Raw genomic sequence first — 288,358 nt, forward strand, 5'->3', positions numbered from 1 at the left:
AATCTTGTTTAAAGAAAAATGATTTAAAATTAATAAAAATTAAGTACAAAAGCAAATAGAAAAATTAATCATGCAAATTACTAGTTGTCAAAAAATGACTAATATTACAGACATTACAAAGTTTCTAAAAGCATTATATTTATCATTAACTGCCTGGCATACATACCTCTGTAATACTTTTCTTATATATTTGGCAGTATACTCTTCAATAGCCTTTCATACGACAACAATTTTCTAATATCATTGTCTATACATATAATGGAAAGATAATTCAATCTTTCCTCTAGTTTGGTTGAGTGTATTTGTTATTGATAGAAGGGCTGTGTAAACATGCCAACACTACATAGTCACACATAAACTCACTTTCTGTAGTACTGCTACAGGTTTGTGTCCCACAAACAAGAATTCTGATAAATTCTACTTTATGTGATTTTCACTTTAAAAAAGTCTGGTGCATTTACAGGTATAAAAATGGTATACACTTCATTATTGAATAAATGACCATTATGAGAGAAATTATATCAATTACAAGTCATTCTTCCTCTTGTATTTTATTTCTTATGCCTGGAATAATTTTCCTCAAGTCCTCTGCCTTGCCAGTGGGTTTCAGCCCTGGGCAAATTCACTCTTAATTCAATGAGACTGAAAAATGACAATAGAACATTCTTGGTGTGAAAGGGTTTATGCCCAACTTCATTCGTACGGTGGCAGGTCAAGTGCTAGAATCCTGTCTACCTCCAGTGCAAGTGTGCATGCAGTAAGCCAGTCTCTGCCTCTGGGCCTATCTTTCCACTGCAGCCATCTCAGCGTCTGTCCTCAGCGCTGCCACCATGCCAGCCTCTGCTCTCCTGCAGCAGAGCAGCCCGAGCACTGGGCGGAGCTCTTTATATATAGAGTCAATAATAATGTATTGCCCCCAAGTGTGTAGTGAGCAAGCAAACCAGGGTCACGTGAGAATCCTGGCCATAAGAACTTCATTTTTCTCTATGTCCCCTTTTGCTATCATACATTTCTAATCTTGTTTCACCTCTACTACCCACATACTTTCAGTGCCATAGGTGTTAGGATATGTTTGTCTTACTTCTGGTCCTGCATTTTGGTTGAAATGCTTGGTGAGTTCCACAATGGAGAAATTGAAATTTAAGCAATAACTAAACTCTAGAGGGTCTGAAAACCACATAAATAAACACCACTAAATACAAACTATATGTAGTCCCAACTCAAATTCCCCAGCAGATCCCCAAATGCCCCCATAACTTCAACACAGCTGGCTCTAGGAGAAGTGTGATGGAAAGGGGATCCAAGTGGAAAGAGACTGTGGTCTTAATCAATTGCAGGTAAAATATTACTTCTGCAAATTTCATAAACAGCACATGACCATGTGTTCACATTCCTTAGTTCACACTGGAAGAGCCTGTGCCCGTGAGGGCCTTGAAACTTCAGCTTCATCAGCTTCACGGTAAATACGCTTCTATTGCAGACATTCACTAAATGTCTCTGGAATAGCAGAATGAAGGAATGAAGACAACCGTGCTAAATCTGTATCTCTGAGATCCTCACAACTCCAAAATCAACATTTTGATAGACCACCTAATGTAATCTTAGAATTTAATATACAGAAATTTGTTATGAATTCAAAATGTAAGGATGTAAGACATCCAGGAACTGATATTAGAGAAATAATAAAAGAAAATTCAAGGGTCCTTGTTTTATGGCCTTAAGCTAATTTTTCATTGACAAAGTTTGCATTACTGATGCAGGGTGCCATTTGTATTTATAATTCATTCAAATGCTTTGTTCTACCATAGAGTATATTAGAATAATTAGATATTATCTCCTTCATGAAGTAATTGCCTTTGAGGAAAAAATATATCATGGTCCAACTGTTCACTTTAGGGGGTCTCTTAATAACATTAAGATTATCTTCCACCTTTGCAGGCTGTCCATTGACAGAAGGAATTCTATCTGGATGAACATTAATATTATTTCTACTACTTATACTATCACAAACACTATAGAAATTTTCTATATGAAGGACTTTATACATCATGACCCTATGCCTTCTCACTTACTATAGTGTCTGTTTAAGAAATATGACTATCCTAGCATTTTCCTTAAGAGCTATTTCTTAGAGAAATATTATTAGTTAAAACCATAATTCAGTATAAACCTTCCTGGCTCCTACCACTTTTATCACCAGGAAGACTTCCTGAAGAGCTCATCCTCTGGGTAGACATTAGGGTGTAGGGACTGCTTTGGTCACAGTACAAGCTGGGGACACATCCAGTAGTCATTTAACACTCCTTTGAGGAGTTAAATTATTTTCTGGGCCTTCTAGCTGGAGGGAACATTTTATATCATATTCTATTTGCTTTCATACTCTCTGGGCTTTTTAGTAAGTGAGCCTTTAATGGAGATTCTCACCTAAAATGATAAGGGTAGAACTGGGAATTTTACTTGTCCTGTGTATTATTCTAGGTTTTTCCTATTTTCTCAAATCCAACAGAGGAGGAAAGATTTCTAAAAGAGAAAGTGCTGGTCAGTCTTGGGGAATAATCTGGGATGAACCCAGCTGAAGGAAACTGGCTGAATTAACTCTGGTGGGTTAAATAAAGCCAGAAAAGTTGGTGTGACTGCCTTGAGCTCTGCTGCAGTCAGTAGGGGCTGGAATGCTTCTAGGAGGCATCTGGTGGGGGTGACAGGGAGGCCTAACAGCCACCAGCTGGTGCTGACATGGCCTGCGGCCCATAGACTCTCCAGTGTGCTTACAAACATTCTCCTTCAGCTCACAAAGCCAGGGGAGGATGACTCCAGGGTGCCTTCCTTTCCCTCCCCCAAGTCAAAACTGCTTTGAACATTTCCTTAACTTGTATAAAGTATTTAGTAAATAATCATGGCTTATCACTTCTCCAACCTCTATACCTTTTCAGGGGCAGTTTGGCTTCAAAGCAAAAACAAACACCTGAGGTGAATTGGCCTCAATGTTTTTCTGTGTTAGTCATTGGGGTATAAAAAATTTAAGAAACTCCATATTGTTGAATTAGTGAAATAAGTCAAGCACAGAAGAACAAATACTACATAATAGCTGCAGTAGCCACATTCACGGAAGCATACAGTGTAGTGGTGGCTGCCAGGGGTTGGGGGAGGAGGAAGGGGAGGCAATAAGCAAAGGGTTAAAGTTTCTGATCTGAAGGATTAGTAAATCCTAGAGTTCTACTGTACAGCACAGCCTCTATAGTTACCAGTACTGTGTTGTACACGTAAATGCTTGCTAAAATGGCAATCTTAGGTTAAGTATTCCCATCCCAAAGTTATAACAGCGGAAGGAAACTTCTGGAGGTGATGAATAGCTTTATGACATAGATTGTGACTATGTTTTCCTGGGTGTATATTTACCTACAAATTCTCAGGTTGTATACACTAATTATGTAGGGGTTTGTATGTAAAAAAAAAAAATTTCTTTTGAAGAAAATCTGTACTATTGTATTTAGACATTACTATTGTATTTTAAAACAATCTTAAGGAGTTTTTGGGTTCCAGATTGTAGTGACATCTGTGTAACTACCACATACTCTATTTTGGCACTTCAAAGTTTGAATCATACTTGTTTTTGATCAGTGTCGTTTTCTTGCAAGAGGGTTCGCAGAGTAGCATGTTATATAGAGTGTGACAAATTTAAAGCGTATCTGGATTAAGAAAAGTTACTCCACTCGTAAACCAGCCAAACAAAAAACGAACTGGCAGACCAGGCACGCACAAACCCCCGCGTCACTCCTGAGACTCGGCCCTGGGGTAATCTCAGGCAGCCCTGGTGGAAATTGTTTTTGGAGTAGCTGTTAGCTGAAGGGCAGGCAGCCCAGGGTACTCTGGTTCCGCAGTTTACCAGGTGCTTTCACAAACTTCAAGTTCATAAACCTCTTTCAAAATTCTGAAAATTATTTCCGCTCATTAGTTGAAGGACATAACACAAATCTGCAATAGAAAGTAAAAACTGAGAGCAAAGCGAATGGGCTACAGTCCGAGCTCTTTCGGGCGGGAAGCCAGGAGCCGGGTCCGCCCGAACTCTGCAGCCCGCCAGCCCCGGAGGGCGCTGCCGCCTCGGCGTGGGGCGGAGCCGCGGCCTCTGGCTCCTCCCAGGGGCGGGCCGGCCGGGGGCGGGGAAGGAGCCTTTGCACAGCGCGAGGAGCCGCCGCGCGGGGAACCAGTTGAGCCCTCGCCGCTCCCGCCCGGGATGGACTGAGCCGCGCCAGCTGCCTGCCGGCGTCGAGTCGGTACCGCCGGGCCGGGCTCGGGGCGAAGGACACCGCCTTGCCCGTCCCGCGCAGACGGCCCGAGACCGGCCACAGCGCCGAGGGGATGTCCGGCGGCCGGAGGAGGGGCGGAGCCCCCTGGCACACCTTCTCCCGGTTCTTCGCGGCTCGGAGCCCTTCCCGGGACAAGGAAGAGGAAGAGGAGGAGAGGCCGGGCACGAGCCCGTCGCCCGCCTCGGGCCGGGGAGCTTCCAGGTGGGAGCCGCGGGGGGCGTCGGGGGCCGCGAGCGACTCGCCTGACGGGGCTCCTGGCCCGACCCCCGCTGCCCGCCGCGCTCGGCCGGGCTGCAGTTCGCACGGCACTTTCCGTTCCCCTTCCTCCATTACTCAAGTGTCCTCCTTCTCCTCGCTGGCCCGCGGGCCGCGTCACTGCCCCGTCCTTGGCCGGTTAAGGCTGGGAGAAGTTCGTGACGGCGGCCGGTGCCTTCCCAGCCGGCCCGGCCGCCCTCGCCGCGCGCGGCCAGGCCTGCCCCACGCCCGCGTCTGCGCCTCCAGTTCCGCGCGGGGCGTCCCCCGGCGTCCTGCCGCCGGTAATAGGAAACAGTTGGGGCCGAGCCGTGGGCCCGGCAGAGAGGGCGCGATCCCAACACCACTTGTGGAAAGGTAAAGCTTTGGAGCGCTTACCCTCTCGGCTGATATTTGCCATCTTACTTAAAGTTTCTTAAAATGATTTTTCTTTAAATTGTGATACTGAGTTCCCAAGACTTCACCAAAGTATAAAAACCTCGCTGGTGTTACTGACCACTGCGTGGACGTTTCTGTGATGCGCCCTTTTTTTCTGGCCCACTTGGGAAAATCTGCCTCAAGTTCTCAAACAGATTCCAGAAACCAGGACTCGAGCTGCCTTGATTTCAGTAATGAAAGCTTGCCTCTTCTCTACAGCCTTTTCTCTTTCCTCCACCTGCTGTAAAATCGAGTATGTTTTTTAGACACGTCTCATTAAAACGCCCGTTCCTGAGTCTTTTCATCCACCCCGAGGGAGGAAAAGGGGTTAAGTGAAATACTGCTATTTCAAACTTTTGATGTGAGCCTTACACAACTCTCTCCCCCAGATTGCATTAGAAGAGTATAATCCGTGTGGTTGTAGGACGCTCTCCAGGAAGCTGTGTTTACTTCAGATTTTAAGACTTATTGGAGGGTTTCAAACAAAAATGGGTAGGAAACAGAACTGTGACTGACTGAACTGGTTCCATTAGTTTTCAGGTCTTGTGATTTGATTCTAGTCGTTCATGGGCTCCTCAGCTTCCCCCCTTGTGAAACATTTCCATTATGACCAGGTGTTAATAAAATACTACATCTTTCCAAGAAAGCTCCTCTAATAGGTTAACTTCTCCTGAGAAGCTTCAGCTATTACTGCCCTGCTAATGGAGAATTTAAAATGCAAAGTTACATGGTGGTTAAAAACAGTTTTTGAAGTCTGACAGGGCTCACCCAGAACTCAGATCTGCTGGTGTGGGCAGACAGCCTGTGGGGCCTGCCGTCATTGTAACAACACTAACAGAATTACAGAATCACTGCTGTAATGTATAGCCCAGTTTAGGAGCACACAAGGATCACAGACTCATTAGAAGTGATGGGGTGGGCAGGAAGGGCGTCAAGGCACTGGTACTGTTTCAGTAGGTGGAGAACTTAACCAGGAAGATAGAGGAAACAGGTCTAGGCTGAGCAGACGCTTATAGGGAGTTATGATGTACTGGGGACTATATACATTAGTGGAACAGAGTGCAAAAGGCAGTAAGAAAGAGTGGAGCTGGTCATAGAGTTAAGAACTGGAGACAGAGTGGCTCTTGATTTAAAGTTTAGACTATTGAGAAAGCCTATTAAATGGGTATTACTGAAAAATGAACTTTGGAGGATATCTGCCTTCTAATTTTCTCTACTTTGAGAAAATGATAACTCAATTTTGGTTCTTTGCTTTATCATATATAATAGAAAAATTTTAAATGAGCTCCATATGTTTGTAACTCAGGATGGGGATAGGAAGAAGAGAACAGGATTTATCAAGGCCTGACCTTGCACTTACTCCAGGACTGGTACTTTTACTTGGAGCATCTTATTTTCAGCTGGGAAGGTTGATAGGCATGGTGATAGCATGTCACTGTTCTGACAATTTAGGAAGCTGAGGGCGGAGTCATTCATAGTGGTTGATGCTGTTGGCATCTTGGGTGGAACAGTTCTTTGTTGAACTGGACTCTCCTGTCCTTGAAAGGACATTTGGCATCCAGGACGCCACCCACTAATTGCCAGTAGCACTTCCAGTCATTGGGACAACCCAAAACACCCATCCGTGTGGGTGGGAGGGAGAGTGGTACCCCTCCCAGTGGAGAAGGAATGGATTAGTTTCGGGGATGAGATTTGACCTTCAGTTTCTCTGACTTCAAGCTCTCCCTTTTTTCCACAGTGTCTTGCCCACCACCCTTTTCAAACTGTGCTTCAAAACATATCTGAATATGTTAAGTCAATTGGACCTTTACTTTGTTCCAGAATGACTGCAGTATGGCCCATTTCAGATAGATACCTTTTGGCTGTTCTTTGAGTGTCCAGTATAGTGCTACTGATGGAAAGAAGGTAAGACAGAATCACTAGGCCCCAGGCCAGGGACTGTATCTTTTCGATGTCCCCTTTTACTAGCTCAGGAAAGGAGTAAATCTTTGTTGTTGGAGCAGGAAAGTACTTAAAGTGGTTTTCAACCAGGGGGGTAGTATACCTGCCACCCTCAAAGTGGTCATTTAGAAACATGGAAACTTAAAGCTTTGTTTCCAGGCTCGCAGTTTAAAGTCCGAAGAACTTTTGTTTGTCATTGTGGCTGAGGCTGTTACATGGGCAGAGCCAACATGCTAATGGCTTGTTGTAGAAAACAGTCTCATAAAAAATGTCAGTAGTGCCCTTGATACATGAGTATTACTGGCCTTCAAGTTAAACGTACTAGAGTTGACCATTGTTCAGTTATGTGGGGAAAGGGAGTTTTGTTCTCTGAATTTTCATGGTAACTATATTTTCATTGATTTGACAGCACTATAGAAAATAATTGATAACTAGTTTAGTTGAATAGGAGATGCTTTTGTTGTGTTGAGGCACCACACCAGTGGTTCATAACTACAGTAATAAAGATGACTGGGAAATTCCAGAAATCATCAGCAGCAGTGTTTATTTTCTGAGAATCTTGAGCTTCAGGTTAACAGAAAGCACAGAATGTACTCTTGGAAGTGGAGTCAAACTATAGACTGTTTTGTGCTGTTGAAACTGTACTTCTTTTAAAGTGAGATTTCAGTCTTTTGTTTTTAAGGGTATCTAACCAGATGGCTAATTTGGGGGTTCTGTTTCTTGCTGAGGGCATTCCTTTAAACTAACTCAGTTGTATGCTCCAAGTGTGCTAAGAGATGCAAGTCTACTTCACATTGGCCTGCAATAAAACATATAATCAGAACTTATAACTGGACCAAAATGTAACATTTTGGGGTTCTTTTTTTACTTCAGTGGAAAATATGTAGAGGGTAATAGCAAATTTTTTAAAGAGAAAAATAATATTCCCTCAAATAACTTATTTCATTTCCTAATCAGAGTTCTGAGGAAATAGTCTGAAGCCCAGATATACCATACAACTATGGCAGGAAAAAAACATAGGTTTTTGTAAGTTTAAACTAAGGAAAGAAACTGGGCTATCTCCTGAAATGAGAGAATCAGAATGAAATAACAATTAAGCCATACTTATTTTGAGTTCTGTTCATTCTGTAAATTTGAGTGGCTACTGTGTGGTACTAAGTCTGACTAAGCAGTGGGGATACAAAGATGAATGAATGACCAAAGCTGCCCTCAAAGAGTTGGTAAATTAATTAATGAAGGAAGTAAATATATGCATCTCAGTTCTCATGATGAGCTCATTATAGGCCAGATATGGTTATGGTGTATGTGTGTGACTTGTTTATTTCAGAACACACTTAACTGTTTTCATGACTATCAAATACTGTATGAGAACTTTAATTGGGCTTTCAAAATCTCTTCTCACTTAAACTTTCCCCTAAGCATGATTTGATTAGCATCCTTTGCCAAGCCATGTGATAGTAACTTTACAAGTAGGCTGAGTGGAAGTGTTTTGCCTCCATTCCTCTTGCTCTTTGACTTCACAGGCTCAGCAAGACCTAGATGGAGGCAAGAAAGCTCATCCTTAGGGGAATTAACATTTCCTGTAAGAGGAGATGCTTACATAAATACCTTACTGTTGATAGAGAAACACGTTGAAGTTTTGCGACCAGAAGTAACTCATTCTTAATGTTTGTTGGCACTTGTGAATGGCCAGGTAATAAGTACAACTCGAGCAGGGCTGTCCCTCCTCCTGCAACCCATGTGGGGAAGATCCCAGAGCAGTGAGTGAAAGGACTGTTTGCTTAGGCAAGTGGGATTTTTGCCTGACAAATTAGTGATGATAAAACTAACGCATCCTTTATTGAGGCCCTAGTGAGAGCCAAGCCCTGTGCTTGGGGCTTTAAATATAGACATTCACTTAATCCTCAGAGCAGCCTATTTATCTTTACTCCATTTTACAGATACATAATTTAAGGCTTGGAGAGGTCCAGTAGCTAATCAAAAGTCTCAGAGCATCTGTGGTAGAGTCAAATTCTTCTTCCTGAATTCAAAGCCTACAGCATTTTATGATAGCTTCCTCTGCTTTACTTGGGGGAGACCCATAAGGCTGGCCTTAACAAAATGGTTTTGAGTGGAAATAAAAGACAATGGCATGCAGCTGGAAGTTTGCCCAGATGGCCTGGGTCACTGCTTTGTACAATAAAGAATTCATAGTCCTGACAGTTGAGAAAAGGAAAATAAATGTATGTATTTATACAAATTATAAATTTACGTTTAAACACAAAAAGGGTCAGTTTCCTTCAAAAGAGATACAAATTAAAACTATAGCAGGATAATATATTACACCTACTTGATAAGCAAAACTTGAGTTTGATGTGAGAAAACCAGAACTCTCATTCACTACTCATGGAAGTATAAATTGATATACCATATTGGAGGGAAATTTGACAAGTCCTATCAGTATTATAGATTCCCATACTCTAACTTAGCAATTCCCTTTAGGAATTCCACCAGATGTGTTCAGTTTGCAAACAGTCCCAAAGTTGCCTGTACTAGTTCAGTCATTAGGTGTGTTTTAATAGTGAAAGATGAAAGAGCAGAGTCGAGTCCCTTCAGTAGTGGACTAAGTGATAAATTGTGGTGTGACCATATAAGAGAATATTACACAACTGTCAAAAATAATGAGAATGCTTTTATGTATCTTCAAGATACATTAAGAAAAAAAAGCAAGATGCAAACTATATGTCTAGTATGTTCCTGTTAGTATATAAATAATGGGGAGGTTTGAAATAAGTCTGTTAGCTCATGTTAACTCTTTGGGAGGATGGAAAACTGGGTGAGGGATTCAAGAATAGGAGGGAGACTTTTCCTTTTATACCTTTTCATACATAAAATAATTATGTGAATTACCTATTTCAGGAAAAAAGACTGGTTTAAGACCTGGTGAATATTTATGTATAAAAAAAGGAAAAAAAAATTGATGATGATCCTGACTAGGCAAAAACTCCCCCAAAAATGAGCAAGCCATATTAACTTGTATAGTGAGGAAAGTGATGATTAGGACTACAAATAAATAGAAGTAATATTAATAATGCAGAGCAATTTGTAATTTTGACATTTCTACAAGTATGAATGACGCTTATATATTATGCTGTGTAATGTGAAATTCGTAGAGTTAACAGAGCATCAAAAATAGCAGTTCATTTTTGTGAGATCATCTATCATCCTCCTTGAGTAAGTGTGACTGGGTAAGTCATTAACCTCTCTGAGTCCTTTTTTAAAAAGCAAGGGAGGTGGCCACCATCTCTAAGGTCTCTCCTAGATTTAGCATTCCAGCCAAAACTCCATAGGGTTATGGGTATATGTACAAAATAAAACACACCCATAGAAGAGGGAGACTTGTTTCACTGGAAAGGTCACATGTGAAAATTCACTGATTAATTCCACTACGTGATCCTAACATTGTGATCATATGATTTGAAAACTCCACCATTGCCGACCAAGAATTCCCTTACCAAGAGTTCATACCTGTGCCAAGTCCGTTGCTCAGCTCTGGGAATCCAGCAGTGAGCACAGTACAACATGGTCTTTGGCTCAAAGCACTCTTGCCATTTTGTGGGGTAGGCAGACATAGCACAAGTCTTTCTTCTCTCTCAAAATAAGTACCAAGTGACACATGGGGGCTGTAGGAGGATTTAATTGGTGTAGGCCCTTTCTTGAGATTCTCTTCTTAAAGAAAAATTTTAATATCATTTAAGCTGTTTCTTCTGGCATTTCTGTACATGTGTCTAAATAATGTTTGACTATTCTTTCTTGATTTGTAAACTTTATAGACAGTTTATATTGATTTCTGATTATGGTAAATGGCATATTAGCTATTTATACCGCTTCCCAGTCCTTTATTCATCCAGCCAAAATAATTACTATAATTTTAGGAGTAAGTCAAAAATCAATCTTCAGATTTTTATAAAGTGCAGTTTTTGTTTCATTAGTACAACATGCTTTTTTAAAGAAAATATTTTTTACATCTTCTTTATAACAAATAGCACAAATGGCAGTGTCAGAAAGGACATGAAAATGGTATTTGAGTGCTCTCAACAAATAGTAGCTTCATGTAATTTCTACAAGATATGTGTTAGAAAGTTTTGCTTTACTGTTTGTATTAAAATTTTTACAAAGTGGAGATACTGCCTTAATCGCAGATCATAATTTTTTTTTACAACTGCCATGCTTTCTGTGAGAAGAAATGAGATATTTCAAATTTTAAATTCTGAGAATAGGTTAGGTGAGATGTAAACCTCTTGGCCTTCTATTGTTTGACTGTCAAAGCGCCAAGGAGGGCTCCCTGGTGGGAGGGGTGCATTTGTGTTGTTAGTCCAAATGTAGTTTTAATACAATTACTCTATTAATTTTGATTATTTCATTGTTCTAGGAAGGAAAATAAGGATCATATTTGGCAATATTGCTTATTTATGATACAAAGAAATTACCATTATGTAATATTTGTAGTTTCAGTATTTTATCATCATCTGTTCTAAATCCATTGCTTGTATTTTTCCACTAACATGTTTTTGTTTGTTTTTCAAAATCAACTACAGTACTTTGTAATTTTTTGTCTCTTTAATAACATAGAAGAAAAATAAAAAATAAAAAACATAACTTATTACCCTACACACTCAAGGACAAGTATACTCTTCAGATAATTTCCTATGGATGTGTTTAAATGTATACATATTTTTATAAAAAATTCTCTGGATTTTGAAACTTGAATTTTTTTTTTTATCCAAAAAATTTAACAATGATGTTTCAACATGATCTAAAATAGTACATATATTTATATAAATTATAAAAATAATTTTAAATTTAATCCTTTAAAAAATCTTAGTCGTGTCATCACTTTTCAGAATTTAGTTGGAATATATATTTCTGTGCTTACACAGGATTTGTATTCTAATGGAAGAGGGCAAAAAATAAGTTATGTAGGTTGACTTATAATGAAGTAAAGTAGGGTGAGAAATGGGACATGAGGAAAGTAGTGAGACTCTAGAGTAAGGTATAGATGAGATGGTCATGAAAGGCCTCTCTGTTAGGTGACGTGTGCAAAGACCTAATGATACTTGGGAGTGGGATGTGAACAAATCCAAGGAAAGAACTTTCCAGGCAGCGGAAACAGCCAGTGCCAAAGTCCTGGGGCAGGATCATACCCAGATGCCAGGGTTGGCAGAGATGAGAGTGGAAGGGACAAGAGCATGGATGACATGTGGAAGGGCGTAGGGGGCCAGATGAAGTGGGCCCTGGTGAGGAGCGGAGACACACTTTTTGAAAGTATTGCATGGGTGTGGTTGTATGTGTGTGTACATTTCTGTGTTCTCATACAGATTGTTGTTTATCAGTGCCTGAAAACTTTATAAAAGAGAAAGAATTTGAGTTGGAGGTTGGAGGTGAGATGAGGCTCTGGCAGCTCTGGAAAAGCACAGTCTCACCTGTCTGTGGGTCTCCCTTTTCACTCCCACAGGACACTTTGTTGAAAATAACATGAATGAGAACCTCATTTTAGAAGGCAGCTAAAATACTGTTGCATTCACGTGACAGCAAAAGATTCAGCATACTGATTTTTGTGAACTGAGTCACAAGTGTTCAGAATCTGCAGGGTCCAGGGTGGAGGACTTCAGGAGAATAGAGCAGTTACTGATGTCACGTACAGACAGACAGGTCAGGTACATATCCCACACACCACAATTCTCACTCCGTAGCCTGTGATTGAACTGTAATTTGAGGGCATGAGATGGGGGACAGGAAGTAAATAAGCTTAAAGGGAGAGACATAAAATGTAGGAGAGGCTACCCTTGCAGGGCAAGGATGGCCAGGAGAGTCCAAGATTGCAGAGCAGCAGGGCTCCATAATCATGGCTATTCCCTTTCCTCCCCGTCCCGATTTTTCTCCAGCGTTCTGAAATTTAAATGCCAGATGTTTGAGCTAAAATACATGCTTTTTGACTGTCTTAAATTGCAGCTTTTAGTTACCTTTTAATTTGAGGCCCAGAAATAGTGCTGTAACCACCTGTTTTATATTCTGTTAATGGTCATGTAAAAAAATACAAGTACCACTGTACTGCTGGTAGTCACCAATAATGAGTGGACAGCTTTCCAGGTGTTGGTTGTAAATCATCGGTGGGGAGTTATCTTTATCCCTGGGCTCCTGGCCAGTGCACAAGTCCGCCTTATCCATAGTGTACCTGCAGTAGAGCACTGAACAGACAGCACTCTGGGCTTGTGTGATGCTGTGTTTCTAAGAAAACTCCCTGAGGCAGTGTAGATGCCCCAAGGCATGAACAGACCGTTAGGGCATCTGTAGGGATAAAAACCTGCACTGTATTTGAGAACCACAGTGAGGACTTGGCAGAGTTGGGGCTCAGGGATTAGAGGACAGGCCCAGAGGTGACTCACTAAGTTCAGAAAGGGGCACAGCGGAATTTTTGCCTCTTTGTCATAACACCCTGGCGTTGATTTTGATCTGAGTTGGCTTCTTGGTCACAGTCTCCCTTCACCACCAAACCCTGGAGGTTAGTCTACCTGTTATTTTTCCCACTTCCCCTGCTCTTGGAGGGTCAGATGGGATTTCAGGTCTAACAGAGAGCGGGTCTGATCCTTGCAATTTGAAGAGTCAGATCCAGAAAGGTGCCTTTTGACTAGAGGGCCTTTGTCCCTAACGTGCTGTCCCTGAAACAGATGTATGTCTGTTGTGAGTTTTTGCAAAGCATTTTGCTACTGCTGACAGTGAGAAGGGGAGTAGGTGGGTAAAAGACCCTTGTTCCATATTATTTTTTCATCTAGTATGCCAAGGTACAGTCACACCTGGCGGTCTGAAGTATGACTTAGTCACCTTTCAGGAGAAGGCCAGATTCTGGCTGCTTCTAGAGTTTCATCATAGAAGTTAAGTCAGGTGTGCTCTGAGGTGAAGGAGGCCTAACAGAGCTGCAGTAAAAAGGGAGATGCTGCTTAGTGCACCAGGTTTCTGGAACTTGCAGAGTTTGGGAGGTGAAGAGAAAACTATGGTAGTTGGCCTTGATTCTCTTTCTCTGTCCTCACGATACTGCTATTTCTTTACCTCTACTGCAGAGCACACCTCATCCAGTAGACGTGAAAATCTAATGTGGGAAGATAACTCCAGCTCGCATCAGGCTGAGTGGAATAGAATGGAAGGAGAGAAGGGTAATCCTCATCAGAGGATCCTAAGAAGGGAAAAGAATCCTTGGGGGGACTGCTGAGGTGTCATGTATTCCCAAATTGGGGACTACCTTCTATTATTGACCTTGTGGCAGGGATGCTCAGACTTAGTGCCCATGATGCCATCAGCACCAGAGAGCCCTCCTTTCTGGAAGTGGTAAGAGATCCACAGAGAACTGGGCATCTGGAAGAGTCTTGGAAGCTGTATTCAGTTCTGTAGCATTTCCAGATTTTGGTGGTGCTGCCACAGTCGTGTGTGAGAGGCCACAGCTGTGCCCAGGTCGAGAGGAATGAGGGCTTTACCCTGTCACCATGCCGCCGCCCGTCTCCTCATGCCCTCTGTCCAGTCTAGGAAGCTGCATCCTTGCCATACGAGGAACTGATGCTGGAAGAGGCCAGCAGCAGCCATGTGCTTGAGTTTCTGGGGTCCACTGAATGAAGGGGGTTTGTTCTTGTTGGTCCCACACTATAGCTGGGATGTTTAGCTGCTGGGTAGGGTGAAGCTGGCTGCTGGGGCTGGAGGTCTGCAGGCATCGGTGTAGGAAGATGCGTGATGTTCCACAGGAGTGAGGTTTCTGAGCACTTGATGCCTCCCCCTTAAGTATAGGCACTTAACACATTAAAATAATATGAAGTGGAGATCCCTCAGACCAGATCATTCTCTTTTCTCTGTACAGCTGGTTTCAACTGAATATGGAGAGACTCTCAGACTATTACTCATCAAGAACAAACCCAGAAAGGGGGTTGACTGGGGCAGTGGTTGAAAGTGTGGATTCCTAGGCCTCACTCTGGCTGGAATCCTTGACAGTGAAGCCCAGGAATCTGCTTGAGAAATGCAGTTGCCCAGGCGACCGGGTGCCCCTTGGTAGGGGTCCTGAAGAGCGAGGGTGGGGAGTTGGTCTGGTGTGGTCACCTGCAACCCTCGGCACCAGGAGCAGTGCCCGGCCCCACGAGCGTGCAGTGCCTCCCAGTGAGTGAGGAGTGAGTTCTTGTGCACAGGTTTCTGCTTCTTACCTGCTTTGGGTTAAGTATTCTTGTTAGAATTTAATAAAAAATAAGAGTGGAAGGTATGGTAAGGGACAGGATAGGGCCTCTTCTCTGTATAAACTATTTGAACTCTAGAAGTTTAATGTGCCCCATTTTTTTCATGGCCCAGAGTTTTGTGTCTGTCATGAAGTAGATGCTTAACTGTTGGATTCTTGTAGCTGCCTGTCGGATTCTTGGTTCTCAGCTGTGGTCTAAATACAGTTGCTTAAAAAATGAGGAGCTTCTGTGTTGCTTTGACCTAGATGTCTATCTGGGCTGTTTTGAAAGAGTTAAGTTCCAGAGTGCTGTTAGCTAAGTAAGACGAGCCTAGTTAGAAGACAGTGTGGTCCTGTTTGTGCCTATGTGTGGTATAATTCCTGCCCCTCACCTCCTTCCATAAGCAAAATGTGTGCTTTCTAAAAATACTGCTATTGAAATATTCCTGGGGCCCAAGGGGGGTTAAACTGTGAAAGAACAATAGGAACAGACTTTGTCTTCCGTAAGGTTTGAATTCATCTGAATTTGAATGTGTTTCTCTTTCCCTCTTATGGTTCAGAGTCTGAGAACCATGCCAGGCCTTCTGAGTCTTACTCTGTTGTTTAATTTTTTTTTTTTGCTATGCAGTCATCTAAGTATCCAGTGTTTCGAGTATTTTTATTTACTATCTCATTTATTGTCTTTTGCTTTTAAATCAACTGAAAATGACCTTGTTCCTGTGGAGTAATTTTCTTCTCCCAGCCCTACTTCCCTCTTTATACCTTCAGAGAAGGATGGTTTGGAATGAGAGTAGATGGTATATTCTTTCAAGAGGCTTACATACCACTACATTAAGAAAAAAAGACTGCGTATTTACATTATTGCCAATGAGACAAGTGTTTCTGCTTAAGGTAAGCAGGCACAGAGAATCTTTTTGATATATATATATATATATTTTAAATTCATTTAACAAATAATATTTGAATGCCTTCATAGTGCCAGGCACAGTGCTAGGCTCTGGGATATAGGCATGAATGATACAGTTTCTGAATTTAATGAGTTCAAATTCTAATTATGGTAAGAAGCAGGAATCTGGTGAGTGTAGTGCTGGATATCTTCCTGGGTATAGTAGGAACACACACAAAAAAGTACAGATTAAGCTAGAGCTAAGCCAAGGATTTTGTAGGCAGGAGAAGAAGGTCGTTGTTCGCGTGTGAACTTGGCGTATCATACAATATTATTTTCTACTTCCATCCCTGTTTTTTCCTATAAAATTTCCATGTGTTAAACACACAGCTCATACTTATCTTCAATGCTTGCCTTGCTTTTCCCATTGACACACTTAAAAGGCTTAAGAACAAGGCTGTATCTTGTTGGTCCATGCCTAATCTGCATAAAGTCTGAGACAATGAAGTTTTAATTTGTTTTTTTCCAGATGTTCGTGATCTTTCTTTCTGTCTTTCTTTCATTACCATTTGTTCCCTGGGGTAGTCTGCATGATTGCCCTGGAGTTAATGGACAGGAAAATCTAAGTGGCATAAACTGTATCCTCTCTTGCATCCTATTTGAGCTATTGACACTATTTTTCCATTCCCTCTACCATCCATCCCCATGATACCATATGTTTTTCCTGTTCTTGGTCATGCTCCTGCTTTATGCTTGTCCCCTGCCTGAAGGCTTCCCAGTGCTAGTAGAACAGAGATCAAATTCTGTAACAGGTCAGGCCGGTTCTTCATAGCCTGGCATCCACTAACCACTGGTCTCATTCTCATCTCTAGCAGGATTATCTCTGCCTGTCCCAAGTTTCTGTTCTCCCGTCTCATATTAAAAACAAACAAAACATGGTTTCCCAAAATGCCCTGTTCTTCATTTCTCCCTGCCTGTGTACCTCCTCTGTGGGCACTCACTGAGCAGGCAGAATTGCTGCTTCTCATTTCCTCTGTGCTCCCTGGCATTTTGTTCATTCAACAGTTGTGACTCTTACCAAACTGTAGTATTTGTTTGTGTATCAGCCTCCCCTACCCGGTAGCATGAGTTTCAGAAAGACCCTTGCCTATTCGTTCTTACATCCTCCAGACCAAGCATAATTCTCAGCATGTGGTGGAAGTCATGATAATCTTTAGAGTGGAGCTATCAATTTGTGTGTGATAATGGAAGTATGAAAACAAGATAATGTGTAAACATAGAAATATAAATTTTTAGACCTAAAATGTCTATGTGCCTCCTGGACAAAGTAGTTTATTATGTATCTCATACAGCATCTGTGGAGGTATTCCAGACAAGACAGTAGTGACTATCTGGGAAATAAAATTCGTAAGGTGCCATCTGGGACACATTAGGGGCTAGAAAAGCCTGCATCTATTTTCTAACTATTCCCAAAATTTGCCAGATGACCCTATAGGTTTATAAAAACTTGCTGAGTAGAAATGTGTTCTATTCCATATAGCACTCAGCATATGCATTAAAAAAAGATCAGGCCATGGAGTACCTTAATATAAATAAAATCGGAGAATGTAAATAGTTTCCAAGATGATGATAGTTGAACACTGGTGCTGCTCTGTTCAGGCACAGCATTACTGTGATGTTGATTATCAACAAGAAAATATAATGCATTTTGGACTCACAAATTTCTGAAACCTGGATGTACATGTTTCAATGTTATTCAAGTATAGCGATTGAAAGCAACATATTGTTAGTATAACATTTTGTATGTGAATCTTTGGAGCATTGCAGATAAAGGACCTTTCAGTTTTTGCGTGAAACAGAAACAATGATTTTAGTAATTCTCTTAATTTCAAAAGAAACTTTTTTTTTTCAGTATTGAAAAAGAGCCCATGTGTACAAGTCAGAAGAAGGAAAATGTACTTTCATCAGAAGCTGTAAAGGTATTGTTTTAAATATTTTATATCAAGCAAATATTTTTCTTAATTTTTGCTCCTTCTTTTAGATTCTGTCACCTCATTTTACATTCCAAAAGAGCACTATGTTGTTTCCATGGAAATCCAGCCCAGTTCTAGTGGACATTTGCGTCTTGGGTTGGATAGGGATGGGGGAAGAACAACACTGGAGAGAAAGTTTTGAGAGTGGTGTTCTTATCTGCACTTTGCCACTAAATCAGCCCCTCTTGCTTCCCTCATCTTTCTTCATTCCTCTGTGAGTTTAGCTGCTGAAACCTCCTTCCAAGCTGTAGAACTTTTCCCACCTACTCTTTTGCAGCCAGTTGTTGGACAGCCTGATGGTTGGCCACCGCACAAGCTCTGTAGGTTTCTTCCTCTCCTACCATTTTTGCATGTCTTGAGTTGCCATTCTCTCAAGATATTCACTTCTAGTGCTCTATGTACAACCTTGAGTTGTGTCGTAGGTAGTATGTTATTTCTCACATCTCAAACTTCGAAGTTTCTTTGGCTGCCACTTGTCATTACATCTTAATCCCTCATTGCCTCTATACCCACTCTTGACTTTCTGCAAACCTCCCTGCCCCTTGCTCCCTTATCTCTTGGTCTCCGTTTGTTTCCCTTCTTAGCCTATAATTGATAATGTACTACTTCAGCTCTAATCCCACTGATAAAAGCCCTCAGTCCTCAAACTTGGCTTTTAGTTTAATTTACAATAATCCTTCATTCCTGAAAGTCACAGCTCTGTGGATTTAGCATATATATATATATATATATATATATATATGCTGAGCAAATGCAGTGGCCAGGCCTCCATGATTACAATCTTTTCTACCCATTTTTAGTATCTTGTTTTGAGTGCCCAAGATAATTTCAATTTGGGATCTGGCCCCCCAAGTTAATATGGCTCACAGTCAAGAGACGGTTTCTCTTAGGATTTGAGGCCTATAGAGTTCTTATATATGGACAGTCCAATTGGCCCAAAATAGAAGGGGCACCATGTCACTCTCACTGGGGAAGCCTGAGCATGTGGGCCCTGTAACTTTCTCTTTGATTTCTGTAAACTACTGGTAGGGTTTCTTCAACTTAGCCACACAGACTCGGTTGTTCAGGGACCTGGGGCTGCCAGACATCAAAAGTATATAATTTGATAATACCAATAGCCCCATACCTTGGCGGAAAAAAGATTACCAACAGTATTTATGATCTTGTTACTTTAAAGAGTGTAAATTTAAGTTTTTTCATTTAGCAGTTGGCATAAAATATGTTTGTTTTCTTTCTAATGAAGAGTTTCCTGAAACAGCACTCCACTGTCATGTGCTGTTTCTTGCCATGCTTCCATCTAATGTAAATTTTATGACATTGTCTTAAAATTTGCAGCATTTTCCCTTGAGCCTGAAGTGTAATAGATTTACATATAATAAATGGTCTTACACATGTCTTTTTTGTTTTTCACCTTGAAATACCAAATCAAGACATTGAAGATTGTTTTAGCTATAAAAGTTATTGTGTTTTTCAAACATCTAGAAACTATTGAAGCTTTATATAATCTTTAGACATCAATAGATTCTTAGGTCTTAAAATGTTAATGTGCTATATGAATTTTGCTGGTTTGGTAACATTGGTAGCTGTTTCTAACACTTGTATCTACCATTCCACTGGAATATATGTATTTTTAATCAAGTTTATATCTAGCTGGCAAAACTTCCAGTTAGTCCACATTCTACCTTAATTTTTCTGTGGGGTCTATAATCTTGCAGTCTTAGACTCTTGCGGCATCCATGTCTACTGTTATTAATGAGAGAGCAAGGGCTTTTCCTGTAGGAGCTGCCTGGTTAAGTGGAGCGTGGCTTAGCATGTGCTTATCCACTAATATCACTGTACTCCAAAAAGGGGCAGTCATCTGGTAAAAATACCACTTTGTCTACTGAGTTCAGGGCACCCATTCAAGCAAACATTTTGAACTTTGTTCACACCAACTTGTGCAAAAACAGCAGACAGGCCCTGTGCTGTCAGTGAATTAGTAGGTCACCAACCCAAGTGCTGAGTCTTGGGTACTGGCAGAGTTGTGGCTCTAATTCCCGGAGTTTGAAGCAGGGTTTTGGCCAGGGTGCTTTGGAAATATATGTCTTAGGGACCACATGTTTCCCCAACTGAAACCCAGGGCCATTAACATCCAGAGTGAACACAGCACAGAAGTTATATGCTACCCGCTCTGCCCTGAGGCTCGGCCTGACCAGCACTGGTCATGTCTAAAGGTCATCCATGTTGAGGAAGTTCCTGAACTTTCTTTGGTGGTTGAAGATAAAATTGAAGGCCAAAAGAAGACAAAAAAGTTGTTTTGCTTCTTAAAGAACTTAAGGCCTGGAATGATATCAAAAAGGTCTATGCCTTTCAGAGAAAGCTGGTGAGGACGAAATGAGAAACTGGTGTCATATCAGCACAGGGGAGCCTGCATCATCTTTAATGAGGACAAAGGTATCTTCAAGGCCTTAGAAACATCCCTGAATTACTATGCTTAGTGGAAGTAAACTGAATACTTGAGACTTGTCCCTGGTGGGCATGTGGGACATTTCTGCCTTAGGACTAGAAGTCCTTTCCACCAGTTAGAGGAGCTGTTGGGCACCTGGCTTTGTAAAGCTGCCTCCCTCAGGAATAACCACAAGCTTCCCATGCATAAGATACTCAGTATAGACCTTAACAGGGTGTTGAAAAGCCCAGAGATCCAAAGAGCCCTCCAAACACCGCACAGAAGATTCATCACAGAGTCCTGAAGAAGGATTCACTAGGAAACCTGAGAATCACATTTATCATATGTGAGCTTGGCCATGTGGAGACCATGTGCTGGGACACCGTTCTTTACCAGGCCAGGAATCCCAGACTGGGTGGGTAAAGCAGCAGTGCTACAATGCCAGTCAGATGAAGAGGTTCCAGGCAAGAAGCCATGTAGGGGAGAAGGAAAAGAAGGCCATTGACATTGAGCAGAAGAAGCCTTTGGGGAGAAAGACGGCAGCAGCCAAGAAACCAGCAGCCGGGAAGAGGCCCCCAGGAAAGAGTCCCACCATAGGAGAAAGGCCTGCTGTGTCAGTTTGTTCATGCCAAAAAGGTCAGACCAGTTTGGACAGCTGATTTTGGATAAAGACCTGATTGGAGAGGCAGTGAGGAAAAATAAATAATAAAAAATAGAAGAGAAGGCATCTTATACTGCCCTTCTCCCTTCTGCTTCCTCCCAAGGAATTTTCATGCCTGGCTGCCTTCTCTCAGAGCTTGCCTTGACTGCATGCTTCCCTCCATCTTTACTGGCTTCTCTTTCCTTTTAAATATACATGGTGAAAATGGCTTCCTTTTGCAGGCCTGGTTTCCTTTCAGTCTATCATTGCACTTGACTCTACCGTTTTAACCAAAAACTTTTTATGAAGGTTCATCCTAATCACTGTTGAATTCTTAATGCTTTCTGACTCCTGTGTCACATCTCGTCAGACGTGGCAAACCCAGTACTCTGCCTGGGACGGGTCGTAGATAGTCAACGAGGAGTTGTTAAATGAGTGCAAATCATACCATGAAACCAGTGACTTCTTGCTAACCACATTCAGTGGCTTTTTCTTAGTTCTTATTTAACCAACTGTGATACTTGATTTTCCAAGTCTTGTTTCCTTTCCAGAAATTTTCTTTTTATCTTTGCTTCCATTATATAGTACTTTGTTTAAATTCCTGTCTCTGACTATTTCATCTGTTTTCCTTCACTGATTCTCTTCTGACTAAATGACTTTTCATGTAGGTGTTTCATAGAGTCCTCAGCCCCCCTCAATGTCAGTCTCTAAAATACACTCTTCCAATCTTACTGCTTTCTCTTGGCAATCATATCTCTATCTGACATCCCTCTTGAGCTCTAGACTTATCAGGTTTCCAGACATTTCCTTATGGATGGCCTTTGATACATCAGCGTCCGTCTGCCCATGTGTTTAGGGATGTTCTCTGTATATTTTGTTGGGAGGGAGGGAGAATCTTTTGACTGGGTGGTGTGGGGGAGGGGCCCTGGGTCTCAAGTACTCCATTCAGAGATTTTCACCCAAACCCTTCATTTTTAATCCTGTATCTTACACTGCCCAAATAGTGGTACCTAAGTGGTGCTTTCAAATCTTAAGCTTTTTCAGGTTGTCTTTGGGGTGGATTGTTTCCCTTAGGATCAGAGTTCTCCATTTCAATAGAAGCTTCCTCTGCTCTGTGCCTACCATCGACCTTTGCCTCCTAAGCCTTTTCTGAAATCTTCTATCTGCTAATATCTACTCCTTTATCTCTTTGTATTTATAACTTAAAAATCCCTTTGCTCTAATTTTAGAGTGTACAAGAGAAGAAATCAATATGTGTGGCTTATCTACAGTGTTAATTAGAACATTTATCTCTTTTTTGTAGTTTCTGCCTGAAGAATATCAGGGAGATTATCACTTGACAAACACAGTTAGAAAAGGCTGGAGAATTCATTTGTGTTTTTATACCATAATGTTTCCCATTTGTGAACTTAATTTATATGGTATATTCATAAACTAAATTTACCAAAAAGAACTCCTATTAAAGAAGAGTTGGGTCTTGTAAGCTTTACTTTTAAAACAGTAAGTCTCTTATCAGAAATGAATCATGAGCTAAGTAAAATTAATGAGATCTTGACCACACATAGGCTATAGATTCTCCAACCCAGACCTAAATAAATTGATGATTATTAGGGTTTTTCTCAATAGCTTGGCATCTAGTTTATACAAAATTTAACTTTCAGGCCATTTTAGAACTGTTGCCCATAAGTAATCATACAACTTTGGTGAAGATTCTGGCATCTTTTAAGTAGTGGTTGATTAATATATGCTTATGATGTTCCTAGGGATAATCAAAGAGTATCAATCTAGTGCATATTACTATTATTAATGATTCATAATAGTTATTTTTAATCTTATAAGTAATTTACTACAAAGAACCACACATTTTTTATTGTTGCCACTGTTTATTGATATGTAAAAACAGAAAAATTGTAGCTCAAGATTATCTCACTGAAGATAGCTGCTAATTGTTCTTTAATGCCTGTATTAAGAGTACAGTACTCTTTAGCAAGATAAATATTGAAAATTTATGCATCTGTTCATATGTTGATTTGTGTAACTCTCCTTCCTTCTTGGTCTTTTTCAACTCCTCAGACAGAGTTGAAATGGTAGTCAAATTTAAATGCATTAAATATTTTCTTAGGGGAAAATTACTAATTTTTAAAATATATGATGGTCTTCATAAATGCTTGTTTTTCCTTTTTCTCAGCAATACAGATAATAGCAGCAATGACATCAATTTAATATAGAGATTTCCAAATTTTTTTTTCCCCCAAAACACAGGAGCTCTTTTTTTAAAAAAAAAGTTCAACTATAATCATACTTGAAACCCATATATAAACAGGTTAAGGCAAAGCTCCCTTGTTGATGATAGGAATGAGTTGCCTGGAGCCCCACAGTCAGCTACTAATCTCTGTCTCCAGTAGCCACAGCACCTCCTTGGAGCAGTTTTACAATTACATTTGCAGGAAGGGAAAGAACACAGGCTTGGAATCTGACAAATCTGGGCTTAAAGTTTAAAACCCAGACGTCCATGTAGTAGCTTTGTGACCTCGGGGAATTTACTCAACCTCTCTGAACTTTGGTTTGCTGATCTCTGGTGGGGAGTGTTCACTCCGTATTTCATAGAAGTGTTTTAGAATTTATTGAGATAACATGTACAGCACTGCACAATATCAAGTAGAATGCACATGAAAACAATTGCCTCTTGCCATATAAACTTTGACTAAAACTTAGAAATATAACTATACTTGAGAATGGTGCTTTTTCTGGATTAATAGTATAGACGTCAGCTGTTAGAAACATTGATTCTCTTTAACATTTGAAAAGAAGGCATACATGGAGATATACATAGGAACTTCAGCAAGAAGTAGAAAATTCCATAAGGCAGTCAGTGCCATCAGAGTGTCTGACGTGGAGAGCGCACTGTGTGTCACTGGGCAGTCCTGGTGACCGACCAAAGGGACCGCCAGGGCTTATGCCTGTCACTATGGCTAGTGCCAGTCTGAGGCCTTGCTATCTTATAGTTCTTGGGTGTTGAATGTATTATAAGGTATGTGGTTTGATCTGCAGCAGCTACAGCTGTCATGGACCTGGAATGGTCCTACTTTGTGAATCAGAGTACCTTATTAAAATGCAAACTGCATGTGAAGGGTCATGTACTGAATCTAGATTTTGTGAGTAAGTTTATGGTGCCAGATATTGACTTCAGAACCTTTAGACAGGGCTCTAAAAAGTTCTCATAGAATTAAAAACACTTATTCTGGCCTGTTGTTTTCTCTGAAAAAGTCTCTATACCATAACAGGAAGGAATGGCTCTTCCCCTATGTTAGTGTCATCCTGTTCCCTTCTCTCCTTACACATCTGCTCTGGTTGATTTGATTTCTACCAACATCTCAGTTTAAGTTAAAACTCTCACCCATTGCCCCAGCCCAGTGTATTTTTCCTGAGCTTCAGGGTGATAGAACCTATTCTTTGATGAATCCTTCCTGTGAATATCACTGGGTCTGAGGGTTGACATACGCAAAATTGAACTCAGTGTATTTCTATCCTAACTTCCTTCTCTTTCTGTATTCCCTGTCCTGCTAAAAGGTGCCACCAATTACCCAATCTTGACATTGGGGAATGGTCCTCTATTTTTCTCCTGCAGTGTGCTAAGGCCTTTCAACAGCCCTTCCTTTCTGTCCACACCTACAACTGTTGTATAGCTCAGACTTTTCTTACTTAGATCAGCAATTTTTACCCCTTTTTTTTTTTCCTCTGACACACATGATGACTGTTTTGGGTCACCTGTTGGTTAAGGGAACTTACTTGGTATATACTATATATAAAAACTACATCCCTTTATCAGAAATAGCATGGAAATGAAAAACTGAAAGTAACTTCACAGATAATAACCTTGAATTCATTCTTAACAAGTGAGTCTTTAACAAGTGAAATTTCAACTTTTTAACTAATTTTAGTAGCAAATTATTTGTGACATCTTAGAACTGATCAAATACTGGTGTGACATAAAAGTTGCAAATAACTTATTATGTTAAACAATGACCAGCTTAGGGCATAATATGCTTGCCTGTTCTACTTTCTTAGTGGAAAAATAATTCTGTGGTAAAAATGTAATACTACCTTTCAAGCAAAATTACTTCAATAATAAGGGTATAAATAGCTCATCTTTGTACCTGAACAGTTGTAAAATCTATTTATTGAAAAATATTGTTGATGCAGGTATGTATCAATAGTTGCTACAGAGTTATTCAGAAAATCCAGCACAAACTAAATCCATTATAATGAAGGTAAGTAGTGTTTTCGACTTAAAATTTTATTACCACTTAAACTATAGCTAACTCAAGATAGCAGTAATAATAAACTGATAAATACTTTACTCAAAACTGAGGAAATTTCAACTGTTGGTGGTAGAGTCTCAAATATTGACAAATTTGCTAAGTGATATGCTGTGGCTGGTATCTTAGGAGAAAACTAACTGGAATTCAAAGGGCTGGTTTTAGTGTGTATGCTAAATGTTAATAATTTAGATGATGGTAATGAAAGCATATGAAATTGTGCCTTCACCTTGTGGTGACGGAAAACAGGATGTCAGGAATGTTCATTGGTATGATATGTAGGCGATTTCCATTTGGAAAAATTTGAGTTATTGTAGTAGGAGTTTCTTAGGCAAAGAGGGCAAGGGATAAGTCTCGGTGGAGGGACCAGCCTGGGGGGAGTCCTTCCGCCTTGCCTGTGAGGGTGAGTGAAGGCAGCAGGTCAGCTGCTGCCGTTAGGATGCAGGCGGAGGAGCCGGGGAGGCAGAACTCAAGGGGGTGTCTCTGTGAAGTAGGAGACAAGGCCCTCTGCTGAGCCAGGGCATAGGATGATGGGGGGGGGGGTGGCTTAAGGGATGCAGAAAAGGTTTGAAATAGCTGTTGGGGAAAATGGGGGAAGGTTGCAGACTGACTGCCAGCAGGGGCTGAAAATCCTGAATTGCTGGCAGCCTGAACTGGCATCAATTACTGTGCGTATCCCTGTGGATTTTTAAAGCAAGAGTTTTTCACTTAATATGGAAAAGATAAAACTGGACCCTTTTTCTGGGTGGCAATGACCAAGGAACAAACAAAAGAGGCTTTGAGATTATTGGCCATATTTGATGACTGAAGAGATAAGAAAATTTCTGGGAGCTGAAAGGGACAGAGTAAGAGGACAGACGCTGCTGAAGCAGGAGAACTGGTGTGTAGTAGCCTGGGACAGTGGTGGCGGACAGCTGGAAAGGTGAGACGGTGTGAACACGAGGGAGGGCCTGAGATTGGGAGGCAAAGGTGGGGTTATGTTGGAGCATGAGGGTCAGGTTTAGCCAAAGGGGCAGGTAGAGCGGTCATTAGAATTGAGGTGCAAAGGACCAGGGGTCGGGTTGCTCCAAAGGATTATTCTTGCTGTGCTCTGTGAAGGCTGACCCTGAGCTGAAAGGATGACTGGGCCACGTGTTTGAGGCAGTTAAGGAGGAGTCTCCTGACTCTTCACTATTTTCCACTCACCATACTCCAGCAACATTCTCTTACCCTGTTCCCTGTGTCAGTCACCACGTTGGGACAGCACCTGCCACCTGCTATAGGCTACTCAGGGATGTGCAAACTAATGCCAGTTAAACCTGCAAATGAGTTCTTATATCACTAGAATATAGGCTTCATGAAAGCAGGGCTGTTGGTATATTTTTCACTGTTGGACCTAAGCACCTAGAGTATTATCTTGCTGTTCATTATTTATTTAATGAATGAATGAATATGTTAAAGTTTACAGTGACCCTAACTACTTTGTACACCTGGTTTCAGCCTCCTGCCGCCTTCTGCAGAAATACTCTTCCAAGTCTTCTTGCTTCAGGAGCCCAAATCCCAGCTCCACCTCTGCCTCCCTCCTTTAGCTCATCTCACTGTGCTGAGGTCGGAGCCACTTACAGAACTGCTCACCACTTTACTTGGAAAAGGAAATGTCCCTACTCTGCTCCAAGGATATATATATATAATATATAATACTTGCCCTTTATTAGACATATTAGAGATTATATGTCTATCTCACCTTCTGCTTTTCCTTCTGGAACCTGTGATCCTTCTCTCTTGTTCAGTGGTTACTCCCTTTCCCACAGGTATAGAGCTGATCCACAAAAGAGGAACAAAAAGTTTATCTTCTGTCTTGGATCTTAAACTATTATCTTGTCTTTCTCTTTTTCTTCTCATTAAAAAATCTCTCAGATGTGTCCCTTCTATTTGCTAACTGTCCTTATTTCCTGGCTACCTGCCCACTGCAGTACACCTTGAGTTTGGGGCTGTTCTCTCAAATTCCTGAGCTGTTACAACTATTTCCCTTGCTTTCCTAGGGCTTCTCTCTAGTCCTCATCCCTTCATTTATTAAACAAACAGTTATTTGAACACCTCTTACTGTCAGGCACACATCAAGGTGCTGCAAAGAGTAAAACAGACAGAAATCCCTGCCCTGTGACTTCTACTTTCTAGAGAAAGTAACATATTAAATAATGTTAAATGTATGAGTATTTTATACTAGCAAGTACAGAGGAGAGAAATAAAGCAGAGAAGGGGCATAGACAATTTCAGAGTGGAAAAATTAACTCTTTTAGGTAGAGTGCCTGGGAAATCTTTCAGTGAAGAAATGACTTCTAAGGTCTGAAGGAGGTGAGGGGGAGTGAGTCATACAGCCTTCTGGGGAACATTCTGAGCAGAGAGAAGAGGAGATGCACAACTCCTGAGGTACAAGTGTGCCTAATGTCAAAGAACAGTGAGGGCCTTCCCCATCTTCCTTGACCTCACAGTGGCATTTGGCATTTATTCACCTTTACCTCTGGAAACGCTCTTTGTCCCTTGCCTTTGGAGGCCGGGATTCTGGGGGGATGACTTGGTCTGGTTTTGGCCCTCTCATCTCCCACACTGATTTCTTCTCCTTTGTGCCTGCCTTTTAATCGTCCATTCTATAAAGCTCCCCCTTCCTCCTGCACACACTGTGTATTGCCACAATGCATTCTTCAACTGTGCTTCTGACTGCTTTCCAGACATCTTCAACTTGTACATCATCGGGACCAAAGATATAACATGTTTGACTTCTAAATAGTTCGTTGCCTTACCTCCCCACACCCCCACAGAGGCCCTAATCTCACCTCTCCTTCTATTTCCTGTATCCATTTTTGGCTTATCTACTCAAGTGGTTGCCCAACTTAGAGAATTTAGTCATCTGTGACTTTGCTATCCCTCCCCTTCTGCTTTTAATTGGTCATCTTATCAGCATCACTCTCTGTCCTATGTGTGCCTGTCTTCTTCAGCCACACTCTTGCCATAATAAACATCACACTTGTGTGTCTTTGTGCCTGCTATTCCTGTGTCTGGAATGTTCCTCTCACCCTCAGGATCAAGCTCAAATGTCACCTCCTGTATGCAGTGGATTCTTCCCAGCCCTCGTCAAATTAATTGTGTCCCCCAATGTGTTGTGTCTTCCACTATGTGCTCCTTCTAAGCAACACACAGTGATACAGTGATGAGTATCTTGCTAGACTATAAGTTTCTTGAAGCCACAGCTAAGTCTTTTTAATCAGTGTACCTAATGTTTTCCTGTGTTTCCCTGTATTGGACACATAGCAAAGAGACTAGATAGATGAATGAATTTGAACCTAAGGGCACTGCGTTACAACATACTGAGTATGAAGAGAAAAATATTTAGATTCCTAATATGCATATGCCTTCATCAGTAGCATATATGTTATATGCAGAATATACAGAATTGAGAGCAACTGGATTTGATGTTTTGTTAGTGTTTACTTGGATCCTGAGGGCTTTCATTCTACCCACTTGTTCGAATAATGGCAGACTGTCCTGTTGGCAGGCAACATGGCCCACGCTTGTGGCAAGCTGAACTTTATTGTTATTTAGGGGCAAAGAGCAGCTGTTTTAGATCAGACTTAGAAATTTAATTATATAAGCACAGAGTTTATTGTGTTTACTTTGAATAGCAGTGCTCTTTTCTTCTAGTTTTTATTTCTAAATTTAGTTACTTTGTTGTTGATGGTATTTTAGTTACTGATACACATTTCTCATAAGATTAGTAGGGAAGAATTAAGCAATTAAGACACTTAAGGAAACTGAAAAAACTGCTCTTCCATAAACTGAAGATATAAAGATTCTGGAATAGCAAAGCTGAAAATTGAGGGGAAGGAGAAACAAAAATTTCTTTAATTATGTGACTAAAAATGTTTAATGTGAAGGCTTTCACTAGTGTAGCAAAATGCATTTTCCTTGTTTAGAAAGCAGTCTCTTATGTTTTGAAAGGAGCTGTCAAGTAAAAATAATAATTGCAACACTGAAATAAATAATATTTTTGACAGAAATTATTTGTCCTGACATTTTGATATCAAGAAATGTAATCTCCATGTTCTCTTAATTTTCCTCTCTTAAACTATTGCCCCCAATTTTGTAAGACTCTCATGAATCTCTAAAGCATCTTCAGAATATTTATGATATTTTAATAAGTAGCTTGTGGTTCATTTCTTCAAGTAGCTTCACAGTGAGTTGTCATTCGTACTAGTTATAGAAAAAAATCACTATTCTGTTCATGTTACAGTCTTAGTTCATTTTGACTCAGAAGCAATACCGTGGCTGGCAATGACAGCAAATTAAAAGAAGCAAAGAACAAAAAAATGTGTATATTTTACACACATCAGTATTTTAAAGACGTCAACTAGCATATCTTCTGGCAAATTGAGAAGACATTTATGCTGTTTATATGAGGAGAGTACAGCTAATTTATGGAGCAGGCTCCTATAATCAGAAGTTTGGACGGGTGAGGTGGAGGCAAATGGGATCAAGTTGAAGTTGGAACCAGTAGAAGGTGAGAGTGTGTGAGTGCTTCTAGAAGGCTGGTGATTTTCTAAATGTGGAGACTTACAAGTTACATTAGGGTCCTAACACAGAAAAATGATATGCATTTACTTAAAATTGTCCTTCAACTCCTAAGGTGGGAACAAACTGAAAATATTGTTTGCTTGAAATTAATTTCCTGGGCCTAAAGGGTTTTAAACATTTTTCAACTTTTCATACTCTAAATTTTATTAGTGAAACACTCCTTTAAACTGTTTTGAATTTGGATGAAAACATGGAACAAGGGGAACAAATGATATTATAATTAAAATTCACTTGCCTTTGACGATTAGCTTCCTACAAAACTGTCATGTGAACCTACAGTGCCCTTGGGTGGTTTTACCTTGGTGTCCTGGTCTTTTTCTGACTCATACTTGAGCTTTCTTTTTATAAGGACTAGTGAGTGTGACATATGACAGATAGTGATGGACGTGCATTCCTTTTACAAGTGGGTTAGTGAGCATGTTTGGAAGGCCGGGTAAGTAGGCACATTGGCCTAAAGCTAATGAAGCTCTTAGGGAGGAGCGTGACATAGAATGCCAGCCAGCTCTTTGATATAGCAGCTGAGTCTTTCCTCACACAGAGGGCACATGAATGTGAATGTGCTTTACTAGTAACTTAATTGTGAGCCATAAAAGGCACCCATGGAAGTTTTTAATATCCAAAAATTCCCCAAGTTGCATTAATGCACATATCAGGACTTTGAGTTTTACCATGAAGAGTTAACAGTGGACTTCTCTGACTTGATACACGATGTTGCTGTCACTCATCATCTTCTTGAGGAACAGTTTTACACAGTGTGGCGGCTTTACAGGTTAACACAGTGCTTAAGTGATGAAGTCTGTTTACTTGTTCTCTAATGTGTAATAATAAAGGCTAAATTTGAGTGTACATAAGGTTTGCCGTGACTGGTCCCTTTACTACTATCTGCGTACTAACCTCTCATTCTCATTTTGTACTCTAACCTCCAGTCATATTACACTCCTCAGAAGCTGACACCTCACTAAACATGGAGATGGGGAGAAGTTGGGGAGAGGACTAAGGGAGGGAGATGTGCAAGCATCACTGAGTCACGCTTAGGCCTTCCTCAGAGGGCACGTCCTCCAGAAGCGTGCTGAGGTAGCCTCTCGTGCTCTCGCCACCACCAGATCCAGACTAGTTACTCCTGTCTGGGTTCCCGTGTGTGCTTCCTTCTCCCTTTGTGACAGTTACTGTACAGCTTGCTTCAAGTTGCGCTCATTGTGCCTTCGGCAGACTGGAAACTGCCCAAGGGATCAGAAGCCATCTGTCTTGGTCACAAGTGTATCCCTGGTGTCTGGCACAGAGTGTCACATAATAGGTTATCAGTCGATCTGTTATTTTTAAATGATGCTGCTGCTTCTCTTTTGTTTTCAAAGATTCTCCAGAGTGAGGACAGGAGGAACCAAGCTGAGAAGCTAACCACTCATCCATCGCAGGAAGATTCCAGAGAGCCAAGTGACTTTTCCAGTTCCACTGCAGGTACCAGAAGAGGAGAAAGCAATAGACAGCCAAAGGAGAGCTTTTTTCAGTTTCTTGGTAACTTATTCAATATCTCGGGGAAATCGTCTGTTGGTGAAGCCAAGCAGCCTTCTCTGAAAGATGACCATGACAAAACTGAGAGAGGTTTACGAGATCCCAGCGAGCATCCTGGGGAAGGGATCCGAGGAGAGAGGGAGATTTTCAGTGGCTCCCTGGGAGCCGGTGCGCTTCCCGCAGAACAAGAGTCCAGCTCAGCAGAACACTCCTCAGATGCCTTTTCTTTGAATACAACACAAGACAGTGAACAGGAAACCAGTGATTTACTAAAGTAAGTTTAAATTTACTTAGTCAAAAAACTGAACTTCTGGACCTAGCTTTTGAGACTTATTCCTATTAACTTAAGGGATTGGAAACAATATTCTGTAATGGCCCTGCCACTAGGTAAAACATATGAGTCTGTGTACCCAAATATGTAATCTAGGGCCTCTTGAGCTCTTTTAGGGAGTGGTGCTAATAACTTATAGGTGTTGTTATAGTACAAGATTTATTTCTAATTTAAAATTTCCTTGAATGAGAGTGTTTTCTGTTGTCTGAGTTCTTCCTTTATTAAGACAGTAATTTGTTCAGTATGTGCATTTTGGGAACAAAAATGCCCTAAGGTTTGTATTCATATTCTGTCGATTTCTTTATGGAATCCAAATAAAGGGGGATAAGAAAAGATAATATAGTTGTTTAAGGATGCATTTTTTTAGTTACAAGTGTGTAACATTCCTACCCATGGTGTTGTAGGTGATCATTCAGTTAGAATTTTAGTCCTTAAAACTAGTTCATATGAATCAGTTTAATAATTTTAATGGTAAGTACCCAGAAAGCCCTAAAAAATGGAAAATAGTGATTCCCTCCCACCCCTGACAGGATTTCAAAACTACCAAAAGGCACTATTACTATGAATTGGAATTTTTTATTTATTTATTTATTTATTTATTTATTTATTTATTTATTTAATTATTTTTTTTTTAATAATTATTTTTTATTGAAGGGTAGTTGACACACAGTATTACATTACATGAGTTTCAAGTGTACAACACAGTGGGAGAACATTTATATACATAATTCTAGGTTCCAGCTATCACCCTACCAGGCTGTTACAATATCTTGACTATATTCCTTATGCTATACATTACATCCTGGTTACTAATTTATTTTACCATTGGAAGTCTGTCCTTCTTTTTTTTTTTTTTTTTTTTTTTTTTTTGTGAGGGCATCTCTCATATTTATTGATCAAATGGTTGTTAACGACAATAAAATTCTGTATAGGGGAGTCAATGCTCAATGCACAATCATTATTCCACCCCAAGCCTAATTTTTGTCAGTCTCCAATCTTCTGAGGCATAACAAACAAGTTCTTACATGTAGAACAAATTCTTACATAATGAATAAGTTACATAGTGAACAGTACAAGGGCAGTCATCACAGAAACTTTCGGTTTTGCTCATGCATTGTGAACTATAAACAGTTCAAATATGAATACTCATTTGGTTTTTATACTTGATTTATATGTGGATACCACATTTCTCTCTTTATTATTATTATTTTTAATAAAATGCTGAAGTGGTAGGTAGATACAAGATAAAGGTAGAAAACATAGTTTAGTGTTGTAAGAGAGCACATGTAGATGATCAGGTGTGTGCCTATAGACTATGTGTTAATCCAAGCTAGACCAGGGCAATAAAACATCCACGTATGTAGAAGATTTCTCTCAGAACAGGGGGGTGAGGTTCTAAGCCTCACCTCTGTTGATCCCCAATTTCTCACCTGATGGCCCCCCTGCGACTGTGCCTGTCTTAGGTTGTTCCTCCCTTGAGGAATCTTACCCGTCTCTGGCTAACCAGTCATCTTCCGGGGCCATACAGGGAAATGTGAAGTTGGTAAGTGAGAGAGAAGCCTTATTGTTTGAAAAAGTTAGCTTTTTACTTCTTTGCATATTTATGCCCTGTGGCTTCTATGCCCAGCATTTGTCTTGAGGTATCTTTACCACTTGGAAGAATTATGATACTCGGTAAATTTGATATGAGGCACGAATTCTATTTAAGGGTTGTAATTAGGAAGGAAGAAGAAAAGCTATAGTAGTAGCAGGCGGAAGAAAACATGGGAAGATTGATTATTTCTTTGATATATCTTCTTGTAGAGTAACTTCAGCATGTATAGGTTTTAAGCTACTACTTAAATTGCACACACACATTAACATAATAGGAGTATAGTTACATAACCAAAGCATATCTGTAATTACCAGCCATCTGCAGTGAAACCAAGAAAACCAGTTAGGCACCTTAGGCATTTGTGAAAACTTATCTATGATATGGTGGATATTGTCCAACTGAACTTGAACAGTCTGAGAGAAATCAGACAAATTAAAACAACCCATTCCTGGGGACTGTTCACATGCCATATGTTCTTTTAACAGTAAATAGTTTGTAGTTGTAAGACTTTGGAGCGCTACAATTTGCACTTCTCCAAATTCTTGGTTGAGTTCCAACAGTATAGATCCAGTCCAATTTTGTTGTTTTACTGTATGCACAGGCCAGCTTAGATATCTCCTTCTTCATTCCCATGGCAAGTCCAGGAACTGGTGGGATGAGTGCATCTACAGCTGTAGCAGTGCGTGGATCTTTGTTGGGGTTTTTTGATGATCATCTTCTGGCATGAGTCTTCCAGAGGGTGCAGATGTTGGAAGTTCTTTTTCATATCGTATCTTAGTTCATTTTCGGGGTAGCCCAATTAGGCTTTGATCCTCTGTATAAACACAAACAGACCCTTTGCCTACACTTTTATATGCCCTTTATACCCTTGTGTAGAACTCGTTGGAGGTTACCACACAGGAACTGCCCTTTTTTTTTTTTTTTTTTTTTTTTTGCTATCACTAATCTACACTTACATGACGAATATTATGTTTACTAGGCTCTCCCCTATACCAGGTCTCCCCTATAAACCCCTTTACAGTCACTGTCCATCAGCATAGCAAAATGTTGTAGAATCACTACTTGCCTTCTCTGTGTTGTACAGCCCTCCCTTTTCTCCTACCCCCCCCATGCATGTTAATCTTAATACCCCCCTACTTCTCCCCCCCTTATCCCTCCCTACCCACCCATCCTCCCCAGTCCCTTTCCCTTTGGTACCTGTTAGTCCATTCTTGAGTTCTGTGATTCTGCTGCTGTTTTGTTCCTTCAGTTTTTCCTTTGTTCTTATATTCCACAGATAAGTGAAATCATTTGGTATTTCTCTTTCTCCACTTGGCTTGTTTCACTGAGCATAATACCCTCCAGCTCCATCCATGTTGCTGCAAATGATTGGATTTGCCCTTTTCTTATGGCTGAGTAGTATTCCATTGTGTATATGTACCACATCTTCTTTATCCATTCATCTATTGATGGACATTTAGGTTGCTTCCAATTCTTGGCTATTGTAAATAGTGCTGCAATAAACATAGGGGTGCATCTGTCTTTCTCAAACTTGATTGCTGCGTTCTTAGGGTAAATTCCTAGGAGTGGAATTCCTGGGTCAAATGGTAAGTCTGTTTTGAGCATTTTGATGTACCTCCATACTGCTTTCCACAATGGTTGAACTAACTTACATTCCCACCAGCAGTGTAGGAGGGTTCCCCTTTCTCCACAGCCTCGCCAACATTTGTTGTTGTTTGTCTTTTGGATGGCAGCCATCCTTACTGGTGTGAGGTGATACCTCATTGTAGTTTTAATTTGCATTTCTCTGATAATTGGCGATGTGGAGCATCTTTTCATGTGTCTGTTGGCCATCTGTATTTCTTTTTTGGAGAACTGTCTGTTCAGTTCCTCTACCCATTTTTTAATTGGGTTATTTGTTTTTTGTTTGTTGAGGCGTGAGAGCTCCTTATATATTCTGGACGTCAAGCCTTTATCAGATGTGTCATTTTCAAATATATTCTCCCATACTGTAGGGATCCTTCTTGTTCTATTGATGGTGTCTTTTGCTGTACAGAAGCTTTTCAGCTTAATATAGTCCCACTTACTCATTTTTGCTGTTGTTTTCCTTGCCCGGGGAGATATGTTCAAGAAGAGGTCACTCATGTTTATGTCTAAGAGGTTTTTGCCTATGTTTTCTTCCAAGAGTTTAATGGTTTCATGGCTTACATTCAGGTCTTTGATCCATTTTGAGTTTACTTTTGTATATGGGGTTAGACAATGGTCCAGTTTCATTCTCCTACATGTAGCTGTCCAGTTTTGCCAGCACCACCTGTTGAAGAGACTGTCATTTCGCCATTGTATGTCCGTGGCTCCTTTATCAAATATTAATTGACCATATATGTCTGGGTTAATGTCTGGATTCTCTAGTCTGTTCCATTGGTCTGTGGCTCTGCTCTTGTGCCAGTACCAAATTGTCTTGATTACTATGGCTTTATAGTAGAGCTTGAAGTTGGGGAGTGAGATCCCCCCTACTTTATTCTTCTTTCTCAGGATTGCTTTGGCTATTCGGGGTCTTTGGTGTTTCCATATGAATTTTTGAATTATTTGTTCCAGTTCATTGAAGAATGTTGCTGGTAGTTTCATAGGGATTGCATCAAATCTGTATATTGCTTTGGGCAGGATGGCCATTTTGATGATATTAATTCTTCCTAGCCACGAGCATGGGATGAGTTTCCATCTGTTAGTGTCCCCTTTAATTTCTCTTAAGAGTGACTTGTAGTTTTCAGAGTATAAGTCTTTCACTTCTTTGGTTAGGTTTATTCCTAGGTATTTTATTTTTTTTGATGCAATTGTGAATGGAGTTGTTTTCCTGATTTCTCTCTCTGTTGGTTCATTGTTAGTATATAGGAAAGCCACAGATTTCTGTGTGTTGATTTTGTATCCTGCAACTTTGCTGTATTCCGATATCAGTTCTAGTAGTTTTGGGGTGGAGTCTTTAGGGTTTTTTATGTACAGTATCATGTCATCTGCAAATAGTGACAGTTTAACTTCTTCTTTACCAATCTGGATTCCTTGTATTTCTTTATTTTGTCTGATTGCCGTGGCTAGGACCTCCAGTACTATGTTAAATAACAGTGGAGAGAGTGGGCATCCCTGTCTAGTTCCCGATCTCAGAGGAAATGCTTTCAGCTTCTCGCTGTTCAATATAATGTTGGCTGTGGGTTTATCATAGATGGCCTTTATTATGTTGAGGTACTTGCCCTCTATTCCCATTTTGCTGAGAGTTTTTAACATGAATGGATGTTGAACTTTGTCAAATGCTTTTTCAGCGTCTATGGAGATGATCATGTGGTTTTGGTCTTTCTTTTTGTTGATGTGGTGGATGATGTTGATGGACTTTCGAATGTTGTACCATCCTTGCCTCCCTGGGATGAATCCCACTTGGTCATGGTGTATGATCCTTTTGATGTATTTTTGAATTCGGTTTGCTAATATTTTGTTGAGTATTTTTGCATCTACTTTCATCAGGGATATTGGTCTGTAGTTTTCTTTTTTGGTGGGGTCTTTGCCTGGTTTTTGTATTAGGGTGATGTTAGCTTCATAGAATGAGTTTGGGAGTATCCCCTCCTCCTCTATTTTTTGGAAAACTCTAAGGAGAATGGGTATTATGTCTTCCCTGTATGTCTGATAAAATTCCGAGGTAAATCCATCTGGCCCGGGGGTTTTGTTCTTTGGTAGTTTTTTGATTACCTCTTCAATTTCGTTGCTGGTAATTGGTCTGTTTAGATTTTCTGTTTCTTCCTGGGTCAATCTTGGAAGGTTATATTTTTCTAGGAAGTTGTCCATTTCTCCTAGGTTTCCCAGCTTGTTAGCATATAGGTTTTCATAGTATTATCCAATAATTCTTTGCATTTCCGTGGGGTCCGTCGTGATTTTTCCTTTCTCGTTTCTGATACTGTTGATTTGTGTTGACTCTCTTTTCTTCTTAATAAGTCTGGCTAGAGGCTTATCTATTTTGTTTATTTTCTCGAAGAACCAGCTCTTGGTTTCATTGATTTTTGCTATTGTTTTATTCTTCTCAATTTTATTTATTTCTTCTCTGATCTTTATTATGTCCCTCCTTCTGCTGACCTTAGGCCTCATCTGTTCTTCTTTTTCCAATTTCGATAATTGTGACATTAGACCATTCATTTGGGATTGCTCTTCCTTTTTTAAATATGCTTGGATTGCTATATACTTTCCTCTTAAGACTGCTTTTGCTGTGTCCCACAGAAGTTGGGGCTTAGTGTTGTTGTTGTCATTTGTTTCCATATATTGCTGGATCTCCATTTTGATTTGGTCATTGATCCATTGATTATTTAGGAGCGTGTTGTTAAGCCTCCATGTGTTTGTGAGCCTCTTTGCTTTCTTTGTATAGTTTATTTCTAGTTTTATGCCTTTGTGGTCTGAAAAGTTGGTTGGTAGGATTTCAATCTTTTGGAATTTTCTGAGGCTCTTTTTGTGGCCTAGTATGTGGTCTATTCTGGAGAATGTTCCATGTGCACTTGAGAAGAATGTATATCCCGCTGCTTTTCGATGTAGAGTTCTATAGATGTCTATTAGGTCCATCTGCTCTACTGTGTTGTTCAGTGCTTCCGTGTCCTTACTTATTTTCTGCCCAGTGGATCTATCCTTTGGGGTGAGTGGTGTGTTGAAGTCTCCTAGAATGAATGCATTGCAGTCTATATCCCCCTTTAGTTCTGTTAGTATTTGTTTCACATATGCTGGTGCTCCTGTGTTGGGTGCATATATATTTAGAATGGTTATATCCTCTTGTTTGACTGAGCCCTTTATCATTATGTAGTGTCCTTCTTTATCTCTTGTTACTTTCTTTGTTTTGAAGTCTATTTTGTCTGATATTAGTACTGCAACCCCTGATTTCTTCTCACTGTTGTTTGCTTGAAATATGTTTTTCCATCCCTTGACTTTTAGTCTGTACATGTCTTTGGGTTTAAGGTGAGTTTCTTGTAAGCAGCATATAGATGGGTCTTGCTTTTTTATCCATTCTGTTACTCTGTGTCTTTTGATTGGTGCATTCAACCCATTAACATTTAGGGTGACTATTGAAAGATATGTACTTATTGCCATTGCAGGCTTTAAATTCGTGGTTACCAAAGGTTCAAGGTTAGCCTCTTTAGTATCTTACTGCCTAACTTAGCTCGCTTATTGAGCTGTTATATACACTGTCTGGAGATTCTTTTCTTCTCTCCCTTCTTGTTCCTCCTCCTCGATTCTTCATATGTTGGGTGTTTTGTGCTGTGCTCCTTCTAGGAGTGCTCCCATCTAGAGCAGTCCATGTAAGATGTTCTGTAGAGGTGGTTTGTGGAAAGCAAATTCCCTCAGCTTTTGTTTGTCTGGGAATTGTTTAATCCCACCGTCATATTTGAATGATAGTCGTGCTGGATACAGTATCCTTGGTTCAAGGCCCTTCTGTTTCATTGTATTAAATATATCATGCCATTCTCTTCTGGCCTGTAGGGTTTCTGTTGAGAAATCTGACGTTAGCCTGATGGGTTTCCCTTTATAGGTGACCTTTTTCTCTCTAGCTGCCTTTAACACTCTTTCCTTGTCCTTGATCTTTGCCATTTTAATTATTATGTGTCTTGGTGTTGCCCTTCTTGGATCCTTTCTGTTGGGGGTTCTGTGTATTTCCGTGGTCTGTTTGATTACTTCCTCCCCCAGTGTGGGGAAGTTTTCAGCAATTATTTCTTCTAAGATACTTTCCATCTCTTTTCCTCTCTCTTCTTCTTCTGGGACCCCTATAATACGGATATTGTTCCTTTTGGATTGGTCACACAGTTCTCTTAATATTGTTTCATTCCTGGAGATCCTTTTGTCTCTCTCTATGTCAGCTTCTATGCGTTCCTGTTCTCTGATTTCAATTCCATCAATGGCCTCTTGCATTCTATCCATTCTGCTTATAAACCCTTCCAGAGTTTGTTTCATTTCTGCGATCTCCTTTCTGGCATCTGTGATCTGTTTCCGGACTTCATCCCATTTTTCTTGCGTATTTCTCTGCATCTCTGTCAGCATGTTTATGATTCTTATTTTGAATTCTTTGTCAGGAAGACTGGTTAGGTCTGTCTCCTTCTCTGGTGTTGTCTCTGTGATCTTTGTCTGCCTGTAGCTTTGCCTTTTCATGGTGATAGGAATAGTCTGCAGAACTGGGACGAGTGACGGCTGGAAGGACTTCCTTTCTTGTTGGTTTGTGGCCCTCCTCTCCTGGGAGAACAGCGGCCTCTAGTGGCTTGTGCTGCGCAGCTGCGCGCAGACAGTGTTTCTGCTTCCTGCCCGGCTGCTATGGAGTTAATCTCCGCTGTTGCTGTGGGCGTGGCCTGGCTTGGGCAGCTACTCCAAGATGGTGGAGTCGCGTTGGAGCAGGAGCTGCTGGGAGGCTATTTATCTCCGTAAGGGGCCTCCCTGCTCCCTGCAGCCCAGGGGTTAGGGTGCCCAGAGATCCCCGGATTCCCTGCCTCTGGATTAAGTGACCCACCCTGCCCCTTTAAGACTTCCAAAAAACACCCGCGAAAACAAAACAACGACCACAAAAAAAAACAAGAAAAAAAATTTTTTTAATTAAAAAAAAAAAAAATTTTAATTAAAAAAAAAAAGGTGGTCGTTCGTTTTTCTTTATTCTGCGGTGCCAGCCTCAGGCCTCTGCTCACCGGTCTTTCTGCCCTGTTTCCCTAGTATTGGGGTCCCTGTCCCTTTAAGACTTCCAAAAAGCGCTCGCCAAAACAAAGCAGCAAAAAAGCAAAAAAAAAAAAAAATGGTCGCGCGCTTTTCTTATGTCCTCTGTCGCCCAGCCTCCAGTGCCTGCTCACTGTTCTTGCTGCCCTGTTTTCCCAGTATCGAGGGCCCTGCACTCTGGCCCGGATGGCGGGGGCTGGGTGGTCGGCTGTCCTGGGCTCCGTCTCCCTCCCGCTCTGCCTGCTCTTCTCCCTCCGGGAGCTGGGGGGAGGGGCGCTCGGCTCCCGCGGTGCCGGGGCTTGTATCTTACCCCCTTCGCGAGGCGCTGGGTTCTCTCAGGTGTGGATGTGGTCTGGATATTGTCCTGTGTCCTCTGGTCTTTATTCTAGGAAGGGTTGTCTTTGTTATATTTTCATAGATATATGTTGTTTTGGGAGGAGATTGCTGCTGCTGTACTCACGCCGCCATCTTCCGCCCCTCCTCTGAATTGAAATTTAATGGATTTTTCTCTGTGCTTTATCTTATTAGAAGTCCTTCTAGATCAAAAGTTGCATTATTGGGTTGTTATAGAATAAAATTCCTGAGGTCTTGTGAGGAAGGAGTTGGTAGTAAGAGAACCTAAGTTTCCTATACTTGAAAAATAAGATTCTGATCTTCATCTCATTTCCTATTTCTGTAGATACTGGGTACATTTCTTTGTGTATTTCTTTAGAATTATTTTGGTGATCTTTTAAGAAAAAACAGTGAAGCCTGTTGAAAGTAGGTTCTGAGTATGAAATATTGAAGCTTTGAAAGAAAAAACAAACAGTAAAACTTGTCATTTAATCTGACTTCTGAATTTTCATATGTTACTCTGAAAGGCTGTTGTATTTTCTGAATAATTTCTGTATTTTGATATGGGATTTTACCAGTAACATTAATTTACGAATATGTATTTTTTCGTGTGTTTTCATAGGTTAGCTTATCTAGTTTTTGAGTTTGTTTCCTAACAGTCTGGTCTTGCCTTAAATCATGCAGCAGCTAAAGTCACTTTTATGAGGCAAAGATTTTTCTCTATATATCTCCTTTAGCTGCTTTATAATGGACAGTAAAAACAAATGAACATAACTAATACAATTTTTTACCATAGTGGTGTGGTAGGGTTTTAGGGGCCAGCAATTATATAAATTGAAATAAATTATTTCAGTTAAAATTCAAGAAATATTTAAGGGTCTTGGTTGATGAAGATTTTACATGCTAAAGGAGATTGACTTTTTGTTTTATCATTTAGACAGATCTAGCATTCTTAATATTACGTTTTAAAGTTGAGGAGAGAATATATTATTTTAAATGTTGGAATACTGATAACTAGATTTCTTGGTTATTCATATGGATTCTATAATATTTTGTTAATTGTATTTAATCTGCAAAAATTAGAACACACATCAAATTTCTGCTAAACATTTATGTAGTCAGGCCATTGTAATGTAACTAAAATTAAGAATTTGTAACTCTTATATCATCTATAAGAATTAAGATGGTCTGAAATAAATTGCATACTAACATTAAGTATTATTGCTTTACTTATTCACAAATTCACAAAAACATACACCATCTGCTAAATCTTATGTGAAGTACTTAAAAATACAAAGATGATTAAGATATAGTGCCTTCTTTCAAATAGCTATCAGGCTAGTGGAGAAAATAAATAAGTACATAGATCTTCATCATTTAATATGACAAATGCTGTGCTCAGAGTCCTTTGCACCCACAAATCAGAGGCTAACTGCCCATTTAGTAATAAAAGGGATCTGGGATGGGTTTGCATTGGAGATAACTTGTGAGCTAAGTCTGAGAAGACATTGGGGTTTCTTTCTGGGGCTGGAATTAAAGGGGAGAGAATGGTGTGTGTAAAGGGCTATAAGGCAGCAGTACACATCATGAGAATTCCCAGAAACAGATTCTTCAAAGGAAGGTGGATACTGAGGGCATCAGGAACTTTATGCTGAGGTTGAGAAAGTAGAAAACTTTTTCCAGAAATCTCTTTTTGATTGCTGCATTTACCCAAGCAGTTTAATGCTCACAATAGTAATTGAATATTTGAAGAACTTAACACAAAAGAGGATTTTTAAGGCAATTCTGTCTCTTACTGAATTAGCAAACATACTGAGTGCTTACTGTGGCCTAGACATATTATCAGGTGTTTTCCTTTAAAACTTCTTCATCTCTTCACTAAATGTTGCTATAGAAATTCGCATCTAAGAGTAAAGGAAGAGACGCTCACTATGATGCTATGGGAGAGTAGAGAAATCAGTGATGTGTCTATAAACTTACACGAATATGAGACACAAAGGCAATGTGATCCCTTCCAGTCAAACCCTCATTTGAGGTTATAGCTAGAATCCAAGCCTCAGACTCATCAGCCCATGTCTGGCCATTAAGCATGGTGAGAGAGACATGCATAATCAGGTAAGAAGCTCAAACATTCATGCTGCCTTAACAGTCACATCCTGTTTACCAAGTCTTTATTATTATTATTTTTAGTATTTAAAACATCCTAGGAGCTCCTTCTCAAAATGGTACATATTTAAAGTAGGAGTATTTTGAAAAATACACTTCACCACAATTTCTGGGATTAATGTTGTGAGTAATTATATTTTCTGATACTTTGGTGCTATTTCTTTCTGCAGACAAACAGATGGTAAACCAGAGAGGCCTTCAGTAACATATGCAACGTATCGAGGTCCCAGACAAATGAGGAAATATTTGAAGCCCCAAACTGCACTGGAATCTGTGAATCCCTTGGACAGAGAAAATGAAAGTTGTGACTCTAGTACAAGTGCACATATTAGCCCTGGAAGTGAGGTTGAGGCTGTGAAGGAGTCATCATTGTCATCAGCTGGCACAGACAGATCTGTGCATTTGCTCAAAGGCCTGTTAGAAGACACTGATTATACTGACATAAATCTCAACACAGAAAGCCATCGGGTAAACAAGTCAGAGTTGCCGAATACTGCTTCTTCTAAGGATGTTTTAAATAAAAATGATCCTGGGGGAACTGAGAAAATTAGGTCATCCCCTTCTTCTGTGACTAACTCCAGCTCCACTCTTGGAGAATCTGACTCACAGCATTGCTTAAGCTGTGCACCCGTTTCTCAGACTGACAGAAATTTGGTAGGTTCGGCTTTGTTCACAGAAAGTAACAGCAAAGTTCCTTGCAGTCCAGATTTTCAGAGGATAACGATGACAGGAACTACAATAAAAGCAAACAGCTCGGTGGCAAGTGGTAGGACATTGGTGCAAGGAGAGGAGCATGGTGAGCACCAGCGCCCTGCCCCCTCTGACTTCTCTTGCTGTGAGTCTGGTGGGAGTGACACTGCCAAACAGGGAAGTGCACATTTGCCAAGTCCAAATAAATCAGTTAGGCCTGAAGATTTGCAATTGCCAGAGAGTAAGTGTTCTGAGAGGCAAACTGTAGATAACTCATCAAACCAGGTTGCCAGTCACAGCAGCACCACTGCCCCCCAGAGTCGTTCTGTGACAGACAAAGAACTTGTAAATGAAGAATGTAAGCTGTTTGTCCAAGACTCACAGAAGAATTTGGATGTTACAGATATCAGGCAAGAAACAGAAAGGACCCCAGTTGGTGAACCCATAACTCCCAGTTATGTAAGAGCTACAGAAGAGAGAACTGAGCCATTACCCAAAGATACTGACCAGGTGTTTATAACAGAAGCCAAAAAGCTTGATTTTAAGCCACATGGCAAAATGCCTCCTGTTATTGGAATAAATCAAAAGGACCCTTCCTTTGTAAAATACACCAGTGAATCAGCAGGGGTAGCATGTTTTGAAAATAATACAGCACCTAAACTGAATTTTGGACTAAATACAAATCACATTTCACAATCCCTTCTTGACTCTGAGAGCCTTCAGCTAGCCAGAGTATCACCTGATACCAGAACATCTCTTACACTTGACTGTAGAAAATCAAATTTTGATATTTCATCATCTCCTACCTTTGTTTCTGGAGTTGGCATGCTGGACAAGTTGGATATTCCAGTTTTAAAGAATGAAGGTTCTTCTCTGCTCATTGAAACCACAAATGTCAATTCTGCTGGTATTTCCAATCAGCCTTGTAAATGTCAGGAGGAAAATGTGGCAAAGCATGCTGAGGCTGCAGACAGGACAACTCCTGCTTGCTTTCACCTCACACATGCATCTACAATTCCTGAATCCAAGGAACTTCTTCCTGATAGTGAAAAATGCCAAGTTCCACTAGATCTTAAAGCCAGTGACATCCATGTAACTGGAGTGGACTCAAAATTTGAGTCTGAAATCTCAAAGAATCATAGTTCTGTTTCATCTCAAGACCCTAATAAAGCAGAGTTAATATTTTCAAACACAAAACCAAGTAAGAGCACCGTAAAGAAGTGTGATTCTCTTTCCTTGGAAATCAAAACTCATGACATTGCTAACATTCTATCAGAAGTAAAAGTTGATGGTCAGAATAGTTTTCCTGTTGAGTCTCATTCTGGAAGAGGAGAGGCTATAGCCCTCTCCAAGATGCCTGTTTCCCAAACAGAGCCCAGAGACATTTCTCAGGATAAAATTTCTTCTCCATTTGAAATCACAGATATACCAGGACAGCCTGTTTTATCAGAATTAACTTCCCCAGAAGTTGAACAAGACAAAGGCTTTCAATCACTGGGTCATAAAGACATTAAAGAAAAATATCCAAACTGCCAAACTGAGGTTTCTCCCCCTGCCCCCCCATATCAGAGTATACAGGTAGCAGAGAGAGAAGCCTCAGGTTATCTTCCTGCTTTTCTCAAAAGTAATGTATTTGGAAATTTACCTCCTGTTCATGATGAAAAAGTCAATAGACAAATGGCACAGAAGTCGGAAGCCAACACCTGTGTGATTTGTCAACCTTCAGATATTTGTGAGACTAAAAGGATTTCTGGCCTCTCAGAAATGGCAGAACTCAACTTAAATAATATTTCTCCGAAATTCCAAGAAACTGACAGCACAAAAGTAAATTTACCTTTTTTGGGTTCTGATTTCAGTTTGGAAAGAAATACTTTTGCATCTGAGGATTCAAGTTTTCATAATGTTCCTTCTGTGGTGAAATCAGAAAAGAAAGCCTTGTCTCACGGAAAGAAAGAGAACTCTCAGTTCCTAAGTGGTGGTATTGATAGCTCATCTTCTTCCTCTAGTAACTCTGATGAAGTTAGCATGGTTACAAGTCCACATAATTCCCAAAATATGTTTGTTTCTGCAAAAGTTGCCATAGATGTCACTCATGAAGGTGCCTCCTTAACTAACTTGCTATACCCTAATAGCCCTTATTTGGAATTTGAAACATCTTTCTCAACAGGTGCAGAAGTGACCCCATTTCAGGAACATTTTGGTAATCATACTGGGAAGGTACCTCTTGATTTCCCAACTGCTGTCCAGTTTGCCAATCACATGGAAGAAGGGACTGGAGCAGTTGCTAAGGCCCCAGCATCAGTTAACAGCTCCAGCCAGCAGTGTTCTGAAGTAACTGCTGAGCACACAGAGTCAAGAAGAAGAGCATGTGACCAGCTTGTGGACCTCAGCAGTGGTTTACTTAGAAAGGCCGATACATTAATAAGTGAGATTTTTAACTCTGTCAGGGAAGAACTAAAATCCAAACACACAGTTGATACCTGCCAGGAACATACAGCCTTTGACAGCGTAATAAATCCAGGAACCCTGAAAGAAGACATCACTGAGCAAAACTCAGCAGAAACAACTTTGACAGAGATCCAGTTGTCAGAACATTTGGAAAAGCAGGACATGGAAAACATGTCAGAAGTCCAAGGAGAAGAAAAGGCTTGTGTTTCACCTACAATAGGTGAGAAGAGTCTCCTTTTTGCTTCTGATAGAAGGAATGTATCTTGTTTGTTAGAAGATCAAGCTAGGGAATTAGTCAATGAGATTATTTATTCAGCCCAAGAAATGTTGTCAGAAGGTGCTTTTGAACCCACTGAGGATACCTGGGATTCTGAACTTCAGGCTAATGCTTCAGAAATTCTGAACAATGCATGTGTTATGCCGCCAGACACAGTAAGAAAGTTCTTGGCGTCAGAGCAGGCAGTAAATCAAGGCACGTGTGAAATTAGTGAAAATAAAGTATTGCATAGATTCGTCTCTCTAAGTAACTTGGTTGATGACACAGAGTTGATAAAAGGGAGAGAAATTGTTCTCTACCAAAAATCCCCATTTCTTGTAAGTGGAGCTGGAAAGTCTGATAGTATAAATTTGCAGGAGTCAGAGACTGTTTTACTAGCCAAAGAGATATCCCACAAAGGGTTTGATGATAAGGTAAAAACACATTCATTTCTCAAAGAGGACTTCAAGGAGAAAAAGGAAATAGAGTGTGTGGGTAATCACAAAATCGCGACAGAGGACATAAGGACTCTTGTGTTAAATTTCAAATGGCCTCCACTTGCAAATGATGACATAAATATACCTGGGACTTCCAAAAGCAGTTTGTGTGATAGTCTTGTAGATATATCTGAAAAAAGCTTTCCAGGACACAGTAATAAAAGAATACCCCTTGCAATGTCAGAAATAGGGAAAATACACAAGAAGAATACTGAAGTAAACAAAGGAAAAATCAAGCACATACCTTCCATGTTAGAAATGGGGAAAACAAACAAAAAGGATGCTGAATTGAATATTATGAAATATGATACTGTTCCTCTTATGTCAGAAATGGGAAGAACACATAAAAAGGATGCTAAATTGGATATCAAAAAAACTGAGCCAATGACTGACATTTTAAAAATGGAAGCAGTGTTTCAAATGGATGCTGAGAGAGAGACTGAAAAAACTGAGGGACTACTTGCCATTTTAGAAGTGGAAAAAGCTTTTAAAATGAGGGACACTGAAGGGAATATTGACATAGCTGACATCATACCAATTATGTCAGAAGTGAAAAATATCTACCAAAGAGATGCTGAGGGAATTCCTGGAAAGGCCGAAGTGATTACTGCTACATTAGAAATGGGAAATATTTACCAAAAGGATGTTGAAGGGGACATTGCAAAGACAGAGGTGACACCTGTTACATTAGAAATGGAAAGTATTTACCAAAAACATGCTAAAGGAGATGCTGGCAAAACCAGGGTGACATCAGTTATATCAGAAATGGAAAATATCTACCAAAAAGGCGCTGAAGGAATTACTGAAAAGACTGAAATGATACCTGCTACGTTAGAAGATATTTACCCAGAGGACACTAAGAGGAACATTATAGAGACTGAGGTGACACCTATCATGTTAGAAATGGAAGATACTTACCCAGAGGATGCCGAGAAGGATATTTTAGAGACTGAGGTGACACCTGTCATGTTAGAAATGGAAGGTGTTTGCCCAAAGGACGCTGACGGGGATAGGGACAAGCCTGAGGTTACGCCCATTATGTCAGAAGTGGCAAATCCCTACCCAAGAGATGCAGAGGGGATCATGACCACTGGAGAGGGTGAAAGAGCTGTGTTAGGAATGGAAAGCATGCACCAAAAGAACATGGAAGTGGGCAGGACAGCTGAAAGGGTACCTTTTGTGTCAGAAGTGAAAGAAGCACACGAGAAGGTGGTACATGTCTCCTCAGAGATGGAAAAAGCATGCCAGAGAGAGACTGAAGAGACAGTTGGAATGGTGATGTCCATGCCCTCTGTGAGAGAAATGGAAAGAACATCGCCAAAAGATTCTGATGGCACCATCAGGAAACACACGGTGTTGGCTACAATGGTAAATGTTGAGAAGGCGTATAGAACAGTTGTGCGATTGCCCGTCACAGAAGCGGAGACTGTGCGTCCCGCGTTTGCAGCTGAGAACGCACCCCCGTTGTGCCCTGAAGGGAGTATTGGAGGAGAGGAGAAAGAGCCCACTGAGACTGAGGAAGGCTTGTTAACTTGTGACAGTAGGCTTGCCTCCTATTTCAGGGGGTATGAATCACCTACATTAAGTAGGGACTATGAGGGCTACCCAGCCTTAGCAGTGCCAGACTTTCAACCTGAGGATTCCATAAGAAGGCCAGACAAGAGAACGTCTGTTATGACTGTAAATAACAAGAGAAGGGATTTAGATTATGGCGATGAAAATGAAGACTCTAACTTAGCCTTCTTTTCTCAGGATGAACAAGAAAATTCATCTTTTACTATATTATATGAAGAACCTCTTGAGAATGAGGACAAGTATGCTATGGCAGAAGTAGGAACACATTCACTCACGTTCCCTGATGTGTCTGTGGACAGCATGCCTGTTCTCACCTATGAAAGGTCTGAGAGTAGAACAGACCTCGTCTGTCATTTTGAAAATGATATTAAATCAGGTGAGACATTTGATAGTGATAGTTCAGAAATGTTCTTATCAGTGGAGGCCAAAAGGTATAAAATTTATCCCTTAGCTTTGTCTCCCATTTATGAGGATGACAGCTCTCAGGAGGACGTTCTCTCCTGTGAGGCCTCACCTGGCCATTATGGCTCCACAAAATCAAGAGAGAGTGCAAGCCAGCCCTCTTCTGTATTATCACTTCTGCAGTCTGTATCAGAGCGCTTAAAGATGAATTTTGATGAAGACAGACAGGAGGTAGGGGAAGAGGAGGAGGAGGAAGAAGAGCCGTTGTGTAAAGGAAGCGTGAGAGCTAGAAGGAGGGAAACTGTTACCTCCCAGCTGCCAGATCCTTCCACCACATTTTATCCTGATGATAACCAGGAAAGGACTGGAATTTCTAAGAATTCATGTGTAATGTCAAGTGAACCTGCTACCTCCAGTCCGCAGATTGGTCTATGGCCAGTAAAGGCCTCAGTTCTACAAAAATCTGACCTTGCTTCTAAACTACATTCTTCTTTAAAGAGTGCTTATAATCAGTATTTACAGACTTCCAAAACCCATTCCTCTGAAAAAGGAGCCAGATTTGGTGGGGTTTTTCAGGAACCAGTGTCAAAATATTTCCGTACTCAAGACAACTCAGACAGATTAAACCCATTCACAGAGGTAAGTTATTTTGATTATTAATCAGTGAAGTAGTGCTTTGGAGTTATGAAAAGAAGCTTAAGAAAATCAGAGTTTGAGGTTGTATAAAGATTGTTTTAAAAAATCCAAGGTTAATTTATCTGTTGATTGAAGTGTATCATAACTCATGTATTTTAGCTGGCCATGTTATATTGAGAGAACAAAATTGCTTAGTCAAAATTTGAAAGACATAAGAACAAGTTATTTACCAGTATTTGCTAATATTTAGTTTTCAAGCTAAATTAAATAACAACATTGGGCATTTCTCAAGGTACTGTATGTGGGGAAATAGTCACTTTCTGTTGAGCTTTTGTGTCTCATGAAAATATTTTGTAATATTTAAAAAGATTTTCAGTATTTAAAAATTTCTGAAGCATTTGCTTGATGACAGCCTCTTCCTGTTAGTTGCTTGTGTTCATATAATGCAAGGCAATGAACAGCTTAGTTTTTTATTTACTTTTTATTTTTAATTCAAAGAAAAAGCTGAAAACAGCTGGGAAAATGTCTTGAAATTCAGTTACATTTTTCTTTGATTTAGAAATTATTTAAATGTCTGATACAGAATATTCATTGAACATGGGTCTCTCCTAGCATTCCCAAGATCAAGGAACTTTCTCTGGGATTCCCGAGGCCTTGTATCTCTACCTTGAAGAGCCTTAGTAATAAATAGTAATACTTGAAAACCAACCAATAGCTTGTAAGGCAAAGTCATGTTAAAAGACAGGGTGGGATTTGAAGAAATGTTTCTTCAGTGGTTCCCCATTATCGACCAAATCGAGTGGAACCTCTTCACTCTATTACAGTGCCCCACAGTTCTGTTTGTCCAAGCTCTTGCTACATAACCTGGTTTCTTACCACCATACTTGTTCTCCAGATGTTTGCTTCCTGGAATTTTTTTCCCTCCTACCCCCACCCCAGCTGCCATATTTTTGTGCCGGTTTTCAAGGTTTTCTGGGTATCATTTCCTCAGACAAGCCTCTTGTGGGCCCCGTGTGCCATCGCCTTGCCTCCCTCTGGTGCTGTTCCCTGGACTTCCTTGACCTGGTGTTTTCTTTGTATTTTACCTGGTGGTTTAACAGTCCTCCACTTGAAAGAGTCACGTGACTGTAATAATCTGTTTCCCCATCTAGGGGCAAACACACATTGAGGGCAGAGACAACACATTATTTTCCTTTATATTAATCTTTATATCCCTTGTAGTACCTAAAGGCATACCTTGCACATAGTGTTGTTTCTACGTTCTGAGTGGGATATGTCACTACTAAGAAAGTGAACTATGTATCCATTGATGGTCTTTAAAGCTACTTCTTCCACTTTTATTATTGCAGAACATTGACAAACAAACTCTGAAGTGTAATCCAAGACCGGGGAAGGTAAGCATTAAGTTTCTGAGACTAAGGTAAAATATGAAAGGTAAGGTTAGTTTTAGGTTTGGGGATTTTTAAGTAAACACTTTTAACTGATTTAGGATTATTTTACTCAAAAATTTAGCATCTAAAATAATACTTTTATGAATTGAGGGTATTTTCTACATGTTAGGACATTTTGGAATTATAAATGCATTCCTAAAATTAGCTATTGTGTCTACTTATTATATGTTGCAGATGGTTATCTATGATCTCCGTGGAAGTAAATGTAAGCAAGAGATCTACTGTGACATTCCCGAAGCTACAGCATGGTCCTTTCCGAATGGGGTACTAATAAAAGTTGTAAGGGGCTGGTAAGAGATCTCTTAAAATTTATGGCATATTTTTTTCCAAAATTAAGCATGTTTCTTACTATTTATGCTTTATAATTTTTTTTATTAAAGTCATATTTCCTTTCCTCTATTTTTGACAGAATATTTTAAAATATGATTAGTGTTTTAATTGTTCTCTTTATTTACTGTGGCAGAAAATTAGGCTTTTTTTAGTGCTTAAAGCCAGCAGTGAGTAGCAAAGCCTAATATATACCATCAGTACCATTTTTTACTGCAGTATTAGTAGGGTAGATTTGGCAGGTTGAGTTGAAGGCTTCAGTTGAATGAAGCATAGCTCTGAAAACAAGTTCAAAATTTGTGGGATGCTAAGAATGTGAAGGCCACATACTTAGTCATTTGTATAGCTGACATGGTCAAGAAGTGAAGAATTCTTTGTATGGTGTAAAACTGAGGGGAAACCCCATTTGTTATTAGGGGCCATTTCCCATGGACATGCTGGAGCCAGAATTTCTTTGTCCAGTGTTTTAGGAACCCATGGTCAGTATTTTTGTTGAAAACAGTATGTTATAGTGCTGTCTTCATATAATAAAATGGGACATGTGCTGTCATACCCAGCAACAGGAAAATTAGGATAGAAAGGGAATTTGGAATTGTTAAGCTATTATTTTTTATATAAACGTATACTTTTGTATATACAACATCTATAAAATACAGGTATACATGGGCAAAGGCATATACTGTGTTCAGGGAGAAGTATTATTTCCAAGTTGTATGCACTTTTATCCTTTCACATTTCATATACTATTTGTCTATACCTAATTTGGCATAGGTCATTGTTTCTAAAATATGATTATATGCTAATAATGGAAAATAGATTTAAAAAATTAAAGAAGAGATGGTCTGTGGCTATTCTTTGCCTCATTTCTTAGAAAATTAGTTATAACTGATAATGCATTTCTTTTTGTTCAGCTGGATTTTATATGAGAAACCACATTTCCAAGGTCAGAAATGTGTGTTAGAAGAAGGGGAAAAGGTGTTAAATCATGACTGGATCCTTCAGAATAGAAAGCATCCCCAAAGAAACTTTCTATTGGGTTCTATCAAACGTGTCTTAAAGGTAACGAAACTGTTGATTTTCCCCTTTTTGTACCTTTTTTGTCATATAGTAAAGTCATACTTTGGCCTAGCAGTGTTTAGAAATGGTTGCTAATATTTGTACTAATTTTGTTAATCTTCACTATCACAATGATGAGAATCTTTTACACATAAAAAGTATTACTGTGAATGATAATTTAAGATATTACTTGAAATCTGGTCCATACAATGGTACATAATGTAACCTATATACATAGATATTTTTAATAATAATAGAAGTTGATATTTTTTCTTGTATAGATTTCTACTCAGTGGTGTGACCGTGTGTGTGTGTGTTGTGAATGTTAGGGGAAATTCGAGAAATACGATGGAGAGAAGGGAAGGTGTGTTGCTTTATTTCCTGTTTAGAAAATATTATTTAATACTAACATGAGGATGATCTTCCAGTATAATAAAACATTTTGTGTAAAGTTCTGTCGTGGTTTACAGGAGAAGGGAATGAGTAAACAGGACACATCTCATATATGGACAGAATTCTCCCAAGTATTCTCAAGAGTTCCTTCAGGAGTAAGAGTACATGCATTAGTGCAGTTACTCATATGACAGCCATGAATATGTATTTTTTTCAAGTTACAGAGATTTTGTTTATATGCTTAAAAGATATAAATTGAGGCCTATCATGATTTGGATTGATGTTATTAAACTCTTGATAGTTGCAGATTGCATATAGAAAATTTAAAGATCACTTACAGAAAAACTCCTATTACCATAAAGCAGTGTCTGCAGGTATTTTATGTGAATTAATACTTTCTGCAAAGGTAAACAAACCCATGTCTTAACAAGTATGTGTCTGCTTTGGGACCCAATATTGTGATAGGCACTGGGAAGGGAAATACAAGTGAGATGTGATCCCCAAAGAGTGTTTACATCTGGGGGAGAAAACAGCTGAACCCCATGACCTTATGAGGTGAGAGGTGCTGCTCTGGGACCTATGTTTGCCTGAAGAAGGGGCACCTCACCTGGAGGAGGTGGCACCTGATAGGAACCTTGAGAGAGTAAACAGGAGTTAGGTGGCGCAGGAAATGCAAGGGAGTTCCTGGCAAAGCCACTGCGTCAGGTCCAAGTGGATATTGGTGGCATGGTGGTACCACAGGGAGACCGACAGCTGCCACATGGAGGGCAGTGCTCGTTTTCCTCAATAACTGCATGTAGTCCTGCTCAGCAAGCAGCACTGGAGTGTTCATTTACTTAGCTAACTCACTAGAAATCCCTTGAAATAAGTCATATGTTCAAAGGTGGAATCTTCTAAGATTTTAGTAATTTAGGGTTTTGAACCTTATGAATGTCAGGCACCAGGCCAAGACCTAGCAGTTGGGGAGATGGATAAATTATTGCAAACAATCTCCTCACACCCCAAAATCAAACAGCAATAAAATTAAACAAAAAGCTCAGTCTGTTGAGCATGGATATATAAATGAGTATTTGCACATCTGCCATTTGCTTAGACTATATTATAAGAAAGAATTAAGTTAGGCTTGAATTTTTTTCCCTTTTCCATTGTTCTTTGGGTCATTTTTAAAATTACAAGTGTCCACACACCTTGAACAAGCAAACAGTAACAACATTTAGTGAGGAAGGAAAATAAAACTATTCAGCATTGAATGGAAAAGGCATTAGCATTGTTCTAAATATTTTACACACTGAGAATCAGGCGTCAAACTGCTTCCTTTCCCCAGCCTTGTCAAAATTCTGTCTATTGGTAGCTTCATTTCATGGTGGTGGTTACCATTCCAAATTCACCTAGGCCTATACCAACTTTATCTTACTTCATCATCTTTTAGTCACTCTAATCTGAATAGTGAGAACTTTAATGTTCCTTGCAGAAAGTACTTCTGTGATACTTCACTTTGTTGTGAATAGACAGAGCAGTTACAGAAGATAACACCAGTTACCAGTGATTGTAAATTCTGCTCATGGGTTGGCTTCCTTCCTAGTGGAAATAATTTGGGATGATGTAGCAGTGCAGTGAATCTTGAGTCAACTGCTTTCTTTTCTTAAATAGAGGAAATGAATATTGCACATAACTATTTAATATGCTTTTTAAAGGAATGAAATATTTCTTACTTTCAGAAGTTACTTAATTTGTGCCCTCATTAATGAGAAGAGAGAGATCTGTTAGATCCGGGAGTGAAGGTATTTTATGTAAGGTGGGGACATGACCTCCTTATTGTTTGGGTTAACTGTAATTTATTACTGCCCTGTTTCTCCTATCCTAGCCACCATGAAAAAGATAGAATTTATCATGAAGTTTTTCTCAGCTAGTGAAAAATTTGGTCCTCCAGTAAAGGTAGTTGAGAACATAAGCATTCTTATTTTTATTTTCCATTTTTTGGCCATCATCATGCTTTTTACATTATGCTGTTTCCTTCTGCGTTGTGGTAAACTCCAGTGCCCCTTAGCTTTTTCCCTTTTAAAGTGCACCACCCAAACATTGTTTGTTTAACACAATGCAGAGGAAACTTACTTGTGTGAGACACTTAGTTATGTATTCTGACTTACTGTATCTTAGATCCCTGGAGGCACATTAATGTGGCAGCATTTTAAATAACCTTACTAGAACTCTATTAACAGCAAACAAAAGAATCTTGAAGATTGACAGGTGACTGTTCTGGACATTTTTGGCTATTTTGAAATGTGACTTTAGAAAGAAATAAAGTTTTATACTTTAAAGGATGTTTTAGGTTATGCTTCTTTACTGTTGAATTTTAGAGCTAACTTTCTGAAAATAAGATGTACCATTTTACTTTAACATATTAATAAGAATGATAATTATCAATGAGAACTCAGTTGGGGTAAAGGTTAAAAAAAATCAGAAATTTGCAGTTTTAAAATTGCAAAGCTGATTATAATAAAAAAATAAAATTGTTCCATCTAATAAGTGTCACTTCTGATTGTTATTGTATTTAACTGTTTCATTAAAGCAGAATTTCACAATATCGTAGATGAGAATGCTCTTGACACTTGAGTGGTTTAATTAGACACTCATGATTACTGAGCTAGATTGTGTGTTCAGACAGAAGTACATCTGTGATTTCCAAAAAGGGAGAAATAATTGTGGTTTTGACTCTCTAAGATGAGGTCTTTTGAGTTAGAACTTGACTATTAAAAGATTTTCGTAAGGAAGAATATAGGAAATGATCCTTAGTTGCAATGGGGGAAACATTTACAAAGCTTATGAAGGCCAGGAGTGAGGAGTAGAGATAACACAGTTACTAGTATGACTGAAGGTTGTGGGGAGTTGGTATAGATCACTAGGTTCATGCTTATTGTAGAAAGTCAAACAAATATAAATCTGACTTGTGTGGGAGTCTTGAGTGTCATGAAGAAAGTGGTGTTTTAACAAGCCCAGCTGTATTAAGAGTAGCTAGTGCTTGACAGGTGGTTTAGGCCCATAACTGAAGCTTTGACCTGGATGAATGGCTTTGACTGTGGAAATAGGTAAGAGATGTGCAATAGACAAGTGAAATTTTAAAAGGAGGGCTTGACAGGACATGACAGGACATGCTGATGGCGGATATGTGATGGAAAGTAGACTCAAACTTCCTATGCCTTTCTTCAAATCAGCTTGTATTAAAGAAAATAAATAGAATACCACAAGTAGGAAAACAGATTTCCTTTACCCTCACCTTTAATTGTCAATGTAAATTAGATAACACTGAGGGAATAGGGCCTCTCTGTTATTTATTTTTTATGTCTCCCATGAGATCAGCTTTTATTTCATTCCCTTCCTCCTTATGGCTTTGTAATGCCTCTGAGAAGGAAGGTTTACAGACTTGTAGCACTTGAAGAGTTTGGTAACTTTGAGCATTGCTCCACGGAACAAGACTTTTGAAAACAAAGCAGAAAGAATTGGGGTAATACTTTTCTAATTAATAATATAACTTTCACGTTATCAGTGTAAGTCCTTCAAAAAAATTTTATTTTGAAAAAACTGATAAGGAGAAATAGTATTTCCTTTATGTTGTTGTGTGAAGAAATTAAACCGAGCAATGACAGTAATTGTAACTGCATGCCCAGGGTATTAATAATACTGGACTGTGTGTAAATGATTTAAAGGCCAAACTTTTTTTTTTTCCAGGATTGCAGCATTCCAGAGATAGAACTTTGCCCACAGTCTGACCCAACATGTTGTCCTATCTACATACATCGCGCAGTCCCCAATTTGGAAGAGCTGAATATCCCCAAATCTGTGTCCTTCACTGTGAACTCCGGCATGTATGTATCAGTTTGTCTTTATTACAGTGATTGGTGGCCACCCCAGTTAACTTTTTATTTCATATTTCAACAGGTAACATATACATTTCTAAACTTAATTGCATTTGTATCCCTGGATACCCAACAAACACTATTGCAGGCATTAAAACATTCATTCTTTGGATCTAATTAAGTCTCTCATGTATGACTCACAGGAGCAGGTATAGATTGTCAGACATGGTCCTTAATGAATGCATCCATCCTCTTTACATCCACCAAATTTTGGGACTGAGTAATAAAAACATGTCTCTGCCTTAAAATTCTGGAGCCTAAACTGTTTCTAAGAGGGTCTCTATACTAATAGTTATTGAATGCCTCCACAGTCACATTTTTGCTTATTACTCCTCTATTCCTGCAAGGCTGGTAGAGCTATTCTCACGAATAAATGAGGAAATTAAGTGATTTGTCCCAGACTACCAGATGGTAAGCATGGACTTGATGCCAGGCCTTTCTGATTCCAGAGGTATCTCAGAACTATGGGTCTCAGTTCAGTCTTAATTCAGTCCCAGACTGACTTGAATCACACATTCTGTGATGCCTGGTTTGGCAGCTAACAGAACTGATACTGATTCCAAGTATATAGGTCAAAGATGTAAAATACCTGATGGAATCCCTACCTCTGATCTTCCCAGATTAAAAAAGAATGGAATATAGTGGAATGGTTGTGGTTTTTCAATTGTGTTCTGCTTGAATTTGAATTAAATGTGTCATACTTCTTAAATATTGAAAAATTCTAACAAGAAATGCCTAGTGCTTAGAAAACATGTAATAGACTTATTATAGGATATATAGAGTTTGAATGTAAGTACTTAAGAACACATTAATTCTTGTTATATGTGATCTGGCAAAGTCATTCTGAATGTGCTTTACTAGCACAATTATGTGGTGGAGGTTTTGGGTTTTTGTGTTTTGTTTTTTGATAGTCCTTTTTACTTTCAAATCATACAGAACTTGACTAAAATATTTCTGTTACATTTTAACCAATTATTCATTTCTTATTTAGTTGGCTTGCCTACCCAGGTATTAATTTTAAGGGACAAGCTACAGTTTTAGAGGAAGACCATGGGCTCTTTGAGATTTCTGCAGCAGAAATGAAGTCATTGCATCCACTTCAGATGGTAAGCAAATTTAAAAAGAAATTTTCACAAGTACCTGTGAATCCAAAATTAAATAGCTGTGATGATTGCTCATGCATATGAATCCTGAGAAATGAATATGTCTACTACTGAATCAGCAAACGGTACATTGTTCTTCTGTTTTTTTTTTTTCACATTATAGAGAATATCTGTGAAAACGTTTTAACGTTTTCTACAGGACAAATGTCTGAATTTATGCTGTTCATCACAATATATGCAGTGTCCTTATAGTTTTCTTCTGTGAAAGTTTTGAATAAAGTTCTGTTTTTTTAATAAGAAAATTACTTGTAAATTATACTCTTCATTGCAGTAATGAATGATAAGCTCAGCTTTAATAATACTCAATAGTTTTGTCAGTGGTTGCTTTCATAAAGATAAGTACCTGAAATATATTCATTTATTTTTGTTGCGAACATTTTTATTTCAAGGCAAATCAATTAAATATTGCCAATGTAACCTTATTTGGTTGTTCTGTACCTTTAAAAAAATAAAAGCCAGGAAAAACTAAAAAATTTTAAGAACTATCACAGTGTGGATAGCATTTAAAACAGGAAATTATAGAATTAGTTTTTGTGAGAAAGGATTACTTTTTATGTTCTACAATCTTGAGGTCACAAAGCCATTAAGTATGATAAAAAGTGTTGATAGAACTTAGAAAGGAAACTTAGAAAGCCCAAAAAATTGGAGAAAATAAATTTAGTATTAACAGGTTTAGACATCTCTGCCAAATAAGATTTAAAAAATCTGGCAACTCCAGTCTTCTTTTTGGGACCCTGCAATGGGATTAAGTCTTTTAATTGGTCACATGTGCTCAGGGACTAAAGTTCAGTTTCCTTTTGTAGTGGTTTTAATGTGGGAAGTATATTCTTAAGATTTCTTGCCTCATCTACTTTGACACAGAGTAGTCTAACTTGGTTTTGACTACTGTGGAGTTCTGTACTTAAAATTTAAAACATTTTATCCCAACTTAAACCTGACTGGTGTGTAATCTTCATCAACTGAATTATTTGGATAACTTATATATGGCAGTTACTTTCAAATATTTTAAATATTTATCTAAAATTAAAATTTCTTGTCATCTTAAGGGTGGACTAAAAGTGGAAATGCCTATGAACTTAAAGGTAAGGCTTGAACACACTTTTATAGCAGACTAAGAAGTTGAGTATTAATCTTTAAATATTTGAACTATTAAAAACCAGTTACCTGAACATATACTAATAACACCTGGTTGATGGGTGGTGGTGATGGGATGTGACTGCACAGGTGATTTCTGAGGCCTTGCCTGTGACTGGGCAGTGGAGTCATTACTGATGGCCCAGTCAAACCCAGTAGGCACCTACTGCAGGGAGGAAAGGTGACAGGTTTGATTTTTGTTTGAGGAACTCTGAGGTAACAGCTAGACATTCAGGTGGAGAAATCTAGCAGGCTGTCTACTGGGGAGTGATGCTCAGAAAGGAGACCAAAGGTGATCAGAAGGAAGGGTTGGTGGCCCCTGTCAGATGGAAGTCAGTTTGTAAGGATGAGTGTGTGGAAGGAACCATAGAGGCACTGGAAACTGGGGTGGTAGTGGTGCTAGGTTTAAGCACATTTTGGGAAAGGAAAGGAAATGGAATTATAAAGCGTGTGTAAAAAGAAATAGGAAGAAAACTAGTGAAGTGAGCAGAGATGCACACAGGCCTCTCTTAATTTAGGTCATAGCACCTCCTGAAGCAGGTGTGCAAACAGAGATTCATTCGTTTGTCATGTGTCCTCCAAAACAAGCCAGTATTCCTCTCTGCCTGGGCTTCCTCACTTACGGAACTGACTGCCATTCTTTCAATCCCATAGATGGAGTCTTCTAAAATTTAGTGTCTAATACACCTTGGCTTTATGTTGGAATTATACATATCTGAGTTTAAAAAAACAGAAGAGTTGTTTTATGCCTGGGTTCCACTCACAGAGATACTGTTTTGGTCTGGGGTATGGTCCGAGTTTGCAAAGCTTCCCAGGTGATTGTAACATGCAGCCAAGGGTTTGAATCAGTGACCTAATGGACTCAGCATTAGCTGGGACGCCCACTGAGTGACTGCTCCCTCAGCCTCATCATCCGCTGAGTCAGAACTTCAGGTTCTGCGAGCTGGGTCTTCCTTGGACATTTGCAGGACAGGTTGTAGAGGTAGATTATGGAATGGGTATCACAATCACACTATTACAGTTGTTAAATATTAGTTTTGGCTTACTCATCAAAGAATTACAGCTTTTTACTTAATTTGAATGTGCATAACTCATGTAGCATGTATTAAACCCAAATAAAATGTCATCACTTCAAGTACAGCATCTGGAAAATTTAATATGTAGAAAACAGTAGGAACAGTAGCACATACTTTTTTCAGTTTGTATAATATTACCAATTTTTTAAAATAAGGAAGCTATATCTTGTTGGTTCAGCATGTTTAAACAGGGGGTCTTATTCACCAAGGTCATAGGTTGCCAGTTATGCACAAATTATGCCATTAGCCACAAATAGTGCAAGGGGATAGTGTGGATAGATCAGTGTTATTATCACTGTTACCATGTCCACACACTAAGGGACTGTACTTGGGAAGGAAAGAGGTTCAAAATGGTAGAAGAGAAATACTTGTACCAAGCCAACTTTGAAATAAATGAAATTCTAGTAATTTGTTGCCCACTGTACTTAACTCCCTCCCCATTTGAATCAATTTTTGTTATCCAATAAAAAATACAATTTTTTCAATCATTTCTTATTTTGGGGAAGTTGTATATTTAAATTCAGGAATTTATATGTCTATTTCTTATCAATGAACAGTCACTACCATAGAACCAGTTAATGTCATAAGAAACAATATGTATTTTCTCAAATCAATAGATAATTTATCATTATGCCCTGGAACCTCAAGAGAGTTTTTATTTCTGTAGGGAAAATTCAATAAATATAAGGCAAATCTGTATTAAATCCTGAACAGAGGGCTAAACTTAGAAAGATAATTCAAGAACCAACTATAAGACATTTTACCCTATGAGATGGTTCTAGAATTTGGGTAATCAGAACAATGTAATCATACTTGAGTATCTTAATGAGAGAAATGTGTTATTAATTAAAATATTTTACCTTTTTGATGATACATTCCTTGTGAATACCAGTGTGCTATATTGTAAGTATATATTAATTTAAAAAATGGACAGTGGTCCCTGTTCATATGGTAGGTAGTCAGTCTTTTTAGTGTGACTTTAGTAAATATGTATCTGTTCTGAAACATGGGCATTATAAGTAATTTTCTTTTATATTTTTCAGGTTATTATTTTTGAAAAACCACACTTCTGTGGACAGGCCAAAGACTTCAGTGAACATATAGATTCTGTCCCTAATTTTTTAAAAAATGATGGTGATTTTCATGGAATTGGATCAATTCGTGTTATCGGTGGAGTGTGAGTGTTATATATTCCACTTTGAATTTAGTAATCTATTTTTGAAAATCACAAAAAATTGTGCTAAGCAGAGTTTAAACAAATCTGCCTTAATCTGAAAAATATACATCCCTTCTGTATTTTGGGAAATAAAAAGCAGTTTTCAATGGCTTTCTGTGAGCTCTTGTTGATATTGGATTTTGAGATAGATTAAGTGTAGAAAATAGTTTCTAAAACTTCAAAACTTAGTATTTCTAAATATAATATAGAAGATAAGAATGGCAGGATAAAATTATTTTTTTACTATTATTTTTTTAATTATCTCATTTACCAGATGATGAACATGAATGAGAGCCCCAGTTTTTATCCTATATTCTGCTGATCTTAGTTGACTTTGTGTGCCGAGGATCTTGGCAGTGAGTTCTCCCTCTTTAAAGAGGTAGTTTGGGTGGTGTGTTTCCAGAGTCAAGGGTTTTTGACACTGGTTACTCTTGAGCCCTGTACTGTTTCTGAGGAAGCCCCCATAGGACCTCTAAGTATAAATTCAAGCGTAACTAACCATCATTGCAAGTATTCCAGTCTTAATTAGCAGTTAGTTGGACAGGAGCCCCAAGAAAATCTGTGATTGGACTAGAATGTATCTTTGTATTTGTATTCCCGTAGGTAAAATCATAGAGGAGAAGCTTTCCTCATAGCCTGTTGCCATTGTCAGCCCAGTGCTAGAACCCCTCCAGAAACATTCTGTTGTTCTCTCTGTTGGGTTTTCTGGAATGTTGATTCATTTTAATTTAAGCATTGCTATCTCATTAGTTGAGGTAACATCATATAACTTGTTCATGTTAATCTAGCAAAAGATACCACTAGAATATGTTATTCATAGAAGCTAAATGAGATATCTAAGATCACTCAAAGATCTCCATTTAGAGACTTAGACTTTGTATCTTTTGGTACTAAATCAAGTGGTGGGTGGACATACTAGCCCAAATGGAAATATAAGAGGATACATAATGTTCGATATGTTGGTCATATCCTCAGTTGGTCTGCATATTGGTAATCATTTAACTGCTTCTCCTTGTATTAGTGTATTTAAAATGTATTAGTGGCTTGAAGAACAAATATGTTTTGGATAAACAATTCTTGGGTTTATTTGCAGAGTTCTCTATGATCCTGCTATAAAATATTCTTGCCTTTTATTCCATTTGGGATCTGAATGTTTTTCCCATTAAATAGATTGCAATTTGCATTGTTTTTTTCTAAGTTTTTTTGCAATCATTTTATAAAAATCTCAAGGTAATATGGCTTGTAATGCAATATACTTTTAATTTTTTATGACAACTGCAAGAAAAAAATGCTCCTTATCTAAAGATAAACAGCTGATGATTTTATTATTTTTTCACTATTTTTATCATTATTCACTTCTATTAACTGTTTAACTTTATCTGTGGGTAGTAGAGACTCTTCCTCATCTCCCATCTTGAGAAATCTAGGGATGTTTCTCAATTTTTCTCAGATAACACCTATTTTTAAATACCTCAGATGGATGTGTATGTGTGTATATGTGTGTGTGTGTGTGTGTGTGTGTGTGTGTGTGTAAAATCTTAGCAAAACTTAATCTATTAACAAAAGCGCAGAAGGTTTTTTAACTGTAATTATATAATAACTTACTGATTTGTCCTTCAATATTAGGATCTTTTGTACCTTTTATTCTTTCACTCAGATATATTGAAAGCATGTTTTGAGTAACCACATTTATATAAAAGAAAACTTAGAATTTGAAAGTTTTCTTGTGTATTTATTTTTACATAATAGCTTAAGGATAAAACAGAGATAGTTTCTATACTATAATGTATGAACTCTGCTAATTTCAGCTCATGTGGACACCCCCCCACTTCACCTGCCCTGAGCACACCTGCACACAGAGAGCAGGAGGGAGTCGTGATTACTTAGCAACTTCTGTTATTATGTACCCTATGAAAACAATTATTTGGAATATTTTTTGAATCTTCCTAAAACAATGGTAGTCAGCCCCACCTAACTTATGTCATTACGCTCCAGAATTAAAAAGTCTCCAACCCAGTACCCTACAGTAGTCATCCTAGGTATCTGCCCCCTTGGGCGGGGTCCCACTCCAATCACAACTGAAGGCAGATTTAAGCAGGTCAACATGTATTGTGAGCCATCTATGCCCACACTGCATTGGCTGCTATGGATTACTCCAGAAAAGGTAAGTTTCCTGGAGGAGCTTTAATGACTAATGGTGTATATCAGTGTTCTGTACTGATAGTTTTAGATTAGAAATCAAGAAACCTGTGTCCCTGGAAAGTACTCTGCTACAGGGCTTCCTGTTTCTGTTATCACCACTGATAAAATGGTGGGAGCAACATTTCCCACCATACATATATACAGAAATCTTTGTATATATCTAGGCCACCCAAGCTAATACCAGCCCAGTCACATTTCCTAGTTCCTCTTTGCTAAACCCACATGTATTTTAAATCTGAAGCCTGGTGAGAGGTTCCTTTGATTTAAACCCTAGATAAATATTTAATATAGTCATCATTCTGTGATTCCAGAAGGGCTTAATCAGGAAAATGAGGATTATCATTGAATCTCAGTGTGGGTTTGTATCTTTTCTTCTTTTTGTGCTTTCCATTGTTTCTTACTTGGCAAACTACTTTTTGGCTGAGTTGAGATGTGGTGTCAGGTCATTCTGTAAACAGTTAATGAGCTTTGTGCTGTTGCAATTCCATGGTTAACGTTTTGTTGGGAAAAAGCTTCCAAGCTTTAAGAATTACTGATCTATGAAGTGTACAACATTTGTCTGTCTTCATAAACAGTAGTGAAACAGATGCATTGCCTTTTAAAATATAATGTGCAACTAGGTGCTTCATCGTGTATTTCTCCTGCTTTCTTGATACAGTTTTATCAGTAGCTCAGTCCGATATCCTCTGTTTTTCTAGATGGGTTGCCTATGAAAAAGAACATTTTAAAGGCCAGCAATTCTTGCTTGAAGAAGGAAATTTTGAAGACAGTAATGCCTGTAGGGCATTAAGTGGCCCCATCTTGTCTTTCCGGTACTTACAAGCTGTGAGTTAAATTCCTTAATCTTAATTTTCTGTCTCATCTTTCCATGAAAACTGCACATGAGCTCTGCTAGCTCATATTATAGAATGTTTCTAATACCTGAGAGCATCACACTGACTGCTTATGTAACTTGCCTGCTTAATTTTTTTAACTGCCGTGATTATTGTGAGTGCTTATGTTTACTTTTCAACCATTGATCCCATAATCATTTTTGAGCACCTGCTTTGTTAGATGTATTGCATCAGGTGCTAGAGATACAGTGGTCAGAGACTCCGTCCTTGTACTCAGAGAACAGACAGTCTGGTAGGGAAAGTAGCACTTACATAAATGTTCAATACTGTTTGACCAAGATTGGATTAAGCACAAAGTATCATCATAGCCAGAGAAAGGTCAATTACTCCCACATGGAAGTAGGGAGGAAAAGATAACAGCTGAATTGAAATTGCAAGTAGAAGAATTAGCCAAGTGGAGAAATTGCAGGACTGGTGAAGGGAAATGTAGATGCTGTTTTAGCAAGAGATTAACATATAAAAAGGCAAGCAGTGGAGCTAGTGGTTACAGGTGGAATTTGGCAGTGACATGAGACATTTTGGATTGTTATGGCTTGGGGGTGGAGGGTGCTGGGGACATCTGTGGATTGAGGCCAGGGATACTGCCAAACTCCTAAAATGCTTAGAATTGTGGGCCCCAAATGTTGGTAGTGCTAAGGCTGAGAAACCCTCATGTAAGTGAGGTTTGGAGTCATAATGGTGTGTTTGGAGTCACAGTTAAATCAGGACATTAGGGAGAACTTTAGGAAGATGAGTCCAGAGCTAGATAATTAAGGACCTTATAGGCCACACTGAAGAGTTCAGTTTTTCTTTGACTTGACAATGATGGTCAAGTAGCAACCATGATTATATTAGCAGTTTAGACAGATCTTGGTGATTGTATCAAGAAGTGGCATGGAGTGAAGGAGTTAAGTCTTGCAGGCAAAACGTCTAAACTGTTAGAGGATTCCAGGCGGAACCTGATGAAGGCACAGAGAAGAGGAGATAGTTGTTAGAAAGTTCTGTAGGGTACCAGGGCTTATCAAGTATTGCTCATTTTTCTAACCAGCTCTGGAGACCTTTTAATGTGTTCAGAGGGGCATGTTTTCTTATGATACAGGAATTAACCACTGCAATCTCTTTGCAAAATAATCTTCATCCATATAAATTCTGAACTGCGTGGCTTGGTTTCTAAAGCCCTCTTGGAAGGAATTGATAATGAAGTGAAGAGTAATTTTGGGCCCACGTAAATGGGATGAGCATGGGGGCCATGTGCTCTGGCCCTTTAGCTTCCTGCCTGTTGGGACCAGCAGCAGCTCTGTTGCAACCCCTCACCTTGTTGGGCAGGAGGAGCCAGAATGGAAGATGCACAGGGAACACGGGAGCATTTATTTATCTTTTGTCTCATGAATGATCTTTGTTAGTTAGAAAGTGAGTTGGAAACCAGCTTCACCTGAAAGGAATATAGGACAGTCCACTGAAGATTGGGCAGTGAGTTTGCTTGAGGAGTGGGTAGATAAGTCTGAAGGTATTTAGTTCAAAATTCTAAAATACAAGGTGCCACTCCTTATTTGGGCACTGGAAGACCCAACAAAACAAGATAGAGCCTTCATTTTTCTTAGGTCTTGTGATCACATGCATTGAAGAAACTATGGGTCATAATTCAAAGTGTCTTCTTTAAATTAAAAAACTTTTTCCCTCCTTTGAATTAAAAGAGAATTGAGTGCCAGCATTGCTGATCCTAGAAATGTTTAGCAATGAATGTGATGATGTCTTCTAAAGATGACTGTGACTAAAACAAGTGAACAAAAAACAAACCCCAAGTCACTAGTTGAAAAAGCTATAAATACTGTAACTATACAGCTATTAGATACTTGATTTAGACAGTCTGTCATAATATGCACTGGAAAAAATGGCAGAACTTGGCATGTTAATTACTGCTGCATGTGAAAGTTTTGAGTATATGTGGTTTTATATAAATACATAAAAATGCCCTTCAAACAAATCTTCTGTTCTCTTTAAATTAGGTTTTTTAAAAATTAAGAGTAGTTGTTAACTTATAAAGATGTTATCATAATCCTTATTATAATAATCCTAACATTTGTCAAGTACTTATTAATAGCTTTACATATGTACTTGTAGTTAATCTTCACAAAGACAATGAAATAGAGACTCCTGTGATTACCATCTTATAAACATGAAACTGAGGGTCTAAGAGGTTGGGGTATTATGCCTCTGTTTAGAGTTCTGATCTGAAAAGAAGTCTGTCTTACTCCAGATCCCCTGTAATCTTATCTGCTTTACTTTGCTACGGAATGATTGGACTAAAAAAGTCTCTTAACAGTGGAAAACTGGATCTCATTCAACCAGAGGCTTATTAACATTTCATTTGTAGCTATTAATATGTGGTCACTTTGCAGACCAATACCCATATATAATAAATCACTATTTAGATGATTTTCAAACAATTTATAATTTAAATTTATATTCCAAAATATATCCAGGTGAAATATTTTATGTTCTTCAGACATAGCATATAATTGACATAGGATATAATTGTTTTAAACCATTTTATTGAGGTATAACTGACTTATATAAAAATCTATATATATTTAATGTATACAACTTGATGAGTTTGGGGATAAGTATACACCCGTGAAGCCATCACCACCATCAAGGCAACAGACACATCATCTCCTCCCAAAGTTTTCTCTTGCCACCATTATTATTAATTTTTTTGTGATAAGACATAACATAAAACCTACCCCTTTAAAATTTTTAAGTATTGTTAGACATAGGATTTAAAGCTCTTGTGGTCATCACAGCCTGGGCAGGTTAGCAGGTGGAGCTGAATGGAGATACCTTTTCCCCATGTGGACTCTCAGATGCCTCTAACCTGAAAAAGAGTAAAACACTCCATTTAATATCTAACTTCTAACTTGACGTAATATAAAAATAAACAAGAGGACAGGAGAACTGCACAGTGCAATGTGAGTTTCTGATGTCTTGGCTCCAGTATGTGAAACACTCTGGATCCGCTAAGGTCAAATCCTGGACATGTTCCCTAGGGATATTGCAATCTGTGTCACAGGATGATTTAGAGATGACAACCAGAAATGTGTTCCTAATTCCACATGAGTCAGGCAAAAATATATTGACTTGACCTTGAGTATTTTTAAAAAGGAGAAAAACCATAAGGAATTAGTATTTAGACTCCAGGGATTAAAGAAGCAATTCTTTTTCCTTGGCTTCCTTGATAAAATTTTCTTGGTATGTTTGTTTCTCCTCAGTTTTATACTGCTTAACTTTTGGATTTGCTTCATTGTGATTTGCAGACTTGGGGCCTCTTTTTAGGTTCCTGAAAGCAGGTGGTGTGCCACAGAGGCCACTGCTCCTCCATTAAGGGATCTTGCGGATCTCTGCGGGTGACTCGTATCATGTTGCTCACCAGGAAGTTGTAGCACGAGAGCCTAGGGCCTCATCAGCTGAGGGATTTTATGGAATTTAAAAACAAATTACTGATCCTGAAGACTTATCTTTGGTCCTGAAGCACTCATTAGTTTTCTCAAACAGTGGGGAGCACTGTACCTGAGACTGCATTAAACTATCCAGATATTTCATTGAATTTGGTGCTTTAAAAAATATGAATGGAGTACAGATTGAAGGTCATTACCTCATTATTCATTATTCTCAAGCAACAGCTCCACTCAAAATCTATGTGACTTTGAAAGTTATTTAATTGTGCCTAGTAAAGTGGGGAGACAGTAACCAAGTAACTCTGGGTGCCTATTGTGATCACCTCCTGAACACTGCAGTAAGCAGTTTTGGTTTTTTTTCATATTTTATACCACACTTTGTACATGTAACTCCTGGGGATTTAGCCATAGAGTTAGAACTCTGTTCAGCAGGGACACTGTATTGATGACAACTAGTCAAGTTGATCATATACATATTTAGTAGATTTGAAAAATGCAGAGAGAGTCAAAACCAGGACAGTGGCTCACAAAGGTACTTGGATAAAGATGGAAGGCAATAGCTGTAAGGCCAGAAAAGCCATGAACAAACAGAAGCCGAAGGTGGAAAGAGGAGAGCAGTGCCACTCTGAGAGTCCTGTGGCCCTTGGCCGGGCCTCTGGGAGCAGTAGAGTAGGAAGGACACAGATTCAAGCCATCTGAGTGCACCGCCAGCACATGGACCTGGTACAGGGTCCTGGGACAGTGAATTCCTGCTTCTCTGCTCAGCTCTGAGCTGCATCATTGCCAAGAAGCCTGTACCTCCATCCTGCGTCCTGGTTCACCCTCCTCACTGCTGCTGCTCTCCCACAATACATGCAATGTGATCTGTACAAGTCGTTGCTTAAGTAAAGTACATCACATCATGGCACAAGTTCTTTCTTAATGAAAGAGCACAAACACAGCACACATGCACATACCTGCATCTATCTTTTCACATCTTTGTCTCATTTTACTCCATCTTAACACCATGGCCCATGATGTTTCAGTTTATCCCTGCGCCCTGTTCCTACAACCCTGACATGGAGTAGAAAACCCTAATAGGTGTAGGAGAAGAAGAAGTAAAAGCAAAAATGGAGCATTCCAGAGTCAGTGGAGTCAGGGAGGAGAGACATTCCCATTATGGCTGGGCCTGACATGATTGGTGGCTCTTGATTCTGGTTCCTGACCAGGACCCAGAATGGGCCCCCTTTAGCATTATCATCACATCGTAGCCTCACAACCACCTTGAGCTGCTTACACACTTTCAGATTGTAAGAAACAGAGGCATGTCCAGGCCCCTGAGTCATGTTAGTTTATGCTCTCGCTATAACCATGTTTATTGATACTGGCACCTATGCTATAAACGTTGTATTTCAGTTGGGATGCTTGTCCTGGGGACTAAAAGGCAAATCACTTGTAAGCTATTAAAGCCTTGAGTATATTATAGAGAGAGAGATATATATACACACCAGATTTATATCTGGAAAATGGCAGATCTATACATATCTACATCCAGATAAGATGTAGATACATATGTGTGTGTGTGTATACAGGCATACCTTGTTCTATTTTACTTCACAGGTACATGTTTTTTTAATAAGATAAGGGTTTATGGCAGCCCTGCATTGAACAAGTCTGTCTGCACCATTTTTCCAACAGCATCTGCTCACTTTGTGTCTCTGTCACATTTGATAATTCTCCTAATTCAAAATTTTCATTATTTGTTATGGCGATCTGTGCCCAGTGATATTTGATGTTACTGTTATAACTGTTTTGGAGTGCCATAAACCACACCCATGTCACATGGGAAACTTAATCGATAAATGTTGTATGTGTTCTAACTGCTCCACCAACCAGCCATTCTCGTCTCTGATTCCCTGAGATACAACAATACTGAAACTAGGCCAACTAATAACCCTACAATGGCCTCTACATGTTCCAGTGAGAGGAAGAGCTGCACATCTCACTTTAAATCAAAAGCCAGAAACGATGAAGCTTAGTGAGAAAGGGATGTTGAAAGCTAGGCCTCTTGTGCCAAACAGCCAAGTTATGAATGTGAAGGAGTATTTCTTGAAGGAAGTAAATAGTGTACTATCCAGTGGACACAGGAATGATAAAAAAAAAAAAGAAAGAAAAGTAAGTAAACAGCCTAATCGCTGATACGGGGAAAGTTTCAGTGATCTGGAAAGAAGATCAAACAAGCCACAACATTCCCTTAAGCCAGAGCCTAATCCAGACCAAAGCCCTAACTCTCTTCAATTGTATAAAGAGGTGAGGAAGCTGCAGACGGAGGGATGGTAAGAGTGATGAAGGAAAAAGTCCACCCAGCTCCCATTTTTTTAAGAGCCATGAGTAAGTAATGAAGGTGACAGGTATCTTCAGCTTCCAAAGGTTTACTCTCAAGGGAGAAATGAAAACACAATTATTGGTTAGTAATTATTTTATACTAGAAATTTTCAGTAAAAAGGCTTCATCTTTTATCCCAAAGTCTCAAATTTGATCAAGCTTTGTCAGCAGTTTTTCAGTCCTTTAAAGTTGACAGGTAATAAGTGCAAGAGAATTTTTAAAAAATACATTTTCTTTCTCTACTTACACTGTTTTTGGATAGTATTTTGCTTTTTCATATAAAATGAATACTTATCCTAAAAATCCTCTGTGCTTAGAATTTATTTATAGTACATTAAAAAGGGAAAAAAATTGTTAAGAAGTTAATAACATTTCCATAGGACTAAGACTTGATTTACAAACAGTAAAGTTGTAGGCAGAGAAGAGGAAGTTTTGGTTCTTATTTTTTAAACAAATGTATTCTATACTTTCCAATTTAAAAAATATACCTATTAAAAAGATTTTGGGGAGAAAATAGTATGAAATTGACCCCTTCCCTGGACATAAAGGTAACCACTCTTGGCATTTTTTCTTTTCTTCTAGTGTTCTTAATTGAAAAGTTAGGTTCCTTTTGTGTGCTTGTAATTTACCAAGTTTATAAGTTTGAGTTTTTGTCTTGCTCTTTCATCCTTACCTTTATGTCTGACAGTGTTTAAGAGTTTAAGGTAGCTAAATAGACTGATGTGGACTCAAATTCAGTCTCCTCCCCTGAGTTAGCTGTGTTACCCTCAAGCCCATCACTCAGTCTGCACAGCTGTGAGACCAGAGGGACAGTAAGCCAGCCTTGTGCATTGGCCCTTCTGGGGGCAACATGCACTGAGCTCCTAACCAGCAATAGGTAGAGAATATGTTTTAACTATCAGCTTGTTAAAAACACCTCTTATTTATATGTATTCCATCATGTGGCAGATGCATAAAGATTTGTTTATACATCTTTTGGACATTTACACTGTTCACAGCTCTTCACTATTGTAAATAATGTATCTTTGCATATAAATTGTCCGTCATTTAGTTTAGATTTGGGAAATTTTCTTAGCCAAGAAGGGAAATTCAGGTTTAATGTAGACAATATAATATCAGCCTTTTTAATAGATTTCTAAATTATTTTCTAAAATAGCTATCCAATTTGTATTTCCTTCCATCAGCAGTGTTCCCTGACAAAACAGGATTTTTAGGTCCTTAATTTAATAAAGAGTAAAATTGTATCTCATAGCTTTAATTTGAATTTCTTTAATTTACTAGTGAAACATTAGATATTTGCTTATTTGTTTTTAATGTTAATCTTCTTTGTGAATTGTCTTGCTGATTTATCAATTTGGGTCTTAGTATTTTTCTGATATTTTTGTTTTAATGTTGTTTGACTATAAATACTTCCAAAAATTCTTCTCATTTTGATTTTTCATAATTTTTTGGTCAAACAAATTTTATTTTTTTTCTGTTACATGTAAGCTCATAAAATGCCTACATCACATTATAGATTTACTTTTTGTTTCATGTGGTGTTCACTTTTCAGGCCAAAGGGAGACTCTTTAGTTTCCTTTACAATAAGTGTTACAATTAATAGCCTTTAAGCCCCAGCATTTTACCAACTGTTGACTAACTTCTGTGTATATAATACAGTTTACCTGATTAAAGTAAATTCAGGCTTACTTTTTAATTTAAACTATTTAGGAGTAGTAACTATTGAAACTGTTTCCAGTGCCATTTAAAATTCTTTCTGGAGTTACTTACGTGACAGTTATCCCACAAGTATATGAAAATTTTGCTGATTTCCAGCAATCCATAAAATACTTATGTTTCCTAAATGTTCCTCTTCCTCTTTTTAGAATTTTATAGAATCTTCTATCACACTTTTTGAATCTGACCTAGAAAGTGGGAAGTTTATTGACATTACAAATCAGGAAATTTCTGACTTAGAAGAAACCAGCTTTGGCATTGAAACAAGATCCATCCATGTTAAAAGTGGCATGTAAGTTCTCTCCTACTCTGAGAACTTTGATTCTTTGGTGTTTAAAGATTATTGGTTCTTAACAATTCTTGGTTAAGATTTTTGCTCAATTCTGCATCACCTCTGTTTTTCCTTTTTTTCCTTACTAGATGGGTTGCTTACCAGCAGAAGTTCTTCTGTGGAGAACAATACATTTTAGAGAAAGGGAAATACAAATGCTTTTTTGACTGGGGAGGATCAGATAATATAATCATGTCAATACGACCTATCCAACTGGTGAGTTAAGTATGAACATGACCGATGCCAGTGGCATGTAGTGCCATACAGTTGAATCTATGGAACAGGCTTTTAAAAAGTGAAACTGTTCAATTATGTTAAGTATGTACATATAAAGAAAATGAAACATGAATTTCTGTAGACTCTATAGAGAGCTGGATGGTATTAGCACATTGATGGGATGGTACTGTAATTCTGTCCATTCCTTCAGCAGTATTTAGTGCCTCTGATTATAGCAGATACTACTGATCACTGGATATGAAAGACAAATAACACTGCTCTGATGGATTTCAACCTCTTAGAGGAGAAACGCCTATGGACAGTCAACCGCAACATGATTAGCGAGAAAGTACAGTGGGTAGGCAGTTGCCCGGGAGCTGGTGAAGGAGCACTCAGAGCCTGGGGAGTTAGGGACCATGCACTCTGTAATCAGAGGATGGACTGAGTGATATCTAAAGAGATAAAAGCAATTTTGCCCGGTCAGGAAGTGGGGCAGAAAGGCAGTCTGCAAAGAGGGAATAATCTTGTATGCAAAGTCATGAAGTTATGAAAGAGTGGGGGACCAGAGTGGCTATAACAAACACTGGGGAATATTAAAGGCAACCATGAGATAGTGGTGGGAAAGGGAATGGCAGGAAGCTCTCAGAGTCTTTCTAGTGGCATTGGGGCACATTTTTCTTCCAACTTCAGTATTACTTAAATTAGTAATGCCAAAATTATTATAAGATAAATCAGTATGTTATTTGAGGGACATAACCAGTTCAAGGAATCTAGAAAATTGCTCAGACTTTTTCCCCACCATTTTTCATTGGATATTTTCAAAACTTTCAAAAAGACAATTAAGATTATCTGATTATAATTATTTTTAATGTTTTAATGTATGTTTCAGGAACCACTTGGGATAAATGAGCCTCCACATTTGGTATGTTTAAAAATATTCTTAACTTATAGTTGCTAAATTGCCTGCTAAAAGCATTATTCCCTTGAATCTCAAGTCTTTGGCTTCCCCTCAGATACCTTTCATGTGTACATGTGGCACGGCCATTTGTGTTGTACTTGGTATCTATGAGAAGAGCACCCACCCATCTGGATTTGTCACAGTTCCTTGTTTTCTCCTTGACAGAGCTTCAGCTCTGACAACCATAGGGTCATTTTGAACCTTTGTCACACTTTCTTTCCTATTGCCTGGCCATTCTTCAGAGTCACGTTCTTACTCAGCACAGTATATTATGCTGTCTTTGGAGGATCAGACCTTCCATGGAGAAATGGCTGTCTTTGCATGCAGCTTATGTAGATGTACTTCTAATGCCTAAATCAAGTATTTCTTTGAAATGCTAGTAGAACTACAACCCTACTTCTTTGTTTCTGGTGTGTTAATAGTTTGAAGGGCTGGGCAGTACTCTGGAGCCTAATGTTTGTTTATTATTCATTGTGGGCTGGGTTGTGTTTATTTAGTGCTTCTAATGCCTCTGCAAGATCAAGGTTAATCCCATTTATTAATGAGAAAACCAGGATTTAGAATTTAAGTGCATGTCATGTCACACAGCCATAAATGTCAAAACAGTCATTTCTTAGTATCTAACTCCAGTTAACCACATTTTCAGGAGTTTACATCAAAGGTACCATATGAACAGTACAACCATAGAAGGAAAAGGGGATGAGGGACATTGCTTCCTTCCTATCTCATTTGAAATAACAGATTTGGAAAAGTTATGTCAAAAAAGCCTAATACAGTGATTAAGTATTGGACATTTGGTAGCTTTACATAACACTGAATCTTTTTCTCTGTATGTATTTTTCATGTTCATATCATTGTTTTTATATTTCAAATTAGCTTAAAGGTATTTCTGTTCACATGCTTTCAGGTTTTCTTATTTTCTGATTAGTGCAGGCCTGTTGGGAACATTTCCTTTCTGAATATAATTGAGCTGTTGTATTTAGAGATACTTCCTGCCAGATTTTTATTTTGAATCTTTGAAAACTCCAGCTGTGGACTTTGAAAGCCCTTTTTCACAGGAGTCAACATAACCTAAGTAGGTAAAAAGTTAAACAGGAATAATTCTAAACTGCATATTTTCTGAGTTTAAGTGTAGATAAAAAGTCACATACTTTTAAGCTCTGTTTCTTCCCCTCCTGCATTCTGGGTTTTTTTTATGGACTTGTTTGGGACAGAGTGCTCGGAGGATTTTCTTTATAGTATTTCCAGTCTGACTTGAAGAGAAGGAAGCAGTAGAAATGCTTGTGAAATCAGCCCCACTTCATTTTTCTGGATTTGACTCAGCTATTGCCTTGTGAAGTAAGCATTTCTGACAGGTATATGATAGCTGGGTATTTGGCAACATGCAGACAAAGCCTCCTTAGTTTACTCAGTATCAAAGCTCTTATTATTTTCATTGAACCAGTTTTCCAGAGTGTTTTGCTTGTTTTTACTTACCCAAATAAAAACAAATGGATCTGGACTGACACCCTGCTTGCGTTCAGTAACGAGAAAGTGTTTTCTCCTTCACAAGTGGCTGTGAAGTAGATTGACTAGTCACATGCTGCCTTCAGATGAGGTACTTATTTTTCCTGAGGTATGAGGAGAAAGTTACATCCCAGTGTTCAAGTCAGAAAAGGAAATTTTTTATGCTGTTGATTTTAAAGGGAACCTCAGGTAACCTGAGAAGGGCAAAACCAGAAAATGTGTGTGTTCGGAGATAAATGCACATCATGAGAGTTACGCTAATAAAAATACTACTGCTGGTGTGTCAGCATATTATGATGAGATATGTCATATTTGGGATGCAGAACACCTCCTTTTATTAAGAAGATTTTTTTTTCCCTGTGGCTTATGATCGATCGTCAAGCCTAATTGCCAACTCAAAATAACATCATGAAGTTCTTTATAATTAGCAGGTGGCGTTTTATTTTTTTTTTTCCCCAAAACAAAACAAAAAAACAAACAATGTGGATTGGGTTCATATGTTGTGCCCAAAGTCGCGAATCCCAGAAGACCACCAAGGAGCCAACACTGATACAAAAGCAAAGAGCCTTTATTCGAGCTAGCTCGAGCTCAATCTCTCATCTACACCAACGCAGTGGCAAGATGCCAGAGAAAGAGAGCACGTTTTCCCCAGAACAAAGGTTTTATGGGTTTCCAGGGCGGTTTGGGGGGGGTGATGGCCGTGGCTCTGGCTGATTGGCTGGGCCTGGGGGTAGTTGGGGGGGTGATGAGTCGTGGCTTTGGTCAGTTGGCAGGGTCTAGGGGTGGTGGGTGTACTTCTTGCTGACTGGAGAGAGACTAAGCTCCGATTGGCTGAAATAGGATCTGGGATCTTGCCCTTTCATTCCCCTCTTTCTCTGCATCCTAAGGGACCCAATCATGGGTCTAATAAGATTTTGCAGTTGTAAGGAGATAAAGGCTGATACTGTTGTCTTAGAACTATTAGCTTGACTGTATTAATTCTATCTTTAATAAGTTATCAGGTAAGCAGGAGTAACAAGATTACTAGGGGCTTGTATTGAGCAAGGAGGACTATCAGTTGGACGGCCCCCATTTGGTCTGTTGACAATCTGGACCAGCCTGTTGATGATACAGGGCCTAAGGATTAGTAAAAGGAGTAGAATGGCAAGGGGTCCTTGATTAAAGATAATCTCCTGCCTTGATTTCTCTCTGGGACACTGGCGCCTTGGTCTGGGCGCACATTAAAAGACTGCGTGCCCAGCCTCTAAGATGGGCTGAGATACTGTATATTTGCTAAAGAATCCTGACTTTTACTATGCCATCTACAGCTGGGTCTGCATGCTAAGTCAGTTGCTCAGCTTGCAAAATTACTTAGATCAGAAGGAGGAAAGACAGCACATAGGCCTGGGCTTTTTAGTATGCTAAAGTGAATCTTATACACGATTACAAATGATTAGCATAATAAAACGTGCTACTCTTCTTTATCTGGGGAACATTAACTGATCTCACTCGATTCTAGAGCTTAATGTTCAACATAGTTTTAGTAGGAGGGGGGTTTCCAGCATGTAGTTATATTGCTCTGATTGCAAATATCCTGCCTTGCTTTCTTCAGAGGCTCTCACTTTATTCTGTCTAAGCCTATGGTCCCTGTCTCATTCTCCCCTCTACAGATAGAGACTCTAGCTGCTGCTAGGGAAAAGGGGCGATGACTGCTCTGGCTGCTTCGTGCTGAGAGGGGGCGCAGTAAAGGGTGCAGCTAGGTCTCCATCACTGGTCAGTTGAGAGGGCCTCAGAAGGTTGTCGCTTCTATTCTGGGTTTCATTTCTATTACTATTTGCAGTTTTGTGGCTTCTAGGCAAGATAAAACAAATTGTGTTATTAGGTTATGTAGCAACATCTGGAGTTGGATTTTCCATTCTGGAAGGACAAACTTGATGAGATTAAGAATGCATGGTTGAATATGAGAACTAGAAATAGTAAAATTTTAATTGCAATGACAGGAGAAAACTAAAACATAGCTAGATATTTTGAAGAAGCTGGAATTCTGGATCTAGTTTATGTCCCAATGACTAGTATTAGGATTTAGTATGGATAAGGCTGCGTTATTGAAACAATACTTTTCTCTAAAGTCACCCTCATTTTTATTAGAAGTAACCAGGTTAAGAAAATAATTAACAGCTGGCTTGATTATTTGCATAAGTGCAGCAAGAAGAGCAATTGATTACAAAGGCTCTTTTAAATATGCTTTGCTGGAACTTTTTGTAAGGAATTTCATATTGAATTTTTAAGGGCTTCTTGAGGCCAGAAAGCCAAGCCAGACTTGCCGTGAGCTTGTGCCTTCAGTACCTGTAGATTTGGGTGAATTCTTCTCTTCTAGAGGTTCCTGCACCTGCCAGGAAGTGACCTTCCTTACTCACCTGGTAAGGCTGCTGGGAACTCTGTAAGCAAGGTACCAGGCCAGTTCTTCTAAAGGGCTTTGTTGGCTTTATAAAGTCAATCTTAGTTCCTTAAAGTTGTTCATATCTGAGTTTATGCACATGTCTCTCAGGTATGACATTCCAGTCAAAGCCTTGGTAGTATAACCAGTGTTTTTAATTAGTCTTCTTACAAGGAAAGCAGATTTTTATTGAACTTGTGCAAATAAACATCATGCCATGGAATATAAAAATAGTCACTGAAAGTTTTTAAATTCTGGAGGGATCAGGTAGAGAGAAAGATGTTTCAATTCTGCTTATAAAGATAGTCATTTACTAAACTGTTGTCAGCTTAAGAGAACAAGCTTAAAACACTTTATCAGCAACATTTGAAACAAAAAGACACAAAATCATTTTCTTTAGTTTATGTAATCTTATGTAACTAATACCTGTTCTGCTGAAATCTAGTTCTTTAATAGTTCAGGAATAATAAAAGTGACTATAAATGACAAAAGACTTACAAATGACAATGGTTAAAGACTTGATGAGAACTTACTATAAGAGTTGATATAAGAAAATTTGGATATTTCTGTAACAAAACATTCAGTAACAAAGTTTAGCATCATTCTCTTAGACAGTGCTTTCCTGGTAAATATATATATATATATATAAGATCAGATAAATAAGCCAAATTAGTCAAATACTTTCTCCAATGGGAAAAAATTCCTCCGACATGTTCCAGCGGCCCTCTGGAAAATACGAGAGTTAACTAGAGGTAAAAGCACCTTTTTGCATTTGATTTTTTTTTTTTTTTGGCACTTGCTTAAATAGGATTATAGGTTGCTATGAAGCAATACTTATCTATTTAACCAGAATGATAACAAAATATTTCAAAGCAAATAAAGGTTACACAGTTGTTAACAAACTTTAGCTTTTAGTCTTTTTAATATTAAGATTTCATTTTTTTAAAAATATTCCGGCAACTCCCTGAGACTTTAAGCATGAGAAACTGCTTTGATAAAACAATTAGAGAACGTTTTGCAATCTTTCAACATTAAGAGCAGACTAACAGTTAAAGAAAACTTTGTTTTTTTAACCGGAAACAAAATTCTAATTTTGCTGTGTACCTGATGTCAAGACTCACTTGCTTTAATTTCACATAGCACGACTATATCTGTAAGAATATAGTAATTTATTCTTCATTTGCCCCATGGTCCCAAGCACATAAGCCGGTGAGAATTATGCCTGGGCTTGCCTGGGACTTGACTGGGTTTATCCTGCTTTATCTCTAAACATCCTGACCCTCCCCCAAAGCAACAGGCTGAGCGGATCCGCCACAACAAAAGGCACCACGCTGCTGCACCACACTGCTCTCTCTCTCTTTGTCTCTGTCTCTCTGTCCCCCTTTAAATAAATAGCTGTACTTTAGAACAAAGTTACTTTCTTTTATCAAAAAACACATTCTTTAGCATGCAGACGAGTTTTCATTCTTTATACCTTCTCTTATTAAAACATACATCTTTTAGCATAGAGAAATGTTTTCCTTATTTAAGTAGTTTTCATTAGAACTTAAAATCATTTGATACTTTAACTTTCAGTGAACACTGAAAAATAGGCCACCATAAACTGTTACACTAGCATTCTTCAGATTGATACATCTATGACAATATATTACCATTTTTGGAAATGTGCTTTACAACACAATTTCTCATTAGGCACAAAATATGTCTATATAACTTAGCAAACTTTAAAAATTTTGGTTACCACAAAAATTCTCAGGCTGTTTGCATATATACACACTGTTATACATTAATACAGTATTATTATTAAGATGCTTATTTGCTGCACTTGTTTACTTATTTTTAGCAACCATGCTAGATTACTTAGAAAATTTTTACTAAACATTAGACAAAGTCAAGCTTTTCTTTAAGCATCTTCTTGAAATGTTTAACAGGGAACATCAACTTAAATGACTTTAAGTAAACTTTGGCAGCTGATAACTGTAAGGACATGCACGCCTCAGCCAAACCCAAATTAGCATTAATGCTTAACATTTTTTATCAGATTTTCTGGAAGTTTTAGAATGCCCAATTTTCACAAGCGCTTGTCTTTAAATCAATTTCATTAATACCATCCGGAGGTAGAAAGATATTTTCATTTACACACTTAGACACACAAACATACAGACTGAGTATTAATGATAAGGTTCCCTCTGGCAGCCATCCAACATTGAAAACTGGCTACTCACTAGAACAAAAAGTCTGCCCCCGACCCTTCTGGACTTCCACACTGAGGTTGTAAAAGAGTGGTTGGATTAAATGTTCCCTCCGGCAGCCAGCGAACGTTAAAGGATGGCCACTCGGAGGTGCAGAAAACACGAAATTTTCCCTGACATCCATGCTCAAATTGTGAGCTCTCTCCCTAACGTCTGAGAAAAATGGTCTGTCGTGAGAGAGAAGGGGGTCGTCTGAGTCTGTCCCATTTCTTCTGTCAACAAGACTAAGACAAACACGACAAACAACAAACAGGCGCCTACATGTTCCATGTTCCAGTGGCCCTGAGAAGAATATGCCACGGCTGCGAAGGCAAAACTGAAAGTAAGTTGAGGGCCTGTCAGACTGCAGCGGCAGCCGACTTTCCTCACAGATGAGGACTTCATCCTCCAGACGGGGGCAAGGGATGTCTCACAAGACCCCCGGTCGACAACCTGCCAGCGCGTCCGCCTAAGTCAATGCCGACCCTGATACAGATTGGAGCTCCTACAGGATTATATAGGCTTCAGGCTTGTTTGCGAACAAAAACAGTGAGACACAGACAGACACAGACAGACAGATAACTGAGTGCACTCACCAGCCAGCACAGGGCTCTCCGGGTCGGGGTTCCTGGGGGTCTTTGGGGTCCTGGACGAGCCCCCAAATGTTGTGCCCAAAGTCACGAATCCCAGAAGACCACCAAGGAGCCAACACCGATGCAAAAGCAAAGAGCCTTTATTCGAGCTAGCTCGAGCTCAATCTCTCATCTACACCAACGCAGTGGCAAGATGCCAGAGAAAGAGAGCACGTTTTCCCCAGAACAAAGGTTTTATGGGTTTCCAGGGTGGTTTGGGGTGGGGGGTGATGGCCGTGGCTCTGGCTGATTGGCTGGGCCTGGGGGTAGTTGGGGGGGTGATGAGTCGTGGCTTTGGTCAATTGGCAGGGTCTAGGGGTGGTGGGTGTACTTCTTGCTGACTGGAGAGAGACTAAGCTCTGATTGGCTGAAATAGGATCTCAGAGCTTGCCCTTTCACATAATGTTCCCATCTCTCTCTGTGAGTAATGTCAGACATCTCACTTACAAAATAAATCTTATAAAAGTGAGTTTAGTATTCAGGGAGATTGTAGTCAGGCACCATTCTTTAGAAATTCTAATTGGGTACCTGCTTTGAACTAACCAGTGACCTTTCTATGTAGTTAGGAGTTTGGATTTCTTTAAATACTGAGCCCCTGTTCATTTTATATGTGATTTTAGTGGAGAAAAAGCAAACTTAGATATTTTCTTGTATTGGATAATTTTGCCACAGTGAATTTTAGAGTGATCACAGGATCTGAAACAGTTGTGGTAACTGTTACCATGTAGAGGGGATAGGAAAACAACAGTTTTAAGTAAATATCAGTATGATTCAATAGCAAAAAAGGAAAGCATTTCTTTATGGTACCAAAGGCCATAAATACTCAAGAACTACTTATCTAAGTAAAGAAAGCCTTCTGTGGTAATCAGGGAAGTAAAATTAGTGTATAATAAGTAATTGATGAGAGAAGAACATAACAATAAGAAGAATGGAAACGGGTGTTCTTTGCTTAACAAATAGCATGCTTGCATGAGGGCAGTCCAAAAGGCTACAGAAAGTCTTGTTTAGATAGGATAGAAAGTTACTCATAGAAATTATATTAGCATTGGAATAAAATAAATTCCCCAAATTATTCTGATATTGTGGAATAAATGAGCACAACTTTTGTGCTTGGTCACTAATTATTGAGTTTTTAGTTTAACAGAATAAAGATCTATTATGTATTCATGTATGTAATAAATAAAAAATACATAATAAAAAGCATTTCTACAAAATTTTCATCATAAAGTGGTTTCTGTCTCAAAAGGGTAGTTATAAAGAAGAAATAAAGATAGTAAATGTGAAAAGTCACCTTGCAAACCAGTGGTACACTGCCCTTTTTTCTGCTTCCATGCATTTCCATTTGGGAGGTTGGGAGGAACTGAGCTGTGCTCAGGTGGCACAGAGGGATGGGCATAGTTTGAAATAAACTCATGTCTGGTTTATCTATTTGCCCAGGTTCCAAGCAACCTGAGTCATACATTTATTTTCCATTTTTCTGGAAAGGAAACCAAAATAGTGGTTTATCCAGTTAGCTTTTCCCAAGACTTAATTTTACCAAGGCACTGATTCTTTATTTCACTAAGAGTTAGAAACCACCGTTTAATTATTAGTAAGCACAGAGTTGGTTTATAAATGGGCTATCCTCAAAACATTACTACGAGAATTGTTCTATTCTGAGGAATTTATAAGGTAGTCAGATTTTTTTTGTTCTCTTCTGGGGTTGGTCAGATTTGGGTGAACCTTATATCTTAGTAGGAGTAAAAATAGACTCATATCAGCATTAAGCCTGGTATTTTAGTTCTGGCAAAGAATGTTTTAGCCTATTAAGTAAAAAGATACTTTACAGCAGACCATGTGTCTTTGTAAATCTTAATTAATGTTTCTGTGTGAGGAACTGAAACTAAAAACTCTGGGCGACTGCTGTGTGTGCCATCTCACACAGGCTTACCTTTCATCATCACTTGTCAAGGATTTGACATTTCATGGCTTTATGGTGGAATACTGAGAGTATAAATCTTGAGCTCAGCAATATAAAAATAATTCAGTAAACTGGAATATAACCAGTGAATGAGACAGCTGTGCTGTTTTGATGTGGTTTTCTGATTATTACTATGAATTAAGATAATATTTGTATGTAGTAGAAACTATGTTTTTGGAAGTTAAATGTGATTTACTTTTTTAGCCTCATGTTTTATACATCTTTCTGTTAAAAAGAAGTCTGAGAAATCACTAACCAAAATACATGCTTTTATCAAGGAATTTAGGGGCAGTTTTCCAGGATATGTAGAATTGTTCTTACACAGGGATTATTCCAGAGATCTGTCTCATTTGGGGCATTATTTTTCTTACTATCCTCTCTATCCGCCGGAAGGACCATGACAGAAACCTGCTGGATCATACCTCCTTAAGACAGGGAGTCCCTTGGTGTTTCAGTGCTCCAAACAGAGCCTGGTTTCACAATAGGAAGTCCTGTTGTACAAGCCACAGTTGGTCAAGGGGGATTGGTTTTTCTCACCTCCCTCGTTTTGGGTGGTCTTTGGTTATCAGACCAAGCAAGGTCAGAGCAGAATGACACAGACAAACAGTGATTTCTCAGAGACCATCAACCTAAGAGAGGACTCTTGGGAAGATGAAGGAGGTGAGCGTCAGCTGCTCAGAGAAGCCTTGTTCTTGATGACTGCACAATCAGGAGCGAGGACAGTGTTGCAGATTGTTGAGTGATGCCTCCTCAGCTCAGATGCAGGCCTGTAGGAGCAGAGTGGGCCTGTGGGCCATGTTAATTTCACAGCTCCAGTGTATTATGAAATATTTATAGGGCTCATTAATTTTTTCTTACTTATTATAATTTGAAAGCCACTAGACTTACAGATAATTATATATCTTTTCTAAAGGGAATTATAGGTGAGATTTCATGGTTTTTTCTTACAAAAAGACTAAAGTAGAAATGTAGCAGTTGTATAAACCTTCAACTATACATTTAAGATGAATTATTGGTAAACTGAAGTCTGTAAGCATTTTGAAATACACGATACAGATGTCTTTCTTTCTCACCATATATCATTTGCTAATCCCATTATCATAATCTTCTGCACCATCTGCTGCTGTGCTCTCACAGGCATGCTTAGGCTCAGTTAAGGGCATGTGCTCACGCTCCCGAGTGCCTTTTATTAACTGAATCAGCAAGACCTGGGAAGACAAAAGGCATACCAACCACTCCTCATGCTAATCCAGACTGCCTTCATATTTAGCACCAAATTGCTTCCTATTTTATACATGTAGTCTCACCACAGGATAATAAGTGATACAATGGATAAAGACCACATTTTAGTGGAGGAGGGATTCTGATTTAATCTTATAGGTGAAATTGTTTTTGGAGCCTGTGTGCACAGAATCTGGTGCAAGAGATCAATGAAAATGGTAAATAAATAGTGTCACTTCTGGAAACAGGTAAGGGGGAAAAAAATGTAAACTTAAGGAGAATGCCATCCTTACTGTGGATTCATTGTTAAAGGATATAAACTCCTGTCTTAATGTTTTGCTGAATTTTCTTATAAATATATGAAACTAAAGGTTTTTCTTTTCTTTTGTGGCAATGTTAAACCATTGTTTCCTGTTTAATTACTGTGTTCTTGTAGCTCAAGTCATTCAGTAAACCAGGGTTCCAAGGCAAATGTGTAGATTTCACAGAAGAAATTTCAGATTTGACTTCATTCACACCATGTTCTTTTAAAGTTCTTCGAGGTTGGTAAGTATGCTATTGAATGTTTTCTGCTGTTACTTAATAACTGCATTTCTTTCAAATGTACAAAGATATGGCTCTATTTTTTTCATACACAGTGAATTTTAAAAATTCTTAAATCATTGGTTAACTGCTAATTAGCCTATATTAACTTTGCCCGACCTGTATTATGAGCCATTGTGTAAAACAGAGAAACAAAGTGTTCATCAGGCAACTTTGCGAGCATTTTGGTCAATTTTTTTTTCTCATTGTTAGATTATTTCCTAAATAATGTTGAATTTTTACATGTATGTTCATTGTACAGCATAATAGAATGCTATTTTTTTTAAAGTGTTTTTGTCCAGATAAGACAATATTACCCCTAAACTTTAAAAAGTCTTTGTTTGTTTAAAGTGTAATCATCCCCATTTTACAGATGAGGCTGATTCAGAGCTAGGGTTTCCCAAGGTCACATACAAATGTCAGAGCCAGGATTGCTTTGGCCATTTTTTATTAATCCTGTGTTCTTCCAACTGTAGCAACATACTGGAACTTTCTTAGATGTATGTGAAACTGTATGTATTTCTTAAGCCTAATATATATTCTATGTATTTTTTTATTGTAAAATATACATAAAATTTCCTATTTTAATAATTTTTCAAGTGTGTAGTTCAGTGGTATCTGTGTTTTCATATCAACCTAATAACTCATCAGTCTCTCTATTCATTCTTCAAGATCTCTTGGATTCATCAGCTCTTCCTCTCCTTGAGCCAGCAGTCTTGGATCTCCTGTCTTCCACTTAAGGAACTTCAATCTCCTAATCAGCCCTATTCCACTTTTGTCTTAACTTCCATCATTTACCACAAACAAGTCATAGGCTAATTATTTTTCCAAAAATCCGGTTTAGTATTTTTACTATTCTGTTTTAAATTCCACAGTCAGTCAGATCAAGGTCAGACTCCTCCTTTTCCAGGTGTTACCATCAAGTCTTACTGTTCTCTGTCCATTCTCTACTCTGTCCTTACACTGTCTTCTTGTCCTCTCTTCCAGCATTTCCTCAACTGCATTTTCTGCCTTACCCTCCATCCCAGGGGTCAACAAACTTTTCCTTTTAAGGGCTAAGTAGTAAATATTTTTGGCTCTGTGGGCCCTCATAGGCTCTGACCCAGCTACTGAGCACTGCCTTTGTAGCAGAAAAGCAGCCTCAGACAATACATAAATGAATTACGCGTGGCTGTGTTCCAATGAAACTCCATGAACATTGAAATTTGAATTGTATAGAGTATTCACATGTCACAAAATATTCGCCTTTTAATTTTTTAAACTACTCATATATGCAAAAACCAGTCTTCCTTAGCTTTTGAACTGCACAAAAACCTGCTGTGGGGCAGATTTGGTCCTCAGGCTGTCATTTGCTAACCCCTGCTTCATATCAAAGGTTTCAGGGAAATCTAGCCAGCAGCTGTTACATGTTTGGCCTATACACTATGTTTAAAAAAAAAGCTTTTGTATCAATATGTAGGTTTAGGATGTTTTTCAGAAGAAACCATTTTATACCTCATTTAAAATCTGAAGATCTGAAAACTTTGGGGAACTGTTCACCTTTGGCAGTGATCAGGCTAGTGTTGAGTAAATGGCCTGTGCTCTGCCAGTGTACCACAGGATATAGTCCCCAGGTTTTTCACCCGGTGCCCCACTCACATTACCTGCCTGGCCTCCTGCAGGTGTGTAAGTTAATGGCCCTGTTTAATACTATTCCCAATATATCTTTAAAATTCAGTCTATCCTCAGTCCCCGTTAATGTTCTTGATTAGTTTAGCCAGTCTTCCCTCTCAGATTTCCTGTAGCTCTTACTACTTTGAACTTCTCTGCATCTGTCACTTCCAAAAAGGATATGAAATTTCTGTAATATCAAAACACTTAAAATGGGATACTATGAGTTTTAAATAGGTTATCTGCATCTCTTATCTGAGAGAGAAATAAATATGTTCAGGAGCTAAATAATTTTGTTGCTGGTTTTGGTTTGAGTTTATTCTCCACTAAAAAGAAGTTATTGTAAAATATGTTTTCATTTTCTGATAAAAGAAAGCTTTTATGTTTTTTTATGTTGAAGTTTTTCCAGAGAAAAATATTTTTTCCTAACACTGAAATCAAGGATAAATTAGTCATACATGTTGCTTCATGTAGGGATATACATTTTACTTATATATATAATTCTTATGTATAATTTATATGTAATTTTATATAATATATTTATGTGTATATTGTTTATAATAAAACATGAACATATAAAATGTGTATAAAGTACATTTATATTTATGTGTAGTTTATTAAAATGCAGTTTAATAAAAGAATACAAGAACCATGGCTATTGCCTGAGTACCTGGAATGCTTAGAGATCTGGATTTAGGCCCAGGTTCAGCCCTTCCTAGCTATAGAACCTTAAGCAAATGGGATCATCTCTGAATCTCAGTTTCTTCATCTTTAAAGGAGGAATAATAACTGTACCTACCTCAAAGGATTCTTATAAGGACTAAATAAGTAATGTACATGAAGGACTTAATCCCATGCCTGACACATGGAAAACCTTTGATAAATAGTGACTGTAAAATGCTTATTACATAAAAGACATGACAGTAAATTGTAATGTCACAGAACATTTCTGTAGTTATCCAGAGTTAACTTTGTGCAACCAGAGTACAGTTCTGGTGACCTTAAAGTATAGTGCCAGAGCTTACATACACTAAAAGTGAAGTAGTAACAGCCAATTCATTTCCCCTATGGGCTCCTTTTTTTTTTTCTTTAAGACAAAAGGGCATGTCTTAAAGTTTTTGATAAGTACTGTATTGAAGGTAATTCACTATTAAAGATTCTAAAAGGTTCATTTCTTCTTAAAACTCCCCATTAGCTATCATATGTTCAAGTGACAGATTTTAAATATTGTGTGATTGTAGGAGTCTAGCTTCTATACTTACCTAGGCTGACAGGTAAGTTCATCATTAAATAAGGATACAAATCTTTGTTTTTCCCAAAAAGAACTACTAATCTTTTTGAGAACTTAATAACCATTTGGATTTGGTCATCCAGGGTTTTGTACTTTAAGGCACTGAATGAAGCCAGTGTCTTCAGCCTAAAGCAGATAGCTACTGCTTTCAAATTTCAGCTCTATCATTTAATAGTTGGGGAGAGCTTGTGCAAACCCCCTGTCCTTTCTAATCATTGCTTTTGTTTCCTTTAAAAATAAGGATATGTTTCTGTGTCACAGAATTACTGAGGACACAGTAAAATACCAGTAAAGTGCTAGCCTGTGTCTGGTACACAGTAAATTACAGTTGTGGCTGTTTCTTAAAACTGACACTGGGTGTTTGCTGCTGGTCAGCATCTTAACTTCTGTGACCTCCTCTTACGCGGTTCCTACAGCACAGTGATGAGCCTGCGTGGCCAACTGGTACCGTATGACCAAGTGTCTCACTGCTTGCTTTTTAGCTGGCTCCTGTATTACCAAGAGGACATGTGTAGTGATCAGTGTGTGCTAGAAGAAGGCCTCTATGCTGACCTTACTTCTTGTGGCTGCCCAGCATCTAAAGTCAAATCCCTCAAGCCCATTGACTATGTAAGTACTGTGATGAATGCATAGTTATAAGACTTCTTCTTAATAACCATGAATGATATGAAGTAGGAAGAAGTGAGGCACAAGGAAATACTAAAATTTGAATAATTTACTTGTGGATTATAAAACTGAGGTTCACTCATGAAATCTAACCAATATATAAGATTGATATTTTCCTTTTTTTCTTTTTTGTTTTCTTTTATTTTTCTCAGCAGGAATGCAAACCTAGGAGCTAGAGTAATATAAAGCCTGGGCTTAAATTCTAGTTTGGGTGACATTAGTAAAGTTACTTAATTTCCTCATTAATAAAAAAAAAAAAAGAGTACTTTTAAGGCCACTGGATGTTAAATAAGATGAAGCTTATATAAAATGCCCAGCATATGGTGAGCAACTCCCTTAATGTTAGCTATTAGTATAATGGTTGTAATTGTCATAGCTGTTTAATAAAAATAATAACTTGATCATTTTTTTATTGTGTTAGATAAGCCACAGGACAATGTGGTACTCAGATTTACAATGTTATTTTAAGGCATGGGCCACTACCAGTATTGGTTTCAAACCTTGCTTTGGGTGAGGTGGAGATCTGCCTGGTGTGTGCAGAATTATCTGGCTCACCTTGGAGACCCATATTTATAGAGTGGTTTCTCCTTTCTATCATATTTACTCAGAATTTTATATGCAGGAAAAAAAAATGGGATCTGTCACATCTATCTCTGTGGCATCAAATTTTGGGTTCCTAGTTGGGAAGTTCTATGCAGAGGAAGTAGTGAGGATCTGGAATATTTTCAAGATGTCTAGTGTATGATGATTCTCTAGGAGCATTGGATCAAAGCTGAGATTTCCACAGAGATGAGTTAAAGCCCTACATAGTGGTAAGAGTGAGTGATGTGACCTTTTCAACCAGAGCTGACTCCAGGGACGATGGCCATCCTCAGGAACCCTGATCCCAACATAAGCAACATACTCTTATTTCACAAGACATTCCTGGATAGAGCATTCTTGGTATCAGGCTAAGAATAGAGTCTTGGCTGAGGAACAAGAACAGAAATAGAGTCCTTGGTCTCTTTCAGTAGAACCTTAGGCACTCAGCTGGGAAAGACTTAAGTGGCTACTGATGCTTCCTGCCTGTTGGAAGAAAAATGATTTAAAAAAAAAAAAGTGGTCCAGTCATTCTCTCCAAGTATTGATAAGGCTGAAAAGGGCATTGGGAAGTAGTCTACATTACTGGGAAAGAACTTTTCTTAGCAATTTTTAGTGGTCAAACCAGACAGATAATTTAAGTCTAAAAGCAAAATATGTTGTTCTAAATATGAAAGAACCATCTTGAAAGGATCTGCTAAATCACTGAGTTAAACCAACTGAATTACTAAGGTGGGCATGTTAGAAATAGTCATAATTAATGAGTAATACTATTTTCTTTGAAGAGTTACAGTTTTACATTTATGAAGTAAGAAATGAATAAAATTAGAAATAAAAAATATATAGAGAGGGAAATATTTCTACATAAGTTTTCTTGTGCATTTGCATTTCCCTGTTTTGGTTCTGTGGAATCCAAGTGGTGTAGATGAAGGTTCCTCTTGGGGAGAAATTGAGAGCTATATAGCCTTTTCAATCCAAGAAGTGATTAAATTAGAGTATATTCAGTTTATGTAAGGACAGGACATCTGTTTCCTTAATGCCTTTACACATATGTTCTAAATCTTTGGAAGGTGTTTGTTGAAGATGTGTTAGGCAGTAGGTTTGGGATTGAAGTGGAAGAAATATGAGGTCAGATTGGGCATCTCAGCAGAGACCTGCAGACTGACCGTGAAGATGCTTCAACAGCTGGCACTTCCTTGGTGAAGTCAGCCATGCTGTCCATCTGGTAGCCCTGAAGCCCTGAGTTGATCAGACTTTGGAGACTGATACATGAACCAAAAGGCCAATTTAGTAATTTGTCGTGGGTAGGTTCTAGTGGGCTGGAATGCTTGAGAATTCTGTCCTGGGAATTTTTCTGCCTCTCTGGAAGAATATAGGAAACTAAATTAGTCATCAGAAGGTTATTTGTTGAGTATAACATTTGGGTAAAATGAAATAGATGTCTTAAGATTAGCTTACCCAGCTAACATTCCCCATAAGAGACTCCTCCCATTCCCAAGGGTCCCAGTTTCTTGTATTCTCCAAAGTCTGTGCCTTCTTTCCCTAGAGAGTGCTAGACACACACTACCTATCCTGTTCTCTGATTCCTTCCATATCCCTTCTCCCCCTACGGTGTCTTCATAGGATTAGCATGCCTTTTTCTATAGATTAATACTACCATCTGTGCTACAACCCCGTGTGATTATGGACTGATCCTGGGAAATGTTTTGTTTAGTTGAGTTGTCTTCTCATACATATGAGCTAATCTTTTGAGTTTGCTTTTATGAGTTAAAACTGCAGAATTCTGAGGGTGTTTCCTGTGGTTAGCATTCCCAGACATGCTGGGACTTAGTGCTGAATTGTCATAATAGTAGAATACTGAGGAGTCTTAATACTTAATCTTCATATAAGATTGGTATGTTTTACAAATAACAGTTTGCTGCAGGCTGATTTCTATTTGTGCAAATATAATGTTACATTTTAGAGGCCCATAGATGCATAATTTGCAGTCATTTTACAGTGAAAGGAACTGGGAGCGCAGTTTCTAGTTCTGCTTCTCACTATTGTGACCTTGAGCAAATCACTTAAATTTATTTAGACCTCATTCAACTCTTCTGTAAAGAAACTGTTAGAACAGGCATTTTTAAATCTTTGACAGCCTCCACGTCTGTTGCAGGTAAGTATCCTGAGCATATTTCTAATTGGACATGAAAAATGTATCCAGCCTTAGGACTTACATGGTCTGAAGGAATAAGATGGTATATTAGTTTCTGTAAGGTTGTGCCACATAACAATCCCCAAATCAGTTGGTTAGGAGCTGGAGGTGGGTGGGGAAACTAAAGTGTTTAAGCATTGGCCTAGTAGTGTGTGGGGTAACCTGCTTTTATTATGTTTCCATGGGAGCAAGTCTGCTCCTTGCTGCTTTAGTGTCTCCATGGTGGTGTGGCGTGGAAGTTGGCTTCCTTTGAAGTAATAATCCAGTCCTGGCAGCTTAAGCAGGCAGAGCAAAGAAAGGCTATAGAGAAATTTCAAATGAAATTATGACTGTGATGACAGGAATGAACTAAAGAGGTAGCATAAGAATTGGCAAGACAGTGAGTGATTCATTCTGTGTAAGGGCTCTGAATAAGGGACACAGCTATAAATAGAAGGCTGTAAATCCAGCCACAGAATGAAGTGTAGAAAAGCTTGGTTACTCTTAAACTTTTCAACTGAACCCATCTGCATTATAACTAACAATATTAACTACTGTGTAGAGTTTAAAAATAAAGGCCAGGAAAAACCTACAGTAAACATTACACTTATGAGTGAAGCATTTGAAGCATTTCCCTTTAAATTCAGGCAGAAGATGAAGATCTCTACTGCTGCCACTTCTCTGAGTCCTAGCTACTTAAATAAGACAAAAACCAAAAAAATATAGAGGAAGAAACAAAATTGGAAAGAGTATCTACAGATAAATTCTTAGGATTAATATGAATGCTAAAAAATTCCTGGATACAAGATGAATGCCATTTAAACTACAGACTGCTTAAAAATAAATCTAACAAGGCAAGTAAGTCCTTTATGGGGGAAATAAAAACTTTACTGAAGACATAAAAGATGGTGAGATAAAACCTTTTGTAGATGAAAAGACTCAATATTGTAAAGACATGGCCTTCCCCAAAATAATACAGATTTCAGACAAAATGCTTTCAGAATCTTCCATCTTTCTTAAGGGGATTGGGATGGTATAAAACATGACAAGTTTATCCTAATATTAATTTGGAAAAGACAGGGATCCACACTAGCCAAGATGACTTTTAAGAACAACTGGCCAGGTCACTCGTCCGACCAAATGCATGCTGGGCTGTACAGCCCTAATTAGCACAGCAGGTCTTGGTGCATGGAGACCACAGAACAGTGCAGTAGGATGGCAAAGAAACTCACCTCCATAAAGAATGGAATTTGGAAGGTAAAGAAATAGCATTACAGTGGTACTATTATGATCTGTTAAATAAATTATGTTCAGACAAATGGCACTTGACTTGGAAAAAGTACAGTTAGAATCGTGCTTTACTCCAAACACAAATCTAAGTTATAGAAGGATTAATGGAAATCTAGGTGTGAAAAACAAACTTTAAAACTTAGAAGAAAGTACAGTTGACCCTTGAATAAGATGAGTTTGAACTGCAAGAGTCCACTTGATATGCAAATTATTTTCAGTAAATATATTGAAAAACTTGTTGAAGATTTGTGACAATTTGAAAAAACATTTTCTTTTCTCTAATTTACCTTATTGTAAAAATACAATATATAATATACAAAATAATGTGTTAATCAACTTTATGTTATTGGTAAGACTTCTGATCAACAGTAGGCTATTAATAGTTACATCCTCCTGACATGGGAGTAAGATGAATTTAAGCACAAAATGAGTCAGTAAGAGAAAGGTAAGCAAGTATGTTTGTTTCCTATTGCTACTGTAACAAATTACCACAAACTTACTGGTGTAAAATAACAGAAACTATTTTACTGTTCTGGAGATCAGAAGTCTAAAATGGATCTTACTGGGGTAAAATTCAGATATTGGTAGGACTACATTCCTTCTTGGAGATGTTGAGGGAAAATCTGTTTCCGTAGCTTTTCTACCTCCTAGACACCCCCAGCACTCCTTGGCTCATGGCCGTCTTCCACCTTAAAAGTACATCAGCTCTGCTCTCTATCCTCTCTTTGACTTCCTGCCTCCTGTAAGGACCCTTGGGTCTTTTCTGCATAATCCAGACTAATATCCCCATCTCAACATCTTTAACTCTTATATGTGAAGTCCCTTTCACCATGTTGGGTAGCTTTTTCACAGGTTCCAGGGATTAGGAAGTGGCCATTTTTGCAGGGTAGGGTGGGGCAGTGGAAGTTAAGAAAGTCATTATTCAACCTACCACAGCACACCACGGACTGGGTGAACATATCTGCAGCCCTTATAACCTGTAAGGGTTTAGTGTACAGAATGTAAGAAGAAATATTTCAACACTCAGTTAAGAAAAAAGAAAAACCTACCTCAAATATCAGTAGGGGATATGCAAAGGCAGTTCACAGAAAGAAAAAATGGCTGAAGAAAGATGTTAAACTTCATTAGTTATCAAGTTAAATGCAAACTAAAACAATAATTAGGTAATATTATCTTACTTTAGATACAAACATTTGAAAATTGGACAGCAAGGTTTGATTCAGTAGCAGAGAAATGGGATTATTCATGTCCTGGGGATTCGGGGGGTGTTAAAAGAAGGATATTTGTTGCAGCACTCCCGGAGGAAAGGAGCTACAGTGTGTTCACGTGAGGAAATGCAGGAGCATGGTTACAGTGAGTGAAAGTGTGTGTGCACTGAAGAATGTTACAGTAAGAGGCAGTTCTGTAAGATTTAAAAACTAGATGCATAACTGTTAGTAAAGTGTAGATATGTGTTCTGGAGGGATTCACAACTTCATAGTGATTATCTCTAGAGAGGGGCTGAATTCTAATTCAGCTGTACCTCTTAGGTTTTATATATTTAAAAAAATTGATACAAATATAGTAAAATGTATTACTTTCAGGTGTTGGGTACTTGGTCATCTATATATTATTTAGTCTTTTTGAAACATATTAAAACTTTTTTAAAAAAGAAAACCAATTTGAAAGATCTATAATAAAACTGATTTTCTAAACCAAATGAAAGAGGCTCTCCAAGGAGGACTGTAGTTCACTGTGAAGCTTGGTCTGGGGCCTGATGGGCTCTCTGCTGGTTAGCTGAGTGGCCCTGGTGTGTTTCTGGCCACTCTAAGCCTCAACTTTCTCATTTGATGAATTGTGAGGTTTAAATGAGTTAGGAACTGTGAAGCCTTTAGTATATGATAAGGAATCAATAATATTATAACAGCTCATAGGCAATAATGATATTTGTTGTGCAACTTCAGGACTTGGGGGCTGAAAGTATTTATATATGATTTTCTTTTAAATAGGCCAAATTTAGAAGATTCCAGATTAGAGTCTTATTAGGGATTTATGAGCCATCTTTTAGATTTGTATCATTTCAGATAATTGTGTTTCCCAGCACACTGTTGTATTTTCTGGAATGCAGTGCTATATGAAGTATTTCATGGTTACTTTCCTTTAATTAGGTCCAGTTGCCCTTCGTTTTTAGCCATGGTTCATTTGGCAAAAATGAGGTGAAGTGGTATCATTGGGCTGTATGGATACAGCTATTCTCAGTGGCTGATTGGTAAATATTTTGAAAATAAAAGTGTTATATTTAGAGTCTCACAAGTTAATGTAGCCCTGAGGCACAATCAAAACCTTTTCCATATAAGTGGTGATTTGGAACTCAGCTGTACAGTGCCAAACTACAAGTTTGTGTATTTTTTTAAGTCAAAAATCAGTTGCTTAGATTAAAAATTTTTTTTCCTATTAAATTGAAGATGTGTTGATATGATGAAGCCGTTTTAGCAGAGTATGTGTACCTGGGTCTCAGAACTTCAAGTTTAGAGGGTAGACACACCTGTTATGCTGGAAGGATTGGTAAGAATAGGGGGACATATATATGCTGCCCAGTTGAGCAAGCTGAAGTCATGTGCTTCAGATAATATCACACATCAGAAATATTCTGGACACAGAGATTCTCAAGATGGTGGTGTGAGTAGGGTGGTAGAAATCTCCTACCAAAACCATATTATATATATTTTGAAAATACAGCAAATACAACTATTCCTAAAAGAGTGACCAGAAGATACAGTACAACAGCCAGGCTACATCTACATTGGCGAGAACTCAACATCTCACAAAAAAGGGTAAGATACAAAGCGGTGGTGACCTGGCGGGACCCGAGCACTCCCCCCACCCCAGCTCACTGGCAGGAGGAAAAGAATCAGAGTGAGGAGGTAGTGGAAGCACAGGACTGCTAAATAACCAGCCCTAGTAATTTGCACTGGGAGCACAAACACACATTGCATGGTGTACGGGATATTAGAGGAACAGAAAAGCAAAGTCCGAGACTAAGACTGTGAACAGGCTCCCACAGCTGGCTGCCCTGGGACAAAAGAAAAGCGGGTGCTTTAAAAGTCTTAAAGGGACAAGGGTTTAACAGGTGGACAAGATTGTCCTGGCACACTCAGCCCAGCAGGCTGGAAACTTTAAGGAACTTCATACGCCCTAAACCCCTGGGTGGCAAAGAAGCTCTGAAGCCCCTCATGGTGATAAGCAGCTTGCCGTTCATTCTCCCCTGCTGGCACTGCAAGCAAACCAGCTGACCTGCCATTGCTGCAGAGCAACTGAGGAGCTGCCCTGCCTAGAGCAACCACACAGAGGCTTCTCCCAGCACGCAGCTAACTGGGCCAGACCCAGAGGCTGCCCTCTGCCCCTAGTCAACCAACACAGACAGCGGAGACTGGCACAGAGTCCGGAAGGCACAAAGTGGCTGTGTTCTCGCGGTGAACACATGCTGCTTGCCTGCAACCCCTAGGCCATCCTGAGGGCTGCCACACCCACAACAGCTCAGGGGATTAACCCAGAGGCTGCCCGCTGCACCCGCCTGCCCAACACAGGCAGAGGAAACTGGCATGGAGTCCGCGAAGCATGTAGGGGCTCTGTTCTTGCGGCAAATGCACGCTGATTACATGCAACCACTGCCAGAACCCTAGGCCATCCGAAGGGCTGCCCTGCCCATGGCAGCTCGGGATTAACCCAGAGGCTGCACCCTGTGCACAGATGACCTACACAGACAGAGCAAACCAGCGCAGAGAATGGGAAGTATGTAGGTGCTCCGTTCTGGTGGCGAACATGCACTGATCGCGTACCACCACCACCAGTGCCCTAGGCCATCCCGAAAGCTGCCCCGCCCACAGCAGTTCATGGGATCAACTCAGAGGCTGCTCCCTGTGTGCGGTTGCCCAGCACAGGCAGCAGATACCGGCACAGAGTTACGAAAGAAAGAAGGGTTGCCGTTCTTGCAGGAGAACACACGCTGCTCACCTGCAACCACCACCAATGCGCTAGGCTGTCCTGAGGGCTGCCCCGCCCACAGCAGCTCATGTCATTAACCCAGAGGCTGCTCCCTGTGTGCAGCTGACTGGCACAGGCAGCAGAGAAGGGCAAGGCGACTAACAAGCAGGAAGGGACTTTGTTCTCCCAGCTGACACACATGCCACTTGCCAGTGATCACTTCCATCACCATGAAAAGGCAAAAGAACCTTGTTCAGTCCAAAATACTTAAAACACCAGAGGGAGGGCCTGGTGAGTCTGAAATCACCAATCTTCCTGAAAAAGAATTCAAAATAAAAGTCATAAGCATGCTGATAGAGCTACAGAGAAATATGCAAGAGCTAAATGATGAATTCTGGAGAGAGATAACAGAAATGAAACAAACAATGGAAGGATTTAAGAGCAGACTGGATGAGGTGCAAGAGACTGTTAATGAAATAGAAATGAGAGAATAGGAATACAGAGAAGCTGGGCAGAAAGAGATAAAATGATTTCTAGGAATGAAAGAATATTAAGAGAACTGTGTGACCAATCCAAATGGAACAATATTTGCATTATAGGGGTATGAGAAGAAGAGAAAGAAAAAGGGGTAGAAAGCATCTTTGAAGAAATAATTGCTGAAAATTTCCCCAATCAGGAAAGGAAATACTCTCTCAGACCATGGAAGTCCACAGATCTCCTAACACAAGGGATCCAAGGAGGAAAACACCAAGACATATAATAATAATTAAAATGGCAAAGATCAAAGACAAGGACACAATATTAAAAGCAGTCAGAGAGAGAAAAAACATCACCTACAAAGGAAAACCCAATGAACAATCCCAAATGAACAGTCTAAATTCATGAGTATTGAAACTGAAAAAAGAAGAACAATGAGGCCCAAAGTCAGCAGTAGGAGGGACTTAATAAAGATCAGAGAAGAAATAAATAAAATTGAGAAGAATAAAACAATAGAAAAAACCAAGAGCTGGTTCTTTGAGAAAATAAGCCAAATAGATAAACCCCCCTAGTCAGACTTATTAAAAGAAAAATACAATCTACACACATAAACAGAATCAGAAATGAGAAAGGAAAAATCACTACAGACACCACAGAAATACAAAGAATTATTATAGAATACTATGCAAACTGGATAACCTAGAAATGGACAACTTTCTAGAAAAATACAACCTTCCAAGACTGACCAAGGAAGAAACAGAAAATCTCAACAGACCAATTAAAAGCAATCAAATTGAATCAGTAATCAAAAAACTACCGAAGAACAAAACTCCCAACCAGATGGATTCACCGCTGAATCTTATCACATTTAGAGAAGACATAATACCCATTCTCCTTAAAGTTTTCCAAAAAATAAAAGAGGAGGGAATACTCCCAAACTCATTCTATGAACAGAGCATCACTCTAATACCAAAACCAAGCAAAGCCACCACAAAAAAAGGAAACTGCAGACCAATATCCCTGATGAACATACATGCAAAAATACTCAACAAAATATTAGTAAACCAAATTCAGAAATACATGAAGAGGATCATATACCATGATCAAGTGGGATTCAGCTCAGGGATACACAAGGGTGGTACAACATTAGAAAATCCATCAACATCATCCACCACATCAACAAAAATAAGGACAAAAACCACATGTCATCTCCATAGATGCTGAAAAAGCATTTGACAAAATTCAGTAACTGTTCATGATAAAAACTCTCAACAAAATGGGTATAGAGGGCAAGTACCTCAACATAATAAAGACCATATATGACAAACCCACAGCCAACATTATACTTAACAGCGAGATTGGTAAGGAAGAAGTCAAACTGTTCCTGTTTGCAATTGACATGATGTACATAACAAACCCTAAAGAATCCACTCCAAAACTACTAGAACTAATATCTGAATTCAGCAAAGTTGCAGGATACAAAATTAATACACAGAAATCTGTTGCATTCCTATACACCAATGATGAACTAGCAGAAAGAGAAATCAGGAAAACAGTTCCATTCACAATTGCATCAAAAAGAATAAAATACCTAGAAATAAAACTAACCAAGGAAGTGAAAGACCTATACCCTGAAAACTACAAGACACTCTTAAGAGAAATTAAAGAGGACACTAATAATGGAAATTCATCCCTTGGTCTTGGGTAGGAAGAATTAATATTGTCAAAATGGCCATCCTGCCTAAAGCAATCTACAGGTTCAATGCAACCCCTATCAAAATACCAACAGCATCCTTCAATGAACTTGAGCAAATAGTTCTATAATTCATATGGAGCCACAAAAGACCCCGAATAGCCAAAGCAATCCTGAGAAGGAAGAATAAAGCAGGGGTTATCTCGCTTCCCAACTTCAAGCTCTACTACAAAGCCACAGTAACCAAGACAATTTGGTACTGGCAGAAGAACCTACCCATAGACCAGTGGAACAGAATAGAGAGCCCATATATTAACCCAAACATATATGGTCAATTAATATATGATAAAGGAGCCATGGATATACAATGGGGAAGTAACAGCCTCTTCAACAGCTGGTGTTGGCAAACTGGACAGCTACATGTAAGAGAATGAAACTGGATTATTGTCTAACCCCATACACAAAAGTAAATTCGAAATGGATCAAAGACCTGAATGTAAGTCATGAAACCATAAAACTCTTGGAAAAAAATATAGGCAAAAGTTTCTTGGACATAAACATGAACAACTTCTTCATGAACATATCTCCTCGGCCAAGGGAAACAAAAGCAAAAATGAACAAGTGGGACTATATCAAACTAAAAAGCTTCTGTTTAGCAAAAGACACTATCAGTAGAACAAAAAGACATCCTACAGTATGGGAGAATATATTCATAAATGACATATCCGATAAGGGGTTGACATCCAAAATATATAAAGAGCTCATGCACCTCAACAAACAAAAAGCAAATAATCCAATTAAAAAATGGGCAGAGGAGCTGAACAGACAGTTCTCCAAAGAAATTCAGATGGCCAACAGACACATGAAAAGATGCTGCACATCGCTAGTCATCAGAGAAATGCAAATTAAAACCACAATGAGATATCACCTCACACCAGTAAGGATCGCCACCATCCAAAGGACAAACAACAACAAATGTTGGCGAGGATGTGGAGAAAGGGGAACCCTCTTACACTGCTGGTGGGAATGTAAATTAGTTCAACCATTGTGGAAAGCAGTGTGGAGGTTCCTCAAAAAACTCAAAATAGAAATACCATTTGACCCAGGAATTCCACTCTAGGAATTTACCCTAAGAATGCAGGAGCCCAGTTTGAAAAAGACATATGCACCCCTATGTTTATCACAGCACTATTTATAATAGCCAAGAAATGGAAGCAACCTAAGTGTCCATCAGTAGATGAATGGATAAATATGTGGTACATATGCACAATGGAATATTATTCAGCCATAAGAAGAAAACAAATCCTACCATTTGCAACAACGTTAATGGAGCTAGAGGGTATTGTGCTCAGTGAAATAAGCCAGGCAGAGAAAGATAAGTACCAAATGATTTCACTCATCTGTAGAGTATAAGAACAAAGAAAAAAACTGAAGAACAAAACAGCAGCAGACTCACAGAACCCAAGAATGGACTAACAGTTACCAAAGGGAAAGGGACTGGGGAGGATGGGTGAGAAGGGAGGGATAAGGGGGTAAAGGGGGCATTACAATTAACACATATAATGTAGTGGGGGAGGTACATGGGGAAGGAGTATAACAGAGAAGACAAATAGTGATTCTATAGCATCTTACTGTGCTGATGAACAGTGACTGTAATGGGGTATGTGGGGGGGACTTGATAATAGGGGGAGTCTAGTAACCATAATGTTGCTCATGTAATTGTACTTGAATGCTACCAAAAAAGAAAGAAATATTCTCTGTTAAAATGACAGGTCCTTGGAATATTTTAGAACTATAGTTCTAAGAGCACAGCCTCTGGGTCCATACCATCCAGATTCAAATGCCAGCTCTTCCACTTAACTGTGTGATCATGCCTTGATTCTTCATCTGTAAAGTGAGAATAGTAATGGTACCCCTGTCAAAAGGAAGCTGTATGGATTAAATGAGTGAATACAGTTTTTATTCCCTAATCTGAATGTATTTGGGGATTTGGAAATTCTCACATTTTAAACTGTAGTATGGGTCACATACAGCATATATGACACACCCCTAGAGGTTCTGGGTAGCACCCCATAATTAAACACAACCCTATTTCTGTAGCAAATATATTCATACTGTGTAAATTATTGGAGAAATAACTGTAAATAGCCTTCTACTTCAGTCAGGTTTTGTTGCCAAATAAGGAAAAATAATTGGGGTTTTAGAGCTTTTTGATATCAGCACTATAGATAAGGGATTGTGACTGTATATGTATATATGATGTGTGAATCAAATTAAGTCCTGTATATGTTATTACTCTTACTGTCATTTAAAATACTATTTTAGTTGATGGAATGAGGGGGCATGATGAGGTGTCTTTTTTTCCTTACTGAAATTTCATTCACACTATTTGTTTTAAGTAGTTTTTTCTTAGCCATATCCTCCTTTTAGAAACTATCTCCACTTTGCATGGCTCAGGCTTGACCCAGCAGGAATGCCCTGTTACTGCTGACACCTAAGAGCCTGTGGCCTCAAAGGTTGGCTGCCTTCTAAGTTAACATGGACTAAGGCCAAGACATTTGTGGAGCTCAAATTGTAATTAAATTCTGGTGGTTTCTGTTGTTCTTGGAAAGTTCAGATCACTCAGTCATATTCAGTTTTGAAGACTATTAATAGTTTATATTTCTTTCTACTTTCATGTTTGGAAAATGTATCAGAAGATATTATTTTAAAATAGTTCTTTACCACTCTTTATTTCTGAATGATTCCCTGTTAACCACCCCCACCATCCTGCCTGCATTAGCACTTACATTGACCTTACTGTCTTAACCTTAAAGTACATTTATAAATCAAGTTTATTTATAATTTTAAGCATATTTATAAATTAAGTCCATTTAAATTAAAACAATTTAAATAGAGGAAAATCACATTAAATATATGTCAGACCTCTAGAGGGTGAATTACTTTAAGCTTAGAAACAATAGATGTTCTCAAATGAAAAGTTTGATGGGGTATTTTTCTACATTAAGCAGTTGTATTTCCTCCTTGATTAATGCTGTTGGTTTATGTTCTTGTCCCATTTATGTATCGGGAAGGCATCCTTAACTAATTTTGTAAACTCATAAGAATATTCGTCATTTTCTACAATTTTTTTCTCAATCTCCCTGGATCATCATTTTTAAACACTTTTTGTGATCCCTTCTGTTAAATTTGTCATTGTTTCCTTAGGTTAAATTTCTAGATAGAATTGTCAGATCATCTTTGGAGAGTGAATTGGATTCAATTTGAGTGATAATGGCAGCGTTCTGTGGGCATTCTGCAAAGGAAGAGGCAAAGTGTACACAGGTCCTATTTTTTTTAGAATAAGAAAAAGCTTAGCATTTAAATCACATTCTCACAGTAAGTTTTTCATTGTTTTCCCTCTGGGATTTAAAAAGTTACATCATGTCAGCATTAACTGTCTTTAATGAACCTATCTATTGTATGACAGCAAACTCTGCTGGGGAGCAGATTGCTGTTGAGTTGACTCGGAGCCCTGTCCAGGCTCCTTGCCTGCCTTCCCTTCCTTACTAATTAGTAACTCAACAAGTAGATGTGTAAGAGGTAAGCTGAAACACTTTTATGAAAAAAGCTTAAGGGTGAAGATGTTGGAGAAAGTCAGGGCCTTGTCTGCGCATTTTGATTATCCATTCATGTTCAGTCACCCGTTTCAGTGGGTAATTTGGAGTCTGCTGTCTGCTGTTAGCTACATTTCTAACCTACCCTTCGGGACTCTCTTCTGTAAACTGTTGGGATACTTCCAATTTTTATTTTGCAGATAGAAGAAGTGCCTGGTTGTGCCTGCAGTCACTCAGTAACACAGTGACTGGAGACAAATTTCTATCCCTGACCCAGTTTACGGTGTTTACTGAAGGAGCGTCAGTGCTCCCGGGCAGCTCCGTCCTGAGCAATTTACAGTCTTGCTGCGTGCGGTGACGATCGCACGCCCCGGCACCCCTAAGCCCTGTGTCTGCACCGCCCAGCACCACAGCGCTCACTGGGCGGGGTCATTCAACCTTAAGTGAATTCAGCCCCTCTATAGCGGGGGCTGCATCTCAGATGCTCAGTGGCCCCAAGTGGCTGGCAGCTGCGATGCCACACAGTGTGGACACACATTTCTTTCACTGCAAAGAGTTCTGGACAGTGTTTTAGGCTTCCCCTCATCACCATGGAACCTTCACCACATAATATAAAGAGAAAATTACTCACACATTCCCCTATTTTAAAAACATGGAAGCTTCTTGGCATTCTTTTTCCTTCTTCCCTTGTATTTCAGAGGATGCATAGGTCATCCTTTTCAAAGCAGTTCCCTCGTGGACTGCTTCCAGTCAGAGGTTCTGAACTGATGGGAAATGGGGGATTGGAACTCTCAGTTCTTCCCTAGCACCCCCCTCCGGCTGCATTATTCAGCATCTTCCTGTTCACCACCACCTTCCCCGGTGCCCACAAGCATTCTTACAGACCACTAGCCCATTTCCTGTCCTCTCTTCACTAAACTTCTCTGAAAAAGTATCCCGGACACCCTGTGTACAGTTTCCCACCACTTTTCCTCTGCCCTGACAATCTACAGCCCACACCCCTCTCCGGCGTGCCCCTTGGAGCTCCTGCCAAGCCACAGCCTCTTCCACTCGCCCTCGCATCAGAAGAGTGATCCTGTGGGCACCTTCTTGATGCTGCTGACCCTTGAACAACATGGGTCCTCTTACACATGGATTTCTTTCAGTAGATATATAAGGGAACTCTGTTTTGGAGATTAGCAACAATTTGAAAAAACACTTCTTTCCTCTAGCTTACTTTAAAGAATACTGTGTATAATACATCGAACATACAAAATAGGTGTTAATTGACTGTTCATGTTATCAGTAATGCTTCCAGTCAGTAGGCTAACAGCAGAAGAGTCAAAAGTTATGCTCAGATTTTCGATTGTGCCGGGGGAGGCGGGGAGGGAGGGGGCAGAGCCTCTAAACCCCCTGTGGTTTTTCTTTCCACTTTACTTCCATGATGTTTCTCTTTTGGCTCTCCTCCTGGAGTGCCTGTACTCAGCCCCCTCCACAGGCCCCTTCCGTGTGCCAGTGCTGTTCTTTCCTCCTTCCATTTCCATTTTCTCACCCGTGACTGGCTCCAGGTATTGCCCCAATTCTGAAAACTCCCAAGCTTACCTTCTCAGTTACTTGATCTTTTCTCTGAACTCCAGATCAAAGGTCTACTGCTGTTGGTCATTTCTGTTAAGATTGTCCTGCCTGTAGCTCAACATTAAAACATCCATCCAGTTCTAAATGCACATTCTTAGCTGTTGGGCATCTTTTCCCATCAGTTGCTTATATATGGCAAATTTCACCAGGCACCACTTCGCAGCCACTTCTCTCCACATCTTTTTCCTTCCTTACTCCTTCCCTTTGTTTGCCACATCGTGTCTGTGTTAACACTGCGGTGGTTCTTCTGGGCACCCCTTGCTCACCGGCCCTAACCTTTCAGCTGCCCATCCTCGTTTGAGGTCTGGCTCTCTTTCTATATTCGTACTTCCATTCTCTCAGTTTTTCACTCATGTTGCCAGATTAATTTCTCAAAGTCCATTTAAAGGAAAATACAAACACACATATGCAAGCATACATATGTGTGATAATTACCAATTTAAATTCTTGAATAAACAGTAATAACTCGGTTTGAAAATCAAAAAGTACCGAAAGGCGTGCCATGAAGAACAGCTCCCACCGGTGCCCTTTAGCTCCGTAGATGCGAATCTCCTGACAGGTGGTCATAGAATAGCCACTTTGTATTTGTCTCAGAAGAATTGAAGATCAGTCACAAAGATCTCCTTTTTGACACTTGTATAGACTTCCTCTATAAATGTATCGTAACTTACTGAACTAAACCTCTACTGGTGGACAATTAAGTAATTCACATCCTTTCCTATTCCAAACCCTGCTGCAGGGAATAACACTTATAATTCCTTTTGCTCTTATGCAGGTACGTCTGCAGGTCAGTTGTCAGCTTATAGTTACTGGTCCTTGAATGCCTGCACAAGTGCTGTTTCTCATGTGCAAGTCACAGATATGTCAGCTCAGTAGCCCCACCCCCCACCCCATCTAGAAGTCTCAAGGACTCCCCACTGGCAATAACTCTGTCTCCACCCCGTCAGTGTCAAGGAGAAGTAGGCAAACAGAGGGCACACTTAAGGGTGCCTCCTGTCGGACTGTGCATTCCAGATGACATTCCCCTCCTGTCCCCCTGGCATTTCTGTCTCCCCTCGTGCAGGGTACCTCTGCTCTCTCTAGGCCTGCCCAGCACATTTCCTCCTTTGAGACCAAGCGCACACACCACCACATGCATGAAGCTTCCTTGATTCCTGCTCCCTTCTGCTGAAAAGAATCTGGCCTCCCACTGAGTAGTCCGTGGGCATATCCCCCTCTGCCCCGGATTACACTGCAGTATCTGTAGTTGTAATGGAGCCACGAGTCAGCCGCGCCCCAAACACAGGATGGCGCCTTGCTTTGATTCCTCATTCCCCAGAGTCTCCTGATATGGTGTTTTACATAATACTAATGAATGGAAAAGAACAAAATTGATTCTATTCTTGTCTGAATTGAGGAGTTCGGGATTACTTTTGGGGACTACTTGTAATGTAGAAATCACTCCTGTCCTTGTGCATTCTGACTTTTGGTTAAATTAAAACGCCTTTCTCTCCCTCCTAGGAATGTTTTAAGAACCTAGAGCCTCAGAGTCTTGCCTTCTTGGTGACTGCTCCTGGGGCTCCGGAGAGATAAGGATGCCATTCCATTCCGTGTTTATTCTGTTGCTACCTAAAAGCACTGGCAGGGCCCACATGTGGTCTACATTACAGCACAACCAGGCCATGTGTGATTGGAACCAAGTGTTTGTTTTTATTATGCGTTTAAGATTGCTTTTTTGAAACTTCACTTTTAGTTTACAAAAAAGTAAATATGAATTACGGATAGAATCTAATTTCACCAGTGGGGTTTTGACTATAGCTTCACTAGAGGGTAGAGCCGCAAACTGCATTTGACAGTGGATCCAGGGTACCCTGTGTTCTGAAAGGGATGTCACTGAGGTACGGCCACCCTGTATTGTGATGCCTTCTCTTTTCTGTGCTGTTAGGTTTTTGAAGAACCTTCCATTAGCCTTTTTGCTCTGGAACATTGTGAGGGAAGAGAGTTACATCTAGAAGAGGCTGTGAACTCTGTTCTGAACAAGGATCTGCACTTCTACACCCAGTCCGTGTGGGTAAAAAGTGGACTGTAAGTATGGAACAAGGGCATGGCCTGGTTCAGACACTGTTTTAGGACCGAATTCCTCCATGGCTGCTCTGTTCTGGTCTGATGGTACTCTACCCCTTTTCGCTTGCAATATAATAATTGAACTTTCTGTTTAAGTACAAGAAGTCTGTGGACCATGTCCAGCATGTCATAGATGCAGTGGTCTGGGAGAAGAGCCCTTGGGGAAAGAGGGGCTGCCCTTGTATTCAGAGTATGTGTCTCAGAGTAGGTGGGTCAGATGGCTTTAACCAGTTGAGCCTACTTTCCTTTCAGGAGAAACCTATTAAATCATCAACTAAGACAGCTCAGCACCATTGCATGCTAAAGACAAGTGACAACTGTTAAGATGAATAGCGTTCTCTTGTATTTTGATTTGACATCTCATTCTAGAGCTGTTTGCTGCAGGGTACACGGTACTTACTTTGATGCCCCAAATCCTGGCCAACGTCGCCCACACCATTGTTGCTGTTCATTCAGGTTGTCAGGAGTGCATCTATGGTGTACGGGGCCAGCACTTTTACAATCTGGGAGACTTCTTTAAGAAAATAAATGAAAAGTTATAGATACATAAATACAAGCCTGCGTATTTATTTAGAGCAAAAACAGTAAGAGACCTGCAAGTGAGGGGCCCTGAAGTTGAATCTCTAATGCTTCCTGGAAAATCTGCCTCCCAGGCCATTTCTGGAGAGTGCCCGTAAGCCTGCCCTTCCTCTGGCACCATTGGTGTGTCTGTACCAAAAGTCAACTACAAGATCATACTACCTCTTGATGACTGGTATAAAGATGATCTTTTTATTTCTTATGATTTATTTTATTTTATTTATTTTATTTTGCTATCATTAATGTACATTTACATGAACATTATGGTTACTCGACTCCCCCTATTATCAAGTCCCCCCACATACCCCATTACAGTCGCTGTCCATCAGTGTAGTAAGATGCTATAGAATCACTACTTGTCTTCTCTGTGTTATACTGCCTTCCCCGGGTCCCTCACACACACATTTATTTCTTATGATTTTTAAATTGTGTAATAATCAACCCTGCTAACTTAAATGTTGTGGGATAATGGAAGGGAATGCCAAGAATGTAAATCAATTTGAAAATTAAGTCAACTATTGTAATAAATGGCTTTTGTATTATGCACATGTACAGCAATTTAAGTTTTCCTTTTGCAAAACATTTCACATGGTTGGATGTTCATTAAACATAAATTGATTTACTCTAGGAATAATAATCGCATAATTTATTCCAGTATGCCCTTTACCACTTTACTAAATCTGTTTGAACTGACTTCTGCATCCCTGCGATATGGGATTTTTATACATTTTTACATTCCTGAGTGGAATTGATAGTTACTGACTCACCTCTGGAAGTTTCTCACCAGGTTATTTGACTCTTCTGCGGAAAACTGGTGCCGTTTTACCTTGACATCATTATTTCTTCTCTTTAGCTTATTTCCACCTTGTCTCAGTGTTCTACATTCTCTGTGAGAGGGTCAGTACATGGCCAAAGGAACGGTGAGGGTGGCCTGAAGTTCCCTAGCCTGGGGAGGCTTGTAGATACTGCTTCATGCACAGCCTGATACCCTCATGACAAATTTTGTTTTGTTTTGTTTTTAATCCCCATATTACCCCATATCTCTGACCTGGGATGATAGTGAAGACCAAGCTTTAACACTTCTCAACTGTGGAATTTATTTAGCTGAATACATAATGAGGTACAATGTATTCGAATCTTGCCTAGACTTTATAACTGAAACTTGCTGTCTATTTAAAGAATCTGCAAACCTCTCCACGGCCATGCTATCCCGACTCTACACCAGTCTGATGGTGTAGATTTTTGTAGGCAAGAAGGGGTGGAGGGAACATCTTCCATCTTGTTCATCCATAATTTGGCCAAGCCTGATCTCAGCTGTGGGGAGCAGGGGGCCTTGTCTGAACCGAGCAGGGCAGCCACCTCATCTTCCACACGTGTTCCTGAAAGCACCATCTGCAGTGACCGTGAGCCCTGCCGAGAATTACGGAGAGTTGGCACTCCCAGCAGATTCTCCTTAGCCATCCAGCTTGATAACACCAAAACCAGGGCTCAGCAAACTCTGTAGGGGACCAGCTGTCTTTGCAGTTTACTGGCCTTCCTCGTCTGTCCCAGCTGGTCAGCGTGCCTCCGCTGTGCAGCCTGTTGTCAGTCTGTGAGGAATGGCAGGGCTGTGTTTGTGGAGCACTGAGACTCCTGACTCTCACCTCGAGGCCCTGTCTGGCTTTCTGCACTTTACCTTGACCCAGTGAAAGGCCTGGGGTGTTGAGAAGGATTTGCCAAGGAGCCAGACCTTGAAGTAAGAGTAAGACAGGGCATCTTGGGAGATAATTTTAAGTCACCCTGAGTGGCTTCGGAGAAGCTGTGGGAGGAGGTGTGTCTGGAGAGGTCATTGGTGCCCTGGGGGAGGCCCCTAAGGGCACACGGTGCTGAGCCCACTGCAGTAGAGTGAACTAGTGTCATTTAACTGGGTGATGGTGAGGGTGTAGGGTCTATCTTGGAATGTTAAAGTGTTAGGGAAAAAGACTTGGTATTATCAGAGGAATGCAGAATTTTAGAGCTAAAGGAACCATCTACTGGAAGTAAGGAAACCAGAATCCTAATTGGGGTCCAAATGTTTTGAGCCCCAGTCTGATAGACTTTCTCCTAGTCTACCCTGCCTTTTCTGTTAAAAAACAGGATTACACATTTTTTTTCTTAAAAATCGTAAACACCTAGGGGTTTAAAAAGTGAACCCTCTGTGGTATCATAACAGGTACTTTGGTAAGAGATTGCTTTTTGTGTGTAAGTACCCCATTTTTTTTCTGCCTGCTGTCATATAGGTGGATAGCTTATGAAGGATCCAATTTCTTGGGACGACAAATCCTTCTTGAGCCTAATGAAATCCCAAATTGGACATCATTCAGTGGATGGAAAACAATTGGTTCCCTCCGTCCTATGAAGCAGGTAAGGAGAGAGGAACTGTAAGATCCAAAATAGCTCAATTTTCTAATAGAAATTTTGTAAACCACAGTATCTGAAATACTGACCATTTTATTTTGTTTGCCATTTATGATACAGGGGGGATTCGATTAGGAAATCTATAGGTTTTAATTAATTCATAAACTCATACCTAAGGTCAACATTGGATTTAAGCTTTGAGTCCAAAGACTTCAACCTTGTTGATTTTTCATGGGAAAATAAATATTGAAACATTCATGGCAAGCAGTGGAAACAAGAATGAATGCTGAGACCATACTAGTTCACTAAGCATTTGGAATATCCCCCACTTACAGAATACTCAGGGTAGATCCTGGCAATTTAATTAAAACAGTATTTATTGCCCATGTACTGCTTGTCAGTCATCTGTTCAGACACGTCCCATGGCACCTGGGGTAGGTGCAGGCTCATCTCTCCGCAGGCCTCCGTGGCCGGCTGCCCTCACCTCTCCAGCTGCGCCTCTCAGGTCTAGTGTGCACTCCTGTGGCTGTGCCACATGCACCAGTGTACATGGTGCTTTCCCGGCATAGGCGGTGCCCGCGTCTGGAAGCTCCTTCCCTCATTCTCCGCCTGCCTCGTTCGCACTCACCCCCTAAATTCTGCTTGAGCGTCAGGTTCTTCAGGCTGCCTCTTCCCCCTCTCTCTGAATCAGAGTCAGATCCGACCTGCTGCTGTTGCCGCCAGGTAGTGCCTGTGGTGCGTGAGCACATGTCATGGCTGGACTCAAGAGGGCGACTTCTCGCCCAGCTGCAGCCCAGTGAGGGCAGGGCTGTGCGGGTCTTGCTGGAGGTTCTGTCCCTGGTGCCTGCCACAATGTCCGGCCCACTGTAAGAACTCAGAGACTATTTGTTTAGTGGAGGAATGAAGGTTTGACCTTGTGCAGAGAATTATGGAAGAATCAAGGAGAGACATTTCTTCCTTACTGGAGCTTACATTTTTGTTGGGTACAAACATGTCCAACTCAAAGCAGTAACATAAAATGCAGTGTAATGATCAAAAAAACCACAGGCTACATCCAGGTCAGAGAAAGGAAGTATGAGCATGTAGGAGTGGGGGGGGGGGGACTCCTGGAGAGCGGGAAACCCGCACTAGGCTGTCAGGGGTGTGATGGTCAATGGATGTGCCATTTGTACTTCTCTCTATCCCTTCAGAAACACTTTCTCATCAATTCCAGAAACCTTCCTTTAAGGTAAGAGTTACCCCATTTTCTAGACATGGAAGTTAAGGCTCAGAGAGGGAAAGCAAATTGGCAGAAGTCATCTACGTGTCAGAAGCAGGATTTGAACCCACTTCTGTCATGCCCTAAAATTTGTGTTCTTAAACAGTCACACCCTACTTTCCTCTGAAATAAGATCATTTACAGAGTGGCACCATATATTCCAGGCCCTGAGCTGAGTGATGTAAGTACTGAGGCTCTGATGCTCAGAGAGGACATACTGTTAAAGCAACAGGAGACCACTAAGAATTAACCCAACTGGTCTGCTGCCCCCTTCTCATGCGTGCACACCACACTCCTGCCTGCCGCTCTGCCCCTGTTGGCCCACATCCTGGCTCTGCTGCTGCGACCAGTGACTTGATGACTCATTCTGTCTCTTGGCACCTCAGAATCCTCTCTGGTGAAACTGATCACACTGCTTACTTCTCATATCAGGAGTATTAAGTAAGATGATGTGTGTAAAGAGTCGGATACAACATGGTCATGTTAATATGGTAGCACTTATTTCTAAAGTTTATCATTCACAGTGTCTCTTGAGAGAACCAGAGGTGCTCTTCTGAAGGGTCCTGCACATTAGTGGGCTTTCCTGGCACAGAGTGTGTGGTGCCAGATTTCCTCACATTCACATCTGGCTTATTCCTCACTCCTGTCTCATGGGGTGATGGGAATCCCATTGAAAAGCCATGGGAAACAGCAAGGCAGAAGTGGGAATTGAGTGTAGCTGTTCCTACACAATGCTTAATCCTCTGTTGTTAGAAACTTGCAAGTCAAGTCAGACACTAAGAACGCTGCCCTCAGTTTCGAAAGGTGGTTCCTCTGGGGGAAGGATGTCCCTGACCATTGTTCAGGGTCCTGAGGTAAAGGACATCTAGAACAATAGCCTTTTAATTTTACCCAGAAATTTTTTGACATTATATGTGATATTCTTATATTGTCCTTTAGGAGCTATCTGATTGCTATTCTGGTTAAACATTTACTTTCAAAATATTTTAATAGATCATTTTCCCTTTGGCTGTTTAGGCCACAGCTTTGAAACCCAGCAAAGGAATTCTGGGTTTGTAAACAGTGTTACGGGTCATATTTCCTTTATGGTAAGGCTGTCGGTACTGCTTTAGTTTATATTCTTGTTCAGGAATTAAGGAATAATGTGATCCCCTCTGAAGGTGGGAATTAGGAAGTCACTAAGATACTTACAATGCCTATCAGTGTTTTATAGTATAATTACAGAGGAGTCAGCCTACATGTGTGTAATAAGGGTAATTAGTACCTTGCTTGAGTTAATTGGTTTAAACTGTGCTGTTTGGCCCTAACGTAATTAGAAGGTCCTCTGTGAAGGTCACGCCTGTTTTCTTATGTGTGTAAGGTAGAAGACTATAATAAAGATGTACTGAAGCCTCAAGAATTAATAATTTTAGTGGGAGACAGAATTATAATATAGACCTATTATGAACGACAGAAATTTAAGTTCATTACAGTTGCATTCTGAATATGGAAGTAATTTGAAACAGTTAAAACATTTTGCTAAATAGAGGTCATCTTTATCTGCTTTAAGTTACTGGCTAAAAATTTGTTCTTCTATTTGCTTAGAGTGTTTATTTCCTTTGGAAGGCTAAACATGGCAGCAATTTACCAAAATTCAGCTGGCTTCATGGGGATCTGTCCTAAGTGTGACCTAGAGGAATATTTGCAGGTGGACTTACAATACCATGTTGCATTTCCCTCCCACTTGGGTTTCTCGGAGTGCAAATGCTCCTTATTAAGTAACAGACCCAAGGTGGGAACGGTGTGTCCTGTATTTTATTACACTAAGACTGGAGGCCTAAGTCACGGGGATGAAAGAGTGGCCTCTGTGGAGCATCAGTGACATGCTGCAACCTTTCATCATCTTTCTTATTCACACTACCACCTTTAGAGTTGGTCTCTCTTAATACCTTGTGTCTAAGAGTAACTAGTGCATTTCAGCTCAGGCCTCAGTTCCCTAGTGAAGAGGGAGGGTTTAGGTGTAGACAGACCTGGCTTCTCCATATCTGTGTCAACCTTACTTGTAAAGTTAGGTCATAATTGTCTTTCTTAAAGGGTTGTCCTGATTATTAATTCTAACAAACGATACAGAAGCCCAGAAAGCATTAAGCACACTGCTTGACATATACTAAGCTCTCAATAAATATAAACTAATATCCTTAGAGACAAGTCCTAGATAGAATTTTATTTGACAACTTATTGTATATATGCCAGGCCTAAGGGATGAAGTTCTTTGTCACCCAATTTTTGAATACCTCTGTAATGATTAAACATGCATGATCTCTTCCCTTGGAGTATAAAGGTCAACAAAGAGAGTGCCACAGCAGCTAGGGCCCTCAGCCACCTGGGATTGTCGAGGCCTCCCGCAGTCATTTGGCACTTGCACAGAGCTCAGGACAGCAGTCTGAACACTGCTGTCTTTGCTGTGCTGTTGGGAGACCCGTGCAGTAGTACCTGGCCCTTGTCCCTACTCCTGCCTCCCCCAGACCAGCAAGGACACAGTAGTGATCGAATGAAACTCATCACGTCCCTACCTATTCACCCTTTGCCAATGTAACTATGGTGGTAAATGAAACTGTTACCTTTAACAAAAGGGCATTCTTTGGAAAAGTGTAATAGAAGTGTATAGAGATTGTACAATTGAAGCTTTGTACTCACTGATCTAAGGATTTTCCAATAGAAAATACTGATTCGTATGTATTTTCTAAAGGAAATAAGAGTAATATTGATATAAATAAGCTAAATTACATCACTTCTCACTTCTCCTTAAGCTTTCCTGCTTTGGAAGGATTGATTTATAGATTCACAAGTTTTCTTCTAAATGTCTATCTTTCCCCTCTTAATAGCCCGCAGTATACATTAGAATAAAGAACCGAGCCCAGGACGGATATCTGACAGTCACTGGAAATGGAGCCAACACACGGGCGACCTCAGTGTGCATTGCCCCCTACAGTGGAAGGACGACGCAGATCTGGCACTACTGTCGGGGACTCTTTAAATCCAAGGTAACAGAGCTCGCTCATACTGCTCCCTCCTTCTTGATCTTTGGTTTTTTCTTCTGGAAACCAGAATTTTGCCAAATTAAAGGGCATCATAAAATACTGCAGCCTCCAAGAAGCAGTTTGTTACATGATTCTCTACTGACATGTGTATCACTAAATTGTTTGATCTAGAAAATCCAGTTTTTCTTCTAAACTAAAAACTAAGGTTCTCACATATGGATATGCCTCAAGGATTTTTTTTTAAACCAGTGATAAAAGTCACTAGATCCAAACTGGATTGTGCTTTTGTGAGACATCCCTTCCTCTGCCAGATAAAGCCAGCTATCCTTGTGATTCCAAACACAATGGAACCTTCTCGTTTTCAAACTACAGAATGAAGCAGTAGAAGAACGAAGCTTTAGTTGGAGAAAGCTTAGAAAATAAAATGTAGGTTGTTTTCTGTGACCCCCTCCATTACATTTACTGCTGTGAGGAGTTGAACACAAGTTTTATTGTAGCACCAGTGGAATATCTACTCTCTTCTCATGCTTCAACAAAAATGAAAAGCACTTAAAGTAATTATTGTCTGGATATCTATCACATCACCTGAAGTTTTTATAAGAAAACCAAGCTTGACCTAATACATTTAAGCTAATAACAGGTCTTAACATTTAATTCTAATTCAACAAACTTTTGTTGCCCACCCCTGGTAATGCAGATTACTTTTACAAACAAGTACCTCTATTACGGTAGGTTCATTTTTGTGCCATCTTCTCCCCTCAGCCATAAGGAAGACTTAAAAACTTTACTGAAATTGTATAATTATGCTACATGGCTTCTTCTTAGATAAAACACAATCATGCCTTAGATTTGTTCGCATGAAAGAAAATTGACCTAATTCAATTCATTTTAGAAAACACAGTGCTGCCAATTTATTTCTTAATCCTCTTAGGCCAGTGATACATGTCTCGATGTGATCGGTGGCCGGGACACCCCTGGAGCGAAGGTAGCCCTGTGGGCCGAACACGGGCAGGTCCAGCAGAAGTGGCGGCTGAACAGGAACGGGACCATCAGCTCCTATCTCAGTGATCGGCTGGTCCTTGATGTTAAAGGTGGGCCTCTGGTGAAACCCAGGGTTTTGTGTTTTGGGAAAAAATTTTAAAATTCAAATCTCCTCAGTAAAAGAAACCTTTATAAATAAGAGAAATATTGAGTCATTTTTAATTATGCTTAAAAAAAAAAAAAACTTTAAGATATGCCATTTAACAATTGGCTATATGGATCAAGAAGAAAAAGCCTAAGGACAAAGTCTAAGAAGGTTTTTGTTCATTTGCTACATGATCTTTGAGAACAATTTTAAGTTTGAAGCAGCATCAGCCATAAAATGCCGTCTGTTTCTTAGAAGGAAACATCTCTAACTTTTTGCTGTGCACTGGTTGTAGTCCTTAAAAGCCCTGAGTTAAAACCTAGGTATCATTTAAACTTGTTTTTGAATTCAGCAAGATAAGGGCCAACATTATTGAGGGCTTTGGATTTAATTGGGTTAGACACAGCCACTGTCAGCATCAGAAACACACACATGTTGTACCTGACTGAGCCAGGGCGCTGTGTTCCTGAGACATCGTTGCAGCACACTTACGTAATCATCTGTTATACCTCTTAATATTTGAGTCATAATATCCAATTTGAGATGAATAATAGCCAGGCCTTATTTAAACTCAGTTTCCCATTCCAGGGTGCTTTGTACATGACGACGTATCTACCCCACAGTGGGCCGAACAAAAGCTTGTGACTGTGTTACACACCTGTGTGAACAAATAATCTTTTCTTGGAAATTTCTATTTTAGGAGGAAATTATTATGACAAGACACATGTAATTGTAAATCAGCCCCTGGAGGAAGAAGAAACACAGAAATGGGATATTGAAATCTTGTGAGACACTCTGTACCATCTCTAACAAGAGCAAAGGAAGAAGGAGCCTCATGTCCTGAGGAAAGGAAGCTGCTTGTGCTCATGCTCCTCGATCACTGAGCAGAATGACCTTCTTTCCCTTCACCACAGAAAAGCTCAAAATAGTCTTCCCAATGATTCATTGTTCTGTGAAGAATACGTTTTGGTTTCTGGGAAAGGTTCTATTCTTGCATGATCTCCAGCTCTGGTGAACAAGTTTCTTGAAGTCTGTTTTTCTCTCTCTCCCAAGCACGTGTCCTGTTGCTGATAGTCATCCCAGGGCACTAGTAGACACGGTCGGCCTGTGAGAGGCAAGGCCAGGGAAACAAATTCCTTTGGGCTAAGCCATACTTCTGCAAAAAGAGGAATTCTTTTAGCACTATCTGAAAACATACTGAATAAACCTCCCTGCTAAGCTGCTGTATTAGCTAAGCCTTAAAGGTTCTCTCTCTTGAGACTTCTGCAACTGAAGCACCATAGGTATTCATACTTACAACTGACCCCAGGGAGGGACCCCTGCTTTGTTAGGAAAAAGACTCAAATACTGGAGTATTTCCTATGGGCCAGTCTTTGCTCAGGCCTTCAAACTAAAATATAACCTGTGGCTATCCTTGCACTTTATAAACAAAGAGCCTCTGACCAGTGGTTGACTGACCTGCCCTCAAGACATGTTTATGAGATTGTGTTACCTATGTATAAGAATAGTCCATTTTTCTTTGCCTAAAGTAAAAGAAAATTTCAAATGTTCAAATAAAAACCAAATAGTATTTATAAATGACAAAATTCAAGTTTTTCACACCCATTTTAAGTAGCCTTCATTTAAGCAAAATCAGGTAGGATGTCATCTTTGACTTAGCTTCAGGTGTAAACAACCACCTTCAACTGTACAATTCACAATCATTGTTCCCAAACTTTTGCCAGAAAGTGGCGCCACATTTGCTCTATTTTTATATAGAAAAGTTAAATTCTCCAGTGATATTTTTAAAATATCAACCTCTATGCACTTTAGAATGTAAAATGACAGTGAATTGTTTAAACTCAAAAAGACCCACTGTATTATTTTTTAGAGAGACTTGATCTTTCCATGTATATATTATTAGGTGTTTTTTCCTTCAATCTCAGGCTTTTTTGTCATCTTTTAAGCAGCATCTGTAAAGCTCCCTTTTGTCCCCAGATGTGAGTGCCTCTCATGTGGCAATATAATTTAATGAAACTTATGTTATAGGGGTAACTTTAACGGGGGGTGGGAAGGGGTGTATATGCAAAGGTATGTATATTTTTATTATAAAAAAACAAGTTAATTTTTGTTTTAATTGCTTAAAATTTTCCTAGAGCCAATAAGGCTCTTTAAAGAAGCTGTTTCTTCCAAAGAGAACAAAGCCAGGTAATGATATTTAAAATGACACATTTATTGGAATTGTGCCTTTTCTACCACACTGGATTAAATAAACTTCTCAAAAGTATCATTCTGTCACTTTCTGGGACACCTAATTTGCTGTTCTTTTTCCATGCGCCACTGTTGGGTTATTAGATACACAGGTAAGGAAAACTGGTTATAACCATTCTTCTCCCCAGTCTCGTGGCTGAAAGCAATAGGGACTCCCTAGCACACAAATCTTTGTTTTCCATACGTATGTGGAATAACAGACATTGGATCTCTGTAAAAGCACTAGACTATCTGGATTAAACATTCTGTCCAGAGGGATAACACCCGACTTTACTTTTCCTCATCTCCAGTAAGTCTCAGGTCCTTGACAGAAACAACTGAACTGTTTCAAATTTGCTTTGGTGAATCCACCGGTGATAAAGGAAAGCAAAGTCCATGAGCCTGAAAAAGGAGAAACTAGTCATGAAAATGCCACTTAAGTGTTTTCTCCAAAAACTTCCATGATTGTCAATACAGCATATCTAATTATAGTTTATGTAAATTGCAACTCCCATATGAAAACTTAGACACAATGAATGCATTCTAATTTAGTAAGAAATTCTAATCATCCCCATGCAAGGACTCTGTCAATTGTGTGAAATGTTAAATCCACACTGCAGTCCTAAAAAAGCACATTACCCATAATTCCGATATAACACTTCCCAGCTACCACCAAACCACAGGAAAGACGTATTTTCGGTTGGGACAAACCTGTTTCCTCATTCGCCATCATGTGTGTCTCTTGTTCTTTAAGGAATGATAAAGGTAAACCATTTTGAATTTCATCCTTTTAAAAAAGCAGGGGTTAAGAATTCATCAATCTTTGAGGACTAATAGCTAGGAGGGTTTTTCTAGAATACAGGTTAATTCCAAGAAAAATCATAAAGCCTTGATGCTTAAGTGAAATTTATTGAACATTATAAAGAATTCTTTTGGTAAAATGTTATGGTGTTTATGTACACACACACATCATTATATATATCATTATAGTCCTCACAGATTACTATTTATATGTAGCAAATAGTCAAGTCAAATATGAAACTGCACCTGGTGGAGCAGAAACTTGGTTGATATATCAACTTATCATTGAAACATTCAAGTTTCATTTAACTTCACCCATACTTTTTTTTGGGCAACAAAATTTGATACTCATATATAAATCAGCAATTTGTGAACATCATGCAGCAAAATATTACCAGCTATGTGATCTATAAAAACTTTCATTCCAGTGCAGTAACCTCCCAACTAGTCTCTGCTTCCCTTTCCAACCACCCTGCACAGTGCAGTTAATCATCTCTTCCAGAAGCTTCAAAAATTCCTCATCACCTCTCACATTGGTTGGTTATCAAAGTAACCATGGTTTTTAAAAATAGGGGCATGTGGGAGTATGTACTTTTGAGGTTATATATAATAGTAATCTAATCCTCTCTAGGTCTGGCCCTGATGGCTGAACAATCTAGCTATGGAGACGTCTAGGGGTCCCCAACTCTCCCTCTGATCATTCATGGAGTAAATCCTCAGACAGCTGATTAGGAGGAACAGGGTGAAGCCACAGGACATAGGTCCTAAGGATTGTACAGGGAGCTTTAATCATAAATGCAGAGGCTCAAACCCAGAGGAGATGAAGCCCGGGAATTTATAATTTCTTAAAAGTTGATTCTTGTATCAGCCAGTTTGGGGAGCTGCAGGTGGCAAGTTTATGCAATGCAGATATTTTTCTCCATGATCTATAGAATAAGAGATTTTTAAAGAACATCAACAAAACCACATATAAAGACAGATCTGCAGTGTATAGGATGGGAGAGGGCCTAAGATGGAGGCATGAACAGACTGTGCAGCTGTCCAAGTATAGGCACCATGGCCTGAATCAGGGGGATGTGGGCAAGCCCCCAAAGGCCCAACAGGCAGGAAACTGGAACTCAAACAGTAAGATCTGGGAATTTTCTGAACAAAAGCATGGCACTGAGCTATGAGAATATATGGATTATCAAGGAGAAGGGTGGTGGCCACCTGTTAGCCTGGTGACATGAGGCCTGTGATGGAAATGCCCTGAGAGGAAACCTCTCCCCTGGGCATACTCACAGACTGATCCTGATCTGACCCTACTGTGAGCACAATATGGTCTTTAAATTGCAGTCTCACTATGCTGTCCAGCCATGGCATCTGTCTACCTAGAAGACCCTTCTTCCAAAGAGAGAGAAAGCCAGCCTTCAAAAGAGGAAACCAGCAGGTTCCAACTTTTTTTGCAGGAGCAACTATTTAAGAGACACATTTACTAACAATTTGCAGGCAATTCTAAACACAGGGTGCCCTCTCCAACCCAAATATCGGCTCACCCTGACATTCACAGTAATAGCGTAGTTCATGTCCTCATAGTGAAGACAGACACATCACAGATAAAGGACGAGAGAAGTTAGCAAGTACATGAAACATACAAACGATACCACAAAAACCCAGTAGCCGCCCCAACAGAGGCAGGCACAGAACACTCCCCTCTCTGGTTCCTATCCTCTAGCTACGTGCTCTGCGTGTGGATTTCAGAAGGACCACCTGGGTTCAAAATGCACCTCCCCATGACTTACTGGGTGCATGATCACGGCAAAATCCCATCTCTGTAGGCTAAGGACAGTGTCAGGTAAAAGCCACGTAATTCACAGAAGTTTTCTTTTCCAGACTGGATTTAGCTTCATAAGAAAGGAGCCACTACAGATGAGCCTAACTGGCTCATCTGGTTAGGGAAAGAATCTGGAGGATCACACCTTATTGAATATAACAGCTAAGACAAGGAAAGCTTTAGATATTGGGGGCCATAAGCTGATACTCAGAAAACTGTTATGCTAAAGATTAAAATGTGTGCTAATAAAAATTTGCTACTTTGAATAGGTGCAAATTCCCTCAAAGATGACAATAAAAATGTACATAGAATCAATGTTAGAAGGGACCTTGTAGGTTGACTATTTCATTGGCTCTCACCTGGTGACTAAAGGTTTTTTAGAAGTTAGTGAAAAGAATATTCTCAAACCCTACTCAGAAAGAAAAACATCCCAAGAGCTGGCCTGGTACTCGCATCTGTGTCCCGGTATGCTGTTGAACAAAGGCAGTGTCACAGAACACCAACGTCAACAGGGCTGTGACTGGGAGAGCAAGACAGAAACAAGCCCACTGCAAAATCACGTCAGAACTCAGGCAAAAGTGAGACCACCTGTCCAAACCACAAAAACAGCCAAATGTCCGTGTGATGATGGCTAATCTAAGAGACTGCAGTGCTTTACTAATTACAACTGTAGTCTCATTTAATTCCTCCTGTTAAGATTTACAAGAGCCCCAGTCACAAAATTCCTACTTCCTGACAGCATCCAATCCACAGCAAAGCCCAGCTCCCTTAATCCTGAAAAGCACCCAACTCAATCCTAAATCCTGTGAATCCTTTCCAATGTCCTTTTACTGAGATGCCCCCCAGTTCCCAATGGTGTGGTCTTCCCGTTGAAACACGATCAATAAACGCAGCTTTGTCTAACTACAGGAGTGCTCTCAGCTACAGGGCATGGGTATCGCCATCCTTCCAGAAGTGTTATGTCATTTGCAGCCTTCATCTGTGATGTGGGGAAGGTCAGTGACAACCTTGAGCGTTGTTGTATTTCACTTGCTAACGGCAACATTTTACCCATCCCTGAGTTAATTCCAACAAGATTATTTCGATGTTCTTAAAACTTCTGGAGAAGTTTAAGATGACGAATACCAGAGTGCCCATAATGCACTTATTTCTCACCCAAAATCACAGGGCTCTTCTTATTCTCCATCATGCTGGGATGCAAGTTCTTTGCAAATGACCTTTGATATGCAGGATGCTAAAGGTAGCGGCGTGTCTTGTCCAATCATAGCACACAATAGAGATCTAAGTCCACGTTAATTCTAAAATACTTCTACTTTCCATCTGCTCAAAATGGAGCCCGCCCAGAAGAGCCCCCAAATGTTCCACGTCATCCCATAGCCGCCTAGAAGAAGGGAACAGACTCTGCCTGGCGTTGAAAGCTCTGCTCTAACCCCACGACGTTGGGTGGGGGCCTCTTCATAACGAAGTCCTTCTTCATGTCGAAGAAAGCAGCACTTTGGTGCTCCCCAGCCGGTCTGCAAGGGTTCTCAGAAAGCTGCTTGATCTTGTTGCAGCAGCTGCAGTTTCCACCTACTAGAAACACAGAAGTGAGCCCTGGCCGGGACTCCAGTAGAGCTGATGGCCCAGGTCCCAGTCTCCACGGGAATCTGCAGAGCACCGCCACCCGGCTCACTCGCAGGCCCGTGTCCCTCCCAGTGGGCAGAGGAGTTGGGGCTGATCAGGGCCTCAGAATATCCTCCTATTGCCTTATAACCACTGTTCATTTTAAACTGCCCTTTGTTTGCAAAAAGAAGGTCAATTTTCAGGGTTTTGCCTGGAAAAAGGGGCCCCTGGAAATACGGTGCAGTCTCAGATTCACCTTTTGGAAAGCAAGGCACTGTCCTAAGGTAACTGCTTCAGACAGAGCCAGAGACCTTTGCTCAACTCAGCACAAATTCCGTCTTCTCAAAACCAGGCCTACCATGCTACTGCTTCAAACATCAGACATGCACAGACAGGAGAGCCGGGAGTACGCCAAGGCCAGGCTCCCGTAGGCCGCTCCTAACTAACATGTGTGAATCCACCCTTCCAGCCACCTTACCTATTCAACCATTTATTCATAACCAACATGCCCACAGCACCCACTCCTGCCACCACAAAGTGTACAGAGGGCCATTTACACACCTTCAGCTCTTTGGGTCACACATGCGCAGCACTCTGTTCACTCTGCAAACACTCAGCTCAGCCACTCAGCACAGGAAGAGACAAGGCTGGCTCGTGTGGGAAGGAGGCGCTGGTGTCCAGGGGAGGGAGGTCACAGCCTCGCTGCCCACTCCCCGGGTGCACTGGCCCCCCCCTCTCACCTGCCCCGTGCTCCTCAGCACCAGCAGCCGTGGCCACACACCGACCCGGGGAGCCACACCCTCCTTGGCAGTGTCAAATACAAGCCCTGAGATGGTGCCCAACAGGAAGTTTCCCCATGAATTGGACCGTGTGCCAAGAACACAGTGAAGGCACACGGAATATAATAAAACACCGATTACTAGTAAAGCCCAAAGCTATGACCCCAGCCGGGCATTCTGAATTCAGTTAATGACATGACTCAGCATAAAAACTTGAGCCCTTCGGCAATCACACTGCTTTTCTCCCTCCCCATTGCCTTTCCTGGAAAGCTAAGGGTGGGGAAAATGGGCTTTATTTATGATTTCTCTTAAAAGATACCACAGAATAAATCATATACTGTCAGAAAGTAGGAAGTTTAAGGGACCATTTTTTGAAATGTTTTCAACTATAACACAAGTGTCTACGAGGAGAGCTTTGTAGGAAATTTTAACACTCAATCTTATAGGATCTGAAAAAAATGTTATGTGCAAAAAGCTTCCAAAAGAAATACATTTAGGGTAACGTAACAGCAAGATCCCTGGATTATGTAGTTATCTGAACAGTTAGTTACACTTGCATTTTCCTTTGTCCCCTTTAAAAGAGGGGCACTGTTCCTCAGTAAAATATCTAACATCGGCAATTTCAAAGCAATTGATTTTGCAACTTGGTAAACTCTCGCAATGGTTTTAGGAAAGTAGAAGGTAAAAGCCAGTGTCTGAAAATAACATCTAGGGATGAATGTCAGTATCCAATTACCTTTGCTTTCCTCTGGGGCATTCAGAATTGGCTTGCTCCTAAATGTGTGCCACTGGGAGCAACACACTCTGTGGGGCTGCTCTCTTTAAACATTTCTGAGCTGTTCAAAGATTTCCTCTATGTCGCCAGTGGATTTCAAACTTCTGGCTATGTGCAAAATGGAAATTCACAGTATGGCTTTTGCTTCTCACCCAGTAAGCAAAATTAACACTTTTATGCTTCCCTTCTGGAAAAGTGGCAGAGGAGGGCAAGAGACACATAAGCAGCACCTTCTCAAGACACCCACCACGGGGAGACCTCACCGCTCTGCAGCTCAGTGTTACAGCCAACCTCACATCTCTGACTGCACGTCTCCATCTCACTAAACCCCTCAGCAGGATCAGATATGCAAGTCACGCAGCTAGGGGCCACCAAGGAATCGCAGTTATGCAGTGCTCCGTGCTCCTCTAAAAGTCAGAGTGGACCTGGGACCTTTCCAAAATTTGGGAGTCATACATGTTGATGGGTTCACTTTGGTAAAATAGACAAATCAGCCTGCTGCTGACCCACATGGCAGGCCCCAAATGTCCCCAGCAATGCCACCCCTGAGAGGTACTAGGAAAGGCCCCCAAATCCTCACCCTGCCACAGTGCCTTAAGGATCACCAGGACCAACACAGGGATGTCTCTGGGGTCCTGTCCTACCTCCAGCACCACCAGTAAGACGCAGGCAGAATCTGGTCTGGGCACATCAGGCAGGGCACCATCCCCAGCCTAGGCAGGCAATGTCAGTGACAGCCCGCTCTCTGGGCCCAGCTGAGGGAGAAGACATGGCCTACCAGTCCTCCACTCTCGGGACTGGGAAAGAGCTTAGCAGAAGTAAAATCAAACAGGTTAGTGACACAGAGGAAGTCAGGGATAACTGGTGGTGGCTTATGATGAGCCAATGTTATGAGTAAAGAAGATGACAAAGGAAAACAAGGGTTCAAAACCCAGTTGTTAGAAAACCAGTTGGTGGCAATAGTGAAATGCAAAAGGGAATTAGAAGAGGAGATGGGAGCTGAGTACGTTAGTGGCAGGCACTGGAAGACACACAGCTGTTCACAGGGCCACACCATGTGGCTGCCAAGGGCCAGGGCTGCCTGGATCCAGAAGGAACTGGTTCCAGCCTCCCTGACGCCTGACCCTTCTCCAGTTCCCACGACCCACTCCCTCAACTGCCCCTGCCCTTCTTGCACTGGCCTCGGCGACTCGCCATCCCTCGCTGTGCAAGGAGCCTGCCTAGCCATGGTGACAGGGCATTCTTCACAACGGAAGCATAAAACAGGCTTTGGCCTTCAACTCATGGGCAAGGATAGCGCTGACTTTGGGCCAGGCTCCAGCCAGTTCCTCCAGGAAGCCTCATAAACACAGGGCTTCACTTCACACAGAAAAGCCAGATGAGGAAGCAGAGGTATGCTTACTAACTTGTTTTGCAAGTTCTGGCTTTGAAGGTAGGAGGGGACTTGCTGCCCCTTGGGACTGGAATGTCCTCTCCTTCTCTGACCTTCTGACCCACCTCTACTCACTCATCCTCGCAGTCTCACTCCGCTTGGGTGCCATGCCTCTGGCGCCCCAGCTTCACTAAGTGCACCCCTCCACGCTCCAAGGGTCTGCCCTGCAGACCCAGGATGGATGCCTCACAGTTTGGAAACTGTCTTCATGCCTGTCTCCCCTCCTACCACCACCTCCGACCCCAAAGCCCCTTCAGGACAATGCCTGCAGCTCAGGGCCTGGTGCCGTGTGCTGAGGGACCCAATGATGGTGTCTTTGGGACTGGACCAGCAAGGTCATGGCAACTGGGAAACCACGAGCACCGCCGCCCAGCCCTGCCCATGCCGGGCACTCCCGGACAGAATGTGGTTTCACTGCAGTGGTATATATGGCACATGCGCTTTTAGGCCACCCATTCTAGACGCCCTTCCTACTGTAACTCACCAACTGGGCAAAGTGGGAACCTTGGTGACCCAAGGCTTCAGTGGATATGGAGTTTCTGTTTGGGGTGATGAAAATATTTTGGAAATAGTAATGATGGCCACACACCAGTGTGAATGAATGTATGTCACCAAATGGCACACTTAAAATGGCTAAATTGGTGCATTCTGTGTTATAAATATTACCATAAAAATTTTTTTAGAGAGACAACGAGCCCGGCCTTGGGTCAGTAACATATCACCACTCCTGCAGCTACGGTGCTTTCTTCCCAAACCAAGGGGACATTTACTTGGGCAACTCGCAGTGTTTACACAGACCCAGGTTCGTGATGTTCCAGGAGGAAGCCCACAGTGGCAAGGACAGAAGGCCAAGGGAGTCTGAAGCCACCCCTAGAGCAGAGTAACCAGGTGAGGAGAGGCCAACATGCTCCAGCCCGCAGGGCGGGGCGGCCATGGCCATGACTGGCTGCTGGGCTGGGCGCAGCGCTTACTTGTTCTGGTAGGTGCTGACGGTCAGGCAAGCAGAGTGGGCCAACCCTGGGGGAGCATCCACTCGATGAATGGTCCTTCTTGGAAAATATAGCAAATCCCTGGGCTAAAGGAAGAAAAATTGAAAATACCTGCTCAGGCCTCTCTGTTTTAAAGAGATCAACATAGGCTTTGAGTTTCAGGTCTTCATTCTAGAAACCTCCGCCTGGTGATTCAAGAGGCACTCTGTACACCAGGCTCCTGTGGCGTCCTGCCCATCTGGCTTCACTGCGTCTGTGGGCCCGTCACTGTGAGCCGCAGTCCTGGGGAGGCTTGCGTGGCTGTAGCCACGTCCTTCATCACAAGCTGAGGCCAGTTACACTCGTGTGTATGCCCTGGAGCCTGGACTCTCAGTGTGCCTGATGTGCAACAAAGGTTCCATCAATGTTTGGATGAATGACGACACTCCCCAAAACCCTTCACTTGAACCTAAAAACCAGACATAAGTAAAGACCACTTTCTTGGGCAGGCGAACCTCCTCCACCTGGTCCTAGTTCTTTCCCAAGCCAGTGGGCAGAAATATTCTCCCCAAATCACTCCTACCCTGACCTACCTCCTCCTAGTCCCACCCAGACAAAAATGCATCCCACACAGCAGTTGCCTAAGGAGAGAAGAGGGAACCTGAGGCCCGCTTATCTCCCCTTGGCGACCATGGCGGCGGCCTGGCTCCCTGGTGAACGAGCACAGGGCCTGGCAGGAGAGCTCAGGAAATATCAGACTAAAGCAGCTCTAAGTTCAGGCTTTCCTTAAGACCAGAAACAATATTCAATTATATATGTTCACAAGGGCTACCTTGGGGGCTCACTCATTTGCCTAAATGATACCAAACAGGGAAATGAAACACTTCAAGTAAATAATGCTTTAGTTGTAACTACAGCTACCATTTGCTAAGCATCTCTGAGCCAGCCCTCGGAAGGAGGCCCCACATGTATGATTCATCCATTCATTCATTCTTTTATTCCACAAACATCCGGTTAGTCCTTCCTCACCCTCCCCATGCCAGGTACCATGCACTGGGGTCAGGGCCCTGGACAAAGACCTGCCCTTTTGTAGTATATTCCAGAAAAGAAGACAAACATTTGAGAAGGGAGAAGAGATGACAGATACAATGAAGACATCCTCAGGGGCAACAGAGCAAAAATAACACAATAAAATAATGGCAAGTGGTGGTGAATGCAGTGAAGACAAATCAGTAGAGGCAGGCCAGGGGATGCTGCTGACAGATGTGGGTGCCTGGAGCACATCAGCAGAGAGTTCAGGAAAAGAGTGAGTCAGCCGTGTGATGACTGGGGAGAAAGGATTCCTGGCAGAGGGAAGAGCAAGTGCAAAGGTGCAGAGTCGGAAGTGTGCTGGGCACTTCTGAGGAGCACTGTGTTGGCCAATGCGGCAGGAGAGTCATGAGTGAGGGTGGAAATGACTGGAGGGGAGGTGCAAGGCAGCAGAGGGGCCAGATTACAGGGCCTCTGGACTGTTTTAGGGACTTTGGCTTTCATTTCTGGGTTTAATAGAAAGTCACTGGGATCTGGGCAAAGGGCTCACAGGATCCCAAATGGATCATTGTAGGTCACTTCAGAAAAGTCTGCAAAGGGGATACCAGAGAAGAGGCTTTTGTATGAATCATGTCCAAGAGTTCAATGCAGACATTCAGTAGACAGCTAGATATGAATTGAGAGTTTAGAGACGTGGACCAGAGAGATAACACAGCATTTAAAATACATCAGTACAAAGAATATTTAAAACCTGGGGAGTGGGTGTGGACTGAGCAGAGAAGTCCAGGAAAGGAGCCTGGAGACCTGACTTTCAGAGGTGGGAAGACCGAGGACAAACTGCAAAGGAGGATGAATGGGACAGTCACCCAGCTGGCAAGAGAATGGGAGGGGGTTCCCCAGGAAGAAGTGGGAGTGGCCAGCTGTTCAACACTGCCGACAGGCGGACTATGGGAGTGCTCAGAGTTGACCACTGAACTTGACAGAGTGAAGGTCCCTGGGAACATGGTTCTGGAAGAATGGCGGGGATGAAAGCCTGCCGGGAGGGGCTCCCGAGAGCAGGGGAGACGACGTCTATGTCCTAGTCCCTGGCACCTGGGCATATCTAGGTTTCATGGACAAGGTGAATTAAGGTTGTTGATGGGGAGAGTATTCTGGATTATCCAGGTAGGACCAGTATGTAATCACAAGATCTGTCAAAGTGGAAGAGGGTATGGGAAGAGAGAACCAGGGATGGCAGCATGAGAAAAACTAGGCTCCGTGTTTGTTGTCCACTGTGAGATGGAGGAAGGGGCGGCCCCTGGAAGCTGGACAGGCAAGGACAGGGAATCCCCCCTAGAGAGACCAGAAGGGACGCAGCCCGCTGACACCTTGATTTCAGCCTAGTGAGACACCTTGTGGGCTTCTGAACTGCAGACAATTAATACATTGATGTTGTCTTAAGCCACGGATTTTGTGTTAATTTGTAATTTGATAAGCAGCAATACACTGCCATATAGCCATCTCACCCAAGGAATTTCACTGTAAAGGAGGCAAAGTTTTATTTTCTAATTCTTATAACCTACAAGGTAAATACTGTGATCTCCATTTTAATAGAAAAGAAACTGAGACAAACTTGCCCAAGGACGTGTAGATCCTGAGTGGCAGCAGCTGTATTTAAACCCAGGTTGCCAATACAGGGTGGTCTTCACCCTGAGACCTCAGGCTTGGCAGCCACTGGAGTGAGCAGGAATAAGGGTGAGAAGGGCTGCGGCCTCTCATCTACCCTCCATGCCCACCACACCCAGAGTCCTTCAGCTTTTCTGTTTCGTATATTGGGCGCTTATGCAAGATTTCATCTGAAGAGTTTCACTGACTAAAAAACGCATGTGTACACAGACATACAACTTGGAGAACCTCGATGGACACTGCTGCCTCTCTCTTTCAGGAGACTCAGGGCTCCTCTTAATGAACTGCAACCGGGATGGGCTTAGCTCCACCTCCTCCAAAGTACCCACACCGCCTACACCTGAGGAGCACCATGAAGTCTGACCCTCCCAGGCCGGGCAAGGAGCCCGTTGCCTAGGTAACTCAGCCCTTGCACCAGAGACCATGGATGGCTTCAGCTTTGGCTGAAAAATAATCAACTAAGACCCTAAATAACATGCTTTGCCAAGAGCAGAGTTTGGCAAACCCTTCCTGTGAAGGACCAGCTAGTAACTTTGTGGTTTGTGGGCCACATGGTCTCTGTGGTGACTAGCTGATGGCCAGCGCACCATGAACATGGCCCTAGATGGTACACATCGGATGGATGTGGCTGTGTTCCAGTGAACTTTATTAAACAGGCAGGAGGCCATATTTTTGGTCCATGGGCAGTTTATTGACCAAGAGCATAAAAAATAAAGGTACCATTATTGTTGTCTTTAAGTCTCCTGGAATGTAGGTACACATCCTAAAAAGGGAGATTGTTTCCCTCAGTTACTGGCAGTCAGGCAAAGATTTTATAATCAAGAGGCCAACAAGACACTAAAATTAGACTTTAATTATAACTTCAAGACACAAAAAATACAAAAACAAAAACTGTATGCAAGTACATCAGGTTGGCAGAATTTGTTGAATGGTTTGCACTGCTATATTCTTGCCACTGAAGGAAACGGAATTGTTTTGTAGGACAAAGTTTAAAGTTTAATTGTGGAGCTATCCCTCTGAGCTTGCTTTTTCAAGCACCCCACCTACTGGGGCCTGGCTATGACCCCATCCAGGCTAACTGCTCAGCGACAGACCTCCTATGCAGCACAGCACTAACCATCAAGCACACACAGGCCGCCGGGCGTCCTGGCGGAAGACGCCTCAAGACTTTTCACAGTTACTGTTCTTCTGGTGACTAAATGCAGGGGGGAAGGCTGGGAAGTGCAGAGAGAATCTGCTACACAATCAGGGGGCAAATGGGCCAGACTGGAATTTTACCAACAAAAAGTCCAGAGAGGTCCCTGGCTATGCTCGGCCTTAAGCAGCCTATAGCCCAGGGCTGACACCGCGTCAGCTCTGATGAAGCTGCCCCAGGGCCAGACTTCCACTTTACTCCACAGAAGTCAGGGAGTCCGTGACTCACTCCTGTTGCACTTGGATCGTACTTAGAGACAGATTACTAGATGAACTTAGTGCTTCCTCAGCTCACTTTTACCAGTCCATCCTTGAGAAGCAGTTCGTGCTCACTGGAATGAGACACTCTGGGATGCACTCCTGCGAGAATGTTACATAAACACTAATCCTCAAGCGTGGACTTGCCTAGGGGCGGCGCCCAGGACAGAGCCACATCCCTTCACTGTGAACTCGTGCGCGGGGCACCCGATCCTGCCCTCAGCCTCCACGCTGTACTCCTGCACCAAAGGCACAGTGGGCTGGCGGAGACACCAGTGTTCCTCCCCCTGCAACTGCAGGGCAGGAACCTGCAGAGCCACAGCACCCAGGAATGTCAGAGAGCTTCCCGACGACTCAACAGGCAGAGTACTTCTAGAATATCTCCCACCAAGGGCTGAGATGAATTGTAAGTTTCAGATAAAAAATAAAAATGTATGATCAGAAATGTATTTCATGCCACACTTAAACCTGCCAGTACTGGTTCTCACTTTTAAAACAGGTGATCATGAACCCCTGATCCACCCCTTTCACTTTAATAAAGCCCTGCTGAGTCCTCTATATCCCACTATCTCATTCCTTTAAACCTTCTATCAGACAGCTGAATGCCCATAATCTCTGATGGGAAAGCCAAGTTTCAGATATTACAGAATGTCTAAAATCCTAAATATAATCCTTGGCAAATAGGAAAACTTTGAATTTTTTAGTCTTCATTCAGCCAAAGGTATTTTAATGCTCTGCAAAAAATACTTAAAAAAACCAACTTTTGGAAAATGTATTGATATCAAATTGCTCTCAAAGGACCTAGTAAAAAAAAGGTCTTTTTACCAATAACTATTTGTTCTCACCTTGTATTAGTACAAAAATAAAACCATGAAATACCTAAGCCAAAGAGTTAACAATTTTTGGCAGCCACATGAGAGTGAAATCAACACTTGTCAAGGTGCCAGGGCTTAAGTGAAACCATGACCTTCATTCAAGTTGCCCCAAGATTTTCACAAACAGAAAAAAATTATCTATTTTTGGCAGCTAGAGAAAAAGGATAAAATAATAGCAGATGCAAAGAGTACTTGTGCCCTCACCTTATTAAAGGCCATACATTGTGAAACTAAAGAAAAACTCATCACATTTTTCTGTAGATAAATTCCATAAATACCTGTTTCAGAGGAATGTGTGGCTCCACATAAGGCTGGAAACAGTCTCTCCCCTTTGAGGAGGAGAAGGAAGCCGGTTTGGGGGGGTTCACCTTGGTCCAACGTCTCTGTGAGGTCAAGGTCTCCGGAGATGGCGCAGCAAGAGTGGATGGACGTGGCCCAAGAGCTGAACTGACTCGGTTCCCTGGCCCATCCTGGGCTCCCAGCAACTCCTGCTTCCCAGAGCTGAGCGATTTTCTTCTCTTACCTCAACATCATCATAAGGTACCTGTGGGGTCAGGTACACACTCGAGCCAGCCAAGGGGCCAAAGTGGCACTCCAGCTTCTCCTGGGTCCTCCAAAGCTCATCCTTTAAGAAAGGAGAAAAAAGTGGAAAGGTGTAGAGAAGAAGTGAACAGTGTATTAGAAATAAGATGTGTATGTCCTTATGCCAGATTCAATGAAAGAGCCAATATTTCTGCCCTCAAGAATCTTCCAAACTAGTGCAGAGCCCCGAAGACGTGGGCAGCTACCCAGGAGATCTGGCCAGGCAGCCACAGGGAGCCACGACGGATTCTAGGCAGGACAAGGACACAGCCCAGCGGACACTATAGAAAGCTCACTCTGACTACTGTGGGGAGAATGAACTGTGTAAAGAGATCAGTGGGGAAGCTACTAAAGCAGCGGCCCAGGGAAGAAATGGCCAGAGGGCAACAGAGAAAGCAGAAGACTGGAGAGCACCCTAGAGGTGGCACCAGGAGGGCCTGCTGAGGACTAGACACAAAGGGGCACGGGATGGGGGGTCAGGAAACACTGGGGCGATGCATTAGCTGCCAGTTCCACAAACTGAAACAGGAAAGGCCTGCAAAAGACCAAGCTTTCAGGGAGAAAAAGAAGAGTTCCACACCAGAAATGTGAAGTTTGAGCTGATAAGACCTCCACAGGGAAATGTTTTTAAGTATGTTTCTGGCTAAGTCTGAAGTTCTGGCAAGACATAAGGGATAGAGATTTACATTTGGGAATTGCCTGCATGAAACTGATATTTAAAGCAACGGGAGCAGAAATGATAACTTGGGAAAAGCATGCAAAGCAGGAGGCCCAGGGCAGGGTCTGTTCCCTCTCCCCACTCACTCAGTAGCTCTCCAGGGCTTAAGTCAGACCGAGGGGCCTAAAGAAGAGCCACCTATTCCTGCAAGAGACAAAGAAACCTCCTTTTCTCAAGGCAGGCGAGAGGCGGTGAGGTGGCAGTTAGGACACGTGGACATCAGCCCTTCTATGCACTGGGCACGCGTCCTAAATGCTTTACGTGCATGAGTTCCACAGCCCTCCCATGCCCTGCCTCCCAAGGTGGGTACTATCACTGTCTCCAGTTTACAGGTGGGGAAACTGAGGCATGAGAGCACCCAGCTAACAAATGATGGAGCCAGGATTGAAATCCAGGCAACTGGCTCCAGGGTCCTGTCCCCACAACTCTATGTTCCCCTTAAAGAATTATCTTACAGAAAATACAAGTCACTTACAAAGGACACTAAAGAGCCCCAAGTTTCAAGCAGATTAATGTACAGTGCCTGGCATGTAGGCAACACTAAACATATTAAAAATATTTGCTGAATAAACCAATGACCACAGCTTTGGAATCAATCCCACCAGTGGACAGAAAAGGATCCACATTATTAAAAACATCATGCGGGATGGAATTGGATCAGTATGAAAAAGTCTGGAGAGACATCTTCATAAAGACCAGTGGGCCACTCCAGTTACAGATCTCAGGGGTTCTGCTTAACACATGAAGAATAATTTAATGGTGTCTAGGCAGCTCCCAAGGAGCCTGATTCATACCAGGGAGCGGCCAGCAGGACCTGTGTAGTCAGATTCCTGTGGTAGCTGGAACCACTAGAGAATCAGGGCTTCTGGTTCTCTCCCTGATGGCCTGAAGAGCATCTGAGGACCACAGGGTGAGTTTATGCTTCCCAACTCCAGCACTTGGGTATTCTCCATGTCTCTTTTCTTGTTCAAGGTTATTGAAAATCCTTTCAATTGTTCATTTATTTTCATTTCTCCTGGACCTTCCGCCTCTGAGCCTGCCAAGCACAGCCTACTAGAAAGAGAACTGGAGTCAAACCACCTCAGTCCAGGTTTAGTTACAAGCTAGGTGACTTTACTTCCTTACTTTGTAACATGAAGACTCCCACTGTTGAGGACAACAAACAACAACTTATCTTCAAACCTACTTAAATTGCAAAGCAGCGTACAAGTATAATTGCTTCACCGAAATGTTAAACTTAAGCACAAACAAAGCTCCTCAAGTCTGTCTTCTCCTTTAACTCATGACTCCCAACTGTCTGGAGAACTCATACATAACAGCAAAAAAAAGAACCAATCCAATTAAAAACTGGGCAGAGGATCTCAACAGACCTTTTTCCAAAGATGATATACAGATGGCCAACAAACACATGGAAAGGTACTTGGCATCACTAATCATGCAGGAAGTGCAAATCAAAAGGACTCAGAACAATGAAAAAAGGAAGGTGGGAGCTTCTCTCTTGGCTGGGGAAAACCTCCTCTCCACTGACTCAGCCACAGAATCCAAACTGATACATGTGTAAGTATCTGAGAAACTCCCCTGGACTTCTGATCTATGGATTCCCCAATGCAGGTGGGGAACAATCCTCTGGTTACCTCCTCACTCAATTCCAGACTAACTAGAATAACAGACTGTGCGCTGAAGCCAGTTAACAGGCGCTGTGGTCACTCAAACAGTCCCTCAACCTGGCCAGTCGTGAAGTGCCTCTAGACTTTTTCTGTCATGATATTAACATGCCTTTCCTAAGCACACACAAGACCAAACTTCTTCAGAATGCAGTATTTAGAACCCAGCTTCCAGTGTAAGACTGTGACCTCCTACAGATTGCTGGTCTCTCAGTACTGGTGGTGGAAAGAAAAATAAAAACAGGGTGCATCCTAATCTAGCTTGGGGGCTGAGTTTAGATTCAGAAAGCTCATCCTTCCAGCTTTAATAAACATGGCCAAAGGAAATATTCTTGGCCACCTGGAACTGGGGAGAAAGGAGAGGAGGGATGTGCAGGGCTTAAGCAGATGAGCTGAAAAAAGCCCACAGTGGTTCTAAAATACAGAAATGACAGCCACAGAGGACTACATATGCCAAATAACTTTCTGCTGGTTGTGCCCAAAATATGCGTAATCAACCCCACAGATCTTTTACATTCATAGTTCTAAGATGTCTAACACCTACTCTTTTACAAAGTGCTGCTCCTAACCAGGTAGTCAAGCACTAGCTCAGAGAGAAGCACCACGATGTCCATATTTTCTGAATTCAAATCATGACTTGGTCTGGCAAGGACTTATAAATTCCTTTAGGTGATTGGGCCAAAAGGATGGTATTTCAGGGACATTTCAACTTCTTATGATTGCCTGAGATACAATTTCTGGAATCAGGACTTGTACTGAAAAATCTGAGAGTATTTATACTTTAGCCAGATACAAACAGCTTCAGGATCCTTTACGCAAGCTAAAGAGAAAGGCATTCATCAGATGAGGCCTAATGGGATCTAACAAGGCAACCAAGTTCAGGCATGGGAAGCACTGGTAACGAGTAACAAAGTCCCAGGAGCTACCACACAGCCAGAATCGGGTCTCCTCACTATGGAACCTCATGAGCCGCTCTCCTTCTCCTCCCATGCTGCCATTGTGAGTCAGCCATGGGTCACAGCAGGGAATCTCTGAATGCAGATGAAACTAAAACTCAGAACAGGCCCTTGGTTGTCCTGGACCACCTGGCATGCAAGGATCTCAAACCTCTCTAAAGCAGACTAGTTCATCCTAAGTCTGTACTTTATAAATGCAAAAAGTGAGCAGAGAGAAGGCAAATTATTTCTCAAATGTCAGTCACTAATGTAGAATAAATAAATAGTTAGCCATCTTTCAGATTTGAAAACCAATGCTATCCTCCACCTGTGAGTACCTCCCCAGGAGCATTTCAAGGGCCCTGCCCCTCAATGCTACCCATGCATGTGGCTGTTTATAAGGGTAAAGTCTCTTTCTTGAACATGCAGCTGGTACATGATCTGGTCACGGCTCTGGAGCCTCTAATTAAGTAGATGGGAGCAATAAAGTGAGGCAACTTCAGGAAGAAAATGATCACCTGCCTTAAATTATGATGACAGGATCCACCAAACAGAAATGTCCACCATATACCAAAGCATAAGCTAGCCCCCAGAACATGCTCCTGGAGGTATAATGTTACTTTCATAAACTTTATAAAAATACAATTAAGTTTTTGCAGCTCTGTCTTGCCACTGGGTTTCAACCCCGGATAAGTTCACTGTGGATTCACTGTGACCAAAGAAAATGACAGCAAAATGGTCTCAGAGTGAAAGGGTTATACCCAACTTTATTTCCAGGTGGCAGGTCAGTCACTAAAATCCCATTCACTCAGAGCAAGTCTGCATGCAGCAAGCCAGTCTCTGCTTCTGGGCCCTTCTGTCCGCACAGCTGTCTTCTGGGCCTCTCTGTCCACACAGCCATCCCACACAGCCATCCTCTGGGCCTCTGTCCTCGGCACTGCCACTACTCCAGCCTCTGCTCTGCTCTCCCGCAGCCTTGCAGCTCTGCCACCATGTCGCGCCCAGAGCACTGGGTGGAGCTCTTTATACAGAGTCAGCAGCATGTATTGCCCACAGGGTGCAGTGAGCTAGTCAACCAGGGCCAGGTGAGAATCCTGGCCACAGGAACTCTCATTTTATCCACACTCCACCCCTCCAGGATTCTCTCCTCTCAGTCTATGGGCCCTTAGTCCTCTGTAATGGTCCCTGTGCAAGGAAGCTTGAACGTTGTTCTCCAGCCCCTCCAGCAAAAAGTCTTGAAGACGCACAGGCCGAACTTGTGGCTCTGTCTTTGACCTCTGCCTCTTTGGTCTTAATGGCTTGAACTGCTGCACTGGTTTCAGTTGTTGCCATAGCTTCAGTAAGATCCTATTTGGCTTCCCGTCTAGTTTCCCTCCAACTACTCCTGCCCGTATCAAATCAACCCACATCTGGGTCCTTGTGACCTTCATGGGGCCCCTCAAATTCCTCCTGTGAGTAACAGGTCTTATTTCTTTCTGGGTTCTCGTTGCTTCAGCTACTGTACATATCACCTCACATTTTGTAATCGCTGCCTCAAGGCAGGCTGCACTGTCAGGGAAGACAGATTTCCCATCCCTGATCCTGACAGAACAATTCCATCCACCCCTAAGTCCCACAGCCACCAGTTCAGCCTGAGTATAGGGGAGGACCATAGAGTGCTCCACGACTTGGGGAGGGGACTGCTCCTCTCCTTGGGGAACTTGCAGCTGCTGGGTCTTTATTTTCTTTACAACCACTGATCATGCATTCAATACAGGAGGGGCCAGTGCCTCCGGCACCACCCCTTCATTCTTCTCCAGCTCCTCCATTTCTGGGGCTGATGGCACTTTCTCTCCATTACCCCAAGTGCCTCCTCTGCTACAGTGCCTCGCAATAATGCCAGCTCAGTCTTCAGAAGGTCTCTTACCTTCAGCTCAATGCTTCGCAGCTGACGTTCTTGTGCCACCTCCGCCTGTGCTTCCCTCAGGAGTTTTTTTCTTTGATGGCCTCTTTCTCCTTCAGAACATCTGGCAGCACTGCCATCTCATCTCCAATGGTACCTTGCTGCCAGTGCCCTCATGCTGTCTCCTCCCACATCAGTGCCATCTCCTTCCTCAGGGAATCCACAGAAGTTTGCAGCTCGTGTTCTCATGCTGCCATTTCTTGGGTCACCTCTGTAGACCTTTTTAAGACTGTAAGAAGCTGCCTCCTGGGCACTCTGCTTCTCAAAGGATCTGTTTACTATACCAAGAGCCACCCCTACTGCCTCAGGTGTCACCTCCACTTGCCTCTAGTCCTGGGGTAGGGTCCAGTCCTCTAGGAGGCAGGCCACCTCGGACCACATACCCATTGGGGGATGATCCACTGTCTCCCCATTCACAGGGGGCAGCCCGCTGAAGCACCCCTCCCATAAGGACAGCCTGTCTTTTTCCTTGGTCAACAATGAATCCTGCCAACTATGCCAATTGTCTTGCAAATGGGTTTCAGCCCTGGGCAAGTTCACTATGGATTCACTGTGACCAAAGAAAATGACAGCAAAACGTTCTTGGGGTGAAAGGGTTATACCCAACTTTATTTCCAGGTGGCAGGTCAGTCACTAAAATCCCGTTCACTCAGAGCGAGTTTGCATGCAGCAAGCCAGTCTCTGCCTCTGGGCCTCTCTGTCCACACAGCCATGCTGCACAGCCATCCTCTGAGCCTCTGTTCTGGGTACTGCCACTACTCCAGCCTTTGCTCTGCTCTCCTGCAGCCTTGCAGCCCTGACACCATGTTACACCCAGAGCACTGGGTGGAGCTCTTTATACAGAGTCAGCAGCCATGTATTGCCCACAGGTGTGCAGTGAGCTAGTCAACCAGGGCCAGGTGAGAATCCTGGCCACAGGAACTCTCATTTTATCCACAAGCTCCATGCACCCAACCATGTCCATCTTGAGTTTTGGGAGATTATGTTTAGCCAAAAGATAACATGGAATCTCCTAATTTGAAATGCACTTAAAGACTAAACAGGTGGTACCTCTTCTTAAACTGGCACGGGGCTAATCATCATCAAACCTCAGGTTCATCCTGGGGCTGATACGTGAGGATTCTGCAATGGGGACAGCCTATTTACCTTATATCTCTGAGGTCGGTGAAACTGAATTGTTGCCCTTTTCTGATCAAAATCTTTTCTCAGCTGAAGAAAGTGCACTTTGCCATCTCTATTTAAAACCTTCTTTCCACTGTCACACTGGCAGACGTTTATGTCTCTTCCATAGCACATAACCCAGCTGCAAAGACTCTTCACCTCAGAAAGCCTGAACAGTGGGCGGTAATACATGGCCAGGGCAGGGTCATCTCTGAAAGAGAAGGGGCTTCTGCTCCCAGAATTCCTTGAAAAAAGTCTCTGTCTTGATGGGCACAATTAAACTTTCAAAGAGACCACTGGGGGTGTCGCAGTTCAAAGTCGAAGGCCCACCCACTGCCTGCACCTTCACCTGCATACAGGGAACAGAGCTCTCTTCCTTCCCACTCCTTGCAGGCTGTGCTCTCTTGCGCATGATCGTTCTGTCTTCAAGACAAAGCAGTAAAGAATCACCAACTGGCCGAAGAACAAAACACAACGGTGAGGCTACCCGGGGCGCCAGGGTGGGATGCACACATCTCTGCCGTTTCCTCCCGGACGGGACACTTCTCCCAGGGTGAGATTCAGCCTCAAACATGACTCAGATGACATATTCATGTAAAGGGAAGCATGTTTTTCTCCTATGCAAACCCTGTCATGGAATTTGTTTATTAGGAGGTATATTTACCCCAAATTAAATAATTTAACTGTCTCAGCAGTTCCTACTCACAGTTTAGCCTGTGGCCACTGACACAGCAAAGTTGAAAATCCTGACCGTGGCTTTAGTGAGCAGCAGGTCCCCAATCTAATGAGTTACAAACACCTGACTAGAGCAGGACTCACAGGGGCCCACCCAACTGCTCTTCCCCAGGGCAGCCAGCATGCCCTGGGCCGGTGGTGTCACCTGCTGGCTGGAGCAAGCAGCTGCCTGCTCCAGATGCTTCCTCAATTACCTGAACCTCCTCTCTTCACATCTCAGCTTATTGCTGAAAACTGCCACTTTATCAGAAACCCTCCTCCCACATTAAAAAAAAAAAAAGAACAATTTAGAGGCTGAGAAGTGAAGGCTAAAGATATTTATATCCCATATTTAAAATGCTATAACTTGTCAACTGAAACAAGACATAATAAAATACCAGTATCATTAGCCTCTAACTTCTCCGACTTCAACGTGCACACACATCACCTGCGCAGCTGGAGTGCAGGCAGGGCTGACGTTCTGCGTCTCCTACAGTCTCCCAGGTAAAGCTGCTGCTCGTCCCCAGACCACACTTGAATTGCCAGAGGGGTGACACTCCCAAGCACTGCCAAGCCTTTCTCACAACTATCCCCAAACCACAACTACTGTCATACTTAGAATCCCAGGTGTCCTTCATCTGGGGTTAAAGAATGGTGATTCAAATTATATGAATTTCATAAAACTGCAAAATTATAAAGTTTATTTTTTTGGGGGTCCACTGCTTTCAGCAGATTTTTAAAGCACTCTCCCCACCCCTGTTTCCTCCCAAAAAACAGGTTACAAACCAATTCTCTTGTGAAAACTAACTTATCCCAGAGACCAATGACTATAGATAGTTTGGTTTTCTATTTTGTTGAGCTATCAGAATTGCAACAACACTGTTTTCTCTTTTGTCATCATAACTAAACTATATTTTCAGCTATGCTTGTGGACTAAAAATTAGTGGTCTAGCCTGGGAAGCAAGCACCCTGGAACAGTGTATTTATTACACATTGAAACAACTTAGAAGGCAACCCAAATGTAAACCTCACAAATTAGGACACAGAACACCCAAATATAAAAACTCTCTAGTGGCCTCATTTGAGCTTCTAAATTTTGTACCTACAAAGAGCTCAGATCAAGCGCTTTTGGTAGGGAAACACAGGACCATGTGGAAAAATAATACAAACTGATAATAAATTTTGCACTGGAAGGGATAAGGGCTCAAGATTAGAAAAAAATAAATTTTAGTGTTTTAGGACATGTTATCAATGAGACACATATTTTCTGAAAATGTTTCCTATTCCTTTTAAGTTTTCCAGAGCAGTTTGGTTTCTCAACTAAAGAATCAAAGCTTCAGTGAGATGAAGTATTTGCTAGTACTTGGAACCCAGAAACAATGACAAAATACAAGGAGATATGAAAATAGACTCAGTAAAGAATACAGCTTGCGCAAAAAAAAAGGTACCTGCTATCTTTGAAAGCCCAGCAAATGGGGGACATCTGGGCACTGAGATTTTGGGAGCATTCTCACCACCATTAGCTGATAAGAGTGACTCACTGTGCCTACACTGTTTGTGCAAGCATTGGGGTTTATAATGAACACCTGCTTTCCTTCTGGGAGACTGGAATTTTGGTATGTGCCAGGTAGAAGGTTCCTATGTGTCAGCCCCCAATAAAAACCCTACCACTGGGCGTCTAATGAGCTTCTCTAGTTGGCAACGTTTTACAAGTGTCACTATCAGTTGCTGGAGTAATTAAGTGCTTGGCCTCCTTTGGCCAAAATAAATCAGCTTTAAGTCCTAGCAAATCAATGACCCCAGGGATGGTCTTGAGGACCCCCAACACATTGCTCACACTTAATTTTTAAAAAACTATTGGAGAGGGGCAGAAGATGGCGGCGTGAGTAGAGCAGCGGAAATCTCCTCCCAAAACAACATATATCTATGAAAATATAACAAAGACAACCCTTCCTAGAATAAAGACCAGAGGACACAGGACAATATCCAGACCACATCCGCACCTGAGAGAACCCAGCACCTCGCGAAGGGTGTAAGATACAAGCCCCGGCCCCGCGGGAGCCGAGCGCCCCTCCCCCCAACTCCCGGCGAGAGAAGAATAGGCAGAGCGGGAGGGAGACGGAGCACAGGGCTGCCGAACACCCAGCCCCCGCCATCCGGGCCAGAGTGCAGGGCCCTGGATACTACGAAAAAAGGGCAGCAAGAACAGTGAGTGGGCACTGGAGGCCGGGCGCCGGAGGACATAAGAAAAGCGTGCGACCATTTTTTTTTTTTTTTTTTTGCTTTTTTGCTGTTTTGTTTTGGCGAGCGCTTTTTGAAAGTCTTAAAGGGATAGGGACCCCAATACTAGGGAAACAGGGCAGCAAGACCGGTGAGCAGAGGCCTGAGGCTGGCACTGGAGAATAAAGAAAAACGAGCGACCACCTTTTTTTTTAATTAAAAAAAATTTTTTTTTTTTTTTTAATTAAAAAGTTTTTTTTCTTTTTTTTTTTGGTGGTCGTTGTTTTGTTTTGGCGGGTGCTTTTTGGAAGTCTTAAAGAGGCAGGGTGGGTCACTTAATCCAGAGGTAGGGAATCCGGGATCTCTGGGCACCCTAACCCCTGGGCTGCAGGGAGCAGGGAGGCCCCTTACGGAGATAAATAGCCTCCCAGCCGCTCCTGCTCCAACGCGACTCCACCATTTTGGAGTAGCTGCCCAAGCCAGGCCACGCCCACAGCAACAGCGGAGATTAACTCCATAGCAGCCGGGCAGGAAGCAGAAACCCTGTCTGCGCGCAGCTGCGCAGCACAAGCCACTAGAGGTCGCTGTTCTCCCAGGAGAGGAGGGCCACAAACCAACAAGAAAGGAAGTCCTTCCAGCCATCACTCGTCCCAGCTCTGCAGACTATTCCTATCAACATGAAAAGGCAAAGCTACAGGCAGACAAAGATCACAGAGACAACACCAGAGAAGGAGACAGACCTAACCAGTCTCCCTGAAAAAGAATTCAAAATAAGAATCATAAACATGCTGACAGAAATGCAGAGAAATGCGCAAGAGAAATGGGATAAAGTCCGGAGGGAGATCACAGATGCCAGAAAGGAGATCGCAGAAATGAAACAAACTCTGGAAGGGTTTATAAGCAGAATAGATAGAATGCAAGAGGCCATTGATGGAATTGAAACCAGAGAACAGGAACGCATAGAAGCTGACATAGAGAGAGACAAAAGGATCTCCAGGAATGAAAAAATATTAAGAGAACTGTGTGACCAATCTAAAAGGAACAATATCCGTATTATAGGGGTCCCAGAAGAAGAAGAGAGAGGAAAAGAGATGGAAAGTATCTTAGAAGAAATAATTGCTGAAAACTTCCCCACACTGGGGGAGGAAGTAATCAAACAGACCACGGAAATACACAGAACCCCCAACAGAAAGGATCCAAGAAGGGCAACACCAAGACACATAATAATTAAAATGGCAAAGATCAAGGACAAGGAAAGAGTGTTAAAGGCAGCTAGAGAGAAAAAGGTCACCTATAAAGGGAAACCCATCAGGCTAACGTCAGATTTCTCAACAGAAACCCTACAGGCCAGAAGAGAATGGCATGATATATTTAATACAATGAAACAGAAGGGCCTTGAACCAAGGATACTGTATCCAGCACGACTATCATTCAAATATGACGGTGGGATTAAACAATTCCCAGACAAACAAAAGCTGAGGGAATTTGCTTTCCACAAACCACCTCTACAGAACATCTTACATGGACTGCTCTAGATGGGAGCACTCCTAGAAGGAGCACAGCACAAAACACCCAACATATGAAGAATCGAGGAGGAGGAACAAGAAGGGAGAGAAGAAAAGAATCTCCAGACAGTGTATATAACAGCTCAATAAGCGAGCTAAGTTAGGCAGTAAGATACTAAAGAGGCTAACCTTGAACCTTTGGTAACCACGAATTTAAAGCCTGCAATGGCAATAAGTACATATCTTTCAATAGTCACCCTAAATGTTAATGGGTTGAATGCACCAATCAAAAGACACAGAGTAACAGAATGGATAAAAAAGCAAGACCCATCTATATGCTGCTTAGAAGAAACTCACCTTAAACCCAAAGACATGTACAGACTAAAAGTCAAGGGATGGAAAAACATATTTCAAGCAAACAACAGTGAGAAGAAATCAGGGGTTGCAGTACTAATATCAGACAAAATAGACTTCAAAACAAAGAAAGTAACAAGAGATAAAGAAGGACACTACATAATGATAAAGGGCTCAGTCAAACAAGAGGATATAACCATTCTAAATATATATGCACCCAACACAGGAGCACCAGCATATGTGAAACAAATACTAACAGAACTAAAGGGGGATATAGACTGCAATACATTCATTCTAGGAGACTTCAACACACCACTCACCCCAAAGGATAGATCCACCGGGCAGAAAATAAGTAAGGACACGGAAGCACTGAACAACACAGTAGAGCAGATGGACCTAATAGACATCTATAGAACTCTACATCCAAAAGCAGCGGGATATACATTCTTCTCAAGTGCACATGGAACATTCTCCAGAATAGACCACATACTAGGCCACAAAAAGAGCCTCAGAAAATTCCAAATGATTGAAATCCTACCAACCAACTTTTCAGACCACAAAGGCATAAAACTAGAAATAAACTGTACAAAGAAAGCAAAGAGGCTCACAAACACATGGAGGCTTAACAACACGCTCCTAAATAATCAATGGATCAATGACCAAATCAAAATGGAGATCCAGCAATATATGGAAACAAATGACAACAACAACACTAAGCCCCAAATTCTGTGGGACACAGCAAAAGCAGTCTTAAGAGGAAAGTATATAGCAATCCAAGCATATTTAAAAAAGGAAGAGCAATCCCAAATGAATGGTCTAATGTCACAATTATCGAAATTGGAAAAAGAAGAACAGATGAGGCCTAAGGTCAGCAGAAGGTGGGACATAATAAAGATCAGAGAAGAAATAAATAAAATTGAGAAGAATAAAACAATAGTAAAAATCAATGAAACCAAGAGCTTGTTCTTCGAGAAAATAAACAAAATAGATAAGCCTCTAGCCAGATTTATTAAGAAGAAAAGAGAGTCAACACAAATCAACAGTGTCAGAAACGAGAAAGGAAAAATCACGACGGACCCCACGGAAATGCAAAGAATTATTGGAGAATACTATGAAAACCTATATGCTAACAAGCTGGGAAACCTAGGAGAAATGGACAACTTCCTAGAAAAATACAACCTTCCAAGATTGACCCAGGAAGAAACAGAAAATCTAAACAGACCAATTACCAGCAACGAAATTGAAGCGGTAATCAAAAAACTACCAAAGAACAAAACCCCCGGGCCAGATGGATTTACCTTGGAATTTTATCAGACATACAGGGAAGAAATAATACCCATTCTCCTTAAAGTTTTCCAAAAAATAGAGGAGGAGGGGCTACTCCCAAACTCATTCTATGAAGCTAACATCACCCTAATAATAAAACCAGGCAAAGACCCCACCAAAAAGAAAACTACAGACCAATATCCCTGATGAACGTTGATGCAAAAATACTCAACAAAATATTAGCAAACCGAATTCAAAAATACATCAAAAGGATCATACACCATGACCAAGTGGGATTCATCCCAGGGATGCAAGGATGGTACAACATTCGAAAGTCCATCAACATCATCCACCACATCAACAAAAAGAAAGACAAAAACCACATGATCATCTCCATAGATGCTGAAAAAGCATTTGACAAAGTTCAACATCCATTCATGTTAAAAACTCTCAGCAAAATGGGAATAGAGGGCAAGTACCTCAACATAATAAAGGCCATCTATGATAAACCCACAGTCAACATTATATTGAACAGCGAGAAGCTGAAAGCATTTCCTCTGAGATTGGGAACTAGACAGGGATGCCCACTCTCTCCACTGTTATTTAACATAGCACTGGAGGTCCTAGCCACGGCAATTAGACAAAATAAAGAAATACAAGGAATCCAGATTGGTAAAGAAGAAGTTAAACTGTCACTATTTGCAGATGACATGATACTGTACATAAAAAAACCCTAAAGACTCCACCCCAAAACTACTAGAACTGATATAGGAATACAGCAAAGTTGCAGGATACAAAATCAACACACAGAAATCTGTGGCTTTCCTATACACTAACAATGAACCAACAGAAAGAGAAATCAGGAAAACAACTCCATTCACAATTGCATCAAAGAAAATAAAATACCTAGGAATAAACCTAACCAAGGAAGTGAAAGACTTATAATCTGAAAACTACAAGCCACTCTTAAGAGAAATTAAAGGGGACACTAACAGATGGAAACTCATCCCATGCTCGTGGCTAGGAAGAATTAATATTGTCAAAATGGCCATCCTGCCCAAAGCAATATACAGATTTGATGCAATCCCTATGAAACTACAAGCAACATTCTTCAATGAACTGGAACAAATAATTCAAAAATTCATATGGAAGCACCAAAGACCCCGAATAGCCAAAGCAATCCTGAGAAAGAAGAATAAAGTAGGGGGGATCTCACTCTCCAACTTCAAGCTCTACTATAAAGCCATAGTAATCAAGACAATTTGGTACTGGCACAAGAAAGAGCCACAGACCAGTGGAACAGATTAAAGACTCCGGACATTAACCCAAACATATATGGTCAATTAATATTTGATAAAGGAGCCATGGACATGCAATGGGGAAATGACAGTCTCTTCAACAGATGGTGTTGGCAAAACTGGACAGCTACATGTAGGAGAATGAAACTGGACCATTGTCTAACCCCATACACAAAAGTAAATTCAAAATGGATCAAGGACCTGAATGTATGTCATGAAACCATAAGACTCTTAGAAAAAAACATAGCCAAATACCTTTTAGACATAAACATGAGTGACCTCTTCTTGAACATATCTCCCCAGGCAAGGAAAACAACAGCAAAAATGAACAAGTGGGACTATATTAAGCTGAAAAGCTTCTGTACAGCAAAAAACACCATGAAGAGAACAAAAAGGAACCCTACAGTATGAGAGAATATATTTGAAAATGACACATCCGATAAAGGCTTGACATCCAGAATATATAAGGAGCTCACATGCCTCAACAAACAAAAAACAAATAACCCAATTAAAAAATAGGCAGAGGAACTGAACAGACAGTTCTCCAAAAAAGAAATACAGATGGCCAACAGACACATGAAAAGATGCTCCACATCGCTAATTATCAGAGAAATGCAAATTAAAACTACAATGAGGTATCACCTCACACCAGTAAGGATGGCTGCCATCCAAAAGACAGAGAACAACAAATGTTGGTGAGGCTGTGGAGAAAGGGGAACCCTCCTACACTGCTGGTGGGAATGTAAGTTAGTTCAACCATTGTGGAAAGCAGTATGGAGGTACATCAAAATGCTCAAAACAGACCTACCATTTGACCCAGGAATTGCACTCCTAGGAATTTACCCTAAGAATGCAGCAATCAAGTATGAGAAAGATCAGTGCACCCCTATGTTTATCGCAGCACTATTTACAATAGCCAAGAATTGGAAGCAACCTAAATGTCCATCGATAGATGAATGGATAAAGAAGAAGTGGTACATATACACAATGGAATACTACTCAGCCATAAGAAAAGGGCAAATCCAATCATTTGCAGCAACATGGATGGAGCTGGAGGGTATGATGCTCAGTGAAACAAGCCAAGCGGAGAAAGAGAAATACCAAATGATTTCACTTATCTGTGGAATATAAGAAGAAAGGAAAAACTGAAGGAACAAAACAGCACCAGACTCACAGAACTCAAGAATGGACTAACAGGTACCAAAGGGAAAGGGACTGGGGAGGATGGGTGGGTAGGGAGGGATAAGGGGGGGGGAGAAGTAGGGGGGTATTAAGATTAGCATGCATGGGGTGGTAGGAGAAAAGGGAGGGCTGTACAACACAGAGAAGGCAAGTAGTGATTCTACAACATTTTGCTATGCTGATGGACAGTGACTGTAAAGGGGTTTATAGGGGAGACCTGGTATAGGGGAGAGCCTAGTAAACATAATATTCATCATGTAAGTGTAGATTAGTGATAATAAAAACAAAAACAAACAAACAAAAACAAAGGGCAGTTCCTGTGTGGTAACCTCCAATGAGTTCTACACAAGGGTTTTAAGGGCATATAAAACTGTAGGCAAAGGGTCTGTTTGCGTTTATACAGAAGATCAAAGCCTAATTGGGCTACCCCAAAAATGAACTAAGATACGATATGAAAGAGAACTTCCAACATCAGCACTCTCTGGAAGACTCATGCCAGAAGATGATCATCAAAAAACCCCAACAAAGATCCATGCGCAGCTACAGCTGTAGATGCACTCATCCCACCAGTTCCTGGACTTGCCATCGGAATGAGGAAGGAGATATCTAAGCTGCCCTGTGCATACAGGAAAACAACAAATTTGACTGGATCTATACTGTTGGAACTCAATCAAGAATTAGGAGAAGTGCAAATTGTAGCTCTCCAAAATCTTACAACTACAGACTATTTACTGTTAAAAGAACATAAGGGATGTGAACATTCCCCAGGAATGGGTTGTTTTAATTTGTCTGATTTCGCTCAGACTGTTCAAGTTCAGTTGGACAATATCCACCATATCATAGATAAGTTTTCACAAATGCCTAAGGTGCCTAACTGGTTTTCTTGGTTTCACTGGAGATGGCTGGTAATTACAGGTATGCTTTGGTTATGTAACTATACTCCTGTTATGTTAATGTGTGTGCGCAACTTAAGTAGTAGCTTAAAACCTATACATGCTGAAGTTACTCTACAAGAAGATATGTCAATGAAATAATCAATCTTCCCATGTTTTCTTCCGCCTGCTACTTCTATAGCTTTTCTTCTTCCTTCCTAATTACAACCCTTAAATAGAATTCGTGCCTCATATCAAATTTACCGAGTATCATAATTCTTCCAAGTGGTAAAGATACCTCAAGACAAATGCTGGGCATAGAAGCTACAGGGCATAAATATGCAAAGAAATAAAAAGCTAACCATTTCAAACAATAAGGCTTCTCTCTCACTTACCAGCTTTACATTTCCCTGTATGGCCCCGGAAGATGACTGGTTAGCCAGAGACGGGTAAGATTCCTCAAGGGAGGAACAACCTAAGACAGGCACAGTCGCAGGGGGGTCATCAGGTGAGAAATTGGGGATCAACAGAGGTGAGGCTTAGAACCTCACCCCCCCGTTCTGAGAGAAATCTTCTGCATACGTGGATGTTTTATTGCCCTTGTCTAGCTTGGATTAACACATAGTCTACAGGCACACACCTGATCATCTACATTTGCTCTCTTACAACACTAAACTATGTTTTCTACCTTTATCTTGTATCTACCTACCACTTCAGCATTTTATTAAAAATAATAAAGAGAGAAATGTTGTATCCACATATAAATCAAGTATAAATACCAAATGATTATTCATATTTGAAGTGACTGTTTATAGTTCATAATGCATGAGCAAAACCGAAAGTTTCTGTGATGACTGCCCTTGTACTGTTCACTATGTAACTTATTCATTATGTAAGAATTTGTTCTCCATGTAAGAACTTGTTTGTTATGCCTCAGAAGATTGGAGACTGACGAAAATTAGGCTTGGGGTGGATTAATGATTGTGCATTGAGCATTGACTCCCCTATACAGAATTTTATTGTCGTTAACAACCTTTTGATCAATAAATATGAGAGATGCCCTCACAAAAAAAAAAAAAAAGGACAGACTTCCAATGGTAAAATAAATAAGTAACCGGGATGTAATGTATAGCATAAGGAATATAGTCAAAATATTGTAAAAGCTTGGTAGGGTGATAGCTGGAACCTAGAATTATGTATATAAATGTTTTATCACTGTGTTGTACACTTGAAACTAATGTAATGTAATACTGTGCGTCAACTACCCTTCAATAAAAAATAATTATCTAAAAAAAAAAAAAAAAAAAAACAAAACTATTGGACCGGAACAAAAGGTTTGTATCATTAAAGGTACCCTATATTGAAAAAGTAATTTCATATCCAGCCACACATCTCTTATCCCTCACATTTGGTCATTTTAAATACCTATGGGGTGTGAATAGCAGGAAGATGGAAAAGAAGCACTTGTTTTTTTAAAAGCATAATATGAATAAAGTATAAGCACATTCACCAGGAAGTGTGGTTAAACAAAGTGCACAAAACACTCAAGCCAAAAATAAAATTACTGAAAGCATTTTTCCCATCTACAGTCACTAACAAAATAATCCCCAACACTGCATAACAAATGCTTTGTTACAATATAAATTTCATTACTTTTACTGCCAAAAGTTACATCACTTATTGTCTATGTTCATATTGAAATGATTTGAGGCTCAGTTAATTGGAACCCAGCTTAGAGGTTACTGGGCAAATGTACTTTCTGATTCTCACACTACCCACACTGTAAAACCACGATTTTTTAAACAGCTTTTGGGGAGTGGAGGGGAGTACAGATGACATACCCTACCACATTAAACATACAAAAATCACAGGATGCATCACAATTTCAAAAGCAGTAAAAAGCAAAAAAGCTTGTCTTAGAATCTAAGAAAGACAGTAATTAAACAAGAGAATGCATTGTCTAAAAATGTTCAGCCAACACAAGCATGCCTATAAACCTCACAGGCCACCCAAACAGGAGTTGAAGTAAATATTTTTATAAACTACAGGGAAAAGAAAAAAAGCAAGCTTTTAAAAACCAGTTATTCAATTATACTTTTATCATTTGCAATCATTCTATATACAAACACCAAATCAGTCTATTGTACACCTGAAACTAATGTTATCTGTCAATTCTATTTCAAATTTTTTTAAAGTAAAAAAAATACAAGTTTCCAACTTAACTGTAAGCATTAAAATGTAAAAATTAAGTCAAAAGATTCCTGTTCATACTTTACTAACTTCCCAGATAAAAAATACCAACTAGATGATTTTGAAAGATTAACTCAACAAGAAAGTCAATATTGATATGCATTCTCCAGCCAACGAATACAAACAGGCTTTATATTTTTAAGTGTCCTAACCTTTCCTTCAAGAGTAATATTCCCTCACAAGAAGCCATAAGACAGCTTGTAATAAAAATAATACAGTTGTAATTGAAATAAGACAGCTTCTTGTGGGAAGGACAGCTGTCCCCACATCCCCAGGGCATGGCACATGGGAGAGCCCCAAGAAATGGTTGCTTAATTATTTTTTTCCTTTTCATCTTCTGTATATAATTTTAGAGAAAAATCGCAAAAGTCTTAACACAAAACAGAGTTGGGAAGAGAAAGCTTATTCAGAGGGGGTGATTCTCCTGATGGCAACTGTAGCTTGGGTACTCCAACCGCATTGTCAGAGCTGAAAGGCAAATTAGCCATCAGGGTTATCACCAGCCAGGGCAGGGGGCCTTTATAGTCTCCAGTGTATTAGACGGCAGTCCAGGCTCCAGGGACAATGATTTACATAGAAGTTCCTGGGCCCCAGATCGAGCCTACTGGGTTAGCACTCGGTACCTGGGGCCCATAGGAACTTCTCCCCAGGAATTTTAGATGCACTAACATGAGAAGATGGATCGAATTCAGCTCAATTAAACACACACCCCTAACAGAAATGACATATTACGTGGAACAAGGTTGCCTAGGCGGACCTAAAATATTACTTTGCGGCTCACAGAAATGTTTATCAATTCAGAAGGATAACTGGTTCTCCTTTCAGGTCAAGATGTGACTGGCAGCTGTATTTTTAGTTCAGTTCTAGAAAGAAAATGGGAATATACCTCTTTAATGCTCTGATTGACCATAATGTTACAAAGATGAGACCAGAGACGCAAAAACCATCTGAAAATTTATAAGGAGCTGGGCAAATCCGGCTCTTTCACTTAAACGTGAGCCCTGTGAAGTCAAAGGCCTGGTACTGACTTCACAGCTACTTCGTGGGGTGATCGGATCCTTTGACTCCCAGGGCTCTTCCTGAAAACGGTGAACAACCTGGTTTTATTAACTTGGGCAACGCAACTGTCGGGTGGGCTGGGATGTTAAAGTCTGGGCGGAAAGGGAGAAACGCTGCTCCCCCCACCCCGCACCCCTACTAAAGGTTTCCGGCCGGAAAGCCTCCGAGGCCCGGCCTGCCGCCCACGTGGCGCCCGCGCTCCCACACAAGCCGCCGCGTCTGGGGCAGGGCGGGCGGCACCCTCGCCGCCGAGCCTGCGAACGTCCGCGCGCTCGGCCGCCGTCACGCGACCGGGCGCCGAGCACGTGGGCTCCTCTGGGCGCCCAGCGCGTGCGTGACCCTCCTCCCGGATCGGCGCCGCGCCCGCCCCGGACCAGGACGCGAGGGACGCGCGTGCCCAGGCCCCCACCGCGGGCGCCCGCAGGGCCGGCCCCGAGGCCTCCCGTTGCCCCGCCCGCACCACGCTCGGCGCTGGGGGCGGTGTGTGTGCGTCTGGGGCCGCGGCCGCTGCGGCTGTGGGCGTCTGGTCCCGTCGGCGTTCGGGCTTTGCGCCGCACGTTTTTGTCTTTTGGTGTTAAATAAATGCTCTTCGTTGTTGTTTTTTTGACTGCGGGCTAGATGAGGCTCTGGATTTTCGACATATCCTAGCACCTCCCCTTTCCTTTCATGATCGGGGACACTGAGCCCCAGAGAGGGGAAGTGAGCCGCCAACGTTTCGAGTTGCTGGTGGCCTAGGTTCGCCCATCATTTTCTTTTGTTCTCTCCGCTGTCACTTTGTACTGTCAACTGTCGTATGGCTCCCAGAGAGAGAATGAATTCTGGTTTAAAAAGGATAGCAGGAATTCCTTGTGACTGTGCCTATATAAGGCAAGAACAACAGCAGTTACTTAATGTTGGTCTAAGGCTCTCTCCTTCGGACTCCTGATCGGGTAGTTTGGGTGGGAAAACGGGGAGAGCGGGCAAGGGGAGGGAGGCACACCTGTGCCCTGGCTCGCGCCCCGCTTTGCTCTGCAGTCGGCCACTTGAAGAGGTCCCAAAGGAAGTCATTTCATTTTGTCAGGATGATCGAGGCCAGCGGCTATTTCTGATGATCGACATGTAAGCAAACGGGAACAGAGTACACCCTTGTCTAGCACTTGTCCCAAACTAACAATAATAGCAAGCCTTGAGAGGAGTTCCTGCTGTCCAGCACCATGCTAGGCGTTTCATAGATTCATCACTTCACCTTCCCCACAACCTTATGATTACTCCCATTTTGAAGTTGAGGAAACCGAGTCGGGAGAGGTTAAAAGGAACCTGCATATGGGACACAGCTAGGAAGCAGCAGAAACAAGACTGGAGCCAAACCAGTCAGTCAGCTATTAGTCCTTTTTCACTGTGTTATCTTCCTCCCTCTATAACCAGAAAGTTTGTCAGATTTCAGTGGGGAAAACTCGGCATTCATATCAAATTTAGACCTTTCAGAAAAGACTACCAAAAAAAAAAGCCCTCTAATCCATTTGACATTATATAGGTAATGCACGTTGTTCTATTTTGATTTCGAACCATTTATTTACTCGAGATAACAGAGATCAGTATGGATGTTACAGAGATTCAGAAAACCAGAAAATGTTAAGTTCTTACCCATGCCCATTACATGGAAAAGCAGTACTGTGTCAAAAGAAAAGTTCAATGTCAACAAAAAAACTGTTCCCCAACATATAAAATAATAGAGTAGTCCAGAGGATGTCTAACAGAAGTACATACAGAAATCAGCAGTGCTAGGAAACATCATACATCTCATACAAGACTCCCCCTGATGCGAAATTACTCATTCAATGTATTTTCTCTGTATTTTCCATGTATTCATTATAACTCAAATTTCTTAGCATGGCAAGCAAGCAAGGTCATGTTCATTCCATCTTCAAACTGAAACACAGAGGCTAGCATGTTTGAAAGAAAAGAAGGGAGAGAAAGTGAGGAAGAGTGCGGTTGAGAATGGGGAAGAGCGGGTACCTTGCCCATGAAGCTTCTAGGGTCTGTGGCATCTCTAATGTACTGCTTTGAGTACACTTTGGTTTTTTGTCTTTTGCTTTTAGTCCACTGAGTTGCAAAATTCTTCCAAAGGACAAGAAACAGACTACTATCCAGTCCACAGTTACTTACTCCAATGGGTCATTAACAAGTCAGTTATTTTGTTTCTGAAATTCATTTTCTCAAGATAACAACATCATAGCTCAGTCACAGAAGGCAGCTCAGGGACCCAGACCTGCCCAGAGGAGACTGCAGAAGCCCCCAGATTTTTGAATCGATACACTAGTGAGCCTCCTGTGGATCCTGGAAACAAGATGCCAAGGTGATAGGAGAGGAGAGAATTCCCACCTTTATCTTTGTCTTGGGCATAAACCTGGAGAGACCTATCCATGATTCTTACAAAAACCACACTCCTGCAGAGGTGCTTTATGTTTATACCCTTTAGGGTGCTTTGTTAAAAGACTCTTCAAAGCCAAGTTTGTCATCCCCCTCTGTGATCTCTGATGCCATTGTCTTGCAGACCTTTAGGTTTTTAGCCAGCTCTCTGTGGCTCTCCCCAGGCGTGCCCCACCGGGATGTCAGGCTGCCTGGGTGCATCCCCATCCTACCTCTGCCTCCAATCAGCATGAGGCTGGGTGCAGAGAATCTAAGAGTCAGGCTGTGTGACTGTACTTTTTAGGGTTGTTGGTTCTATCACAGGAGGAGGGGGCTCCAAATATATAAACTTAAACAATGCTTCCTCTTTGCTAATGTTCAGTTTTGTCATTTATAAAGTGAGATTGAACCAGATGTTCTGTGTTGTCCCTATTGGCTCTCAAATTCTGTAAGCCTAAGGGTCTGTGCATCAATTTTCATGGGATGTTATGAGAAAAATCAGTCTAGTTGGAATCACTCATTCTATCTATAAACACTGATGAACTTGTAGAATGACTAATTTTTGTTTTAAAACTTACTTTATGTGATAGGACTATGGCATTGCAGAACTCCCAGAAGCACACATGTTGTTTTAAACTATATGAAAGGTGCCCCCGATGTGTTTGTATTCACTTTGGTCCAGAAAAGAGCAAAGTAACTTCTTTTGTATATATGACTCTATTTAATACTTACACCAATTATTATTATCCTAAATTTTTACAAACAACATTAATCTAACATATATTAGACAAATATATAATGAATATGTGTATATAGAAAATGAAGCAGAGCAAGGTTAAATAACTTGCTCAACATTATACAGCCACTTGAACTTAAATCAATAAGCCCATGCTGCCTGTCACCCAATCCTCTCTTTGGGCTTCTGTTACTGCATCTGTATAAATTGCTTGTTTTGCCTGTCTAACTCATAAAGCTGCTGTGGGTCTCAAGTGAGACAGAGTGAGTGGAAGTGTTTTAAAACCTAAAATGCTTTTCACCTGAGAGGAATTGTTGTTAAATGCTTTAGGCATCTTGAACATGGTTCATAGAATGAATTAAACACAAATGGGCCTTTTACGCATATATGCTTCACTTCATTGACAATACTCATCATGCAGAGCACCTTCAAAGTGACACAGCCACGTCACCATGGGATGATCTGGGGCTTGTAGTAACTCCAGAAGAGCCAGAGTTTTAAGAATGACCCAGGCTGAGGTCTTCCAAAATTATAGTTATGATACATCTCAAGGAAATCAAAACATTTAACTTGAAAAGAGTACACCATCACTGTTTGGAATTATATTTTACATATCTCTTTATGTTTTAACCTCCTTGGACACAGGAACTTGCTTTCTTCCATTCTTAGAACCAGAACAGAACTTTGCACAGTATAGTTACTTAGTGTTTGCAAAACTGAATTGGGTTACTATTCCCACTTACTTTTTTTTACTTACAGTCTAACTTCTTTTAGAGCCTGGCCTATAGGAAAGTCAGTAATAGGCTGTGTATCTTTTTAGTTAAATAATACTGCAGACTTGTCTTCTCCAACAGCCTGGCACATGCAGCTAACAACACACCTTGGTTTTGGCCAATGACTCTTTTTTATTTTTATTTTTATTTTTTATTTATTTATTTTTTTATTGAAGGGTAGTTGACACACAGTATTACATTAGTTTCAGGTGTACAACACAGTGATTCAACATTTATATACATGATAATTCTAGGTACCAGCTATCACCATACCAAGTTGTTACAATATTTTGACTATATTCCTTATGCTATACATTACATCCCGGTTACTAATTTATTTTACAATTGGAAGTGCGTGTATATATATATATATATTTTTTATTTGTGAGGGCATCTCTCATATTTATTGATCAAATGGTTGTTGACAACAATAAAATTCTGTATAGGGGGGTCAATGCTCAATGCACAATCATTAATCCACCCCAAGCCTAGTTTTCATCAGTCTCCAATCTTTTGAAGCTTAACGAACAAGTTCTTACATGGAGTACAAATTCTTACATAGTGAATAAGTTACATGGTGAACATTACAGGGGCAGTCATCACAGAAGCTTTCGGTTTTGCTCATGCATTATGAACTATAAACAGTCAGTTCAAATATGAATACTCATTTGGTTTTTATACTTGATTTATATGTGGATACCACATTTCTCTTTTTATTATTATTATTTTTAATAAAATGCTGAAGTGGTAGGTAGATACAAGATAAAGGTAGAAAACATAATTTAGTGTTGTAAGAGAGCAAATGTAGATGATCAGGTGTGTGCCTGCAGCCTATGTGTTAATCCAAGCTAGACAAGGGCAACAAAACATCCACGGATGCAGAAGATTTCTCTCAGAACATGAGGGGGGAGGTTCTAAGCCTCACCTCTGCTGATCCCCATTTTCTCACCTGATGGCCCCCTGCGACTGTGCCTGTCTTAGGTTGTTCCTCCCTTGAGGAATCTTACCCGTCTCTGGCTAACCAGTCATCTTCCGGTTGGCCAATGACTCTTGTCCTTACAGAGATATTTTGTTACTTAATATGTTACCCATAAAGCCTGAAATAGACCTGTCTATGATTCTTATAAAACTAAGACGTTCTGCTGGCCTGGTGCTGTGTTCATGCTCATTGGACTGTGTTGTTAGAAAGTAAATGAACCCCTTTTGAAAATGTTTCCTGGTAGACTAATGAAGAATGTATAGATGGGTGAGAGAACCTAGCATTATGATGGTACATTAGTTTACTTATTCTCCTTGAAAAAAAAAACTGTAATAATGAGCTCATAATGACCAACCAACTGATGTCCAAGGTGTAGTGGTCAGGAATTGGCAGGTTTCCTAATGAATATTTTTAAACTTTCAAAGAAGAAGAAAGAATACCTTACATAAATTACTTCTGCATATAGAAAAGGAAAATAACCCTGAAAAAGAGGAGTACAGGCTAATGGTATTTATAAAAGTAGATGCACAAACTTTGGTGAAATAACTTGTACAGATGTATACCAAACCAGCTTTTAATTCACATTTCAGTTAAGGCCGCAAAACTGGAGATAATAATGCTACTTAATATTTGTTGAGCACCTACCATTTTCCAGGCACTGATAAAAACTTTGTAATCCACAACAGAATCTATGAGAAAGATCCATAATTTTTTTTTTTTTTTGCATGTGAGGAACCTGAAACACCAAGAGACTAAGTCATGTGCCAAAGGTCAGAGTAATGGAAGATAGAACTAAGATTTTAGTCTGCTCAGACTGGCTTTAGAGCAGGGTTTCTTAGCCTGGGCATTACTGACATTTTGGGTGTTACATAATTCTTTGTTGTGGGGGACTGTCCTGTGCAAGTTTAGGATGTTTAGCAGCAGCCCTGGCCTCTACCCACTAGATGCCAGAAGTGCCACCCAACTGGTGACAGGACTTGCTAAAAGGGCGCAAACATGTTCCATAACATCATCCACATTCAGAGTAAATACAGAGAAGACTGGAAGTTGAAGGGACATTTGTGGACGTGGGGAATACATGGGAATAGCAGACCATCAGGCCAGTGGAGGTTGCTGTAGCATTTCCCTTCCTTTCCCAAGCCAAGTGACAAGTAATAGGGACGCCAGAGCCCAGCAGAGAGACTGGGGGCATCTGCAGGAGAGCGTCCGAATGCATCCCACAGGGCAGCAGGCAGAATTGTATGTGCCAGGCCTAGTACATGCTCTACTGTTCCCAAAGACTTCACTTACAAAACAAATCCAAAGATCACATTATTAAGAATTTCCTAATGCGACTGCAGAACATTAAACCCCAAGGGTGAGGCCCTGTGTCAGGGCACAGGTTGCATGCCCATGAAGCCAGCCTGCACCACCCAGGGGACACCAGCGAACCAAAAGAGCTAAAATAGATACCATTTAAGTAAAAAATCTTCTGGCAGTTCTTTCCGTAGCCTCCCTTATCCATTCCTTCGCCTGAAACTGGTGGGATGGAGGAGGGCGGGAGACAGATATGTGGTGAAGGGCAGATTCTGCCTTCTTCCTAGGACAGTTTCCTCACTTCAGGGTTTAGGTCTGAGCAGGCAGGGAGGAAAGCAGACTCGAATCAGTCTAGGACTTATACCTGAAAACTATTCTCTATTATCAAAGTGACTATTTTGTGTGTATGTATGTATTTGTGTGTGTGTTTGGTGACTGATAGATTGATTGGATGATAACACAAAGTATCCAACAAGCTATGGGATCTACCTGAAATGCCAGCAAGGGAGAGAAGGCCTAGGCAATAAAGCATGTCTGACAGTGACTGATGAAAAACAAAGCCATCTTTTCTGCCTGTACCCTCAGCAAGTTCAGAGGGTTTCATATAAAATAGGGTTCAGCAATATAACAAATGAGTGACCCACATTAACCAAGCAGAACTCACCAGAAATTCCATTCACTCAATTCACTGCATAAAGGGGGTAAGTGATTCATGTCATGAGAGAATCAAGTGATCCTAATAACTTGAATAATTTTAAATGGGCTGATTATTTCAGTCAAGATGACATATTGTATTGACTTCTTGGTGACCAACATGAATTAATTGCTTGATTGCCCAAAGTCACACCATCTTTTGTACAAATGAGCAATAATCATCTGATTGCATTAATCTAGACCAGGAGATTATCCAAAATAATCAAATATAATTAATTCTACATTCAAATCCAAATCTTCCCCCAAGATATATACTATAGGACTTTCAGAAGTTCCTTCTGTAGACCAACCACATTTTTAGCCTCTACCTTGAGTTTTCTTTACCTTATTTTTCTCTCCTTCTACTTCAAATTGTATTATCTCCATAGTTCAGATTAAATTATTAGAACTCAGTTTCACAAACCTTCTCTTTCTCTTCTGTCTGCCTAAACTACATATTTATTTAAAAGCTGCTTAGCAGGTTCTAAGGGTCCTTTCATGTTAATACACCATCTAATTTAAATATGATCTCACCCAGGGTACAACCTAATTAACAAAACATATTTTAAGGTTATTTTGGGGTGGTGTGATTGCTCTAAAAATTTATTGGATGTGTGGGTTTGTGTTCATAACACTTCTTTAACGCGCCAAGCGCTTGAAACACCTGCATTAATGTTCCCTGGAGATGAGAAGAAATGCATGTGGGTGTAAGCACTTCTTTTCTTAGGATGCCTTGTTCATTAGCTAGTCTTTTTGGAAATATTAGAACCTAGATGTCATTTTTAAAGGACACGGGGTTATAAACCAAACTTCAGAAAGTTTTACTACTTTACAATAGGCTTAGAAATAGTTGCTAATATTATAACTTCATCTACTTTTGATTGCCTAAGGCAAGGAGTGATCAACTAGCAGCACAATTTTGTAGAAAGCCTTTGAAGCACTCTTGCAGAAAATGTTCTTATAATGAATTATATTGGTCCTAGGATTAGAAATAACATCTCATCCTTCAAATGATATAATGGTCAATAAAATATAGTTCAATGCTTCCTACAACAAATTAAGTATCAATATATTGAAAAAAACATTGACATTTTTCTCAGTGACTGTGACATCTCTCTTCCACACTTGGCCCCGTCATTGCCCAAAAACCATGATTCCACAGAGGATTGAAATGGAATAACAACTGACAATGTTGAACTTTATCTGAAGCCCATGTATTCCTGGCAGGTAGCAAGAATTGAAAAATCCCTCTACCATTTTGTCTTCTAAGAAACGACCACCTTGCTCTCCTGCGTTCTGGGGTAACACCCACCTCTGCCCTTCTGGCTGAATATGATTACCTTGTTTATCTGTCTCTGTGGTTTTCTCAGCCCCCTTCCTTTAATTTGAGATGTTCCTCATCAATGGAGAGCCTTCCTATTGCAGTGGCCTGATGAAGTCATCTCCCTAGTTATCCAGTGCATTTTGTCTCTCTCAGTTTCTTTACAAGAAAAAAAAAATTCAAGTTCTTTGTTAAACCCAGGGAAGTCAAATTACAGTTGGAAAGTGATATGACTTTGAAATTAAGCAGGACTTTTTAGTTTGATAGAGTGTGTTTAAAGCAATGTTTACAAAAAAAGAATAGGTGGCTCCATTCCACAAATGTGATAGTTGGAGTGTGACATTGATTGCTTTGCCTAAGGCCCTGCTAGGAAGTAACAGCAGCACCAGGTACTGAATCACAGTTAAAATAGCAATTTCCTTACCACCTGTTCTCTTGCTTCTTTGAGGGTGTTGTATAATCTTATTAGAATTTTGACGTTAATAATGATGACAGAATTAGGTATAATTCCATTCCTCATTAATCTCCATGTTAAAAATATTATATGTGTGCATGTCTGTGTGACAGAGATTTGAACAGACTTGTGAGTGACATGATACAAAATGAATGACCTTATTCATGAAAACTAAACCACTTGCAAGGATTAAGACATTGTAACCATAGACTTTGATTTTGTGGCTACTCATCTGTAAATATTTGCAATGTCAGTTATTCTGCTCAAGACAGCTTGTGATGGCAATAACAGTCATGGAAAGAAGCAAGATTTCAATAAATAGGACTACTTTAATATAAGTATTTTATACAACGTTGAAACTTCTTTTGTATAAAGGGAATGCCAGTGGATAAGTGTATATATAAAGAGTCTGCTTTTGGGGGAAAAATGAACTAAAAATAAGAAAGTTTCTTCAGTTAACAGTCATCTATACCTGAGAGCTCCTGGACAGACAGGTGAGTGAACCTGACATGGAAGATTCTAGTGGCGAACAATAATTCGTATAAAGAAAATAAATTCTTATAAAGGAAATTTGGATATGGCTAGAAATTTCATTTGTTTCTAAAATAATTTTATTTCTAAATATTGTTTACATTGTGGACTGCAACCCATTATAATAGCACACAATAGGAAATAAAGCAAATATCCCATAGGAGGAGATGGATTAAGTAAACTACAGTACACTCATTTAGTGGACTGCTCTACAACATATAAAAGTTAGTATGCAGGAAAAAAAATGGCATAGAAAGTTCTTCATAAAAAAGTGAACAAATTGAAAAAAATTGTTTGTAATCTAGAGAAGAAAAGCTGGCTACAAATGCCAAAATTTAGAAGCATTCCCAAATAGAATGTAAACTCAAAAGAGTCAGGGAGTGTCCATCCTTTGCTAATATATCTCCAGTACGGTGTTTGGTATAAGTATTTAAATTGATTAATGAAATTATACACAAAATGATTCCATTAGAAAAATATGTTCTACATAGAAAAACTCTAAGACTATATATTAAAATGTTAACCGCTTAATTCTGAGTGGATTGTAACTTTTTTGCCAACTGCTATTTTTAATTTTTATAATGAAATTGTATTTCTTTTGTAATCACAACAAAAACATTAAGTTAAGAATATATCTTTTCATAGGTTGTCCAGAGTAGTCCCTATTAAATAGCCTGTTTCTATATTTAGTCAGTTTACCAAGCTGTCTGGCTTTTTCCTAATCTTGGAAAGCAGTTTATTTTTTGAAGTCCTCACATTTTATCCAAACTTATCCTTCAGAGAACAGTCAGTCTGCTCTGGATTGTGATCAGTAAATGAAGTGAAAATCAAAATGTGGTATAACTATTATATTCTGTCTTTCACTCATGTATTTCCCAGGTAACTGTATTTTCATTCTTCTTGAAGTAAGAACCAAACCAGAAACCTTGTTGCTCCCTAGTAGGAATGAAACTCACAGGAACAGCTCTGTCTTCATAGTCGTCAGGAGCCACCGATTTGAAAAGTAAATTGATTAATATCCTAGGAGCTCCATAATTCTCATGAGCAATAAACATATTTTAGCAATAAACATCTATTCCTAAAAAATCAAATAACTGTGTTTCTAGACATTAACAAGAGTTATGTTTGATTGGCCAATGACTGTTCATTAATGCTCCTCAAGAGGAATGCCAAGCACATGTGTAGTGTGCTTGAGACCCATTCTTCTAGCCTAGATTGCCAAATGTAGTCAGTGATGCATTTGATTTAAAATTGCGAAATAAATATGCTCCAGGGAAGCATTAGACATCGTGAATGTTATAGTTCAAAGTAGAAGAAAAATAGCAATGTCTCAAGAAACAGAGTTTGAGGAAGAGAACAGTGTAAATTTATTTTGTTCATTTGTAGATTTGTCCCCCTTTTTTTTAACAGCAATTATATACAAAGTATGTCAGAATCAGAAATGTTAATCCAGCTGTAGTACTCTGTTTAAATAATAGCTACAAATTCCCAAAGAACCACCTAGTATATTAATCTGTATTTTAAAAATATAATCTTATAATAATTACTATCCCTTTTATATCAAGCTTAAAAACTATTAAGTAGTTTTAAATTTTATTTATGGTTAACCTACAATTAAATGGAGAAGGGTTTTAAATAAATTGTGCTAGCTCAATTTTCCTAGAAAAATATAGTCCTTGGAAAGTTTAGGAAGAAGGAAAAGTTGCATTAAGAAAATAGAATGAAGTATCCCAGAATCAGTCTGCCTATGAGGGAAGTTATACTAGAGAAAGAATTCACCTTTAAATCTTTTGCACCCAAGAATAAGCTTCTAGAACCCTATGTCATTCACAGCAGAGAACCAAAACCAATGTTATTGGTAACCAAGCAGAAGTTATTTGTCTCCTAATTTGACATGAAGTAATTCAAATCATTTGGTTGACTTTATGGTGAAACAAATGGCAATACACTGAAAGTAATACACCATTTATTTCCCTTAATTCAATCGCAGAAATCAAAATAGGGAAGGAAGTATTTCATACTTCCTACCAGGGCTTATCTCTAAATGGGATATTTTTCACAAAATGCTCAACACAAAAGCATGCACACTGCCAGTCTACAAAATGAATGCTGACCATTGGAGGCTTTTCTACTTAATAAACATTTATTTAATACCCACTTGGCCTGATTTAATTAGTTCAATCTAAATTATTAAAGTTACTATAGGGTACAAAAATTTCATTCAATTTTTCACTCAATACCATGTCTAGAAGTATCTAATTGTTTACAGATTCAAAGTCCACATCCCTTTGTAGATGTTCTTTTCCTATTTTTTGGTATTCCCTTTTTGGAACTCAGTCAGCACAGTGTACATACCTTGATTTTAACATCCATTATGTTTATTATTTCCTAGAGCCACCAGTTCATTGTTCCTGCTGGGCTGCATGCTCACTGACGGCAGGAATGTCATTTGGTAAGCATTTTTTAGTATGTAACACCTAATAAAGTGCCTGGCACATGTAGGAGGGCAACAAACATTTGGTGAATAAAGTAACTAATTACTAAATGCCTCCAGAAAGCTATGAAAACTATATCTCAAATAATACAAAATACAAAATGCTGCTATTGACGATTGACATATTAATTTAACACTTAAATGGGAAGATTGAGAGAAGTTTAGATTTTTTTTTGTCCCCCTTGGATTTAATAATATATGAAACTTACTAGAGAACTAAAACAAGAGACTTGATTGCAGATGGGAGGGGCAGAGCCTCTTCTTGGGCCTCGGCTGTGTCAGTGTCCCTGGTGTCCCGGAATGCTGACGTTCTTCCTTAGGAGGGTTCAGCTCTGATAGGTAAGCTGGCACTTGGATAGCACTAAGGAACAAACGTTATGGAATTATTCTGCAGTCTAATTTCATTTCTTAATTAAATATGGACAATTTATGTTTAGAAAGCAAGGAAAGTCCAGATGAAGTAGTCACAAAGCCCCTCCCTATGGAAATTGTGTTTACATAATACGCATGCCTGTGACTCTTTTTATAGAGTCAAATTCTCCTAAGACCTTAAATTCTTTCCTAGGTGTAAATCAGTCAATTTTGAAATCTTTAGGCTAGGAGAGGTGACTGGCTGACTTCCAGTTTAGTTTAGTGCCCTCCAACTCATAGTCAAAAGTCATTTGCTGTTTCTAGTGTGACTCCACAACAAGCTTGCTACACTGGGAATTGTTTTTTTTTATCCAAGATGACTCTGTGCTGGGGGCTACCTATGTGTCTTCTCACCTGGAGTCACCTTCTGAGTGTACAGCAAAGGACGTGTGGTCCATTTCAGTCTTGCCGTCATGGTAACAACCATCAAACACTGTGGCTTGAACTGCATCATTATTGTACATTCCAGAAATCTGACAATAAGACTTTTATTAGCAAGTCATGAATGTGGCTTTGTGCATAGGAATTACAATAAAAATCCAAACAATCAGATTTAAAAAATAGATTTAATAAATGCCAAGAACGTTTTGCTTATTTCAAAGAACAGAACTCTGGCTTTGCTTCTGGTGTCTGAAAAAGTCATTTTAATAATAAATGGAAAACATCATATGAGATATCATTTTTAATAAGGATTTAGTGAGGTTTATAATTATTTCCATAGAGATATTTGAGCATTATGCAAACAAATGTTTCACAACTATAGTGTTGATGTTTTCTAATTTAGTACTGGTTTGATAGACTGTTAAACTCAATACATGTTTCCCCAGAAGGATATACCACTTCAGGTTTTCCCCTTTATTTCTGAGTAGTATGAATTGTTTGCCATAAGTTTGTGAATTAAAATTGAATATGATTTATCAGAAGAGCAATATGTGTCAATTGGATTTTCTTTTCACCATATTTTTCCTCTTTAGAGAAAACATAGCAGTATGTCCCATCAGTGAGTTTTTGTCCAACGCCAGAACGATATCATCTGGTGATACATTTATGCTTGAATTTAGGGTGGAGGTAGGGGATGATTTTAGATTCTCTTTTAGAATGCAAACTGGCCAAGTCTTACCATTTTTGCTAAAAAGTATAAATGATACTAACATAGCCCAATTCAGCAACTTGAAATTGGCTTATTTTTTGGAAGGAATGATTGTAAGTGCTTTCTGGCTTCAGTGCCTGATGGGATCTAAACTACCGTTTTTCTGTAAGGTTTTACTATGAGGGAAACATTGGTTCTCACTGGTACAGAGCTTTGTCTAGGAAGCAGCTGTTACTAATTGCTTTCTGAGAAAACAAAATCACTTCATGATCTACAGGGAAGTTTAGAAATGAACAAATATGGACAGGCTACTATGGGATGAAATTATTCATAATTTAAATTGGTGGCTGCAGAGAAAGTTATGCCAAAATGTATATTTGGTTCATAGCTACTTAAAAGCCTAATATTTAACTGAATTCAAGAGACATAGAGATATATTGTACAGTCAGTAAACTAACCAGGAATCCACACTCAAGTTATCCTGTCCCTTTTTGTTTTAGTTGTAGAAACTTTAGACAGTAAAATGAATAGAGATAAATTAAACATGAAATGAGATCAAGACTGAATAACTAACCCAGATAGCTCAATAACATTAATACTATATTCAACTCTGAATCTGAGGATAGTATAACTACATTCAATCTCTTCAGTGGTTTTGCTACCCACCCAGAACACTGCTGGGGCACCCCACTGGACATGCATTTTTTTTATATTACCAAACATATCCCTAGTGTGTTAAAGAAGATATCTTCTTTGAAAAACAAGGGTGCCATTTTCTTTATCCATCATGATAATTTAAAACTATTCATATTTGAGTAATTCTGGCAGTATACAAATTACTGGTAGCCTGCTTATTTCCACAAGTTGATAAGTTGTTCCAATAGGAACAGCTTTAGAAGTTGTGGATAAAGTGAAGGTTCCCGTGGTCAGGATTCTCACCTGGCCCTGGTTGGCTAGCTCACTACACACGTGTGGGCAATACGTCGTTATTGACTCTATATAAAGAGCTCCACCCAGTGTTGCCCTTTGCTCAGAACAGAAAAAGGAAGCAATTTTCTTTCTTATTCCTTCATGCAAATTCTTTCCTAATTCCAGGACTTAGAAACTCAGTCTAAAATAGTCAAATCTATAGCTGAGATATAATACGATACCTTAGCTATGTGCTTCTTTGTAGGCTGGAGTAAAAATTAAAGACCACTTTATCTTGCCAATGGGTTTTAGCCCTGGGCAAGTTCCCCATAGATTCAGTGCGGCGGTGGAACGTTCTTGTGGTGAAGGGGTTATTAGCCTGGGGTTAGTTTCCCATGGCCCTTGCTGTTGTCCCAGCTCTAGGGAGCGGGGGTTGCTGGGCATGTTTGTGATAGTGGTGATGTGGTGGTGGTAAGAAATGTGCTCTGCTCAACTTTATTTCATAGGGAAGAAGTCCACAGCCTGACATTCCTGGTCTTTCTCACCATCCTTCACTCACCCCACCTTAGGTTTGGGAGAAGGAGCTGGCCTGTGTGCCTCAGTCCTTTTCGCGTCCTTACTTCGGGATTTGCACCGGTATCCAGGTATGTTTGCTGAAACGACATAAAAAGAGACCAATCCTTACAGGGAGAGCCCTGAATTGTCTAGCTTCGCCAATACAGTGATGAAGTATGTGGGAGACTGCCTGCTCACAGATCCAAGGCACCTTCTCCAAACTGCTTTGGATAGATTAAAAAAGTGGCACTATCATATCCATCTGTCTGGCTCGCACATCTCTATCTCTCCAGCTGGTTCCCCAGACCTACAGACACATCCTTCTGTATCTCACCTCTGTAAAGATCTCTCACCTCAGGCAGCCTGCTCCCACTGTCCCGTTAACACTATGATTCTTCCAGAGCATATGCTCTGGGCACTAATCACAGTGAGACCTTAACGTTTGTGTAACACTTTATAGTTTGAAAAGGCTCAGACCCATTTATGCTATCATTTGATCTTCATAAGAGCCCTATGAGGGTAGGAATTCCACCATTTTGCCAGTGGAGAATGAGGTTGGGAGACAGCCTGGACCACAAAGGTAGGAAGCAGTTTGGTTAGGTTTCACATTACTTCTTCTGACTCCCAATCTTGTGCTTTTTCATTTTGTCTCACAAATATATGAATGGCAGGTAAAACATTTCTTAAAGATAACTATACATTTGAAGGAGGATGCTTAAAACGCTGGTTTCCAGGGGCTGGGGGGAGGGGGAGGTAGGCAGTGGCTTAATGGGTCCAGTGTTTCAGTTTTGAAAGATGAAAAATTTCAGGATATTGGTTACATAAAAATGGGAATATTCTTAACACTACGGAAGTGTATACTTAAAAAGTTAAGATGGTAAGTTTTACATTATACATATTTTACTACAGTTAAAAATAAAAAATAATGAGGCGGAGCCAAGATGGCAGCGTGAGTAGAGCAGTGGAAATCTCCTCCCAAAACAACATATATCTATGAAAATATAACAAAGACAACCCTTCCTAGAATAAAGACCAGAGGACACAGGACAATATCCAGACCACATCCACACCTGAGAGAACCCAGCGCCTCGCGAAGGGGTTAGGATACAAGCCCCGGCCCCGCGGGAGCCGAGCGCCCCTCCCCCCAGCTCCCGGCGGGAGAAGAGCAGGCAGAGCTGGAGGGAGACGGAGCCCAGGGCTGCCGAACACCCAGCCCCAGCCATCTGGGCCAGAGTGCAGGGCCCTGGATACTAGGGAAACAGGGCAGCAAGAACAGTGAGCGGGCACTGGAGGCATGGCGCCGGAGGACATCAGAAAAGCGCGCGACAATTTTTTTTTTTTGCTGTTTTGTGATGGCAAACGCTTTTTGGAAGTCTTAAAGGGATAGGGCCCCCAATACTAGGGAAACAGGGCAGCAAGACCGGTGAGCAGATGCCTGAGGCTGGTGCCGGAGAATAAAGGAAAACAAGTGGCCACTTTTTTTTTTTTTAATTAAAAAAAATTTTTTTTTTTTAAATTTACTTTTTTTTTTTTTTTTTTAGTGGTCGTTGTTTTGTACTGGCAGGTGCTTTTTGGAAGTCTTAAGGGGCAGGGAGGGACACAATCCAGAGGTAGGGAATACGGGGATCTCTGGGGACCCTAACCCCTGGGCTGCAGAGAGCAGGGAAGCCCCTTACGGAGATAAATAGCCTCCAGGCCACTCCCCCTCCAACGCAACTCCACCACTTTGGAGCAGCGGCCCGAACCAGGCCACGCCCACAGCAACAGCGGAGATTAACTCCATAGCAGCCGGGCAGGAAGCAGAAACCCTGTCTGCGCGCAGCTGCCCAGCACAAGCCACTAGAGGTCGTTGTTATCCCAGGAGAGGAGGGCCACAAACCAACAAGAAGGGAAGTTCTTCCAGCCGTCACTCGTACCAGCTCTGCAAACTATTCCTATCACCATGAAAAGGCAAAGCTACAGGCAGACAAAGATCACAGAGACAACACCAGAGAAGGAGACAGACCTAACCAGTCTTCCTGACAAAGAATTCAAAATAAGAATCATAAACATGCTGACAGAGATGCAGGGAAATACGCAAGAGAAATGGAATGAAGTCCGGAGGGAGATCACAGATGCCAGAAAGGAGATCGCAGAAATGAAACAAACTCTGGAAGGGTTTATAAGCAGAATGGATAAGAAGCAAGAGGCCACTGATGGAATTGAAACCAGAGAACAGGGATGCATAGAAGCTGACATAGAGAGAAATAAAAGGATCTCCAGGAATGAAACAATATTAAGAGAACTGTGTGACCAATCCAAAAGGAACAATATCCGTATTATAGGGGTTCCAGAAGAAGAAGATAGAGGAAAAGAGATGGAAAGTATCTTAGAAGAAATAATTGCTGAAAACTTCCCCAAACTGGGGGAGGAAATAATCGAACAGACCACGGAAATACACAGAACCCCCAACAGAAAGGATCCAAGGAGGACAACACCAAGACACATAATAATTAAAATGGCAAAGATCAAGGACAAAGAAAGAGTTTTAAAGGCAGCTAGAGAGAAAAAGGTCACCTATAAAGGAAAACTCATCAGGATAACATCAGACTTCTCGACAGAAACCCTACAGGCCAGAAGAGAATGGCATGATATACTTAATACAATGAAACAGAAGGGCCTTGAACCAAGGATACTGTATCCAGTACGACTATCATTCAAATATGATGGTGGGATTAAACAATTCCCAAACAAACAAAAGCTGAGGGAATTTCCTTCCCACAAACCACCTCTACAGAACATCTTACAGGGACTGCTCTAGATGGGAGCACTCCTAGAAAGAGCACAGCACAAAACACCCAACATATGAAGACTCGAGGAGGAGGAACAAGAAGGGAGAGAAGAAAAGAATCTCCAGACAGTGTATATAAAAGCTCAATAAGTGAGCTAAGTTAGGCAGTAAGATAGTAAAGAGGCTAACCTTGAACCTTTGGTACCCACAAATTTAAAGCCTGCAATGGCAATAAGTACATATCTTTCAATAGTCACCCTAAATGTTAATGGGCTGAATGCACCAATCAAAAGACATAGAGTAATAGAATGGATAAAAAAGCAAGATCCATCTATATGCTGCTTACAAGAAACTCACCTCAAACCCAAAGACATGTACAGACTAAAAGTCAAGGGATGGAAAAACATATTTCAAGCAAACAACAGCGAGAAGAAAGCAGGGGTTGCAATACTAATATCAGACAAAATAGACTTCAAAACAAAGATCAGAAACGAGAAGGGAAAAATCACGACAGACCCCACAGAAATACAAAGAATAATCAAAGAATACTATGAAAACCTATAAGCTAACAAGCTGGGAAACCTAGGAGAAATGGACAACTTCCTAGAAAAATACAACCTTCCAAGACTGACCCAGAAAGAAACAGAAAATATAAACAGACCAATTACCAGCAACGAAATTGAAGCGGTAATCAAAAAACTACCAAAGAACAAAACCCCCGGGCCAGATGGATTTACCTCGGAATTTTATCAGACATACAGGGAAGACATAATACCCATTCTCCTTAGAGTTTTCCAAAAAATAGAGGAGGAGGGGACACTCCCAAACTCATTCTATGAAGCTAACATCACCCTAATACTAAAACCAGGCAAAGACCCCACCAAAAAGAAAACTACAGACCAATATCCCTGATGAACGTAGATGCAAAAATACTCAATAAAATATTAGCAAACCGAATTCAACAGTATATCAAAAGGATCATACACCATGACCAAGTGGGATTCATCCCAGGGATGCAAGGATGGTACAACATTCGAAAGTCCATCAACATCATCCACCACATCAACAAAAAGAAAGACAAAAACCACATGATCATCTCCATAGATGCTGAAAAAGCATTTGACAAAGTTCAACATCCATTCATGTTAAAAACTCTCAGCAAAATGGGAATAGAGGGCAAGTACCTCAACATAATAAAGGCCATCTATGATAAACCCACAGCCAACATTATACTGAACAGCGAGAAGCTGCAAACATTTCCTCTGAGATCGGGAACTAGACAGGGATGCCCACTCTCCCCACTGTTATTTAACATAGTACTGGAGTTCCTAGCCACGGCAATCAGACAAAACAAAGAAATACAAGGAATCCAGATTGGTAAAGAAGAAGTTAAACTGTCACTATTTGCAGATGACATGATACTGTACATAAAAAACCCTAAAGACTCCACCTCAAAACTACTAGAACTGATATCGGAATATAGCAAAGTTGAAGGATACAAAATCAACACACAGAAATCTGTGGCTTTCCTATACACTAACAATGAACCAACAGAAAGAGAAATCAGGAAAACAACTCCATTCACAATTGCATCAAAAAAAATAAAATACTTAGGAATAAACCAAACCAAGGAAGTGAAAGACTTATACTCTGAAAACTACAAGTTACTCTAAAGAGAAATTAAAGGGGACACTAACAGATGGAAACTCATCCCATGCTTGTGGCTAGGAAGAATTAATATCGTCAAAATGGCCATCCTGCCCAAAGCAATATACAGATTTGATGCAATCCCTATGAAACTACAAGCAACATTCTTCAATGAACTGGAACAAATAATTCAAAAATTCATATGGAAACACCAAAGACCCCGAATAGCCAAAGCAATCCTGAGAAAGAAGAATAAAGTAGGGGGGAATCTCACTCCCCAACTTCAAGCTGTACTATAAAGCCATAGTAATCAAGACAATTTGGTACTGGCACAAGAGCAGAGCAACAGACCAATGGAACAGACTAGAGAATCCAGACATTAACCCAGACATATATGGTCAATTAATATTTGATAAAGGAGCCATGGACATACAATGGTGAAATGACAGTCTCTTCAACAGATGGTGCTGGCAAAACTGGACAGCTACATGTAGGAGAATGAAACTGGACCATTGTCTAACCCCACATACAAAAGTAAACTCAAAATGGATCAAAGACCTGAATATAAGTCATGAAACCATTAAACTCTTGGAAGAAAACATAGGCAAAAACCTCTTAGACATAAACATGAGTGACCTCTTCTTGAACATATCTCCCCGGGCAAGGAAAACAACAGCAAAAATGAATAAGTGGGACTATATTAAGCTGAAAAGCTTCTGTACAGAAAAAGACACCATCAATAGAACAGAAAGGAACCCTACAGTATGGGAGAATATATTTGAAAATGACACATCCGATAAAGGCTTGACATCCAGAATATATAAGGAGCTCACATGCCTCAACAAACAAAAAACAAATAACCCAATTAAAAAATGGGCAGAGGAACTGAACAGACAGTTCTCCAAAAAAGAAATACAGATGGCCAACAGACACATGAAAAGATGCTCCACATCGCTAATTATCAGAGAAATGCAAATTAAAACTACAATGAGGTATCACCTCACACCAGTAAGGATGGCTGCCATCCAAAAGACAGAGAACAACAAATGTTGGTGAGGCTGTGGAGAAAGGGGAACCCTCCTACACTGCTGGTGGGAATGTAAGTTAGTTCAACCATTGTGGAAAGCAGTATGGAGGTACATCAAAATGCTCAAAACAGACCTACCATTTGACCCAGGAATTGCACTCCTAGGAATTTACCCTAAGAATGCAGCAATCAAGTATGAGAAAGATCAGTGCACCCCTATGTTTATCGCAGCACTATTTACAATAGCCAAGAATTGGAAGCAACCTAAATGTCCATCGATAGATGAATGGATAAAGAAGAAGTGGTACATATACACAATGGAATACTACTCAGCCATAAGAAAAGGGCAAATCCAATCATTTGCAGCAACATGGATGGAGCTGGAGGGTATTATGCTCAGTGGAACAAGCCAAGCGGAGAAAGAGAAATACCAAATGATTTCACTTATCTGTGAAATATAAGAACAAAGGAAAAACTGAAGGAACAAAACAGCACCAGAATCACAGAACTCAAGAATGGACTAACAGGTACCAAAGGGAAAGGGACTGGGGAGGATGGGTGGGTAGGGAGGGAGAAGCGGGGGAGAAGTAGGGGAGTATTAAGATTAGCATGCATGGGGGGGTAGGAGAAAAGGGAGGGCTGTACAACACAGAGAAGGCAAGTAGTGATTCTACAACATTTTGCTATGCTGATGGACAGTGACTGTAAAGGGGTTTATAGGGAGAACCTGGTATAGGGGAGAGCCTAGTAAACATAATATTCGTCATGTAAGTGTAGATTAGTGATACCAAAAAAAAAAAAAAGGGGCAGTTCCTGTGTGGTAACCTTCAATGAGTTCTAAACAAGAGTATAAAGGGCATATAAAAGTGTAGACAAAGGGTCTATTTGTGTTTATACAGAGGATCAAAGCCTAATTGGGCTACCCCGAAAATGAACTAAGATACGATATGAAAAAGAACTTCCAACATCAGCACTCTCTGGAAGACTCATGCCAGAAGATGATCATCAAAAAACCCCAACAAAGATCCATGCGCAGCTACAGCTGTAGATGCACTCATCCCACCAGTTCCTGGACTTGCCATGGGAATGAAGAAGGAGATATCTAAGCTGCCCTGTGCATACAGGAAAACAACAAATTTGACTGGATCTATACTGTTGGAACTCAATCAAGAATTAGGAGAAGTGCAAATTGTAGCTCTCCAAAATCTTACAACTACCGGCTATTTACTGTTAAAAGAACATAAGGGATGTGAACATACCCCAGGAATGGGTTGTTTTAATTTGTCTGATTTCTCTCAGACTGTTCAAGTTCAGTTGGACAATATCCACCATATCATAGATAAGTTTTCACACATGCCTAAGGTGCCTAACTGGTTTTCTTGGTTTCACTGGAGATGGCTGGTAATTACAGGTATGCTTTTGTTATGTAACTATACTCCTATTATGTTAATGTGTGTGTGCAATTTAAGTAGTAGCTTAAAAACTATACATGCTGAAGTTACTCTACAAGAAGATATGTCAAAGAAATAATCAATCTTCCCATGTTTTCTTCCGCCTGGTACTTCTATAGCTTTTCTTCTTCCTTCCTAATTACAACCCCTAAATAGAATTCGTGCCTCATATCAAATTTACCGAGTATCATAATTCTTCCAAGTGGTAAAGATACCTCAAGACAAATGCTGGGCATAGAAGCTACAGGGCATAAATATGCAAAGAAATAAAAAGCTAACCATTTCAAACAATAAGGCTTCTCTCTCACTTACCAACTTTACATTTCCCTGTATGGTCCCGGAAGATGACTGGTTAGCCAGAGACGGGTAAGATTCCTCAAGGGAGGAACAACCTAAGACAGGCACAGTCGCAGGGGGATCATCAGGTGAGAAATTGGGGATCAACAGAGGTGAGGCTCAGAACCTCAGCCCCCCATTCTGAGAGAAATCTTCTGCATACGTGGATGTTTTATTGCCCTTGTCTAGCTTGGATTAACACATCGTCTACAGGCACACAGTTGATCATCTACATTTGCTCTCTTACAACACTAAACTATGTTTTCTACCTTTATCTTGTATCTACCTACCACTTCAGCATTTTATTAAAAATAATAATAATAAAGAGAGAAATGTGGTATCCACATATAAATCAAGTATAAAAATCAAATGAGTATTCATATTTGAACTGACTGTTTATAGTTCATAATGCATGAGCAAAACCGAAGGTTTCTGTGATGACTGCCCTTGTACTGTTCACCATGTAAGAACTTATTCACTATGTAAGAATTTGTTCTCCATGTAAGAAATTGTTTGTTATGCCTCAGAAGATTGGAGACTGACGAAAATTAGGCTTGGGGTGGATTAATGATTGTGCATTGAGCATTGACTCCCCTATACAGAATTTTATTGTTGTTAACAACCATTTGATCAATAAATATGAGAGATGCCCTCACACAAAAAAAAAACAACAAAAAAAAGTATACACTTCCAATGGTAAAATAATAAGTAACCGGGATGTAATGAATATAGTCAAGATATTGTAACAGCTTGGTATGGTGATAGCTGGTACCTAGAATTGTCATGTATATAAATGTTGAATCACTATGTTGTACACCTGAAACTAATGTAATGTAATACTGTGTGTCAACTACCCTTCAATAAAAAAATAATTATCTACAAATAAAAAATAAAATAAAATAAAATAAAAAATAAAAAATAAAAAATAACTTTAAAAACATGCTTATTAATTCAAAAGAATCTTTTCTTAGTGGTACATAAGATTGTGTACAAATTTGTCAAGTGAAAAAATAATTCAGGTAGTGTGAACACGTGTGGCAGGTGGGGGCAGGGAGAGGTAGATGTTTGTATCTATTCTGGAGTCAGAGGACTAGATAGAGGGTTGCCAAAATTACTTAAGTGCCTCTTTCTTGGGTTAACTACTTCCCACATAAAAATAAAACAAGATCAACAGAATTCTTTCCCTCGTCACACATTTCTCTGTCACCTTTCATTTCACAGATGATCTAAATCATTGATACAGTGTGGGCAATGGCTCAGCAGCATCCGGGGCTTGGTAGAGACGCTGACTCTCAGATCCCGCCGCAGAGCTACTGAACAAAGCTGAACGAGTCCCGGTTGAGGCGCGCGCACCCGTTACTGCGCACTCCTCTAAAGGTGCCTGGTTTTCCCACAGCTGCAGAGCAGCCACTGTAGGTATGGATGGGACGGAACACGCATACTTATGTGCTGTCAACGAAAGACATGGAAGCATCTGCAGTAAAGCAAACTCAGCTCCCATTACAGCTTTGACTCAAACGATATAAAATAAAAGAATGAAGTAGCCTTACAGGGGATCTGAATGGCAGCTGCAGCTCTGTTGGCTGTGAATCTTCCAGCAAATCACTTCACTAAAACGCTGCTGCCTCAGTTTTAAAACAGAGACAATAATCTCTGCAAGGCCTACATCATGGAGCTGATATATATGATGGTTCAGTTTGAGAAGAGGACATAAAAATGCTGAGAAGTACGAAATGCTCTTACTAGAAGTTTAAAAAATATTAAGAGATGCTTTGGGTGTATATAAAAGCTCATATAAGAATTTCTTAAACCAATGTTAATATATGGCATTAAAATTATGTGTATATGCATTACATGTACTATACATACATACACATATATATACATATATGAATTAATTTGATCAGCTCAGTTTCTGAAGTACAATATCTTATTTCAGTTCTCATAACAGGGAACTGGTATGACAATCCTTTGTAAAATGAAGTAGGTAGAGATTATCCATATTTATGAAGCAATATCACAAGAAGCATGTGATAACATTTAAAGATCAGAAAGCACTTTATTCCCAGTACACTGTACAGAGAAGAACCTCTCTTTATGCTCACCACTCTCCCAAGTGACAAAAAGAGAAAAATAAATCCTAGCTCTTGGTGGAGAGATACACGTCACCTATTGGTGGAAAGCATAGCCTTTGGAGCCAGGAAGACCCAAAAGCAAATCCTGATTCCTCTTGGGCTGTGTGACCTTTTCCCATTTGCTCCCATTTCATCTCTGCAAAATGAGCCTGAGAAAGTACTGACTTTTCAGGGTTACGTTGAGAATTAAATGACATAATATGTGTTAGGTGGTTAACATAATGCCAATACATAAGAAATGCTCATTAAATGTTAGCTGTCATCATCTACTTGAAAGGATGTGGTTTGTAGAGCAACCTCTGCTTTACAGGGGATAGAGTCAGTGCAGAGCCACACATGGAAAGAAATCTCTCCCACAAGAAAACACCTGGCAAAGGTGAATGAGATTGCTGAGGAAGGTAAATATTGCTATTACTGTGTGTCCCTTGTTACTGATACTACAATTGAGCCTCAGAAGGGAAGCAAGCTAGTGCAGGCCCAGTTCAGGGCAAACATTTCTAAGCAACTGCTGAGTGCCAGCCACTCTTTTCTCTCCCTTCCCTTTCCCCCACCCTGTACCTGTCCCAAGCTCTTTCTCTCCTTTCCTTCTCTTGCCTTCCTCTCCCTTCCCACTGCCTTCCCCTTCACTTTCCCTTTTCTTTTCTTTTCCCTTTATTATCTGGCAGCAGCATCAGACATAAGGAGATCAGGGTTCTGGGGGGCGACGGAGAAACAGGCGACTCAAATTTCCTTAATAAAATGCCAGCCTTGGGAAGGGCTGTTCTGTGTCTACACTAATTTCTTTGCAAGAGTACTGCCTGGAGAGAAAGTACAGTATTGTAAATATTTGAAATGTACACTGGCTGGCATGGTTTTATTTCCTAACTTCCCACCAGGGAGGTGCAAATAGAATCCTTAATGATTTTTATAAGTTGTGAGGACATTTTAATGTCAACAGACAGAGCACCAAGCAGCAGGAAGAGCACCGTGATTTACTCCTAAATGTACAGGCACAGCATGTGGACAACTTTCACCAACACATTTCTACCCTTTCTACAGTAATTCTGCAAGGTTCTCAGCCGAGGGGGCTGCATACTAAAGACAATGACAGCGCTTCAGAGCTATTCAGTTCCAAAGTAAGTTTTTTCCATTTGTATGATTAAGACCAACACAACTTGGCAATTTGACAGGCACGATGAGAGTGCCAGAATCTCACCTTCACACTGATTTGAACTCCAGAATTAGAAACCTAAGTTCCATCCTAGCTCTTACCATTAAACACAGACCACTGTCTTACTGAGTCCCAGATCCCCCTAACAATGGTAGTATCAACAATCTGCTTATTGGTGGATGCTGTTTGCACTCGTTGCCATATAAACAAGGAGAGGTGAAATTTTTATTAACATTACAGGTGGACCTCTAGCTGAAGCCAAGATTTAAATAAAACTTGCTTGCCTGTATTGCATGTTTACCCACCACACACTTAAGTAAATATTAGTGACACTTTGTTGCAGAAACAAAATACAAGCGGCAATGTCTAAGTAATTAGCCCAAGTTTTGTCAGGAGCAGGACTGAAACCCTTCTCTTGAGTGTAGATCCCATGCTTTTCACATGCAAACCTGTTGGCTCTCATTTGGAACCTGTAAAGGGAATTTCCTTTTATTTTTAAGATTATAACCAATCTCTGTACATGAAGCATCTCTGAGACAAGATGCTATAAAACTGTGTGTAGAATTATGTCAGGAATCATGAAGGTACCTTGTGCTTTTCAACAGGCCAAAAGTCTTATTCCCTTCGGGATTTCACTCATAAAAATGAATGAAACTAAACTAACATTCTTATTTAGTAGCTCACCTCCTTAGGTCAAAAATTTTTAAGAGGTCTTCTCTTACTGGTTTTCTAGGTTATGGAAGACACAACTTAATTTTTTTCAGTGAGCAATTATATGGGGCTTAAATGGACAAAATAAGGGTTTAGAACACACACACAATTTTTCATGCCAGATAGGTCTTGTCATGACATTTCAATTGACTATTGGGCCAATAAATGGGAACTGTGTTATCTATACTTGCCAGACAGTAAAAAATATCAGTTATTTTCTTTAAAAAGGTGCTTAGTCCAACTAATTTACTATAGCTTTTATTTATCTCAAAACTGGCATTCTAGATTTTCCTTGTTTAAAATGAGCAACAAAAAAAAAGAGGAGGGGGGATTGTTGTGTACAGACAGTAAAGGATAAGAAAACTGATATATATATATATTCCTAAAGCAATAGAACTTGCAGTCAGGAGTATTACAGGTACTAATTAAACACACTCACTTTGTCCTGGGCCACCCCTGAGGAGTATATTAATCTTGACAAACTGTATTCCTTCCAACCAAACCCATTAAAGTTAACATCTCAATAAAGGGATTTTGAATTTTATGAAGGGACCACTTAATCAAAGAAGGGTCCTGTGTTAGGTTTAGAAAATCATCTTCCCACTTACTGATATTGCCATGTGTAGTTAGGAAAGTGTCATGAGACGACGTTTAGAGTGGCCACGGGACTCAGCTGCCCTGAGCCCTCATGGTTTCACTATATTAATTCTTAAAGACACATATGGAGCCCTAAGGACACTTCAGTCTGGGGAGTATGGCTCTTTGTGTCTTGTTACCATGTTTTACCATCCATGACGAACAGGGTCACTGACCCTTGTGATGGCAGCAAAGTAGGGCAGTTCACCCCTCCAGTGGTTGTGTCGTAGGGAGGGCTTTGGAAGGGATAGGTATCTACATTCATCTCTGAATGAGTAAAAACATTTCCCTGTAGGCTTAGGCAGAAAGAAAGTATTAAGTGATGTGAGGGAAAGGACAGTAGGGTGGGTGTCTCAACACCACTCCATGGCCAGAAACTAACACCATTATCCCACTGGTGCCAGAGTCCAGTGCCTAGAGGTCTGGTAACCTCTGTGCTGGTTAAGTGAATTGCTCGCATTTACTTTTCCAGGTATATGGCATATTCTCTGTTAGGAGACATTTCTCTTTATGAGTGACTACATGCCTTAAAGTTTTAGTTGCCTTTCTCTGCCACATCTGTTTTCCAGGTAAATGACCCCATTACTTAACACAAAAACTCTCTGGGGTCCTTAATAATTTTTAATGTGTAAATGGGCCCTAGGATCAGAGTTTGGGAATTCCTACCAAAGAATGAGGAAGTTAAGGGTTCAAATACAAAAGACCAATGAACTAGGGGCCCCTAACAGAATGAGGAAAGTGAAAATAATAAATGGAACCACAGTGAGATATCATCTCACACCAGTTAGGATGGCCAACATCCAAAAGACAAGAAACAACATATGCTGGCAAGGATGTGGAGAAAGGGGAACCCTCCTACACTGCTGGTGGGAATGTAAATCAGTTCAACCATTGTGGAAAGCAGTACAGAGTTTCCTCAAAAAACTCAAAATAGAAATACCATTTGACCCAGGAATTCCACTCCTAGGAATTTACCTGAAGAAAATAAGATCACAGATTTGAAAAGACATATGCTCCCCTGTGTTTATCACAGTACTATTTACAATAGCCAAGACATGGAAGCAATCTAAGTGTCCATCAGTAGATGAATGGAAAAACAGGATGTGGTACATATACACAATGGAATATTATTCAGCCATAAAAAGAAAACAAATCCTACCATTTGCAACAATATGGATGGAGCTAGAGGATATTATGCTCAATGAAATAAGCCAGGTGGAGAAAGACAAGTACCAAATGATTTCCCTTATTTGTGGAGTGTAACAATAAAGCAGAACTGAAGGAACAAAACAGCAGCAGACTCACAGATTCCAAGAAGGGACTAGTGGTTACCAAAGGGGAGGGGTGGGAGAGGGGAGGTGGGGAGGGAGGGAGAAGGGGACTGAGGGGTATTACAATTAGCACACATAATGGGGGAGGGCTCATGGGGTACAGCACAAAGAAGACAAGCAGTGACTCTATAGCATCTTACTACACTGGTAGACAGTGACTGCAATGTGGTATGTAGGGGACTTGATAATATGGGTGAATGTAGTAACCACAGTGCTGTTCATGTGAAACCTTCATAAGAGTGTCTATCAATGATGCCTTAATAAAAAAAGAAAAACAATAAATGGGGTTTGGGCATGGGGGGAGCAGTTTGTTCCATTTTGAATGTGCTGAGTGCCCATAGTCCTGAGGGGGAAGTCCAGCAGGCCACTGGAAGTACACATCTGGTACTTGAGATTTGAAATAAGGACATAGATTTGGGATTTACTTCCATAGGGACGTTGGAAGCAAGAAGCTTGTTCCATTTGATGAGAGAATAAGACATGAGCAAAACCTTAGGAGGCAGGCACACATACCTAAGGAGAGAAAGGGAGAAGGAAGAAGTGAGAAAGAGACACAAAAGAAAGTCTAAAGGAAGAGAAAAGCTAGACTAGTGCAGAGTAAGAAAATACATTTATTGTTTGGTTGATTTTATCAAACACTATGGGCCAGGTACCAGCCTAGGCAGCTGACATGAATGCTTCCGTTTAATTCTCACAGTGACCTTCAGAAAGTGGTATTAATAATCTCATTTTGCAGGTGAGGAAGTATGAACTGGGCTCTTGAACACTATGCTTGGTTCTGAATTTGGAGAGGATGCTTAATTGCATCAAACGCTTCAGAGAAAGCAAAGAAGCAGAACAACTGAGAAAAGGCAAGTGGGAGAGACAAACAGTCATTGGGATCTTCTGGAGAACTGGTAGCACAGCCTTTGGAAGAGCAATTAAAGCAGATGGCAAAGTATCTGAAAAAACTTAAGGGTGGTAGGAAGCAAAAGCTTGAGAGGACAATAGCATTACTGAAATACTACAATTCTCTTGATTTAAAAAAGACAGGAACACTTTCAATTTGTATATTATTTTACATAAATCTGCATAGCAATTTTCTAACCCAGAGGTCTCAGATGTATATGTAAGAAATACAGAATATCAGAGGCAACTTTAATGCATTCCAGTGTTCTCCATTCACCCCAACCTGCCCTGGAACCAGCTGTTATTGCTTTCATTTTCAAAGTGTAAGAGCCATGCAGTCAGCTTCAGCAAGTTGATTGAAAATCGTGTTCATAAACCTTCAGAGACTGAACTCCTTTCTCATCCCACCTGGAGGTCTGGAGATAGGCCTTTAGTCTCCTGTACACTGCACACTGCTGTATGCGGTCCCGGCATGCTGCTCCAATGTGAGGTAACAGCCACAATGATTTAATTACTCACTCAGATGATATTTTTTCCCATCAAGATATTCAAGCCTCAAATAACTATAGACTGATACTTTTAATAGGAGAAAGAGGTGAACAAATTATTAATATTAATGATAATTTATGTCTTTCAAATGATCTCTTGAAATATGCATATAATCTGTGAACATTAACTTAGAAATCACCCTTTCTGGAATGAATTGTTTGATAATTACAATGATTGTGGACCACTTAAAACAATCTTCTAAGTAGAGCATTACAGGTAAAAGAACAAAATCAGCTGAAATGAGGGAGTTTTGCCCTGAACCAGCCAAGAAGGCAAGTGGGATTGATTCTTAGGTTCTCATTAAGTAACATGTTATCTACATGCTTAGCTTGGCACCTTCCACTTTGTTAGGACTCAGTAACTGCTAAGTGGATCTGAATGGTTCCCATACATCAGTATGTGTAACAGCGGCATGTAACATGCTGGATGGAGTAGACAATCAGACCTGTGTGGTGGCCTAATGAAGCTGGCAATTCTCTCTACTTGAAATCTCTTGCTGACTAAAGGTCCACAATACATAAAATGCTACTGTGGTTGATTCTAATTTTGGTGTTTAGGCTATGATTTCTAATTCATACCGAGATTTCCAAATTCAAGTATCCTCCCCAAAAGTAACCTATTAGGATACCAATAGTATAGTGTGAATGAGTTTGAGGGTACTTCTATGAGCAAAGTTTTGCCAGGCAAAGAGGAATGGACTTGGGTAAGGGATGGGGAAGTCTCTCTGAAAGTGAGAAGAGATAGTTTTGTAAAGTAAGGCTGTTTGTGCTTCATAATTTCACCTTCTCTCATTGTCACCCAGCCGCCAGTCAGTCAGTGCAGCCATCATACTTAATGTCTGGGTTCCCAAGGAGAGGCCAATTACTATTTGCCTTTGAGGCTGTCAAGATAAATACTGTAAGCTGGATGCACATCTCTAACTATCCCTGCTAAGCTATCACTCTCTTTTCCTCTCCATTAACCACTTATCACCCCTTTTTATTTACCTTCCTTAACCTTTCTCCCATATAAATATTCACAAAGGTACAGAAAGACTTACCCAGGGAAACACTCAGAGGAACAGCTCTTCAGTCAATCCAAAATGAAACCCTTAAAAGCACCACTGTTAACATAGCCAGGAAATAGGTCTGTAGTACAAAGAAGAAAATATGCCTTCTTAGCATAAACCTATGCTATGGGCCTGGCACTCCATCAGTGTTTGTTCAACTAACTAAACTGCAGTCTGTTTAATTATGTGACTCAAAGATCCCCCTTAAATTTCATACCTGCTGATTAGGGATGAATAGTACTTATATTTTGTGGAATGGCTTTTAAAGAACTTTCTTGAAAATAAATTGTGTTTGCAGTGTTTCAGCAAGTGGGCAGGTCTTCAATACATGACTAATGACTGCATGTAAAAGCCAATAAACCATTTATTAGCTATAACAAATGAAATGAATCATTTTATCTGAAGGAAAAGATTCATAGTAGCTACTAGGTCGTTGAATTCCAGGTTGGAATCCATACAGCTAGGGATTAAAAAGTGGGGGAAGGAATATTTGTAAACCATTTTTATTATTTCAAAGTCTTATGGGCACCATTTATTTATCATAAATCTGCAAAAGAGTAACCAAATGATAATGTTTCTTTGCTTCTTGTTAGGAATTATATAGACTCATGTTGGTAATGCTGATTAATTTGTGCTGATCAAAAGCACCAGTTATGGTCACATCCACATATGTATTTTGTTCAGGTTTCCCTTTCCACATTGACACAAGGAAGTTTAAAGCCAAATTTCAGATCATCTATAGGACTTCTCTGAGTGACACACTTTAATAACCACATTCTAGACTCTGTACAATATCTTACCCTTGTTTTTCATTTTCTTACACATTTCTAATTCATACTATTTTTATTTCATCATAACTGATGGTAATCTTATTAAATCTTTACTAAAATATGGCAATGAAAAATGAAATTAATAAAAATGAAAATATACCTTTTATGAATAAACGGTAAGATTATTTTCTCCATGATAAATGCCATTTAAGATAAGATCATTCACAGGGACTATAGGTAAAAAATTGCAAAACAAAATCATAGGTATTACAAAGCTAGAAAATACTTTAGCTAGTTTAGGTAGTAATATTCTAAGAAACCCAAGATGGCAAACTTCTTAGACAGATCAAGTTAATGTTTAGGTATTAGCCTCAGACATACACTTAGCCAACCCACACTGAATTCACAAACTCTACTTCTAGTATTGTATTCTCAGTGACATGCTGATTATCCTTCTCTTCCCTACCTGTTATGAGGTTCAACCATCAGTTGATGTATGTTTCAGGGTAATCAAACAATTTCATTACCAAGGGTCCTAAAGATACAGTACATAACACATCATAAAGTCAAAATAGACATTAGTTTTAAAGCTACTTATTGTCTTGTATTACCTTTGTCACAGCCCGACCTCATTGTGTGCTGTTCAGAGTTTTGATTATGGCTGTGGAGTGGAATAACAGCCTCTCTGATGTTTTAGCTTCATATGATTATTGTGAGATTAAGAGAGAAAAAGAAAAGCCATAAAAGTACTTCATACAGACAGACACTGTTAAAGTCTATGGCTTTAACCATTGAAATAAATTTAGGAAACAAAGTCCCTCTTTAGTCATAATTTCTGAACAATCATTTTATTTTTGGTGACCAAGCAGCAGGAACCCTGCCCTGTCTTGTGGTCCTTCAGGGAGGGGGAACGGGAACACATGTGGCACTGTGTTTGACGCAGGGGGAGGAACGAGTTCCCTTTACCAACTAGGAAGGGTGGCGCTGCCTTGGAAAGATGAAGAGCCTTCATTTCGGTACTGTAATAAAAAGTCTGGCCCTTTTTTGATATCTAACTGCTGGTAGCTCTCAAGCCCCACTTCCTCTTCCCCATCTGCCCTACATCTGGGCAAAGTAACGAGAGAGCCAGGTGCTCCCTCCTTCGGTGCATGTCAGCTCAAGCCCAGCGATCCCTGCCTCACCCTCCAACCCCCGTAACACCCCAAGCCCGTCACCTTCCCTGTTCTCTTAAGCCATGCTCAGGTCTGCTTGGGAGGGTACCCTGCTTTCTCTAGAAAACGTCGGTATGTGAGTAATAAATCTCTATACCCTTTTGTTATGTGTGGCATCATCTATCTTGATGTCTAATCCAAACTTTGCGTGGAGGTCCATCCGTCTCCATCAGGCTGAAACAGTGGTAGAACAAGGGGCAGTTTATGGAGGAGAGAAATGGGCTGTAGAGTTGGCAGCCAGGAAAAAGGAAGAAAGGGGCACTAATTGTGATAAGGTTCAACAAGTTTTTACACCACCTAGAGACTGTCATCTTCAAAGGCCTGTTGATGCTAAGGCCTCATTCTGAGCTGAAAAATTCAAGATGATAATGTTGATGAGAATGGTGATGAGACCTGCTATTATTTATTGAGCACTTACTATGTGGCAGGCAGTTTTCTAAGTTATTTATGGCAGATAATATTCTAAGGTATTTAAATGTTTTAAATCATGTGTCCTCACAACTTTATGAAGTAGACAATATTATGAAACCAACTAAAAGATGAGGAAATTACAGCTTAGAGAGATTAAGCAACTTGTCCAAGGTCACATTTCTATTAAATGGTAGAGCCAGAATTTGAATTCATGCAGTCTCTCTGCAGAACCTGTACTTTTAGTCACTAAAATATTTAACTAATTATGCTGCAAAATTTGCTGCAAAAAAATGGATAACTGTTCAATATATTCTTTAGGGGCAGGAGTCATTTCTTATCCTTTGTAAGCCTACATCTCCATCAGGGCATGATTTTGAGGGGCATTGAAAAGGATGAGGTGGCAGAATTCTTGCCTGCTTGTTAATTTTGCCAGATAGTGGGGAAGGCGATGCCAAGGGAAAGAAATGAGAGCCTGGTGGTTCAGCTGAAAAATGGGAACTAAAGTTCTATAACTATGACAATACTTATGGTTTTTCTAACTGGAGCCAGAGGTACTTTTTTCTGTCTAACTGATTTGGGAGTGGTGGCTACAATGGTTGTATGATGATAGGAATGAACACAAAATATAAAAAAAATTATTTTTGATGACACTAATACATTTAAAGAGGATGCTTACCTGAGAGAAACACTGGAGTTTACCTCTCAGGAGACCATGTTTGCCGGGGTTAGGGTAGGGTGGGGGAATGGGTGAAATAGGAGAGGGAGATCAAGAGATAAACTTCCTGTCATGAAATAAGTAAGTCATGGGGATAAAAAGTACAGCATAGGGAACATAGTCAATAATATTGTAATACCTTTGTATGGTGACAGATGGTAACCACACAGAGATGAGCATTTCGTAATGTATATAATTGTTGAATCACTGTCGTATACCTAAAACTAATATGTCAGTTATACTTCAATTAGAAATTTAAAAGAAAAACAAAGAAAAATTTCATGGATGAGACAGAACTATTACATACTTGTGAACTAAAATAAAATTCTAAATGCTGATCTTTCTGAAATCTAAGAAATGGTTCATGAACCCAGATATATATGACTAGTAATTTGATATTTGAGTACAACTTCCAAAATGCTCTACTGTTGTTTTTTTCTGTTAGTTTTAGAGACCATTTTAATCTTATCAAAAAATGTGTATATTGAGACAAATTAAAAAATATATCAGTGTTGAAATAAAATAAAAAATTTCCCCAATCTATAACCACTTCTCAGAGGTATCTACTGTTAATCTTATTAGACATTTAAAAATAATATATACATGTATATGTATGTATGTGTATTTTAAAATTTTTACTTAACATTTTTGATTATAACATTTATTAACATTTTAAATAACAAATATGAGATTATATATATTCTTCTGTAACTTGTTTTTTAAAATTTTAATTTGTTATGGGTAACTATCTTATGCTACAAAAACCATGTATATTTAAGCCTAATTCTTTTTTTAAAAGAAATTCTCAGAAACCCAAATGCTGTTTCTTAAAAGTGTAACTATCCCAGAATGCTAAGAATTTTTTGCATATTTTAAAACACTTAGAAGCATCTCTCTGAGCAGTAAGTTTTTCAGTGCAAGTATTTTGTTTTGCTTTAGAGAGACTCAAAACATGACCAGAAGAAGATAAAGATCAACTAGTGTTGGACCTGCCCCTATGGGCTCAAATAGTCTGACAGACACAAATAAAGAGACAGTGGGGCCGGTGGAATGGCAAACTGGGGAGGTTAGAATTTGGAGGTAAATTTACCTGGATATATATTAACAGATACTTGTACTTCAAAATGTAAATAAATGTCATTGTTATTATTATTACATATGTTGTGTATATTCTGTGCTGGAAAAAATATACTCTTGGATTTCTATGCTTCAGATGTATCACATTTTAATAGCTTCAAATAGTGCAAAGTCTTATTCACAATTTATCATGTGCCACAGTTTATTTCATCATAACAATAGTAAATGAAAAAACTATAAATTATACTTTAATATGTGTTATTGTTCATTGTGCACATTCCTTTGTTTATTAATTTAATTTAGGGTTAAGAGCATTAAAAATCCTGATAAAAACATACTTACATTTCTAATTTAGAGAAAGACAAAGAGAGAAAAAAAGGAAAACAGAAAACATGTCAAAATAATAACATAGTTCATCTCTATGATGTGGGATTACAAAGACTTTTTCTTTAAACTTTCTGAATTCTTTCAAATTATCTACCATTTATTCATTCATGCAACAACTAGCTGTTTTTCATCCCTTACGTGCTGGTGTTATATCAATGATCAAAACAAATAAATATATGTTACTTATACAATCAGAAAAGGCAATAAGCATTATTACAATTAATAGCATCATCTGCTGAATCCAAAGCAATGTAGAAAAATAATGAAGGGAAATAATGCATTTCTTCTGGCTCTGAATCGCTAAATAGCTATTGGTTCTAGAAAGTCCTTTAACCTCTGTGTGATGTAAATTTTGATTTCTCACTTAATAATTCAGGCTTTTGGATAAAAACTTGGTAACTTCTCTCTAGAGGTCCAAGGGTAGAGTACAGCCCTCTGGGAAGAAAAGTCACTACCATCAAAGGACAGGAGGTAAAAGAACTGTAGCCAGTGCAGCTCTGACACTTGGGGGCAACTGTTGGCACACTTCCTGGCCTGAAGCAGGGCTTCAAGAATCTAAAATGGTATTTTATACAGGCCCTGCCTGCAGTGACACAGAATGCTAATAACCAGAGAACAGGAGGCTGCTCTAACTTTAATCAACAGTGAGCAAGTATTATTTTTAAAAGTGCCTTGAATAAATGTTGAAAAACCAAAACTATATCTGTCATAGTAAAAAGTATACAATGTAGGCCAAATTTTGAATGGATTTTCTATTTCGAGCAGTGATGCACTTTATTGATTGATTCATTCAGCTGCTATTATTGAGCACTTACATGCCGCACTTGCCAGGTGCTGGGGGAGAAATGGTGAACTAGGCAGACAGATTTCCTGTGCTTTTTCTAGTCAGGTGCTCAGATGGTACAGCAGTCAAACAGATTATTCCAGGTAGTGGTTAAGTCCCAGAGAACAAATACAAAAATAGGGAATAGTGAGGAGGGAGGCCTATTCTAGATAGATTGTTTAAGAAAGTACTCTTCGAGGAGGTATTTGAATGAAGCCCTGAATGAAATGAGTGAGCTGGTCCTGAGAAAATGGGGGGAAAAACATTTCAGGCAGAGAGAGGAAAAGGTCAAATGAGAAGCCTCACAGAGATGGGTGTTTTTGAGGACAAGCAAGAAGCCCCTTTTGGGGAGAGTAGGACGGCATACAGACAGGTGTAGTGGGTGAGGTCTGAGGCAGATCATGTAAGCCTTGTTGAGAAGCTTGAATTTTATTCTGAGTGTGGTAGGAAAACATGGGAGGGTTTAGAGCAAGAGAGAATTTTGATCTTTATGATTACAAAAGATCACTGCCTGCTGTATTAAAAGAGGACTGCAGGAGCCTAGATTGGTAGTGAGACATCTGTTTAGAGATGGTTGCACGAGAAGAAGAGAAATGATGTACTGGAAAGGAAGCAGTGGCTGTTGGATGACATTATTGGCCAAATGGGACACTTATTTGGGTTCAGATCTCTTCACATGTTGTGATGTTTTGCAAACAGTAGATACTCAATAAGTGCTGTTGAATTTTTCCTTTTCCACATAAAATACTGTATCTGTGCATTCCCAGTGTCTGGTCAATGACATGTATATATTAGGTGCTGAAAAATATGTTCACCAATAGACAGATAATACTCATACCTACCAAAAGAGAAAAAAACTACAAAAATTAGATGTTGATTACTGGCATAGTGTGGAAGCTTTTCCTGTGTCTATATGATGAGTTAAGTCTCCAAATAGCTGCTCCAGTGTCTGTGTGCATTGAGTGAGGTCACTGCCTCCCAGTGGCAGGCCTGGACCAGGTCTCTAAGGCCCCTTTAGTTTTGTAGCTCTCTTGGATGAAATTCTAGAATGAGCTGAACTTACATTTTTTTTCTAAAATCAAATAGTGTTACACAACATTTCTAATGGATTTGGGAGGAGCATCTGTGTAGGAGACCTCCTTTGAGATTCCCAGCATTTTAGCCACATTATGAAAAAAGTTTTTGATAAGAGAAATGATCAAAAATAGCTGATGGATCAAAGTAATTGACAAGAAGCTGGCTCAGATGCCCTCTGTCAAGGCTTTGATTTGGGGATCTATGTCTAGAGCTGGGTTTTTCTGGGGAAGCCACGTACATGTAATGGAAGACTGAGACTCATTTGGGAACACAAATTTAAGAGATTTCCAAGTCTGGAAAGTGTATGTCAGTCTACATTAATAAGATTAGCAAGAATACACCTTTTTAGGGAGCTATTCCTTTATAACCATTGTGGAAACTGCAGAATGTGTAGTTACCAAAGCATTTCCCCCTTCTCATTTAAGAGAGAATCTGTCATCATCCTCAGTAAAAAAAAAATTAACAGAAACAAAAACAAAAAAAGCAGCTATTTTGGATGAATGTATTTGACTTACATGAATATTGCAAAATGTTTGTTAAGAGCATGCTTATTTACATGCAACTATGTGATGGTATGTTCAGGTCATGTGTACTCACTCAATTAGGAAATAAGACTTACAGCTTTCCAGTTCAGAAGAACAATTTTGAGTGTCAAGAGGAAACCTGCCAAAACCTATAAAACACATGGCTGAAACAGTTATCCTATAAAAAGAATGAGAAAAAGAGAACTGCAGCTCATATGACCATAGGGCTAAATAAGCATGCAATACTGAAGCTCTCTTACTGTTTGCCTATTTTGTGTGCCTTGGAAGAATAATGCAAAACAGGTGTCACCATCTTCTGTCCAAAATATGTAGAAGGAAGCGAATCCAGGAAGGAGGGTGATTTGTTTAAACTACAGAGTTAATGAGTGAATTCCTGTTCTAGTAATTGCTTCTGATCTTGCCATTTCCTGGTTGGCTCCATCTATATTATCTGGCTCTGGTGGCTTCAGAAGAGCACACTTCAAAGTGAGAAGACTTTTAAATACATTTAAATATTTTCTGCTTTTGGAAGATCCAAACTTCAATAGTTTCTAGTAAGAAAGGGCTGGGATGGTGGTAATAAAAACCTATGGGTGAAGGTTTCTCTCACAAAGCAAGTTTACATGAGGAAATTCTCTTTCCAGGAGTGAGGGAGAAGCCCGGAGCATTTTTAGTTACAGATTTATGTGCATAATGCATAATTCAGGTGCTATTAAGTCAAAAGATTTGCATGCTGATGAGAACTGTTTTTTCAAATTTTATGTCTTCCTAGATTTCCTGGCTTCAGGCAGAGGCTGTTGTACTATGATCCTGCCTCAAAGTAAAAATTCTCGTACCCACAATAGCAGATCAGAGGGTCATAAAAGGCCCCTAAGCAAATCTTCAAAATACAAAGCAAACAGCTGCTCCTACCCATGGAGCCCTCAAGTTAATCAGAGAAGTAGAACCATTTCATCTTCCATGGGCTGAATTCTACTGTCGATAGTCATGCAGCAGAATGCCAAGCCAAGCTGCTGTCTGAATGACTCTGTGTCACAAAACATACTCATTTTGTAATATTCCTAGTACATCATTACTGGAAGGGACCTCTGAGTACACATGAATAAATTAACAACCAAGGAAGTTAGGTGGTAGTGTTAAAGATAAAACTATTCATGATACTGTTAAAGAATGGTAAGGAAGACTTTATTCAGGGGGACTATTATAATGGGGCTTTTTAATAAGAGAGGGAGATTGGACTCAACTCTGACTATAAAAAGAAAAAGTGGGAATTTATAACCAAGAAGCAGAATGGGGGTCAGTGGATGGAAAATTACTCTGAGGAGTAAGGGGAAATTCTGGCTAAATAGACCTAACAGTATTCTCGCTAAAGGCAGACCAGGGTAATGAGACATCATCTGAGGGTGGCGGGGGATGAGGAACCTGCTCAGGTATGCAGGGTGATCAGATATTGAGGGTGGGGTTTTCTGGCTGAACTGATTTAGGAGAGACAAACACGGAAGCTCACAGGACAGGATCTGGGTGAGCAGAGTTCAAAGGAGCCTGGGTGCAGTTCAGTGCAGGAGAGGATCATTGCCAGTAGATGGTGCCAGAACCAGTCCTGCAACCGGGTGGACTGGCTCTGGGCTTGGACTGGCTCTGATGTCAGCTGGAGTACCTACGCACACAGTTTGGAGTGCACCTGTGTTTGGAGATTCCCCAAGACTACCCTCAGGTTCAACGATTTGCTAGAAGGACTCACAGGACTCATCAAAGCTGTTACACTAACTCATCAAAGCTGTTACACTAACAGTTGTGGTTTATTGCAATGAAAGGACACAGGTTAAAATCAGCTGTGGAAAAGGCATACAGGGCAGGGCCCAAGGGAGACCAGGAGACAAGTGCCTTCCCACATGTCGGTTCTAGAGGAGTCATGTGGACAGCGCTTAATTCTCCTGGCAGTGACGTGTGACAGGATGCACAGAGTATTGCCAACCAGGAAAAATACCTGAGCCTTGGGGTCCAAAATATTAATTGAGGGTTGGTTACAATGACATGGCTGACCTTAGTCTCCAGCCCATCCAGCTGATAAATGTGGCTCAAGGCCTCCACCATAAATCACATTGTTAGCAGAGGCTGTTGTGGCCCAAGGTTTCCGGGTAAACAAAGACACTTATCAGGCAGGATATTTCAGGGGCCTGGAGGTTATCTCCCAGAAGCCTGGCAAGGGCCAAATCTTTCTTTGGAATGTGCAGGATAAGGACAATGCACAGAGTTAATTCTTACATCAAAATAATTTAAAACAGTTGATTCCTTGGCCAGATGCTGCCATTCTGCTTCTAATTCCTAGTGAGGTGTGGCTCCAGTTCTATTAGAATCCCATATTATTCTTGATGTAAAAATCCTATTGAAAGTAGTACTTTCTTTTAATGTGTTTTAAAAAATATTAACAGCCTTTATGAAATGTCTGGCAATAGCACCTTTGTACTAAAGCAAGCAAAGTGTTTTTAATCAACAAAAAAAACCCCTGTATTAGTTTCCTATTCACACTGTAACTATCATAATCTTGATTTGTTGGCTTAAAAGAACAGAAATTTGTATGGAATTGGTACCACTGGGCTGAAATCAGTGTCAGAAAGGCTCTGCTTCCTCCAGAGGCTCCAGGGCTTCGTTCCTTGCCTCTTACACATTCTGGCGGCTGCTAGCTTTCCTGGGCTGTCGGCTGCATCACTCCAACCTCTGTCTTAATGGTCACATTGCTTTCGACTCCTCTGTGCGTGTCAAATCATCCTCTGCCTTCCTTCCACAAGGAAATTTATGATTGCATTTAGGTCCCAATCGTATAATCCAGGATAATTTCCCTATGTCAAGATGCTGAACTTAATCACAGCTGCAAAAATCCATTTTTTTCCCCTCAAATAAGGTAACCTTCATAGATTCCAGGGACTAAGACATGGATATCTTTTGGGGAGCCATTTTTTCAATTTACTATAAAATCATTCTGAGATATCTAAAACATGAAAAAAACAATTGAATTGTTTGGATTCACTCAGTATGCACAGGACTCATTAGGCTAAAAGAACATATGGTACATTAAAGATAGAGGGTTGTTATGGCATAGTGTCAGGACAAATGTTTTGAATTAAGAAGATGAAAAAGGAAGTGAAGAAATCTGTGGCAGCTTGGACAATGACTGTATCTTCCTGTGAAAAATGAAGAAGATAGTTAAAATTATTTGGTTAATCTAAGATTTCAAAACTGCTTGGTGGGGTGCAGTGGGAGGGTAGAGCTGGGGAGGAAGAAAAACAGTTTTGTTTACCTATAAAATTGTGGGCCAGATTTTCAAGGATTTCATTAATTCAACACTACTGTGTCTAACTTTATTTCCTATCATTCTCCAACATATGCCTGCACTGTGTACGGTTAGACTAGGAAATCATTCTTTAAAATCTGGAAATTAGAACCAGGAAAGAATTACATCTTCTGCTTGTATCTCAATTTCCAGTATGACTAAACAGACAGCAATATTATGAGTTTAGTCTAAGTGAGACCCACCGGCTTTGGTGTAGATGGCTGTTCACGGAAGCCAAAGGCAGCAGACAGCTTTCTTTGCCTGAGACGGAAGAGGATGTACTATCAAGGTGTACTTGCTGCACGATATTCTCCACAGTTGTATCACAGATGAAGGATCTTTTAGATGGACTAAAAGGTAGCAGGACCAATATCCTTTTCATCAATCTATGATCAAAGGTCATGCTTTTGTTTGGTGTGCTGGGAAAGAAGAGCCTCTCATCTTCCCAGTAATGCCTGAGATAAAAAGTCACTGCAAAGTCCTGCGTGAGAGAAAAAGACATAGTAAGTCAGTGCCAGTAGGAATATGGTTCGGGATGACCAATCAGTATTATTAGTCGCAGACTGACTGCTGAGGGTATTAATGACCCATAAGTGAATGGCTTACATTGTATTTTTAGGCAGCTTTAGGATGAAGCTCGTGAGCTTTAAACTGTAGAACCTCTTCCTCACCTGAACTCCAGTGACTTCTGAGAGTCCCTGGGAACTACAGAGCATTCAAGTTGGGGGGGGGACACCGGACTGAGGAAGCATCTCTGCAGCGTGAAAATTCACAGGTGGAAAGAGAGTGTCAACTGCTCCAGCTGACTCTAGGACCTGGCTGGCCTCCCCTCCCCCACCTAACTGCCCTGCCCTGTTTTGTTCACTGGCATCTGTTTACCTTAAAGACCGAGCACTGCAGGGTTCCAGGCAGTCAGTTATGACCACAGGACGCTAGCTCTTGGAGGCAGAGCTGTGGAGTCCATGAAACCATGGAGGGCCTGGGGACCTGCCCCCTCACTCACATTCCAGCTTATCCTGGGGCACCTCTGGAGTGCTCTGCTGGAGATTTTTGAAAGCTGGGGACATGCCCCAGGTCTCCGGGCATTTCCCTGGGACACCCAGGTATTCAGTGTGGTACCACATATTTTGAGAAGCGTGAAGGCTCTGGGGAGGTGTCGTGAGCAGGATGAAGCCTGAGGAAACCACAGTGACATTGCTGGACCAAGGACAGAACTGATGACGCCCTCAGCCACCCAGGGGTGGAGGCCAGTCCTCCCACCTTATCAACCTTGTGCTTGTTGGCAATGACTACAAACCTGAGTGGGCTGTCCCGTCAGGATGCTACTGACCTGGAAAAGACACAGAAGAGCCAGCCTCCTACACTTTTCCCAAGCTACTGATGAAAAACTCACCTTAAGAATATCAGAGAATGCAGAACAACTTTGGAAGAAAACAGTGGATGATCTGAATGCAAACACTAATTTCCCAGAAAGTCTAGAAGTGCTTGAGCAAGAAACTGTGAGATGGAGGTAGAGAGTCCAGGAAGGGGAGGAGAAGGGCTGGCCGGGGCGACCGAATGCTTTCCAAAAGCAGGTCCTGAAAGAGAGTCAGCCGAGCACTGGCAGTGCCTGAACACCTGCTGCGCACCCTCGCCTTGCCTGGGCCCCTGAGACATCTCTTGGATTGTGGGAACTGGCAAATCGAGGAAAAGTGAGACACGGAAAATGGCAAACGACCCGTCCACAGGTCAGAAGTGGACCTGACGGCTGTCTTGCGTGATGCGGACTTCAATGTGTCCCTCCAACATCCTGCAATAGCCAGACGACTGTGGGAAGAAGAGCCAGAGAATGAAGAGCTTACAAAACAAATAGCACCTCTCCAGACAGGGGAAGCACCTCTACAGACTGACATTTCACAGCTGGAGAGAGGAAGTCAACATCTTCAGCTGAAGCTTCAAATTCTGTCTCAGTTACAGCAAGAACTTGTCATGCAACTTCAGAGCAAACTCTTTGAGGAGGAAAGGAAGGCACTGCTTAGAAATTGAGTCAAAACCTCCCAACTCATATAGAAACTTGAGCTCTGCATTTCAGATTCGCCAGCTCTACAATAAGATAGAAGACATGGCAAAGAGCTGGAGAGAAACATTACCTCCTATCTGAAGGAAAGCCTCTTCCATGGGAAAAGAGCTCAAGAAAGCTGGGTGGCAGCCGTGATGGCTGAGACAGACCTCAAGGAGATAAGAGTAAGGAACCGCCTCATCAGGCAAATGCTGGCCAATGCCCAGCCTGACCCTTTCCCAAGGGACCCTTTCACTCACACTGCTCCACCCACAGCCCGCGGAGCCTTGGAGGTGTTGTGGGACCCCCTGGATCCTCAGGGCCCCAGGAAGGAGGAGGGTCACACCCACTACGAGGGTCCAGAGATCTGGGGTCATGACCTGCAGGTTTGGCTTACCTCACAGAAGCCTGGTCCTGAACACCCACAGGCACAGCACAGCTCTCCCTGTGTTTCTGTCTTTAAAGTGGGTTCAATTTATCTATTTTTGGTTTAGCTATTGTGAATTAATTTTTACAATAATTATCTAATTCAAGGAGATACAGCATTCTAATTTTAAGAGTATTTTTTAAATAAAGTTTCTTTTAATGTAATTCTTATGAATACAGTATTTTCACATCATCAGACCCTCTAGAATTAGCCAAGTATCACATTTTGATTTACATAAAAGCTCCACTACTCTTTGACCATCATTGAAATTTTGCATGGATACAGACTTTGAAAACCATTAAGACCGGTTTGTATGGCATGAGCATTTTGTATGCCGTTTTGAGATACATGAGCATGTATTAGAAGTCTGTATGAGTAACTTAATGTTTACCTCAAGTTTTGATTGAGTTTTTAAAACCATTTGGAAAAAAACCCTAAAAAACAGCACCCCATTCAAACTTCATAGTATTTTTATTAGATTAGCCCTAAAGTCATAGATTAAAGGGACTTTAAGTTTTGCACCCAACTTCTTGTTTGTTATTTTTTAACACCTTTTTGTTTTGTTTATGATGTTTATTGTTTAGACATTTCAAAATCTTATACAGTTAAAATAAAGGTTTTGCCTTCACAGCAAGCACCCTCCACTGCCAGGCCCCGCAGTGAGATACAAGGCCCTTCAGTTAGCAAGCCAGTAACAGGAGAGCATGAGAGCAAAGTTGCAAATTAAAAAAAAAAAATTAAAGACAGAAAGGAAGGCCACGCTGCTGTAGTTTCTGTGCGACCTGCTGGCTGTGCTCTCAGCAAGGACGGCCTCCCACAGCCTCCAGCGCAGCAGCTTCAAAGCCCGGCATGCAGGCTGCCCCGGCCCTGGTGCTGGCGCTGCTTCCTGCTTGCCTCTGGCACAGGAAATCCATCCTGGGGCTCACAGGCGGGGCTCCTCCCGGCTGGTGGGGTGAGGGGGTGGGGGGTGGGCAGAGCAGAAGCATCATGCCAGCTTCACCTCGAAGCCTCTTGCCTGTCTTGCTGCGTGTCATCACTCCCATCTTGGGGTGATGGTTTGTGGCCGGACGCCGCCTCCTCGCTGCTGACTCTGCATGCTATGGTGGAGAGGCTGCCTCTGTTCCACCACACACTAGATGTGTGCCCTCGGCCAAGTCCTCTAGCCTCTCTGTGCCTCAGTTTCCATCTGAAAAATACAACTGCCACTCAATGGTATCTGCGCATTTGGTTGGTGTGAGGCATGCGAGACCACCACTACAGCACTAGCACAATGCCTGGCATGCAGCAGACCCCGTAAACGTGTTTGCCAGCAGCCATTTTCCCCTTGGCCAGAGGGAGCTCCTGGGTGGTGAGCTGAGCCATGCACTTTAAGGCAGTGTCTGGGGGCCCAGTGGCTGACTGGATTGCAGGAGCCTCAGTCAGTCTTTATATATATATATTTTTTTAAATAATTTTTTTCATTTTTTATTTTGTTGTCATTAATCTACAATTACATGAAGAACATTATGTTTACTAGGCTCCCCCCTTCACCAAGTCCCCCCTGACAAATCCCATTACAGTCACTGTCCATCAGTGTAGTAAGATGTTGTAGAATCTCTACTTGTCTTCTCTGTGTTGCACAGCCCTCCCCATGCCTGCCCCCACATTATACATGTTAATCGTAATGCCCCCTTTCTTTTTCCCCACCCTTATCCCTCACTTCCCTCCCATTCTCCCCAGTCCCTTTCCCTTTGGTAACTGTTAGTCCATTCTGAGGTTCTGTGACTCTGCTGCTGTTTTGTTCCTTCAGTCTTTCTTTATTCCTATACTCCACATATGAGTGAAATCATTTGGTGTTTGTCTTTCTCCGCCTGGCTTATTTATACCCTCTAGCTCCATCCATGTTGCAAATGGTAGGATTTGTTTTCTTCTCATGGCTGAATAATATTCCATTGTGTATATGTACCACATCTTCTTTATCCTTTCATCTACTGATGTACACTTAGGTTGCTTCCATTTCTTGGCTATTGTAAATAGTGGCTTTTGGATGTAGAGTTCTATAGATGTCTATTAGGTCCATCTGTTCTAGTGTGTTGTTCAGTGCCTCTGTGTCCTTATTTTCTGTCCAGTGGATCTATCCTTTGGAGTGAGTGGCATATTGAAGTCTCCTAAAATGAATGCATTGCATTCTCTTTCCTCCTTTAGCTCTGTTAGTATTTGTTTCACATATGTTGGTGCTCCTGTGTTGGGTGCATATATATTTATAATGGTTATATCCTCTTGTTGGACTGAGACCTTTATCATTATGTAATGTCCTTCTTTATCTTTTGTTACTCTCTTTGTTTTGAGGTCTATTTTGTCTGATACTACTGCAACACCTGCTTTTTTCTCCCTGTTGTTTGCATGAAATATCTTTTTCCATCCCTTGGCTTTTAGTCTGTGTATGTCTTTGGGTTGAGGTGAGTCTCTTGTAAGCAGCATATAGATGGGTCTTGCTTTTTTATCCATTCTATTACTCTGTGTCTTTTGATTGGTGCATTCAGTCCATTTACATTTAGGGTGATTATTGAAAGATATGTACTTATTGCCATTGCAGGCTTTAGATTCATGGTTACCAAAGGTTCAAGGTTAACTTCTTTAGTATCTTACTGTCTGACTTAACTCGCATATTGAGCTATTTTAAACACTGTCTGGTGATTCTTTATTTTTCTCCCTTCTTATTCCTCCTCCTCCGTTCTTTATATGTTGGGTGTTTTATTCTGTGCTCTTTTGTGTTTACTGTAACCGTTTTTGTGGGTAGTTGATTTTATTTTTTGCCTTTAGTTAGTATTTGGTTGGTCTGCTTTCTTTGCTGTGATTTTATTTTCTCTGCTGACATCTATTTAGTCTTAGGACTGCTCCCTTCTAGAGCAGTTCCTCTAAAATACCCTGTAGAGGTGGTTTGTGGGAGGCAAATTCCATCAACTTTTGCTTGTCTGGGAATTATTTAATCCCTCCTTCATATTTAAATGATAATCGAATCGTGCTTGATACAGTATTCTTGGTTCAAGGCCCTTCTCTTTCATTGCATTAAATATATCATGCCATTCTTTTCTGGCCTGTAGGTTTCTGTTGAGAAGTCTGATGATAGCCTGATGAGTTTTCCTTTATAGGTGACCTTTTTCTTCTCTCTAGCTGCCCTTATTACTCTGTGCTTGTCCTTGATCTTTGCCATTTTAATTATTATGTGTCTTGGTGTTGTCCTCCTTGGGTCCTTTTTGTTGGGAGTTCTGTGTACTTCCGTGGTCTGATCGATTATTTCCTCCCCCAGTTTGGGGATGTTTTCAGCAATTATTTCTTCAAAGACACTTTCTATCCCTTTTTCTCTCTCTTCTTCTTCTGGTACCCCTATAATGCGGATATTGTTCCTTTTGGATTGGTCACACAGTTCTCTTAATATTGTTTCATTCCTGGAGATCCTTTTATCTCTCTGTGTGTCAGCTTCTATGTGTTCCTGTTCTCTGGTTTCTATTCCATCAATGGCCTCTTGCATCTTATCCATTCTGCTTATAAATCCTTCCAGAGATTGTTTCATTTCTGTAATGTCCTTCCGGACTTTATCCCTTAGCTCTTGCATATTTCTCTGCAGTTCCATCAGCATGGTTATGAGCTTTATTTTTAACTCTTTTTCAGGGAGATTGGTTAGGTCTATCTCCTTCTCAGGGTTTGCCTCTGTGATTTTGGTCTGTATCAAAATCTTCTGCCTTTTCATGGCGATAGAGGTATTTGTGGGGAGCTGGTGGTGTGTTGGCTAAGAGAAAGTCCCTTCTTGCTGGTTTGTGGCCTTCCTCTCCTGGGAGAACAGCAGCTTGTGCTGGGCAGCTGCATGCAGACGGAGTTTCTAATTCTTGCCCGGCCGCTGTGGAGCTCTGCTGTTGCTGTGGGCGTGGCCTGCCTCAGGCTGCTTCTCCATTATGGCGGAACCGTGTTGGAGGGGGAACTGCGGGAGGATGTTTATCTCCGTGAGGAGTCTCCGAGCTGCACTGCCGCCCAGGGGGTTAGGGCTCCCGGAGTTCCCTGGGATTCCCAGCTGCTGGGCTAAGTTTCCCGGGATGCTTCCATCCAGCTGTGGGGCCCCTGTCCCTTTAAGACTTTCAAAAAGCACTCGCTTTTCTTTGTCACAGAGGTGCCAGCTTCGGGACCTGCTCAAAGGTCTTGCTGTCCTGTTTCCCTAGTTTCCAGCACTCCACGCATGCACTGTGTCTGAGCTCTGGTGCGGGTGGCTGGGGCTGGGTGTTCAGCAGTCCTGGGTTCCCTCTCCCTCCCCGCTCCAACTCCTCTCCTCCCGCCGGGAGCTGCAGTGAGGGGCACTCGGGTCCTGCCGGGCTGTGGCTTGTTTCTTACCCCTTTCACCAGGCGCTGGGTGCTCGCAGGTGTGGATGTAGTCTGGCTGTTGTCCTGTATCTTCTGGTATTTCTTTTAGGGTTAGTTGTATTTGTTGTATTTTCAAAAATATATATGGTTTTGGGAGGAGATTTCCACTGCTCTACTCATGCCGCCATCTTGGTTCCCACCCCCCCCCAGTCTTTATATTTTAAGGGTTTACAGCAGACAACGAGATCAGGGATTCAAAGGTTGCATGTTAGGAGAATCAGTCAGAATTAGGATGAGGTTGAATAATGAATCAGCTGGCCTTTCTTGCCACCCTCTTGACTAGTTGAGCCTCCCTCTCAGCAAGTCTAAGAAGTTAGTTTTCATTTCTGGTTTCATCATGTCAGCTTGTATAACAAAATTAGTCTCTTATTGTTTCATGGATAGCACCTCTAACAGATACTAATATTTTTGTCAATAGTTGGAAACTTTAGTAGTAATGGGATGGAAGGACTGAGAACATTCCCTCTCACACAGTACATTTGTCAAGGTCAGTGTCTGCAAGCCACTGAGACAGCAGGGTTTAAGGTCTGACTCTGAGAATCAAGTCACACCAGCAGGTGGACGACTTGGTCAGAATCCAGAGGGTCTGAGGGGGGGATGTGCCAGAAGGTTGCAGGTGCAGCTATTCAGTGTCTGAAGCAGAATCTGAGGCGATGTTCATGGTCCAGATAGTTTAGCAAATATCAGGAAGTGGGTGTTTACATAGATGAGGTGATGCAAGACTAACTGGAAAAGAGGGACACTGTGAAGGGTGGCGCCACTAAGTTGGAGCAGTTTTCCAGGTGGAGTTCGGTGGGCACCCTCTCTTTGGTGGTGGAGCCCTGATCTTCACTATACACCTCAGAGTCCTCTGGGCCCAGGCCCTGTCTGTCTGTCTGGCTGATGGCCCCCACACCATGGGGTGGAACTCTCAGTGGATTCCAGGCAGCCAGCAGCTCCCAGGCTTAGCTGAAGGCACAGGCTTGGTGGGGATTCAGGAAACAGGCCTAGCAAGCTCCCCACCTGGGTACATAGATCTACCTGTTCCACTCCACTGGTTGTTGAATTCTCTGGGCTAATTTGTCTCCCAGACCTCCTAAGAGTCCCCTCTCTTGTGGACAGAAGTTTTGCAAGCTACGCTCTTTGTACAAAGTTAACAGTCTAAAAGCTTCCCCTTCCCTTCTCCCTTCAGCCCGCTGCCCCATATTAGCTGTTCCCCACTCTAGGCAGTCAAGAAGAGGGAAGAAGAGGTGACGTTGGCTTGGAGGAATGAGTCTCTGCACTTGGCCCTAACAAGGACTGACCCATTGTGTTTGGGGGCACTGATTTTTGTCGATTAATGGATAAGCTTTTCCTTGGTAATTTTGCCTTAAAGAAAGGAAACTTCTAAGCTAGGCTGGGACATGAATATACCAGAATTTTAAAATATGATGATGGAAAAGACTATACTCTTACTGCAGCTGCTAGAGAAGGTCAACATAGGTCAGGTGCACCTTCCGCAGCTGCTACAGTTCTGAATAAAGCAGCAATGCAGATACTCATAGACCTGTTTAGACACAAAGAGCTACTAACACAGGTTCTGGTGTGGAAGGAAAGAATCTTGGCTTAGGCAATGGGAATGATGCAAGTCAATGAAGCAGGTCAATGCATTGAAACTGCAGAAAAATCAAAGCAAAGGATTTCTACTTTGGAAAACTAAGGAATATTGAATTGATTTGCCAGGAGAACGAGGAAGAAGAGTGCCCTATCCTGGAAGTATGGCGTCTCAGCGCTGCAGACGAAGCTTTGTGACTCCTAGTGAAGGGGACCCACAGCAGAACCAGTGCAGAATGAACATTCTGGACCAGCAAAGCAGGAGCATCTGCGTTCTTTACTCCAAGCTGTGTGCTTCACTGTAAATACTCTCTTTTGGTATTCTTAGAGGACTTGCTGGTTTCTTTCCTTACACACAAAGCACCACCTGAATTGCCCTTTGCAGAAGTTTCATTCCTTTCCTGATAAGTTTGAGTTCGGATCATTTTTCTTGACAGCAGTGTACTAACATCCAATGAGTTCACCTTGGAAATGAAGCGGGATCTCACCGAGGGAGCAGTGATTTCTGGAGAAGGTGTGTCACGTGGTACACTGAGGCAGAGACTTCGTAGAGAAATGCAAAGGCAATTGATTAACTGAATTGAAGTAAACTACTGTGAAATATAATTACTGAACATTTTGATGAGTTTTAGGACAGGTAATAAGAATAAAAGAAAGAAACCCAAAGACAGATTTTCAGTTCTTATCTCATTTGACCTCCCTGCCCTTTGAGCACTGTACACTCCCTCGTAGCCTAAGAAAGGATTCAAGATAAGGTTCACATTTTTGGAATGCAATAGGTTTATACTTTCCTTTCTGAATTCTTCAATTTCTTTTTTTTTAACAATTTATTGAGATGACTCATATACTGTATAATACACTCATTTAAAGTTAAAAAATCCAATAGTTTAGTATACCCACAGAATTGTGCACCCATGACCACCATCAATTTTAGAACTATTTCATTACCCCCAAAAGAAACCCACACCCATTAGCAATCACTCCCTATTTCCCCCAACCCCAAACACTAGGTAACCAGCTATCTATTTCCTTTTTCCAAATAGGCTTTTTATGTTATTTATACTTCTCTGAATTTTCCAAACTTTTTTTTACTGGAACAAAGTTGATATACAATATCATATTGTTTTCCGATGTGTAACATAGTGACTCCTTAATTATATACATTACTAGATGCTTGCCATGATAAGTGTAATTACCCCATTACTATACCAACATACTACAATATTGTTGGTTATATTCTTTTTTTGTACATCCAATCTTATTACTAACTTATTTTACAATTTGCAGTTTGTACCTCTTTATTCCCTTCACCTATTTCACCCCTCCCTGTACCCCCTTCCCTATGGTAAGCAAAAGTTTGTTGTCTGTATTTATGTATCTAGTTCTTGTTTGTTTGTTTTTGTTTTTAGATTCGACATATAAGTGAAATCATATGGCATTTGTCTTTCTCTACCTAGCTTATTTCATTTAGCATGATACCCTCTGAGTCCACCCATTTTGTTGCAAAGGGCAAGATTTCCTTATTTTTTATGATTGAGTAATATTCAATTGTTTATATGTACCATTTATCAATTCATCTATCAGTGGGGACTTAGGTTGCTTCCATGTCCTTGCTATTGTAAATAAGGTTGCAATGAACATAGATATGCATACTTAAACCTTTGTGCTTTGCTATTGTTTGTCTACAGATAAGCAAAGTTAATATTAATTGAAATATCTGGAAGCAATCCATCAATCCAAGCTCAACTGTCCATCATTTTAATGGGTGAGGACTCATGGCTCATGGTTGTGATTTCATATTTCATATATATTAATATCATCCTTTCTTGTATAACTGTTCCTGGTTCATGTTAAATAGCTAAATATGTCATGATGTCCTACAGTGCTCCGCTGCTGGAAAACCATCAGAAGGGAAGAAGAAGAGTAAGAAAGGCATGAGAACTGTAATCAAGGACTGAAGAAAGTTGATACAAAGAGTAAATCAAGTTCAAGTCTATTAAGCAAAGTAGGAAAAATAAATAACATACAAAATTGAAATGATTTATTAAAATAACAGGGATTTTGACACTATTTAATCCCTATCCTTTTAGAAAAAGACCAATATCTCATAGAGAGACTTACCATGTTAACCTCTGAAATGCCAAAATGCTCTCAACCTGGACATCTATACCCATCAGCGGTAAAGACCTTTCAGAAAGAAGAATGGGTGATATACTGAGAAATCATCAAAATTATTTTGGAAGCATTTAAAGCAGAGAGAAATCAATGTTCAAATGAATTACTTTTCAAGCATTTTTAACAATTTCTCCATTATATATTGATATATTACCATACATTCAATTATAATAATAAATGTACATGTATAAGTAAATGTTATTTCAATAGTTATTACACATTTGCTTGGGAACAACTCAGTATTTTTCTTATAGTTATATTCATAGTATAGAGGTGGGGTTTTCAGCTTTTTTTTTAAAGCTGGTAGTGGTTTAAAAAGGAACAATGTTTTGAACATGTCTAACGGTATTGTAGAATTGTATATTCCCTATGGTAATGTTGATATTTTGTAGGCAGGGAGTGTAGTCATGAAGTTCATGACTCGGGGAAATATGAGAGACTGTTCTCTCCTGCCAAAAAAAATCAGTCTCTTTCATTTGGGCAGCGAATGGCAGGCTAGGGGAACACAGGTAATAGTACAGTGCCACACAGGGATGCCACATGCCCAGAAATGTCCCTTCCCAGGTCATCAGTAACTACAACCTGCATCTGGGATGAAGCAAACATCCTTAGAAATGCATGTGAAGAGAATATACTGGAAGTCAGAATTGGGGCAACTTGAGACTGACCTAACAGCTGAGATTGTTTGCAGTTGGGTCTCACAGAATCAGGCTATGGGCCCCAATAACCTGAATGACAGCACAGGAGAATCTGGACCAGATGGAGATCAAGACATTCCCTTGCTACACCTCACAAAGGTGTAATAGTATTCCCTCACCAGTTCCTGCGTGAGGGAATACCGATGTTAGTAACGTCATTATTTAGTATTGTGAATGGACTCTGATGCATGTAAATGTCAAAATATTTTATATATTTTATATATACTTGTATGTTACTCTTTCCTTGGTGACCAATTTTCAACTAAATTTTATTGTCTCTGTATAATCCTGAGGTAAAAAATGCTTTTAACTATTGTTGAAAAAATAGAAGTCTTGCCTAGCTGGACCCCAGGTTTTTGTTTTAGTCAAGATTCTGGGATTGAGAAGGTAAGACCAGAAAAGCTTCCTTAATTAATGTCTGAATTTGCTACATGTAACATATATGTGCAAATAACTTAATAAAGCACCTAATTATTGTGTTTTAAATTCATAACACTTATAAAACATGATATACTTTGTCAGTTCCTCTCCACCATCTATGACTCCCCCATTAATTGGTTGATGTCACCTACCTGTCCATGTACCCATCACTCAAATGTATTTCTGCTTCAGGCTTTAGGAATACATTACTTGTATCCTTACTACTAAGTATTTCCTGCCATATTGAATCAAGTACTTTTTACATTAATAACAATTCTATTAAAAATTGTTTAATGATAATTATGATTAGGCATTAACTTGCGAATAGCTCAGTGTTAATCCTTTATTGGGTTCAGCTCTGATAAAGAGCCAGCCTTTCAGGGTGAGTACATCTTTCCATTAACTCCAATATTCCAAGGAATTGAAAGGTTTGGAGAGGTAGCAGAATGTCTTGGATAAAATTCTAGCATTAGAGTCATAGATTAGAGTTTGAACCAGCCCTGCAACTCACCTGTGATCCAAGGTAAGTGACATCTCTAGATTTCATCTACTCACCTATAAAATCTGAGTAGTAGCAGTCACCTTGGAGACTTAGTTGAGAGCTAGAAATAATACACAGATAATAAACTTAATTGGTGTTCAATAAATGGCACTAAATAAATGTTATTGATACTGTGATCCAGCAGAAATACAACCTGCTTCTAGGAATGCAAGCCACTATTCCCAGTCCTATACTCAAATATTTACATCATCAGCCCACTCCTCACTAAAAAAAATGATGCCCTCCTTTTCATGGAGCACTTATTTTATGACAAAACCTGAGACCAACTTGGATTTAGGATCTCGTGACTTGTAAGTAGACCCTAGTTGCTAATGACTATCTCTGCAATCCCGGGGACAGTCTTATGTAGCCACCATACAAGGACATACTCATGCCGCCACTGCACAAGCAGTGGGCCCTCAGGGTGGTCTGAAGGCTGATGACAGTGGGGTCAAATATGGCTTGTCCATTAGGAATGGGTTCCCAGGAACATCTCAGATTTCTTCTTTTCTCCTTTTTATGTATTCCATTCTTATGAGGAGGGGCTCTTCCATTTCAAGGAAAAGTGTTTGCTCTCCGATCCATCTGACCTCAATTTTGTTTCCTGGAGCTCCATGCCCAAGTGCACCGTACTCCTAGGTCTAAGAATCTACACTCTGCTCTGACATTCTTGAGGACAGGGTGAGGGGTATGTAAGGCAAGATGTGGAATCATAGAATTTTGGAGCTGGATAAAAGCTCCAGAGATCATTCTTTTTATAGGTAAGGAGGCGAGTCCCAGAGAGAAGGTGGCAGTAAGGCAGATGGGTTAAAAATCATGGAATTTTTAGCCACATGCACCTGAGTTAAAGCCATATTTCTATAAATCACTTAATTCCTCTAAGCTTCCTTTTGATTATCTGTAAAATAGGAGAAATGAATAGTTGGCATACACACTTACAGTCCTTTTATATGTATCAGGATAGGTCATCAGTCTGGTTTTTATGCATGCAGGGATAAGGAGAGTTAAATAAAAGTTTTACACTTTATGCACATAGTGCATTTAAAACAAACTAATCTCTCATAGTATTATTACAGCTATTTTTTAGCTAGGTAGAACTGATTTTAGCTCCGTTTGACAAATGGGGGTACTCATATTCAGAGATGTTAGAGAACTTTCCTAAAACCTAAAGCTAGTTAACATGGAAATAAACCAGGTCTTCTGGCTCCCAGTCTAGTCCGATTTGACAAGCAAAGACTACAGAGCAGCTTTTACAACTTTAGCTTTTATCTTGACTCAGTAGCCAGTATCTAGATGCTGAATTGATTTCACTTTGAAGGAACAAAAAAACATCATCTCTAAGACTAAAACAAAAAGGCCCTTAGTTATGGGAGACATAAAGGGTAGGAAAAACATAAATAAAGAAAATGAGCTGCAATTTATAACCCAAGTTAAACAAAAAGCTCCCCTAAATTTATGTCCTCCTGGTTCCACATAATGAGTCAATTAATCTTCTAATGCTTTATAAAAGTAAAAAACACTGCAGTAGCAGCTGGTTTTAATGTTAAAGCTAATTAGGAAAACTCATTAAGGCAAGAGAAGTGCTGAAGTTACATTTAGCTCAAGAGGAAAGAAGTATGTGCATGTGCTCATGTTATGGACAAGTATAAAGAAACAGAAGATAAATTAAAGCTCATCTTTTCTATCCTGCAGTCTGATTTTCCCAAGAGGGCAGCCTTGAGAGAACCGGGAAGTGGGTCACTGGTATCAGAAGCTGTTGTGACCAAGCCAAGAGAAAGCTAAGGACTATATTTCACAGAGCTACGAAACTGACACTTCTGACTGATATCATGGATTTTTCTGCCTGAACTGACTGAACACACAAGTCATTTGGATACATTTAGCCCAGTCCATGATTGTCAGAAAAATTTCTTAATTATGGGATGATTTGCCACCTGCCACCAAGCAGCACATTTCAGTTGCATTTTTAATAACCCCATGAAATAGCCTCAGGGAAATTGTTTTTTTAAAAAATTCTCAAAAAATACAAACCAAACCAAACAAAAACCCTTAACATGTATCTCAGATCAAAAGACGTGGAAATTTAAGGTCAATTTTGTGTTTTATTGGGGGATGGGAAGATACAGGAGAGGCAGAATAAAGGCACAAATCTTTTAAGATAATAGCATAGGGTCAGCACTTAGAAATCACAGCAGTGTTTCTCAAATTGTAAAGTATATTCAAATCAGTTGGGCAGCTTGTTGAAAATGCATTTTGATTCAGGAAGCCTAGGGTGGAGCCTGAACATCTGCATTTTAAACTAACTCCCAGGCGATTCTGCTGCTGGTCCTTGTGGGTGACAAAACCTTTTTCTAGAGTTCTTGTTCCAGCTTGTTCTAGAGTGCAAAGTCCAAATTCAAGGGCATTTTTCTCTCAAACTTTCTGGCTTTCAACAGACCCATAAAACCCCTTTCCTTTAGGATAGGAATTCACTTACTCGAGGAAACTAACCTGATGGGAATTAGGGCAGCTTTTTGAATTGGTGTTCTAGAGTACTGCGTATCATTTTGAGTTTGTGCTGCTCAAGAGCTGCCAGTTCCAAGCCATTCCTGTGGAACTGGCGCCCCCTACTGGCTCAAACGTCTCACAGCAGGGCAAGTCCACACGATTTTCTCCAACTAAATGACGGTAGGGAAAAGATTTTAGAAACCTATTTTATAATTATAGATACTAAGGTACAGAATACCAGTGTGATAGTTGCAAAGTATACCATCCAAACTTCGGGAAAATTTGGTTGGGGGAGAAAAAGTCAATTGGGAACGGTAAGCTTAAATATCTTTAGGAGAATATGGTAAAGAAGACACAGAAGAGATGATGTAACGAAAAAGAACACAAATAGTCCTAGGAGCAAAAAATGGAGACATCTTTATTTTAAAGGCTTCTAAAATCTTAAATTATGTCCCAGAAGTGTGATAAATGCTCTGGAAAAGCAAAATAAATTAAATTCACCACGATTTAATCTGATGCTGATGATCTAATTCAGTAGTTATCAAATGTGATTCTCAGACCAGCAGGGTCAACACCACCTGGGAATTTATCAGAAATGCACATTGTTGGCCCCATGCAGATCTAGTGAATTAAAACCTGTGGGGGCAGGGCCAGGAGTCTTAAGAGCTCCCCAGGTGATTCTGATGCTCGCTAAAGTTTGACTCACTAATCTAATAAAATCAAAGCCAGGCCTTTAGACTTGCAACCCAATGGATTCCAGTAAATTAAAAAATAACAAACAACTCTCAACAAACTACCTGATGTACTTTAAAAATTCTACCTATTAAATGAGTTCTCTCTGGTTCCTACATGCCTGTTGTGCTTCCCTTGGTCATAACCACAATATGGCGAGTATCACATTTCCTCCAGCCCACCCTGAGTACTTCAAGTATAAGTTCTTTTTTTTTTTTAATTAAGTATTAAGGTATGATTGATATACACTCTTATGAAGGTTTAACATGAAAAAACAATGTGGTTACTACATGTACCCATATTATCAAGTCCCCACCCATACCCCAATGCAGTCACTGTCCATCAGTGCAGCAAGATGCCGCAAATTCATTGAAGTATTAGTTCTTTATCAAAAATCTGTACCTGTCTTGCTGAACTATCCTGCCTTTTCAGCCTCACCTTCACTTCCCTTATATCCACATCGCTAGTATTCTGAAAAGTTGTCAGTTCAGGAACTGTGGGAGTCAGAGACTTTAGGTTGATGACGGAAGAGTCTGAATGGAGTTAGCAATAAAGTGGGGAGTTTGGTTGATTCATCACAACATCCTGTGTGCCATGGTCCATGGACCCCACCCAGACCCCCTAAACGAGAATCTGAGAAAAACAGGGCCCAGGAATTTGCTACTTAAGTGATTCTTGGATTCACTAAGACACTAAAGAAACAAAAACAATACAAAATTGTAAACTGATGAAATGGTGTTTTACAAAGACAAAATGAGCAGAAGGTAGGGGTATAGGTTGAGATTAGAGGTAGAATCCCTGCCATAGGATCTAGAACTCAAGGGATAGCAACGGGAACAGTGAGGGAACCAAAAGAAGAATGGATGGATTTGACAACTGATTAGACCTGATGCTGAATCACGTTGTGCAGGAGGCGAAGTCCGGTTTCGCCTGAAGTTCTCCAGGGCAAAGGCAAAGAGGGGGTGGTCTCTCTGGTGTGGGTAGAATTCAGATCTGGGAGTGAAGCCCTGTTCCTTCCTGGGTCTGTAACCTAGGGCAAGGGGCTGGATCTCCTTAGTCATTTTGGGTCCTGTGTCATATACTTCCCAGCTGTGTTCTCCATGTGGAGGCAGAATGTACAACGGCACGGCTACTCTGGGAATGACAGGCAGCGATCTTCTTGTCCCAGGTGCTGGAGACTTTGCTCAGCATCTCCTTCCAGAAAAACATACCTGTCATCACTTTCATTAGCAGCAACAGCAGCAATGACACAAAACCCTCAGGGGTCTATAAGTGAATTCCAGTTACTCTGAGTTCCTGATATGCTTCTGTATTTATGTCTTCTCCAGGAAAAAGTTGCAAATTTAAATCCAAGACTTAATTTAATCTAACCTAATATGCAATTTCTTAAAACAATAAATGACTTTGATGGTGAGAAGTTCACATCCTGAAGCAGCTGGTTGAAGAAATATGTCCAAGTCATGGGCATCTGACATGGCCCAGTATGTTCTTACAATAGGGAAGGTTCTGGCTGAGACCCTCAAGAGATGTGTATATGTATTTCTTGACATTGATGGAAATGGGGAAGTTGTAGGAAGAACTCTGTTTTGGGTAGAAGACAATGACTTTGATTTTAAACATGTTAAGTCATTATGTCCTATGAAGAATTGAACACATAGAACTATTTCTTCCAAGGATCTTGAATTTACTAGAAAATTTCTTCCAAGGAGCTAGAATGAATTATTTATTGAAAAAGTAATTGCAGCTAGTTTTTATTAAATGCCTACTATGTTCAAGGCTCCATGACAGATGTTTTGCAAATATTATCTTCTTTGGCATGCATCTTAATCACCTGGTTTGCTGGGCCCCATGCCCAGTGTTTCTGATTCAATAGGTTTGGAGTTATGAGAATTTGCATTTATAATAATTTCTCAGGAGAACCACTGGCCTGGAAAATAATAGACATTTAACAAAACCTAGCTAGTTGTTATGATTTTAAGAAAAATTAAATGTAATTTTTGGTGGAAACTCATGAAAATTTGTGAACTTCTTTGGTACTATAATATAACTAAATGGCATGTCACTAATGTGTCCTTTCAGAAGCATACATCTCCATGAGCTGGGAAGGGATAAATCTTAATTAAGAGAACCAAGAACACTGAACACAGAGCCCTCTATGAAATATATTATTGGCAGTACCTGAAAACAGACACACCTGTTCTTACCTGAGGGCTCTTCTGGTGCACAGTGAGATGTCCCATATTTATTTATTTTGATTTTATTTATACCTCATATATTTCTCAAAAAGGATTATGTGGCTTATATACCCTCTAAATGAATCTGAAATATCTATGTACTCTCTCATACACATTTAAGAAGACATCTTCAATTTTTTATCATAAGATTGCAAATTACTTAAATATTGATAGTTTAAAATAAAATTTATATTCCTCCTTTAAATGTACTCAATGAGTCTAAATACTCTTGTTATGCTTTTAAAAACACATGAGTAAAGTCCTCTTTGAATATAAGAAATTTTATATTATTTCTTATTTTCTTTGAATCTGTATTTCTATTTTATTTCCTTCCTAGATTTTTATCACCCCAACATACATTTGAAAGAATATATGTATACACATTGAAATGAACTTTTTTTAGCTTCTATGATCATTATGAGGGGAACAAAACATAACTCACATAAATGTTGATAAATGCTTATAAAAATTATGAGTAAAATTTTCCTGGAAATATATTTCTTAATGAAGTGATAGTACATTTTCTCCAATTATTTCATGTATCTGTATATGAATATTACTCAATGCTAGAATGAAATCTGATCTTGCATAAATTGTATTCCTATTTTTTACCTTTATAGATAAAAATATTGAAAAACAGTGTTCATATATTTACAAGTTCATGAAATCTGAAGATATTTTGTCTCAGCATTGTTTTAACAATGTAACAAGTATTTAGATCCATTTTTGTTTCCAAAATTTACATTGTGAACTATCATCAATTATTTCTAGTGATTTATAACCTGACTAATTAGTTCTTCCTATAATTTTGTTGAGAGCAAAAAACAAACAAAAAGGAAGTCACCAGTTTGGAAAAGGATGTGTTATTTAAACTAAAGTCATCCATCCACAACCTCAAGAATAGTATTATAAAATCCTCTTTGTACCCAGGAGGATTTTATACACTGGGGCAATAGACACAGTATGTTGCATGAAGAGGGAGAGGGTATGCCTTTAGTTTCCCAAATGGACAGAGTAATCAATAAAGGGAGGCCATAAAGGAGACAGAAGGTAAGTTTTTAGGTGGATTAGTTTAAAGAAAGAGGTCAAAGGAAGTCAAATATCCAAATATTGTTTTAAAACTATGTATGCTCACATGCTGGTATGTGCCCTTAGGGGTACATTATACTCCAGGAGTATAGTGCCCTAATTTGAAAACCCCTGGCTTATAAAATTAAAAAAAAACATAGAAAGGATAATAAAATGAAGACTGAAATAGAACAAAGGCAATGGAAGCAAATAAGCTTAGTGAGGGGTTAATATATGATGGTGCATCAGATTCAGCTCAGAGCTTTCTGATCTTATTTTATATATGTTATCATTTTAAACCACTTTTTGTCTCTGTCACTTTCCTTTTTCTAGAAAAAAATTATTTCATTTTTAGTAGTTACTGAAAGAAAGCTTTTGGGTGACTTCCATCTGAGGAGAGGGTCTTCTAGAAGGCTGAGTCCTGTTGGGATAGAGCAAAGAAATCTCATTTCATGGCAGAATCCTACACAAGCATTCTCAATCTTTGTCTTTCCTACGAAGTATTATGAACATTGTTTGAGAAATAGTAGATGTAAGTCTTGGTAATAGTTACCATTTTTCTCTTTGTGTTAGAACATTTTCTTCCTTGATGAAACAACGGAAACATTTCTATGTTCCTCGCCCTTCTCAGTATCAGCAACTCCACTATGATTTTGTAACTAAGAAAGTAGGGGAAGGAAAGGTGGATTTTGAGTGGTTTCAGGAGGATTAAGGGGACCTATGAGGGGAAATACATTAGGTGAAGAATTAAAAGGTACTATAACTGGTTGAGGAAAAGTGAATACATCTATCTCATTCTGATGCATTGGAGTTTAAGAAGTGGAGTGACAAAAATTCATTTTAATTGAGTCACATACACTCAGCTAGTTACTTAACAAAAATGTTTTCTCAAAGGCCTGTATATTTGATTAGCTTACCAGGATCAGAACTTGAAGACAACTAGGCTTGACATGAATAGACTATTTACCCAAGGGAGGATATAATTAATATTAAGTATATAATATTTACAAATATTTAATCAAGAGAGCAGACAGCAAGGTACCAATGAAAACCATAACTACCATTTTTTATCTATTAGATGAGCAGAAAACAAAGAACCTTAGTACCCAATGCTGTCAAGGTTATGATGAAATGAAAACATTCATACTTTGTAGGTGGCAGTACACATACTGGCAAAACACTTTTAGAAATCAGTTTCAAGAGCTATGAAGATACTTCATATGCTTTGAATCAGTAATTGATTTTCAGGAATGTTATAATTTTTGTTGGTAAGGGAAAAACTACATGTGTGAAAATATTGCTATTATCCATAATATTGCAAACTTGAAAATAAATGTTCAGTAATAATGTAGATAATTCTGGTCCTTTAATTTAAAGTAATTATATGGAAGGATTAAAAACATCACTATGATATCTTTGAAGCAATGTGGAAACTGCTTAAGAAAATACAAAAGGGTTTCTATACTATGATTTTAAATGAGAAATCATACAGGTATGTGAATAAGAATTAGAAGTGAACTTGGAAAAGGAAAAGCATGATGGAGATCCTTTGTATTTTTTTCCTTGTAAAAATCCATAGTTGGATTTATGTAATAAAGGCTTTATGAACTATTTAGATCAAGTTGGACTTGCAATCTAGGATCTTTTCCAAATAAGGATCCAGTCATTGCTCTCCACCTATCATTCCATTCTCCTTGTCATTCTCGAAGCATGTCTTACATGCTAAGGAAGTACATTTCCTCAATGTATTTTGTTGTTGTTGTTGTTTAAGCTCTATTATGAACCAGTGCACACAGAATCCCAGCCTGCATTCTCAAATAATGTGTAGGCACTATTTAGAAAACATTTTGTGGACTTATTATTTTCCTTTACAAAAAGGACAAAATGCAGCAAAATGTTCTATTAGGCTATACAGATGCAAATCCAGGGAATGCAGTTAATAATAGGAAAATCAGTGTAAGTCTGGGGAAAGGAAATCCCAGGGCAAAATAACTCTAAAAACAGAAATCAGTCAAAGGGAGAAATAAAGTTTAAAATCTGTTTATTGCTCACAAACTGCGGTCCCAGGCTGTCTCTCTTTCCTGCTCCAGCAGAAGCAAAACCGGCCCTCCCCTCACCTCTCAGGTACAGATAAGCCCTCAGTTGCCCAGGTAATTACCCATTGATATGAAGATAAACTTCTCTCCACCCCTGAGGAATGATACAAATGCACTAAAGCCATACTTCTTTCCACCTCTGAATGCCTATTGATATACAGATGTACTAAAGCCAGGTGAGATATTCTGGAAATACTACAATTTTACCCACAATCAGTTGATCCAATTTTTGATCACTAGGAAAACCTTCATAATTCTGGATCAAATGTTTATTGCTAGGTCCCTGATGCTTACAGAGGTTTTTGAGAGAGAACATGGTGCATTATTCAGAGCGAAACTTGTCGCTTTGATAAGCTGCTCTTGAACTCTCGAACTCTGGGTATTGCATACCTGACTTTAGTCAACAGCCCATCTCACAGAGAAAAACCTCTGCAGATGAACATGTCTGTGAAGAGCCAGCCAGGAACAATGTCCCACCTGAGACATGAAGGTTCCTATGTCTTACCTGAGCTTCTATTAGATCATGATCTCAGTAATGAGGTCTTGTTTCCTGATCTGTGAAATGAGGAAATTGGATCAGATTAGGAGCTGGTCTACAGGTATATTTTGAATAGCTCATATAGTGTATTAAATGGTAAAATTTCACATGAAAACTTGGATTTCCTGATTCTTTTGCAAAATCAAAAAATTGAGTACCACTGGGCTCAAGTTCTCTTTCTTCTGACAAGAGAAGATGGACCTGGACAGACACTGCCCCCTAGAGGAGCATGTAGCCTGTAGTTGGCACTGTCTTTGCTGCTGCCTTCTGTCTTACTTGCAGTAGCACTTGGGTTTGCAATCCTTAGGACCCTATTGGCTTTTACACAGGTTCACGGATATCCTGGTAAGTGTTTAACAAGTTGCGTTCCAGGGAAAAAAAAGCACTAATTGTACTGTTTGCTGATTTCCATGACGTAAACTCGCCGGCCATGGCTGATTGCAAGCTACCAACATGACAGTGACAGAGAGGTGCATAGCCCTTTGTGTAGTGTAATATGATATATGATACATACTTTACAGACTAGGATAGGATAGGACAATATAGTGTAGTAGTTCTACCATACAGATATAATAGATATAAATGACCCTAAGAACAATAGATATTAGTAAAATGTAACAAAGTAATTAAGTAGTAGTAAGTTTTAAAAATAATTTAACTGTGTTTGTATAATTTAATTTTTAATAATGTTGATTTTTAGCAGCCAGATAGTAGATTTCCTGAGAATTTAACAATTGGCTCTAGAGGCTGATTTAAGAAGACTCTGCACTCTGCTCACTATTCTTACGGCAGTGTGTTGTTTCCCTAGAATCCTTAACCCCCAACCCAGCACTTGGCATATAATGGGTAGTCAACTCAAATGTTGGAAGAATTAATTAAATATTCAGTGAGTGTATATCCCTAATCCTCTTTGCATCACTAGGGAGCCAAATCTCTACCCTGGGCAAAACAGGGGTATTTTTAACATGCCATAACTTACTTTCTTCACCAACTACCCCCTCCACCATTTTAAGAAACAAGTGGAATCTTTGGCTAAAAGATTACAAATATATTTGGATAAAAAGGGAATCTTTGGGTAAATAGTTTAGATTCTGAATAAAAATAGTAGCAAAGCATTTAAGGGACTAGTTTTATGAAAACATGCTCCAAATATGCTCCAAATAATGCATATAAGTGTGAAGTAATGTACATAAATCCACTTGATAATTTTCAAAAAAAGTTCATGCCTTACTTCCATATTCATTGTTAGCTCTTTTGTGTTATGAAAGAGTAGATTATTAATTAATTAATGAATTATTTATTTAGTTACTAGTAATCAAATGGGATGTGGGACAAAGAACCTCACAGTATTTATTTCCATATTAAGAGCTGAAGAATCCTGGGCTCCTTACTCTTGAAACTACCTTATACAGTAATTTCTGCATTTTTGTCAAAATGCTTTAAGTGGTGAGTGACAGCTCAGAAATTGGCTGGCTGGATTACTTGGCTCACTTGGGGAAAATGCCTGGCATTCATTCTAAGTGGTGACTTCTGCACCATGGTCAATGGTTTATTCATCCCTAGTGCCCTCAGGATTTTTCTTTGAAGAACAAAAGCAGCAGATATAAAACTTAATGAATCATATTCTGTCTTATTGCTGAAAGGAGTAGTTCACTTAGGATGAAAAGAAATGAAAACAATTATGTTTGGCCCTATGTAGCAGAAACCCTGACTTCTCTCTTCATGTAAAGAGGGTCTAAAAATGAGACACCTAACACAAGAAAAATATTCCCACCCCCCTGTAAAGAACTGATGTTTTCCCCTTACCCCTTAAATAACACCTAAAAAAATACACATAGTAGATTTTTCTGCATCAATGCTATGGAACAGTGGCCACTGTGATAGATTAGTTCCTATGGCAATCTCACTTCTCATTTACACACCCACTGAACAAACTTGGATCAATCTCCTACTGTCTGAGTGGTAAATGCTATTTTATGTAGTCTCCATCCATTTCAAAATTAGATAAAACATACTACACAGAAGTTATTAGCAATCTGAAGGAAAGTATAGTCCTGTGGTATAACTCCACATTTCCCAAAAATTGCTTGCCTAATTGCCCTGAAGAAGCCTCAGACAGAGGTTAAACTGGACAAGACTTCTTATCACCTCAGAACTGGGTGTGGGAGCACAAGCATGGAAGGAAAGTGTGGGAGGTGGTCCTTGATCTTTTCTGGGGTATAGGTGACATAAAATATTGCATTAGTTTCAGGTGTACAACATAGTGATTCGACATTTACATACATCAGGAAATGCTCACCACAGTAAGTGTAGTTACCATCTGTTAACATGTGGTTATTACAATATTATTGACTATATTCCCTATGCTGTACATTACATCCCTGTGACTTATTTACTTTATACTTGTACATAGGTGTTAGCAATATTTTTTTGTGTGTATATGTCTCCCCAGACAAGGGCAACAAAATTAAATAAACAATTGGAACTACATCAAACTAAAGAGCTTTTACACACTGAAGGATACCATCAACAAAATGAAAAGACAACCTACTGGATGGGAGAAGATATTTGCAAGTTATGTATCTGATTAGGGGCAAATATCCAAAATATATAAAGAACTCATAAAACTCAACACCCACAACACCCCCAAACAATTTGATTTTAAAAAAGTAATCCTTAAATTTTAAGAGCGGAGCAGGAATCAGGAATCTAGTAACCTCTTCTTCCCCTCTCCCCATACCTCCTTTGTTTTTGGTCATAAAATCTGAAGCTTCAGGAGAATTTATTAAATTTTTATGTTCTCTTTCCTGGTCTTACTATGAATGCTTCATAAATATTAAAGATGTGAGGGCAATGTGGCTGAAACATCTGTCACCTCATTGATTGCCAAGTTTGGCTGGGTGATATTACTCACCTTCACTCCTCAATTTCTCTTACTGGGTCGTTTTGTATATCTTGTGCTTGGTGAAGGGAGTAACTTTCCCCAAGACAGGAAGTCATTCCTTGGTTATTAAAGGTACTTAGGTAGTAGACAATTAACAATTGCCTGGGACTGAGGGGATTCCTGGACAATTATTGCTAAAACCCACGAAGTCCCAGGCAAACTGGGATGAACTGATCACCACAGTAGATACTATGCACTTGATTCACTATCATGTCCAAACAACCTCCCAATTACTGATGGTAAAATAATAACGATTATGTGTTGACACTCAGGATATTGCAAAGGTTTGGAAACTAATCTTGAGAGACAACAAATGGCTTTAATGTCTTTCAATACTATCTCATCAATATATAGATGACATTAGAAGTTGGTGCTTAGACTAATTTCTACTTGGAAAAACATGAAGAAACATTAAACACATCATTATTAGTAATAAATGCATTATTCATTGAAGAAATACATGCCCTGAAAGAAAATCCCTAGATGAGCCCTTAACTGTTTTCTCCAAAAAATAAGCATATAGATGATACCAGAAGACCTAAGATTCTGTTCTTTCTGATGCTAACCAGAGGTGATTTATTTTGATGGGTGAATGCTTACCTCTAGAAATGATCACTGTCACAAATAAGTGCTACCATTAAAGGAATGTTTCTGGGTTTCCTTATGTCTGAGGCAGCTGGCGAGAGGAACTGTGCATGACTGGGCAGACTATCCTGTGGGTATCTTACCACATTTGTTTCATTGAAGAGGAGCATCACTGGTGGGTCTTCTTGACTTCAGATGCCGCAAAAGTATTTGGCGTTAATGTGATCTAGATGTAGGTGAACATCAACCAGGAAGCCAGGATCATCTCTCCCAAAAGAAAGGAATGTATTTGGATGCACCCAATACTCCTATCAATATTGCTTCTTCATGTGTCTTTTAAAAAGTAAATAGAGTGCCAGGTAAAAGGCATCTTCTATACTGTGTCTTGTGTTTTAGTAGATTAAATAGATTCACATCACCTCTAGGCAAACATCTGTGTGGATCAATAGCAATTTAAGGAAAACTGAGCAGATTTTTTCATTTTCAGTTTTCATTCTTTAGTCCCTCTCTCCAGGAAGGTTCTTAGTGGGATGCCTGATCCCCTACTCAATAAACTCTCCACTGGCAGTCCTTGGTGGACACAGAAGTGAGGTTAGGCATTAAATCCCCCTAATCCGACATGATATCATTTGAATATATTTAATGACTCTGCAAAATAATATGCTTAAAGAGAACAAATACGATTAATTTTTAATTACACACTTGAAGATCTTTTCCTTCATCTCATGTTCCTTTTATATATTTAATAAAATATCATTTATATACAATCTTATACTGGTTTCAAATGTACAACACAGTGGTTCAACAGTTACCCAAGCTATGAAATCCTCACCCCTTCCAGTGCAGTCACTGTCCATCAATGTAGAAAGATGTTACAGAATCATTAACTATAAAAAATATGGAATGCTCCATGAATTTGTGTGTCATCCTTGAGCAAGGGCTGTGCTAATCTCTGTATTGTTCCAATTTTAGTATATATGCTGCCAAAGTGAGCACTCATGGTTCCTTTTTAATTCAGAAAGGAATCTTTCTCTTCCTGTTTCTGTAACTCCAGGGGAAAATCCTGGGGCAAAATACCTGTAAAACCAAAATCAGTCAAAGAGAGAAATAAAGTTAAGCAACCTGTTTATTTCTTACAAGCAGTTGTCCCAGTCTCTCTCTTTACCAGGCTGCAGCAGCAGAGAGCTTCACCCAACTTCTCTGGTCCAGATAAACCCTTGCACGCCCTTGTAACCACCTATTGATAAGTAAATGGACTACTTCTCTCCACCCCTTGGAAACACGTATTGATAGTCAGATTCACTAAAGCCAGGCGAGAGATTCTAGAAATATTGCAATTTTACCCACACTCCCCAAATGCATACAGATTGTCATAGTACAACAAAAAATTATTATTTTTTGACATAATCATTTTAAGATGATGTTTTATTCTATTGATATCAAAAGTGGTCCAATTTAAGGTTTAATATGACAGGAATCCTGATAAACAAAAAAGAAATTAATTGTAGGCAGTGGGTAAGGAACACATTGCCATTGTTAAATTATGGGCACACATACTCTTAAAGGTAATTTGCACACATAGAGCAGAAATATTCCCTCCTTGTGTGTGTTGGGAAGGAAGAAATTTCCTCTACCCCTGGGGTTTCTAGCTGTTCTAGCTGGCTTGGGAATAAAACTGACATGAGACAGATTAATGGGAGAAATAAACAAAGTTTAATTAAGTTGTAGGGGGAATCCATAGACACAGATTCCAGGGACACTCAGGGGCAATGAAGTACATATGCCATCCTCAACCAACGAGAAGGGTGTAGGGGTCTGAGACTTCAAAGGAAAAAAAAAGTAATTTACAAAAATAGGAAAGAGAAAATGTTTGGTAAACAAATGTTTGCTGGGCTACACAGAAACAATGGGGCCCAGAGAGGAATTTTAACAGACTTAGCCACATCCCTCCCGATCTGCCACATCTACTTTACATTATAATCTATGATGATAGGTCTCTTCCTTCAGCAGGTCTTCTATCTAAATTCTTTTCTCGGGTGGGTGGGAAGGTCAAACTTTCTTCCTGAGTGTTTTGGGCCTTGATTGTTTTCAGCTCTGAAATAATTTCATGTCACAACGGCACATCTTGGGGAAGCCTGCTCTTAGCCCCTACATGTGCAAAGTATTGATGAATGAGCACATCAGAGACATTAAATTTCTCCAACTGGAATATCACAAGGAGAACAATACAGTGACAGCTGACCTGTTTACTAAAACTTAAGAAGAATGATATTTTATTCCCAGAAATGAAGCATGAAGGAAGGAAATTGTGAAATTGTTTAAACTGATTTACCTCCTTGACACCTTCTAACCTGTTTATTGTTTCATCACACTAGTTTATTTTGGCTTGGGTTATATCTTCACTTAGCCCATGCACTAAAACCTCCTCCTATGTTTCTTAGGCATGTCTTTCTTCTTTAAAATATGTATTTAATATAAAATATTATAAATATGCAGAATAAATAATGTGACTTTATCCTCTATTTAGTGTTTATTATTATACTAATTGTATACATTTGTACTGTTGGGGGGTTGAGTTTGTTCTCAGTTCTTGTTCCCACCACAAGATTGAAGGGCAGTATAACTCTGGGGGGAGAATACCTTTGAAACTGAAATCAGTCAAAGGCAGAAATAAAGTGGGAGAAACCCATTAATTGCTTACAAGCAGTCGTTCTGCATCTCTCTCGACCTGGCTACAGAAGAATAGACCCCACCCAACCTCTCTGATCCAGATATGCTGTTCATCACCCACATACTTACCTATTGATATAAAGATGGACTAAAGCCAGGTGAAAGATTCTGGAAATACTGAAATTTTACCCATAGCCCACCCCTCCAGAAATCTCCCCTTACAATCTACATGTTCCCCATCTTCCTCAATGACCCCAGAGGCCCAATATAGTCTATCTGCCACCTGACAGGGGTATCCCAGTGGGATTTGGGCTTTCATCACTCTAATTGCCTTACCCCCGTAGCCGTCTATCACAGCAGGAGTCCCAGGAAAATGCCTAGGGTTGTCATAAATCAGAGAACATTCATCTCCTGTGCCCACCAGTGCCAGGACACACTGTACATTCACAGGGAACCAATGTTTTGCTTATTCTACATGGGGCTTCTGGTCCCCACCATGTCCCCCAAGGTGGGGACCTTGATCCTCCCCTCAGTTGAATCACGATGACCAATTGTCCTCCTGTGGGGGTGAGGGCCCAGGTGGAGCCTGAGTTCTGTTCCCAAGGAAGTCTTGCAGGGACACAGGCCAGACATGGGGCTTTGCCTCCAGCTTCCATGTCCTGGGCCTCAGTGGCTGGAACTGCTGCTCTTGCATTAATTGGTGCCACAGTTCTTACAAGATCCTATTGGGCTGCCCATCAAGTTTTTCTTTCACTACCCCAGTCTTTATCAAATCAAGCCACTTCTGAGTCCCTGAGACCTTCACAGGACCCTTTGCTCCTCTCCTTACAGTCGTAGCCTGTACTTCCTTCTGGGCTCTTATTGTTTCAACCTCCCCCAGATCAGCTAAAGTATGAGTAGCCTCACTTATGGGTTGCCCTACGTTGGGGGCAAGAATAGTCACTAGGAACTCAAAGAGAAATGGGAAGCTGTATGCAGCACCAGATTTCTTATTCCTACAGTGAACAACTCCTCATCAGGGCCCTGGGATCCATATTATAGATGATATTTTTCATGCTCAGCTCCCACAACACCTGTTGGAGCTCTGCATATTTTTTCCAGCTAGTGGGTAAGTATGGTAAATCACCCTGATTAGGCCAAACTGCCCTGATGGCTGCTGTCAGCCAATCCAGAAGCACCAGATTCCCTGAGGTGTGACAGGCCCTTTGCAACTGCTGCTGGAGGGAAGGGTGAGTCATCAGGGAAGCCAGTCTACCCATTTTAGAACCCAACTTTACAATGTGTTACACCCCCATATCCCAAAGACGCAAAAGCCATGTACGCTGAAGTTCCGATGGCTTCTGCCGAAACTGGACGCTCATACCCACCAGCTCATCCTGGCTATAAGGCAGAGTATGGAGTGCTCCACAACCTTGGAGGGGGCAGCTCCTCCCCCTGAGGATCCTGTGATTGCTGTGTTTTTAATTTCTTAATTACAACCAGGTGGGCCTTTAATACAGGAGAGGCTGGTGCCTCAGGCGGTGGCCTTGGCAACAGATCAGCCCTTGGCCATAGCCCCTGATCCTCTCCTGACATCTTCTCTACCATCTCTGGGGTTAAAGGCATGGTTCTTTCCTCCCCCTGTCCCACAGCCTCCTGCAACACAGATTCTCCTGCTGCCTTCTTCTGCCTTGCTGCTGCTAACGAATCTTCCAGGAGTACAACCTGTCTTCTCAAGAACTGTCTCCCTTTCTTAAGAGCATCCCATTTGTTATTACCTAGCTCTTCTAGGTGATACTGAAGTGTGTCTCTCTCCTGCCAAAGTCTCTCTCTCTCCTTGATAACACTTCCCACTCTCTTGATGAAAAGAGATCCTACAATCCCAGTTGCTACACAGCAACTCAGGGCCTCTAAGCAGTATTCTATTCTATCTGATGGAGGGCTAGTTCCACATCTTCCAGTGTCTCTACCCTTTCCCAGTTCTGGGGATGGCCCTACTCCTCTAGGAGGTGCTTTACCAATTTCTGACTAGGGGCTTCCCAATGGGAAGCCCCACAGATAGGGGGCTCCCAAGTAAATTTGCACCCTCTACCACTGCGGCCACTGGGGCTTCTCCACCACCCACAGTGGGGGTTCTGGGCATCTCCTCACCATCTCGAGAGGCAGCCTGCCCAAGCACCCATGTAGACAGATTTCTGGTTCAGAGGTCCTAATGACTACTGCCAGATGTACCTCCAGGGGGAAAATCCTGGGGCAAAATACCTTTGAAAAGCAGAAAATAACTTGCTTTTGGGCAACTGGTACCCAAGAGTCCTTATCAGGAGGGAAAAATCCTTATACCTGAAGATACTTGGTATACAGGCAGTCCCAAAGTGCAGGGCTGTGGCATTCCATTCTAAGATGAGACAATATTGATGGAGGATGGAGAGGAAAAGAGCAGTCAACGGGCTGAGCTGCAGGCAGTATTGCTCGTGATAACCCAGGAGCCCTCCCCTATAGTTGTCTGCACTGACAGCTGGGCCGTCTATTGGGGTTTGACCCTGTGGCTACCGACATGGTACCATGCCAACTGGATGGTTGATCACCAGCCCCTTTGTAGGCAAGAGTTGTGGCAAGACCTATGGGCCTCTGGTCAGACTAAAACTATTACCATATATCATGTGACTGGCTGACTAAGACTGTTACCATATATCATGTATAGGGGCCGATACCACTGTTAGGTGGCAGATAGACTATATTGGGCCTCTGGCCATATCAGACGGATATCGTATGTCATGACTTGTGTGCACATGGCTACTGGACTATTTGTTGTTTTTCCTGTACTTTGTGCATATCAGCAAACCACCAAGGGGGGCCTAGAGCATCTCTTTGCAGCCTATGGCCGACCACAGGTGATTGAGAGCGATCAAAGCACCCTTTGATCTGGACATGCATTACAAGAATGGGTGCAGCAATTAGGAATAAAGTGGAAGTTTCATGTACTATATAACCCTACTGGGACAGGCATGATAGAGAGGTACAATGGTTTGTTGAAATCTGGCCTAAAGTCAGACACCAGTAGTCTACAGGGTTGGTCAGTTTGCTTATGGACAGTGCAACAGCATTTGAATGAAAAGCCCTGAAAAGGAGCCTTGAGCCCTGTGGATATGCTAACACACATTAATGCCTCTCCTATGTAACTGTTTGTGCAAATCAAAGAAAAGTTATTGAAGCCAGGATATGGCCAGCAGAGCAATATCCTGCTACCAGCCTCATCTTCACTAAACCCTGGAGGCAGTGTTGAATGAATGTGGACCTGGCCTTTCTGAGACATGGAACAGCGATGGCACTTTCTGGCACCTTGGGGAAAAGGCCTGGAAGCTGGCCTCGTGTGTATTCCTGGAATAACAACAGAGCGGTCCCCAAAGATCACAGTAGTGTACCCAGATCATCTGGGAGGTAAGAGCATCTTATGGGGAATTTTTGTTTTATCTTTATGGCCAATCCATGTACCTCCCATAGCCCTATATATTGACCCATCTGTAACTCCCAGAGGGAGAGGGGTGAAAGTCTGATACACTAGACCAGGACAAGGTCCCATTCCTGCCACTGTCCTATCATAGGACCACTCTTTTGCATGTATCCTACTTGATGGACAAGATTTGCCTATGCTGGTGTCATTAAAACACATATCTTATTGCCCTTAAGGTTATTTTCTTCTATAGTCCCTGTGGCCTTTCCCACCCCCTGACTGCAGCTGCTGTGTGACAATTGCTCTGAGCTCCCTACCTGTTCAGTTACTGACTGTCTGTGGAATGGATGAGCTATGGACTTAATCTGCATAGGACTTTGAATTTAGCTGAATCCTCCAGCTTGAGGATTATCATGCTTTTATTGCTGTTGCTATTGTATGTTATTAGTCTGGTTAAAATGCTCCAGTTTTCTTGCCCATGGGCCATTGCAGAAGAGGGGAAATGAGTAGATTGTAAGGGGAGATTTCTGGAGGGGTGAGCTGTGGGTAAAATTGCAGTATTTCCAGAATCTCTCCCCTGGCTGTAGTGCATCTCCATAACAATAGGTGTTTCCAAGGGATGGAGAAGATTAGTTCATCTCTATATCAATCGGTAATTATAGGGGTAAGTGAGGGCTTATCTGGAGGGCTTATGTGGACCAGACAGGTTGGATGGAGCTCTCTCTTCTTCTGTAGCTGGGTTGAGAGAGATGCAGAATGACTGCTTGTAAGCAATAAATGGGTTTCTCCCATGTTATTTCTGCCTTTGACTGATTTCAGTTTCAAAGGTATTTTGCCCTGGGATTTTCCCCCCAGAGTTACAGGGGCCAGAGTCAAGGAAGACAAATGCAGATTTATTCAAATAAAACAGAGAGGAAGGGGAAGCTCCTGTTGGGAACTTGTAGGTCCAAATCAGAGCTCTAGTAGCCCCTCCCTACTTATCTGAAGTAGGACAGAGAATGAAGACTTGTGCTTAAAGTCTGGGAAGTAGTATGAAGTATCATACCTCTTTGCATCCCGCTCATATCTGTCTTTCTACCTAACGGTACTATTATATATATTCATAAATAATGTACCAACATTTTAGATGTATAAAAAAACTTTATAAAAATATTAACATATAGGTAGACTCAAGATGGCAGCATGAGAGGTGAGACAGAGAACTCCTCCCCAAACCACATATATTATGAAAATATAGTTAATACATCTAATCCTAAAAGAGCAACAGGAAAGAAGTCTGCACAAGATTGCACACACCTGGAGAACAGAGCAGACCTCACAAAACAGGGTAACGTATCAAGGCCTTGATCTGGCGGAATCCAAGCCCTTCCCCCACCCCAGCACACCAGCAGGAGGAAGAGAAACAGAGCAGGGAGGGGGTGGAAGCCTAGGACTGCTGAACACCCAGCCCTGGAGATCTGCTATGGGAGCACAAACCTACATTGCATGGTGCTCTGGAGATTATTGGGTTTGGAAAGCTAAGACAGGTGGAATACTTGGAGAAACTGAGATTCCAGCCATTTGTGGAGGACAGGGATCCACATCGAGGCACTCTGGGACAAAAGAAAGGTGGGTGGTCTGAGAAGCTTCCTAGCAGTGAGAGGCAGCTGAAGGGGCGAGGTTTGCATGGAGCTTGCTACACAGGAGAAGAGATAGGTGGACAAAGTTGTCTGGGTGTGTTGTGTCCAGCAGGTTGGGAACTTTCAGGAGGCTTAGGTACTCTATCCCCCTGGCTGGCTACTCAGCTCCAAGGCCCCTCACTGTGAAATACAGATTGCTGCATCTTCCTCCCGGCCTGGCAACAGAAGTTCGCAAACTGGCAGTCCCAGCCTTGACGTCAGGCCAGCCAGAGAAGAGCCCTGCCTACAGCAGCTACAGACTGAAAGCACAGAGGCTTATACCTGTGTGATCCACACACTGGTTCTGAGAGTGGAGAAAGGCACTGCTGCTGGAAAGCAGGAAACAGCTCTTTCCTCTCCCAAGGCACCAGTGCTGCTCCCCTGCAAATCCCGACATCACTTCAGGGGCTGAGCAGCTCCAGAGACTAGAGATTCTGAGCACTAAAGGGCGACACATAAAAATATGAAACGTCAAAGGAACCTGGTTCAAACTAAAATTTCACAAACACCAGAAAAAGAGCCAAATGAAACTGAACTCACCAATCTTTCTGAAAGAGAGTTCAAAATTTAAAAAAGTTTTCCAAAAATTAGAAAAGGAGGGAATACTCCCATTACTCTTATACCAAAACTGCAAAGACACCATAAAAAAAGAAAACTACAGACCAATATCCCTCATGAACATAGATGCAAAAATACTCAACAAAAATATTAGCAAACCAAATTCAAAAATACATCAAAAAGATAAATTATCATGATTAACTAGGATTTATTCCAGGGATGTAAGGTTGGTACAACATTAGAAAATCCATCACCGTCATCTACCACATCAACAAAAAGAAGGACAAAAACCACATGATCATCTCCATAGATGCTGAAAAAGCATTCGACAAAATTCAACATCCATTCATGATAAAAACTCTCAACAAAATAGGTATAGAGGGCAAGTACCTCAACATAATAAAGGCCATATATGACAAACCCACAGTCAACATATACTTAACAGTGAGAAGCTGAGAGCTTTTCCTTTAAGATCGGGAACAAGACAAGGATGCCCACTTTCCCCACTTTTATTCAACATAGTTCTGGAGGTCCTAGCCATGGCAATCAGACAACACAAAGAATAAATAAAAAGCATCCAGATTGGCAAGGAAGAAGTTAAACTGTCCCTGTTTTCAGATGACATGATATTGTACATAAAAAACCCTAAATAATCCATTCCAAAACTACTAGATATAATATCTGAATTCAGCAAAGTTGTAGGATACATAATTAATACACAGAAATCGGTTGCATTCCTATACACTAACAATGAACTAGCAGAAAGAGAAATCAGGAAAACAATTCCATTCATAATTGCATCAAAAAGAACAAAATACCTAGGAATAAACCTAACCAAGGAAGTGAAAGACCTATACTTTGAAAACTACAAGACACTCATGAGAGAAATTAAAGAAGATACCAATAAATGGAAACACATCTTGTTCTCTTGGATAGGAAGAATTAATATTGTCAAAATGGCCATCCTGCCCAAAGCAATCTGCAGAGTCAATGCAATATCTATCAAAATACCAACAGCATTCTTCAATGAACTAGAGTAAATAGTTCTAAAATTCATATGGAACCATAAAAGACCCTGAATAGCCAAAGCAATCCTGAGAAGGAAGAATAAAGCTGGGGGTATTATGCTCCCCAACTTTAAGCTCTACTACAAAGCCACAGTAATCAAGACAATTTGATACTGGCACAAAATCAGACCCACAGAACAATGGAACAGACTAGAGAGCCCAGATATAAACCCAAGAATATATGGTCAATTAATATACAATAAAGGAGCCATGGATATACAATGGGGAAATGACAGCCTCTTCAACAACTGGTGTTGGCAAAACTGGACAGCTACATGTAAGAGAATGAAACTGGATTATTGTCTAATCCCATACAAAGAAGTAAACTCAAAATGGATCAAAGACCTGAATGTAAGTCATGAAAACTATAAAACTCTTAGAAGAAAACATAGGCAAAAATCTCTTAAATACAAACATGAGCAACTTTTTCCTAACGCATCTCCTTGGGCAAGGGAAACAAAATAAAAAATGATCAAATGGGAATACATCATGCTAAAAAGGTTCTGTACAGCAAAAGACACCATCAGCAGTACAAAAAGGCATCCTACAGTATGGCAGAATATATTTGTAGATGACATATCTGAAAAGGGGTTAATATCCAAAATATACAAAGAACTCACATGCTTCAACACCCAAAAAGCAAATAACTTTATTAAAAAATGGGTGGAGGGTATGAACAGACACTTCTTCAAGGAAGAAATTCAGATGGCCAATTGAAAAAGGCACATAAAGAGATGCTCCACATCCCTAATTATCAGGGAAATGCAAATTAAAACCACAATGAGATATCACCTCACACCAGTTAGGATGGCCAACACAGAAAAGAGTAGGAACAACAAATACTGGCAAGGATATGGAGAAAGGGAACCCTTCTGCACTGCTGGTGAGAATGTGAATTAGTTCAACCATTGTGGAAAGCTATATGGAGGTTCCTCAAAAAACTAAACATAGAAATACCATTTGACCTAGGAATTTCACTCCTAGGAATGTACTCTAAGAATACAAGATCCCAGATTCAAAAAGACATATGTGCCCCTATGTTTATCACAGCACTATTTACAATAGCCAAGAAATGGAAGTAATCTAAGTGTCCATCGGTAGATGAATGGATAAAGAAGATGTGGTACATACACACAATGGAATATTATTCAGCCATAAGAAGCAGACAGAGCCTACTATTTGCAACAATATGGATGGAGCTCGAGGACATTATGCTCAGTGAAATAAGCCAGATGGAGAAAGACAAGTACCAAGTGATTTCACTCATCTGTGGAGCATAAGAACAAAGAAAAACTGAAGGAACAAAACAGCAGCAGACTCACAGAACCCAAGAATGGCCTAACAGTTGCCAAAGGGAAAGGGACTGAGGAGGGTAGGCAGGAAGGGAGGAATAAAGGGAATAAGGGGCATTATGATTAGCACACATAATGTGGCAGGGGAGCACGGGGAAGGCAGTATAGCACAGAGAAGACACGTAGTGACTCTGTAGCATGTTACTACGCTGATGGACAGTGATTGTAATGGGGTATGTGGTGGGGACTTGATAATGGGAAGAATCTAGTATCCACAATGTTGCTCATGTGATTGTATGTTAATGATACCAAAAAAGTTAACATATTATACTTTTACTTCTGCAATCTGTATTTCCTCTCAACATTATGCTTAGAGATTATTATGTTGATAGATATTAACTCTTATTAATTCATTTTTAACTGCTGTATGGTATTTTAATGCACAGATAATGAACTATTCATCTATTTTTTATCTATAATTTATTATTTTATAATAAATAATTTATTATGAACAATCCTACAGTAAATTTTTATAAATATGTCCTTGTGCACATATGTAAGAATTTTTTATGGTAAATACCTAGAAGTAAAACTAGGCTGAACAATTTCCATATCTTCAAATTTGCTGATTACTACCATATTGCTCACAGAAATGATTGTACCAATTTACAACCCCACCATGAGTAAATGAGAGACTCCATTTCTTAAAATCTCTTTTAGCATTGGTATTTTCAGGCTTCTAAGTGTTACCCAATCCAATGGATGTTGTAGTTTTAATTTTAATTTCCATAATGGCTAGAGAAGTTTGAGGATTTTTTTTTCATGTATTTCTGAGCCAGTTTTTACTCTTCTGCAAAGACCCAGTCAACAGAAGAAATGTAAGAGAAGTTGCTGCTGGTCAGCTACGGTTCCTTTGGCTGCTGAAGGACTCCGCTGAGGTCAGAGTTTTCCACCTCAGTGCTCTCTTGAGGTCCAGGATCCTGACTCCTTAACCCTAGAACTCTGTGCTACCTAGGCCTGCTCTCTTCATATAGCACTATCACCTACACCAGCATTTCCCAAAGTGGTCCTTTGACTACACTGGAGTTGTTTTGTGAAAGTGTGTTCCGTGTGAAGTGAGTTTGGGAAACACTGAACATTTTATTAACTTCTTAGGGTTCACAGTTCACAGTACATGAAAGTACTCTTGCCTTTCAGCAACTTGGAGGATGTTTGTTCAATGGTCTAGCCTCAGTCCTAAACTTACTTGATCTATTTGGAAACAATGAGACTCCCAATCTCCCTCCTATTTGAAACATTTTCTCATCTACCTTCTGGAATACTGTATACTGCCCTGTTTTCCTATTACCTCTCTGGTCATTCTTCCTCAGTCCTATTATCTGATTCCTGCTCTATCTGATCTCACAATACTGAAATGGCCCCACACTCAGTACTTCAGTACTCTGTAAGAGCTCTTTTCTATTACCAGCCCAGTCCATTAATGAGCTCATCCAATCTCAAGGCTTTGAAAACTATAGATGTGCCAAACACTCTCAGATTTTTTTTCTTAAGGTATTATTGATACAGTTTTATGAAGGTCTCACATGAACAACATTGTGGTTATTACATTCACCCATATTATCAAGTCCCCCCACACCCTATTGCAGTCACTGTCCATCAGTGTAGTAAGATGCCACAGAGTCACTACTTGTCTTCTCTGTGCCTCCCTGTGACCCCCTCCACACTATGTGTACCAACTATAATACCCCTCAATCCCCTTCTCTGTCCCTCCCCACCCACCCTCCCCAACCCCTTCCCTTTGGTAACTGCTAGTCCTTTCTTAGAGTCTGTGAGTCTGAGGCTGTTTGTTCCTTCAGTTTTGCTGTGTTGTTACTCTCCACAAATGAGTGAAATCATTTGGTACTTGTCTTTTTCCACCTGGCTTATTTCACTGAGCATAATGTCCTCTAGCTCCATCCATGTTGTTGCAAATGGTAGGATTTGTTCTCTTCTTATGGCTGAATAATATTCTGTTGTGTATATGTACCACATCTTCTTCATCCATTCATCTACTGATGGACACTTAGGTTGCTTCCATTTCTTGGCTATTGTAAATGTACCACGACAAACACGGGGGTACATATGTCTTTTCGAATCAGGGATCTTGTTTTCTTCAGGTAAATTTCTAGGAATTGAATTACTCGGTCAAATGGTATTTCTATTTTTAGATTTCTGAGGCACTTCCATATTGCCTTCCACAATGGTTGAACTAATTTACATTTCCACCAACACAAACACTCTCAAATTTATATAATCAGTCCAGGTTTTTCTCCCAAAATTCCATCTCATATTGCTATGGTCTCAATGTTTTTGTGTCTCCCTTAAATTCACATATTGAAGTCCTAACTCCCAAAGGTGATGGTTTTAGTAGGTGCAGCCTTTGGCATGTGATTAGGCTATGAGGACGAGGCCCCCATAAATGGGATTAATGCTCTTTTAAAAGAGACCCCAGAGAGCACCCTCACCCCTTCTGCCATAAGAGGACACAATGAGAAGACTGCAGCCTGGAAGAAAGCCCTCGTTCGACCACGCTGGCATCCTGATCTCAGACTTTCAGCTTCCAGAACTGGAAGAAATAAGTTTCTGTTGTTTAGAAGACACTCAGTCTATAGATTTGTGTTATGACACCCCAAACAGACTAAGACACACATCCTGCTTAACATTTATACATACATGTCTGATGTCTCCCATTCAACATGTCACAAGTAAGCTTGTTATATTCTCTCCTCAGATATGCCTATAACCTTCTCTATCTTAGCTGGTAACAAGACTGCCCTTTTTGACTCCTTTCTCTCACACATAATGTCCAATCCACCTAAAAACTACATCCAGGATACAAGGGCTTCTTGCCACAACCTCAGCTGCCTCTCTGGCCTTCTGGTCATCAGCTCTGGCCTGTGTGACTGCACCCAGCTGGCCCCGTGCTCCTTCCCGTGCCATTTCGGTCATTTCTCAGTAGAGCAGCCAGTGATCCTTTACGAATGTGAGTCATATTAAGTCACTTCTCTCTTCAAAACCCTGCAATGACTTCTCCCGTTCCTCATTTACTTTGCGATGGCCAACAGGGTCCTACAGACTCTGCCCCTCCCTTCACCCCCTTGCCTCTCTGGCTTCTCCTCCTCCTCCCAGCCCACCAGCTGCTCCACAGGCACTGGCCTCTTTGCTGTGGCTGGAATATATCAAACCTTCTCCCGCCTCAGGGTCTTTCCCCGGTTGTCACCCTTGGACACGCTCTTAATCCAGATAGCCAACATGTCTAACTTCTGTGACAGACTTGAATCTTTGCTCAAATGTCATTTACTCAGTGAGTATACACTGATGAGTCTTCAAAAATTCAATATTCTACCTTTCCTTGAACAACTTGTGTTACCAATCCACCTTATATCCCACTTAGCATATTTTGTATGATTATGTTTATTGTTCATTTTCTGTTTAATCCTACTAGAATGTAAGCTTTATAAGGAGACAATCTTTATTTCATTTTTCTGGGGTATCCCAAATACTTATAACCATTTTTGGCATATTGTCAGTGTTTCATAAATATTTGTTGAATGATTATTAATACAGTAAAACCCTCAGTAGAGAAAGCTGCTCAGTTTTACTGAATTCTGTGTTTCCCAAAGTCGACTGACCTCATATTTTTAAGTCTGCCTCCCATAAATTGCCTCCTGTTCCCTTTTCTTCCACTCTCATCATGTCTGTCAGTTCCTATTCCTTTGGCAGGGAGCTGAACTTGGATAGCATGGTGTGGGTAAAATTACAATATTTCCAGAATCTCTCACCTGGCCTTTGTGCATCTCCATATCAGTAGGTGTTTCCAAGGGGTGGAGAAGTCATCCATCTCCATATCAATAGGTAATTACAAGGGCTAGTGAGGGCAAGGGCATATCTGGACCATATCTGGACTGGAGAGGTTGGGTGGGGTCTCTTCTTCTGCAGTCGGGTATCAGAAATGGACAAATGCTTGTAAGAAATAAATGGGGTTTTCCCTCTTTATTTCTCCCTTTGACCAATTTTAGTTTCAAAAGTATTTGCCCCAAGATTCTCCCTCCGGAGTTATACATGGCTGGTCCCCAATATGATCATGTTGGGACACATAGCTGTTATTTTCTCTACAAAGAGAACATAAAAAGAAAGGAAATGTCTGATTTGAATTGGACCAAGAAAGTCTGACAACAACGACAACAAATTCCAAGCCTCCAGAAATTTCCCAGCATGTCTGCATGATGTCGCGTAAGCAAAATATTCTTGAGCTGGAGATTGTAGAGTCACAGAATATTGATATGGAAAGATCTTTGGAGATCATTTAGATTACACCCATTCTTCTCTTTTTTATATATGAGGAAACAAAGACAGGAGGAATTAAGTGCACAATTCATTTGGTTTTGTTTTCTTATTTATTTTGCTTTGGTAAATTTACCATAACCTAGTCATGTCAAGAGCAGCCAGTAGGGGGCATTTGCAAGCCCTCCAAAAATCCCTGGCTCTCTCTCATAGTGGTGTTTTCTTTTCTCTTTCTAAGAATTACCAGAGCCCAAGTAAAGTATCTTTCCTTCCCACTTCAGTCCTGAGATACAGAATCAGCTGTGATAGGGACAGGGACGCTGAAGAATCTTGCTCTGCTTTAGAGGAATGTGGGTGCCTAAAACAATCTTCATCATAATGTAATAGTATAATATGACCACGAGATGGCAGCATATGCTACACATGCCCGTCCAGACCATATTACTGAAGTATTCTATGAAAGGAAAACCACAACCTGAATGAATCATGCTTACCAACACAGGCAAAATTCAACGAAAGATAATGATATAATGCCAAATGAGTCAAGCAAAAATAAAATCCCTGTTAGTTCAGAAAATACAGTTATTTACCTTGAATAAAGATTGACCAATGATACTGGTTTCTCTGATTGAGCTCTGACCAAAATTTTAAGTCCCCTCTTTCCTAGATGTAAAAACAGCATTGGATTTTACCTTTGGGAATGCAAGCTGACTGAATTGTACACTGGAAAAAGAAACTTTCTATCAAAATTAAGTGCCTGTCATGAGTAATGTAATGAAAAGACACGAGATAGGAACTGGTTCTGGGATGCAATGTGGCACTTACTGTTAAGATTTTTGGAAAGCTTCTTAGCATCCCTGGCATCCCTGGACTTCCATTTCCTTTCCTGTATTCATTAGGCAGATGGATTTAGGTGACTTTTGAAATCCCTGAAGAAGCAATGAAATATGGTTAAGCATGTGATCTTTGGTATCAGATTTCCTGGGTGCATATCCCAATTCCTTCACTGAACTAATTGTGTGAACATTGACAAGGGCTCAACATTTTTCTGTGTTACTCTGCATTTCGATTAGAGATGACATTGCTAGGATCCATCTCTTAGGACTGTACAGTATTAATGAGATAATATTATGGGCTTCATACAATGTCTGGTACACCGAAAATATAACAACACAATTAACATCAGCTGCCAATCATACTCATCTCTAATTATGTAGTCATTGAATTTTGAATATCATGATTTTGATCAAGACTACCACCATTCTTCCAATCTCTCAGGCTTGAAATTTTGAAGTCATCTTTGACCCTCCCTTTTCAAGACTAGGGTTTTTTGTTGTGGGTGGTTTGTTTTTTGCTTCAAAACATCTTTCTCAGTTACTTTGCATTCCCACTGCCAACAGACATGTTTTCCTTATATAAACATGTATCCCAATGAGCCTGCTTGCCCCAAGTCATCTTACTTTCCCCTGTTTTATACATAATTGCCCAATTTATGTTAATGATACTTTCTCTAATTTTTTTTCCTCTGGCAAAATGCTTTTCTAATGCCTGTATGGTAAAGTTTATCCTGTTACATTGGTCTATGTTACTATCCCCTTTGCCAGTACCATACTGTCTTGATTATTGTGGTTTTACAGTAAATAAATATTAAAACCCTCCAACTTTATATTTCTTATTCAAAGGTGTTTTAGTTATTCTAGTTCCCTTATCCTTCTATGCAACTTTCAAAGTCAGCTTTCTTACATTTACAAAAAATTCTGCTAGGATTTTGACTGGCACTGAATTCAATTTGTAGGTCAATTTGGAGAGAACTGACATCTTACTATGGTGAGTCTTCCAATCAGTGAGCATGGTATAACTCCACTTAGATCTTTTATGATTTTTTCATCAGTGTTTTATAGTTTTCAGCACCTAGATGTTCTACATATTTTTTAGATTTATACCTAAGTATTTTATGTTTTTGGAGTTGTTATAAATAACATTGATTATTGAATCTTTGGCTTCTAATTGTACATTGCTAGTATATAAAAATACGATTGATTTCTTTCTCAATTAAAAAAATTTGTAGTAAAATACACATAACAGGAACTTTAGCACCTTATCCCATTTCTGGTGAACAGTTTGGTGGTATTAAGTGCAAATTATTGTGCAACTGGAGCCTCCATTCAGGTCCAGAACTATTTTTTAAAAGTAAAGACAATTTTTTTTTTACTGCAGTTTGAGGTTCACAGCAAAATTGAGAGGAAGGTACAGAGATTCCTCATGCACCCACTTCCCCCGCACATGCATGCCTCCCCAGCATGTTCACAAGAGGCACACTGGTCACAACCGGTAAGCCTGCATTGGTAGATCATAATCACTCAAAGTCCACAATTTGCATTATGTTTTACTCTTGAATCTGTACGTTCTATGGGTTTGGACAAGTGCATAATCACGTGTCCATCATTATGGAATCCTGTAGAGTATTTTCACTGCCCTAAAAATCCTCTGTGCTCCAGCCATTTATCCTTCTCCCCTTAATCCCTGGCAAACACTCATCATTTTACTGTCTCCGTAGTTTTGCCTTTCCAGAACATAACCATACAGCATGTAATCTTTTCAGGTTGGCTTCTTTCATTTAGTAAAACATATTTCAAGTTCCTTTATGTCTTTTCATTACTCGACAACTCATTTCTTTTTTGTACTGAATAATTCCATTGTTGGCATGTACCACAGTTTATTTATACATTCACTTACTATAAAGGACATTCTGGTTGCTTCCCAGTTTTGCCAGTTACAAATGAAATTGCTATAAACATCTGTGTGCAGGTTTTTATGGGGTTATAATTTTTCAACTCCTTTAGGTAAATACTAAGTAATGCAGTTGCTGGATCATATGGTGAGAGTATGTTTCGTTTTGTAAGAGATCACCAAAACTCTCTTCCAAAGAGGCTGTACCATTTTGTATTCCCACCAGCAATGAATGAGAGCTTCTGTTGCTCCAAACCTTGCCAGCAGTGTTCCAGATGTTGGCCACTCTAATAGACATGGAGTGGCATCTCATTCTTATTTTAATTTGTATTTCCCTGAAGATATGTTGTGAAGCATCTTTTTATATCCTTATTTTCCATCTCCGTATCTTTTATATTTTTTTGGTGAGGTGTCTGTTGAGGTCTTCACTTACTGTTTAATTGGGTTGCTTTCTTATTGATGAATTTCAAGAGTTCTGTGTATATTTTGGATCACAGTCCTGTATTAGATATGTCTTCTGTAAATTTTTTTCCCAGTCTATAACTTGTATTCTTATTCTCTTGACATTATCTTTTGCACAGCAGTTTTTAATCTCAGTAAACTCTACCTTTAAATTATTTTTTGCATGGATCATGTCTTTATTAATTCATCCATTCATTTATTCATTGGGGCTATGGTAATAGGTCCTATAATTATAGACTGGAATGAGAAGAAATTCTCTCTGGGAGAAAGTAGGAAAAAGCAAACCAATAAACAAAAAAGACTAAAAGTAGGTGAGATTATTAAACCAGTGTTCCCAGCATTGCATGTATCCAGGTGGTCCCAGGATAATTTCAGGTGATGCAGAAACATATTTTATGTAATTATTTTAAAATGATAACTATAACTAGCACATTTGTGACTCCATAGATATTACTGTTTATGACACATAGCTTAATCTACACATATTTTGGGGTTTTCTAGTTACCTTTCTTTTATTCATTTAATTTTAATTCCATTGTGGTCTGAGAGCAGAGATTATATTCTATCTTTGCAAATGTTCCATGAGCTTGAGAAGAATGTGTACTCTGATGTGGTTTATAGATGTCATAATTTTATTAGCTGATTGATGATGCTGTTGAGTTCAAATATGGCCTTACCGATACTCTGCCTGCTTCATCTGTCCATTTCTGATAGAGGGGTGTTGAAGCCTCTAACTCTGATAGCGGATTCATCTATTTCTTTTTGCAATTCTGTTAGTATTTGCACACATAGTTTGATGCTCTGTTGGTAGGTGCATACACATAAGGACTGTTACGATTTCTTGGAGAACTGACCCCTCTATCATTTTGTAATACCTTTATTTATCCTTGATGACTTTTTTTACTTTGAAATCTGTTCTGTCTGAAATTAATATAGCTACTCTTGCTTCCTTTTTGCCACCAGTCTGTTTGCATTGCTCATTTCTTCTTGCATGTTGTCTACTTTATCCATTAAGGTCCTTAGCATCTTGATCACTGCTGTTTTAAATTCCCAGTATGATAATTTGAGTATCTCTTCCATGTCTGGTTCTGATGCTTGTTCTGTCTCTTCAAATTGTGTTTTTCTTTCTTTTGGTATGCCTTGTAATTTTTTCCTGATTGCTAGACATGATGTATTAGGTAAAAAGAATTGCTATAAACAGGAAATTTAAAAGGAATAAGAAACTGATTAAAAGTAAGCATGCTTTTTATTATTGCCATTTGCTAGCAATTCTAAACAATTTGAGTGATAAAATACTCCTCTCAGAAAAAAATATTTTGTTAGTTCATTTGCAACAGTTGCTGCCAAACCTATTTCTTATAGTTGTATGTATGTATGTTTCAAATTAGCATGCCTTCTTGCACAAGCATTAATAAACATGACATTCTGTTTAGAAATTTATTCAGAGAACTCTTAGTTTAAACATCACTCTGCACCCATGATAATTTAGCTATGTGAACTCTTTTGAAGAATAAGGTCACAACAGTTTGGGATTACTTAGCTTGAATTTTTTGTCTCCAGTCCCATTGTTATAACATGTTCTTATATTTAAATATTAGATTAAAAATTAAAAATGAGAGCACATGGATTGTAAAGACAAATAAGAATTTGAGTTACTTTAATTCTGTCATGATATGGGATCACTTGAAATTAGTGCTTAAATTTTACAATGAAATAGCATGCTAATTGTTAAGTATAATATTTTTGTTTGCAAAATGGACATTATAGTTCTTAAATCAACTGTAAGCAAAGATACTGATGAATTCGGTTATAGAGTCTATTGAGTATAAATGTATATAGAAGATGAAAATTGGGAAAAACATTGACAAACTTGCAGAAGTTGGGGCTCATGAACAAAAATTAACATTAATTATTCATTATTTTGACAGACCAAAATGTAAATGTATTATTTTTCTTTTAGAAATATATAAATGTAATTAAAAGTATTAATCTGCTCCTTTTTAATTTTCATGCTATATTTATTTTATTCTTTATCTTTTATTGGTATAATATGAAGTTCAATAAAGAAATTTATTGTTTGCATTCTCTTCCTGATCATTGTTACTACTTGTTTTATTTTGTGATTATTACTGAGAATAATTTTATTGCATAAAAGAGGCATTGTTAAGAAATTATCAACTCCATGTGCCAATAAAGCTAGTTATGCCACTGACACTAACTACTCTGTGAAACAGCAATTCCAATCTGTCCTGGGTAAAAACCCAAGAAAATGAGAAAACATGTCCTCTGAAAGACAAATTCATAGCTCATTTATTTAAAACCAAACACTGGGACCACCCAAATGTCCATGAACAGCAAAATGGATAAACTGTGGCATTTAAAAAAAACAGACTTCTAAACAAAAATAATTGATTAAACTAATGGTACACAACGATGTGGATGAATCATGCTGAGTAAAATAAGCCTGACACAATATATATATCATATATTATTTCATTTATAAAAATAGGGAACAATGCTACAATAAAAAATGTACATTGACAAGACATAGCTTAATTTTTTCCTTAATAAACACTATTCTTTCTTGAGTATATTCAGTTCATACTATTTCTTCTTTTAGGTATAGCTAAGAAAAAGCCAAAGATTGAATCTGTTTTCCATTAGCCTCTGCTTAGATGAATGCCTATACGATTCCTCTTACAGAGTATCCTGCATATACCCACCAACTGAGACACGTTCCTTAAAGTTCTTTATGACCATTCCTATATAAAACATTATGATTTTAAATTTTGATCCAATGAATTACTTCATGACGATTTACAAGCCTATTACTATTCCTAGTAACCACTGGTGATTGTGAGTTTGAATATGCATGGAACCACAGAGGACAGGGCCTAGCATACGGTAAGTGCTTAAATGAATAAATGCTTGATAAGGGAAAGATATGACCTTAGTTGTTTTGACTACATTGATGTAAGATTTATACATATCATTGCCATTTCTCTCCCAAACAGGTATTCTTTTATTGTTTTTGGATTTCTGACACAGCTGTTCCCTTGGCAGTGAATATGGACCTGGAGTTTGCTCTTTAAAATATATTCATTCATGAAAATGTATTATTTTTCTTTTAAAAATATATAAATTGTAGATGGCACCAATTTCTTTCAAACTGCCATCAGATAATCAGTGTGGGGAGACTGGCTGTGCATATCCCCACAGTTCACAAGAAGCTAACTGAAATTCTTTCCTAACAAATTTTTCTTGCCTTCTTAGGGTTTCATGTATCAGCAGGTATTCTATTTATGATAGACATTTCTCCAATTCTGTCTTGATTATAGTGCAATGTAATAAATCCATTGAATATCAGTTGAGCTGTTATAAAGTATCTACTAGGTACCTAATTTCGCAGTTGGAATGAATAGCCTTTGTATAACATTTATGAATGGTTAGTTAAGCAAAAGAGAAGCCAATGATACACTTCCCACATGATGTTACCATTACCAAACTTCAGTGTGCATGAGTCCATAGGCATTAGATGCAGAAGGTTATTAGTGGGCATGAGGTTTTGCATTATTTGAAAACGTCCCAGGTGATTCTGATGCAGGTGGGCTTGGGGTCTTATTATGAGGGACAAAGCACTACAATTGTCCAAATATTCATGATCATTACTTTAGACTTTGAATTCTTATTTTTTCTTTAAAGGAAAGACAACCTCATATTTAAATACTAATTTAAGCCTTTAAAGTATGTTCATAAACTATCTAATTTGATGTCAGCCATTTTGGAAAAATAGAAAATAAGTGGTATTTCTTCCATTTCTGCAGCCTGGAGTAGCAGAAAAAACACAAGATGTTATTTTTCCTAAGTTTTAGATGAGGCTAAAAGTGACACAACAGCGCCCACTAAATCTGGTAGTACATAGAGAGGAGAAAACAATGAATGTTTGATGCTAATAATGGACAGTGCCTTAATTTCTTCATTTGTACAATGGAGATGATGATATACACTTGTGTCCACGTTCAGTTGATAATGTGGAAGAATACTACAGAGCATAAATCACTGTATAAATACAGGTGTAATTTTTATGAGGAAGTTAAGATCCAACTTTTCCAAAGTTACATAATCAATAAGGGGCTAAGCTAAGAAGAGAACCGCTTCCACACACTGCACTGTCACAGACTGCCACTGTGTTACTCCAGAATTCTCTTCCTTACATAAGGTGATGTGAGAAGTGTCAGGTGCTCCAATATTATTGAGAAATTAAGATAGTTTATATGAAAACATTTCTACTGAAAGTACAATATAAAATACAATTTGTTTTGATGATAATGATTGCCATATTTTTATTAAAAAAATACATTAAGAAAAATCAGTCTTAGGAGACTGTAGAAAGTGTTCATAAAATCTCTATTATGAAGAAAGGCTTCAGAAAGCAAGACTGCCCCAAATGGACATTTTTCTGGCAAGAAATAAATTGATCATCAAACAGAAAAATCATATTTCAATTTTGCTCACCCCAAAACCATTCTCTAACAAAAGAGCTTAACTGCTTTATTTATATATAGCTAAAATACCTAACAAAAATTGTTACTATTTAATGAGCCTCCACCATCTGTTAAGTACAGTGCTAAAGGCTTGACATATGTCCTCTCATCTGATTTTTACAGCAACCTCGTAAGTGCACATTATCAACTTTATGTCACAAATGAGGAAATCAAAGCTTAGTGAATTTAAGTTACTTGACCAAAGTCTTAGAGCCAAAGCCAGATTTGAACCAAAGCCTGCCTCTTTCCAAAGTCTATTCTTTCCCAAGTCTTTACTGCTCTTCCTCCCCAAATACATTCAAATTTCAGTGAATTTCTATCCATAGTGAACCTTGATGACATCAAGCATACCTCCCATTGTTACAGCCAACTTTATGATACATTGACAGACCTGGCATGGAACATTTCCCTTCTTTGTTCTTTAAAAAAATTACTTTGACATTAAAAAATCTATTTGCTCTTCCAGATGAATTTGAATTTTCTAGTCAAACTAGCTCCCTATGATTTTGTTTGCTGCTGCATCAAATTTAAAATTTAAGAAAATTTAGACCTTTACTAGATCAAATTTGTTTAGAAAAATTATGAATTTTCATACTCTTATTAGTTCCACATTTTTGTCAAATAAATATAGGTCAGGCATATTTTTGCCAAGTTTAATTGTGTAGATAGATACAGATAAATATGATTATGTGCATGCATGTGTCCATATATATATAGCATTACAAATATATATTATATATTTAATATATCATATATTACATATAATTTTATTTCTTTTTGCTAGTATAAACTTTGGCAATGAGTCGTTTCAAAATTCATAGTGTAAATTGGCACAATTTCCACAGTGGGTTCATTGGAGATTTATTTTTTTAAAAAGTACATACTTGGACAAATTAACTTAAAATCTAGGAATTCTAGTTATAGATTTAATGAAAAATTACATAACCAGGAGAAAAAAAACCCCACATGTTTTTCAAACTGATGATATGTAAGAATATAAATGATACATTATTAAATTAAAAGTAGTTTATGAAAAGTTATGTATAGCAGTGCCATAATTTTATTTTTAAATGTATATGACTACATATTATACATCATGTATATATAAATGTACATAAATATAGCTACATGCATGAGTAAATGATAAGAGAAACATACACCAAAAAGTTAACTGTATTTATTGGTGATTAGAGAGATTACAACAACGTGTTCCCATTTTGCTTTTCTACATTTCTGATATTTTTCTATAATTAACCTGTAACTTTTATTTTCAGAAGAAAACAGCTTTAAAAATAATAGCTACAAAGGGGATGTTAGATGTGACTTGTTGATTGGTCTATGCCCAGTAGATTAACTTCATTCTACAGGGAATCTTTTGGTGTCATTGAGGGAGTTTCTATATTCTTCATAAACAGGCTTGAAGATGGGAGTATAAATATCTTTCCATTCTCTGCATTTCTCAAAGAAATATAACATGAAATAAATAATTGTGTTTTACTTTTTCATTCTTGTATGTTAAGAGTTCTTCATGAAAATTTATTTTTATGAAATCTCTGCATCTTCTTTTAGGAATTGGGTGAGAATTCAGTGCTTTATTTTATTGTAATTATTCTTTCCATGAGAAGTGATAGAACATATCATTTTAGTACCAGAAGTTTCTCTATTTCTTTTTTTTTTTTTTTTTTTTTTAGATAATTATTTTTTATTGAAGGGTAGTTGACACACAGTATTACATTACATTAGTTTCAGGTGTACAACACAGTGATTCAACATTTATATACATGATAATTCTAGGTACCAGCTATCACCATACCAAGTTGTTACAATATTTTGACTATATTCCTTATGCTATACATTACATCCCGGTTACTTGTTTATTTTACAATTAGAAGTGTGTACTTTTTTTTGGTTGTTGTTGTTAGGGCATCTCTCATATTTATTGATCAAATGGTTGTTAACAACAATAAATTTCTGTATAGGGGAGTCAATGCTCAATGCACAATCATTAATCCACCCCAAGCCTAATTTTCGTCAGTCTCCAATCTTCTGAAGCATAACGAACAAGTTCTTACATGGAGAACAAATTCTTACATAGTGAATAAGTTACATGGTGAACAGTACAAGGGCAGTCATCACAGAAGAAGTTTCTCTATTTCTGTCAAAATATATGAAAGATTTTTTTCAGATGATTTATCTACTAAATGGAACAGAAAGCAATCCTGACTGAATAACTAAATAAACATTTGTTCAATTCCTCTAAACCCTTATGGATACAAGGCTATATATTTGTAGCAGGAAGACTTGAACTCATGTGTTATAGAGTCTGTGTGCTTACCCTCTATCCTATGCTACCCACTAAATACAAAGACATAGTCTCATAGACTGTGGATAGAAATGTACCTTAAGGAAATCCAGTGCTTTATAGATGAGAACCTTAAAACAAGGGTCATAAAGTGACTTAGGCATAATCATTTTAATTAGGAGGTAAAGTTGAGACTCAAAGCTTTTGAAATCTTGTTACATTTCTGTAAACATTTTCTTTGCTAGGATAATGAGTTTATAGAACCTATTTATTTAAAACTTTCTTTAAAAGTAAAATTCATTCTGGCCTATTCTTTACTTTGGAGATCTCACATAATTAAGATCTACCAACAGTTAAGAATCATAGAGTTATGGGGCTTTTAAGGGGACTCCAGTCCCTTCCCCTTCAACATGGTTCTTGTTTAGATAGTACTTCTCTGAAAAAGAAGAGATCACCACATTTGCCGAGAGCCACACCTCTTTATTGTATTCAGTGCAGAGGGTAAAATAAGGATAATCTGCTGCTGTCAGTGATTCAACAGCAGTGTGTTTATTCAATTACTGCCAATGTTGCCAGCCTCTTAGTACTTTCTAATGTCTATCATAAATCTCAAACAACTTTTCTCCTTTTCAATGCCCAATGAACTTAGAGAACTGTTTTCCTCAACATAGCATCTCTTTTTTAAGAGGAACAAAACCTATGTGCTCATCTATGTAAGATACCCAATTCTTCTATACATTTTTACCGTTTAAAGATTATTCTCATCCGAACTGAAGTTTTCAGACACTATCTTCCTTAAATTTTCCATGTTGTTCTTTCTTTTTGAATTATCAAATGGGTGCTTTGAGAAAATGTTTCAGGCCAACTTAAGACTTGGGGAGTGAAGTCTTCAGCTACATCTGTACAGAATTGGTGACTAAGTTTTAGAAGCAAAAATAAGTGTTGGAATGACAGTCACTTGAGTGGCCATGTCATAAAAGCCTAGGAGCTGTGAACCTAAGACTGGTAAATATTCCCATGAATGGCGTACCTAGTCAGCTGTTTCTAAATTGATAGACCTTACTTTAGATCACTAAAGCAGGGATTGAAATACACAAAACATGTTTTATGTTCAGACTTGTGAATATTTTATCATTGATGAAATGCATTGTGGTAATGCGGACTTAGGTTTCCCCAGAGTTTCCATAGGAACTAGCTTCCTCAGTTACTTCTCATGCCCTTAAAACTCATTGATAACACTTGTAGTTGGAGCCTCTTACCTGCCTTGCCTATGTTTATGTTAGACATTGCCTGTTAATGTAGTTCATCATTTCTCTTCATTTGATTTACTATTTAAACAAAATTTATATTTTTATTAGGTAAATTGAAACCAGGTTTTCAAAACACTGGCTGTTCTTTCCACTGTGGTGTCATTTGTAATGTTTTATACAATCTTGACTTTGATAGTGCCACTTGTAATCTCAAAAAGGGCAGGTAAAGGAAAACTCTTACAATCATTTTAGAACTCTGCACCTCTGATATATTAAAAACATTATTGGTTAACTGCCTGATAATTGTCTACAATGGCATGTTTAAGGACAGGCAAATGTGGGAACAAACTGGCTAGTGTTTTTATTGCTTCTCCAGCCGTAACGGATTATTTTAGCATCTGTGGTGTAACAACAGAGCTAGAGAGTCTTTGTGTGTCCGAGCTAAGAATGACAGTGTTCTAACTTACGAGGTACTAAGTAAATGTTTGTTGACTGAATAGGTTCACATGTGAGAATTTATTGGGGAAAGTTAAAAAAAACTCTATTAGAAATTTGGATTGATTTTGAGGAATGTATAATCAAAAGGACCAATTAGGGGTTTGGGGGTGATTTTGACGAACATATAATTAAATAACATAATGGTAATGGACAAAATACAGCAGAAATGTGATTTTTATCTCACTTAAAAGTCTTATTACTCTATCCAGTAATGTGTTAGAGAGAGAAAGTGATATGTATCATTAATACTAAAGACAGAGCCCAGATTTTGTGCAATAGAAAAGATAGGAAAGGATAAAACGTTTTTGAACCTTAACCAGTGTTTGGTTTAAAAGAGTTTGGTATAAAATGTTTTGTGCATTTTTTATTTTTAATTCTTTAAGACATTTCACTGTGAGTACATTCAATTTTAAGGCATTTATGACTGACAAGTTATTGGGCCAAGTCTATTGGTGTCTACAGCCTCCTGTATGCCATTTCTAGTCATAACACTTTTTAAGACCTTTTTAAATGAATCTTTACTTCTTGAAATTATTTATAATATAAAAAACTTAGGTATGTTTTAAAAAAGAGAAACCCTGCACCTTCATATTTGTTGAATAAGGGGCATCTGAAATAGAGGAATATGACACTGGAATCCAATACCGCTTCTCACGAACCTTGATTAATTTTTTCTTTAGCTATTCTCTCCACTGCTGTGGTCAGCCTGAGTGGATATGATGGAAGCAAATGGGACGCAGGTGACTGAGTTTGCTCTCACTGGGTTTACGGATCGTCCAGACCTGCAGGTGCCCCTGTTCCTGCTGTTCTTGGTCATCTACCTCACCACCATGGTGGGCAACCTCGGACTGACTGTTCTCATCTGGAAGGACCTCCACCTTCACACCCGCATGTACTTCCTCCTTGGCAGTTTGGCTCTTGCAGATGCTTGTTCTTCATCCTCTGTGACCCCCAGGATGCTTGTCAACATCTTAGACAATAGTCAAATGATATCCTTTTTTGAGTGCATGGCCCAATATTATTTTTTTGGTTCCAGTGCAACTACAGAATGTTTCCTCCTGGTAGCAATGGCCTATGACCGCTATGTAGCCATATGCAAGCCCTTGCTCTACCCAGTGGTGATGTCCAACAGACTCTGCACTTGGACGATAAGCATGTCCTATGTAATTGGTTTTCTGCATCCCATAATTCATGTGGGATTATTATTTAGATTAACCTTCTGCAGGTCCAATATAATTAATCATTTCTATTGTGAAATCTTGTCATTATATACAATTTCTTGCACTGACCCATCTCTTAATGCATTGGTGGTTTTTATTTTCTCTGCTTTTATACAAGCTTTTACTTTTACGGCCATCATGGTCTCTTACACCCGTGTCCTCTTTGCCATCCTGAAAAAGAAGTCTGAAAAGGGCAGGAGCAAAGCCTTCTCCACGTGCAGCGCCCACCTGCTCTCCATCTCCTTGTTCTATAGCACTCTCTTCTTCATGTATGTGTGTCCTGGGTCTGGCCCAGATCAGTATCAGGATAAAATGTATTCACTGTTCTACACGATTATAATCCCTCTGCTAAACCCTTTCATTTACAGCCTAAGAAACAAGGAAGTTTTAGGTGCACTGAGAAAAATGATAAATATTTTCCAGGAAAATTGTCACTATCCTTTCCATTTTATTCTCTGTTTAAACAAAACATAATATCTGGCCTGGGTTTTGCAAATAATAGGGGCTTAGTAATTGTTAAATCAATGAATAATAAAACAGACTAGTTATGCTTGTCTTAGTTATAAGTTATTGTGGTCAAGATAATTAATACCTGGTTAGGACAGACTCCACTTACTTTGTTTTTATTGTTTTTAATCAATCCTCAAGGATAAAAGTGAAACAGCAATTTCTAAATTACTGTCTTTGCAACATGAATGAACTCTTGTGTTTTCAGAGACACACAGTTTAGAACTTTTTGAACTTAAATTCTTTTAAAGGAATACAATCTGTGTAAATTCTCTCTTTAAGAAACACTCACATCCTATTAATTCTTGAGCAAGTAATTTTCAAGATTTTACAGGTACAAGTATCCTTCTTAGATATTTATAATGATGAAATAATATGTACACTAAGTAATATTTTAGACTAAATGTGAAAACATATATTCCTTTTGAGGCATTTAATAAGAATATACCTAAGGAACTTTAAAAGTAATTTTGAAAATTAACATATTTGTATTGCATTCACTGAAAGACATCAAAGTTTAGCAATTAAATACTTAAAATAATTACTTTTCCTGCAGTATAATGTAAAGCTCTGAGTTCTTATAAAACTTCTACCTTTTAATTTACTAAGTAATCTTACTAAGCACCTTGTTTCCAACACAGACACACCAGTTCAATACATTTTTTTTCCCCTGGAATTGACAATCACCTGAAATAGCAGGTTTGCTTAATCAATCCATAAATATGTAACTTATATTGATGCTTTCCTTACAGAAGTTATATATGATTTTTGTCTGGCCTTTTTGCCTTTTTTGGCCTCCTGACTTTTACATATGGCCTGGTAGATACCCTAGTGAAAATGAAAGAAAAGACATCCCCATACACAAGACATGTTCCCCTCACTTTGGCCTATTATTTTTATCTGAGGAAATGAACACTTTGTTGAGTCAGACCCCAAAGCCCAAGGTGGGCAGACTGGCCTCAGGCACAGCATGCTTGGGGCTCAGTTTCCTCAGACCCCAGTCCTCTTACTGCATCTCAGCACTGCCTTCTGCTGTGCGGGCTCATTCGAAGCAGGTTGCTCCCTATGGGTACCAAATCTTTCAGTTCTAAGTTCCTCTCTTCATTGCTCCACATCAAGGCCAGAGGCAAAACTCATTTTTTTTCTTTATGCGCTATACAAACTGCTTAGTCTTGGCTATATATAATTGCTATATGCCAATATACAGACTTTCTCAGTCCCCTTACAGTTTCATTATTTCTAGAAAAACTGTTACTAACTTGGGGTGTAGTCCAAGGCAGGTTTTTACATTCTGGGTGCTTTTGTGACACAGGCTGTTATAGAGCAAGATTGCATCTCACAGTTAGCCTGCAGAAAATGGCTGTGGCAAGTTCCATAGTCAATGGGGATAATATTTTTGCATGTATTTTGCAACTATGGAATTTAAATTTGCTATTTTAACATGCTTCTTCTTGTGATACTTAAAGTTGGCAAAAGCTAGTATTTGACTTTTTAGTGATTCTTAAGAGCACACATTCTAAATTTATTTCCTTCTTTGGTATACCTTTCACCAAAGATGTAAGAGGTTTTGTGTAGTCACCTCTTCCTTTTTCTATGTCAAGAGGGTCTTAAACTTAATACTCTTTATAAGGACATGTCGGAATAGGGTGGAAAGTCTACTTCTTCTGTCCCCAAGAGATTATGAGGGAAAGACAGAGAACAGTGATGACAGGGGAAGAATCAGACATATAGTTCTTAAAATATTTCAACTTAAAATATCATTAATATGTAATCTTATGAAGGTTTCACATGAGCAACATTGGTTTCAACATTCATCCATATTATCAAGTCCCCCCCACCATACTCCTTTGCAACCACTGTCCATCAGCGTAGTAAGATGCTACAGAGTACCTACTTGTCTTCTCTGTGCTCTACTGCCTTCCCAGTGACCTACCTATATTGTGAGTGCTAGTTATAATGCTCCCTCCCTCCCCACCCACCCTTCCCAACCCTTTCCCTTTGGTAACTGCTAGAGACAATTCCCCCTTGTGCAGAGGAAAGGGGATTTGGAAAGTGGAGAGGCAAGTTAGAGAGGGATGAGATAGTGTGCTTTCTATTTCTGTTTTAACAATTTACCACAAACTTAGTGGCTTAAAACGATACAAATTTATTATATTATAGTACTATATAGAGAGAAGTCTGACATGAATCTCAGTGGGATAAAATCAAGGGTGTCACAGGGCTAAATTCCTTTCTGTAGGGTCTGGGAGAGAATTTGTTTCTTTTACTTTTCCACCTTCCAGAGGCTGCCCACATTCTTTGGCTGGTGGGCCCCTCCCTCTACCTTCAAAGCTACTATTGCTGCATTTTTCTGTGCCTGCCTTTTGTAGGCACATCTTCCTTTGACCCTGACTCTTCCGCCTCCTTCTTCAACTTTAAGGGTCTTTGCAATCACATTGGACCTGCCCAGATAATCCAGGATAATCTCCCTATTTTAAACTCAGCTGATTAGCAAACATCTGCAACACTAATTCTCCTTTTCCATGTAATTTAACATATTTACGGGTTCACATCTTTGGGGTCCATTATTTTGTCTATCACAGGTAGTCTTAGAAAAGAGGGACTTCTGCCTGGTTTCTAATTTAGGGTACTGGCTCTGCTCCTTCTTTATCTGGATTCAACAAAATAGAGTGGTTAAATAAAAATTAAACTTGGCTCAGCAGCGTGTGCAGGCAGGAGAGCCTTGAAATTTAGCTTTGGAAGCTAAAATTGTGTGGCCAGCACCTGGAAATTCCTGCAGTGTCTGAAAGTAGCCAGGAGACCCACTCCTTAAAGAGATGAGGGATTGCAGAGGGTTGGCCAGGGTGTGTAGATGGGAATTACAATGGAGGACCTGAGAGGTTACCACATAAGAAATTTTGGAGATGATTTTCAAATTACTGCTATGCTAAAGCAAGACAATCTTTGGCGTGGAAAGCATGAACAAACCAAGCAAGTCCACAGAGAATGAAATTTTCCCCATTTACTGAGGGAATCTGATGTGAGATTTCCATATCCTAAATGACTGCCTGAGGTAAACTTTGAATACAAGAAATGTAAACACACCCTTTTTTTTTTCAGATTCAATGATTGAACATTTTTTAAGTAGCTCAACTCAGAGGGAGTCAAAGCACCTCAGATAAAGGAAGTGGTTAGATCATGGTTTCCTTCAGTTTAAAGAACTTGCAAACGCCTGTGGCCTTCTTTAGAACAAGCAGCTTTAAACTGTCTTTTAGGAACTTTCCCTGAGAACTGTGGGTCGGCCAGCTTCATGCAGTGGAAAGCTTTGTGTCTGAGAGAGACGTCTCAGGCATTTGTCATATAATTAATGCCATTCTCAGAAACTCAAAGGCTGCAAGGGAGGTGACCCCTATTATACCCCTATTTATTCTGCCATCCTGATCTCTGCAAAATCTGTATAGATTGTGGCTGGTAACAGCAGAAATCACAAACTTAGCCATGCTGTAGCATCTACTGCTGTTTTACAAGAACCTCTCAGTACAATATCTGGTATGAAATATACAGGTTTTGATGTGGAAATGTATTCTCTTCAATACTGATCAGGAATGAGGATCATAAGCTTTTTACATTAAACTGGGATGGGTAACAAGATAGACTGATGATCTTGCCCCAGGGCTATGCTAACTGTTCTGCTTTGTGTCTGAAAGAAACTTTATTTTCTGGACATATTGTAGAATAGTAGGCTGGTTAATTACATTGATGGTATCATGTTAATTAGGCCTGATAAGTACTCTGGACATCTTTGTAAAGTTCATGTGTTCCATAGGATAACAGATAAATCCTACAAAAATTGTATTAAAACTGTAATGTAAATCCTACAAAAATTGTGTATTGGCAGTATGTGGCAAAATAGTATAATGAAAAATTCTTAGTACCTAGACAAAGAACAGCCACAGCTGGCTGGATTAGATGGCGTGAAAAAAATATCACCGGGACGCCTTAGCTTTTTGTCAGGATACAGACTAGATTGGAACTGGGTTTGACTGCCTTGGGAAGAGACTGAGAGTGTTCTCTATGTGGGAGGGAGGGAGGGTAAAACAGGGAAGTGATAATCAGAAGATATACAGCAGAAGAAACTGTTAGTTAATCATGAAATCCATTTCTCTTCATCCTAGACACACAACCTCCCTTTTCAGTTGACTATAGTCATATGACTGAGTTGGGGAATGAAAGTGATATACATCACTTACATTTCTGGCTCATAAGCACCTCACACTCAGAATCCCCTGTGAACTTTCCCCTCCTTTCTTGATCCAGATGAAAACACAAACACTGAAGAATGTTATATGTGGAGAATGCTTGAGTGGCAAGTTGAGTCTGAGATTCTGAATCATTAGTTGGAGTAAAATAGCCTTTCAGTTAGTAACATGTGCTTTATACTATTATGTCAATCCAAAATATTGGGGATTAGTTATAAATTAAGTTACTGTTAATGTGAACAATATAGACATGAAATGCAAAAACCCTTTTCAACTGTATGTAGTTAATTATTGGATTTATCTCAGTATGGGATCATGAATATTTAGGCTTAAGAATTTTAGTTATTATTCTATGTGCTTGAGAAGTTACTGTAAATTCTAAGTGGGGAGAGTTTGAGATGTTAGTGACATGATGTACATTTTATAAAAATTAGTCTGGTGTCAGTGTGGAAATTGGATTGGATGACTGTGTTAGCAAATGCAGATGGTATAGATATGAGGTTACTTAATAAGCCAGACAAGAGATAAATGTACCTTGGATTATAGGACTAACTGTACAAATAAAAAGAAATAGTTGGATTCAAGACATTTTTAGTAGATAAAATCTAGAGGCAATGATCCAAACAATGGAACTGAGGGAGAAGTTAGTGTATGTATTACTAATGTATGTACTAGTGAATATATTAGTAATATATGTAGTAGTGAATGTATTCCTGGTTAATAGCTTGCATAAATTCTTGTTTAGTAATCCTATTCCATGAGACAGGGAACACTGGAAGAATACCAGGTTTGGGGGTAGAAGAGAGGAAGCTCTTAATTACAGATTTGGACATGTTAACTCTAAGGTAGCTTTGGGATTTCCAAGTGGACAAGTTAGGTAGTGACACCATTAAAAGAAATGAGAGGAAGAAAAACAAGCTTATTTTAAACTCCATTCATCCCATTTTATAAACATGTCCCTGCAGTGAACCCTGAGGTCACAGTGTGCAGTTCTAATTGTTATAACTAGCTATATATGGATGATTTGATGATTAGCTCACAATGCCCAGTAGAACAATTTTGACTTCATCCTACTGGGAATCCCTTGAAAGCATTAAGGGAATTTAAAAATTTTTTAAAGAATGGGTTTGCAAATAGAAGGAAGAAAGGCTGTCTTCCTTTACTTTGGAGTTTCCAAGGAAAGTCAATGCACAAGTAATGCTGCTACATTTCTGTACCTTTTGTATTACTTCGAGGCAACCAGCACATTTGCAGTTTTCCATGTTTTATAGGAACTGGGTGAGAGCACAGAGATTTTCATAATTTTCATTATTATATTTTTGCAATTTGTATGATAATAAAACATCCAAGTAAGAAATTAAAATCCTAGACTGGCTGTTTTCTTTTTTTTTTTCAATCAGCAACCAAAATCTGGGTGGACAGAACTAAGTGTCAGTCAGAACATGTATATTTCAGTTAGAATTTTTCTGTGTAGGTAACATACTTGTCGGGAAGAAGAAATAATGAACTTTGATTAATGGAAGAGTGAAAAATAGAAAGATTAAATAATAGTATAAGCAACTTTAGAGTTTATAATGTGAACTTTTCTTGAGACATAATCTCTGCAGCCCAAATCTAACCCTCTGTAATTTTTCGGAGTGGGAAATTTTGCAATACAAATTCCTTAATGTCATAGAATCTTAGAATATGGTTTGAAGTTATGGAAGTTAACTTCAAAAGTCCTTGTGTTATCTATCATATCACTCTTGAGAAAAGAGTCACAAGGCTTATTAATTCTTGGATAAATTACACATTAAGCTAAGTAAAACTAGGATTAGCAATAATTTGGTTATTGAGTTTATAAACAAAGTTGGGTCAGTTTACACAGGGCAAAATCCATTAAGGTCTTAATTTTCAATTAATTTTTTTGCCTGTGCTGTACCTATTAGGGCTTCCTGTGGATATATAAATAGAACTAAAAATTCTAATATTCATTAATTCTTCTTTTTTTTTTTTTAGTGAAGATAGAATATCTAACAATCCTCCCTTATACTGATCATTGATTCTTAGAAAAAGAACCTTTATTTATATTTTTAATTCAGGCAAACTCACTTTTTCTAATATATTTGCCTAGTAACAATTTCCTATGTTCTGTAAGAACTGAGAGATATGATTATAAAATTAGGAAAATGTTTTTTCATACATGGAAATACCAGAACAATCCATATACCTTAAGTGTTTGTTTTTCTTTATAAAGTACTCTAAAAGGAGACTCACCAGGAATCTCCTTTTAGAGTTCTTTCAGAGAAAAGTTATAAATCATGAAAAAAAACCCAGTGTCATTACTTCATGCAAACACCAAATGTTATATTCATAACAGCGAAAAAATAATAAGTATGGATGAATAAACGTAATAAGAAAATGACTGAAATTACCAAAAAAAGCTGTAAAAAACTGTTACTCTATTTGAATCCCTACCTTATACAATTACACATAACTTTGGAATATTAAAAATAAATCACATCAACTCTCAGTGATCAAAAGTTGACTCCCATTGATAACATCCAAAAGAAATTATACTAATTTTCCTGAAGACAATTTCTACCTTTAACTAATATTTGTGCACAAAAATTTAGGGATGATGACATCCTAATATATTACCCAACTTATGATATGCCTTTTGACTCTATTAGATACTCTTTTGCTATACATTAAAATTATATAGTAACTATATTTTTATATTGGCTTTTTTCTCTTGGATAAAGATTTCTCTAATCCTGATGTTATATTATTGTCTCCTAAATTTATTAGAAGATATCTGTGCTGTGAGGTAGGAGCCTAAACTTACTTTCAGATAGATAGAATTGTGTCAGCATACTTCATTAAATCAAAACATCATATATGTCTCATGCTATATTCTTGTATATATTGGAATCTATTTCTGAGCTCTCTATTTGATTGTACTGATCCTCTTAATGTATTTTTGTTACTATCTTAATGTTTTATTATGTCTTTATATTAGAGTTTAATATCAATTAAGGTACTCTTGACTATTCTTACTATTTTAATTTTTCTTGGGGAAAATGGGAAATTTTTCTTTCATATGAATTTTAAGATGAGTGTATACAGTTGTGACCCCTGTTAGATTGAAAAGGATTTGCATTATGTTTATTTGTAACTTAGGGAATTATCATTTTAAAACTTTTTATAATGGAAAATTTTGAATGTATTTGAATTTTGAAAGTAGACAGCTGAGGATACAATTTAAAAAGCACTAATTAAATGAGAAGCATTTCTTAGGAAATGTTAGTTACACAAAATTTCACTGTTTTTATGATTCTTTTGTAACTATTTCCTCACTTATTCTTTCATTTTAGTGATTGGCCAGGTTGGACATGGCAGAAGACAATAAGACATCGGTGACTCTATTTGTTCTCACGGGCCTTACAGATCGTCCAGGGCTGCAGGCCCCCTTGTTTCTGGTGTTCTTAGTCATCTACCTCATCACCCTGGTGGGCAACCTTGGACTGGGTGCTCTCATCTGGAAGGACCTCCACCTTCACACCCCCATGTACTTCCTCCTTGGCAGTTTGGCCTTTGCAGATGCTTGTTCTTCATCCTCTGTGACCCCCAGGATGCTAATGAGTTTTTTATCAAAGAATCATGTGATATCCCTCTTTGAGTGCATGGCCCAATTTTATTTTTTTGGTTCCAGTGCCACTACAGAATGTTTTCTCCTGGTTGTAATGGCCTATGACCGCTACGTAGCCATATGTAACCCATTGCTTTATCCAGTGGTGATGTCCAATAACATCTGTACTCAGTTTATAGGTGTTTCATATTTTATTGGTTTTCTACATTCAGCAATTCATGTGGGTTTGTTATTAAGATTAACTTTCTGCAAATCCAATGTACTACAATATTTTTACTGTGAAATTTTACAACTGATCAAAATTTCTTGCACTGATTCTACAGTTAATACACTTCTGATTTTAGTCTTTTCAGCCTTCATACAAATATTCACTTTTATGGCCATCATGGTCTCTTACACCCGTGTCCTCTTCACTATCCTGAAAAGTAAGTCTGAAAAGGGCAGGAGCAAAGCCTTCTCCACGTGCAGCGCCCACCTGCTCTCCGTCTCCTTGTTCTATGGCACTCTCTTCTTCATGTACATGCGTCCTGCCTCTGGCCCAACTGAAGAGCACGACAAAATGTATTCTTTATTTTACACAATAATAATTCCTCTACTAAATCCTTTTATTTACAGTCTGAGAAACAAAGAGGTTATAGGTGCCTTGACTAGAATAATGAATAAATAGTTTCCAGGCAATTTTCAAACTGTTTCTTCTAGACCTTCTGCTGAAAACATCTCAAGTCCTATGGATTAGCTGTGACTCTGCCATTTCACCAGAGGGCTAGTGGTCAGGGTGGATCAGGAACTGTGTGAAGGGACCCAGTTTCCTATTATGCTTATTTGGTTATAGGTCCAATAAAAGTTTGGTAATATTACCCAAACTAGCTTATTTAGAAACACTGTACTCAATCTTTATCTGAGCATTTAGATTTATAAGTTAGCTATTTTCTAGGAATTACCAAAATTTTAGATAGTAATTGATAATTTCACAGAGAAATAGCTGTAATTGAGGCTGGCATATCAGATTAGTCATTTAGTTCATGAATGAGCCCAGCCCACTGCTCTGGACCTGTAAGTTAATAGGGCTTCTTTGTTCTCTATCATACACAGTAACTCTGGTAAATTACTAGCAGAATATATTCCTGAGAAGAACTGTACTGTTTAGTGATAAAAGTTAGGAAACAGTGAAAAGTCCAAAAATATATTGGTGGAGCTTAGGAAGAAAAATGGAAGCTGGCATAATAAAAGAATAGAGCACTAAAATTAATCATAGTTCATATTTATAACTCCACATACTATTTTTATGAGGGATATCACATGTAGCATGATGTTCAATAATGAATAAATTTAGGAATATTTGAGTGTAATAAAAAGCAGTTTAGAAGTCAGTCTTGTGATTGCATAACTATTCCTATCAGTTGTAGCAGGAGCTGTCTGGGCAGAAGGCACAGAGCCTGGATAAAAGACAAGAGTCTGCTTAGCATATAAAGATATGAGTAAAAGTTTGTGTCAATGAATTCTCCACCACTAATGTACTTCTAATTTGGGAACATGATCACTTAGAAATACATGCTCCAATTTGGTTTAGAATTGTTATATAGATATAGATGATTCAACTCCTCTTTTAGCAAAACAATGATATTCCTTGAACAATCTGATTTTCTTTCAGCACACTTAGGAAAAGTAATTACACAAAATGAGAATTAGGTTTAAATTTTGGAGAATGAAAATTTGTGTGTTCTAGGACTTTTAAAACACTAGCTCATTAAGTCAATAGTTGCAACAAATATACTAAAGCTGTTATCAAAAGATGTAGGCAAATGATAAATATGTTTTATCACTTAAATTTATTTGTCATATAAACATTATTGCAAAAAGTCATCTTGTTTGTATGGTCTCAAGATTAATTTCAGTTAGTTCCCAATAGCCAAATTTCTTTTAAAAATGTCCCACATGGTTAAGTTTATTTTCTTTAAAAACTATATGTACTTGTAGGTGATATTTGGCTATTTCATAGTCTTTGTGACTCATTTTGTAAACACTGTAAGCTAAAACTGTTTCCTTAACATTTTAATTTTCTTTTAAGTAAATCCTTTTTCTATAATTTAGTATTGGTCTTTTAAAAGTGATCCCTAAGTATTTTTTATTATTTACATAAATGTAAATGCATGTTTTTTAATGAACATGGTACAACATGTTTTATTTGTAGTATCTGCAAGAACAACTATGTTATAATATTTACACTCTCTTAGTATCTTTATAAGTGCATAAGTAATACATGGTTCTATCAGGACTATTTTCAATAAAATCCTAGCTGTTATATTACACTACCTTGGAAAGAAAGGGTTAAGAGTTGAACTGTAGTTACTTCCTCCAACTTGAGAGCCCCCTGAGGAATTGATATTTGTACAATCTTATAATGTTAACTCAATAAATGCACAACTTGGGATGAATTAGTTATTGCTGGGGTTGGTACGAGATGATTGTTGTTCCTAAGTGTGTTGTATGTCAGGTATGTAGAGTATTTCAAGATTGTTTATTGTATAGCCTGTAATTTATGCAGTACAGCTGCACTAAGAACATGGATGTGAGGCAAACATCTACTTAGGTGTTAGGTGACAAGCTACTTAAGCTGAGAGACCCCAGACCCTGCACCTTCCCTGTGCTGAGTGAGCTGTACTTAGATCATTTGCTTTCAGTGAATGAGACTTTGGAAGCAGTATCTGAGTACCCAAGACTTTTGCCATGAGGTTGCTATGTATGCTGCTGCTCTACCTGTTTGGTATTCTTGCTCAAAGCTATGTGAATTTGGGTAAACAAATACCAGGTAAGCCTTTTGCATCTTGTGGAGTTGTCATTCCACAGCAGAAATCTGCTATAGTAGTCTTATCATATGGCCCTTATGCAGAGGATTAACTAATCCTTGGTTTGAAACAGCAGAAGATTTTTGAGGCAAATTATGGGAGACAAATCTTATTAATGGAATTTAGATAATAGAGCTTCAAATGTCTAGGCTTTAGTGAAATGGTTTAATAAAGACAAATAGGGAAAATGGTTAGAAAAAAATGCTTGTTTTAACTGCATTAACATATGGAAATTCTGTTAGGAGAACACAGATAAATAGACTGACGTAGGAGAGATGAGCAAAATATATAAAATAGAAGATGAGTCATGAGGTTTTTTGCTAAGACACTTGTCAGATACTGTATTTACCTGATCAACTAGAAGTCAACATACTGTTTGTGAAGTTAGAGGACAAGGCCAGGTAACCATAGAAATGAGAGGGTACTGTTAAATAACCAGGACATCTTGCCAATAAACAAACACCAGAAGCCTGTTAAGTCTTGTTACCCTAGATACTCAGACCACATCATCAAGGGAGTGATATTTTATTGGCAGAGATGGAGGGAATTACATGGCCTGACTACTCTGGACTTCAGTATGCAATTTTCATTCCAAATAATGATAAACCATGATTAAGGTAGAAATCTAAAACACACTGAAAAGAGTACCTGTCTGTTCTTTCACTTAACAGTAAATGAAAGATTCCTGCAGAAATAGCAGAAATGTTCTAAATGTATATTATATTAGAATGCATATAAACCATAGAATCATTCTTATTGAAAAATGCCTCTGATGCAAAGTATGATATACTTAGTGATAAGGACAGTTCATCACACTTGGTACCCTTACATACTCTTCCTTGTAGGAGAACACAATACTATACAGACAACCATAACAAACTTGTTAGCAAGCTCCAACTTTGTGGTCTCAATGATGGAAGAAAGTTCTGTGCTTTCAAAAGAAAAGGAACAACCAAAGATGGCTAGCCACGTGGAATTATCTTTAGGGGCTTATGAAAGTAGGATGAAGAAGAATAAATTGGTGAAGGTGGTATGTAAAATTTGGTGGTGAATTATTACTGGCTGGGAAGCAGAAAACTCCTGGTAGTTTGGGCAATTGCACTGGCCTTCCTAAAAAGACCCTGACAAATTTGTTCTGTGTACTCCTGTTTGGGATATGTCAAAGGGTACTGGGAAAAGAAAGCAAGTAAACAAGTTACAGGGCTACTCCATTTTTTAAGGCAATTAGGAACAAGGAGGGTTGAGATCTATTTGCAAAATTCATCAGGGAATTCAAAGGTAGAATGGTCCAAGTTGAATGGCATTGGGGTGGTGATCATAATTTTATGGGATTACCAGAAAATGGAATACGGTACATGGTGATATCCATAAGAGTCAGAGAGGGCAATATTAGAGGGCAAAGATAAAGGTTTGAGGATAAGGTGATGCTGTGGTTGTAGGTACCAGAATTATATAAATTACAAATTGCAAACGTGAAATGAAAGTAAGAATAGCCTGTAGAAACGTCACCTTTATCTGAATGTCTCATTGGATTTGGCATGTTATGAGAGGAACTGGAATGGAAGACTTAAAATACCTGGTGATAAAAATATGTTGCCATAGGGTATAAAGAATTAGCTGACTTTGCTGGATGAATACCTTCAGTTGAATATGAAGCTTAGTAAAGTGGGGAAAGCTTTGTCAGGTTTCTGAGATACAGAAATAGGAATGAGGGAGCGGATTTTTCTTTCATGTAAAACGTTGATTTGATACATATATTCTTTTTTAAATTAATATTAATTGACATATAACATTGTATTAGTTTTTAAGTGTACAACATAATGATTTATATATTATATATTGAGAAATGAATTCAGTAAACACCTACTACCACATTTACACATTTTTTTCTTGTGATAACAACTTTTAAGATCTGCTCTATTACCAATTTGCGAATACAAAATATAGTATTGCTAACTACAGTCACCATGATGCTGAAAGTTACATACCCAGGACTTACATGTGGAAGTCTGTACCTTTCAACTCACTTCATTCATTTTGTCCCCCTACCCCTGCCCCTGCTTCTGGCAATGACCAATCTGTTTTATGTATCTATGAGCTTGGTTTGTTTGTTTTTAGATTCCATATATAAATTCGATACAGTATTTCTCTTTCTCTGTCTGACTTACATCACTTAGCATAATGCCCTCTAGGTCCATCCATGTTGTCACAAATGGCAATATTTTCTTGTTTTTTAAGGCTAAATCTTATTTCATTGTGTGTCTGTGTGTCTGTGTGTGTGACATCTTCTTTATCCATTCATCTGCTAATGGACACTTAGGTTATTTCCATATCTTGGCTATTGTAAATAGTGCTGCAATGAACATGGAAATAAAGTTATCTCTTCAAGATAGTGATTTTATTTCCTTCAGATAAATATCCAGAAGTAGTATTGCTGGGTATGCTGGTAGTTCTATTTTGATTTATTGAGGAACCTCCATTCTATATTTCATAGTGGCTATACCAATTTACATTCCCATCAACAGTGAACGGGGGTTCCCTTTTCTCCACAACCTTGCCAAAACTTATTTCTTATCTTTTTGAAATTAGCCATTCTAGCAGGTGTGAGGTAATATCTCATTTTGGGTTTGATTTTACATTTCCCTGATTAGTGATGTGGAACTCCTTTTTATGTACTTGTTGGCCATTGGTATGTCTTCTCTGGAAAAATGTCTATTCAGGTTCTCTGACCATTTCTTCATAGGATTTTTTTTTTTGCTGTTGAATTATATATGTTCTTTATATATTTTGGATATTAACCCCTTATTATATATATGATTTATAAATATCTTCTCCCATTCAGTAGGTTGCCTTTTTATTTTGTTGATAGTTTCCTTTGTTGTTCAGAAGCTTTTTGGTTTGATGCAGTCCCACTTGTTGAATTTTGCTTTTGTTGTCAAATCCAAAAAATTCTTGCTAACACCAATGTCTATGTTTTCTTCTAGGAGTCTTATGGTTTCAGTTCTTATTTTCACATCCTTAATCCATTTTGAGCTAATTTTTGTGTATTGTGTAATATAGGGGTCCAGTTTCATTCTTATTGCATTTGGCTGTCCAGTTTCCTCAATTCCATGTATTGAAGACACCATCTTTTCCCTTTATATATTCTTGGCTCTTTTGTCACAAATTAATTGACCATAAATGTGTGGATTTATGCTTTCTAATATACCCATTTCTACAATATTTGATGGACAAAGATAGACATACTAAAACTGAGGCAAAAACCAGGAAATGTATCATCCGTTTCCTCCTTTATTCATGATTATTTGAGAATTTTGTAGATATAGGATAGAAGCATTCAATTGTAGGTATAATTTTTCCAAAGCCAAACTTGCTTTTTCCTCTGGTCAATTCATTTTTACATGTGTTACATGAGCTAGAGAATTTAGGGACAATTTTCCAAAGTATCTTTTCATCTAGAGGATTAATGTCTACATAATTTACCTATTAATTTAGTTCTGTATATGAACCAGCAAATCCTTTATTTCAGTATCAGTATGGAAATGAGATTAAAATAAAGCTTAACAAACAACATGCCAGTTAATATTACGCTATAATTAAATTTAATTCCAGTAAATATTCTTAATGTTGTCTTTTGAAAGTCAAAGTTTCAATTTTGTTGAAATCCCATATGTCAATTTTTCTTGAATGGTCACTAGCTATTGTTTCATCTGATAAATCTATGCTGCCTACCCTAAAGTCAGATAGATTTTGTCTTTTTTTTTACCCCATAAGTTTTAGGGTTAATTTTAACATTTAGAGTTTAACTATAAGAGTTACTGCAATTTACTTTTCGTATATGGGATGATTTAAGAGTAGGGGTTCATTCGTTTTTCATATAGCCAGTTTTTACAGCCCTATTTTTTTTTTTTTAGATAATTATTTTTTATTGAAGGGTAGTTGACGCACAGTATTACATTACATTAGTTTCAAGTGTACAACACAGTGATAGAACATTTATATACATAATTCTAGGTTCCAGCTATCACCCTACCAAGCTGTTACAATATCTTGACTATATTCCTTATGCTATACATTACATCCCGGTTACTTATTTATTTTACCATTGGAAGTCTGTCCTTTTTTTTTTTTTTTGTGAGGGCATCTCTCATATTTATTGATCAAATGGTTTTTAACAACAATAAAATTCTGTATAGGGGAGTCAATGCTCAATGCACAATCATTAATCCACCCCAAGCCTAATTTTCGTCAGTCTCCAATCTTCTGAGGCATAACAAACAAGTTCTTACATGGAGAACAAATTCTTACATAATGAATAAGTTACATGGTGAACAGTACAAGGGCAGTCATCACAGAAACTTTCGGTTTTGCTCATGCATTATGAACTATAAACAGTCAGTTCAAATATGAATAATCATTTGATTTTTATACTTGATTTATATGTGGATACCACATTACTCTCTTTATTATTATTATTTTTAATAAAATGCTGAAGTGGTAGGTAGATACAAGATAAAGGTAGAAAACATAGTTTAGTGTTGTAAGAGAGCAAATGTAGATGATCAGGTGTGTGCCTGTAGACTATGTGTTAATCCAAGCTAGACAAGGGCAATAAAACATCCACATATGCAGAAGATTTCTCTCAGAACAGGGGGGGTGAGGTACTAAGCCTCACCTCTGTTGATCCCCAATTTCTCACCTGATGGCCCCCCTGCGACTGTGCCTGTCTTAGGTTGTTCCTCCCTTGAGGAATCTTACCCGTCTCTGGCTAACCAGTCATCTTCCGGTGCCATACAGGGAAATGTGAAGTTGGTAAGTGAGAGAGAAACCTTAATGTTTGAAATGGTTAGCTTTTTAGTTCTTTGCATATTTATGCCCTGTAGCTTCTATGCCCAGCATTTGTCTTGAGGTATCTTTACCACTTGGAAGAATTATGATACTCGGTAAATTTGATATGAGGCTCGAATTCTATTTAAGGGTTGTAATTAGGAAGGAAGAAGAAAAGCTATAGAAGTAGCAGGCGGAAGAAAACATGGGAAGATTGATTATTTCTTTGACATATCTTCTTGTAGAGTAACTTCAGCATGTATAGGTTTTAAGCTACTACTTAAATTGCGCACACACATTAACATAATAGGAGTATAGTTACATAACCAAAGCACACCTATAATTACCATCCATCTCCAGTGAAACCAAGAAAACCAGTTAGGCACCTTAGGCATTTGTGAAAACTTATCTATGATATGGTGGATATTGTCCAACTGAACTTGAACAGTCTGAGAGAAATCACACAAATTAAAACAACCCATTCCTGGGAACTGTTCACATCCCATATGTTCTTTTAACAGTAAATAGTCTGTAGTTGTAAGATTTTGGAGTGCTACAATTTGCACTTCTCCTAATTCTTGGTTGAGTTCCAACAGTATAGATCCAGTCAAATTTGTTGTTTTACTGTATGCACAGGCCAGCTTAGATATCTCCTACTTCATTTCCACGGCAAGTCCAGGAACTGGTGGGATGAGTGCATCTACAGCTGTAGCAGTGCGTGGATCTTTGTTGGGGTTTTTCGATGATCATCTTCTGGCATGAGTCTTCCAGAGAGTGCTGATGTTGGAAGTTCTTTTTCATATCGTATCTTAGTTGATTTTTGGGGTAGCCAAATTAGGCTTTGATCCTCTGTATAAACACAAACAGACCCTTTGCCTACACTTTTATATGCCCTTTATACCCTTGTGTAGAACTCGTTGGAGGTCACCACACAGGAACTGTCTTTTTTTTTTTTTTGGTATAATTAATCTACACTTACATGAAGAATATTATGTTTACTAGGCTCTCCCCTATACCAGGTTCTCCCTATAAACCCCTTTACAGTCACTGTCCATCAGCATAGCAAAATGTTGTAGAATCACTACTTGCCTTCTCTGTGTTGTACAGCCCTCCCCTTTCTCTCACCCCCCCATGCATGCTAATCTTAATAACCCCTTCTTCTTCTCCTCCCCATTATCCCTCCCTACCCAACCATCCCCCCCAGTCCCTTTCCCTTTGGTACCTGTTAGTCCATTCTTGAGTTCTGTGATTCTGCTGCTGTTTTGTTCCTTCAGTTTTTCCTTTGTACTTATATTCCACAGATGAGTGAAATCATTTGGTATTTCTCTTTCTCTGCTTGGCTTGTTTCACTGAGCATAATACCCTCCAGCTCCATCCATGTTGCTGCAAATGGTATGATTTGCCCTTTTCTTATGGCTCAGTAGTATTCCATTGTGTATATGTACCACTTCTTCTTTATCCATTCATCTATCGATGGACATTTAGGTTGCTTCCAATTCTTGGCTATTGTAAATAGTGCTGCGATAAACATAGGGGTGCATTGGTCTTTCTCAAACTTCATTGCTGCATTCTTAGGGTAAATTCCTAAGAGTGCAATACCTGGGTTAAATGGTAAGTCTGTTTTGAGCATTTTGATGTACCTCCATACTGCTTTCCACAAAGGTTGAACTAATTTACATTCCCACCAGCAGTGTAGGAGGGTTCCCTTTCTCCACAGCCTCGCCAACATTTGTTGTTGTTTGTCTTTTGGATGGCAGCCATCCTTACTGGTGTGAGGTGATACCTCATTGTAGTTTTAATTTGCATTACTCTGATAATTAGTGATGTGGAGCATCTTTTCATGTGTCTGTTGGCCATCTGTATTTCTGTTTTGGAGAACTGTCTGTTCAGTTCCTTTGCCCATTTTTTAATTGGGTTATTTGTTTTTTGTTTGTTGAGGTGTGTGAGCTCTTCATATATTCTGGACATCAAGCCTTTATCGGATCTGTCATTTTCAAATATATTCTCCCATACTGTAGGGTTCCTTTTTGTTCTATTGATGGTGTCTTTTGCTGTACAGAAGCTTTTCAGCTTAATATAGTCCACTTGTTCATTTTTGCTGTTGTTTTCCTTGCCCGGGGAGATATGTTCAAGAAGAGGTCACTCATGTTTATGTCTAAGAGGTTTTTGCCTATGTTTTCTTCCAAGAGTTTAATGGTTTCATGACTTACATTCAGGTCTTTGATCCATTTTGAGTTTACTTTTGTATATGGGGTTAGACAATAGTCCAGTTTCATTCTCCTACATGTAGCTGTCCAGTTTTGCCAGCTCCATCTGTTGAAGAGACTGTCATTTCGCCATTGTATGTCCATGGCTCCTTTATCAAATATTAATTGACCATATATGTCTGGATTAATATCTGGATTCTCTAGTCTGTTCCATTGGTCTGTGGCTCTGCTCTTGTGCCAGTACCAAATTGTCTTGATTACTATGGCTTTATAGTAGAGCTTGAGTTGGGGAGTGAGATCCCCCCTACTTTATTCTTCTTTCTCAGGATTGCTTTGGCTATTCGGGGTCTTTGGTGTTTCCATATGAATTTTTGAATTATTTGTTCCAGTTCATTGAAGAATGTTGCTGGTAGTTTCATAGGGATTGCATCAAATCTGTATATTGCTTTGGGCAGGATGGCCATTTTGACGATATTAATTCTTCCTAGCCACGAGCATGGGATGAGTTTCCATCTGTTAGTGTCCCCTTTAATTTCTCTTAAGAGTGACTTGTAGTTTTCAGAGTATAAGTGTTTCACTTCTTTGGTTAGGTTTATTCCTAGGTATTTTATTTTTTTTGATGCAATTGTGAATGGAGTTGTTTTCCTGATTTCTCTTTTTGTTGGTTCATTGTTAATGTATAGGAAAGCCACAGATTTCTGTGTGTTCATTTTGTATCCTGCAAATTTGCTGCATTCCGATATCAGTTCTAGTAGTTTTGAGGTGGAGTCTTTAGGGTTTTTTATGTACAGTATCATGTCATCTGCAAATAGTGACAGTTTAACTTCTTCTTTACCAATCTGGATTCCTTGTATTTCTTTGTTTTGTCTGATTGCCGTGGCTAGGACCTCCAGTACTATGTTAAATAACAGTGGAGAGAGTGGGCATCCCTGTCTAGTTCCCGATCTCAGAGGAAATGCTTTCAGCTTCTCACTGTTCAATATAATGTTGGCTGTGGGTTTATCATAGATGGCCTTTATTATGTTGAGGTACTTGCCCTCTACTCCCATTTTGCTGAGAGTTTTTATCATGAATGGATGCTGAACTTTGTCAAATACTTTTTCATCATCTATGGAGATGATCATGTGGTTTTTGTCTTTCTTTTTGTTGATGTGGTGGATGATGTTGATGGACTTTCGAATGTCGTACCATCCTTGCATCCCTGGGATGAATCCCACTTGGTCATGGTGTATGATACTTTTGATGTATTTTTGAATTCGGTTTGGTAATATTTTGTTGAGTATTTTTGCATCTACGTTCATCAGGGATATTGGTCTGTAGTTTTCTTTTTTGGTGGGGTCTTTGCCTGGTTTTGGTATTAGGGTGATGTGAGCTTCATAGAATGAGTTTGGGAGTATCCCCTCCTCCTCTATTTTTTGGAAAACTTTAAGGAGAATGGGTATTATGTCTTCTCTGTATGTCTGATAAAATTCCAATGTAAATCCATCTGGCCTGGGGGTTTTATTCTTTGGTAGTTTTCTGATTACCGCTTCAATTTCGTTGCTGGTAATTGGTCTGTTTAGATTTTCTGTTTCTTTCTGGGTCAGTCTTGGAAGGTTGTATTTTTCTAGGAAGTTGTCCATTTCTCCTAGGTTTCCCAGCTTGTTAGCATATAGGTTTTCATAGTATTCTCTAATAATTCTTTGTATTTCTGTGGGGTCCGTCATGATTTTTCCTTTCTCGTTTCTGACACTGTTGATTTGTGTTGACTCTCTTTTCCTCTTAATAAGTCTGGCTAGAGGCTTATCTATTTTGTTTATTTTCTCGAAGAACCAGCTCTTGGTTTCATTGATTTTTGCTATTGTTTTATTCTTCTCAATTTTATTTATTTCTTCTCTGATCTTTATTATGTCCCTCGTTCTGCTGACCTTAGGCCTCATTTGTTCTTCTTTTTCCAATTTCGATAATTGGGACATTAGACCATTCCTTTGGGATTGTTGTTCCTTTTTAAAATATGCTTGAATTGTTATATACTTTCCTCTTAAGACTGCTTTTGCTGTGTCCCGCAGAAGTTGGGGCTTAGTGTTGTTGTTGTCATTTGTTTCCATATATTGCTGGATCTCCATTTTGATTTGGTCATTGATCCATTGATTATTTAGGAGCGTGTTGTTAAGCCTCCGTGTGTTTGTGAGCCTTTTTGCTTTCTTTGTACAGTTTATTTCTAGTTTTATGCCTTTGTTGTTTGGAAAATTGGTTGGTAGGATTTCAATCTTTTTGAATTTACTGAGGCTCTTTTTGTGGCCTAGTATGTGGTCTATTCTGGAGAATGTTCCATGTGCACTTGAGAGGAATGTGTATCCTGTTGCTTTTGGATGTATAGTTCTGTCGATGTCTATTAGGTCCATCTGCTCTACTGTGTTGTTCAGTGCTTCTGTGTCCTTACTTATTTTCTGCCCAGTGGATCTATCCTTTGGGGTGAGTGGTGTGTTGAAGTCTCCTAGAATGAATGCATTGCGTTCTATTTCCCCCTTTAGTTCTGTTAGTATTTGTTTCACATATGCTGGCTCTCCTGTGTTGGTTGCATATATATTTAGAATGGTTATATCCTCTTGTTGGACTGAGCCCTTTATCATTATGTAGTGTCCTTCTTTATCTCTTGTTACTCTCTTTGTTTTGAAGTCTATTTTGTCTGATATTAGTACTGCAACCCCTGCTTTCTTCTCGCTGTTGTTTGCCTGAACTATGTTTTTCCATCCCTTGACTTTTAGTCTGTACATGTCTTTGGGTTTGAGGTGAGTTTCTTGTAAGCAGCATATAGATGGGTCTTGCTTTTTTATCCATTCTATTACTCTGTGTCTTTTGATTGGTGCATTCAGTCCATTAACATTTAGGGTGACCTTTGAAAGATATGTACTTATTGCCATTGCAGGCTTTAAATTCATGGTTACCAAAGGTTCAAGGTTAGCCTCTTTAGTATCCTACTGCCTAACTTAGCTCGCTTATTGAGCTGTTATATACACTGTCTGGAGATTCTTTTCTTCTCTCCCTTCTTGTTCCTCCTCCTCGATTCTTCATATGTTGGGTGTTTTGTTCTGTGCTCTTTCTAGGAGTGCTCCCATCTAGAGCAGTCCCTGTAAGATGTTCTGTGGAGGTGGTTTGTGGGAAGCAAATTCCCTCAGCTTTTGTTTGTCTGGGAATTGTTTAATCCCGCCATCATATTTAAATGATAGTCGTGCTGGATACAGTATCCTTGGTTCAAGGCCTTCTGTTTCATTGCATTAAATATATCATGCCATTCTCCTCTGGCCTGTAGGGTTTCTGTTGAGAAGTCTGACATTAGCCTGATGGGTTTTTCTTTATAGGTGAGCTTTTCTCTCTAGCTGCCTTTAAAACTCTTTCCTTGTCCTTGATCTTTGCCATTTTAATTATTATGTGTCTTGTTGTTGCCCTACTTGGATCCTTTCTGTTGGGGGTTCTGTGTATTTCCGTGGTCTGTTCGATTATTTCCTCCCCCAGTTTGGGGAAGTTTTCAGCAATTATTTCTTCCAAGATACTTTCCATCCCTTTTCCTCTCTCTTCTTCTTCTGGTACCCCTATAATACGGATATTGTTCCTTTTGGATTGGTCACATAGTTCTCTTAATGTTGTTTCATTCCTGTAGATCCTTTTATCTCTCTCTCTATGTCAGCTTCTATGCGTTCCTGTTCTCTGGTTTTAATTCCATCAATGGCCTCTTGCATCCTATCCATTCTGCTTATAAACCCTTTCAGAGTTTGTTTCATTTCTGTGATCTCCTTTCTGGCATCTGTGATCTCCCTCCGGACTTCATCCCATTTCTCTTGCGTATTTCTCTGCATCTCTGTCAGCATGTTTATGATTCTTATTTTGAATTCTTTGTCAGGAAGACTGGTTAGGTCTGTCTCCTTCTCTGATGTTGTCTCTGTGATCTTTGCCTGCCTGTAGTTTTGCCTTTTCATGGTGATAGGAATAGTTTGCAGAGCTGGGATGAGTGACGGCTGGAAGAACTTCCCTTCTTGTTGGTTTGTGGCCTTCCTCTCCTGGGAGAACAGTGACCACTAGTGGCTTGTGCTGGGTAGCTGCGTGCAGACAGGGCTTCTCCTTCCTGCCCTGCTGCTATGGAGTTAATCTCCGCTGTTGCTGTGGGCGTGGCCTGGCTCGGGCAGCTGCTCCAAAGTGGTGGAGTCCCGTTTGAGGGGGAGCAACTGGGAGGCTATTTATGTCCGTAAGGGGCCTCCATGCTCTCTGCAGCCCGGGGTATTAGGGTGCCCAGAGATCCCGGGATTCCCTACCTCTGGATTAAGTGTCCCGCCCTGCCCGTTTAAGACTTCCAAAAAGCACCCGCCAAAACAAAACAATGACCACAAAAAAAAAAGAAAAAAAATTTTTTTATTTAAAAAAATAAAAAAATAAATATAAAATGGCCGCTCGTTTTTCTTTATTCTCTGTTGCCACCCTCAGACATCTGCTCACCGGTCTTGCTGCTCTGTTTCCCTAGTATTGGGGCCCCTATCCTTTTAAGACTTCCAAAAAGCGCTCGCCAAAACAAAACAGAAAAAAAAAAAATGTCCGCTCGCTTTTCTTATGTCCTCCAGCACCAGGCCTCCGGTACTCTCTCACCATTCTTGCTGCCCTATTTCCCTAGTATCCAGGGCCCTGTGCATGCACTGTGTCTGAGCTCTGGTCCGGATGGTGGGGGCTGGGTGTTCGGCAGTCCTGGGCTCCGTCTCCCTCCCGCTCTGCCTGCTCTTCTCCCTCCGGGAGCTGGGGGGAGGGGCGCTCAGGTCCCGCTGGGCCGGGGCTTGTATCTTACCCCCTTCGCGAGGCACTGGGTTCTCTCAGGTGCGGATGTGGTCTGGATGTTGTCCTGTGTCCTCTGGTCTTTATTCTAGGAAGAGTTGTCTTTGTTCTATTTTCATAGATATATGCGGTTTTGGGAGGAGATTTCCGCTGCTCTACTCACGCCACCATCTTGGCTCCACCCCCCATTAATAGATATTTTTGTAGGAAAATTCAGAGATTATTCCTAATTTTACTTTAGAATTTTCAGTGTCAAATACCCCTCACTAAAGTTAACAAACATTTTTGCTTATTTCTATTCACATACTAGTGACTGTACTTTTATGTATCTTTCTAGGCACCCACATGAACACAGACAGACACATAGATGCAAACACAGAGACAGACACATACACCCAGGCACACACACACCAAAATTATATATAAAAATGTTTATGATATAAACCATATTTTTCTTATGAACTGTTTTGTTGGTGGGGACAAAGTATTTCTTTCCTCTGCTTTCTCTATTTCTACCACTACATCTTCTGCACAAGAAAATTCATGTTAGCAACTTGATATGTTATTCCACATCTTTATCCACGCTCATATCATCTTATTTATTGAAATTTATAAAGAAAAAATTATAAAAATGGGTCCATAAAATTTAAACTTCTTTATGTTTTGATTTCCTCATTTAAGATATTGAGAAAAACCTTCCATCTTTAACTGGTACAGATCAAATACATTTCTTTTATGTCTGAATAATACTTCACAGTACGATTATACCATAATTTTTTTATTAAAGTTTCATTGATATACAATCTTATGCAGGTTTCACATGAACAAGATTGTGGTTACAACATTCACCAATATTATCAAGTCCCCCTGCCACCCACTGCAGTCAAGACTGTACCATAATTAATTCAACCATTCTATATTGTGAGTTTTCTTTCTGTTTCTAGTCTTTGCCCTCATGATTGATACTTTAATAAATATTAAGCACAAATGCTTATATATTATTCTTGTATATGAGTGATACTATTTCTAGAATATATATCAAGGAGTAAATTTGGTAGATCAATTACACAAATTACTAATTTTGACAGATAATGTCATATTCAAAAGGCTGTTACAATTTATATTTTCACCGGTTATATTAGAAAATGCTTCTTTTCTTACTTTCTTGTCATCGGCAGATAGTCCATTTTGCTTTTTTGCTTCTGACAAGTGAAAATGGTGTATCAATTAAAAAAATTAATCCTGATTATTAAGGAAGATGAGCATTGTTTCATATATTTTTTGGTCATGTTGACTTGTTCTTACAGAAACATATTTGTTCACATTTTCTGGCCATTTGTTTCATTGGTAGTTTTCACCTAGTTGTAGATTTTGTATGTTTATGCATATGTGTTTTATAAGTATTAACCCCTTATGTGCAAAATATGTTAAATATTTTCCCAACATATTTTGTCCTTTCTCTTTTTTTATGGGTTCACCTCTGCAATAAAAATTACATTGTTTTACCTATATTAAATTAAAAGTCTATTTCTCTTCCACATGTAGTGGTTTTGCATTTGCGTCTCTTCCACATGCAGTAGTCTTCCATATGGTTTTAATATCTTCTCAAATATTTGCAATTATATCAGGTTTTTCCAATTTTTAGGGTCAAATACTTAAACAGAAATTGTAAACAGACTTACTACAGGATGAAAGTTGAACTTTAAAAACTACTAAGTAAATGAAAAATGACACTGAGGTATTATTTAATTTGCAAATAAAATGCCACTATGTTGTGTTATCTTTAGTGATTGTGTTTGAAACATATTTTCGTGTTCCAGTAATCCAGTGTGGATATGTCAGAAGGAGACAAGACTCTGATAACTGAGTTTGTTCTCCCAGGACTTACAGAGTGACCATGGCTGCAGGTCCTCCTCGTCCTTGTGTCCTTGGTCATCTACGTTATCACAATGGTGGGCAAGGGCAGACTGATGGCTCTTATTTGGAACGATACCCATCTTCACACACCCATGTATTTGTTCCTTTGTGGTTTAGCTTTTGCAGATGCTTGCACTTCGACCTCTGTTACTCCCAGGATGCTGGTCAATTTCGTATGCAAGGCTGCAGTGATATCTCTAGCTGAGTGCATCACACAATTTTATATTTTTGCTTCCAGTGCAGCTACAGAACATTTCCTCCTGGTATGATGGCCTATGACTGCCATGTAGCCATATATAACCCCTTGCTTTATTCAGTGGTGATGTCCAACAGACTCTGCACTCAGCTGATAAGTATTTCATGTGCAACTGGTTTTCTGCATTCTCTGATTCATGAGTTTGTTATTGACTTTCTTCAAGTCTAACATAATACATTATCTACTGTGAAATTTTACAACTGTTCAAAATTTCATGCAATGACCTATTAATGCCTTCATGATATTTATTTTTGTAGTTTGTATACAAATATCCACCTTAATCATAATCTCTTATACTCATGTACTCTTTAACATTCTGAAAAAAAAAGTTTGAAAAGGTGCCTTGAGAAGAGTTACAAGAAGTAAAACAGTTTCCAAGGGAAATTTCAAATTGTTCCTTTCACCCTTTGCATAAACATGTCCCCAGGTCTTTCAGATTAGCCATGGCTCTTCCCTTTCACCAGAGAGCTGGTGGCCAGGGTGGCCACTGAGCACTGGGTGAAGGCACGCAGCTTCATACAATATTTACCTGGGCTCCTTCACCCAGTGCTCAGTGGGTGAGCACCCAGTGTAGCTGAAGTTACTACCTCAGTTGAAAGGTGCACATCAACCACAGTTGATTTATTTAAATATATTCAAATTCCTTTTTATCTGAACATTTGAAAATTTGCTATCTGCAAGGGACTCCTTCCCCAGCTTTCATTTAATAATTGACAGTAATTGAGGCTGGTGTATAAGTGTGAGTCATTTAGTTCATAAGTGATTCTGACTCACTGAGTTAGACTTCCAGGTTAATAAGGCTCTGTGATGTTCTACCATACCATAAAGTGATAAAATCTTATATATTCTTGGCAGAAAAATGTATCTCAAACAAAAATGAGGAAAATTCAAAAAAAATAAAGAAGTTTAAAAACTAGTGCATCTTAACAACAACAATTTATAAAAAAGGTTGGCTTGAATTTAATAATGGAACAACAAAATTTTAAATTTCCCTTGTCTAGAAGCCCACAAACTAACTTTCATGTGAGAGATTATATGATACAGTGGTATTCAGGAGTTTGCAGTTTTGGAAATATCTCAAGATACAGCCTTCTCAATATACAGAAGGCAACAATGAGAAGTTGGTTAATGTATATGGGTGTGGGTGTAAAAATTGAAGTAGTGGTCCCTCAAAGCTGAGACGAGGCTATTATGGCCTCAGCCACCAATTTACTTCTAATTCAGTAACAGGACTAAATCAATATATATATATATACTAATTTATTTTAATATAATAGAACCGACATAGATGCGTTTTCTTTTTTTGCAAAGGCTTGATTATGTTCCTTGAGCAATCTGTTTAAGCATTGTGTTTAGTAAAAAAAAAAAGAGTACAAAATGAAAATCAAATTCAAGTTGATGAAACAGGAGTGAAAATATTCCTCTTGCTGAAGTATTTTATGTTATTTTTATGTTTTCTTTTGTTATAATTCCAACATACACCAAAATACGTATCCAAAATGAAGACACATAATGTATCATAACTTTATTATTTGATTTATGAATATTAATAAAATATTTAATTCCTTTTGATAGGTCTACAGTTTTATTCCTATAGGTCCCCACTGACAAATGGATTTTAAAAAACATTACACTGCTAAGTGTATTCTTTTGAGAAATATTATTGATATCCAGGAAATTCTAATTTTATTGTCTTGGTGGCTAACAAAGATTCAGGATATTTTTATTTTATAAGTTAGGATTGATTTTTGTTATAAAATTGTCTTTACTTTTGATAAAGGCCCTGTCTCTATAATTTACTGTTGATGCTATAATTTTTTAAATCCTTATTATTTTGAAAAAAATTAATTTATATTCATATATACACATCTCAACAATTTTTTTTTTAGTTTGAGTGTTTGGCACTACATAATGTTTCTAATTTCTGCACCAATATTTTATGACAAATTTTAAGGCTACAATCAATAATTAAAATTTTATTAACCTTTTAATACATGTAATACTAACAAATACTTTGTTTTAACATAACCACAGAATAATTATCATATATAACAAAATTAATAATTAATTCTTATTATTGCTTAATATCAGTCTATGTTCAATATTCCCATTTTGTCTCAAATTTTATTGTTTCTTTGTTTGAAGCAGAATTTAAACAATGTCTGCACATTACATTTTGATGATGGTTCTTAAATTCCTTTTAATCAGCTTAAAAGGTAAGAATTTTCTCTTTCTGTTTTCATGTCATTTATTTGTTGAACAAACTGGTTTACTTGTCCTGTAGAATTTTTCACATTCTGCATCTGGCTGATAGTATTGTTGTGATGGAAGTTAATATATTCCTTGTGAACTGGTAGACAGAATTAGATCTAGAAGCTTGCTTAAATTCAGAATGTTTTTATTTTAGTTCATTAACTATGGACTTCCTATTTTGTATGCCATTAAGAGAAACAAATTCTGATTTTACTGTTTTATAAAGCTATCCATTTCATCTAAGTTTTCAAGTTTATCTGCCTAGAATAGGACAAAGACTCTCATAATTATTTTTAAATTTATTGGATTTGGAAAGCTATTTTCCTTTTATCATTTGATTTTGTTTTTTTCTCACTTTAAAAATTTAGTGTAGTTAGTAATTTTTCTATTTTGTAGGTATCTTAAAAGAACCAGCTTAGAATTTCCAAAATTACATCTAACTTTGTTTGCTTTCCTATTTAAAAAATTTTTATTTGCTTTCTTGTAATAATTTTGTTTTTTGTCTAGTTTTTATACTTAGTGTTGAAATCACTTGTTTCATTTATTTTTAATATTCATTTTTTGATATTGTGCACATTCATATTTTGTGATGTTATGAATTTCTTCTGAATTGAAGTTAGTTATTGAGTGTTTCACATGATTTTCTTCCGGCCTCTCATTGTACAATAGGATTTATATTTGTGTTACCATTCTGTAGGTCCAACATAAAACATCAGTTCCATTTTGAAATCTTATTGTCATATAAAATTCCCAGACAAATGAATCTATCAAAGCACTAATTCTTTTTATTTTCTGTCTTTCCTCAAATTACCTCCAACCAACAACATTATCTCTTACACCCTTGTCTTTGCAACTGAAAAAGAATGATGAAAAAGGCAGAAGCCATGCCTTCACCACAGCAGTGCCTATATGCTTACTGTTGTTTTATTATAATGCTCTTTTTCAGATTCATGAGTCCTGAACCTGGTGCAGATGAAGAACAGGGCAAAATGTACTCTTTGTTGCACAGTCAGTCTAATCCTCTACTAAATCTCTTTTTAAATAGCAAAAGATGCAAATTTTAGGTTGACTAATATAATGATAAAGGAATACATATTCTTCAAATAAAATGTCCAATTTTTTCAATTTCTATTTCAATAAATTTCAACAACTTAACAAGATGTCTTGCATACTGATAATACTCAAAAAATTTTTATTGAAAAAAATGGAAAATGTGCAAACTTTATACTTCATATGACTATATTATAAAAATGTGGTTGATGATTTAAAGTAATTATTAAGTACTGTAAACACCAGATAATTTGCCAGAATGTAAGATATTTTGTTTATAGTCAACGGTGAAGCAATATTTCAGTTGCATCTACTATATTACCTCAGTAGATAATCACTGAATGAGTAAATGCATTGAGCTCTAACTTCAATGACAGCCCTTTTTGGAAACAGTTTGAAGCATGTGTAGTCTTTTAAAAACCTTCCATAAAATCAAACCATTTTTCAACTACATTATTCTTGCTCTGTAAAACATACACAAAAATCATTTGTGATTAAATATTAAGTTCTTGAGTTTCAAAAACAAAAGTTTTTAAAAAAAATCCCAAATCCTCTTAAAGCATTTTAAGGTAATTATAGTCACTTTAAAAAGTAATTTTAAATAAGTAAACTGTCTGCTGACATGAAAATGTCTAAGCCCATAGACAAATATTTAGCAATAGTTTTCACAATAAGCAGAGATAGAAATTTCTAATATGTATGAATTTCCATTTTCATTCTGACAGATAATATTAATGAGAAAATCATTAGAAGTACTATTCATACAAAGTTAATTTTTTTAGTACAAACCACTTGAAAATTTTCAGTGTTTCTAATTAGTCTTCTAAGATTGGCATCTCATTTTAGAGTGACGATTAAGTTAAAATTTTGTTGTACTTTCCTGTCTCCTCATACTCTTTTCCTGCTTTGACCTTCTTATTTATATTCTTGTATTTTAGGGGTGAATTAAACAAAGATCTTTGTCTAAATGAACGAGCAATGTTTTTGTTTCTGCTCTATTTCTTTCCTGATGTGTTATTCCTAGATGATAAGATTTAATCTTTTCTATATTGTTTAATATACATGTTTACAAAAAATTCTGCTAATCTTTGTACTAGAGAATAGTCTAGTAAACTTTAGGTGTCTCCTATACTCACAGATCCCACTAAAGCAAGTCTGTAGGCCCACGTTTACAGTTTCTGTTATGTGAGGTTACCACCTTGGCAACAGCTGATTAGAGAAGAAGGCACATAATCCAAGACCTTTCCAACTACAGACCTCCTATCTTTTCTCTGTTATTTGTTTCTGTAGATACCATCTTCATGTATATCCATTCTATGCCTAATGGTGTATGGGATCAGGCCATGTGAATATGGTTCTATACCACCATAAATGCCATGGTCAGTTAAGAATAGCTGAGACTTTAATATTAATAAGGCTAGCTACTCAAAGCTGTATTGAAATATCTATATGGACCACATCAGGAGTAGTCTTATGATGTAAATCAGTGGGACACATCTATATCTCACATACCATGGGAAACATTGCCCAATTGTAATGCAATGATGTAATATGTATATACACACATATATGTATGTTTCTGATAGGAAAATAGATAATGGACATTCGACCTATATGGAATAGGCTGTTATGAGCATTGGAATTCATCACAAGTTGTCTATTAGAGATTGTTCAATATCCTGAGCTATTCAAAACTGTATTGAAATATCTATATGGACCAGATCAGGAGTAGTCCTAGGACATAAATCAGTGGGACACATCTATATCTCACATACCATGGGAAATATTGCCCATTTGTAATGCAATGATATAATATGTATATCCCCCCCATATATATATATTTCTGATAGGAAGATAGATAATGGACATTTGACCTGTATGGAATAGGTTGTTAGAAGAATTCATCACAAATTGTCTATTAGACATTATTCAATACTCTGAGAAACCCGAATACCTTTGGTCGCTATAGCATATGTAAATTTTGGAGATGAACCTTAACAGGTGGACTGAGAACAGTGTGAAGAAGTTTTGAATGGCTAACAGGATTTGGGGCTTTGTGCAAATTGCAATAGGGATCCACAGAAGGTTTTTGGGTGTAGTGACTTGGTCAGAGCTGAAGTAGATTTGAATGCATGATCTAATATATTGGCATGCACATAGAATGGTAGACAACATAATGAACTACAAAACTGTGATGTATTAGCCATCTTACAAAATCTGAGGAAAAGGCAAATGAACAAATTAAATGTAAACCTCCTACCGCCATATCCCATCCCTCAAACCAGTGAAACCTTGTTTCTATGAATGCTACCTATAAAAAAAAATGCCCTATTTAGAAGACTGGCTGTCTGATTTCACTGGAATATTTTATTGGATTAAGAAAAAATTGCAGCAGTTCAATGGAAACATTGTGGGATATTTTAACTTATGCCAATGTGCTAAATATGAATTAATATTCTAGGCTATAAGGCGAAGAATAAAAATGTTTAAGTTGCTGCTTTAAGTTTCTTTCTCACTGATCCAAGGTCTTAAGAAAAGCATTAAAATCTCTGAATAATAAACATTAGTGGGTTGTTTGGGATACTTACTTTCCTCTAGTACTTGGGATAAGGCTGCTTCTTACATGGGAAAATCTGTCTCATGAATTTCCACCTTCCTACTCTCAGTGATATGCTGAAAATAAAAGGAGCCCAAGTTACAGCCAAATCAGAGAAAGGAATATTTTCTTCCCTTCTCCACTTTTTTACTAAACTCCACGATCTACCTAAATGCTTGTTGATCCCTTTAAACAAAAACTCCTTAGGATTCCAGGCACAGTGGAGAGTAAAACTGTAAAGAAGTTACGATCCTCTGGTCAAACATTTTCCTTTTCCACAAGTGAGGAATGTTAATGTTAAACCACACAGCATTAACTAAGGCACTCTATGTAACTCCAATACTCATTTCAACAAGCCAGCCTTCCTTTCTCTATATTTAACAAGATATCACCTGGGGAGAAGAGACACTACCAACTATCAGAGTTCAAGAGTCTTTTGCAGTAATCAGACCCCGGATTTGTGTTTTGAGGGATGGTGAAAGAAGTCAACTGTAGCAAAAGTTAGAAGTTGTAACAAAGGCCCTGAGCATGGATTGAGTAGTATTACTAATTGAGTAATTGATACTCTTATTGAGTAAGAGAAGCTCTGAGGGACAGTAGTGGGGAATGAAGCTTCCAGTGGCACTAGATAAGAAAGCCTGTATGCTCAAGATTAAAAAATAATGCAATGTTTAAAAGTTACTGTTCTGACAAGAATCCACAGGCCTTTGGTATTAAATTTGCACAATCCACAGAGCTACCCACAGAAAGTATAATTTCTCTTTTCATTTGGCGAATCTCACTCACAGTTACTACACCACAAGTATTTCTTACAGGAAATCTTTGCAGCTCAAGAAAGCTGAGCCATTAATTCTCCTATCTGTCAGAAGTTTGGGGTTTTACTGTCTCATACTGATATCAGACTGTTGTAATGTGCTACTAAGTCCAAGGCAGGGAAAGGACAAGTGCATAATTCTTGTTTGTCATTTTCATATTTGGAAACTCTTAGGACCTATTTATGTTACTGCAGAAAATGTAGTGCCAACCAGCTGGCACTTTGCAGGCTTCCACCTGGGTTCATGGAGCTCCGTTGGCCTCACAAAAGCATGTGTGTTCCCGCTCTCTGAGGGGCAGTATATCAGGCAGAATTCTAATGGGCCTAGAGATACTAGGTAGTTGAGCCAGTTTTCAAGGACAACTCTTTGCATTCTTGTAAAAAGATTAGAAAAACAAAGAGATAAATTGAATTTTTTCTCATCAGCATTTGCATACAGAAGTCATGATTTTTAACTTTTTAATTTAATGAAATTCTGATTTTTAACTCCAACTCCTAGATTGATTTTATTGTCAAAGAATATCAGAATCATTTGCCTGAAAGATCTATTAAATACATTGGACAAAAAACTTTGCATAGAAGATCACTGGATATATTTTAGAATGAAAGAAGGGCTATATAGGATTAAAGGTTTTGATTTTTCTTGTAACTCATCATAAGTTATTTAAGGGTTTAAGTGGAGTTACAGCCATGGATGTGACAACAATAATGATGTCAGCAGTGTAGAATTTTATAAAGACTACATTGGCCCAAATCTAGAGATTGGTAGGAGAAAATACACATTGATTATTAAAGGTTATGTCAATATTTGAGGCAGGAGATGGGATTTTCTTGAATTTGGAGGGAAGTAGATGGTTTCAACAAGTATTGAAGTGATAAAAGCCATGGATTTGATAATGGTTTTGACAGTTTGAGAGGGAATTCAGTGCCAAGGATGATTCTCAGTTTAGTACTCTAAAAGTGGGGCAGGTGGTGATGCCATTCATTGAGAATGGGAAGACAGGATAAGGGTCATGTTTGGTGATAGTGTTTGAAGACTCTAAATTTGTATTTGGATATGTTGAGTTTGATGAGTCTGCAGAATGACTTAAAGAAACTGTTAGGTGGTTAGAATGTGGCAACATCAAGAATAATAAGAGAAAGCAAATAAATATGACCTAAACACTACCCAAGGGCAGTTTGTGAAATTGCCCTTGAAGTGAACACTAAGGACAGAAAGGTTGGTTCTAATTGCATGTCTAGGGTGATTTGCTGATTAGCTCACAATGCCCAGTAGAATAGCTTTGCTTTCAACCTACAGGGAATCCTATAACTTCTTGGTAACTTTCATTGAGGGAATTCCAAATTTTTTCTTTCTTTCTTTATTTTTCATTAACAGTTTCGAAAAAGAGTACAAATAAATATCCTCTCCCTGCAACTGAGGTTTACAAGGAAAGTCTTTGCACAAGTAATCACAGCTTCATTCTGCTCCCTGTACTTTTCTTCATTTAATGCTTGTGAGAGGAGGTGCAGCCATGGGTGTGAAAACAGTGGTTGCGTCATCAGTTGGGCAATTCCTAAGTTCATAAAATGACTGTGGGCCTAATGTAGAGTGTGGTAGAGGGAAATACAAAGTTTTTGGTTTTCTTCTTCAGAAACCTATCATCTCTCTTGAAGAAAACCACTACTTTCTCAATATCCCAAAGGCTTACAGGAACCGGGTGAGGACTGGAATCTAGCCAAGTTTTCATTTTTGTAGCTTTTCTATTTGCCTGTTTGATAATGAAATATCCAGATAAGAAATGAAAATCCTGGTAACCCTATGAGATTTTCTGTGTCTCTTTAGGAAAGACAATTCTAAATGTCATAAATACTAGATGTTTTACTGTTGAGGAGACATACACAATAAAATTTCATTTTAATAGTAAACTGGATAATAGAAGAATGAGAAAAAAAAACGATAATGACTCAAAAGTTTCAGAGGTTATTTCATCCTATAGCTAATTTTCTTTGTCAGACTATGGACAACTGAACTATGCTGCTCAATCTTCCTCAATTTATTCATGAAATCATGAGAGATGAGCTAAAGTCACCAGTGATAACTGTTAGGACCCTTAACTCCAAACAGGTGGGATGATGATTTTATGTGTGTATATATATATATTATGGATACAGATAGATGAGAAAAAGATCCAAACACTTCATAGCTCTTGACTTAATTATGAATACTGGGATCATCAGTCAAGAGTTTAGAGTTGGCAAGAAAGGTAGGTAGGCTCACTCAGGATGAAACCTCTACTTTGGAAACTACATGACTTGCTGCCAGTGTCCTTAAGGTCAGTTTTTAGCAGAGACACACCAGTCCTCTTTTTGCTGGTGCTGTGTTTCCAGGGCTACTAGTGGGTATGAATTTTAAAAGATAAAATTTTAAAGCTAATTTTTTTCTTGTTCTACCTTCAGTGAAGATGGGAAATAACTGTTAATGAGCCATAAGAAAAATATTACCTTTGGGTCTATTTTATGGTTAAACAAATCCAATTTTGGTTAGTGGGTAATTTTTAAATGTATTTAAATCAACAAGGAGTATGTATATAAAATTGTGCTTTTCATTTTATTTTGAGAAACAACTGAACTTACATACCAAATTATAGGTAGATTCTCTTCTAGATAATCTAAGTCTTTGCATTCAACTACAAATATCTTGGCATATCTTCTTTTGTTTACTTTTAGGCAAAATCCATGCATATAACAAACTCAAATTATTTAAAGACTGCATCAAATGTTCTATCTATAGTACAGATAAAAGTTATAAAATATTAAGCAATATATTAAAAAAAAGGCACCTTAACATGAAAAACACTAAAAATTTTTGTTGTACTTGTATACCTAAACTATTCATTAACAAAGTACCTTTTGGCTATTCCAGCAAAAAAGAAAAAATTACTCTTCAATGAATCAAGCCAGATATCATGGAAAATATTCAAAAGCATGTGTTATATAATCCAAAAATTTTCTGAATTTAAGATATATTTTTACATAAAAATATATTTATTAGAAATTAATTCCTATTTTTTCATTTAAAATCACTGTCACCTACTAAATGCAATAATAGCATTATTATTCTTGTTTCTCTGCTTTTCTCTTTGTCACTATTAATATGCTTATGGCTATCCTTAAAATATCTTTGTACATACATAAATATCTCAATTGTATAAAGTAGATAATATATACTGTGTTTTTATCAAAAACTTTCTCAGAGGTCTGTTTATTTCTCTTCTCCTTTCTGTTATTCTCTCCTATTGCCTTCAACCTAGACAATAAATATTAACAACCTGGGGTCGATCATTTTACATAGCCTTTAAGTTGATATGGTTACTTTTGAATATATATGTGTATGTGTGTTCATAAATATACATAGAATGAGAATTTTAAGACTTTATTGTCAGTTTGTTTAATGTGATCAAATCAGGTGTGTTTTTCTGCATCCTGCTTTTCTCATTTTCCTGACAGTTGTGGAAGTTTCTTTGAGACAACTGGTAGAGCAAATAACTCATTAAAATGAAAGCCATAATAATGATTAGTATGATTACACCAGGATTTGTTCAACTGTTGCTTCTTTCTGATTAATTTTATATTACCTCCAGTCCTTTGCCACCATGAACAATGCTGCAGTAGACTTCTCTCCCTATAAAGTGATATGTTATTGCTATAAAATGGATCGCAGGCATGAAGAGTATGTGCATTTTTATTTTTAACAGATATTGTCAAATTGTTTTTAAAAGACTTAATGATTTACACTTTCACTAGTAAGTGTGGGAGTGGCCATTTCCAATTTCCCACAAGCAGTAAATTTTTCTAATCTGAGGAACAAAAAATAATGTCTTATTTTATGTGAATATCTTAAGTACTGGGGAAGGTGAACATCTTTTCTTATATTTATTGACTGTGTTGACATATTTTTATGTCACTTGATCTTCAATTTGATGTGCACTTTTCTATTGAATTATTTGACTTTTCTTATTGATATGTAATATTTCTTTGTGTGTGTTAGGCACTAATATTTTACCTGTCGTATTTATTATACATACTCCCTGCAAAGTTTTATTCCTTTTTCATCTTGTTATGGTTTTGATACATACTCTGCTTTTGTGCAATTAAAAATTAGCTTAAATATACTTTTGTCTTTATAACTTACAGGTCTCTTATATTAGTCAAAGACATTAAAATATATTTAAATTATATTTATTTCATGAATTTTCTTAAATATTTAGTTATGTATGTATGTATGTATGTATGTATGTGTGTATACTTTTAAGTCCTTTATTCAACAGCAGTTTTAACACAGGCATAGAAAAGGGAGCCATTCTTACTTTTTTTCCAGGTAGGCAAATACAGCCATAATATTCATTGAACAAATCATCATCTTCCTCAATGGAAAAGTCATCCATGTAATATGTTAAATTCTAATACACACTTGAATCTGTTTTGGAATTTTTATTTGGTTTTACTATTATATTTTCCTATTTCCACATGCTTTATCATATTCTATAGAACTGCTTTATGTTTTGACACTGCTATAGATAACTTTCTTACTGTTCAATTTTCCTTCTCTTCAAAATAGTTTTATTTTATATGAATTATGTGCTACTATAATATTATAGAGCAATTAGGATCCTAATTGAAATTAATTTCGATTCTACTAACATATTTTATCTAAGAACATATTCTGGCTATTTCTTCAGAAATTGTATTCTTCAGAAATTACCTATTAGTAAGTTTTTGTAATTTTATTAACATAGTTCTTACAAATTTAAAAAATTATTTCAATATATTTTAAAGTGTTATGGCTGTTACAATTGATATATTTTCCTTTTATTTCTTTTTGTTAATTATTGTTTGCATAGAAAAAAATCCAGTAATTATTTCTATATTCATCCTATATAATACTTAAGATTATATATTATTTGCTTAATTATAACAATATAACAGCAGAAAATATGAATTTATCTCCTACAATTTTTATAATATTTTATTATATCTTTGTTATATTATTTTAGTTAATTTTCATATCTAAGATGTATTATAATTTCTAAGAAAATACTGTATAATAATGGTGATGAGAGCATTTCAATATGTCCTCAATTTGAAGGGAGATGGTACTTTATTTAGAATGTGTGCTATTTGTTTTGATAACTCATCTTTAGCATATTTAAAAAGCTTAATTTTATTTATATTTTTAAAGGTTTTTAAATTATAAGATAACTATTAAACTGCAATCAATTTTTCTAAATTAAAAAATAAGTCCACTCCTCTTATACAAATAATGAAATCTTTACATATATATTTTTTCCCCAATTTTTAAGACCAGCTTCCCAAATACTTATTGTTTGTAAAGAATACTTACTCAAGGGTAAAGGGAAATGTTCTGATTAATGGGGATATATAACCAAGGAAGATGCTTTTTTTTAAAAAAAAAAATTTGATTCTTTTCAGGGTCTTTTATGACTGTGTTCTTCACTTACTCTTTCATTGCAGTGATCACCCTGACTGAATATGATGGAAGCAAATAAAACACAGGTGTATGAATTTGTTCTCGTAGGACTTACAAGTCTTCCAGGGCTGCAGGTACCCCTGTTCCTGGTATTCTTGGTCATCTATCTAACAACTATGGTGGGCAACCTTGGACTCATTCTTCTCATTTGGAAGGACTCGAATCTTCATACCCCCATGTACTTATTTCTTGGTAGTTTAGCCTTTACAGATGCTTGTTCTTCAACCTCTGTGACTCCCAAGATGCTAATGAGTTTTTTATTTAAGAATCATATGGTAACCCTAGTTGAGTGTATTACCCAATTTTATGTTTTTGCTTCCAGTGCAAACACGGAATGTTTCCTTCTGGTAGTAATGGCCTATGACCGCTATGTAGCCATATGTAACCCCTTGCTTTATCCAGTAGTGATGTCCAATATCTTTTGCAGTCAGTTATTAGGTGTTTCATATATTATTGGGTTTCTTCATCCCGTGATGCATGTCAGTTTGTTATTTAGATTAACATTTTGTAAGTCCAGTGTAATACATTATTTCTACTGTGAAATTTTACAACTGTTCAAGATTTCCTGTACCGACCCTAGAGTTAATATGCTTCTGATTATTATATTTTCAGTCTTTATACAATCCTTCACGTTTATGGCCATCATGGTCTCTTACACCCGTGTCCTCTTTGCCATCCTGAAAAAGAAGTCTGAAAAGGGCAGGAGCAAAGCCTTTTCCACATGCAGTGCCCACCTGCTCTCCGTCTCCTTGTTCTATGGCACTCTCTTCTTCATGTACGTGTGTCCTGGGTCTGGGCCAGCTGAAAATCAAGATAAAATGTATTCTTTATTTTATACAGTCATAATTCCTCTGTTAAATCCTTTTATTTACAGTCTGAGGAACAAAGAGGTTATAGGTGCCTTGAGGAGAATGATAAATAAGTAGTTCCTAAGGCAAATTTCAAACTTGTCCTCTTCAAACTGAAAAACACAAGAGGTCTGGACTTAAGCAAATGAGCTTTGCTTTACAATTTCAACATAAGGCAGTGTGTGGGGCAGTTCTTGAGTCCTTTCTGATGAAAGTCAGCTTCAGTGGAGATTTGTCTCAATGGAAGATCTTCATATAACACAAAACTGAGTTCTTTATGAAAAACAGAACATTCTTTTTAAAATCAAGTATTTAGAATTTGCAGTTTTTGACTCTCTGTATATTCCCTCTAAATTAGATATAGTAATTTGTAATTTTACTGTGGCAGACAATTACATGTTTCTTTAAGGCTGGTGTGATCGAGAGAACACAATTGTCCAGAGCCTGCATATCAACACTCTTGCTTCTTCTCAACAGTTCAGATTCTCAGGTGAAGCGATTTCTTGGAGGAAACTGTCCCTGAAGAGAAAACTTTCTTTGTAGTGAAGAAAAAGTGTGAAAAGCACAGAATAGAAGAGATTGATGGATTTTACTAAGAATAATGGATGTTGGAATAAAATAAAAAGTGTACTATTGAATAGAAGTATAGTTCAAATGCACAAAAATACACAGTACATTTTATCAGGGAAATTATAGGCAGTATTTGTATTTAAGAATTTGCAGATACTGGAAGATTTCAGGATATATGCCTTCAGATATCAGGAGTCTACTAGACACTTTTATATGTCTAATAAAAAGAAAAAGTTTATAAAATTGCTGCTCTTCTTATAATCCTTTACATGTTTACTATTATTTAAGTAAAAATAACTTACTTCTGCAATTATAGGATGCAATGTATCTTAATTTGGGTAAGTGCCATTATGAACAGTTCTCAATCATTGTGATAGCCTTCAAGTAGTATTTATTATTCTTTCACTGACTGTTCTATAAGGAATGTATAGTGACTTTTGATGTTGGCCATCTCCTAAATTCCTAAATTTGGAGTTCCTAAAAAAGGAACTCTAAGGTAGTAATGCATAATCTGATGAATCTGTAATATCTTTGGCTATCTATTGTTGCTGCAAAATTGCCAGGTGATGGCCTGATACTGCTCAGTTGTAAGGAGGAATTAAGAGGAAGAATCATGAATACAGAAAGCCTGATGTATGGATGTAATAGGCATGCAAGTTAGGAGGATACAAGACAGGACTGAAGCCCGCACTGCATATAGCTCCTCTGCCCTGTGTTAGGCTATCTTTGACTTTTTACAGGGCACAGAGAATACATGAACTTAAAATATTCATATAAATGTGATCAACCATCTAAACAGGCACTGACAAGAGAAATGTATACAATGAAGGCAACCAAATCCAAAATCTCTGAAAATCTAACCAGTATTAGAAGAAAATGGCCCTTGTCATATAAATGGAGGGACTTCATCGAGGCATCTTTGGTACTGAAGGAGATTAAAGTGCGTAATCTGTCCATGATTTTGCACGGTCACCTGTCCTCTCTTTAAGCAGGCAGATTTATTTTTAGATTTGTGAACTAAGGACACTATTGTTTCACAATACAAGTGCTAAGAAGCCATAACATATTCAAATTCATCAGAAAATCTCATACATTGGAGTATTCATCTTTTAAGAATATTTTAGGAGAGAACCTAGGACTGGAGGAAACACATTTACTATAGGGCATTTACACCGTTTAAGCTGGTGATTTTAGAATTGGCAAGTCAGGCTCACTCAGTCTGAAATATAGAGTAAGTCATTTCTCAGAAACAAAGGAATTCTTCAATTCCTAAGATAAATAACCTTCAATGGATGTCACTTACAGCATAGCAACCATGAAAATAATGTGTTCCTGACAAACAGTGCTGACTCCAGGGGTAAAGAGAAGATCTACAACCCTCTAGACAGAGAGACTGGGTTACTAACAAAGGAAAGGTAAGTACAATAACACCTGACTTTCCATCTGTTGCACTGAAAATACAAAGACAGTAAGATAACATTTATAAGCTATTGAGAGAGAAATAATGGGTTCCATGAATAGTGTGGAAACTGTATACAGAGCGATTATGAATGGCTGTGCAGCTTGTGTGCACTGCTTAATTCATAGACGCTATTCATGACAATACTGTGTGGCTGTTTGCCTTGTGTATAAGACACCACGAGCAATACCAATGAATGATGATGATGTGACTAGAAACAGTATAATAAGTGTTTATTTAGATTTTAAAGACCATAAAATAAATAACATCACATCACATCACTCTTTTAAGGGAATTTTGGCAATATCAGAGGATACACTTTTTCAATTAGGAGGCTCTATGATTAGGGTTACATAGTATAAATTCTTTGCTATGACTCACTTTGAGATACTGTTTCAGCTAAGTTGAAAATAGCAAGTTCCACCATTTCCTTGGTTATTTGTGAACAAACCTCACTTTCATTTTTGAGAATGGGTTGCCTGAGGGACACTGACAACTACAATGGTCGCACTTTAACAGCATTGCATGGCTTACTCACTGTGAGTCACAGATCACACTGCCCATTGATTTCTGTAGATTCCCTGTCACAGGTACTGTTGGTATCTGCCCATATCTTTTCTAACTATTTCTCTGTACCTAAGAGCTTTCTCTGATAACCAGAACTATTCTATCCTCAGTTAAGATAGACTAAAGATTTGGAAGATAAATGCTATTCATAGACTCTTTCCCAGACCATTTATCAATCAACAACTGATGAGAACTGGTGAATAAATAACCTCAATATTTTGCCCATGAATGTAAAGTTCATGCTTGACACTGGTTCATGGTATTTCCAGAAAAGATTAAGCTTGGTTACCCACAGTTGTAACTTGTTTCATATGTTACACTTTTTGGCTACATTCCCTTTCCTGTCTCACTTCCTCACTTTCTCACTCATCAACTATTCATAAATAAATTATGTGCATTTACATCATGTCTCAGATTTGGCAGGACACAGATAAGATACCTCTGTATCCTAAGATAGAATTGTGTATTTTATGGAGGAACCAGGCATACCTCTCCATCTTATTTCAATATGACACAATTATTACTTTAAGTACTCCTTACTTTCATTTTTACTGTCCTAAACATGAAGACCAGATTTAAAAGTTCTGAGACAAAAAAAAAAAAAAAAAAGAAAGACATGACCCAGTGTCAATGGACAAAACAATCAAAAGAATCAGTCTCAGATATGACTCAGTGTTTAGTACTATTAGTGAGGAAATCTAAAATGATCATGGTTAATATGTTAAAGTTCCCATGCATGAAAAGATAGGGAATTTCAGAGACAGAAATAGAAGATTGCTTTAAAAAGTCAAGTGAAAATGCTAGAAATAATTTTTAAAGAACATGAGAAAAGAGGAAAAGGAAGCCTTTCATGAGCTCTCCTGTATATTAGACACAGTGGAGAAAAGAACAGTGAATTTGAATATAGGCCAATAGATATTATTAAAATAAACACAAAGAAAAAAGAATAAAAACAAAACAGAGCATTCAAGTACAGAGTAAGAATATAAAGTTATCTAACATGCATAATTGGAAACTGAGAGGGAAAGAGAAGTGATGGGAACAAGAAATATATGAAGAAATAATGACCAATTTTTAAAAAAATGAAAGATATCAAATCAAAGATACAAGAAATACATAGCATGTGAAACAGAATAAGTAAACAGAAATCAAATCATGACAAAATAAAAACACAAAAACACCTAGACACATTTATTGAGGTGGCTAAAAACCAGAGATAAAGATAGAAGTTTGAAGGTAGCAGTTTTCACAGCCAAAGATAATTAAGTAATTGAATGACATACTTCAAATTGTGGGGGGAAAACACCTGCCAACTCGGAGTTTTACCCAATAGAAAATAACTTTGAACATGAATGTGTTTCAGGCCCTTGGCTTGGGGAACTTTCTTCCCAATGGAGAGACCTGCCTTTGGCTGCCACAGGCAGAAAAGGTTCACCCTGTGGGAAGGTGTTCAGCCAAGGGAGCATCTGCCATTTAAAAGCTCTGCAGCTCCGTGACAACAACACTCAGCATCAAACTGTGGCCCCTGCTGCAGGAATGAGTGGAGGGAGCGAACAAGAACAAGAATCTTCATGCAAAAGGCAAAAAGGAGACTCTCCTGCAGCAGGCTCAAAAGAGAAAGTAGATGGGCATTGAGAACCAAGCAGCTTGAGCTTGACAAGGCCACGGTCTGAGTGTGACTCTACCTGGTGCCAGAGGGGCAGGCGATCCAGCAGGAACTATTCCCAACAAGAGGGTTTTGAGGCTGCTGAGCCTGCTTTCACAGGGGGCACCAAGGCCCATGTTGGCACCCCAGACTACGGGGGCTCTCACTTCTCGACTCTGTACTCCTTAGTCCCTTTGACCTTTGAGGGTGAAGTATTCCCCTCTGCCCGGTCCACTCTGCACTTGCCCATGCATTTAAACTGAGGTGCATACCCTTCTCTGAAAGAGTGCATGTGGGGGGTTGGCAGAGGGAAGGGGAAAGCTGGGGAAACAGAACTCTGGGATTTGTGCTAGGGCTTTTGGCCTAGTTCTTCATTAAATAAATAGGAAATTGGGGACATAAAGAATGGTGGCAGCTAGTCTGGGGGAACTGGTTAGAAGAAAGTTCCAGTTCAGTGGTGTTCCTGATTTTACCTCACATCACTCATCACTTTGATCTTTTAGAAACCTGGGAAACAGTGAGAGAAAAAAAGACTATGAGATGAAAACATTTAATACCAAAACTGTGTAAATTCATTACCAAAAGACCTAGAGGAAAGAAAATGAAAGGAAGTTCTTCAGGCAGAAGGAATGATACCAAGGAGGAACTTGGTGCTACACAAGGACATCTGATAATAGTTAAAATTAGGTTCCTACCAAAGAATCTCTTTCTTATTTTGAATAACTCTAAAAGAAACTTGAATACCAAGAAGAGTAGCAATATATTGTATTTACATATTATATATAATAAGAAAATATATGACAACATAACAGAAAAGATTAGAGGGAGGAATTGCAAGTATACTGTTATATTATTACAGTACATATGTAGTGGTATAATATTATTTGAAGATAGACTGTGATTAAAGTGATATACTGTATACTCTATGTGAACCACCAAAATATAGACAATGTATAAATTATAAGCCAAATGAGCATATAAAATGGAATCACAAAAAGTCTCTATAATCCAAAAGCAGACAGGAAAAGAGGAAAATGAGAACAAAGAACAGATGAAAAGCATCTAGAGAAATAATAGCTTTCAATTTAACCACATCAATAATTTCATTAAATATAAATTGTATAAGATACTAAAACAAAGATGAACTGTCCAATTGGATTCAACTACATGCTACTGAGAAGAAACACACATCAAATATAAAGACTTAGATAAATTAGAAGTATAAGGATGAAAAACATACACTATTTAAAAGGAAGCTGGGGTGGCTTTCAAACAAAACAGACCTCAGAATCAAAGAATATTACCAGAGATCAACAGGGACTATGCAAAATGATAAAGGGTTCAATTCATCAAGAAGACAAAATAATGTTGAATATGTAAGCACTGAACAATGGAGCTTCTAAATATTTGCAGAAAAAACTGATAGAATGGAAAAGAGAAACATGAACCTATAATTATAGATTAAGACTTCAATACTTCTTTTTCAATAATCGATGTAACAATTGAGAGAGAAAATATCAGTAGGAGTAAAAAAGACTTCAAATAAAAACTTATCAACCAACATGATATTTATAGAATACTCCACCAAACAGCAGCAAATTACATAGTATTTTAATGTGCACACTGAACATTCAACAAACTCTATTCTGGGTATATTGAAAATAATTGAATACAAAATATAAACCATAACAGAACTAAACTAGCAACCAGAGAGATGTTTGTAAAATCTTTATGTATTTGGTGATTTAAAAAACCACTCTTCTAAACACCCATGGGTTAGAGTTGGTAGCAAGGGCAAGAAGAATGTATTTTAAATGGAATGAAAATGAAAATACAAATATTTAAATATGTGGGGTGTAGCTAAAATAGTGTTCAAAAGGAAATTTATAGCATTGAATGCTTGTATTAGAAAATAAGAAAGGACTGAATCAATGTTCTAAGCTTCCAAATTAAGACACTTTAAAGATAAGAGCAAATTAAACCCATAGCAAGCAGAAAAGAAATATATAAATAAAAGAGTACAAATCAATCAAATTGAAACAAGAACCACAGAAAAATCAATGAAATGAAAAACTGGGTCTTTGAAAAGATTAATAAAATTGATAAACTTCTAGTCAAACTGACCAAGAAAAAAAGAAGACTTAAATTACTAAATGACAGAAAATTCAAATATCAGAAAAGAAAGCAGGAACATCATTACAGATGCTACAATGTTTAAAGGACAATAAAGAAGTATCTTGAACAACTTTCTGTCCAAAAATTTGTTAACTTAGATGAAATGAGCAAATTCCCTGAAAAAACACAAACTACCATAGCATACTTAAGGAGAATAGATACCTGAAAACTTGTGCAGTTTTTAAAAAAAATTTTTTTGAAGAACATTTTGTTTACTAGGCTTTCCTCTACCCCAAGTCCCCCCCACAAACCCCATTACAGTCACTGTCCATCAGCATAGTAAGATGTTGTAGAATCACTAATTGTCTTCTCTGTGTTGCAAAGTCCTCCCCATTCCCCCAATCTCCACATTATACATGCTAATCATAATACCCCCTTTCTTCTTCCCTGCCCTTATCCCTCCCTACCCTCCCATTCTCCCCAGTCTCTTTCCCTTTGGTACCTGTTAGTCCATTCTTGGGTTCTGTGATTCTGCTGCTGTTTTGTTCCTTCAGTTTTCCTTTTGTTACTATACTCCAAAGATGAGTGAAATCATTTGGTATTTGTCTTCCTTCGCTAGGCTTATTTCACTGAGCATAATACCCTCTAGCTCCATCCATGTTGTTGCAAATGGTAGGATTTGTTTTCTTCTTATGGCTGAATAATATTCCATTGTGTATATGTACCACATCTTCTTTATCCATTCATCTACTGATGGACACTTAGGTTGCTTCCATTTCTTAGCTATTGTAAATAGTACTGCGATAAACATAGGGGTGCATCTGTCTTTTTCAAACTGGAGTGCTGCATCCTTAGGGTAAATTCCTAGAAGTGGAATTCCTGGGTCAAATGGTAAGTCTATTTTGAGCATTTTGAGGAACCTCCATAATGCTTTCCACAATGGTTGAACTAATTTACATTCCCACCAGCAGTGTAGGAGGGTTCCCCTTTCTCCGCAACCTCACCAACATTTGTTGTTGTTTGTCTTTTGGATGGTGGCCATCCTTACTGGTGTGAGATGATATCTCATTGTGGTTTTAATTTGCATTTCTCTGATAACTAGCGATGTGGAGCATCTTTTCATGTGTCTGCTGGCCATCTGTATTTCTTTTTTGGAGAACTGTCTGTTCAGCTCCTCTGTCCATTTTTTAATTGGATTATTTGCTTTTTGTTTGTTGAGGAGCGTGAGCTCTTTATATATTTTGGATGTCAACCCTTTATCGGATCTGTGATTTACGAAAATATTCTCCCATACTGTAGGGTACCTTTTTGTTCAATTGATGGTGTCCTTTGCTGTACAGAAGCTTTTCAGCTTGATATAGTCCCACTTGTTCATTTTTGCTTTTGTTTTCCTTACCTGGGGAGATATATTCATGAAGAAGTCGCTAATGTTCACATCCAAGAGATTTTTGCCTATGTTTTTTTCTAAGAGTTTTATGGTTTCATGACTTACATTCAGGTCTTTGATCCATTTTGAATTTACTTTTGTGTATGGGGTTAGACAGTGATCCAGTTTCATTCTCTTACATGTACCTGTCCAGTTCTGCCAACACCATCTGTTGAAGAGACTGTCATTTCCCCACTGTATGTCCATGGCTCCTTTATCAAATATTAATTGACCATATATGTTTGGGTTAATGTCTGGAGTCTCTAATCTGTTCCACTGGTCTGTGGCTCTGTTCTTGTGCCAGTACCAAATTGTACTGATTACTATGGCTTTGTAGTAGAGCTTGAAGTTGGGGAGTGAGATCCCTGCCACTTTATTCTTCTTTCTCAGGATTGCTTTGGCTATTTGGGGTCTTCGGTGTTTCCATATGAATTTTTGAATTATTTGTTCCAGTTCGTTGAAGAATGTTGTTGGTAATTTGATAGGGAGTGCATCAAATCTGCATA

At 39.1% G+C, this 288,358-nt stretch overlaps 6 protein-coding genes, 1 long non-coding RNA gene, 1 other non-coding gene and 2 pseudogenes across 12 annotated transcripts; 6 read left to right on the top strand and 4 right to left on the bottom strand.

Annotated features, from left to right (window-relative positions):
* The first annotated feature begins 4,213 nt into the window (after positions 1 to 4,213).
* CRYBG3 (crystallin beta-gamma domain containing 3) lies at positions 4,214 to 115,291 on the top strand. Of its 4 annotated transcripts, XM_036916564.2 has the most exons (22): positions 4,214 to 4,505; positions 17,940 to 18,006; positions 31,405 to 31,835; positions 42,846 to 49,182; positions 50,529 to 50,573; positions 50,805 to 50,920; positions 51,869 to 52,016; positions 56,133 to 56,269; positions 57,312 to 57,426; positions 58,530 to 58,565; positions 60,737 to 60,870; positions 63,810 to 63,936; positions 71,668 to 71,810; positions 71,939 to 72,065; positions 72,955 to 72,987; positions 83,426 to 83,535; positions 86,995 to 87,121; positions 104,488 to 104,627; positions 107,504 to 107,627; positions 111,744 to 111,902; positions 112,831 to 112,990; positions 113,726 to 115,291. In XM_036916564.2, the coding sequence occupies exons 1-22, from the start codon at positions 4,357 to 4,359 to the stop codon at positions 113,812 to 113,814; spliced, it is 9,054 nt and encodes a 3,017-aa protein (XP_036772459.2). In that variant the 5' UTR covers positions 4,214 to 4,356; the 3' UTR covers positions 113,815 to 115,291. The 4 variants fall into 4 exon arrangements, with proteins under 4 accessions (XP_036772459.2, XP_036772461.2, XP_036772460.2 ...); XM_036916566.2 differs by lacking the exons at positions 111,744 to 111,902; positions 112,831 to 112,990; positions 113,726 to 115,291 and adding an exon at positions 108,812 to 111,712; XM_036916565.2 differs by lacking the exons at positions 71,668 to 71,810; positions 71,939 to 72,065; positions 72,955 to 72,987.
* Positions 18,457 to 25,150, top strand: LOC118927830 (60S ribosomal protein L4-like; annotated as a pseudogene).
* LOC130683752 (uncharacterized) lies at positions 75,082 to 80,341 on the bottom strand. Of its 2 annotated transcripts, none has more exons than XR_008997622.1 (2): positions 79,773 to 80,341; positions 75,082 to 76,359 (listed from the first exon to the last, which is right to left on the bottom strand). It is a non-coding gene; the product is annotated as an uncharacterized LOC130683752 (long non-coding RNA). The 2 variants fall into 2 exon arrangements; XR_008997623.1 differs by lacking the exon at positions 79,773 to 80,341 and adding an exon at positions 76,926 to 79,766.
* RIOX2 (ribosomal oxygenase 2) lies at positions 115,116 to 135,859 on the bottom strand. Its single transcript, XM_057501979.1, is given in 13 exon segments — positions 115,116 to 115,661; positions 115,966 to 115,992; positions 115,995 to 116,041; positions 117,341 to 117,425; positions 119,274 to 119,297; positions 119,300 to 119,350; positions 119,353 to 119,437; positions 120,211 to 120,334; positions 123,431 to 123,531; positions 127,738 to 127,878; positions 128,969 to 129,070; positions 135,433 to 135,661; positions 135,663 to 135,859. Coding segments are annotated over 13 exon segments (1,377 nt in total). The 3' UTR covers positions 115,116 to 115,497.
* Positions 135,860 to 158,890: 23,031 nt separating this feature from the next.
* GABRR3 (gamma-aminobutyric acid type A receptor subunit rho3) lies at positions 158,891 to 171,485 on the bottom strand. Its single transcript, XM_036916568.2, has 4 exons — positions 171,270 to 171,485; positions 162,807 to 162,895; positions 160,598 to 160,716; positions 158,891 to 160,182 (listed from the first exon to the last, which is right to left on the bottom strand). The coding sequence occupies exons 1-4, from the start codon at positions 171,292 to 171,294 to the stop codon at positions 160,149 to 160,151; spliced, it is 267 nt and encodes an 88-aa protein (XP_036772463.2). The 5' UTR covers positions 171,295 to 171,485; the 3' UTR covers positions 158,891 to 160,148.
* Positions 171,486 to 214,641: 43,156 nt separating this feature from the next.
* LOC118927897 (U6 spliceosomal RNA) lies at positions 214,642 to 214,745 on the bottom strand. Its single transcript, XR_005031005.2, has one exon. It is a non-coding gene; the product is annotated as a U6 spliceosomal RNA (small nuclear RNA).
* A 26,504-nt stretch (positions 214,746 to 241,249) lies between these two features.
* Positions 241,250 to 242,227, top strand: LOC118927829 (olfactory receptor 5AC1-like). Its single transcript, XM_036916445.2, has one exon. The coding sequence runs from the start codon at positions 241,250 to 241,252 to the stop codon at positions 242,225 to 242,227; it is 978 nt and encodes a 325-aa protein (XP_036772340.2).
* A 7,645-nt stretch (positions 242,228 to 249,872) lies between these two features.
* Positions 249,873 to 250,796, top strand: LOC118927828 (olfactory receptor 5AC1-like). The gene has a single exon (XM_036916444.2). The coding sequence runs from the start codon at positions 249,873 to 249,875 to the stop codon at positions 250,794 to 250,796; it is 924 nt and encodes a 307-aa protein (XP_036772339.2).
* A 15,845-nt stretch (positions 250,797 to 266,641) lies between these two features.
* On the top strand, positions 266,642 to 270,193 carry LOC118927894 (olfactory receptor 5AC2-like; annotated as a pseudogene).
* Positions 270,194 to 279,224: 9,031 nt separating this feature from the next.
* LOC118927827 (olfactory receptor 5AC1) lies at positions 279,225 to 280,148 on the top strand. Its single transcript, XM_036916443.2, has one exon. The coding sequence runs from the start codon at positions 279,225 to 279,227 to the stop codon at positions 280,146 to 280,148; it is 924 nt and encodes a 307-aa protein (XP_036772338.2).
* Positions 280,149 to 288,358: the final 8,210 nt, after the last annotated feature.

Source organism: Manis pentadactyla, chromosome 1 (genome assembly GCF_030020395.1).
Source record: "Manis pentadactyla isolate mManPen7 chromosome 1, mManPen7.hap1, whole genome shotgun sequence".
NCBI classification, from domain to species: Eukaryota; Metazoa; Chordata; class Mammalia; order Pholidota; family Manidae; genus Manis; species Manis pentadactyla.

Coding starts and splice junctions, on each gene's coding strand:
- LOC118927827 (XM_036916443.2), top strand. CDS start 279,225: ATGATGGAAGCAAATAAAACACAGGTGTATGAATTTGTTCTCGTAGGA.
- CRYBG3 (XM_036916564.2), top strand. CDS start 4,357: ATGTCCGGCGGCCGGAGGAGGGGCGGAGCCCCCTGGCACACCTTCTCC. Junction 50,921..51,868: donor ATAAAAGTTGTAAGGGGCTG/GTAAGAGATCTC, acceptor CTTTTTGTTCAG/CTGGATTTTATATGAGAAAC. Junction 104,628..107,503: donor GTGTGGGTAAAAAGTGGACT/GTAAGTATGGAA, acceptor GCTGTCATATAG/GTGGATAGCTTATGAAGGAT.
- LOC118927829 (XM_036916445.2), top strand. CDS start 241,250: ATGATGGAAGCAAATGGGACGCAGGTGACTGAGTTTGCTCTCACTGGG.
- GABRR3 (XM_036916568.2), bottom strand. CDS start 171,294: ATGCTGCTGAGCCATTGCCCACACT. Junction 162,896..171,269: donor GCTGAGCCATTGCCCACACT/GTATCAATGATT, acceptor ATGTCGTTTCAG/CAAACATACCTGGATACCGG. Junction 160,183..160,597: donor CACTCAGAAGGTGACTCCAG/GTGAGAAGACAC, acceptor GTGCTATCCAAG/TGCCAGCTTACCTATCAGAG.
- LOC118927828 (XM_036916444.2), top strand. CDS start 249,873: ATGGCAGAAGACAATAAGACATCGGTGACTCTATTTGTTCTCACGGGC.